General features: G+C 44.7%; 1 protein-coding gene and 1 long non-coding RNA gene across 3 annotated transcripts; one reads left to right on the top strand and one right to left on the bottom strand.

Moving 5' to 3' along the window:
* Window positions 1–33,527: 33,527 nt before the first annotated feature.
* Window positions 33,528–229,413, bottom strand: LOC142814265 (cell adhesion molecule 3-like). 2 transcript variants are annotated; one of them, XM_075892742.1, is made up of 13 exons: window positions 229,277–229,413; window positions 152,080–152,166; window positions 85,286–85,369; window positions 71,104–71,228; window positions 62,609–62,882; window positions 57,424–57,759; window positions 54,460–54,729; window positions 49,042–49,317; window positions 44,916–45,094; window positions 38,927–39,104; window positions 37,527–37,625; window positions 34,526–34,614; window positions 33,528–33,751 (listed from the first exon to the last, which is right to left on the bottom strand). In XM_075892742.1, the coding sequence occupies exons 3-11, from the start codon at window positions 85,290–85,292 to the stop codon at window positions 37,540–37,542; spliced, it is 1,731 nt and encodes a 576-aa protein (XP_075748857.1). In that variant the 5' UTR covers window positions 85,293–85,369; window positions 152,080–152,166; window positions 229,277–229,413; the 3' UTR covers window positions 33,528–33,751; window positions 34,526–34,614; window positions 37,527–37,539. The 2 variants fall into 2 exon arrangements, with proteins under 2 accessions (XP_075748857.1, XP_075748858.1); XM_075892743.1 differs by lacking the exon at window positions 85,286–85,369.
* Window positions 93,531–96,636, top strand: LOC142813906 (uncharacterized). The gene is made up of 3 exons (XR_012894728.1): window positions 93,531–94,508; window positions 94,564–94,677; window positions 94,972–96,636. It is a non-coding gene; the product is annotated as an uncharacterized LOC142813906 (long non-coding RNA).
* Window positions 229,414–288,358: the final 58,945 nt, after the last annotated feature.

A 288,358-nucleotide genomic window follows, 5' to 3' on the forward strand; every position in this document is an offset into this window, starting at 1 on the left:
ACCCAACCTAACCTAACCTAACCCAACACAACCTAACCTAACCTAACCCAACCCAACCCAACCTAACCTAACCCAACCCAACCCAACCTAACCTAACCCAACCCAACCCAACCCAACCTAACCTAACCTAACCGAACCCAACCTAACCTAACCTAACCTAACCTAACCCAACCCAACCCAACCTAACCTAACCTAACCTAACCCAACTCAACCTAACCTAACCTAACCTAACCTAACCCAACCCAACCCAACCTAACCTAACCCAACCCAACCCAACCCAATCTAACCTAACCCTACCCAACCCAACCTAACCTAACCTAACCTAACCCAACCTAACCTAACCTAACCCAACCCAACCTAACCTAACCTAACCTAACCTATCCTAACCTAACCTAACCTAACCTATCCTAACCTAACCTAACCTAACCTAACCTATCCTAACCTAACCTAACCTAACGTAACGAAATTTACAGAGCCCTCCACTACAGCGTCTCTCCTTAATCATCTGGTGGTTTTGGGACGTTAAACCCCACATATCATTCAATCCTTAGGGTGTGGATCGTTCCCTTTGCCTCTGTATTATGTACGTAGCCACGCCTAGTTTGCGAATTGCTTAGTAGATGGCGTTTTGAGTACATACCCTTGGAAATAACATCACTAGATGACGTTAGTGGTTTAGTGGAATAGTGCTAGTTTTAGGGTTATACAGACAGACATACAGACATACACACGGATGGATGAACGGACGGATAGACGGAAGGGTGGACAGACGCTTCACGCCCTTCATCATCATTCACTCTGTGGATATGCTTCAATTTGGGCTTGAAGCAGGTTCAGGCACTGGGGAGGCTCTGCGGTAGAAAGCTTGAGTGCCACGCAGAATGCACAAGTTCAATACCAACACAAACCGTGACGTTACTTTTATGTTCATTTGGATTTCGCGCTCACTGAAAGCGCCACCAACGTCGGTATAGTATTTTCTGAGGTAGGGGTTCCTAAAAGCTACCATGTTAAAATTTCCAATGCAAATTTTTCGCAATTCCTGGGTCGGTATAAACTCTGAATTACCTTTGGCATATGCCCACATTCTGTTGGTTTACAGTGCTCGGGCATGTGTCGCACGTGATGGATGGATAGATAGATAGATAGATAGATAGATAGATAGATAGATAGATAGATAGATAGATAGATAGATAGATAGATAGATAGATAGATAGATAGAATTGGTGAAAGCCTCTATAGTACCGAAAGAAATATTTCGCATTTAATCTTTCAGGAACAGTTTGAGTGATTTGTTTGTACATTGTATGTGAATATTTGTAACGGGATACCAATACAACGCTGAAATAAATATAAACGCTCTCTGTCTTTAAGTTGAAACCGTTCTGCTTGTTCGGAGAGCTGAAAAACAAAACAACAATCTGCGCAGAATTTTCTCCAGTAATCGTCAATTGCAATTCATTGTACTATCTATCAACAGACGGCATTCAGAATGCTTTCTTCCCATTATTTATCTTGTAGCGCGCACTTCCCCAAACCTTAGTAAGTGGGAAAAGCATACTGAATAATCTTTTATCGACCAGAACAGTATTGTTTACCAAGATGGGTGTTTGTGCTCGCTTAGTGGCCATACAATGTACCCACAAAAAAAGCTCATAGTCTTTAGTGAACTGTCCTTGATCATTACCAAGCCTTTCAAGTTTTTTTTATTCGTGGTTACGCTTGTGTGAAAAAAAATAGTCTCAGAACACTGCACAGTTTTTAATTGCACGCCAGAACGAAACAGGAAATGCTTACAAATTGGTGATGGTAAGTGGGCTATAATGCAGGGTGCTTTTCGGGATATCTGTCTTGCTTAAAGGAAGAAGCCATTAAGCCTTCTTCGTGACCTGTGTACCGACAGCTCGAGATAAGGAACGGGGCATTATATGTCCACCAAATTTGCGTAACAACGACGCTCAAGCATGCTTCCGTATCCTTGCCCAACTAAATTTTTTTCCGTTCAAAATACCGAAAGATACAAGACAGGTCCGTAACTTCAGGAACATTGCTCGGTTTATCTTGCACCGCCAGCTCAACTTCGCCCCCTCCCCCCCCCCCGTCCTTCCTTCCCTTCTTGTTCTCTGCTTCAATTTGGTGGACAACACTTCTTCATAATTTATGGTGGGCTAAAACCCAATGTATAGCTATCACTTAAAAGTATAATAAGTAAAAATATTCAATGTCAATGTGTAATCTAATGTACGATCAGTTCAATCACACGAAGTTTGGTTACCTTTATTGCTTACAAAGTGCTAAAGGTGTATCTGGAAAACTTGGTAAACGAAGAATAATGATCCACTCTTACATTGTTTTGCAGATAATGCTTGGCATAACTTTTTGTGATATGTTTTCTGTTGAACTGTCTCAATTTACCATATTTCCCCATAGCGCTTTTTGTTTGATGCCGTCGCAGGTTCGCTTAGATGTCCATGTCTTTATTCTGCCTAATAAGGACATGGAAGCACCGATAGTAATGTAAATATGCCGTTTTTTATGTGCGTAGCTGTATTTTCTGATGTAGGAAGGTATGAAAGGATTTACCCAGGGAAAATCCTTGGATATGGGCAGCCAGGGTGGACCTAATAGACCTGTGAAAGCCCGGCGTATAATGTGGAAATGATGCCCAGAGTGGGGCGGGCGATTCATTTTAGCTGAAAGGGACTTGCAGACGCCAGCTGAAAAAAAAGCAACAAGAGCAAAGCTACGGCTTAGTGAAGGTAGTCCTTTCGAGGGCCTGCAAATAGACTCCCACAAAACATAGTAATCGCGGAAGAATAGGAGCTTGCCTGAATAACATGCGCCTCTGGTCGGGCTTGCGTGGGAAATGGAAAATAGTCCACTGTCAGATACTTGGCTCATAAGCGAGGGGGTACTACGCCGTCATCACCGTCATTTAATCAGCCTCTGCTGGCCCAATAATGGTTTTCACGTGCACAAGTGTACGTTCAGCATCATGTCAATTTGTTTGAACGTGATTGACTTGCTTCAATAAGTCGACTACACTGCAAACGTGGCAAAAAGAAAGCAGTAATCAAGCATATAGTCAAACCCTCGTGATCAAGCTGTGGCTGATGTTACTAGTTTGCGCGTTATGTGACTTAAGACATTCAGCTGGATATAGTTTGATACCTTGAAACGTACTCGGTGCTATACAGTGATGTTATTTTGAAAGACTTTGTTGACTTGAATGTGGGTGCATGGGCAAACGATTAAACAAATGAAGAGCTCTGCCTACATGTTCTCGGCTAATAAATAGTGCAACAAATAATAGAAATAATAAGATTGGGCACTAAGTAAGAAAGCACAAGAATATGAGAAGGCTTATTGCCACCATGTTTCGTCCTAAAAAGGACACGCACTTTTCTGCGGTCTAGTGAGATATTCACATCGCTATAGATTCGCTAGTCTTACGGTGCTTAGCCCGAGCTATGGCTCAAAAGACTATAGCGAATACCAAATCCAGAGAAATTAATAGTTATGGCATTCTAAAAAACATGCCGCCTCGCGACGTTGAGTTATCTGAAAGTGCTTTTCTGAGCCTCTTGCAACTAAAGCATAAGTGTAGAGAATGTGTTTCTTGAATGAAAAAAGTGATTAGCATGCAAATACGGACACAAGAGGGAAGCCAGTGCGGCATGAACACCGACTCCCACCTTGTTAGACAGCCTTTGTGTAACTCGACGTACGTGTTGTATTGACTTCTCTCTTCTGTTCACGTTTTCCCACATTCCGTCTTATATCATCAAAAATCGGGAGATCCTTAATCTTCGCGTTTAGGAGTTGAACGCAATAGCCATATTCTGTTCCTAGAGCGCACTTTGAACACTTAGTGTATGAAATCTTGTCTAGCTTGCTATGCACCCACTACGTGGCTTCAAGGGTGAAATAGTATGTGTTTCTTTCGTACTGGGTGACTGGCTTTAAACTATGCAGTCAATATGATAATCCCATGTTCTGACATCCGGTGGTAATGTACGGTTGTACCACACATTTTTATGGCAGTACTTTATGGTGTATTGTTAAGCGTGTACACAGGACGCACGCGTTCGCAAACGAAGAGTTACGTTCACTGCATTTTCAAGCAGAGGTAGGTATTATCACTGTATACTCACAAGCAGAGGGGTGGCTGTGACCGTAAAGAAATAAAAGATACGGGGCTGTGTGCTAGAATGTCCGACGACCACGCAAGCGACCTAGGTTAGACTTCTACTCACACCCGAGATTTTTTTATTATTTTTTATTTGCGTTTCTTTTTCAATTTTTTAGGTCACGCAAAAACGACACCGACGCCGCAATTCCTGAGATACGAGTTCTTTTAACGATATCGCGTTAATATTGAACACCTATAAGCTACCTCAGCTTTCCGTCTTTATAAGTGTTGCCTTCAACCGCATTGTGCAAGCATCTTATCTAAAGGACATGGTTTTTTCCTTTCGTGTAAAGAAAGTTTTTATCATGGGCAATGATTTCTCACTCCCGTCGAGATTATGTGCAGGCTTATGCTTTATGAAATGTACACACGAGTTCATGCTCTGCAGTGGCTATTTCGAGAGCCGCGCCCAAAAACGGCTGCAACAGGAAGCAGCTAGGTTCGCTCTTGACGTTATCCATCAGAGGCCAGCTTCTAGAGATGCGAGGGAACCTTATCGATTGTACCTGGTTATTCGGCCCGTCAAGAGACTATGCCATAATCAGGCGTGATTTTCCTTGCTTCCGCTAGGGCATGCTCAAATAGGCAGCTGCTGCAGATCACATAACAGATGCTTTCGGGTTCCCTCTCATAAAGAACCACCTACAAAGTACAATCACCGAAACTATAGCTGATGCGAATGCGAGGAAGCGTCGGATCAATGTGCTACAAGAATCGGCACTGGCCACAGCATTTTTAAGGAAAGGTCACGACTGCAGAGTAATCCCGTTTGCCGCGTGTAATTCCTGAGTAACGAATCACTAGTCAACGGTAAGATTGGTCGCCAGGGCTTCCTTGTGTGCGTCAAAAGAAAACAGAAAATGAAAGGTGTCAGCGGTGAAGCGGCAGACACAGCAAGCAAACTTTCTTCTCGTCTGGCGCTTTGTATCGCACCCGTGTCACGTAAAAAATAGCTCTGACCAGCACTTTTCGCTTAGGAGCTGTGAGAATCATCGGGAGAGACTGTACCTCCTAGAAGCGAGAGCGTGAAGCAACGAAACAAGAAAACTGCTAGACAAATAATAAGTCATAGGAGGGAGAAAAGGCATGACGAAGGGGAGAAATAGAGTGGAGAAGATAACAGGGTGAAGCTGAAAAAAAAAGTACAGGGCGCGGCGTACCCTTTTTATATTGGGTGACGTGTTTTGGTGTAGCACTTCCAGGTCGTTCCTTACTACACTTTAGAACCAATGAGCAAAAAGGAAAGAGGAAATACCAATGCGACAGGGACAGCAATCAGCGGGGACCCAGGCTGTTAGCTTGTACCTCACGTTCACCGTGGCGATCATCCGGAGAAAAGATCGCGCCGCTTCTCATCTCCTGTCCCCTATGTGTGTATCTTTATTATATTTATGGTTACAATTTTATTGCACCTGGTACATCCGAACTTGATTCAGCCCGTGGTTCTCCTTTTACAGTTATTTTTTCTCGTGGAAGGAGAGAAACAAAGGGGCGATACAAAAATACTGGCAACGAGGAAATCGCATTTTCTTGGAAGAAAATGAAAACACTGACATGGGCCGGAAACTCTCGTAGAATCAATTTATTACGTTCTCAAAATTTCATTGTGGCTTTCCTGTTCAATAAAGAAAAAAAACTACTGTTAACGTTTATTTTATATTTTTAAACCATTTAGGAAGACGCGCTTGGCTTATTATAGAGACAAACAAGAATGATTCAGTCCAATACAGAAAAGAAAAGGACTGAAGCACGTTAAAGCCTTTTTGATATCTACACTCTGGACATGTGTACTCATGTTGTGCACGTGGGAAGGATAATTGCGGCGTATGCAACGCGCGTGTGTATTCGTATTTCAGACGTGCCTGATGCGACCATTGATTTACTGCACCTCTTTCGTCGGTACTTCCTGTAACGTGGTACGGTGACTACGTCATCGCAGTTCATTTGTTTCCACAATTCTCTCGGAGACCTTACTCAGTTGGGCCTTTAGAGAAAGTGAGGTGGAAGCCTTCAGAAATCGGTTATGTCATGCTCACAGCAGCTAAGATGGTGGAGCTAGAAACCGAAACTGAGACCACAGGAGTGTATTGAGCAAGTCAGTTGTATCAGACACAGGGTTGGCGTCGGTGGCAACTTTGCCCCAAATTGGCTTGCTGTTGACATCGTTTGGAGACAGAAATATCCTGTGGGCCCCATGGCTATTTTATGCCTACTTTTAAATTCATCGGGTAGCTATTTCTCTAACTTATCAATGGCACAATACATTGCTTTAAACCTTTTCTGTCGCTTTCAGGTGCCGTCCACCAAATAGGATGGTGCGCATCTTGGCACCGCCTGGCGTTCCTGTAAATACGGAGTGGCGAAGTTGCGTGCGTGTTTACAAATGCGTGGTCATTACACTGCTCTAGTTGCCCGCCATATATGCTGATGCGAGGCGTAAGTTTGAATTCAAGAGTAAATTTGGTGCTTAGCACGTGTTCTCGTGTAAACTTGGGAAAAACAATGACCCGCTATAAATTGGAGCTTGCCTGCTGACATTCTGCCACATTTATTTATATGAGGTTGAACTTGTTTTACGTGAAGTCCAGTAATCAAACTGGGTGCACCGCTTCAAGGAAAGTTGGGTGATTCAACGTTTATGGTTCCTGCTGACTTGCCGGCTGGAATACTATAACTTCGCGTCTGGCAAACACCATTATCTTTTGTACATAAACTATATGAATGCGCAATGAACTTATCATAATTTCTTACATTATTTTGTAGCCTATATGTGGCCTGGATTCTATGGTGTTGCTTATTCAAAATGCCATTATTTAGGAATCGATACTGTTTACTCTGTTCATAATACCACTTCTGTTCTATTTGGCTACATATATGGCGATAGTATTAAATGGCATGGCTAATTTCCCTACTTTTGGCTTGAGGTTTGGTGATCCTTGAAGTCCACTTAATTTTAAGTTAACCACAATGCTGATCAAACAGCAGTAGCACAATCAGCAATACCTGTAACTTTACAAAAGAAGGTTTCTCTGCAGTGCGTGTTCGATCTGCAAAGCATGTCAAGCTTCCCTGTCATCTATGCATTCATTGTGATTCTTGATTCATTTCACATGCCACGATAAATCTGGGCGACAAGGCTGCCCGCTGCTGTAAAATTTCGCTCCCCTACTTTCCCCCACCTGACGGATAACCACGAGCAAGCCTGACGGGGCAGACACGTATGGTGCCGTCTTGGTATGGAACACACGCGGCCTCCAATTGACTGCATAATGGCTGCATGCCAGTGAAGAATGCCTTAGAAAAGGCAGCGTATACAGGTGACACTGTGTGTTTAGAAGTGTTAAACAATCTAGAGCACTCTGCGTTCTTCTACAGGAAAGCCGTAATCTGTCCCATAATGAAAACAAAACAAACAACGTAAGAAGAACCCGTGTCAGTGTTCTTGAGTTCAAAATAAATTGGACGATTTACAGCACTATAGGTACTCTTCACACTATGGCAAGGCGGTTTTGCTTCCCAGTTTGTTTAGAAGAAATTTTCGATGCCCCGCCGCGGTGGTCTAGTGGCTAAGGTACTCGGCTGCTGACGCGCAGGTTGCGGGATCGAATCCCAGCTGCGGTGGCTGCACTTCCGATGGAGGCGGAAATGTAGGCTCGTTTGCTCAGGTTTGGGTGCACGTTAAAGAACCCCAGATGGTCTAAATTTCCGAAGCCCTCCACTAAGGCGTCTCTCATAATCATAGGTGGTTTGGGGACATTAAACCCCACATATTAAACCATCAATCCAAAATTTTCGACGATTTAAAGTACAATGTACTCTACTATGAGAGAGCCTTGAGCTGCATTGGTACGAAAACTATTATTGGAAGTCTAATTCATTCGTGTGTTTAGAAAAAGTGTTCAATAATTTCGTGTACTTCCTACTCAACTATGGGATAGCACAGAGCCGTCCCAGTAACTACAAGGACCTCAAACGCTTCTTGTCATCGTGTGATTAGAAAACATTGCTAACAATTTAGAATACTTCGTACTTTACTATGGGAGAGCATAAAGCCGTCCCGTTGGCCTCACACTTCATGAGGCCGTGTCGACAAAAGTTACGCCGTGAACGAGTCCACGGATAAAACCAACTAACGGCTTCACCGAAGTGAGTAACCAAAGCGAGTACGTCAAGACATGCCCAAAACTTATATTGCGATATGTGTTTAGAATAAATTATAGACCAACTCTCCGAAGGAAACCCTGATGGATGGAAAGCAGCAGAAATGCCCACGGCGTTGACCTAGTTGAAACGGGTGTCGGCACGGGTGCTGGAAGAAAGGTTTGAAGCGAAGCTTGGTGTAGCATTTACTATATTGAACGTTTGTTTGAAACGCAAAGACACGGGAGGCGGGTTGGTTTTTGTGTAAAATTTGTCGCAGGTAAATGAGCCACAAGAGTGTTTTCAGTCGACGTGTGGTCGAGCGTGTTGGGTGGTGGAGAAATTGAAGCGAGAGAGAAGTGTATTGCAAGCGGGTGGAGGAGCCGGCAGCTGCAGGCGCTGCGGCGAGCATGCTGAGAAACAGGAAGAGAGCGACCTCAGCGAGCAGCTACGAACGAAGCGTGTGAGGGGAGTGTGACGTCAACGCGCAGCTGTGGTTTGACCTACTTGGCACCGCTCACCACTGCAGCGAGGGGGACACGTTGCGGTGCGTTCGTACTAACGCACGTGCGCACGACGTTACACACGTCAGTGAAAGAGCTGCTTCGCATCTAAAGTGTACGACGATTTAGAGTATGATGTACTCTACTATGGGAGAGCAATAAGCTGACACAATGTACACGATTGATGATCTAAATAAGTATTTTTCAGGACATGTTTAAAGAAAGTGGTTCACGATATAGAGTACTTGGTACTCTACTGTGGCAGAGCATAAATCAGTCCCCTGTCGACAAAAACGCCAAAGTCCTGGCCTCGCAGTAGGGAACCAGCACAGCCAGTAAAGACATGAGTGGGAGCAGAGAAAACTCAATATGTTTAGAACACAAATTTAGTGTACTGTGTACTCGACTATGGGAGAGAGGAAAGCTCTCCCAATTAACAAAGATGACGAACAGGAGTAAGGTAATTCGAAAAAGTGTCTAACCAGTTTTCGAACATGTCTGTTTAAAAAAGTTAACAATTCAGAGTACTTGGTACTTTACTATGGGAGAGTGAAAAGCCGTTCCAAGGGCCCCACGTTTCATGAGGCCGTATCGAAAAAAAAAACACCGCATATCCACGGAGAGAATGATGATGAGTGGGGCGAAGCATCCGTCAGTCCATCATGCTTCCGTCCATCCGTTCGTTCTTGCTTCTGTCCATGCGTTCGTTTTGTGCGTCCGTTCATGCATCCATCCATGCGTTCATCCACCTGTGCGTGCGTCAGTTCATACGTCCGTCCGTGCGTCTGTCCCTGCGTCCGTTTCTGCGTTCTTTCTTGCATCTGTCCATACGTCTTTTCGTCTGCTTGTATGTTTGTCCATCCGTCCGTCCATCCATCTGATGAACACTTTAAGTACCACCATCTCGCAATTTTTCATTATATATTCATTATATAGATATACCGCCATCTAGCGGACATTCCAAGGACTAAACGAGACATGGCTACCTATTACTACGACTACTGCTACTACATACATCGCTACACACATCCCGGACCAACGACCCACGGCTTAAGAAGCTTCGCCCCTAAAATTACGCCGTGAACGAGCTCACGGACAGGACCAACGATTAACCACATCCAGAAACGCTGGTACTGTGTGTTTAGAAAAAGTGTTCAACAATTTTGAGTACTTCGTACTCAACTGTAGGAAACCAGTAAGCCGTCACAATAAAGTGGTAGGTCTACCTTGCCATAGGGAACAATCACAGTCCATATGACCAAAAATGGCGCATTTGTGTGTTTAGAAAAAGTGTTTAGCAATTAAGAGTACTTGGTACTCTACCATGGGAGATCATAGAGCCGTCTCGTGGGCCTCATCATGATTAGTGTTACCTACGGGAGAGTTTATACCTACCAATGGAGCCGTATGTAAAGACGCACTTAGCTTTCGGCGTCTTCACAAGCTTCTATGCTCGTCCTGGATCTATGCAGAGTTGGGCTGTCTATACAATAATCTCTGCTTGTACCTTCCGAAACCTGATATACCGCCAAAAAAAGAAATAAATCTACTTTTTCTTATTTAAGCAAAGGACTACAAGTTCTATGATATAAGCAAACGACTACAAGACAAGGGATATCCTTGGAAAGGTGCCGTTTAAATGTGTGCTACGGATTTCCGACTAAGCGATGACCAGGATCTACCAAAAAAAAAGCGCTGATATCCATATGACTGAACGAATGAAAGAATGATTGAATGAATGAAAAATCACCGGAGAATCTTTTTTGACAGTTAAATAAGTGATCCGTAAGTCCATATTTCTATTGTTTGCTGTGACCTTCCCCAGAACGTTGGTTTCGGACGGCATTGGCATGGAGTCCTTCATCCTCATTGCAATGTTCGCCAGCGTCTGGAATGACCCCATAGAAGGTGCATCGAGATATCACTGAAACGTGACTTTCAAAGTGTCCAAGTAAATTTTGGCAACGTGTTAATTTTCATTGAGTGTACGGTCCTCGAAGTCGACTTGTCTTTCTTTCTTTCTTGTTGATTGATTGATTTGTAGGGTTTAACGTCCCAAAACCACCATTTGATTATGAGAGACGCCGTAGTGGAGAGCTCCGGAAATTTTGACAGGGGGTTCTTTAACGTGCACCCAAATCTGAGTACACGGGCCTACAACATTTCCGCCTCCATTGGAAATGCAGCCGCCACAGCCGGGAATCAAACCTGCGACCTGCGGGTAAGCAGCCGAGTACCTTAGCCACTAGACCACCGCGGCGGGGCTTGCGTATATCTTGTCAGTGAAGCTATTGTCGCCATTGTATTGCTCAGCACAGTCCCTATTGGAGCCCATGGCTTCCTGTAAAACAAAAACACTAAAGCCTATCATTTATATGAGGATTCGTGTTCCTCGGGCCAAACGTTGCTGCAAGCCTAAAATTCTGAATAAACGGCCCAGTTAGCAGCAGGCCTGCGAAGTTAGCTGTGGTCTTATATATGGCAGTGTGCTTGTCGTTGATAACGCTAGGTTGCGGAACCAGGTCTAAACTTGCTTACATTTTTTACCGTTTTTCTTGCGACATCGGAATACTATGTGGTTCAGCCTTTCTGCCCTATTTCGAAAAGTGCTTTGAATTCTGCACTTTCTGAATCTGCTGGAGCTACAGTGAGAATAGTAAATGTTCACAGACACAACTTTAGGTACCTTCGGTGCTTATGAAGGCGTATGCGCATCGGTTCCTATTTCATTATTTGTTGTTTTTCTGCACTAGATTGCAAAACGTGTTTTAGTCTGCACTGCTAAGAACGCACTTCAAGCCCAGTTTTAGGACAAAAGGAGTTCGTTGACACCGGTGGTCTGTAACAAAAATTGATCCCAGGCGCGCTATTAAGAGAGACAAAGCTTTCTATCTTTTTTTTGTGTGTGTGAGTGAGCTCGGGTTGCTGAAAGGGAAAGATTCCAAAGAAGCTAGAAACTAGAACGTCTCAAGAGCAAACTTCACAAAGACTGCCTATTTTAGAGAGGCCTGACCTCAGCGACAGTTCAAATTTGTCTGCTAAAGTTACACCACACTTCGTACAATTTCCCAAGCTGGGCTACATGATAAATAGGTAAAAACTCACGAGGTTTCTCATGCATTCGCCTAAGATGACTGTAAGGTTGTAGCCATTACCTTTTTTTCCATTGTCAGTCGATATATTCATCGTGCCGCGCCACCCTACGAAAGCACCTACAATATTGCACCTATAAAATGTTGTTTTTCACAGCCTCCGAAATCAGAGGTACTTCACCTGTTTTCACATTGCTTCACAATCGGAGCATCTTTGACCACGGTGTCATGCGACGACGTTTTCACGTGACGGGACGTCACAAACATTTGTGATCTGGGACGTCACCATGACGTCATAAGATGATGTAAGCACGTGTTAGGTTTTCGAATTCCTCGTCCCCGAGGCCACTTGGCTGTACGTTTTTTCACTACTCGTCATTCCTCCATTTTGTAACCTCCGACATGTTGGTTGCCACGAACGAACTAGCGAAATTGTTCGCACGGGACGCCCTGGCTCGAAACAATGTCGCCTGATTGCATAGGGCGGATGACGTCAAACTCAGTGGAGGTCAGCAAGAAAGTGAGGAAACTGCTTCATGTCACAAAATAAGATTGAATGCCGCATTGCAGTCACGCTTTTCATTGCTAAATGAAGAACAGCGATAATGCTTCGTCGCATAAGGCTTAGAAAGCCGCGCTTGATAACGCGGCGGAACAGACATGAACGGCATTGACGTACTGCTCAGCGCTTTCTAGGAATTCGACGGTCAGCGGAGGAAAGCGGGGCGTTAGCCACGTTCATTTTCGGGATTCCAGGACTAGCGAGAGCGTGCCGCTTTATCAGATACTGAAAAAAAGAAGAAGCCCACGAACATTCCAGAGCCACATATGTGCAGTCTTCACCTTCGCAGCGAGCCGTGCACATACAGTCTCTTAAAACCTAGCTGTTGTGCGGTGTCGCTTTTGGCGTGGTGCATTGCATGTTTAGTGTGTTAAGCTCATAGCATTGTCTACGCACAGAACAATTTGAAACGGTGCTGAGCTCTTATTTAGGACAGCTCTTCTCGTGTGATCATGCCTGCATGCTGTTCAACTCGAAGACGGCTGGGAAACAGGTGAAAAGATTCGACTTCCAGTTCCACGTTCTTCGAGGACGCCGCAAAGGGTAAGCACTGAAGCCATACTTTGCAAAGAAAAGTGATAGATGCATATTTTCCCCAAGAATTACCGGCCCGAAATGAGAGACAGGACGTCCGCTGTTTGCCACGCAAAGCGTGCACGGCAACCAGGCGCACTTTCGTAAAAGCGAACGCATCGCAGTTGAGACGGGAACGAAGCGAGAACGAAAAGCCCATTCCGTTTCTTGTGACATTCTAATAATAGTAATGATATTAATCATTGTTGTTCGTGTTTTACGTCTCGAAGCCACATCACGATCACGAGAGACCAAGTGGATGGCTCCGACAATTGCAACCACATGGCGGTTCTTTGAAGTGAGCCTAAATCCAAGTATGTGGGCCTCTCTCATTTCACGTAGTACATACACGAAAATGCGGCTCCCTCGAATGGTATTCGGTGTTGTTAGAGTAGGGTGATGTTGAGTTGAAAAATTAGGGCAAAACAAAACACTTTGACTTTGCTGGCCTCCTTATAGCTAATGCGAAAAGTACCTTTCTTTTTTTCTCTTTTCCAGTAATAAATGATGGTGCTTGTCTACTTTTGCATGTATAAAAGCTGATTACTGCCCGCAACGTTCGCGCGGGAAGAACTACGCGCCTAGTGTCAGTGTTTGAGTGATCCGCCGAAAAAAGGATGAAATTCTGCTCTACCATATACTTGAATTCGGGCATGAAGCTACTCTGGTGTCACTACAAGGAGCTAAGTATCTATTCTCTTACTTTGCACTTATAGCTACTTACCACCAAAAGTTTAATTCATTTGGTGCACGGAGCTAAAGAATCTTTTTCAATTCTGGCATGTGGGAGGTGCAAAACGCTTAAAAAAGACATCGAAATGCCCTAGAGTGTCTTATTAAAGGGAACCATGTACTGGTACTAACGATATATTTTTATATTTTGTTTAGGAGGGTTAAGAAGCACAATAAAATATATATAGCTGCATGGGTGGAAAACAACATGAAAAAGCACCGACTGCTGTTGAGGACAGGACTCGCTCCATTCGCGCTACATCGAGGCTGTTTCGCGTTCCCAAAGATTCACTCAGGAGGCACATAAAAAAATTGAATCTCCAACTCAAGCCGTTCACAAACACGTTCTAAAATCAAGTTTTAATAAGATATTTTAGTTGCGAAGGCTTTGAAATAACAAGCGTTAAAAATAAGGAAAAGATCGATTCTGAAAGCCTGGCTGACGAAGTTGAAAAGCACGAAATGCCCGTGCAGTTCTGTATCAAAACGGCAAAAAGAGGCAGAGAAGATTCGTGAGAACTTCCGGTGATTCTTTCATTTGGTGCAATTGCATTTGGTTTTAGTCAAATGCGATTGCGCTGTTTTTAGTGCTGTTACAATTTTTATGACAGATTAAACGAATAGAATGCTAAACGTAATTTAACACAGCTGTTTTAGGCATAGACCTGTTTTTGTGTGTTTATTATGTCGTTCTTTTCAAAGTTTTTTTGAAATACTACAAGTTTAAATTATTACCTGTCGTACCTAATGAATTCTACTCGTTCCTCTAAAAAGAGAATTAGTTTAACGAGAAACACGCCGTCCGATTGATGGCCTTATCCCCCGGGTGGGTTGCGCCAAGCTGTTGAGGAACCAACCAAGCAACCAACCAACAAACCAACCAAACAAAAAACCAACCAACCAACCAACCAAACAAAAAACCAACCAACCAACCAACCGACCGACCGACCGACCGACCGACCGACCGACCGACCGACCGACCGACCGACCGACCGACCGACCGACCGACCGACCGACCGACCGACCGACCGACCGACCGACCGACCGACCGACCGACCGACCGACCCCGGCGCCGTGGTCTAGTGGCTAAGGCACTCGGCTGCTGACCCGCAGGCAGCGGGATCAAACCCTGGCTGCGAAAGCTGCATTTTCGATGGAGGCGAAAATGGTGCAGGCCCAGTTGCTCAGATTTGGGTGCACGTTAAAGAACCCCAGGTGGTCGAAATCTCTGGAGCCCTCCACTACGGCGTCTCTCATAGTCATATCGTGGATTCGGTACGGTAATCCCCACATACCAACTCACCAACCAACCGACCGACCGACCGACCAACCAACCAACGTATCCAGATTTTCATTGTTATGTAATGCGATAAAGTGCAGGAGTACAACTAAAGACATTAGCACAACGAAAGATTGACGGTCTTTGATTTGCAAGGAGTTTTGAAGCGAAAAAGCACCGGTGTCTGTTTGAATTCAATGCGTGGAGTTCAAGAACTGGGCTTATGAAGGCTGCGTGTGGCCCACGGAATGAACTTCAAGTGATTCTACTGCAATAACTGAATGAATGAACTTTATAAAAAGTCCAGCAGCTTCCTTCGGGCGAGGCGGGGGGAGGAGGGGATTAACTGTACTATCCCTTCCCACCTTCCATCGATAATTATGGCGGTGCCTCAGGTTAAACTGAAGAGATGATATTTTTCACACTCTGTTTCACTTTGCTACGCATGTCAGGGAAAAATCAGACACTTGGTGCATGCTTTATTTTTTTATAATAAACTTTCCAATTGAGGAAACATGGTTAAATTTATTTAGCACATACTTTGTGCCCATAGGAAAGTTTCTGTGGTGTTTTTTAATGGTAACGAGTATAGTAAACAACCATACAAAATATATTCACTATTATCAAACCTTTGTCACATTTTTCCTCACCCTACCCCACGTATACGTGTTGTAATTCGTTAAAAAACATGGTTCTGGAATGATCGCCGTGTTATTACTTTTAACATTCTGCTTGAAAGTTGCCGGACGGAGACAAAAGAAAAAAAATATTTCGCGTAAAAATTGAAGTTTATTAGGGCATCAAAAGCGCCTAATGGTCAGTAGACAATTAGAGTGCTCCATAAATTGCGCTGCAAGTGAACCTGAGAGCCAGAAATTGAGAAATTGGGAGAGATGCTTTTGTTAATAGGGATGTTGTGATGAAATATTCTGAAAGTGTATCGTCGCGCATTTGATGGCATAACTGTGCCGATTGATTTTTCTGTTTTCATACATTTAATTGATTTGTGCTTGCTTTTTGCATTTATTAACAGTGCATATAATGGCTAGTTTCCCTTTATTGTTCTCCTTTTATAACGTTATGAAAGAAGCATTGCTTATTTTTGCTTTCATTTACATTCATTTCGTATATTTCTTGCAAATAGGACATCTAAAAGCAACGTTCATTTTCACTAGAACCCGTTTATGTCGGACACAAAGCTGTTGAAGGGATGGAGATCGAAATTGCAAATATACAAAGTCTACAACATTGCCAAATTTTTTGCGTGCTATTAGAAGTGGACGAGCTGTTCAATTGATGTACTTGTAGCGCCAAGTAATCGAAGACTCGAGAAAGCACTTTGTTTTCTTGAATCTTCATTTTCTTTGCGTTTCAAGCTCACTTACAGATCCTCAAAACGCGCCCAACTTCCACAAAGACTAAGCGAACAGCTCAATTTTCGTTTATTGCTACGTCAAACCGAAAAAAATAGAGGGCGCGCAGAAAATATCATATTACGAAGGACCCTCGGTCATGTGCCTTCTCAGATTTACATGCACATTCAAATACCATGGCCATTCATATATTTTTGTCCCCCAAAGAAACTCTAAAAAATGCTTCTCGTTACGCTACTATAACGTCTACGTACTTTAAACCATGAGATATACTCGAACAAATGTTACTCAGTAGTCACCTATGAAGGTTATAAAACCCTCTACCCCCATTACCTCTTTATTATTCTTTTTATGTAGCTCCATTTACAACTTGGTTATGGCAAACGAACGCGCATAAAGCACTTTCCGCATTGCGAGTCGTTCTCCTTTCGCATCTGCTGCCACTATGGCTCCTAGGTGCGCCGTAAAAATTAGCGAGAAATTATACGTTGTCTTTTATGAGCCCCGCAGGAGATTGAAAGCGCAGACAGGGAGAGAGCATGAAGGGAGTTGCGTAACTCCACGCTATGCGCACCGCCATAAGCCAATTGAAAAAAATCAACTTAGGCTAATGATCCGAATTAGCGATGCCATTATCCCAGACGCTGAGCGGGCTATGTTCTCTAGTATAAGGTACCAATCGCCACAGCAGGACTCATTTTTAGCCCCGATGAGAGATTTTTATGGCCAATTGAATTTAACGACAGAAGGTATAGTGGAAACGTCACTCGATTTTTTGTCCGTTGATCGTCTGTACGGGATGACGATACTATACGTTCGAAAGATGGTTTTTTTTTCTTTCATAATTTTTCATTCGAAGCGACCTTGCGTGGTAGGTTCCTCAGTTTATTGGAGATGAACGCACTTCATCATTAGATGCCAGACTTCTTTCGTAAAGAAGCTCATTTTACGCGGCATCTGTAGGGCATCTTATCGGATTCTCTGTAGTGTCTCATTTGTGGCCACATCATACGTTGTTTTACGCGTTCAAAAGGACTATATACTGAGGGGCGTACGGTTTCTCAGTTCTCGATGAATTCTTGATAAATTATAAATGCTTGTCGAATAGCATGGCTGCTGACTGAAACAATTACCTTTTCTTTTTCCCGCAGCTTGGTGCATTGCGCATGTGCGAGACGAGAGTGTGAAGTAGAAGACTACGTGAGTGTACGGTACTCACAGATCAAAACAGGATAACTTTGTGCTAAGTAACGCACACAATATCGCGCCCATTATTTTCAGCTCGGGTCATATCGGTGCAACTCATTTTGCTTTCCAATTCGAAAACTACTCTTTCTTTCTCAACCCCCTTGCTTACGCGAGACCACTTGCAGCTCATTGAACATGGCATTATCACAATTTTCTAACACCATTTAAGAAGACCAGAAGTAACATTTTCACATTTTCGTTCTTTCTGCCCACTCTAACCGACTCGAATAACCTGCAGTTATCAACACTAATAAGCGCAAATTTCATTGAACGTTTATCGACTTAGGTTACGTTATCGCCACTGTAATATCGACTTAGTCTGCAACGAAGAGGCTGACCGCCTGGCTCGAGACATGACAGGCCGAGCTTCGGAGCACTCGGCCACAACGAACACCCCCACACCCGGCACGCCTCATAAAATTCTAGCATTTCAAATGTACGGATGACGAACCAAGGCTTCGTCCCACAGCAAGCTCAATGAGGGCCAGGCGACGGACTGGCTCCGACTGCAGTGCTGATTAGCACATTCACTTGCAAAGACTACGTAAGATGTACCTGGACAGACACAAAAACGAGTGCCCTTGGTGCGAAGACAGATAACACTTCAACACATCACACACACATGCTAGAAGCAGCCAGCAGGCGCTGTTTTGCCGCTAGTTAAAGACCCAATTGCAAATGGGTCGTGGGAGGTGCCACTTTCCAACGTGGACTTGGGAAGCCAGTTGGGAAACTTCCACCAGGCCGGTGAGGTACTGAAGCAAGTGGGGCATTGTGATAAGGCTCCATTCATATGAACCTATACCATCTGTTCGTTTCAATAAAGTTGTTTTTGTAATAAAACAAATATGCGTGTTTTTAATACAACGCGCACACACAAACATTATTCTTCTCACAACACGTGCGAAAAACAGTTGCAACAGGATTATAAACGAAAATAACGCTACGCACATCTTGAAGTATTCTCATTCATGAAGCATTTCTTGAAATAAATCATATCAATCATGGACGATTCGTCAGTACTGTATGCTGATTACGAATATTTGCTGTTGTATTCACATTCGTCTTCGCAACACTGCGTGCCTTCACACTGTACTGCAGTGAATTTTTTTTCTACAGTACGTGCTTTGTAGCACAGGTTCACCATACCGTGCCGTTCATTAAGCCATAAACATCGTAAGATCAAAAAGATATATTATAAAGAAAGATAGCAGTTCATGAAAGCATTTATCAAACGATCATATGAAGGCAAGTAGCCAGCCTCGCAATGTTTGATAAAGTGCGCGACGAAGTAAACCCAAGCTACAACTGTACGTCCGCACTTGATCTTGACTTCCGAGGTGACAGCGTCTGTGATGAACGATCGACATGCACACGGGATGCCATAGCGCGGTGCCAGGGGGCAGTTCGGGCTCTGCAAAAGGACCCGGATCGAGAACGCTATCGGCCGTCACCGTTTCTGTCATCTGTCATCGAGGACGTCGAAATTTTTCTCGTCGGTGTGCGAAAACTGTGACAGAACACCGTTCGCGCCTTTGATCTCGACATTTTCGGATAGCCGTTGAACAAATCGAGTCTTTGAGACGTTTCTTTCTTACGCTCAGTGAACTGTAAGTGTTCGAAATACTGCGTTAGAGTGACTGCGTTCTACGAATTTCCAGTACCCTAGTTTGATCACTGCCCTGTGTGCTGCTGTGCATGAAAAGATGCCAGAACGCCCACTTTAAAAGTATTGAGTGTATGTACGGACATGAGCAAGAGTGAGCAAACCACGGGATTGAGTTGCAGAATGCATCGACATGCCATCTAACTACGAGACGCCTGCTGCAGTGCGCATGCACTGCAGCAGGTGTCTTATTTTCAGGTCGCCTCTTATGTCGCTTTGGTTAACAGTGTTACAGCGCTCGTAGCCAAAACAACAACTGGGTGTCGCTGTTTTTTGCCTCATCGAATTGATTGATATGTGGAGTTTAACGTCCCAAAACCATCGTATGATTATGAGAGACGCCGTAGTGGAGGGTTCCGAAAACTTCGACCACCTGGGGTTCTTTAACGTGCACCCAAATGTGCGCACACGGGCCTACAGCATTTTCGGCTGCATCAAAAATGCAGCCGCCGCAGCCGGGATTCGATCCCGTGACTTGCGGGTTAGCAGCCGAGTACCGTAGCCACTAGACCACCACGGTGTGACTTGCTCCATCGAATATGCGCATTTTTTTACGTAACGGCTGCGAAGGGCCTGGTTCAAGCGCCAGGCTCGCGTCGTTTTTTGCACCGGTTAATTACCCTGACTAAGCATTGCGAGCATCGTGTAAACTAATGAAGCCAATTGTACAAATTGTTTTATCAGCCCAGCTTGCTTATGTCGCATTAAACCAAGTTAAATTTGATTAACTTATTTAAGCAAAGATAAGCGTAGCCGAAACTAATCAAACTGAGTTTAGCGGGGCATGACCTAATCAAGTCAGACATAAGTAGGTTTAATTAGGCTGATTTGACTCATGTCTAGTCCATCTCGCTGTATTCATGTTCAGCCAAGTTAGGCTTAAGTCAGCTCAGATGATTCGAGGTAAGCATAGCCAAATCTAATTAGGCATATCTGACTATAGTATTCGTTCAGCCGAGCATAATTAGCCTATATAAGGCAAATCCAATAGGGACAAATAAATCCAAGTCGCGTTCTCTATGAACCAAGAAAAGCAAAGCCCATGAACAGACTGATTACTCGTGACTGCTTCAATACTAAATAATCTCATTTAGGTCTCGTCTCATAGGTGTTAATTGAGACGCGTCTCTTTATTAGGCTTAACTAGGTACAATTTTGATAATTACACAACATCAAGTACCTCAGGTGGTCTTGCTAAGGGGCCACACATATTAGTGAGTCATAATTAGTCTTAGCGCTAGTTGCATATAATTTAGCTTTACGGGACTCGACCCAGTCACCAGCAATTGATAACTTCCTGAGCTGTGATTTTCGAAGCTCACAGGCAATTCCACTGCAATAAGTTTAGTTCTTTGAATTTAGTTATGTTAATTCTTAAGCAGACCTGTGATTAGTTAGCCATAGCATAGAACAATCATGCTAAATTAGATTGTTGTACACTTACCTCATCCCCACCCAATCAGCGTAGTTATACATAACTGACGCAGGTGTATCACGTGAAACTCTAGTATCGGTGGCGTGTCGGGTTGGGTCTCAGGCTAAATAATCAGGCATAGTTAGGATTATACTCAAATAGTAATAATTAGGCATAAAAGAGCTTAATTATTATTGAGTTATAAAAAGTGATTAGTCATCAGTATGAGCTTGGCTTCTCTTGGCTTGTAGGAAATTCAATTTGGATTAATCGGTAACAATTAGGCTTGCATTATTTAGGCTAGTTATGATCTGCAAAATATAAGGAACATCATGATAAATTATGTCTAATTAGATTAGTTTATACTTACCTCGACTCATCAAAGCTTAATTTTGATTAACATGAAAACAGCAAACTGCACAAGGCCCAATTAGAATCAACTTAATGTAACCTACGTATGCTTTGCTTTATTAGGTGATACCACGGTCAACTATGTTTGATTAGTTTCGGCTACACTTACTTTGGGTAAACTAGGCTCATCTAAGTTTAACCTCTCTTAACTCGACAAATGTCAGCTGGGCTGAGAAAACTTAATTTTGCATGCTTGGCTTCATTGGGTTACACAATGCTAACTATGCTTATTTGGAATAATTAGCGAGTGTAAGAAACGACAGCCTGAGTGCCCGATTTATCAACGCCCCATTCATCGAGGCACTAGCCTGATCTTTTGCGATGATCGACAGAAGGTTCTTTGCCATCACTACGTACGCATTATGGGACCTGCACAATACAACGCTTCCTGCTTATGTCAAATGGAATATCGGCTAGCTGCTTTCCCCTCATTCACTTCGGAGTAGCTTAGCGATCATATAAGGTAAGGACCATATAATGACCTCTAAGATGAAGGTTCGACTCTTGACAATGGCAGCCGCATATAAAGGCGCTGCCTAATGCAAAAAGGGAGCTGTACTGAGAAATATGTGCCCTTTCTGTGGACCTACAGCGCGCCTTATTACATGTCGTTGTTTCTCGACGTACACCCCCGAAACCAGGGATAACAAAAAAAAAAAACAAGGTCCGCTATTCTACACAGCTGTCTTCACGGGCCTCAACGCTACATTATCATATTTCAATACATCGCTCACATAATCTCTAACGTGTGCGTTTTGTGCATTACGTGTACTTCAGACGCAATCGAATATACGAATAGCATACTCGATAAACAACAACAACAAAAAAAAAACAGGTCGATTAATCGAACGCACACAAAGCTCATTTGCGTCTGGGGTCATTTTTTCTTAAATTTCTAGACAAATGTATTTGTTTTTTACTTACCTGCTATTTTCGCGTTAAATGTCATGTGCACGAACACGCAAACGATCATTTCCCTCCCTCACGCGTCGTACTATATGATGTTTGTATAAGCCATAAGATTCACTAGATTGCCTGCAAAACTCGGGTCCCTAATCACAGACCACTCTGCCTACTACATGAGTAAAGGCTAATCAAGAAGTAAGTTCCGAGCTAATGGTGAACGCTTTTGATAGCCCCAGTTCGATGCTCAAATCTCTGTTGGGCCTTTTTATTTTGAGGCATCATTATTACAATGCGTGGCAGGTGCACGCAGCTCACTTAACGTGTTCCAGTTTTTTTTTGCATGCTGATTTTCTTTTGATTACCGTCCCAGGTAGATGAACTAACGTTGTTAAATCTTCAAGGGCGAAGAAATTATACTCTCCATGGAAGGTCATGTTCGTGTATCCGCACGTATGCAATACCGCGAGTTATCTATGGTTGTGCCTAGCATCATACTGCGCATTTAATAAGTTCATTGGTAAATAATGAGGGAAGAGATTAGTTTTCTTTAGCATCAGCAGCACAAGTATTCGACCAAGCTATACTTTAACGAAACGTCCTTTTGCGTCTATAGTGGTGACAAGATGTATGATGACAAAACTTATTGTTCAATACGTCGCGGTAGTGTCCTAGCCCGAAGCGGGCCGCTTCCACGCTAGGACTGAAAGAGCCTTTCAGTCGCTTCGCGGGCCCGTTGGACTGCCTATAATTGTCGCTCTTATGTAGAACTGCGTAGAGCTGCGTCCAACCGTTCTTCAGTATTTTTTTTTTGTTCTTGTCGCTGCGTAACGCGAAGCACCTCCAGAGCGTATGAGCGAGAGCTATGGCGTCGTGGCACTTATCGCATGTTAAAGGAAGACAGAACGCCAAATAAATCGTGTTAATGTGTTAATCAACTGCGGATGACAAGATATCGTCGTTATTTTTTACTCATCTCAGTAACCATGAACTTTTGCCGACAGAAAGATAATTTTCTTCACGTCATTATTCATTTTCTAATTCATTATTTGCAATGCACTGTGAATAAACGTGGTAAATCTGCCTAATTTACTGGAAAGCTCTGCAGACTCCATAAAATAAACAATAGTAACTTTGTCTTTCTAATTCCACGTCATAATTATGTTATAAACTACTAAGTTCATGCAGCCATGCGCATCGTTATATTGTCGTGTTCCCTTCTATGGTGTTATGTAAAATTGTGCGCTAACTATTTTTGAATGAGTAGTTATTTTGCATTCCATTAGGCTTGCTAGTAATTCCATCGCAAAGACGGCTCGTGTAGACATATTCAGCACGTTCAAGGGAAACGAGTCTGCCTTTCGCAAGCAGGCTGTATATGATTGTGGCCCAATCGGAAGGAGCTGAGAAAAACAAGTCGCATTCACAAACGTCCTCACCACGACTGACGGCATCGAACATGTTATTAGATGCGAAGCTTGTAATGGTCGAGCTCTATCTGGTGTGTGGCATGACCAACCTTACGGCGCATGCGCGTACTGTTTCCCACCCTCTCTTCTAAATTCTTCCCCTCTCTGACCTCGCAAAGCCGACGCAGGCCGCGTCTCCTAGCCAACGCTCACTCCCCTCTCTCTCTTCTTGGCATCCCTTACCGTGGTGTTTACCCACCCATTGCACATGCGTGCCCCTCACCCTCTTCTGATACGCTCCACTTTCTCTCGCCTCGCAACACCGACGAAGGCAGCGTCTGCTAGCGAGTTTCTTGATTGAAAAAACCGACTGCTCGCACTGCGCAATCGTTTACTGGCCACCCCGTATATATAGGCACTGGATGTTGACCTCTAAGCTATAGCGGCTGTGGAAGATTTTTCCTGTCCGTTGTTCAACAATAAAAATTTGCAGCGTGTGCGTTGACTAAAAGCGGACTGCAGGTTTCTGTGTCTAATCAGACTTTTCCGCCTCTCATATCCCATGGCAGCGATTGGCACGTTCCAGTAAGAAAATGCGTTCCATCACAGAGTGCTTTGCGCCTCCCCAGGTTTCTCTCCTGCGCAACACCGTGATCAGCGTCAGCGTCAACGTCGCTACCAGTGTTAGTGTTAGCGCATGCTGCATCAAATCTACACATGGTTCCCTTTAGCGGGAGATTGCGTAATTTTTTTATTTGATATTCTTCTGTAAGTATTACGGCGTGAAGGCCTTACAACAATGAAAAAGAAAGGCATGGCACTTGACTTATGACCTCATAAGGTTTGTTACCAAGGCCATTTGAAGAGACAACACATAACAACAAAGTTTTCTTGCACGTTCCGTAAATACAGGCATGTTATCGACGAGATGTTTGGCTGATGAACGCAACACAGATGACCAAGCCAGACTTCGTGTTTTGCAGACACTGGAATAAAAATAAAATGAACGCACACAGCACTTTAGACTGTTAATGTTCCGAAATAATAAAATTATCCGCAGGCCTTACTACAAGGAAGTCACAATGTAAACGTAAACATAGATTCAGTTTTCTTTTGTATATTAACCATGGCATAGTTGCCTCTAGTAGAAAAGCAGTGCTAGGCAAACATATGATCCCTCAGCGGCATACTAAAGAAAAAAAAAAGGCTTAGCTTGGTGTTGCAGCAATGTCCTTTGTTGGTCCGGCCATAAAGGAAACGTCCTCACTGGAGCCAGCACTGAGCTGTGGTGGCAGAGAGTCCACATACGGCTCCTAACCCAGGCATAAGGGAAATGCTGGAGCGGGTCTGAGTTATTTCTCCATTGCTAAACTTGAAGAGTGCCATTGCTAGCTGCTGTTATATACTTGACTCACTGCTTTCTTTTCTCTTGACGACACTGCCTTGCTTCTACCTGTATCGATGTTGCTTTTCGTTTGCTCCTTGAATCTCCGGCGACTATCCTATCTCGGAGCCTAAATGTCGGAAAAGGACACTTTATTGAATCACAACGAACAGAGCGTTGAGCGAATTTGTAAAGTATGCAGCACTCCGAGGTTGAGTGCTGTCAGAGCAGAGGGCGTGGATGAAATTTCACTATAATCAACTCTGTGTCGTAGGACGTGTGCACCCTTTCTCTGCGAAAAAGATGTTGCTCGGACAAGTCGGTGAGGCATTCTCGAAGACAGCGCAATAGCAGCACGAAATAAGAAAGGAAAAGACGTGTTCACACATGTTTTTGTGATTTTTAATATTTGTGTTTTTTAGAATAAGCACACTTCAGGTTTTCTCTGGGGTTGCTTGGATACTTTTTTTTTCACAATAATAGAGCTCAGTCCACGTAAGCCTTGAAAAAGTAGTAGTTCAGGTAACTGTATATGCTGTGCGCTTGTGATCATCAGTTAATGGAAAAGGCGTGTCATAACACCATAGCTTCATGCGTCTGCCATGTACGAAACTGAAAAGCCCTGCCGCAGTTCTCAAGGAACGTTGGCCTATATGCATTCATGAAAAACTTCAATACGAACAATTATAGGCTTAACTAAAGCTTGTTTTGAAGCAAGAGCAGCGAATGCATTGCTTGCGAATGCAGTTCTTCACAATAGGTGGATGAATGGATGGATGAATATGGCTGTACTCTTAAGATCGGGCGGTGGCTAGCGCCACCAAGCCGTATTACTTGATGAACCAGAAACTAGATTTATATTTTTTCCTTTAAATAGTGAGGTTGAAGATTCGTACTTTGAAGTGAAGAGTTTATATTTCACTCGTGCCTTGACTTTAGCTACCAATCAGATAAGCTCCTTCTAGTTAATTCTACCCGCTTAAAGTCTATTTTCTCCTCACTGTCCCTAAATTCAAGTGCTTTGAAAAACTCTGTGCCATCAACCTGAACTACAGGGTGAAGCCCTTCACAGAACATTATCAAGTGTTCGGCAGTTTCTTCTTCCTCTCCACACGCACTGCATACCGTGTCTACCCCTTCGTATTTGGCCCGATATGTCTTTGTTCGCAATACTCCCGTCCTGGCCTCAAAGAGTCTCCTGTAAAATTGGCGCCTCTGTCGGGGTCCACATGTACTCGTTCGGTCACCAGAGCACGACGCTGTGTACATAGTACAATCGTGTATATCACAAAACATGCTCTATTGTCAAACGTCCGTCTAGTTTTTGAAAGCATGGGTGTACTTCATTACCCATTGTTGGTCGGAAGCGCAATAAACGAATAAACAGAGAACAGAACACGACACTATCAGTGAACGAATGCAGTTGCGCATTCAAAATTATAGAGAGGGTGCATAAATCAGCATTTTATTGAGCTATATATAGATGTCGAGTCCCCTAGGTACCTTCTTACAGGATCTGTTATATTTTGCGTTTTTGTTTATAAAATTGCGTAGGCGTAATAAGAATTAAGCGGTATTTCATGGAGTTGTTCGTATTATTACCTGCAATGACTATTAAATCAAAGCTTTGTTCACGAACCATTGACTTCCCGGCCACGCAGTGGAGTACTCTAAAAAATAGAAAAACAGAAACAATTACGCATCTATTGAAAATATCTAACTTAAGTTTTCCAGAAATCAGCAGTTGAATGCTCTAACCGGTAGTCTGCAATCAGTTCCAGAGCACCAGCGCACTTTTTGTCTCAGTAAGCGAGTCTTAAACTTCAACGATGACTGAACGGCGCAGCCAGGATTGTAATCCCAAGCACGTCCTTTTTTGTAGTTCTTCATTTTGCTTGACTGGCCCATGAACACTTCGTGTACATTCATTTTCATGTAGTGCGCTGTATCAACATAACTTTTTAACAGTCCTTCAGTTATGCATATATAGAGCGGTGAAAAGGTTAAAGGTTAGCACTGAAGGATAAAGGTTAAGCACTGAAGTAATGCAAAAAGTGGTAAACTGAATTAGCTTAATGGCGCGCTATTTAGCTCGTGCTTACGTTGGTAATAGTTAGTAAGAACTTAGCAAATTGAATGAGTTGTAAGATGCTTACGACGACCAACAGAACAGAACACAGTGCGAGAAAAGGAAAATATGACACCTGCGCTGGCGTAGCAGAAAGTAGTGATTATTAATCACGACTTGTATGTACTCACGCAATCTTTGTTTAAGCAATGTATTTGTTAGCGCTGTCTTGCACCGGTGAGAAAGAAAAGGATCAAATTTATTGCTGACGTCATTAGGGCTATGTCAAGCTCTTGGGTTGAAAAACGGCAGACAAGCTTTTGGGATGCCTATTTCGAGCGTAAAGAATTCAGCGTACAGTACAGTCGCGACGGAAAAACATTAACTCAAGTTAGTGATGGCTGGAGAAGCGGAAGTGAGATGAGTTACGCTGTTGTTTCCATGTCGGCCGATAGCGAAAGTGGCAAGCAGAAACCATCTTATGAAGCAGGGGTTGGCTGGTAGAAAGCCCTCCAACGATCGGTGTTTTCTGACAACTCTGGTAAAGACGGGGTTGCTCGCAAGTTGAACGCAAGAAAATAAAACAATAAAAATGTGAATCATGTACGTAACCATGTCTGCCGATGCGGAATGCACAAACATTTATTCGAGATGCGGGCTTTCGAATGGGTTATAAGAGCAAGATGGGCCGTCATTGCCGGCCATTCTTGGTTTGGGAAACGGAATTCGTTTCCCACTCTCGCTATCTGCGTGTTCTGAATAAAAGCGCCACGTGCCGCACTTTTACTGCTCCAGCCACCAGCCACCAGCCACCAATTCCTCGAGATAACCTCATCAGTTCGCCAGTGGCAGCTAAGTGGGACGTTGCTCCTGGAGCAAGTGTACTACGAGTAAGTCTTAGGCCAATTGAACACTAGCTTAAGACGCTGTAAACACGATTGCGTGCAATATTTTGCTCAAGGTTGCCACCTATAATCCAGTGGGCGCTGTGAAACAGCTTTCTACCACTAAATGATCGTGCAATAAGGTACCGTAATGAGGTGCGGTACGTGATTCGGCTTCTTTAAGAAGTGCATCGCAGTGCACGAATTAGTTGAGAGTCAGAGCTGAGCTTTGGAAAGCCTTTCCTGTGTTTCTGAGGCATTTCCCTACGAAACACATTATGCGTTAAATAAAAGCGATAAATTATGAGCGCTTAAAAGTTGGAACTAGCGGAAGGCGCCATTAAGCGTCCGCATAGAGCACTGCAGCTCTGTGGCGTACTTAGCTGTAAAGCCGAAATCAACGTTTTTGTTTTTTTCTCTTTGCGAATCAAGTTTTATACCCTAATTTCCTGCCTTACAAAAAATGGGCATTAAGCTCGCTTTTTCAAGATCCAAATTGTGTAAAGCCTGCAAAGTTTCATTTCATATTTTTTTTCTACTAGCTTGACGGAGTGTGCCTGACTTCTTGTTCTCGAAGCAGTCATCGTTGTCTGAAATCGGTCTTTCGAAGAATTTTTTTTCATCCGAAATGACTTGGAAAGACTTCCGCCGTATTTGCACGAGCAAGCAAAATCGTGAACACTTGACGCAGCGAAATATTGAATGGCTGCCAGCTCTGATAAAAGAAAAATATCTTTGGGATCTTTATTTTCCTTTACTCTGCAAGCGTTAAAAGTCCATGTTATTTTGCTTCCTTCAGTTTCTTTCACAAAATAACTTGAATTCCGTGGTGACATGGAGTCATCGTTAAGACGTTCATTCACCTTTCATTTTAGTCTGATTAAGTCATTGCAGAAGAAGTGATTACTCCTTAAGCAAAAGGAAACAACCGAAATTGAGCAATTAAAATGAATGAAGTCTTAAAAACAAAGTTACACTGACAAGCCTTAAAGTAGAAGACGTGCTCACCATTCTTTAGACGGGAAAAAAACTGCGGGTTTTCAGTGGGTAGGCAAGCTACTGAAGCGCGACTGTCTCTTTTGTTTTTTTTGTCTGCCTATAAAAAAACACATTTTCTAGCACCCTTGGATTATTTGATAAGCTATTTTTCCTCCTGTGCATATATTTTTCGCGTAGGTGAGAGGAGTCTTACCTTATAAGGCATCGCTTTCCCTTGCAACGTGACGGCGAAAATTTTTTGCCTACACGTCAGTCTTGCAGGCATTTTAATTTCTTTTTTTTGTTTCTCTCAGCAGGTGTTGCGGAACAGACTTTCCGCAACACCTGCTTATATAAACAGACATTTCATTTAGGCTTGCTCTTTACTCATTCAGGAGAAATAAACGTGTCGGCTGAGTGATACGTAAGCGGTTGTGGAAAACACAAGCTGTCAAGCATTTTCTATAACTTTTCTCTATTCCAGACCACCTACACAGTGCCAATAGTAATTCAGTTAGAAGAATGTCATTTGAAACCATTCTACAGATTTGCCAATAACTTTTACCAGTGTTAACACGAAAAGCCAAGTATTGCGATAAGTCCGAGTACGTTGCAGAAGCAGCCACTGAGACATTGTCGTCACTTTTCAAAGACCTGTGCCTTCGGGACGCTTTCGGTGGAGCGACGTCCTTCTCTAGATGCACCGCAGTTAACGTTAGCAGCTTTGGCTTTAAATAGTTACAAGTCGTATTAAGGCTGAGTTTAGGATATTTGATTACCCGCATAAATTAACCGGCGTAGGTGGCGTCAAGACTAGTGATGTAGAAAATCATCACGTCTCCGTGTGACGGCACCATGACGTCCAAGATCGCCAAAATTTGTCGCATCGTCATGACGTCTTCATGACGTCATGCGACGTCATCACATAACATGGTAGCTTGGTCAAATGGAGGCTGATTATGGAGGCCGTGCGAAACCACGTCAACTGCGGGAAGTTTTCGAAGGGAGGTGGGCGAGGATTAAGACATCGAGTGAAAATCAAACGAAAATGGGTTTCGCCTTCCAGTCATATTAGGTGCATACAGGAGAGATCCTACGAGTTTTTGTTAAAATGAGACTTTACCACACAAGCTGCAAACTTTGTGATAACCACGTATTGCCACCATTATGGGGCAGTGGTTATGGGGCACGGCTACTGACCCGAAAGACGCGCGTTCGATTCTATGCGACGGTCGCGTTGCGATAGAAGCGAATTGATAGATGCCCGTATAGATTTGTCATGCCATCATACGCATAATTTTATTCGTATAAACAGCCTATTAGCGTTCGTTTGCATAACTTACAAAAGTTGAGGATGCGTACTTTAATGTATCAATGCACGGCCCGCCGCAGTGATCTATCTATCAGCTAAGCTACTTCGTTGCTGACCCGCACATCGTGGGATCTAATTCCTGCTTCGGCCGGTGCATTTTTAATGGAGGTGAAAATGCTGTAGGCCCGTATACTCAGATTTGGGCGCACGGTAAAAAAACCGAGGTGGTCGAAATTTCCGAAGCCCTTCACTACGGCGTCTCTCATAATCATATGGTGGTTTTGGCACTTTAAACACCGCATATCAATCACTGTATCAATGCGCAGGAGAACGGGTTGGGAAGGCAGAACTTACGTGGACAGCCGTGTACGTGTACGTGAGAACGAACCACGCGTATTGGTGCATAAGGTCCGATGACACACTTTTCTCGTGTCATTATTGGCGCGGAAGAACAAGGATCAAACAGAAAATGACTGCCCCTTCTGATTACTACTCTGTAAGGCATCCTCTTGTTGCCTGGACTCCCGCTCGAAAGAAAGCGGGATATCCATTGCCGGACCTACTTTCCCGTCACTGGGCCCTGGTCCGCACACTAAAGAGACCCTTTTTTTTACGTTTCCTTTTATATGCGTCGAAGACATTACACGGCCGTCTCCATTTCGGTATCCCGTTCGCACGCTTCACCAACGAAGCTCGAAAAAGCGGGGTAGTAGGCGGCTGCACTTAACTCTTCGCGGCATAACAGCCGAGCACTGCGCAAAGAAAGCTTGTCGGAAGGAGTTCGGTCGTCTAGACGGCGTACTCTCTGCTACGCTGCGCTCGTCTGTGGCAATGTTTTCCGTGTGCGCCTGACCTACAAGGACACGCTTTGTCTGACTCGACTGATTGCTTCGCTTCGTTCTTTTCACCTCGCCAGCCTTTGATGTCTAGCGACGCGCAAAATTGAAGAGGATGGTGGTTGTGTTCTCATTTCTTTCTGCCCTTATCGAACACACGATATTTTCCGGGAAGAAACCTTGTAACGACCACCACGTACATTTGACCCTTTGTGACGACTTCGCATAAGCTTCGAGAGATGCTGTGTTTCAAATAAGAATTATTGGTTTCCGGGGCCCTTAGGGCTGGACAAAAAATGCAGAGCAACAGCATAGGCTATGCTCCCGGAGATGTGACATCTTTGGAAACTGAACCAATGTGGTCACCGACCTATAAAAGAAATAGGTAGTAGTTAATCTAAGTAGTGTACAGTATAGTGTTTCTTTAATGAGATATACATTCTGATATTCTTTTGGATCCTGTTAAACATAATTTAATCAACTATTTCACGAACCTCGCTTGCTCAATCAACGCAGTGTAAGAAGAGTCTAGCAGGATTATTTTTATTTAAACTGGTGTAGTGATAAGTTATTACACTCGTGCTTCTGCTCCTACTTGTGCACACCACTGATGAGCTTGTAAAAATAATGGGGAATATAGAAACACACTTCGGCGTTCAGATGATATCAATGAGCATTAGCATTTCCGATGGAGGCGGAAATGTTCTAGGCCCGTGTACTCAGATTTGGGTGCACGTTAAAGAACCCCAGGTGGTCAAAATTTCCGGAGCCCTCCACTACGGCGTCTCTCATAATCAAATGGTGGTTTTGGGACGTTAAACCCCACAAATCAATCAATGCGCATTAGCAGGCAAATAAATGCAAATCGATGCCAATTGCAATTCCTCAAGCTTATCTTCCCGTTCCCTTTGTTTCCGTGTCAATTTCATGGTTTCTGATTGAGTAGCTCTTCGATGTACATGTTTTGGAATAGGACAGGTAAAATGAATGACTGTAGAGCACAGCGATATTTCATAGCCAGACATACAAGATGATGAGCGGCTAAAAAAAGAACCTTGCCCTCTCGACACTACCATATATCTCGATACAGATACCACATTTATACGCCACGAGGAAACTTAACACGATGCTGAAGCACGCACCTTTGTTACGCAACTGCATGAAACGGAGACAGCGTTTCGGCAACGAGGATGTTTTTTTTTTACACCGAGCACACTGTGAATATACGTTTTCAGTGACTACATTAAAAAGCAAGGCTGGCGTAAGTCAGTGCTTGTGCAAGTCTCCATTTCACATTCATTCTTATTTGTGGGGTTGCGTTTCTGTTATATTGGGGCTACCTTCGAGAAAGAGTTGTATTCGGGGACAGAGACCGGAGTCTGGAGGGTTCAGGGCACCTGCCGTTTTATTGTTAAGCTGCGTTCTCTTGTGTACAGGACCTTGACTGGCAATCCGCGCATACCTCGTCTGTTCCATGCCAAAGTGAAACACGTGAATGTGTTTTTTTTTTGTCTGCAAAGAATATTGTTGCGTATGGAACAAGTGTCTCATAATCCAAGGTGGTCTGAATACAACAAAATCTCCTGGAACCTAAAGAGAAAGATGTACATTTTTGATGTCTGTGTAAACGAAGGTGTAAGGTGCCCCCCCCCCCCTTTATTACCCCCACTTATTTCGCCTAGCGATCAGCGACAAGCATCTTTTTCCGATATTTCCCAAGTTGTCATGGTCTGGCACAACAACTGCTTGTTCTGTCGTAGGCATGCGATTGTAACCTGAAAGCAGCATTAAAATGTCTGGCCATGTGACCAAGCTGAATAACAAACGTTTCGACTGTTTGTGCTTCGAAAAACGTTTCGAAATTTTTATGTCAGTGTCTCTCCGAGTGGAAAACCAATAGATCAGAGGGCGAGTTGTGGAAATAATACAACGTATCCTGATAAGCTGTACCTGTTCTGCTTCAGGACTTTCAGCTCAGTAGTTTAACTTTAGAGGACTTATTTCACCTCTTACTGAATCATATATTTGGGAAATTTTTGACCATAAGGAGTATTTTACGTTTCTTTATTATGAAATAGCGAGATACTTGCACGAAAAAAGCGCACAATATTTCTCAGCTATTAAATAGGTCGATCATATTGGACAAAAACCTACAATTAAGTATCAAGCTACCTTCTCACTGTAATACCAGAACGTTAAGACTTTTCTACGTATAAGTAGTGTGTGCATTCTGGTGCGTTGTGTTTACCACAGTACATTACAGTGGACGTTACTAGAGTTGTAGTCGTCATATATAATAGCTCAAAACAGACAAATTGCACTACCAATATTTTTCATGCCTTCTTGTGTACTATGCACCGAATACAACATGGAAGCAGCAACCACAAAACCGGGTTCATTTGCGAACACGGAAAAAGCGTTTGCCCTGCAGTGGGAATAGTCAGGATCATAGTGATGAATGATAATGATTTACACATTGTGCAGCCCTGTCTCCACTTGCAAACACAGATCTTCTCAAGTTTATGTTCTACAGCAAGTAAAGTAAACACAAGGTTGACACATGGGTGGTAACCTTCGCAAAATACCAAAGATTTATTTTTTTTCTATTTATATGATGTTGGACGAAACCACTGCCGCTTCTTTGGTAGCGTTCATGCGTTGTCAGCCCTGTTCATTCAGCTCAGGCCGCGAACGCTGGAAAATCTTCGGGACCGGAGTGATGCCTTGGTTCATTCCTGCTGATAGTAATCGGTCAATATTTCCGCTCTTGAAATTTGAAAAATGAAAACAGGCTGTAGAAAAAAAACAAAGAAAAAGAGAGGAAATCAGTCCTTCACATGACTTGCACACTATCGAGTTATTAGCTAATTCTTGCCGGTTCTTAATGAATACTTCACAATTGTCAGCACAGTTTGGAACGCGGTGTCTATTAAGTAGCAGTATACGTTTAAGAATAAATGACCAGGACGGCGCTTCTTGGCAAGTGATCATTACGACAAGCAACGTTAATATTCTTGAAAGTAAGTTTCTCCCGTACCAGTTATTTCATGTATGGGGTGTTCATTAGAAAAGTTCACATTGTGACCTAACATGAAGCTGTATAATGAATTTAATGAACTCCACGAAGGATTCCACAGAAAGCTGGACGAAATTGTATCTTGTGCTCATTCCCATTCGTTGTTGAATAGAAAATAGTTGTAAATACCTACAGCGTTCGATGTATATTCAAAGTAGTTCCTTAATAACACACAGAAAAACTCCGAGAAGATAAGAGCGACTGGGCATCAACACCTTAAAGGAATTCAAGAAATGAACCCGATTCATGCATACTTGCAGACAATGCACGGCGGCTTTCAGATTAATAGCACTCTTTTGACATCTCCTAATTTCTCTCGAACACGTCGTTTGAGACTTCTGGTAGAAACAATGTAAATCTGTAAGCTTAACTGGATATCTTCCTCAGGCTATTCAGCTTTCAAAACGATGAATCCTGTCACAGCTCACAAACTTCGCAAAATTTTACCTTTCGACACACATATAATATTTTATACGAAGGATTTGCTTACCTTTACAATACAATTTTATCAGCCTCCGTTTTCCAAGTGGTCCCCTTTTAAGGTGGCTCAACTTGTTCTTGTTTTAGAGTTGCTATGACCTTAAAACAAACATAAAAAGAAAACGTGATCATACACGAAGAATACTTATAGACAAAAACAACGACAAAAATTACGAAATAATCAGCAACCGCTATTGCTAAAGCTTCACACACAGCCAAGGATAATTTAACCAAATTTGAAATTTGGCGACATGGTGCATATATATGAAATTTCGACCACAGAAAACATGAAATTCACAATCACAGGAGAGAGACAACCAAACAGGGCCCATCCTGTTTCCTGGTCTTGTAAATGTGTCCCAGATCATAACGGACAAAACTTCAAAGCGCAGGTTGTTGGTAGATATAGGATGTACGTCCACATTTACCCCTAACCTGCGCAAATCAGAAAGAAACTAACATACAACATGACGATCCCAGACCTCAACACAGTGAATACAGCGTACATGGGACCAATTAAAACCACCTACGCGAAGTTTTCACTACACACAAACTTTCGGGCCATCGGGTGACTTGGTAATCCGGGGCTGATTTTCCAGCAACAGGGCCCTAGTATGCGTTCTATTCAAATGTCAGCCACCCATGAACAATGAGGGGGAGAGATGCGGAGTCACCCCCGACTGGCACGTTTGGGCGACAGACCACCCAGACCTAAAATTTCATTGGGAGGGATGATACACCTTAACATCCAAATACCCGCGAGTACCAATGGTAACACCGAATCGATGATAAATTAGTCAAAAGAAAATAGAAAAAAAACAATAAATCATTTTTTCTTTCTTTTTAAAACAATTCTAAAACCGCCCTGCCGCGGTGGTCTACTGGCTAAGGTACTCGGCTGCTGACCCGCAGGTCGCGGGTCCGAATCCCGGCTGCGGTGGCTGCATTTCCGATGGAGGCGGAAATGTTGTAGGCCCATGTGCTCAGATTTGGGTGCGCGTTAAAGAACCCCAAGTGGTCGAAATTTCCGGAGCTCTCCACTACAGCGTCTCTCATAATCATATGGTGGTTTTGAGACGTTAAACCCCACATATCAATCAAATCAACAATTCTAAAACCTCTGTATGGCTCTCCACAGTATCCGACTACTCGTTAATTATCTACTCAGAGAAAAAGAAAAGGGGGGCGGGGAAAAAAGGGGGAAGGAAACCCTTATCACTGTAACAGTTCAAGAAAATAACAATAACCCACTCACTTGAGTGGGTCTCAAAAAGTCAATGCCGGCCATGTTCCAATACTGTTCCGAACAATACCTTCAAATACCTTACCATGGAGGCACACCCAAAATAAAAACGTAGGTAAAAATGTACAGAACCTCAGAAACATAATACAGTGTTCTCGGAAATATGAAGAACATGAAACTTGAAAGTTTCCTCCTGAGGAGGAGCGGGCGGAAAGAAGGAGCGACCCGAGGGAGATGACACATGCTATACAAGAGCATAGTTGCATCATTTCTTGGGGTCCACCACGATCCCTGTTAGAGCAAAGATTATCAAACAAGAAAATATGGAAAAAATATGATAGCAATTATAAAATAAAAAAAGGGAAAACAAACAGATAACATCACCATAGGGAATAAGTACGAAAAAGTATAGCTCAATGCCTTAAACGGAGACAGCCTGCGATGAACAGAATAACGTAAATAAATGGCATGCTAATACCCAATTCATTATGCATCCAGGCTTCCAAATGTTCTAATTAGCTGGAAACACGCACAATATAAGAAAGGCTTTAAATAAACCAACCGAGAAATCATGGGGCAACATAATAGGTGTTTCAGAACAGTGTTTAACATGCCAAAAATAGCGTTCTCTCGAGCAGGAGGAGGAATTTAGAGTAAAGGTTAACTGTGGAACAAGAGACAAGGATGAACAAATGAAGAGCCAAGCACAAGACCCAATAAACTCAAGAAGAAGTTTCTTAGTCAAGACAGAGGTTACTCGAACGAACTTAATTGTATAACCACATATTTTGTTAAAAATAAATCCCGCTGGTCTGCTCATCTGGTTCTCCTGTCTGGAGGGCGCTGGTAGTATTTCACACTTTATTTTCATAATATCCCACGCCTCCCCGATTCATTTATCCCCTCTTAATCCCTTAATTTTCAAACCAACTATTTGGTGCAAGCCCTGTTCATTTTATTTTAAATGATTTACGCCTGTTATACTTCGGTGGGGCAGGCTGGGGTCTTTATGTTTTTCTTGAAGCCCCAACGTAATTTCTGTTCTTGTGAGTGTGCTTTTTGTCGCTGAAAATTTCCTTTAGCTCAGAGAATCAAAGCAAACGAAAATGCTTTTTAAACTGTAGATGCACGTTTAACAGTACTTAACTGCTGATCCGTTGGTCCCGGGAATCCCGAAAGCGGCGGGTGCATTTCAACAGTGGCGAAATTATAGAGGCTCGTGGGCTTAGATTTAGATGCACATTAGGAAACAACAGGTAAAAGATATTTCTGGAGTCCTCCAGATTACCTCTAATATTCACATTGTGGTATCGGAACGCAAAACTACTACAGATATTAGTATTTAACTGCCCTTTTAAACTCTGCGTTTTGTATTTCCTCCATCTTTAAACTCGGCAGACAGGCCTCTTAGTACAGGGATACTGATTGCGCAGGACCAGCCACGGTGGTGTAATGACTAAGGCACTCGGCTGCTGACCCGCAGGTCGCGGTATTGAATCTAGACCACAGCTGCCACATTTTCGATAGAGGTGAAAATACTTGAAGCTCGTTTGCCTAGATTTGGGTGCACGTAAAAGCACCCCGGGTGGTCGAAATTTCTTGAGTCCTCCACCACGGCGTCCCTCACAATCATTAGGTGGTTTTGAGACGTTAAACACAGACAATTATTATTATTACTATTCATTGTGCAGGAAAGCTTCTTGTCGCGTGCAAGGCTTCTGCAGCTAGATTAGGATTTCTGTAACCAGCATGCAATAAGAGAACTTGCCTTAATGTGCGTGTCAGCTTCCGCCACTTCTCAGTATGTCAGAAAGGACTAGAGATAAGCTCATGCATGTTGGTAGTAGCCAGCGAAGTCCTCGCCTTTCTGAAATGACAGAGTGAAGACACACGCTTATGATGTTACAAAAATGAGGAGCGATGTTGAAATTCATTGTCGCGTTCACCTTTTAACTAAGAAATTCGGGCTTCTCGTTTTTAAGCGCTCGCATGACTTTGAAAAAGTGCGAAATTTAGAGAAAGCTCTCGGCTTGGATTCGTAACCTTATCTGCGAATATTTATACCATTATTGATCAAATATTTTAGAAATACAAAATTTCAGTGGCAGTAGTGCCCGTTGTGCTAAATAAATTAGCCCATTGATGTCTTGTGGTTTATTACACTAATTAATGCATGCTAATTCCTTGCTGAACATCTCAAACATTGTGTGGATTACAAAAAACGCAAGAATGGAACATGTAACCACACCTGAGCTATAGTAATTTACAACACTAGCTTGAAAACTTAAGCAAAAAAGGAGAAAAATAAACATAAAAAATTACAATAAAAAGTAAATATGAGATTATAAAAATCAAACAAGGAAAAAAGAAATGCAAATATGCAAGTAAACGCAGAAACGATCAAACGAAGCACCGAAACAGTGAATGAACAACTTTATTTATCACTTTTTAAAGGGAAGGGGGCAATAGAAAAGAGTGTGGCGGGGATCAACTACTTGAAGTAGTCCCCCCTCTACCCTCTCAGCGCACTCAAGGATGGCCTCCTGAATGTCGGGCCTTGAGCTGCGCAAGGCAGCCAAATATGTTTAAAAAAATTGAAAAATAAAGTATCACACAAGCAGGAACAACCATAATGCTGACTCACTATAGCGCAGCTTGCGTGTGAGTTCGTGCATTTTTTTCTTCGCTTTTTTGACAGCACGCGTATTCGTTATCTTTATATATAGTTAAACGCATTTCTTTGTACATACTGAAACTTTAGCGAACACACACGAGGACACAGACGAAATGGACACAAAAGCAGTGCAGACTAACAAATCACTTTTGTTCAATCAGAAAACAGAATATATACTCTCTTCAGCACCTCATGATCACTGTGCATGAGCAAAAGTTACATCGTACATTCTTTCGAATAAAACAATACGTCCTCTAACAGATTCAGTGTAATATCACAAGTTATTCAGCAATGCAATATCTTTTTCATTCAGCGATACTGAAGGATGTCTAACGCACATGTCTAGGTCTAGAGACATAACACGTTTCTACAATGTCTCTTGCTGTCTGATTAGGGCATGCAAATCGGTATGCAGCAAAACCAACTAGCCCGTCTTTCCGTATTACTGAATTTCTTTGACAGCGATAGCTTACCGAACGTAACGCACTACTTACCTGCAAAGGAGCTCGCCTCTGTAAATGACAAGCTCGTTTGATGTGTTACGTTGAGGAGTATGGAGGCATCATCGATGCCCTTCGGGTTTCTCGCAACAAAAAGTATCTCTCCGCCATCGTCGGGGTGAACTGACCTAATCTCGAGAGACGTGGTTCTACAAAACGGTGTGTCGGCACTCTGAAAAATGAGGGTATAAAACAAGAATTTTAAATAAGCATACACATTTACTTAAACCTGCACTCAGTACTTCACATGAAATATTTGTGAATTACTAAATGTGTATACACTTCAATTGCTTCACGAACTTCTATTCTACTTCTCGCGGCACCGCCGAGGTGGCCTAGTGGCTAAGACACTAGGCCGCTGACCCACAGTTCTCGGGATGGAATTCCGGCTGCGACAGCTGCATTTTTGATGGAGGCGACAATGCAGTAGGCCCGTGTGCTCAGATTTTGGCGCATGGTAAAGAACCCCAGGAGGTAAAAGTTGCCGGAGCCCTCCACTGCGACATCTCTCATAATCATATGGTGGTTCTGGAACGTTAAACCCCACATATATATCGATTGTTTCTCGCTGTATATATCTGTATATGATAAAGCACCATTTTAACGCAATAGCGTTAGAGAGCTCGTGTCGCAGAAATTCCGCCGTTGGAGTCAGCCCCGTTTGGTCCTGAGCGAAAAATCGTGTGTGAGCGAAAAAGCTCGTTACAGAGATTGCCACGGCAGGCCACTACTGTCCACGCGTGCGCGTGCGATCACACTGAAAAAGCCGCGCATTCGAAAAGGAAGAGAAAGAAGTGCTCAAGGTCACGAGGCGGCGGGTGATAGTTTCGTTGCCCCTGCCATCCCTCTCTGCTTAGCTTCTAGCGCTTTCGTCGGGACCAGAGAAGAGAGAATGCAATTGCAGCATGTGACAAACCTTTGTCACTCCACTCGCACTGGACGGATTCTTGAAATTTTTGTGGCGTTGAATTCGTGAGGCAATAAGCTATTCTAGTGAATTCATTCCATGGTTACTTAAAAACGTGTTTCAGGGCCCCGTTAATTCATTTTGTTCGACAGGTATCACGACGAGAACGAGCTCATTCGGCGATTGGTAGGCGCATTTGGGAGGCCTCAAACTACGTCGACAAAGGCCGGGATAGTGCAACCATCGCCGCTAAAAACACACAGGAACTTTCAAACAACTCCAAAAATGGACTACTGCGTCCATCTAGCGGAAAACATATCATGCCTTTCCAGAGGCGTTGACCAAGCAAACAACAAACGCTAGATAATGTGCTGCCATCTGTGAGGCATTGTCAGACTCTTTATAGCCTCTGAGATGGCAAGCGAGCCGCGTGTATCTTGGAGGCCATGCGACTCTTGCTTTAGATCAAAAACCTGTATGTACCATTCGCACGCGCGCGCTTGTACAATCTACTGTGTGCGCGCGTGTGTGCGCATGTGTGTGTGTATGTAACAAAATATATTAATAAGTATGCACTAAGCGGATAAAGGGCGCACTAGGGACCGAATTTTGCTATCGCGTTCAACTCTTAAAGGCGAAGCTGAAGGGTCTTTCATTTTTTTTCTTTTATAATGGTTTTATTGTGGTAATGTTTTGTGTAGTTTTACTGCTAAAATCGTGGATGTAACTTACGCTATCAATGCCTTTTTTTTTGGTGTATTATTGCAATTTTTATGTAAACAACTTTTGAGCACTCCATTTGTATTGTTTGTTGTTCAACAGTGTTTTATTAGAAATGATGTGTCTATGACGCTTTTAGTGCTATTTTATATGTTTGTTTATATAACAACATTTTTGGCTACTTTTGCGTTTGAAAATGTTTCTCAGCTTTAACTTGTTTGCCATGTAGTTGGTCTCCTGGGCCCCATTCAAGCTTTTTGATAACAGCTTTTAGCCCAGAGGGCCATCCAAAATGTAATAATTTGTAAATTCTAGAAAACAAAGAGAATGAATGAATTAATTAATTGATTAATGAAGGTTACAATGTGCTTGCAATTGCGAAAAAAAAACAAAGATGGAGGTGACCGTAAAGTGTGACTTATGTGTTTGCTAGTGGAAATCGCACGTCACGTCGGCGTTCATGCGGCTTGGTCTGTAAGAGCTTTACTGGTGTGTTCGTTGCGTTAGTAATTTTTTTATGTATCTTGCAGACAGTGTGCATCTCAGGGGTCACGTAGAGGGAAGCCCGTGGTTCAGGTCTGCTTAACCAGGTTGCACAATGATTCCTGCTTCGTGCAATCTTTCATTGACCTTACTCGATTAATGTTGATTTTCTGTGCGGACAGTTAAATTGTCCTTATTCGAAGTAAATATACACTCCTACATCGTTTGCTTATAGTAGAATAGACTGCTGCGCGAGTTGGCGTTTTATTATCAGTGAAATAGTGCGAGAAAAACGTGGAGCAAAAATATTAACAGCACTTACGTAGGATAACAGCTGAGATTTTTATTGAAAACATGAAGAATATAAAGGGCAGAAAAATCCCGTGGGCATTTTTAACACCAGAAAAATATACATGTGCAATATTTGCGCATCACTGTAACCAATATCGGCTTATTGTAAGGCTTAGGAGAGCTCGGTGACACATTTATACACCTCCGGTTTTGCGAATATAGTGAGCATGAACAGGTCAACAGGCTTTGTGCAGCGCAAGAACTTAAATAATCATTATGCATTCGATATCACTCTTGAAGCAGAACCACCGATTTATATTTTTATGAGGCTGTGTCTGGCTATTCGGAGATCCAGAAGTAAGTGCTGGACCGAGAGTGCTTTGTAGTAAAAGGAGTGTAGTTTTGTGCTTGTGCCATTAAAAAAGGGAAATTCTCTATCTTAAAAGAAGAGCAAGGAAACGAGAGGCAGGGATGTTAAGCATTCTAGGAGGTCTGCAATGAAAATCCAGAAAATCGCTAATGAAGAAGTAAAATCACTGTGGAACTCTGAGTGCTTACGGCACACGCGACTGCATGGTTGGACACGTCTCGTCGACTTCGGCCTCCGTCCGGACTCTCTCGTCTTGAGACAACGGCGCTTTGCCGACTGTGGCCGGGTGTCGCTTTCGCCAAAGCTTTCGGCTTCCGAATCGGCATGGAAGACAGTGTTGCTTGCGGCCATTGCGGCAGCGATAGAACGATAGAGCACGTTTTCTGTCACGGCCTTTGTTATAGCGTGCAAAGACGGCAGCTAGCTGCTGCGTTAGCTGACCTTGACAACAGACCTGTCTCAGAACAATCAGTGCTTGAAAGGCGACAAGATCTGTCTTCGCACAGAAAACCAGGGAAGGCCTTATTGAACTTTTTGCGTGGTAGTGGCTTATTGTATAAGCTATAGCACCCAAGATCACTTTTTTTTTCTTTTTTATTTCGCGTGTCCATATCGCTTTTCGCTTTCTTCCACATCTTTATTCTCCATTCTCTCTTCCCTTAGTGCAGAGTATAGCAAACCGGATGCTCCTGTTTCTGGTTAACCTCACTGCCTTTCCCTCATTTTATTCTCTTTCTCTATCTCTAGGAGGCCTGCTATGCTACTATACAGAGGGGAAATGAGAATTATTGCAGTAGTTGTAAGGATGTACTGTCTTACGAATGGTACGCTAGTTTTTCAATAACTTTTGATAATTGTTGGCTAAAGTCAAGATAAAAACTACTTGAAATTTAGAAACACTTTTTTATCACAAGCCCGTTTCAACGAGACGATTTTTTTTCACATCTGCTCCGGCTAGTGGCATTTCGTTGTGCTTGCCCACAACACCCAGCAATAATCGTCCGCCTCAAGATCATTAAATTTCTGCTTGACATGACGCGTGCATCACGCCCCTTTTTTCCTAAGCTTTAAGCTTTTTGGGAGTTTGAAGCCAGGCGTTTTTGTTGTTGGCTGGCTAGGACATAAGAATGCGCGTTTAAGATTTAAGTGCTCTACGTGTCACCCCAGAACAAATAAGACAGCTTTAGAGCAAAAACTTTTCGTAATTTTGGCGCATTTTTCTAGCGTTATGCATGTGCGTACTCTAGAATTTAGTGTCTTATTAGGAGTAGGAAGTGAGCTTGAGGGGAGAAAAATACGCTGTTTCTGTAGGTCCTATAGCTGAAAATACGGCTCCATGGGGACAGCAACTATGTCTTCGCAAATAACTCTGCAAATCAGATAATCAACCTTTGTCAGAGAAAATCATTTTGCAATATCGACAGGATGCAACGACACAGAAGACGGCCCTGCTAGCACTACAGCGCTTTTGGTGATTGACCGGCCTTTTTAAAGGGTTGTAGCCAGAACGTCCTTTCTGTTTGCGTTTTTTGTTTTTTCCAAAGTGCACACGCGTTTTTTTTCTCTCTCTACACCGTCTTTCTTGCCCCCTATTTCGCCACCCCCAGCGCTCGGCAGCAAACCGGATGTCAATGTTAATCTCCCAGCTTTCCTTTATTCTCTCTCCGCTGGAATCGAGGAGTTAACCACTCGTTATTCTTGCTGTCCCAAACGCTGTGCGGTATATATTTGATATTAGGGTGCCAGTGATGCCAACTTTCACGACGTACCACCCACGGTTTGTAGCCGGCATAGCACTGGAGCGCTTCAAAGAAAACCGACAAATACGACATTTAGAACAATCTTACTTCGCATAGTGTTCAGGATTCGATATTTAAAAAAATAAAAAATTGGCAGCAAATCCACGGAGTGAATGATGGAGAGTGGGGCGAAGCATTGGTCCGTCCATTTGTTCTTGCTTCCGTCCGTCCATGCGTCCGTCAGTGTGACCGTCCATGCGTCCATCAGCCCTTCCGTGCGTGCGTCTGTTCGTGCGTCCGTCCCTGCGTTCGTCCATGCAGCCGCCCCTGCGTCCGTTCATGCGTCCATCCATGCATCTGTCTGTGTGTCCGTTCGTCCATCTATTCAACACTCCAAGTACCACCATCTCGCATCTTTTGATCATATATTCCCCATATAGAACCACCGCCATCCAGCGGACATTCCAAGGACTGAACGAGAGGTGGCACACGCACACTTTCTTACGGCTTGCGCTTCTGGTCTACTTCCCACCTTTAACCACCTCGAGTTCATGGTATATACTTGTTCACTGTATTCATGACACTGCGGCACATCGCTCGCTAAACCTTTCTAAAACGAAGGAGGTTACGCCCAGCGAGTATGAAGTAGCAACCTTTTCTTGTCAAATAGTGCTCAATGTACATGCCAATGGCTGCTAATGGGGATTGCAGCGTGTGCGTTAACTTAAAGCCGAATGCTCCTGTCTCTCATTCCCCTTTAGCAGCCATTAGCATGTACATTGAGCACTATCTTTTATTGTTCAACAACGCACAGAAGAAATCTCTCACGTGCACCACCTCCTTATTGCAGCACCCGTTCTCCTTTACTGACGTGACGTGAAAACAGCTTTACTGACGTGAAGCATGGAGTGGTGAGAAGCATCGGTGCTTCGCATAGGGACCCGTCAATAAGAATGAGAGTAGAGCGTCCTCTCATTGCAACACGCAATGTCTAGTGCCCGTTGCAGAAACAGAGCTTTTCCTGAATGAATGTACCGGCCTAATTGCCACGTGCTTCACCGTGACGGCGATGACGGGAGACACTTGTGACGGGCTAAGAGGACAGTAAATGCCGATCCCCGCCGCGGTGGTCTAGTGGCTAAGGTACTCGGCTGCTGACCAGCAGATCGCGGTATCGAATCCCAGCTGCAGCGGCTACTTTTCTGATGTAGGCGGGAATGTAGGCTCGAGTGCTCAGATTTCGGTGCATGTTAAAGAACCCCAGGTGGTCGAAATTTCTAGAGCCCTCCACTAAGGCGTATTTCATAATCATATGATGGTTTTGGGACGTTAAAGTCAACATATCAATCAATCAATCAGTAGATGCCCATGGCCAAAGCGCATGAGGTGTTCTGCACCAAAAAGTCCACACATTGGCATTCGTGCTCGCATGTTGCGCAAGTTCTGCCTCTGCCGTCTCACTGAAGTACTCACACTGTAGTTCCTGGCGATGTAATTGGCGTGCGACGCGTCTCCGGGGCTCAGAAGTACGCGCCTCACGATCCAGTAAGCTCGTGTCGGTGGAGGGTTGGCACAGACTAGCACCGTGATTCTAACAGGCTTGCCCACAATCGCCATCAGGGTTTTATTCACCGCTTGGACGTCGGGTCGACCTGTACATAAAAAGATGGCACGTATTTGAGCAGATACGAATAATTACTAATACAGCTAAACATGCCGACATTAATCAAAATAGATTCTAGCGATCGCCGCTGTTTTGGCTTCGCTTGTGTGTGAGACGCAAGCACGCGATGCTCACAGTGATGACATATTGCCTTCAATAGGCACAAAATGTTTCCGTCAGTTTCATTAATAAAAATCAGCTGCTACAACAGTTAACTTGTTTCAGTACATTTCACCCCGAACACGTTGTAGCCTCCTCAATGACTATCATTGAAGAAAGCACGTATATTGCGAAAGTGAAAGAACATTGACACTTCAAGGTGTGATAAGCGCCGGTCGTATCATTCATTTGACCTTCATTAGCTCGGAAAACAGGATTATTTGGATGTGCTCTCTGGCCCTGGCCAACATCGGCATTGTGCAAATACATTAAACACTCGTTGATTCAGTCACTTTTCGCCGCAGCTTGGTTAGTACTCACGATCCTCAGAGCGCGCCGAAGGTGAAGAACTGCATTGTGAGACACGAAAACAAAACCGATGTTCGCGCACAACCCAATCAAACTGATTGTTGTCTGCATCGCTATCTTCATTAGTTAGGGACTATGCTTTTGTTCACATGCGGATCCAGGACACAGCAGCTTCAACATAACTCGATGCATCGTGCGCTCAATTCGCTAAATTCAGTGCTGCCGGTTACTGAAGATACTAAACTCAAACCAGGCGGCAGCTGTTGAGAGTCTTTTAGTTGTACATGAATAAGAGATCTTCCTCGTAGAGCAATCATACAGCTGTGGTTGCTATGCTGACACAAAACTCGTTTGCTAGATGGTGATGCATGAACTACCATTTGGCAGTCATTTTACCTGCGTAAGGAATACCATCACGTGTGCGTGCTGGTGATGGGGGTGTTACTAATAAGAAAGGGGTCCAGAGCATCCTTCGCGCTTATTAAACACGGGACTTTGACGCAGTGTTCGCATCGAGGAGGAAACCGCAGGTTGAGGAAAGTTGCAGCTTTTACATTGATCTTATGCAAAATACTGCAATTGAGCTTATGCAAATATCTTACGTATTCATCAAGAAAACTTAAGTATATTGATGTAAAAAGAATCTGTTTTACAGCGAAAGCTGTTATAAGATCACAGCTCGGGTGACGCGCAGTTGTCCACCGCCGCCGCCGCCGGGGTCTATATCTACATTGCACAAAATTAGAAAAAAAAACCTAGCACCAATGACACAGTGGGGCTCAAACCTGGGTCCACTGAGCCACGCTGGTGCTTGAAACTTATTGGCAAACTTGCCTTAAGCAGGCTTGACATGAGAGAAGCAATCGCGGTATTATTTATTTATTTATTTATTTACTTATTTACAGAATAATGACAACCCTCCTTGAGGGTTATTACAGAAGTGGAGAATACAAACATTGTACAAGCAAGGTAATACAACAGCGAATTATCCAAAGCATTAAACGCGCACAAGTGTCGCGATCATAAGGTTTGCCAATTTACACGACATACAAACATATACAGGGCGATCCACATAACTTAAGCAGGAGTATAAAAATATGCCGGAACACGTAATTACGACGGGGCCAAATCCATGTTGCTCATCGTTGCCTGGAGTTGGTCAGACTATTTTTTGTGGTCTCAAATAATGTTTAATGAGATCTGTTTATTTAACTAACTCTTGAAGGAACGAAGATGGATACAAATTTCGATGAGAAAGTTGTATATCGGTTTGCAAAACGTTCCAATAGATAGTTTTGAACTTTATATCTGTTAAGTATTAGTCGTTTTTTTTGTGAAATACAAATGCCCGCTAAATAAAAAAAATATCACGTGAAAAACCCGCTCGTGTGTCAGTGCGCACGATGATTCTAGTGCTCCCCGACGTTTCGCGCATGAACGACATGCTTTTCTTGCACCGGTTCATGACCGCAATAAGCAGTCACAGCAAGTATCGTTTTTGTGGCCGATAGCAAAACGTGTTCATCGTGAAACCACCACCATCGTTGCGGCCCTGCCCAGACAGCACAATGGGTCAAATGCTATGGTCGTTTGTACTTGTAACGTTAGGGAGCACTAGAATCATTGTGAGCAGTGGAGCACGGGTGGGTTTGTCAAGTGATATTTTTTTTATTTCGTGGGCATGTGTAATTAGCAGAAAAAACACTAATACCTTGCAGACAAAAAGTTCAAAACTGTCTCATCGAACGTTTTGCAAACCGATGTACAACTTTTCAATGGAAATTTTATCTATCTTTGCTCATTGAAAAGTTACTTAATTACACATACCTAATAAACAATATTTCAGGACACAAACAATAATCTGACTATATCCAGGCAATAGTGAGCAAAATGCAATTGGTTGCGTCGTAATCGCGTGTGCAGGCATATTTTTAAACTCTGGCTAAAGCTATCTGAGACAACCTGTATATAACAATACACGGCCTACAAACCAACAGACTCAAGAAATAAAACGGAGTGTAAAAGCTTTCACCCGTACATTCTAGTAGATTTAGGCAGAGCTTGGGGACAAGAACACGAGATTCTCAATCTAGGAATTTTCGGAGTGTTGGTTGTGCTACAGTGTCTGAATCCAGCGCATTTCATTCTCTTATTACGCGAAAAAAAAAAAGAAAAACGGAAAGTGTTACTACAAACGTATTCTTTGTGCATTGGGGAGTGTTTTTGATGACCTTTAAAGCATTTTAAAACAGCGAACTAACAACCAGTCGTTGCACAATGCGACTAGCGTAACGAGTGGGCCATCCAATGCTCCAACTTATTACAAAAACTTGTTCTTGTTCAGCTAGAAACCTTGGCGTATACCCACTTCAGGCATAATTCCTCATCGTCGTCAGTCGCTGCATGAACAATTGGCACCAAATTCCTCGCAAACACTTCTCAGAAGAATGACGAGAAATAGCATAGCGAATGCTGGCCTACTACCCTAAAGTTTTTATTATTATTACCATAGTGGGCATTAAGCAAGGGGGATTGCAGCAGTTACCCATTGAGTGTTTAGAAAAGGTTCTGAAAGGCTGCTCTTCCAGCTTTCGCTGTGATTATGCTGCGCCTTCCGTGCAGGCCTGGTGTTTTTATTGGTTTCTTGATGCTTTGGGTAATCAGGTATAAATGGTTAGTTTGGACATTTTTCCCGGTTCCTTTAAATCCAAGTTTAGCGTTTACCTTAGTGATTAAGGTATTAAAGGGTCAAAAATGTTGCCCGTCATTTTAGAGCCGTGCACATGCAACGCAACATATTTCAAGAACGTTTCAGTAGTTAAGCAGAGATGCATCACGCATGGCTCTTTTACATTATGTGCATATTAGACTCATATTATGAAAAAAACTTGCTTTCCGCCGAAACGTATAACTTTAGGACACAGAATATTTTCGGTTGGGAAAGCGTTGACCCGCGCCTTGATTGCCGAACCAAGAGGACATTTTTTTTTTTTTAAATTGCCAAAATTTCTTAGGAATCCTCGTTCGGTGACCTTTGCGACCTAGCAGTACCCTGAAGTTGACGACGATACTCTTCTCATGAATGATTCACCAGATTGTGAGCTTCGTCAAAAGGTATATTTGCCGAAGTCTTACATTAATGACACACTTTGAAAGTTACACGGTCTTTTATGAATGAGTTCGCATAAAACAATTTAAAAGCCATTTTATTATTACTTCGTCTTGATTAGAGGATGAGAGGGAGGATGCATTGCTTCCGTGATTCGGGGAAGTAGAACCTTTCGGCCCCACTTTTGGCAGTGCCTCCAAGATAGGCCCACACTTGACCGAACGACGATGCTATGAGGTCAACAACTGGCGAATTAGGAATAACTCGTGTTCAAACGGGATCCAATGGCAGTTTTTTGTTCTTGCGTTTTTTTTTTGGGGGGGGGGGGCATCTAAGAAACGTGAATTTAGTAAACGAACCTGATATCGTGAGCAGGATGTTCCTGGTGCGCGCTCGTTCCTCCTTCCATCCGAGGTGGTTTGTTGCCGTGCACTGGTAGCTTCCAGCATCCGAGTACAGCACTGGGTCCAGTAGAAGGGAGCTTTCGGAGGTCATGCTTTCTAGCCGACCCGAGCGCACCCGCGTCCAGCAGTAAGATGGTGGCGGCTTGCCGTCAGCCTTGCAGTCCAGCTGCACGGGCTCACCGAAATCTGCTGACACTTGCGACGGTGGCTGCTCGACTATTTCTGGACCGTCTGCGTTAAACGTTTCCGAGTCCACGTTAAGATGACAAGCGCACGATTGTTGCACGGCTGCTTACCACACTTTCTATACCCATTGGTGTAGAGAATACACAGAGGTACTGTGAAGAGTGATCGTGAGCTACAGTTATCTAGAAGTACATGAAAAATTTTAATAGAGGCTAATTCAAAACAGCCCTAGAATCGTTTGCCCTTCCTTCCCACAACTATCCCTATGTGCGAAAGCTGGCATCATGCTCGCCTCGTTGGTGCAAAGTGGTAATGTTGCATAGCTGCCAACCCGAAGACAGTGTATTCTATCCCAAGCGCGACGGTTGCCTTTCCATATAGGCGAAATTCTGGGGAGCCGCATAAAGTGCGAAGTCAGTCCACCTTAAAAGAACACCGTGCGGTCGAAACTTCTGGAGAATTTCAAAATGGCGACCCTCACAATATCGCAGTCTTGCCAAGCAAAACCCCACAAATGTGGTTCTATTGAAACGCGACAGCATATGTGTTGTGAATGTGTATCAATGACGGTAAGTTGTTACCGTGAGCACACACATTAATCTCTAGGTTACCACACTGTGCCAACATATAGCCAAATAGATAATAATAGGAAAAGCAAGGAAAGGCAGGGAGGTTAACCAGGTTCACATATGGTCAGCAACCTTGCACTGAGGCAGAATTCTAAGGGATTGATTGATTGATTGATATGTGGGGTTTTGTGTCCCCAAAACCACCATATGATTATTAAAGACGCCGTAGTGGAGGGCTCCGAAAATTTCGACCACCTGGTGTTCTTTAACGTGCACCCAAATCTGAGCACACGAGCCTACAGCATTCCCGCCTCCATCGGAAATGCCACAGCCGCAGCCGGGATTTGATCCCTTGACCTGCGGGTCAGCAGCTGAGTACCTTAGCCACTAGACCACCGCAGCGAGAATGCTAAAGGAGGCGATAAGAGAGACAGAGCATTATCCAAGGTGTAAACAACGCATTGCCTGTGTAGCTGCAGGCTCCTGTGTAAGTGGCACCGAAGTGCTTGATGTCACAATAATAATAATAATAATAATAATAATAATAATAATAATAATAATAATAATAATAATAATAATAATAATAATAATAATAATAATAATAATTTATACCACTGAGCACATAACTCAATCATTTTCAGAAGCATAGAAGTGCGCATAGTTGGTACTTGTCAAGTGCTTAAACTGACGCGAAACTAACAAGACACACACAAAGACAGCGACAACACGAGTGCATTTTCTTTGTCATGCTGATGCCAGGAAGGTGCATGACAGTCAACGCTTTTTCTGTGCATTTCATCGATGCTTAATTTTTAATACATTATTTCGCCCTTTCCTTGTTTCTTGTTGGACAGCAGCCGGCAAACGAGTTAAAATGAGGAAGTTATAAGAAGAAAAGGGAAAAGAACACAACTTGAAAAGGGCGTTACATGCGCTGTCATTGTCGAGCATTCCAAGCGACAGGGCAACATCTGCCCCACGTCCGACAAAAGACACGCCACCCTGTCGACGCCGACAAAAAATGCAGTTAAGAGCGGAAGCGACGCCCCTTTATACGGCCATCTTTCTCGAATTGTTAAGATGGGCTATATAAGCACGAAGAAGTGAAGGAGTGACGGCAAGTGGCGTTTCGTTACTTCATACGAAGAATAAACTGTTAGTTCCTCGACGGCCATTTCTTGAGGCAAATGAACGCCGTAATAACGTCTTTGCTTAGCGAGCTATATATAGCCGGACAAAGAGAAGAATGAACTAGTGCGACAGTGGTGGACTGGATTATTAAAAGTTAGTCTCAGCTTCCCCACTTGTTTCGTTTTCTCTCAAAACTTTGTCAATCAAGGAAAGAGAAGCACGGCAAGATATGCTGACATGATCCTGAACTCTTTTGTTTTTCGACGGCTGCTCGTTTTTCCCCCTTCATTTTCTTGATTATCTGACAGGAATGAAGGAAGTCTCTCTGGGCTGAGTAGCATATATTGTTCGTGTCTACCGATGACACCCTCAGTGGAGTGAATGGGCCGGACTCCGCGAAAAAGAAGAAGCTGCCTGAAAAACGCGCTTCACTGGAGGGGAAAGACAAAAAAACAAGCATCAAAAATTTAAAAAACAATTCAGAAACGTGAATGATGTTCCCATTTCTCAAGAGAGCAGGAATTTTTCTGCATCACACAGCCGGTATCTAGCGCGTTTTTTTTAAAACATTTTATGTATTATCCTTCGTGAAAGAGGGTGGCCGGCCTTTATGATGACGATGTTGAGTACAAGGGAGACAACAGTGAATGATTATCTTCTGTATATTACATTAGGTACTTGATATAGTCGTTAACAATATTAGCCCGACCAACCACCGTTCTGCTCCGCAGTATTAAGCCCATAGATTCAGTCATGAGTGGGAAAGCCGAAAACTGCCTGTTGACACTCTTCTGTGTATCTGCTCAAGACTCCTGTGCACTTGTGTAAAAGAACAACAGTTTTAGGCATATCTTCGTTATTTGTTCCCCGAACTGTACTCAGACAGATCTTGCTGAGGGACTGGCACGCGCAGCCTCCCTCACGCAGACAAGAAGATTGGGAGTCCAGATGTGTCCGCGTACTCACACTGGTACTGGAAACTGAGCTCGCTTAAATGATGTTACAGTAAGGTTATTACGGGTGGTACCCGGCGAAGATTTCGGACTGAAGAGTACGTGCATGGACGAAAAATGTAAGGACAGAAAAGAGCACCGTCATGCCTTCGTTTGCTTCGCCATGCCCTTCTTATTGCGTCCTACAGTATCGCTCCAGTTAGTAGTAATGAGTCCTTGTGAAAGTGTTGCAAAATTAGCATGTTGGTACACGTGCGTCAACCTTCCATCAGTTATCGTAAGTGATATGTGGCATTGTCACCTTGCTGACACTTGTCAAATCAGTCAGTGTAGACAGGTTTGTTTCAGGTCGGTATTCGCTTAAAGGGCCATTCAACAGGCTCCGACTTTTTTTTTACACCGCACAAACAAGCCCATCTTTCATACGCCTGACCAACCACGCACATTGACGTCAAATTGGTGATTGGTGACGTTGACTTCATTTTTGTTTGCTAAGACCTGGTTTAGACCAATCGACGAGCTGTGTGCTGCGTCACGTTGCCGATCATCGAGTTGACGCCAGTGCGTGTGGAAGGAGATCGGTCCGGCGTATGAAAGATGCGCGAGCTTGTTTGGGGGGTGTAAAAAAATGCAGATCCCACGTACAGTGGGAATGGATGATATGCGAAGCACGAATGGGAATTGTTGATAGTCACTTTAAAATCAGCACTACGTTACAAAGGTGTAGGTAAATGATGCCATACATGACTTCCGTGTCATGATTACCATGTTTGATATGTCGTTTACCTTCATCATCTATTCACGTCACGTGATACGAAAGTTTGTAAGTGTGGAGCTAGCAAAACGGCCGCAAGCTTGCTGTGAGCGCGTTATGTTGTCGTGTTCTTGCATGACACGCCTATCAGGATTATCATGTTTGCGCCAGTCATATATTTCGTCATTCATCCTCGTCATGTAACATCAAATTTCGTGTATATGGAGCTAGCAAAATGGTTGTGAGCACATCATGAAGGGCCCAATATGCTCCAGTGTGGCGTGGACGCGCACGCACGCTGGGCCCAATGACGCTACGTTAGCAAAACGCGAGCACTCTATACTCTGACGCCAGGCACAACCAGCGTCCATCGGCGTGGCCCAACGGCAACCGGCGCGAAATGTGACATGCTGCATTTCGAGCCGATGCGTTACCCAGACAACACTGCGTCTTCCTCTTTTCGTGACGGAGGGATGCTGAACGCGCTGAAACGCGCAAAAGCAACGCAGCGCGGCGCACGACTGCGAGTACATGAAAGGACCGGCGCATGACCTAGCAACGCCGGCGAGACGCGACGAAATGAACGCCGGACAGCATGCGTACCGCGTCACGTCGAAATGTATTGGCGCCTTGACTATGGCAAGTAGTCATGTTCTCACATGACACGCATCTCATGATTATCATGTTTGCACTATTCACATACCTTCGCATGTGAATAGTGCAGCCGTGAGCGCATCTTAGAGGGGAGTGCAGTCATGTTGTTGCATGACACGCATGTCGTGATTATCATGTCAGAATGTGTCATTTATCTATATTGTCCGTTCCTTTCGCGTAATACCGAGTTTAATACATGTAAAGCTAGCGAAACGGCCGCGAGCACATCATAAGCGTAGCATGTAGTGATGTTGTTACATGACACGCATCTCATGTTTATCATGTTTGCACTAGTATCATACCTTCATCATCCATTCACGTCACGTAATACCAAATTCGGTATAGGTGAAGCTAGCGAAACAGCCGCCAGCACACCATGAATTTAGCATGTAGTCAGGTTGTTACATGACGCGCATCCCATGATTATCATGTTTGCACCAGTCACATACCTTCGCCATTCATTCAGCTACTGTAATGTCAAATTTGGTATATGTGACGCTAGCGAAACAGCCGCGAGCGCATCATGAGCGTGGCATGTAGTCATGTTGTTACATGACACAATTTTCATGATTTTCTTGTTATGGTCTGCCACTTGTGTTCGCCACGCAATCATGCGTATCATACCAGTTTTGCAACATGCCATGTGAACGGAACCACCGCAAGAGGTGCAGCTCCATGAAATGTAAATCATGACATTCATGACATACATGTCATGATTTTCATGTTATGACTAGTCAAATATGTTGCTCATGCAGTCATGTTATGCCATACCAAGTTTAGTATCGGTAACATGATCGAAACGGCCAGGAGAACTAAAAGTCGTAGGCGGCTAGATAGATAGATAGATAGATAGATAGATAGGTAGATAGATAGATAGATAGATAGATAGTTAGATAGATAGATAGATAGATAGATAGATAGATAGATAGATAGATAGATAGATAGATAGATAGATAGATAGATAGATAGATAGATAGATAGATAGATAGATAGATAGATAGATAGATACGCTTAAAGTCGCCGACGTTCGCTAAGAAAAGCTTCGCATTTAATAGTTGAAGCCTGTTGGGTGGCCCTTTAAGGAACGCCAATATGTACAAAATGTCTCAGATGACCGCGTACTCACATCTAACGTTGAGGTAGTATCCGAATGAGGCGAACGTCCCTAGGTGATGGATGGCGGCGCAGTGGTACCAACCGGCATGTTGGCGCTCGATGGCCGAGAAATTGAGGTATCCGTCGGGACTCTGTGGCACTGGTGGGGGCCCGTCGTCCTTCAGCCATCGTGGCGCACACGGTGGATTGGCATCCACGGCGCAATGCAGAGACACTGGCATCTTCTCCAGGATCGGGAAACCGAAGCCCGGCTCCCGGGAAATTGAGAAGGACGGCACGTCTTCGAATAGGGAATACAGAAGCACTACTCAATGAGCTGTTCGGAGCTGCTGTTTACAGTAGGCAAATCTACTATGATTCCTTGCTAAAGTTAGCACACTACGGAGTCTCTACTCGCCTGGTCCTGATAGTCAATATAATTCCTTTGTTTTCTCCTGCCAATGTGTCCGAAGGAATTCACGTTTGGTAATCTCATTGGGGTCAGTGTGTCTTTTTCAGTATACACGCGTGTGCATAATGATCAAGTTTTCTTGGTCCATTTGCTTCGCAGTATCATTCGAAAAAGCTACTACAAGCTGACCACAAAGAGAGTAATATATCATTAGTATTTTCAAAAATAAAACTGGCAATCCTGTAAGCTTCTGCCTGCACAGGAAGCACGTACTCATTTGGCGATTAGAATTTGCCCCAAGAAGCTGGAGGCCGTAAATCGTGCGTGTATTTTCGGAGCCTCACGCTTGATCCCCCCCAGGGAGCCATGCTATCCCCGATACTATTTAATATCGGCCTGAGAAAGCTCGCATGTGAGCTGGAAAATATAAAAGGTCTAGGAGCAGCTCTTTACGCAGACGATGTCACCTTATGGACAAAGGGTGGCTCTTATGCGGACAAAGAAAACGCCCTCCAGGAGGCAGTAGATAGAATACAAGCTTTCGTGACAGCTGCAGGAATGCAATGCTCGCCGGAAAAAACTGAAATGGTTAGAATTAGGGCAAGATACGCAAAGAAAAATGACTTAATACCGGTAGCAGTACTGCTGGATGGGAGACAAATCAGGGAGGCAGATGTAATACGCGTGCTTGGCATGTGGATACAAGGAAATTCGGGAACGTCACACACACTACAAAGGCTACGGGAAACCACGGCGAATGTGGCCCGGATGATCAGGCGGATAGCAAATAGCGAAATGGGACTAGAGGAGAAAGAAACCATTGCACTCGTTCATGCATTTGTGATCAGCCGAGTTACGTACGCGCTACCATACCAGACAATGACAAACCAGGAGACAAAGCAAATAAACACAATAATAAGGAAAGCATTCAAAGCAGCATTGGGGATTCCGGAAAATGCCAAAACCGAGAGGGTAGAGAAATTGGGCATATACAATACCTTTGAGGAGTATGCGAATGCGGTGCTTTTATCTCAAAAGGAAAGGCTCAATTCAAGCTATCATGGGAGAAGAATTTTGGAAAAGATGGGATATACATTGCGACCGTTATATTGTGACGAGGAAACAGTGCTAATAGATGCGGAAAAACGCACACATTTAACTGTAGCGCCTATTCCCAGAAATATGCATCCGACGTATCACGCAGGAAAGAGGAAAGCGAGCAGACTCCTTACGCAAAGCATTTCAGAATAGCTCAGAAGCCGTCTTTACAGACGTAAGTAAAGCGAGCAGAGGGTCACATGTAGTGGCAATTGTAGCACAAAATCACACCACAATGGCGTCGGTTAAAACTTGTTTCACACGAGTGGCAGAGGCGGCAGCAATAGCCATAGCCATATCCAACGCAGAAATAAGGGGAGAATCAGTGGTTGTGCTCTCCGATTCACAGGCGGCATGCCGAATGTTTCTCCTAGGAACGCTACCTAAAATAGCGTATAAATTTTTAAATAAACCCATAACAGGAGACCATCACATTATATAGTGTCCTGCTCACGAAGGTTTGGAGGGGAACGTCGTGGCAGACCGTATAACTCGAGGCATCACCAACCGAGCGGCGGCAGGCCACGACGTTGAACCTATTTCCAATTCGCGTGACATCCTCCTCCAACAAAGGAAGCAACGAAAGGAATATGGGCTTCCACATAACGACTTGGATAGCCAGCAAAGCAGGAATTGGAGACGCATACAAACCAATAGCTTTCCCAATTTGTACCATCTAAGTAGAATATATCCCGCAAGATATAAAGACACCTGTCCGTGGTGTTCACAAGTACCAACACTCAGCCACATAACATGGGAGTGCACCCAGAGGCCCACACACATCGACAGCCCACACATCACGAAGCAACCACACATGTTTCACAGGCAGTGGGAGGCATGGCTTGCGGACGAGGACAAGCAGAGCCAAATAGCTTTGCTTGACCAGGTCCAACGAGCCGCTCGTGCCAGCGGAGCCCTGGACTGAGGGCCCGACCAAACTGCCTGCATTTCAATTTTTTTTTCTCTCTGAATAAAGTTTCTTCCTCCTCCTCACGCTTGATCTATGCACGCATTAACGCTGTGGCTACTCAAGATCCAGAATTAGTTCACACTTTATTTTGTAATGTTTTATTGCTTGCATGTAAATTAACGAACGCGAAACATAGTTCTACCTTATAGGTTCTCCTCTTCAACGAAGCTTTAGTGTAAGGATCAGTTTGGCTAGTGGGCAGCACATGCTCTCGGTGGCATTACATCAATTTCGTATAATTCAGAGTGGAATTGGTTATAAAATCTTCTTGTATAGTTTTGCTAGACATTAAAAATGAACGCGGTATCATCGGTTGATCAAGTGAGGCCGAATGTAAGGCCAGGGTGATAAAAATGTATGTTGAGAGGCAAACTGGTTGCCTGTGCTTTGACACCTCACGAAAAGGAATGAAATAAACTGCGTATTCCTTGAGGTAACTTTAACAAACAGCTGTTTACAAAATTCACGAAGCAGCTACCAGCATGGATGAAAGAAAACAATTGATGGGTACTCACATAGAACATCTAGAGAGGCGGCCACAGCCGTAGAGGTTGGCCATGACACGTGGTACACGTGGCAGGAAAGCTGGACTCCGTGCAGGTGTCGCGACGCGTTCAGGCTGAGCACACTGCGCGTCGTGTACGAGTCCTCCTGCGGAGAGAACTCCACGAACAACTGGCTGGCGCCGGTCATGTTGGTTTCTCCCAGCATCCAGTGCATGTTTCGAACGGCTGGCACGGCACGGCGCGCCACGCAACCCACTTCCACCTCCTCGCGCTCTTGGACGGTGACGCGGGAGCCATCTTGCAACCGCTCACCACTCACCGTCAGAAAAGGCTCTTCAGGAGCACCTGCGTAGCATGATTAAGTTTTTCAACGATATTGTGACGGGCACATTGCGCTCATGTGTCCGTGTCAATTATTGCTACCAGTCCGCCACGGCCGATGAGTGGTTACCGTGCTCGTATGCTGATCCGAAGGTCAAGATTTCCATCCCGGCAGGCGCGGTCGCATTTTAGAGGAGGTCAAATGGTGGAAACCCGTGTATAGTGATGTCAGTGCACATAAAGAACACAGATGGTAGAAATTTCCGGAGCCCCCCGTTTTGACACTATTTGCCACTCGGCACTTTTGGGAAAACTAAAGTGTTTTGGTATCATTGATGATGCTTATAACTTATTTTACAGTTATTTTACATCACGAAAGCAAAAGGTACTAATTGACGGTTATCTATCCGAACCAACGACTGTTACGTGTGGTGTCGGAAGGATCCATATTGGGTCCCATTTTATTTGCCTTGTATGTCAATGATTTCCCGCAGGTACTACAGTCGTCTAAAACATTATTGTATGCTGATTATACTGCAATTTTATTCACAGGTAGTCGACTGAAACCTTACAACATGTTTTGTCCAATTAGCTACTCCTTATTTCAGTGCGGTTTCACGAGAACCAATTGCTACCAATTACAGATAAAACAAAATATAATATTTTTCGGTCAAGATGGAAAAGTCTCGATTACGCCTCAATTGACGCATCACTAAAACATTCAATCGATTGATTGTGTTCCGACTATTGAATTTCTAGATATTATACTTGACAATAAGCTTGACTGAAAAGAGCAAATCAACACTGTTCGCAAAAGGTTGTCTTTCAGTTGCTACACTCTGATACGAGCACGTCAAAACTTTGACTTCAGTTTGATGCGGACATTATATTTCAGCATATTTCATTGCCACCTCAGCTATTGTTGTGAATCGTGGGGCCTAACGTATACGTCATACCTTACCCCCTAATCCAATTACAAAAACGAGCTGTGGGTCTGATTGTTCCCGTTGCGTTATCCTTCGAATACTCTTTTCAGAGACTGCGTATACTGCCATTTACAGACGTACGCAGCTACAAGATTTCCTTTTTAGTAAATAAAATAACACGCCTCTTCTCCGCACCATTTTGACGTTTCCGTCACTAAATACGCGACACGCAAGCATTGATAATCTTAACCTTCCTTTATGTTCAAATGTATATGCTGACAAACTGATACAATTTTCTGGTGCTAAGGTTTGAAACAATTTGCCTCTGGAAATAAAATGCCATAGAAGTTTTGGCATCTCCTGTAAATGATACTTCGTTCCTAACCAGACATTTTCTTAAGATTTTAGGCAATCTTATAATTGTTCTCGTGTGTGTTGGCTGTATTTGGTGACCATTGTTTTTTTTTCTATTTTGTATATCACTAGATCGCTCAAGTATGATGCTTTCACAATTATTTTTTCTAAAAGACTGCTACTATACTATTTTTTGTTAAAATCTTTTTGTATTGGACCCTTCACTAGCCGCTTAGGCTATGGGTCCAAGTATTTCTGTACGCATTTTTTATATTAAATTGCAATAAAATTCCCCCTTTTGATTTGGTTTGATCCTCATAGTCATATTGTGGTTTTGGGACGTGAGACCTCAGACATTAATATTATTATTATTATTATTAATATTATTATTATTATTATTATTATTATTATTATTATTATTATTATTATTATTATTATTATTATTATTTATATCAGTGGTAACTATACTAGCTTAAAACCAAGAAAAACCCAATGAACTACGGCACACCTGTTTACCTTTGTAAGGCAGTCGTGCTAGCTGGTTTTCACTCGAACTGAAAGCTTTTTTTGGCAAAGTAAATTAGCGTACGTATCAACAGTTAAATATTCGTTGTTACTACGTAAAACATTACATTTGACTGAATAGCTATGCCAGTATCCTTGGTGAAATTTACTGAAATGCTCAAGCTCCCGACCTAGCACCAGCCCCACCGACGTTTCTGTTTACAAAGTCAACAATCTGAAACACACTAGCAGTAGTTCAGACACAATAAACATTCACCGACATAGATAGCACACTCCAGGGTACATATTACTCTAAATTGTTCTAGATTTCTACTTGAAACTGGAGCAGCTCATTGAGCCCCATTGTAGAGAAAACCGCTCACTAAATGGTCGAACATTGTTCTAAACACTAGTATACGTGCATTTGTGAGATCTGCAAAATGTGAACGAACTCGTTCAGCTTAATGTATCTTTACTTTGTGTGATTTCGAATAAATAGACGTAAATGAGTGTTTGAGTCATCATCTGAGAAATCGATAGCCAAAATTTACTTGTTTTCATTGTTTTATTTGTTTATGTATAATTTACTTGTAATATAAAACTTGCCTTGGTACAAAATCTGGCTAAATTCAGTGCACTCCAGATTGCACAGGAGTTTAGAGCTCTCCTACAACATTTTTTTTTGCATAGCCTTTCAAGAAGTACAAAATGTATGACACTTAGTCATAACACTTGTTGCCTCAACCATATGTTGTAAGAAAAAATAGCGCCAAACATACTTTTGCAGTCATCGTATTCACCTTCGCTGCAGTGCTAGCGGCAGAGCAGTTGTGGCCTTGACTTTGTGAAACAACCGTCGTAGCTAATATGAGAAAACATCGGTGAAATGTGAGGCTCGATTTTGTTTTTCAAGTTAGTGCCATGCATGTCCAAGGACTCTCTTCGGAACGAAATGTCTTTGTTAGTAAGCGAATGGGGCTTCTTTGATTTTTTTTAGGTTTCTTCCAAGCTGGAAGAGCAAACAACTCTCGGTTCCCCTTCTTTTTTTTTTTATGAATCGAACAAGCACTTCTTTCGCAGATCGATGTCTCTGAACAAGAGTTGGGCGAGGCAAGAAAAACAGAAAAAAAACAGAAATAAGATGGAATGGAGCTGTCAGCAAACCGGGAATTTGAGCCACTCAGCGAATTAGCGCCATTCAATTACGAACTGGGTAAACACACTCTTGCCTTTCTCACTTTCAGCTATGCTATATATACTTTTCATTATCTCTATCCAATTAAGCGGATTTTCCACCTCTTGTGCTCTGGTCAACATTCTCAGAAATGACGTAAAAGCCTTCTCATACCCTAAAGTGTCTAAATTGGTGCAGGAGCAGGAATAGTAAACAGAATTCGAAGCACAAAGAAGTACTGATGACATAGCGATGTCATGAAGGAAGCCAAAACATTCACTTTCACATCGAGTAAGCGTACCTCTAGAAACTTTCTCCTCCCTTTCTACAACTATCGGCTGAGCAATAGCCGATGCCGTTTTCTTGCGTAGTTACTTGTGCGAGTCCTTTTTCTTCCTTCGTGCTCTACACAGGTTTGTTTATGAACAATAAAGTGCGTGTTTGCGAACGAGGACATCTACACGCACACCTATTTTTTAAAACAAAAATGCTGAAACTTGAGTAACTTGGTAATGCTTTAAATGGGATATGGAAGCCTTTATGCAGTTTTGAAATGAACGCTGGCGGACTAAATCCTTGGATTTGTATATCCTGGTTGAAGAGCGGGAGCATTACTACGCCATGATTCCCGAAATCATTCATCGCGTCGCAATGACCTTGAGCCGGCGGGGCGCAAGTCAGGTAGGCGTTACGCCACGCCACGTGGTACTCTGCGAGAAAACGTTGCAGCAGCGCTCACTCTAAATGTCACCGCTATGGCACCAAGTAACCAGGCGAATGCTTAAAAAAGCACTTCGTGCATAAATTTCGCAAAACTAAAGCAAGCATCAATTTCGCTCGTGATATCTAGGTTATAAGAACTTGAACCTCAATCCATTCATATGCACCCTCTCCCGGCCCCAAAATGAAAACATGAATTTTATCTCGCAGTCATGTTGACCCTTATTTACGATAAATCACTGTTCGTGCTATGCCTACTACCACTGCATACCTTAAGGAAAAAAAATGGTAAACTTTTTTACTCACGTCTAGCAAACTAGTTAAAAGCATTCTACTTTTACTGCTTTCATAGATACGTTTGCCACTTTGATGCTTGAGCGAAATATCTATGTGAATTTACAAACATAAAAACTAAGTCAACAAAAATAATTTACGTAATCTTTTAAATGTCTGCCTCGAACTCTAATAAATGACGCCAGTACACGTCACCATGGTTGCTCGTTTTTATAAACTCGATGGCAGCGCGTGAAACAATGCTCACATGTTTTCAGAAGTTCTCTTAAGGTTGTAGTATGACAAGGCTTCCACGACGAGGAAATATAATTTAATGCACACAGTCCACAAAAAATTGTTCATGATTGTTTTCCATGATACACCATTATGACAGAATGTATCTCCCAGCAAAATGGCGCATATCGTAGAGGACTTGGTGAAAAGAAGGTGGGTGTTTTTTTTTTCTCCGAAATGAACGCAGAGTGACACTGGCTTGACCGACCCCCACCTCTCCGACCTATGCGGCTAAACGTAAGAATTTAAGCCCCTACAAACCTGTGCGTTTGTGCATGTCTAGATGACTACACTGGAGGGATATCAAAAGGGAACAACAGTTCAGTGCAGCAGCTGTGCCCTGTAGGCGTGTTCTCAGGGCCAGAGATAACTATTTTCTCGTGTGTCTGCTGATGTAGTTAAACTTTTTTTCCCGTCATGCATGGTTCACAGTGATCAAGTAGACACAGAGGCACTCTCACTTGCTCAGAGGGCCCCCAATGCTTATCATGCCTCTAGCGTGCCAACTTCAATATCCGCCGTTATGATGGAAGATAATTCATCATTACAATGGCTTCTGTAGATGGATGATGGAAAAATTCTCATGCGAGAACGAACACGTCCTCCGTACAGTTAGGTAATCCCTTACCCGTCACGACGAGCTTCAGCACTTTGGTCACTCTCCTGACGGAGTCGTCGTCGGCAAATTCTCGGCACTCCCACAAGCCGTCGTCGGCTCGCGTCACCTGCGTGATGGTGAGCGCCGCAGTGCCGTCGCGAGAGATGTTCCACTGGCGACGGCTGCCTGCGGACCCGGAGCCCAGGTCGAGAACCACGGGGTGTCCATTGCGCATCCACTGCACGCTGCCTCCGGGAGTCTCCAGGAAGCACGGGATGCTGAGGCTTTCGCCGGGGTTCACTACCTATGGTAGCCGCGAGGTTTAGAAAGAAAGTTTTTGTTATGAGTAAAGGTGTTTCAGTATCTACAAGTGAACATAGCTTTGTACTTCACTTGCATATGTTGTGAATGTTACAAGTAAGAGTGAGATTATTATTATTATTATTATTATTATTATTATTATTATTATTATTATTATTATTATATCTTTGCTTATATCTTCGCTAACATCTACCACACACCGGGGGACTTGAATGAGGGTAATAAATAAGGAAGATTAAAAAAAGAAAAAGCAGTTGAGGCGTACGTGGGCATACATTATAACAAAGTCTATGATTAGGACACATATTTAACCTTACGGATCACAGAAAGAGTTGGCGAGTCACGTATGGAACTTCATGAGCGGACGCTGGAACGTCAGAGTTGTTTAAAGTGGTGTAGCAAATAAGTAGTTCACGACAATGTTTTTTTGTTTTTTTTACAGCCGCACTATATTTTAATTGCTGTTAGAGTGATCGTTTGATATAATGATGTGTTCGTGCATAGTACTTAAAATATAATGTTATCGCATATTTCGATATGTAAGGATACCTATGAATATAAATTCGATGAGGTAAGGAGGTGGGAAAGTAAGATAAGGCTGTAATGGGGTTAGAAGTCGTATGCACTTCACATGCAGCAAATTTGACAATGTTTTAACGCATAAAAGATTGTTTGCAGCAGTGTATACGCTGTTGAAATCTTGTCTCTCCACGGCGTATCTCGAGCACGTGTTTCGAGGATCGTTTCGGTAAGTGCTCGCCCTTAAAGTTTTAGAATATCTGTCCCGTCATGGCCAAGTTCCAACCGGTTTACCACCTAAACTTTCCTATGTTCCAAGCAGCCCGCGTATCCCTTCTTCTTTTTTTTTTAGATACTCGTAGACGCAGTCCGAGGTGTGTTTTCCTGGGTAGTGTTGGAATCAAGGAAAAGAGCAATTGCGCCGTTTTTGCCTCGTCTTTTCTTTCGAATACATTTTGTTTGGTTGTGTACGTGCTTCTTCTGCACATAGAGCTGAAGTTATCACCTACTATGCAGGTATTCTTCTTGAAGTGCTGTGTGAGGCAGCATCGCACAAACATGCCGGTATTTTCTGACAGCACACTGCGCGTGACGAGTGGCGTATCTTGTATCATGGCGCGTACCACCATAGCTAAAACACCGTGCCATACGCGCGAGATATATCAGTGTTCTGTTGAAGAAACCAGAAACGATGGGGCAAAATATGATGTCAGATATATGCGAGACAAGAATAGAGCAGAGTGAATTACGGAACAAACCAGGGTTAAGGATCATCATCATCATCATCATCATCATCATCAGCCTGACTACGTCCACTGCAGGACAAATGCTTCTCTTATGTTCCGCCAGTTAACCCGGTTGTCGCACAGGTCCCATTAATTAGGGAGGCGATCGCCGGGCTAATTCCAAGGGCCGAAGTATCGGCCCCCCGAACCGCACCACGAAAGCGTGGACAATTTAGAAGTGGTCCTTTTTGGCGCGCCAGCGGACGCCGGCTGTGGCCCAAAGAACAAGTCAGAGACGAGAGTTGATAAACAAAGAAAATTATATTCTCAATAATGGCAGATCGAAAACAATACACAAGTATGCACACTCCACAATAGTTGAGTACAATATGTCACCAATCAAACCACGTACTACACAGTACAATCAGCCACACTCGAAACAACGGACACAGACAACAATAAACACTACAATGCAGTCGCATGCATTGAACAACCAAGACACTTAAAGACTAAAGAGATAGAGAACCTATTCAGTCCAAAGTTCTTGGAACAAAAGTCTGGATGATACTCTTCCGAGAATCACTCACTCAAAGTCCAGCGTTGTTGTCGTTCCGCTGCCCCTGAAGTTTCTCTTCCAGGAAACTTCGCCGAAGTTTCTCTTCCAGGAAACCTCGCGTCTCCAATTGGCCACTCTCCAAGCTTCAAACTTCTTCACCGGAAACACGTCGGCTTCACACACGCAGTTGTTGCCACGCGTCTTCGCTCAATAGCGGTAAACACACACTCTTGCCTGTAGCTCGAGTCGTCACCCCTCAGGCGGAAATCATCTTCTTCTCCTGCTTTGTCTCTAAGAACAAAACTTTCGCCGACTACACGGCGGAATCCCTACGCGCTCTGGCGCTAACTTCCGTCTTCTCCTGATCTCTCATCTCCGCTGCTCGGCTAAATACTTTCCGCGCGACATTCCAGAAAATTCTCATCATCTCGTCGGCGCGATGCGCAGCGGAGGCTGGGGGAAGGCGCGAGACTACGAGGGCCGTTCCCTACAGATGCCTCAACCCGGCATAGCACGCCCCTTTCCATCTAGAAATTTTGAGTGCTTGCTCGGCCGCCGATGTGGGGTGAGGAGGTTCGTCGGCGAAGCCAAGCTTCCGAGGGGAGAAGCGCGCGCCCGGGGTGGGGGGGGGGAGTCTTTCGATGTTTGTTTCTTTTTTTTATCGTCGACCTCGCAGCGTCACTCAGGCGGTTCAGCGCGAGAATTTGGCGGCGCGCCCTTGTTGAGCGCTCGTTCTGTGACACTGCCCCCCCCCCCACTTTAAGAATATTATCTCATAATCAAAACCACACAAATGAGCGCTAACAGTCCCCATACACTCTGAAAGACTGTAACACAAACCATCGCTCATGACACTTCACATTCACAACAGATCACTCAGGACAATTGTACATTGTAATTCAATCTCACAAGACATAGAGTATAGCCACAGGTACATGAATACAATGCTCCATCACAAATTCCAAACAATACAAATATACAAAGCCCTCATTACCACAATTCTACAATAATATACATCATGTCACAGCACAAACACTTCCACACTTGTGACACAGGATAACAAGAACATTAACACAACATATAGCACTCAGCCCTGCCAAACACATTCCGATTTGACCTCAGCACCTATCCTGTGCATTTTCAGCGGCGCTTGCGCCCTTTCTTGCGGTGCTCTCTCAATCTCTTCTTATTGTTTTTGCTCGTTTTGTTCCGGCGAGCCCCTTCCAACGACGGTATCTGAGGCAGCGTCTCAGCCATTGTTGTCACTTCCGACACTGCTAACGGGTCATGACGCTCAACCGATCCTGCCCGGTTATTCACCCGCTTGTTCACGTCCCGACATGTGGCCTGGCTGGCCGACTCCGTCACCTTTACACTGTCGCTCGGTTGAGGTCGTGCCGACGTAAGTCCAGCTGCTTGGCCCGTGAACTCATTCAACATGATCATCTTCTCATTCACTGTCTCTCGCGCCGCGGCTTCACCTTGGGCTCTAGTGAGATCCGTCACGGGCGGCTCCTCCACTGTACCTCGCGGTCGCTGGGTTGGCGAGGGCTCTATCTTAGGGTCTTCGCCCAAACATTCCGGATCATTCGGTCCTCGCGCCCCGTCGATGTTTGCGATGACAAGGTCGTACAGGGGGGTCGTCATGCATAAAGCAGTAACCTTTCCGCTGAAGTACGGGGTTTCAACCTCAATTTATGCTTCGGGAAGCATCCGAACCGTACGGTCAATTAGGCAAACCGGTTTCATTTTGCCTGTCAACTCACTTTCCTGTACCAGATTTCTCCGCACGATAACAGTGGAGCTGCCGGTATCTCTTAACACCGTAATCTTTTTGTCTGCAACTTTTACAGGCAGCGTTGGCATTCCCTTCGAAACACCGGTTGGCTGTTTTGCCATTACCACACCCACAATAGGAATTTTCTCCCCGCTTTTCAACTCTACGAATTCATCAGTGACGGCCTCATCATCGGATTTCAGTGCTGCTAGCACACAGGACACCTGGTAAGTTTGACTCGCTCCGTTTCGACATGCGTCTGCTTTGTGCCCAGTCTGACCACACTTGAAACATTTTACAACCGTAGGGCTCGTAAAGATCGTTCGACAGTTTTTCGCGCGATGACCCAGTCGGTTACACAGAAAACATCGCGGAATGATCTCTGGTGCACGCTTCTTTTCTTCGGGAGTCAATTTCTTCGACTCCTCGGGACAATCCTTCTTGACCTTGGCCAAATTAGTGCCACCTTGCGCTTCCAAGAATTGATCAGCCAATTCAAGCATGTCTTCAAGTGATTCAGCCTTCCTCTCTTTCAAGTACAGCGACAGGCTTGGGTGGCAACTAGTAAGAAATTGTTCTTTAATTAGGAGCTCTCAAAGCTCATCTTACTCCTGCTCTGTCCCTGAAAGTTCAATCCATCTGTCGAAATAATGGCAAAGTCGAGCGGCATACTGCGTAGCCGTCTCACCATCAGCTGGCTTTCCTGTCCGAAATCTGTCCCGGAATCCTTCCACAGTAAATCTAAATCGCTTCAGCAAAGCAGCTTTCACCTTTGCATAGTTGGCTGCATCGGTCGGCGTCAGCCTACCGTACACACTGAGCGCTTCACCACTCAAGCAAGTACTCAAAGCAGTTGCCCATTGATGTTCCGGCCAATTCTGGCTCCTTGCAATCGTCTCAAATCTGTGAAGGTACGCGTCAAGGTCGTCCTTCCTTTCATCAAACGCGACGAGCAGCTTGCTTGGGTTCAAGCGGAAGCCATGATCTTCCCGTTCGCTGCTTTCAACTCTAGCTTGGACCGGAGTCTCACTTCGCTGTTGCAAATGGAGCCGCTCGAGTTCCATCTTGTGCTGCCGCTGCCGTTCCCTTTCAGCCATCTCCGCTTCTCTTTCTTCTTTCAGCTGTCGCTCCCTCGCTTCTCTTTCTTCTCTCGCCCTTTCGGCTGCCAACTTTTCTCTCTCCAGCTCCAACTTCAATTGCTGCTCTCTTTCTTCCTTCAGCTGTCGCTCTTTTGCCTCTCTTTCTTCTTTTAGCTGTCGCTCCTTTGCTTCTATTTCTTCTTTCTCTCTCGCCGCTGCCAATCTCTCTCTCTCCAACTCAGCTTCTTTTTCCGCTTTGGCTCTTTCTACAGCCAACCTTTCTCGTTCCAACTCAGCTGCTTTTTCTTCTTTGGCTCTCTCAGCTGCCAACCTCTCTCGTTCCAACTCAGCTGCTTTTTCTTCCTTGGCTCTCTCAGCTGCTAACCTCTCTCTCTCCACCGCCTCTTTCTCCTTCTGGCTTACCCACTTCCGTAGTTCAGCGCCAGAAAGACCCATCTTCTCACCAAGAGCTACTAACTTTTCGAGATCCATGGTGTCTCGCAAATAAAGTTTTGCTGCGTGCCAAAAAGTGTCTGCCTAAATCAGTCTATCGGAACACTCCCCTGCACTCGTTAACGAGAACACTGAGAAACACACAAAATCGTTCCGATAGCCCTATCAACAACTCGAGGCTCTTTCTCACTACTTTGGACACACTGTGCACCAAAAAGTCCTGTCGCGGACGCCAGATTAATTGTCGCACAGGTCCCGTTAATTAGGGAGGCGATCGCCGGGCTAATTCCAAGGGCCGAAGTATCGGCCCCCCGAACCGCACCACGAAAGCGTGGACAATTTAGAAGTGGTCCTTTTTGGCGCGCCAGCGGACGCCGGCTGTGACCCAAAGAACAAGTCAGAACCGAGAGTTGATAAACAAAGAAAATTATATTTTCAACAATGGCAGATCGAAAACAATACACAAGTATCCACACTCCATAATAGTTGAGTACAATATGTCACCAATCAAACCACGTACTACACAGTACAATCAGCCACACTCGAAACAACGGACACAGACAACAATAAACACTACAATGCAGTCACATGCATTGAACAACCAAGACACTTAAAGACTAAAGAGATAGAGAACCTATTCAGTCCAAAGTTCTTGGAACAAAAGTCTGGATGATACTCTTCCGAGAATCACTCACTCAAAGTCCAGCGTTGTTGTCGTTCCGCTGCCCCTGAAGTTTCTCTTCCAGGAAACTTCGCCGAAGTTTCTCTTCCAGGAAACCTCGCGTCTCCAATTGGCCACTCTCCAAGCTTCAAACTTCTTCGCCGGAAACACGTCGGCTTCACACACGCAGTTGTTGCCACGCGTCTTCGCTCAATAGCGGTAAACACACACTCTTGCCCGTAGCTCGAGTCGTCACCCTTCAGGTGGAAATCATCTTCTTCTCCTGCTTTGTCTCTACGGACAAAATCTTCGCCGACTACACGGCGGAATCCCTACGCACTCTGGCGCTAACTTCCGTCTTCTCCTGATCTCTCATCTCCGCTGCTCGGCTAAATACCTTCCGCGCGACATTCCAGAAAGTTCTCATCATCTCGTCGGCGCGATGCGCAGCGGAGGCTGGGGGAAGGCGCGAGACTGTACGAGACCGTCCACGACAGATGACTCAACCCGGCATAACACGCCCCTTTCCATCTAGAAATTTCGAGTGCTTGCTCCGCCGCCGATGTGGGGTGAGGAGTTTCGTCGGCGAAGCCAAGCTTCCGAGGGGAGAAGCGCGCGCCCGGGGAGGGGGGGAGTCTTTAGATGTTTGTTTATTTATTTTTATCGTCGACCTCGCGGCGTCACTCCGGTGGTTCGTCGCGAGATCTTGGCGGCGCGCCCTTGTTGAGCACTCGTTCTGTGACACCGGTCCTGTGCTTGCTGCTGCCAATTTATACCCGCAAACTTCTTAATCTCATCTGTCCACTTAACCTTCTGTCTCCCCCTAACCCGCTTCCCTTCTCTGAGAATCCAGTCAGTTACCCTTAATGACCAGCGGTTATATTGTCTACGCGCTACATGCCCTGCCCATGTCCATTTCTTCTTCTTGATTTCAGCTATGATATCCTTAACCCCCGTTTGTTCCCTAATCCACACTGCTCTCTTCTTGTCTGTTAAGGTTACACCTACCATTTTTCTTTCCATTGCTCGCTGCGTCGTCCTCAATTTAAGCTGAACCCTCTCTGAACAAAAGGGGGGTTAAGGATATCATAGTTGAAACCAACAAGAGGAAATGGACATGGACTGGGCGTGTAGCAAGTGGACAGGATAGCCGCTGGTCATTAACGGTAACTGACTGAATTCCTAGAAAAGGCAAGCAGGTTAAGGGGAGACAAAAGGTTAGGTGGGCAGATGAGTTTGCGGGTATAAATTGGCAGCAGCAAGCAAAGGACCGAGTTGACTGGCGGAACATGGGAGAGGTTATTTTCCTGCAGTAGACGTAGTCAGGCCGATGATGATGATGATGATAACGTGGTGGTTGTGCTGCGGGGCTTTACATGAAAGCCGGTGACGAAAGATGAAATTCGCACGGTGATTGCCGTTAGCTAACTCTGACGCTGCTGTCCAGTACAAAGGCGAATACGTGCGCTGCATGGGTTTGGGGTAAAATGAAAGTGAAGTGTCCTGGTTATTACGCTTCTTACTAGGTGTATTGTTGTCCACAGATGTTGCACCATATGCATCACAACCAGTCCAACATTCAATGAAGCTTAATGGCTGAGCCATGATTGAGTGCATAACATTACAGTGGTATTGGCCGCCATTGTGGTCTGGCGAGTATGGTACTGGACTGCTGACCCGGATGTCACGGGGCGAAATTTCAGCCGTGTTGGCCGCATTTCTATGCAGGAGAAAGGCTTGAATCACATTTACATATTCTTAAGTGCGTTAAAGAACACACATGTGGTTTAAATCCTTGGAGCCCTCTACAATACAGCGTCCCTCATCATCACATACAGATTTTGAACGTAAAACCTCAATAATATTATTAGATCATCATTATTATTAAATAGTATTATTTAGTCTCATAAAAGCAATAAACCACAGTTATCAAGCAGCCGTTGCGACTAACAGAAAAGAAGTAGAGTCACCGTTCTGAGCAAAAATACAAGCAAGAACAGGGCTCGGTCGAAGCTAAAATGTGCAGACACTCTCGAGTGTGAATACTCTCAAGGATATATCTCAAGAAGCATATGCGCTGCAAATGTTTCGAACGATAAAACACGGCCATTCCGACAGAGGGCTGCCAACGCATTACTGCGGTTCTGGCGGACTATATACACGCGCGTGCTCTTCTAGCTCCTTCAAGTGAGCAGTGTTATCCTTGCTACTGAACAGCAGCCGTTGTGTGCATAGGTTGTGCTTTCACTATGTTTTTTTTATTGTTCCAGTCTCAAAAATGACGCTATCTCGCAGGGTAGGGCAGTGGAAATGATTTTTATTCTGTTTAACCACTCTGAATTTTCTACAACTTAGTATAGCTCACTCTCACCCCCAATTTTTTGCGGATCACAGATTCCTCACATCATAATTTCTTCTTTTTCTTTTGACTTACCTTCTCCGGTGGCTCGACGTTATTTGCAGTCACACCTCCTGAGCCAGGCGCAGCTGTTACCGACACCGAGAGAATGGTACAGATCACAGCGGTCAGCAGGGCTTCTGTAGTTCCTTGTGCTGATGCTGAAACCAAGGGCGAGAAACAAACAAAAACCGCTGGTGTTGATGATGGAAGAAATCAAGATGAAAACCAAATTGAATTTTCTTTAGTGTTCAAATCAATCAATATATCAACCAATCAATAAATTAATTAATCGATCAATTTTTGTTCTCGCCTTAAACAATAAGGTGTCCAAGCGGAAACTAGAAGACCAGAAGGAAAAAAATAGATTTACGACGCTTGACTATGCTCTGGCCACCCGTAGAACGGTGCTTCACAATTTTAGCCAGTACATAAACGAACCAAAACGTTCCAGCCAGGTGTTAAAGAGGTGTGTGTCCTAAACTAACACACATGGTGTTTTTTAGTATAGCACGAAACAGAGTAATTGCGCAAAAGTGCGTGGTATGCTTGCGTGAATAAATTTTACGCGAAGACCCATGCATTCAAAATGACATGGAAGTACGATCAGACTCTCCATCATTCACCCCGTGGATATGCTGCCATTTTTTTTCGTAAGCACTCAGAGAAAATTGCCAATTATCCGTGTTTGCGGAAACAAACTGAAGAGCTTTCTTCATGATAAACTAAGGTAAATTATGTACACTTGCTTTGTCAAGCCCCTGTAAGTACCGCAGGTGCGCTCAGATGCGAACTCGATATGATCATAATCCTAACGTCAACACTCAACTGCAGCACCACTATTTTGTGGATAGTTAAAGGAGGGTTCCTCAGAAGTGTCTAACACATATAACACGACTATACGCAGAAACACAAAGAATACACAGAAATGCAAAGTCGGTGCCTCTGCTACCACGGTTCTAATTGCGAAGCGCGCAGGACAAAAAAAAAAAAAGACTGAATGCCTCCGTGCCGTAATCACCACACTGTAGTGGAATAATACGAAGCGCCCACTGTTGCTGAAGATTACCCGTGTTCGCATCGCGGAAAGTGCTGCCCCGAGAAACGCTGCATAAGCTAATGGCATAATGAGTTCTGGGGCTTATGTTGAGGCAAAACAACGCGCACAACTATACAGTAGCCAAAACAAGCGTAAGTACACCACATTACCGTGGTTAGCACGCCGAAATTAGGATTTGGGTTTTCTCCCTGCGATCTCTAACCGGGGCAAAACACCGTTTCTGCTTGTTTAGAGCAGCTCAGAGATTTCATTTTTATTTTGTTGGTACGATGTGTATTCTTTCGGTGGCTTTTACTGCAGAGCCTCGCATTCCAGCCTGAATCGGGGTCGAAAGGATGAGAAGCCAACGATATTTACTTGGTGTCTGTTGGCACCAAACGTTCCAGGATTGCCATCCATGCTCAGTTTTGTTTCAGTGAAAGTGCCTGTCTTTTTTTCTTCTTTTAGATTGTGGTAATGTGCTCAGATTCTTCACGGTATGGGCCTCATTGTTACAGCGAAAAGCGAAATCGCCTGTGTAGAAACCTCATGTTGGACTTTGTCTAGTTCTATTGATTGTACTCGCATACGAAGGAATCTATGTTGGCTTTCATGTCACGTTTCATTAAGTGATGAGGGAGGGAGTTGGTGAGTGAGAGATAAACAAAACAACGTATTTTATCATACATATTTTTAATACGATGGAAGTAACGTAATATGCTCCTGTTGTCGCAAAAATTGAGCGGAATCGACTCTCACTTTGTGCTAACTACAATTACCTTTGAAAAGCAAATTTGACGTTTACTGCGAAACGCTAACATCAACCGTTCATCCTGGTTAGCTGGTGTACACGCACTCCCAAGTCCTCTGGAAATGTCGGCAGAAAGTTGTTGTGAGTAATGCTAGTGGCTCGTAAACTGAATTTCAACGCAATTGCTGAGCCTTCACCATGGCTAAGGTGTGGAAAAGGTGAGAAAAACCGTATTTTAGGAAAATGTATATTCTGTTCCTTGCGATCTTATCGTGCCAATTCGATATATGAACATAAATTCGAGGTTAAAATGGCTTTTATAGTGTTTTATAGTGCTTATAAGCGCCTCTTTTAGGCGTTTTTAATTTATTTGGCATAAGGCCCTATAATTGCCTACTTTTAAAATTGGTGCCATTATGAACACTACTTAACCCCACATATTGCTGTCGGGTAGCTTGAGACCATTGTTCAAGTTATCGGGCAAAAGTGACCTTTCAGAAGCCTCATGGGGTTGAACCTAGCTCTTGTTGAATAAACTTCTAGAAAGCAACAGCTGGTAGCAATGACAGGTGGTTTAACAATAAAATCCTCCGATGTTTTTCCCCACTCATCATGATTCACAGCGAGAATATGCTGTGAATTTTTTTTTGCTATTTTGTCGTAGACACACGTAGCGCGTCTTTCTTCGGATTTTCCGAGGTTTGTAAAAATTGATTGTGCTTATACTTACGATTTCCGGACCCAGAACTGTATTCTGCCTGCCTTTTTTTTTTGGCGCCTAAAACATGAATATTAGTGCCTGAAAATCCGGCATCGAGTGATATCTTCGCTTAGGATCTTAATATAGCGGGCGGGTAAAAAGGTTCCTGCTTAGGAAGCCTTCATGTGCGCGGACAGATAAAGACTCCTCCCTACCCCCTACCCCCCCCCCCCTTCTAAATGTTCAGAATTGTTTTTTTTGGGGGGGGGGGGCGTGGTCATGGGTGATACAAAACTACAAGTTGCCAAAGTCAGCCGCTCTACCCTCGCGAACCCCTTACGTAAAAAAAAAACAATTGGCAGAATATCCACGGAGTGAATGATGGAGAGTGGGGTGAAGCATTCGTCCGTCCATTCGTTCTTGCTTCTGTCCGTCCATGCGTCCGTCTGTATGACCGTTCATGCGTCCATCCGCTCGTCCGTGCGTGCGTCTGTTCATGCGTCCGCCCCTGCGTTCGTCCATGCATCCGCCCCTGTGTCGGTTCATGCGTCCATCCATGCATCTGTCTGTGTGTCCGTTCGTCCATCTATTCAACACTTCAAGTACCACTATCTCGCATCTTTTCATCATATATTCCCCATATAGAAGCATCTCCATCCAGCGGACATTCCAAGGACTAAACGAGAGGTGGCACACGCACACCTTCTGACGGCTTGCGCTTCGGGTCTACATCCCACCTTCAACCACCCCGAGTTCATGGTATATACTAGTTCACTGTATTCATGGCACTGCGGCTCAACGCTCGCTAAACCTTTTTAAAACTAAGGCGGTTACACCCAGCGAGTATAACGTAGCAACCATTTCTTGTCAGATAGTGCTCAATGTGCATGTCAATGGCTACTAATGGGGATTGCAGCGTGCCCGTGAACTAAAAGCCGAATGCTCCGGTCTCTCATTCCCCATTAACAGTCCTTGGCATGTACATTGAGCACAATTTTTATTGTTCAACAACGCACAGAAAAATCTCTCACCGGCACCTCCTTGGAGGTCAAAATGTTATACTTGTTACACACTACAACAGTTACGAGGGACGAACGGGTGCTGCTATAAGGAGCTTCGCCCCTAAAATTCTCGTGTACGGCATTGCCTTCACAACACTTATTAGGCGCGTTTACGAAAGTTACTGTGGCGTCTGGAGAGACTTGGGGCTGCACACAAGGCTGCTTTATTAAGGAACCCCAGGTGGTGAAAATTTCCGGAGCCATCCACTACGGCGTTTCTCATAATCATATGGTGGTGTTTGGACGTTAAAGCACACATGTTATTATAATAATAGGCTGCTAAACATTGTAAGCTTCAGTAGTTAATGGTCGACTTGCTGATCGACGTCGCAGATGATAAATTGTGTTTGACTGAATCAGAAGGAAAGCAGAATAATCTCATGGATTCATAAGTGTGGGAAAAAGTTATTTAAACTTGTGTCAATAAGAGTTTTATGCGCTTCAATGTAAACACAGTGGTTTAAAACAACAGTTCTTCCAAACAACTGAAGTGAAGCTCTTTTAATTATCCCCTCAACACATCTCTATTTAAAGCAACTACTTGCAACTTATTAATAAAACTTTAAAAAATGGACAGAATGCCAGTGACGCTCCTAGCTCGGTACACAATTCAGCGGAGTCAGGCACTCACAACGAACTATTTTGATCGCAGAAGAAATGCGAGGCCAAATCTGGCAAGGCTAGGCACACGTGTCCTACCAGAAGCCCTTTTTGCGCCCGATAGATGTGGACTTTCCGAAGGGGACAGCCGAGGCTTGGGGCACACAACAGATGACACACAGTATCTGAGACGACTGTCCAGCTATTTCTCTCTGCGCCTCTTGACAGGTGCGCTAGATTGAGTATGGTACCAGGTGTCAATTAGGCGATTCTCCGTCTCGCAAGCGACAGAGAGGACAGGAGGAGACGCTGAGCTTTGTTGTCTCTTTACAAGGCGCAACTTGTCTTTTGCCACTCCCCCGTTGTGTCGCAACGTCGCTATATTGCGATGAAACGAGAGTGGCACGAGACAGCAGAAACTTGTCACTCGAGGCACTTTCACACAGTGAGGGACAGCGCTTTGGGAATGTACTGCTGCTATACGAGCGGCTGTGGTATACTGCTGCTTTTGCTGCTCAGACCATTTCGCACTGGACACTCCCTCCTGTGAAAGCATTATCTATCATGAACGCGCGCGCGCAAGAGAGAGAACGAGAGCTTGCTGTCGCGCTGTTGCCTTTTATTTTCATAATAAAGGCAATATTTTGCAGCACCGAACCCACGAACTGCAAGATTTAAAAATTATAACGTAACGACCCTTGTGCTTAGGGTTTCTGCTACAAAAGTCATTGTCTTAGTTCTCAAGGTCAGGTGCTGCAATAAAAATTCAAGAGACTGCTAGTGAAAACAAAATTACTGTGGAACACACGAAGTTTGCAACGCATGCCATATACGGTACAGTACGGACCTGTCTCATCGACTTCGGCCTCCTTCTGGATTTTATCGACTCGAGACAACAGAACTTTGCTGACTCTGGCTTGGCGTCGCTTTCAACGAGTATTTTGCTGCCCGAATAGGCATGGAAGACACTGCTGATTACAGCCAATGCGGCAGCGATGAAACGATCAACCACGCTATTTATCGCTGCCCTCGTTACAGCGCGCGCCTACTGCCGCTATAGCTGCTGTGTTAGCCAACCTTGACGACAGAACCTTGTCAGAACAGTTAATGCTCAAATGCTGATACGAACTGTCTTCGAGTAAAAAATCAACCAAGTCCTTACTGAATTTTTTGCGTCGCAGTGGACTTTTGAATGGGCCATAGTGGTACCAACGGTAGTACTTCCACTCTACCTTTTCTTTATGTTTATATGCTTTTCTTTCGCGCTTGTACTTTTCTCTCCACTTTTCTTCCCATCTCTGTTCGTTTCCTTCTTCCCTTATTTTAGGCTAGCGAACTGGGTGCTACAAATCTGGTTGCGCTTCAGTTTTTCTATCATTTTATTATTGAACTTTCGTACACCTAGTGGAAGAAACATCTGTTGTTCCGCGATTGCACGAGAACACAGGTGTGCTACGAAAAAATTGATTGCTGATCTACGAAGTGAATGCTGATGGTATATTGAAGCTCCTTGGGTTATTAATAAATGTTTTTAAAATGCTTACGAAAAGATTACGACGGTGCCAGGTGGCCGTCGGGGCGCACCGATGGACGCTGGTCGCACCTTGCATCGAAATCTACAGCCCTCGGCAAGAATGGAGATGCACGCATCGAGTTTTATTCTGACGGACCCCGTCTCAATGGGCACATGCGTTCACCGAACACACTTTGGCATTTACAAACTCACAAATTAACGGACGGACGGATGGACAAATGTACGAACACACGCACAGAAGGATGCACGGATGGACGGATAGATGGACAGAGTATGGGTGAGCAGATCGTCACCCCCGAAAAGTGTTTTCAGGCCTGCGTCCAGCAATCTGACGTCAGTTCCGCCCGGCCGACTCTCGGGGAAGCCGCAGCGGCAGCGAGCGCAGCGCGGGCAGCGGGGGTGACGGTTCGGCGGCGTGGTGTTGACGGTGTTTCACGTTTGTTGCTTTCTGTTGTTGTTTTGCGGCAATTTCGTTTCCGTGCGTGAGGCTGGAGTGATGCGACAATGCCGAATAAGTGTTGTGTACCCGGATGCACCGGCAACTACAAAACAGGAAAGAAGATACAAGTGTTTTCCTTCCCTAAAGACGCCGACGCTCTCAAACAATGGCTACACGCCATTCCTAGGAAGGACTTCGTGCTGACTTCGTGCACTAAGGTAAGAATTTGAGATGCTCCTCTTCTTAGCTTGTCGTTGCTTGTTCGGGTAGAAATCACCTATGATGGGAAATACTTGAGCGTGTGGCCGCCGGGCCTCGCGAAGCGCTGACGCCAGCAGTTGATGAGAATCGCCCAGAAAGGCACGTTCACAGCAAGGATGGTCAGCGGCGCTTTGTTCACTAACAGTGCCGTGGTGTCGTTCATTCTTGCAAGCCCTCGGTGGAAGCGCTTCGTGGAGTGCGGTGACATCACGCTCCCGTGTTTCCTTTCATGTTGCTTGTACCGCTTAGCGCAGCGCTTTTATTTATATGTTTGCGAAACGTAGGTAGACTTTGTTTTAGCTACACGGACTGTAAACACGGTCATGCAAACGGGAGCGCATTTTTTTATTTTGAGAAGTGGCGTCTCAGACGTTCTTGAAACATTTGTGCAGGTGTGCGCGGATCATTTCGACGCTTCATGCATCGAGAAGATGACATCGTACACGGATCCAAGGTTGAGAGTTATTGAAGTTGCACTCCCAGTATCACGGTTGCGTCCTGGATCTGTCCCAACGGTATTTCCCGGCTGTCCGTCCTACCTATCAGTACGAGACCAGAGCACGAAAGAAACCCCTGACGCCAAGAGGAGCCAACAAGAAGCCTCCCAACTCGCCCGTGCTGTGGGAGAGTCGCTGGCGTCATATGAAGCGGAGCAAGAACGAGACCGGTTTTCGTCCCTTGAAGAACTAAGGGCTCGCCTGCAAGGGTGTCAGTGTCTCCGAAGTGGACTGTGATTCATAAAGAAAAGTGCTACGTGTTTTTGAATATTATCGACTATCGTGAACCTTCTTTGAATGTGTCATTGACCGTGTTTGCAAACCTTGAAGTCTTTGCCTGCTATCAAGGTTCACCCATCAAGAACCTTGGTAGCGCTGTTGTACCAGACTCAGTTCGAAAAGTAAGTTTCTTGTTGGAAATTTTGAACAACCTGTCAATGCTGTCTGAGGAGCGCTGCACTTATCGCCACCTGGCTCAAGCAATACATTCTCTTCTGGACAAATTGGAAGCCAGCATTGATGAAGGCAAGAAAGAGACGGTGAACTTTATGAAGGAGCAGCTACTACTCCTTTCTGCAGAGCGCATTCAGTATAGCGCACAGGTGATGGTCTTTGCATGCATCTTGCGTACAATATCACCACATGCCTACAAGTTCTTGAGAAGCACAGGTACACTAACTTTGCCCCACCCAAGCACTATTAGAAATGTGTGCTCGTCTATTCAAATGTGCCCACAAGTTGATTCTTCTGACGACACTTTCCTTCAGTATGTGTCTCAGACATTCAAACATCTGCAGCCACATGAACACACTGTGACGCTGATTCTTGACGAAATTCATATCAAACCTTGTTTAGATTACAAAGGTGGGAACATATGTGGTGCAGCAGTTAACTCCAACGAAGCGGCCACATCGATGCACGTGTTTATGATACAAAGTTTGCTGAGCGCATTCAAGGAGGTGGCGCACATTCTTCCGGTAAAAAGCTTACAGGGTGAAGATCTTCATTGCATGCTGAAGAAGGTGATCTTGGGCTTAGAAGAAATTGGATACAAAGTCATAGCCGTTGTCTGTGACAATAGCTCGCTAAACAGGAAGGCAATGAAGATGTTTCTGCCAGAACCAAAGCTAAGCCCTGTTTACCCGCATCCGGCAGACCCAGATCAGCCGTTATTTTACGTGGTGGATGCTGTACAACTATTTAAATGCGTAAGAAATAACTGGCTTAACCAGAAAAATGCTGGAACTTGCTTTTTCTACCCACGCTTCGAGCATCGAACAATGAAGTTCATCCCGAATGCAAGGTGACTGCTTCATTTAAGCATTTGAGAGATTTGCATAAAGAGGAGTCACCCCTGCTTCTCAAGTCTGGGTATGGCTTGACGTCAAAAGCTCTAAATCCAAGCAGCTTTGAACGACAGGACGTCAAACTCGTACTTCAGGTTTTTAATCCACACGTAGCCAAAGCCCTGGCTGCTCGCAAGGGTCATACTGATTTTCAACATGCTACAGCAACCGCCGAGTTCATCAAAATAATTCTTCGTTGGTGGAGCATTGTCAATGTAAAGACACCTAGTAAGGGCTTCCATCACCGTAATGTTTACGAAGAGCCCATGTCAAACCACACAGATGACCCAAAGGCAAGCTTTCTAAGCGCTTTTATCACATGGCTCGATGTGTGGGAATTTTATAGGCACGACGCCGGAGTACTTACCCAGGAGACATTGAGTGCCTTGAGGCTCTCTGCTCAATTCCTTTTGGCATTGGTGAAGTACTGCGTGAGTGAGCTTCACTTTAGGTACATTCTGCAAGGGAAAGTCCAGACGGATCCCCTCGAGAGTCGCTTTGGACAGTACAGGCATATGGCTGGTGGGCAGTATCACATATCTGTTCGCCAGCTTTGCGAAACCGAGGGAAGGATTCGCCTTCAAAATGCCCTTCCAAGGATGAGCAACGTTGATCTCAGAAGCATCGAAGAGACGGACAGTGTCAGGGATGCGGGCACTTCTTTTAGTGTTCATGTTAGCGATGCTGACCTTGATGAGCTCAGAGCACAAATGCCGGTGATTGGTTATGTTGGTGGGTATTGTGCACACGCTGCAATGAAAGTTCTCAAGTGTGAAAGCTGCCAGAGGCAGTTGGTCGTTACCGGAAATACGGCCGAAACCGGAGAGGACACCCATTCTTTAATCGCACAACTGGATTGAGGTGGCCTCAAATATCCTTCTGCTCTTGTAATCGCAGTAGTTATGCACACGGAGGTTGTAGTTAGAAAGCTCATGACGGAAAGTGCTTCTACCCAGTTTCTCCATGGGCCGAAGTAAAAAAAAAAATGTCGTTCGGCAATTTACACTGGACTCTCTGCCAATACTTGAGGACATAGATACGTGTGAAAACGGGCACACCTACGAGCTCCTGATCACATTGGTTGCAAACTGTGCAGCAAATATAATGCTCAACAACTTGTGCAAGCAAAGGAACTATCTTTTACGCATTGAAAAAGATCAGAAGGCGAAAAATAGAAAGGCCCGAATTTTTCTTGGAAAGTAATTTTCCAAGCGTCGCGTCTTTCTCTTCACATTTATTCTTGTGAAACTGCACTGAGTGTATTTGATTGCATAGTCATGACTTGATTTCCATGGTATACTTCTGCCTTATGTAAAATGAGTCTTGTTTCCAGTTTTGTATCTCTTTAAAAGTTGTTAGCTTTTAAAAGTGCTGTACTCTTTTTTCTTTTTTTTTAAACTCGAACTGCCTCGGTGCCTACTGTAGCAGTTGTACAGTCCGTTTTGGTACCTGAGCTGTGTACACTTTCCTTGTGCACTCTATGTACAGACAGGTTGTGCGCTGTGATTTGTTTTTTCTTAGATTTTTGTTTGATTTTTTTCCCTAGGACATGCACCTACCTGTGGCAGTACAATTACTTTTCTTTCTGTCATTTATCATGCTGTGGACCACAATTTAGTCACCAGTGTTCTTATGTATTGTATTTTTTGGCAAGTATTTGAACCTGATGCCTTGTGTTGCTACTGCTACTATGATAAACAAATGGTATGTTTTCCTCTAACTTACAATTTAAATGAAAGTGTGCTTTTTCTGTTCCAAAGCTTGGGATGTTTTCGCTGTTACAATCTGTTTTGTTTTCTGAGTTTTATGTACAAGATATTGTGTTTTGTACTTTTGGCATATTTTCAGCATTAAGGGCGACATCTTGTGTTGCCTGTCGTCTGCCCGGACCGAGAACAATGCGCACTGTGATATTTGTACAGACGGCGTCTGGCTGTGATAAATAAATATGCATTATTCCATTCACGATATTCTTTATTTCTTGATACCTTCATAAGTTCCCCCGCCGCGGTGGCTCAGTGGCTAAGGCGTTGCGCTGCTGAGCACTAGGGCGCGGTTTCGATACTCGGCTGCGGCGGCCGCATTTCTGATGGAGGCGAAAAGCAAAAACGCCCGTGTGTACGAGATTTCGGCACACAATAAAGATTCCCAGGTAGTCAAAGTTAATTCTGAGCCCTCCCCTACGGCGCGCTTCATCGCCTGCGTTGCGTCGGCGCGTTAAACCATACAATCAATCGATACCTTGATAAATCGTGCCGACATGGTGTCAAGGAACCTCGCCTGAGTCAGTAGGCGTGAAGGGCGCGCGCGGCAAGCGCCCGCGGCTGGCGCAGCCACCCAGCGAAGGGCGGCCGGCGCGATGTGACGTCGTCGACGTCACGTCACGTCACGCGCAGGCCTGAAAAGCTTCCGGGGGTGACGAGCAGATGCGCGGACGGTGAGGTGGGCGGACAGAGTACGGTCTAATTAAAAACCGTATGCACCCTAATATAGCTCTATTACTATAGTATTACACAGCTGTATTTCGGTCCGACGGGAAGCTACGACGACGACGGCGACAACGGATGTCGTGCGAGCCTGAAAAGCTTTGAACGCCCCCCCCCCCCCCCCTAAAAAAAAAGTTGGCAGCATATCCACGGAGTGAATGATGGAGAGTGGGGCGAAGCATTCATCCGTCCATTTGTTCTTGCTTCCGTCCATCCATGCGTCCGTCTGTGTGACCGTCCATGCGTCCATCCGCCCGTCCGTGCCTGTGTCTGTTCGTGCGTCCGTCCCTGCGTTCGTCCATGCATCCGCCCCTGCAACCGTTCATGCGTCCATCCATGCATCTGTCTGCGTGTCCGTTCATCCATCTATTCAACACTCCAAGTACCACCATCTCACATCATTTCATCATATATTCCCCATATAGAAGCCCCGCCAGCTAGCGGACATTCCAAGGACTAAACGAAAATTGCACACGCACACTTTCTTACGGCTTTTGCTTCGGGTCTACTTCCCACCTTTAACCACCTCGAATTCAAGGTATATACTAGTTCATCGTATTCATGGCACTGCGGCCAACGCTCGCTAATGCTTTCTAAAACCAAGGAGATAAGAAGTCATCGAGAAACACAGCCTGGCAGCCTTCGTGGCTTAGCCTCCCTTACCCCTCACCCCTTCGACTAATAAAGTTGTTACTCACTCACTCACGCCCAGCGAGCATAACGTAGCAACCCTTTCTTGTCAGATAGTGCTCAATGTACATGCCAACGGCTGCTAATGATGATCGCAGCGTGCGCGTTAGCTAAAAGCCGAATGCTCTTGTCTCTCAATCCCCATTAGCAGTCATTGGTAAGTACATTGAGCACTATTTTTTATTGTTCAACAACGCACTGAAGAAATCTCTCACCAGTACCACCTTGCAGTTCAAAATGTTATACCTGTTACATACTAAAACAGCTATGAGGGATGAATGGGTGCGGTTATAAAGAGCTTCGCCCCTAAAACGAAACCTAATTATTGAGAAGTGCATCTAGAGGCTTACTCTGGGCTTCCATCCCTAGAGCAGACTAGGTGGAAACACGAACGCTTTCATGATGGGCGAGGGGAAATGTGTACGGAAAATGTCTGTTGAGTACTTCGTACTCATCTATGGGAGAGCAGTAAGCCGTCCCGTGCAGACTACTAAGTGCTCTCATTTCCCAGACAATGGTGGCTTCGAAAAAGCAGTGAAAGATTCAGAGTACTTTGTACACTCCACTACGGAAGAAGCAGCAATAGTTCTGTTTTGACACATGTACACTATAACAAAACTACAAGCGAACAAACCTACGGAGTACCACTAAAGAAACATCGTTGCTTTCACAGGGTACATCCATTTTCACTACGGAATGTTTCGACATGTCTACATCCAAAGAAGAAATACTACGGGAAGAATGAACAAATACCAACATATACACAGGCGCTTTAAGAGTATTTACAGTTATTGGTTCAAGAAACGCCGCGAGGCCACTTGGGGATATTACACCGAATTTAATAAAGGCCACCGCATCAGGACCATCCAACGCTGCTTATTAAGATGTATCTTTTTTATATCGAATGTTTTGGTAGAATAATGAATTCTCATGAGTTACGAGACCCGTCAGAACCTCCTAAAGTGTGCACGATGTTCGTAAATAGTGAACTGAAGCAAAAATTAGTCTGCGTGAAACGATGAATCCACTAACAAACTACACCTATAAAAACCCGTGTTAAACAAATAGAAATCTTGGACACACCAGGAACGTGTTAAGAAAGTGCTGCTACGCCATCTGCGAATAAGAAGCACACACGTCACGCGCAGTCTCATTCTAACAAAGCAAGATAAGCCGAAATGTGAAGCGCTAGGAGACGAGTTAACTGTAAACGAAGCCTTTTTTTTTTTTGCGCCAAATCCGAACGCTAACAAAACTTTTTTTATTTTATTCTACGATGAACACTTTCTTGTTTTGCCAGTACCAGTTGTAGGTAAATGTGTGCTTGTAGGTAAATCTTGGGCTTTTCGCTTTTCAACGGAAGCAGAATTTCTATCAAAATTTTAAACCCACCACGCACATAACTAAAAGTCTGTTTACCTCATCCACTTTCGCACGTTTGAGAAAATGTACAAGGTTTTTATTTTTGTCACTTGGGACCATCGGAACTCTTGCTCAGACAAGAGCTAGCTGAGGAGACCTACATTTTAACACTGTTTATAGCTTGCCTGTGACGCATGATTATTTTAGTTGTCTACATGAAATTAAACCCAACGAAGAAGGAAACAAACAAGCAGGTATGCAAGTAAACAAACAAACAAACAAACAAAAGCAGTAAAAGTACACACGCAAGTTATGTGGCTGTCATAGCATGTATGAAAAGGAGGAGGTAATACATTACGCTGGAATAAACTGCGTAATGAAAAAGAAATAAAAGTAGGGGGGACTAGACGTGACAATTGCCTAACGCAACAGAATACATGATTATAGATGGGTGAACTAGATGGCATTCTGTTTGCTTTTGAAGAAACAAAGGTTGATGATTATTTATATGTGGGGTTTAACGTGCCAAAACCACCATATGTATATGGGAAACGCCGTAGTGGAGGGCGCTGGAAATTTCGACCACCCGGGGTTCTTTAACGTGCACGCCATTCTGAGCACACGGGCCTACACCATTTCCGCCTCCACCGGAAATGCAGCCGCCGCAGCCGGGGTCCGAACCCGCGACCTGCGTGTCTGCAGCCGAGTACCTTAGCCACTAGACCACCGTGGCGGGGCGAAGAAAGAAAGGTCATACACATGCTGGGAATTTTTACGAACAATGCTGTATAGTGAATTTTATTCAGAAGTGTTTACTTTACTACTGAGGCAGTGGATTTACATCGTAACTAGTTCTTTATACAGAACTATTACACTCACGATTTAACATTGGAGCATATGAGAAAAAAAAAGAGAAGTTCGCTATTGTGCATTGCGATTTTTACGTATTCAATTGTATAATATTTTATAAAGCTAACAAACATCTTGAATAATAAGTTGTGGTATAATAAAAAAAAGTAGACATCTCGGTAAATGAGGGGCACCGTAACATTAACACTGCAGAAAAGGAAACGTGCATTGCACTCAGAATTCACTGTGATGATGAGAGTATATTACTAAACAAATTTTAACTTGTGAACGACACTGCCAATCAGCTGCCTGATTACGCGCACAGTCAAAGTAAGCAAAATAAAAACTTGCGCCGCTTTCAGCATTTATATTGCAAAAAACATTTATACATTAACATTCATAACTAACAAATATATAATTGCACTGTAACTTAATACTCACGTTATTTCATATAATGAAAATGATGGGCAAATTACACACAGGTTTTGCGTGTGGTTTGCTGTTATCAAGCTGTGAATTATTTGGAATTTTTTAATTGAAAACACATAACTCTTACTTTCGGAATGACGTAATATCAAACAAACATACTGTATTCGAACTCACTTGACATGTCCTCCAAGTAAAATTTGTTGGTTTTCACGTTATTAATGCCGACGTAGCAACACAGCAGGTGACTTCACACATTTCCTGATAAAAAAGAAAATGACAAGCGCACAATAGACTATTATATTTCTTTTTATTAGACAAAGAGGTACAGACTAATATGATCACTTGTTCTACTAGGTTTCCAGCAGGTTTAACAAACCTATACAGAACAGCTCTTGTCCTATTGCTGCTCAACTTTGACTCATTTCGACGCGTACGCTCATTAGACTTCCACGTATAACTTAACAAGCCCGTTAGCCAGTTCTATTTGGTATTCTTTACACCCAATGTTACAAACTCGTAAAAGCAATTTACGCTAAGGCAACAAAAACAACAAGGTAATGCTGATGCTGGGCATACTGAAAGTAAAGACTGGCTGTATAGTGAAGAACCACGTCATATTCACCACTGAGAAGTGTTAACGCATACCAGTCCGAGTCACATTAGGCTTATAGGGGTATGTTACTTAAGTGAAGCTGTTTGCCAACTTGCGTGCTTTGTTTCTTTTGTGGGCAGGTCCACTGATGACTTACCAAATGATCTTCCTCGAAAAAAAAAATTCTGCAACTTCACGTTTTGTCACGTTAAACATCTCAATGTCAGCGGCAATGGCTTCACCAGGAGCACGGGTTGACCCACCTCCAATTTCGAGATCATTAAATATTTGCATGTGTCATATATGCGCACACACACACACACACACACACACATATATATATATATATATATATATATATATATATATATATATATATATATATATATATATATATATAGACGTACGCATGGATACACATAAATGAAAACTGAGCCTCTCTTCATTATGTACATATATATTCTGGCTACGCCACTGTTTCACGGCGCCTGCCATGACGAGGCTTAGCAAGAGCACAATGCACAACTAGTAATATGTTTGCCTTTTCTGTACTACCTGTACACTATAGAATAAGCAAATATGATCTGATTGTTCTCATGGGTGGACGCTTTTTTTTTTTTACTTTCGATTGACGATGCCCGAAGCGAACACCGATGCGGTAGCTTCCTGCTGATTCGAGCTTTCCTCGCGTGATGCCTGTCACAACAGAATCTCTCTTGCGAGCAAAGGTCAAAGGGAAGTGCAGAGAGTTCTAAACCCGAGTTATGGCTCGATGCCCGCAGCGTTAGGGAGACGCAAACATCTTGCTACTATGCCTGAACAGGAAGGCTCCCAATACAGTCATTCAATGCCACAAGAGTCAATTTACCCGCACAACAAGGTACTGCGTTTCCTTTGTCGTCTCGTTTCTCTTGAGACTTGACTCCCAAGCGGGGCCCAACATAGGGGAATAAAGGCACACACAACGTTCCTGAAACAGCATAGCGAAGTCGAGACGGGCAAAGAACGAAACGTCAGCGTCAGCCGTTGCACGAAAATAGACGACACGACAGCGGACTTTCGCACAACTACACATGTGGCAAACCCAGCACATAAAATAATTACAATGGCATTATAAAATATCAAGGCACAAGTAAGGTACTCGAGCACTGGCAACAGTTTACAGGGGTCGTTGCACCGCCCAGAGTCTACCTCTTCTTTGTCGCTCTAGGCCGTGTTATTGCAATTTGTAGTTTGCATGTTTTACCGAGATTCCGCTAGAACGTTATCAAGCAAAGAAACTGTGAAACTGGAGAACTTCGACTATTCAGGTGCAGTTAACGGAGGACTGCGCTTCCTGTGAGAGAGAAGATATGTCATATCCAGAGTACGTATAGTTCGAGGGATGCAAATGTTGCCCGTAAGTTGAGCCTTCGCCATCTCAAACGTATCAATGTTCCGCCATGCAAACAGCACCTGTTATCCTCGTTGAAGTTTAGGTTTCTCTCGTATGTTCCTAGTACACTCTGCGTTCGACATATTTGGCAATTACGGCGTTCGATTTCGATTTACGTGTCTGCTTTGATGTTGGATTGTTCAGTTTCGGCACATTTTCGCCGACATCACACTCGTAAAAGGCGCGGCTGCTTCCTAATAATTTGAATGACTTGTTGCAGTTGGTTGCCACGTTTGCGTTGAACAATATGAAAGACAAAACGATACAAAACGTATGTATACTTTTTCCAAAAGAGAAGGTTATTTGGGTAAAATAAGAATGTTCCGCTATAGTATATATTCGTCTGCTTAATATTTAAAAGGGTGATAGTAAAGAAGGAGAAAAAAAGTACTGTGAGAACGGTTGCATTACCATATGTACACAATAATAAAAAAGTAAAACGCTGGCCTCGTAATAGGGTGATTATCGGACTGAGTATCGTCAGATAATGTAAATATAAAAAATTATAAACGAAGAATGAAGCACTTGTGTACGCAACACACACTTTCTTGATCTCTCAACAAGCTCTGATGCTAAAGCACAAGTCTCAAGTTTTCCGTATGCAGACAAGCAAATGAATCACGTAGCAGTGCCAAAAAAGAAAGCAAGGCGGCCAGTGCGTTGACTACAGGTACGCGTATTTCTATTTACATGTACACTTCGACAACATCATGCGGGCGCGTATCATCACGTTGATTGGGTGCGTGATGAACACTCGTGTAGGCTGTGCGTGCATGAGGTGGTCGTGCTTGCGTGCATCTGTGCATCCCCGTTCGCATGAGGAACAGGTCATTCCCGCGATACCGAAGCTCGCCGAGGAAATAATACTTCAGCATTCGTCATCGCTCAATCGAAAACCTCGGAAGATACGCAACGAGGACGCACTAACGAGCTCGTGATTACTTTCCGATGCTATATCCATCCATCTATTCACAAGCGTGCCCGGGGAAACTACTTTAGTTCTCCCTTATCTCTGTTGTTTTTCTACGCACATCGAATGTTTTTTTCCGATGATTCCATCGTAAAGAGAAATGTTTGGGGCATTGCTTTCCTAGTTTCAGGATTTCTCCAGCAAATCATAGAACTTATTGTTGATGAAGAGTAGCACTGATTCCGCCTGAACTTCAACCTCAACTAGGGACAATCACTGAACAGCGTCCAAAAATAATCCGGTTTAACGAACGGTCTGCAGAGCCTGCTATAGCAATCGACACTACATAAGCTTATTCACTCAGTGCCAGGTGGAACGAATAAGAAAACGTGGATACTTTTCGTATTACGCGACGTGGCCAGGTAAGCTATGTCAGCACGTCTGTTGCGACCAACTGAAAGCAAGTCGTCATTTTCCAGTACAGTAGTGCTCCTGCGAGGCAATGCAGTGACCGTCATTATTAATTTTGAACCTCTTTGGTAGAATGTTGCTAATACACGACACCTTAGGCCACAGAATCCTTTCATTTTCAAAGCTCTTAGGCGCCCGTTCATTACCGAGGTTTGCGGAGACATTACCCAGCACCACACAAAAACGTTTCGGCGATGGACTCTGGGACGTTACGCCGACTCTAAACTAACATATACATAAACATCCGCAGATTGCATACACACTACCCCGCAGCATACACAGTCCATGGTGTGGAAACATACCGACGCTCTACCACATGACGTGGGATTGTACGGCACAATACGAAAAACAGGAGGGGGACAACTGCAGAGAGATGTGGGAGGCAATGCTGTCCAGCCCCGTCCTTGAGAACCAGCGGAGGCTAGTCATGAGGGCTGAAATGATGGCGAGAGACAGCGGTGCATTGGAATAGGAGCCCCACTACGCGACGTTGCCTTGTTTTAGCGGCAACGCAGTCTTTAACGCAAATAAAGTTTTGTTCTTCATGCGTCGAGCGCAGCTGTTGTCCTCGTAGCTGGCACAACGAACGAGGAAGAAAAAAATTGGCAGCATATCCACGGAGTGAATGATAAAGAGTGGAGCGAAGCATTCGTCCGTCCATTCGTTCTTGCTTCCGTCCGTCCATGCGTCCGTCTGTGTGACCGTCCATGCATCCATCCACCCGCCCGTGCGTGTGTCTGTTCGTGCGCCCGTCCCTGCGTTCGTCGATGCATCCGCCCCTGCGTCCGTCCATGCGTCCATACATGCACCTGTCTGTGTGTCCGTTCGTCCATCTATTCAACACTCCAAGTACCACCATCTTGCATCTTTTCATCATATATTCCCCATATAGAAGCACCACCATTCAGCGGACATTCCAAGGACTAAACGAGAGGTGGCACACGCACACTTTCTTACGGCTTGCGCTTCGGGTCTACTTCCCACCTTTAACCACCTCGAGTTCATGGTATATACTAGTTCACTGTATTCATGGCACTGCGGCCCAACGCTCGCTGATCCTTTCTAAAACCAAGGAGGTTACGCCCAGCGAGTATAACGAAGCAACCGTTTCCTATCAGATAGTGCTCAATGTACATGCCAATGGCTGCTAATGGGAAATGAGAGACAGGAGAATTCGGCTTCTACTTTCTTACGGCTCGCGTTTCGTATCTACTTCCCACCTTTGACCACCTCGAGTTCATTCATGGTATATCCTAGTTCACTGTATTCATGGCACTGCGGCCCAACGCTCGCTAATCCTTTCTAAAACCAAGGAGGTTACGCCCAGCGAGTATAACGAAGCAACCGTTTCCTATCAGATAGTGCTCAATGTACATGCCAATGGCTGCTAATGGGAAATGAGAGACAGGAGAATTCGGCTTCTACTTTCTTACGGCTCGCGTTTCGTATCTACTTTCCACCTTTGACCACCTCGAGTTCATTCATGGTATATCCTAGTTCATTGTATTCATGGCACTGCGGCTCAACGCTCGCTAAACCTTTCTAAAACTAAGGAGGTTACATCCAGCGAGTATAACGTAGCAAACTTTTCTTGTAAGATTGTGCTCAATGTACATGCCAACGGCTGCTTATGGGGATCCCAGCGTGCGCGTTAACTAAAAGCCGAATGCTCCTGTCTCTCATTCCACATTAGCAGCCATAGGCATGTACATTGAGCACTATTTTTTATTGTTCAACACGTACAGAAGAACGCAGGAACGGACGCAGGGACGGACGCACGAACAGACGCACGCGCGGACGGGTGGACGGACGCATGAACGGTCACACAGACGGACGCATGGACGGACGGACGGAAGCAAGAACGAACGGACGGACGAATGCTTCGCCCTACTCTCCATCATTCACTCCGTGGATATACTGCTAATTGTTTTACGTCTTTTCAGATTTTACGGTTTGAAAACGTATATCTTTCTGTGATTTGAGACAACCTGAAACGCTACAATGTGAGGGTTTGCGCTAGTTGGTATACTGTATACTCAATAATACTGAGCGCAAAATCTGTCAGGTGAAAAAAGCACCAGTTTAGTATTGTTGAGCTAAAAATTCCCAAGCATTTCCCCGAGGGTGAACATGGTTAAGTGCGAATGCACGGGGTGATGCTATGAGGGGTATTTATTAATTCGCACTATTATATTTATTAATCACACTATGGTGCCTTTATGGTGTAATGGTTCCTGGGAATCGCAATTTGATCACACGGGGGAGTTTACGTTAACTCACTGGCGAATGCCAACGGATTTTAACTTTACTCCCACTCATAGCATCACCCCGTGCATTCGCACTTAACCATGTTCACCCTCGGGGAAATGCTTGGGAGTTTTATTACTGATGATGATGATTAAAGTGTAATTAATGAATTTAAGTGTTGTTTGTCATGAAGCATTTGTACACAGATACATTATATACGAAGTATTATTTATTTACACTTCACGACGCGTCCGGACGAGCAAAGTGCAGGGCTCGCACCTTCTCCCGCGCGGCACGTTCACTGGCTGGAACGGCTTCGGGAACATCCACTCGCCGTTGACGATTGCGAGCGGCGTCTTGACGCCGGCCTTCATCGCCCTTCTCCGCCTGACGCGTTGTCGTTCCGCTACTTGGGCCGCGTTGGCGGCTCGGTGCTGACGCCTCATCTCGGCCTCGCGAGCGCGCAGTTCACCATCCGCTGCAGGCTTCGCCCGCTTGTCCTCGGCCTCGCGAGCGCGAAGTTCGGCATCCTCTGCACGCTTCGCCCGCTTGTCCTCGGCCTCGCGAGCGCGCAGTTCGGCATCCGCTGCACGCTTCGCCCGCTTGCACTCGACCTCGCGAGCACGCAGTTCGGCATCCGCTGCACGCTTCGCCCGCTTACGTTCGGTCTCACGAGCCCTTCGCAGCGCCGCCTTGTCTTCCAACGTCGGCGAAACCACCGCGGTACCGTCACCTCCAACGACGGGTGCAGTGCTGGCATTCGGTTGTACTGCTTTCGTTGTTGACGGTAGCGTTGCCTCCGGGACATCCATCGCACGACCCGCTCTCGACGGGAGACTGAGAGAGAAGGCGGGCGCGCGAGAGAGAGGGGTGCGCGCGCAGCTGCAGCGAGCGAGGAGAGCGGAGAAGCCAGCGAAGGGGGAGGGGGTATAAGGCGCGTTACCATAGAGAAAGGAAAATACAAGAGAGGACACTCAGCGAAACCTGGCCTCAGGAAGTGCGTCACGACTACGTAACGAACTAGTGCTCTCACCAAACGTCAGAGGACGCAAGCGCAAAAAAAAAACAGTTATAATCACTGCAACAGAATTGTTTTCACAAAATAACAATTATACGCCCAAATTTGGTATGTTCTTTATACATAGAAACAATTTATTCAACACACCTTACGCGATTATTTTTCTTCAGCCGTACTGTCATAAACACCATCCACCCAGCGACAAGCCCATGCATGACTGACAGCGAGAAGCTTTTGTCGCTTTCGTCCCGTGCTTTCGTCAATGTCGGCTGCGTCGGCGTATTCGTGCGTGAGATAACAGGTGAGGCACGTTTTCAAGCGAAGCTTGTTGAATGACATGTTGTTGGGCTTGTTGGGTCATTTTTTCAGAAAACGGTTACACCTGCGCGAATAAGACACCATGCAACAAACATAGAAAGATGCACACACACACGTTGCGCTTCGTGTGTGCGAGTTTGTTTCTTACGTGGCGTCACATTCACGCAGTTGTAACCTTTTTCTGAAGCTTGTAAGAACGGGGAGGTTCGCTAAAAAAGTTTGTGGCTCTATGCGGCGGCTAGACGGGAACATTGTGCAACGTATGCAGTATAGCAAAAACGGCACGGCGTCAAGCCGAGACGACGCGTGCTGCGTCTGCCACGGACGCGAGCGTCTGTGCGCTGAGCATAGCCGGGCAGCTGCCCCGCCGCGGTGGTCTAGTGGCTAAGGTACTCGGCTGCTAACCCGCAGGTCGCGGGTTCAAATCCCGGCTGCGGCGGCTGCATTTCCGATGGTGGCGGAAATGTTGTAGGCCCGTGTGCTCAGATTTGGGTGCACGTTAAAGAACCCCAGGTGGTCAAAATTTCCGGAGCCCTCCACTACGGCGTCTCTCATAATCATATGGTGGTTTTGGGACGTTAAACCCCACATATCAATCAATCAATTAGCCGGGCAGCTAGGCCATATGCTCGGTGGCTCGGTGCAAAATATTGAGAAGCATTCGCTGGGTCTCGCATGCTTCACGACGCGTTTCCCGAAGGCTCGGAACACGAATAATTCTTGGTGTGCCGGAGGCAAATCTGGAATAGCCAAGTGGCCATCATCTTCGTTTCTTCGCTAGCCTTGTGCCACTAGTGCAAGCTGCTCACAAATTTTTTTGACGTTTCCAATATAATTTTACCGCACAAATTTCAACTACGATTTTTCTTCCCAATGTACTACTGATACTGCGTACGTACGAAGGTGTTCTAAAGTTCCCAGGCCGCGATACCATTGCATTACAAGAAATAGCGGCCTGGAAACTTCTGAAGATCTTTGTATGTGGTCTTGACGTATATCTTTGTAAGTCAGAGTTTTATGGGTCAGAGATGTATCACTGGTTTTGTATTGTGCATCGGTTAGCTAATCATTCAAAGGGGTTTGTTGGTACACTTATGACGTGCACATTACTTTTTCGTAATTTGACAGCGAAGTATCCACTTACTAACATTTTCAGACCGCGCTGATGCCATGCCGTCCGGCGGTCCCAGCTACGGCAGCTACTGCTGTGTATCGTGGTGCTTCAACAATGGCAGAATCCACAAGAAGCCTGGGACGAGTTTCTTCCGCATACCGCGGGACGGCAGGTGTATTAAATCTTTTGTATGGTTCGCATGTCTGTAGGCTTACTGTTCGTACTTGCTCAGTGAGGGTAACAATAAAAATCACTATTCAAGCACTTCCCCTTTCAGCTGATAGTTCATTGCCAATGCTGGATGAAAGCGTGGATGCAGTATGCTGGACGCGATGATCTCCTGAGTAAGCTGGCCAGCTTATTGTACGCAACGTACAGGGTTTGTAGCGACCATTTTACTGCTCAAAGTTTCATGGACCCTGGGCACACAAGGCTTATAAGAATGGCTGTTCCCAGTGTGCAACCAGCTGCACCATGTAAGTGATTGACTGAAACTGAAATATGTGCAATAGCAGCCACTTGTATTGAATCAGTGGCGACAGTTAACCGCGAAGATCTTTGTAGCCGATGGAGAAACCTTACTATAGAAGTAACACTTTGAAAGTCTTAAATTTTGTGAATTGTGGGCTATTACCTTCCTAACAGCAGCTTTACATTTCTGTCGTTTTTTGATGCTCTTGACCTGCGCAACTTGTTTTGAAAGACTTTAAAGGGCTATTTCACGTTATCTTCAAGCCTGAGTGCACATGTACATATACCTTTCATCGGTGAAAGCTGGCACTGTTGATAATTCCAAAAATCACAAATTACTTGTTTTCTAGTTGGTACCTTCTCTTTTCTTCCACCTTTGACCAATTTATGCGTTTGAAAGAGCTGCTTAAGTTTCCCCATGCTACAAGCTTTGTTACTTGTACCAACTGCACATATATGCAGGTTCTCTGAGCGTCGCTTCAAGTAATGACTGTGACATGGCTGCAGAAGCTGCACTGCAAGGTGCGGATGAGCTTCAGTTTGTGTTATTGTAAGCCTCTTACTGACACATTGTCGTAATTTCATTTCTTCAGGATCTGCGGTAGAGGCTTCAAAAAGCGGCTCCCACACATTGAGGTGCCCCGATGAGCAGGGTGCGCTCAGTGTCGCGATTTCTTTTTTTTTTCCCAAATTGACTGTTGACCAAACCTCTGCAGGTGGCAGCTTCCTTGTAGCTGGTGAAATAATTTTTGCTGACTTCGTCTTGCCGGAGAGAACCTTAACCAGTCGTTCAGCTGTCACAAAAGGAACTTGTGTGACCGGTAAGTTGTATGTTCACTTCAACACCAGAGTGGATTGATATAGAGACTTCCGCAGGCCGCTCGCAAGATTGTTCTGACAGCACTGTCCGAGGCACTGAACAAGCTTCACAAGACCCTCCAGAAGACGTCTCCGCCAACAGCTCCACGCCTGTGTGCCCTAGAGAAAATGGTGACTATGCTTTTATTGCAGCTGTTTTTAATGTGCTATTTTATGTTTAGGACATTATGAGGAAACCATCCTCAAAAGGACACTACGTGTTCACTTACAAAATGTAAGGGTGGGCTCTCAGTCATTTTCATTTTTTCGTGCATTGTCAGCATTGTGAATGGTTTGTTTTTAGGTAGTGGAATCGAAAACTTTGCACCACACAAAGTTGTGCACCTTGAGTCTGAAAGAGCGAGGAAAGTCCTCGTATGGGATTAGTTGTTCTTCGCTTTTACATCCATTTTTTGTTTATTGCAGTGCGTTCCTGTGTGCCAGCGACAATGTATCCATCAATGAAGTACAAGCAAGCCATTAAACATCTGCAAGCCAAAGTAGCAGCACAGCGGACCCACCAGTATTTCACAATGCTCAAAGCATACCACGTCCCCAGCAAATTTTTTGGAAATCTCACTGTGCCATCAGAAGCAGCTTTCGCATACGTACAACAACTTGAATCTCACTTTCTTACCATGATTGACGCCACTGCACATCACCTGAAAGTGTGCGATGTTATGTATTACCATCTGTCAAGTGTTGGCGATTTTCATTTCTGCTCTGCTGGGTGTCGCGCGAAGTTTCTGAAAATGTTTGGCCGGGTTCGTTTATGTTGGCATGTGCGTTTTGTGAACCGCAACTTAGATAGGGTTAGGTTCCAGTCTTCAATCTCAGGCATACAGCTTGACAAGTTCAAAGGTTAGCAATTAGCGGCGGGTATTCGAGTTGAGCCGAATCCTGCAATAGCTTTGTTATGTTATTACTTCGTTACAACAGACTTCATTATGGTCTTATATGCTTGTATTCAGTTCAACTGGACTAACCACTCCTTCGTTGCATACATTGTTTTGGTTACCCGCTATGAGGAGTAGGGACACTGTGTATTCGCTCGAAGTGATTTGCATAACCTTAAAAAAGAATGCTGGGTATCCTGTCTGTATTTTTGTAGCAAATGCGGGCGAACTGTACACTTTACTGTGGGTCGCTTGGTCACTGTGTATGCTTTATCTCGCCAGCTCAAGTAATATATTGATAACAAAACCGCTTGTTGAAATGTCTTCGAGCGGGTAAGGAACACAGTATGAAGTGGGCACGGTTCACGTTATCACGCTTTGCGTATTTTAGCTTCTCATCAACCTTTTCATCTTGCCCATCAAAATTTTCAAAAGAATACCCAAACTTGTAGCGTTTGATGGGGCTGCGGATGCTGCCATTTTATTTTTATATAGCTTGTGAGTGATAACGTACGATGTAGAGCCTTTGTGAAAAATAATGAGCCAAAGTGGTTTCCCTCTGCCATTGATTAGCCTGGTAATACCGCTCTCGTAGCACCAATTAAGGTCCACAATTCTGGATAAGTGATGACTACAATCTATTTTAGCTCGCAAGCGTCACAGCAACACCCAGATGCAAATCACTTGGGATCCTAAGTTTTTGATGAATGCGATGCATAAGAAGAGCCACAAGACCGGCCAGTGTTGTAGCATAAAGTTTGTCTTTCACGTAGTGAGCAAGCTGCAAAGCCCTACCTTTCTGAGGACAAGCAGGCATCAAGTCTGCTTTTTTTAATTTTGGGCTAGCTGTTCTTAAGCACAGCCAGCACACTGTACCTTTGCCTTTCTACTATATTGTGTCGTGTGGTTTCTGTGCGCTCTTTTTTTCTATGCATTATTTCGATTAGCCCCAGGCGTGATTCGCGACTTCATTGCTGTGTATATGTCACTTCTTCCTTCTTCATCAGCATTGTGCGCTGTGTTTTTGCCATAGATCCTTACTTACCCACTGGCCCGGTGTGTCATACTTCACCAGCTTCTCGGCTTCTGCCAACTCTAGCGATGTGTGCGTTGCCTGTGTTCTCTCTGTATTTGTTACAATATTTGTTACAATTTATTTGTAAGGCGAGATACATTTGTTGTCTACCTCGGTCATATTGTGCTTTTTATATTCTCAGATTCTACCTTGACTTTGAATAAAACATTGCGGATACTCTGTCTCTTTGACTGATATATACATTGATCACTTGTTCAAATAAAAAACACAAGCGCGATGAATTCAACCGTAGTGATATATCATTACCTGCATCTCTTTTTATTATAACTTAATCGAAATAAAAATTACGTCACGACCAATTCGCACGAACTACTGAACAAAACAAAACAGGGAATTGCTAAATCAAAACGACCTACAGAAACTATCCAATTGGGCGATGAAAAGTGGTCTAAAATCATGAACTTTCGTCATAGCCAAACGTCGGTTACGCAAAGTAATTCAAAATTTGCGCCAGTGAAACCGGAACAGGAAGCGCACGCCACTTGCTCTCACCAACCACGAGGTGTGCTAGGGTCGATTGAGCCGCTGGGGTCTACGGGAGTGTCCACTCTTAACCTTTTTTTTTAATTTCTCTATGGCGTTACTGACACCGATATCAGCGTCGCGTCCGTGGCTTATTCGGTAGAGCGTCGCGCTGCGGCCCGCCAAGTCCTCTTTCTTTTAAAGATAGAGAGAAGACTGCGGACGCCGCCGACGGCGGTGGATGGTTTGGGGTCACTTATAAAGTGTATTCACACTTAAAAGAGAGTTCCTCGATTGTTGATGCAATGAAACTGGTACTGGTTGTTTGTCACCACTAACATTTATTTCCTGGCTCACCGGAGTACTTTGACCACGAGATGGCCGACGCAAGACATCTGACTACGGAGAGGGACCGAGAGAGAGGATGAGCAATACGGAAGTTGCTATCGCTGCAAAGACGGGGCGGTGCTAGCTTAGCAGGGTGAGAGGAGTGCGACAAGCAGCAATTTAATAGGCACAAAGGCCAGCGACCAGGGCAGATGCGCGCAACGTTTGTGGAGCCGACGGGCGACAGCTGCGGGTCACGCTGGTTGAGTCTCGTGCTGTGCATAATACATTACCGGGGACACTAACGAACCCGCTGGAGCAGGGGCAGGCTTATAGGAAATTATGCAGGCGATGGCTGTAATATGCTCGAAGATTTGCAGCAGCGTTGGTATGTGTGTATGTGACGCTCTCCCGATGGCACGCCACGGACGCGGCTGCCAACGTGGAGTTGCTGTGGCGCGGAGGGCGAGTGCCGGTGAACCCTTTGCCGTGTCACTAAGCAGAGCGCGCATTAACAAATTGGCTCGAAGAGAGTGCATTTCGCGTTCCCCCTCCCCTGTCCTCGCCCTTGCCTGATTGTCAGTGCCACTTCCAAGAGGGCTATGTGTTTTGGGAAGTTCACGTCCCCATAGTGTAGTGTAGTGCCGGGGTTAGCAAGGTTGGGCACGCTGTGTGGGGATTCTCAAAGCACAGTCATTTCTCCCGGGAATAAAGCACGGTGCCGAAATCAAGTTCACTGCCTATTAAATTCACATTAGAGCGTAAAGACACCTCAGATGGGTGACGGTTTTTTTACTTTTTTTGCGTTATAGGCACACCAGCCTTTTTGTTCAGGATTATGTGTGAAGAAGGCAGGGCGTAGCGAGTCAAATTAGTTAAAAGCTATGGAGTGAGCGTTACTAAAGTGGTTTGAAGTTTACTCATAATATAAAACATACATCATTGATTTATCAAATGGTTGAATGGGAAGGGGTGATGAAAAGGCAACTGAACAGAACTCACACCCTAGTCTTGGCCACAATAATGCACAACACTCAGTAAATACGCGTACATACATGTCGGACATACATATGCAAAAGATGAATGCATAAATACAATACGCTGTGAAAATGCAGTAATTTCGTCAGTTTGAAGCATAAATACACAAATTCAGTACAGTGGAAATACAATAGGTTCAGTTATACAGCAACAAAATAAAAAGAGCGCGAAGAAGTAATATTTGAACACTCGTAGAAACACTGTACAGACAAAAAAACATTCAAAATTAAAAACCGCTCTTATGAACATGATTGAAACAAGCGAAAATTTGCGAATAAGTGAGCTTGACTGTGTGTGGCTTGAAAGAATTGAGACATGTGTATTACGGTAAAGTACACGAGATACGCAAATTTTATACTCAAAATAGAAAGAAAAAAGTTAGACGCACCAAGCTTGAAGCGGCAGTAGATGATCATGTATCTTTATTTTTAAGATTGCTGATGATTGACTTGCGTTGAATATGCCAATGGTCATGCTGTTTCAATTTAAAAACAAAGCAATTGGATGTGCTAGCTTTTGTCTTATCTATACCAGATTGGTTTGAGCCTCAATTGAAACTTTCTGAATATTTCTGGAAGTATAGGAAGAAAAATAAAATATGCTCACCTGAGCATGCGCTGTTATATATATATACTATATCTATACGCAACGCATTCCTTTACTGTATGCAAGAATAGCTTTCTGCATTTGATTTACGAAAACGACTTTTCTCCTATGTTTTGGTGACTTCATTATTATTCTATAAGCAACAAGAAAAAGAGAGAGAAACGAGAAAAAAGGAAGGCAGGGAGGTTAACCAGATGCTAGTATCCGGTATGCTACCCTACACTGGGGTTGGGGAATAGGGGGTTGAAAGAGAAAGAAAACAGGTACAAATAAGGGTGGTTATTCCGCTATATGAGATGAATCGCGCATAGCTTTAGCATGAGCGCGAGTGATTTTTCTCATAAAGCATAAACTGAATATACTTTTCAACATCAAAGTGATATAGAATCACTTCAATGCAAACTTATACCTAACAGAACAATAAACGCGCTAGCTTGAAAACGAACAAAGCAAGTATATTTGTTGGATTATAAAATGAGTGTTCATTGGCGGCAAAATGTTTCCAGCGATGACAAACCATTCCCAAAGCACACCTAGAATTTATTTGGCCAGAATGAAATTAAGTACTGTCGTTCTAAAAAATCACATTTATTCCACTATATATTGTTCTTCTTGAAAGAAGTTTAAATAGAATAAATATAACTTTGGTGGAGGAGTGTAAAGGTAGTTCTCATTGAAGGAAGGAAGGAAGAGGGGAAGGCAAAAAGTTTAACCAGACCAGCGTCCGGTTTGCTAATATACACTGCCGAAAGGAGAAAGAGAGATAAAAAAAATACAGATAGTAAGAAGGGTGCATAAAAACAACAACACTGAAATGCAAAAAAGCAAAGGTGTGCACCTAATCTTTCGGCTTATATTATTTTGTCATATACTTATTTCGATATTAAAAATGGATAAAAAACTTCCCCACCAAACCAAGCACGACGTTGTTTAGATGAACATTAATACCAGTCTCACGTAACCCGATGCACACACGCACGCTTCACGCTTCTTTCATACACGCACACCCACACGTCGTATATATATATATATATATACATATATACATACATATATATATATATATATATATATATATATATATATATATATATATATATATATATATATATATATATATATATATATTTATATATATATATATATATATATATATATATATTGCCACGCTCCATTTCCCAAGTTTTTGTTATCATCCCAAAACACCACACGATTCTCAGCGCAAACCGCGCCTGCAGTTTTCCAGAAGGTTCCGCACTGTAGTAGATCATTTCGATAAGATCACGCCCACTGTGCGAACGGTACAGATTGTTCTGGAACCTACGCCACCGCCAGCGATAACGCTAGAACATTCGACGGCAGGAGTATAAATGCCGACGCGCTTCGCCGCTTGTCAGTTGTTGATCGAAGGCCGACGCTCCGTTCGCCGCTATCAGTCCGAGACTGCTATCTGTGCAAAACTGCTGCTGTAATTAGACTTTCCGTTTACCGGGCACAGGTTCGCCCAAATAAACAGTTAAATCCCAACACGAAGTCTCCTGTCTTCGGCCACACCACGACCCCGTGACATCTGGTGGAGATGCTGCTTCGTCCATTGTTAGGTTTGGCCTGGGGATTCATCTCTCAATCCCTTCGGCGCCCAGTCTTACCGACGCTGTCAAGTATTTGAGTGATTATTCCAGACCAGGCGGCGGGCAGAGGCGAGTTCACGTCCTTCAAAAGCGGACCTTTTGTCGTCGCTTCAAGCAGAAGCGGTGACTAATGGACTCGGCGACTCATCGGGCGACGGCAAAGCTGTCGTGGCCGGCGCCGGAGCTGACAGAGGAGCGGTGCTCCCTTTTGGTCCCCAATCACCAAGCCGACCGGCCGACTGCCTATGCTCGTCAGGCACTGTACGTGCTAGCCGGAGGACCAAGACGTCGTGTCGCCAAGACGCCATTAGCCGTTCGAGAGAGTCCAACAAAGACGGCGTCTTTCTGAAAGAGACCGCGACGGACAGCGCACGCAGATCGCCCCGCTAATTGGGCGAGCTGTGCAGTGGGCCTTTTGAAGTATGCGGCCAGGATCGTGGGAACGCTCGTCTAACGGCACACCCACGACGAGGACCAGCCCTGCTGGCGCCACCACCGTGCAGTGTTCACGGGGACCTTGTATGCTCGCCTCCCTCACCTGTGTGTGCGTGATTGGTGTTCGACTCTGAGAGGAGGAGCCCGACAGGGCATAAAACGACGCGGAGAGTGCTGGACATTGCGCTCTCTGAACCTGGCTCTGAACTATGTAGTGTTCAACCACCACGCTCGTGGTTTGTTAAACCACTATCCCCTTCTTTTCTGTAAATAAGTGTAAATAATGTCATAAACCTCTGTTATGTTTCTCGTATCCTCTTGTCGGCGTTCAGTTCCTCCATCCGGATGCCACGACCGGCAACATCTTCCTTCCCATCTCTTACACCATGTACCGGACGCCCCCGTCAAGCCGTGAACCCAGCCCACGTCGCGGAGAAGACACCGACGCCAACCAGGAGCAGCGAACAAGCCGCCGACAGCAAGGGCTACCACCGGAGTACGGGCTTCTACAAGACAAGGCGCGGAAGACCAAGGCCATGACCGCGATTTCAGCGACAATGACAACCGCAGCGTCCCAGCCCACGATGGTCATGCACCAACCCAGGGAACCACCAATTTTCCATGGGTCATCGTTCGAAGACCCAGAGTCCTGGCTAGAAACATACGACCGTGTGGCCACCCTCAACCATTGGGACCATGACGAAAAGCTGCGTGGTGTGTTCTTCTATTTGGAAGACAACGCAAGGACCTGGCTCGAAAATCGGGAGTCCACGCTCCGAACGTGGGATGTTTTCTGCGGCGCATTCCTGCAAACGTTCGCGAGCGTCGCTCGCAAAGAGAGGGCCGCTGCTTTATTAGAGACCCGGGTTCAGCTACAAAATGAAAATGTCGCCATTTTCACAGAAGAAATGACCCGACTATTCCGTCACGCTAACCCAGACATGCCTGAGGAGAAAAAAGTTCGTTTCCTCATGCGAGGGGTCAAACAGGAGCTCTTCGCGGGACAGATGAGAAACCCACCGAAAACCGTCCAAGAATTTGTAGCCGAAGCGACCACTATCGAAAAGATCCTGGACATGCGCACCAGACAATATAATCGTCGCCTGACTGCAGACTGCGCTGCTGCTCAAGCCAGTAACTCCTGGGGCACGTTATCAGCAAGTCTGGAGTTCGTCCCGATCCACGGAAAACAGCCGCCATCGCCGACTTCCCGCCGCCCACTGACAAGAAAGCCGTGCGCCGATTTCTGGGCCTGTGCGCCTATTATAGGCGGTTCGTGAAAAACTTCGCCCGCATCGCCGATCCTCTCTCTAACCTTACCAAGGCCGCCATGGAGTTCAACTGGGAAACATCACAGTAACACGCTTTCCAGGAGCTTAAACATCGCCTCCAGACGCCTCCGTTACTTGCCCATTTCGACGAATTCGCCGAGACAGAAATACATACTGACGCAAGCAGCGTAGGTCTTGGCGCCGTTCTTGTAGAGAGGGCTGACGGACGTGAAAGGGTTATTAGTTACGCCAGCCGATCGCTATCCAAAGCAGAAGCAAACTATTCCACAACAGAAAAGGAGTGCCTCGCCATCATCTGGGCTACGTCGAAATTTCGCCCCTACCTCTACGGCAGGCCCTTCAAAGTTGTGAGCGACCACCACGCCTTGTGTTGGCTAGCCACCTTGAAGGACCCTTCAGGTCGCCTCGCACAATGGAGCCTGAGACTTCAGGAATATGACATTACTGTCATTTACAACTCCGGCAAAAAAAAAACACTACGACGCCGACTGTCTCTCTCGTGCGCCTGTCGACCAACCGCTACCCGACGACCCGGATGACGACTACTTCTTAGGAACGATAACTACCGACGACTTCGCTGAACGACAGAGGGCCGACCCGGAACTTAAGGCCCTAATAGAATACCTCGAAGGCAGGACCACCGAAGTCCCGAAGTTATTCAAGCGCGCACTTGCGTCGTTCCTTCAACGAAACGGTCTTCTACAAAAGAAAAACTTTTCACCGCTTCGAGCTAAGTACCTCCTTGTGGTGCATTCAGCTCTGCGACCAGAACTCCTGCAAGCCCTGCACGACGATCCGACGGCAGGGCACCTCGGTGTTTCTCGCACGCTCGCGAGGATACAAGAAAGGTACTACTGGCCACGTCTTACCACCGACGTCACTCGTTATGTGAGGACATGCCGGGACTGTCAGCGACGCAAGACACCGCCGACAAGGCCAGCGGGACTTCTGCAGCCAATTGATCCACTTTGACGACCTTTCCAGCAGATTGGTATGGACCTACTGGGGCCGTTCCCGACGTCGGCTTTCGGAAACAAGTGGATCGTGGTAGCTACCGACTACCTCACCCGCTACGCCGAGACAAAAGCCCTGCCAAAAGGCAGTGCATCCGAGGTAGCTGAGTTCTTCATCGAAAATATCGTCCTACGTCACGGCGCCCCGGAAGTACTTATCACCGACAGAGGAACGGCATTCACTGCCGACTTAACTCAAACGATCTTGGCATACAGCCAAACAAACCACCGCCGGACGGCAGCGTACCACCCAAAGACCAACGGCCTCACCGAGCGGCTTAACAAGACGATCGCCGACATGCTGTCAATGTACGTCGATGTCGAACACAAGATGTAGGACGCCATTCTTCCGTATGTGACCTTCGCATACAACACGGCGGTGCAGGAGACGACGCAGATATCTCCATACAAATTGGTCTACGGAAGGAGCCTGGCAACGACGCTCGATGCCATGTTACCCAACGTCACCGACGAAGAAAACCTCGATGTGAGCGAGTACCTTCAACGCGCCGAAGAAGCCCGACAACTTGCACGTCTCCGTATCAAGAATCAACAGACGACCGACAGCCACCGTTACAACCTTCGACGACGCTTCGTGGAATACCAGCCCGGTGAACGTGTTTGGGTGTGGACGCCGATACGCCGACGTGGACTAAGTGAAAAGCTTCTGCGACTGTACTTCGGACCGTACAGGGTGGTTCGACGTCTCGGCCCACTTGATTACGAGGTTGTCCCCGACGGCATCACGAACTCTCAACGACGCCGATCGCGACCTGAAGTCGTCCATGTCACGCGCCTCAAGCCGTTTCATGCGCGTTAACAAACCGAAACACTGTTTTTTTTTGTATTATTGTATCGTAATTTATTCATTGTACTTTTTTGCATTATTATTGTACCTTCATCTTTAGTTAAAGCATCGGGACGATGCCTTTTTTCAGAGGGGGGCAATGCCACGTTCCATTTCCCAAGTTTTTGTTATCGTCCCAAAACACCACACGATTCTCAGCGCAAACCGCGCCTGCAGTTTTCCAGAAGGTTCCAGACTGTAGTAGATCATTTCGATAAGATCACGCCCACTGTGCGAACGGTACAGATTGTTCTGGAACCTACGCCACCGCCAGCGATAACGCTAGAACATTCGACGGCAAGAGTATAAATGCCGACGCGCTTCGCCGCTTGTCAGTTGTTGATCGAAGGCCGACGCTCCGTTCGCCGCTATCAGTCCGAGACTGCTATCTGTGCGAGACTGCTGCTGTAATTAGACTTTCCGTTTACCGGGCACAGGTTCGCCCAAATAAACAGTTAAATCCCAACACGAAGTCTCCGGTGTTCGGCCACGTCATGACCTCGTGACAATATATATATATATATATATATATATATATATATATATATATATATATATATATATATATATATATATATATATATATATTGAACTACGACCCTACGACCTTCCTTTTTGTTAAGTTGGGGTGGTTAGAGTAGTTTGCTTCACTGCAAATGACAGCGCTTCATAGAACGATAGTACAAATATTACGCTCGTAAATTACTGAAACTTTATTTCCCTGCGCAGATACATACTTTTTTCCATTTCATATACAGTCAAAAATAAGCCCGCAATACACACCGGGCAGATGGAAGTTAACTACCACCACATAATTTTACATAGCCTGCATACATCTTTGAAACCTGCAAGCATGCTTAGTTCGAGCTGTTTAGTGAAATGAACTAGAATATTCAACCGGCATTCCATTGCACGCTCGTAAATAAGCGACCGATCTATGCTTGGAAAAAGAAAATTTATGTGCACTTCTGGCTCTGATAATGGGTGTTCCATTATGGATTTTTTTTTGCCTCACTTTCACGGGCCCCACTCCAAAACATGGTGTGAACGCGGCTGCAACTGAGTGTTCCTTCTCTATGGTAAAACCCTCGCCCATCATAGCGGAGCGCGATCATCAGTGGCTGCGTGAGTTTTACGAGTTTCCTTAGCAGGTGAGGCTTAACGACGGCGAGGTGGTAACTAATATAGGTGCCGCGTGGTGTTTAGAGGAGGGTGCCGCCTCGCTTTTCTTCTTTCTTCAATCTTATTTCGGCACATTGCCGCTATCGCTCCCCTCTACTATGCCCAAACTTCGGGCTAAGCAGGTTGAGCCCGGGCTACGCAGACCTGTAGAAGAGGCACAGCTGGACTTAATTCTCCGAGACAGTGTTACGCGGGGCAGGGCACTAGCGATGGTTAAGCCCACGCTAGATCGTGAGGCCAGCATCTCGAGCCTTAGCGCGTGTGGAGACAATGATCACAAAATAAGGAAAGGAACCTGGAGATGAACAGAAAATAAAGAAGGGCGGCAGGGTAGTTTTTTGGCGCCCTCAGGGGCCTTTTCTCTGAACCAGAAAGACAAGACCCTGGAGGGGCTTATAAACAAACACGTTTCCAGCGCACCCACGCAGCGATATATTTCGCAACAGCTCGGATGAGAGAGGGGAGCGAGAGTGGGTGTGCGTAAAAGAAGAGGTCTGGCAGTAAATTACTCTGCTTACCAGCACGGAACTGGCAATTAACCGCCGCGGCCTTCCAACCCCCGCGTCTACCTTCCGTGGAGGGGGATGAGAAGGGGAGAGGGGGAGTCTCCCGCCATCGATTGCTCGCGCTTGACTTGCGGCCGAGGAGGGAGGAAGAATGAAGAGGAAGCGGCGGCATCGGACATCGTCGCGACAGTCCCCGCTGGACGCGCGAAGGTGAGGAAGAAGGCGAAACGCGAGCAGCTAGCGCGCGAAAACGCGAACACCGTGGAGCGCGCCAGCCGAGTGACGGCTGGGTGAGAACACGGAGCTGGAGCCTGTTAAAGGTTCTCTCCATCCTCCACCTTTTCTCGTCCGGGCCTGCCTTACTTTATTGGGTTGCGCGCTCCTGTTAGCATTTCCCGGGACATTATATTCCGCCTGGCTGCACAGGTGGCTAGCATCATCGTCTTGCTATCATTTCTTTCCTTCGTTCCATCTCACCATAACTGAGTTTAGTCTAGGCGAAGCAGTTTGCCAAGCTCCGTACATGCATACTCCACGGCTTTGATTTATCCCATTCTTTATCTGTTGAGCGAACGTTGGTTTAACCCTACAAAAGGAAAATTAGGTTCTAGTTGGAAATGAACCTGACTCAACGATGGTAATAATCTATCTTGTTCTCCCGATTGTTGTCTTCGTCATTGGCGTTTTATTTATACTTATTTTTTTGTACTTTGACAAGTAAGTGAGCTCAATTTTCCGAGAAATCTCCGTGCAATGTACGAAATACCACATACAGTGACCGTGATTTGAAGAAGAGTGTACTGGACGCAAGTTTTTCAGTGTGTTTGGCAAGACTAAAAGTAGCTTGGAATGAATCTGATAACCTAATTTTCTTCCAGTTCGGTGATGTTTTATTGGATTTGAGATTACCTGCAAGCTATATCTTTCTGCGAAGGCAGCAGAAAAGTTTGTGCATCGGAAAGGCACCGTTATTTGAGTCACTTACATGAGTACTATTGCAATAGTAATAACGCGATAAGTTAAAAAGTTAATCTCGCAGAAATTCCGGTGTCAGCGTCGGCGTTGGCGTCGTTGGTTGTGAGAGAAAATCATCATCACATGAGTGAGAACTATGCAAATAAAATAAACTATAAAAGAAACGCCCTGGGTCACAGTGGGCGTCGACCCAGGTCGTGTGGCTCTGAGTGGGGACCAAATCCGGGTCGTTTGCATCGCAACCGGATGTTCTACCGCACAGCCACGCCACTGCTTGTGAATACAGTGAAAATAACTTCGTCTGCTTGGAAATGCAGTTAAATTAACCATCATGCTTTACAAAACACGCGTCCTGTATACATGCTTCACGATACACCATGAAATATGGCAGTAATGATGCGTGGTACAAGCAAACATTGCGAGTGGGCGTCAGAACATGCGACTATTATAATGACTTCACGGATTTATACTGGTCACCCACTACAGAACGCACACACGTTACTGCGCCTGTTTCCTGAAGGCCACGTAGTGGGTGGGGGGGGGGGAGTGATTATAAATGAAAGAAAAGTCAGCCCCGTAATTGTCTGTCAGGGGGAGCACACCTCAACAGTATAGCTCATGAGGGATAGGAGTAGAGAAGGGAATAAAAGGATAGGAATAAAAGGTAGAGAAATGGAGAGAGAGAGAGGAATGAGAGAGCGAGGCGCAGGGACAGGGAGCGACAGAAGTAAGGAGAAGAAAGGAAAGATGGACACGGTTGCAGGAGTCTGAAGACGGGGCACCACTGGCGAGTGCTCTTGTCGGCAACAGGAGATGGCGTAGGGCTAATCCAGTCGGCCAGAGCTACGCTGTCGTCGGAGATCGCTAGGGCACAACCGGTCGGTACGAAGTCGAGCGAGCGAGCCAGAGTGGGTGCATAGGAAGTTCGATAAGCTTTCATGCACTAAGTGTTTGAAGTACGCACTAACAATAAGACATCGCTATCGCATTCAACTTTTAAAGGCGAAGCTTTAGGGTCACATAGTTTTTTAAACAAAAGTATAGGCACTGCAATTTACTGACACAACTTGGTGATTTAGCGCCGCCTTTATACTAATCCACTAAAACAACACACATCACGTTCATAGCACACTGGCAAACAGATTTCTTTATATAGTTCCTATAGGTTAGCAAACTAAGCTCTCGCCATTGACACCGTGTTCAGAATCTAGCGCAAGAAACACATGTTAGTGGTGAGATACATTTATGTGGCAGTTATGTTGATCCCTTTTTCTCAGCTTATTGGAATGTCACGTCCACGTGCAACTTCATACTTATATCACACGAATAACAAATGGTTGATGCCAAACGCAATAATGTTCAGTCACCGAGGCTTAAAATGTCAGAAATGAAGGCCCACACTTCAGTCTTTCTGCGCGTAGCATGCGACGTAGTCAGCAGGAGACAAGGATTCTGTCGTAATACATAAACGCTAACATTGAATTTCATTCTGTACTGCACTGCTAACATGATGCTCAATTTACGATACCTTTTAATAAAATGTGTGCATATTAAAATTGTGGGGAGCATTGCAGAGGTCTCACTTTAATATTTGATCGCACGGAACTTCACTTCGCGCTCGATCGCTGTACTTGTATTGCCGTTAGTACGCTGATTCTTCGTATGCCTTTTTCGGCGCAGTGTGCTGCCCTATACTGTGTCCACCACGTGAAAGCAGCACGTGACTTGTGCAATCAACAGTCATTGTTGATACTTCGGCAATGTTCTTTAGAGAGCCATTGAAGTTTGATCATGATACAGGTATAAATGTAAATTGAAAAGAATTAAACAAAGAAGTGGGTTTTTTCTACAGGCGGTGTGTAACGTGGAGAAGCACTCTTTAGGTCATCCTTAAGTGGGCATTTGGGCGCCTGCATCGGCATCAAGTTCACAGTACATAAAAGAACTTTGCTTTTACATTGAAGTATTTAAGATTTCTTTGTGTCTATTACTTTGTAGTGATTGATGCCTGAAAAACAGATCATATTACGAGCTCAATAAAAAAACTCCTTAACAAAATATTGTAATGAGCTGAATTCAGCTTAAGCAGTGCCAATTTTGTTGCATTTTTGTTTGTTTTGTCCGGCCTAATGACAATGACCTGAGACTGATAACCTCAAAAAATTGGCAGATCCCACGTACAGTGAGAATGGATCATATGCGAAGCACGAATGAGGAAGGTTTATATGACACTTCAATATCAGCACGGGGAAGACGAAGAAGTGTGTTTTGAATAGGAGCTACTTCTGCTAACTCCGGCGTATTTCAGTTGTAATTTAAGTCTGTTGATCAGTTTTCGCTGCTCCCTTGGAGCGGATGGAGGTAGACCACCCCGGGCGCCTGCCGGCACCAGCGGCGTCAGCGGCGGCCGCCTCCAGGAAGCGGATGGGACAAGCGAGTGACAGCAACAGTGAAGATGCTTACTATCTCAGCAGTGAGGACCTTTCAGATGACGGTTTCCAACCCGTGCTGAGCCGCAAAGCGAAGAGGAGGAACATGAGGACATCCTCATCCTCAACTATTCAAACTGTAAGTGAAGCGCCAAAATCGAACACTTATACCATCCTGTTTCTGCCTGCACTTCCTACCGTCAGCATGAAACGCCTTAACAGACAGTCTGTGTCGAGGTCTCTGGAAACGCTCGTGTCAAATGAGATCACGGACATAAGAGTCAACGCCAGAAAGAATATACTGGCTGTGGACGTTTTGCACGCAAGTGCGTTGGGCGTTCTGCGCAGTGTAACTGACTTGGACGGCAACCAGGTGCACTCTCATGTTCCCTTGGGATGTGATGTAGTAACCGGCGTGATCTACGACATAGATGTGGCTATTTCCAATAATGACTTACAATTTCTTGTCAAGTCAACAACTGATAAGCCTATTGTTGATGTCACCCGGCTAGGCAAGTCTCGCTGTGTGAAGATTGCGTTTAAGAGCACATCACTCCCCTCCCATGTGAAGGTGGGGTACTTCAGACATGCTGTGCGGCCTTTCATTCCGAAGCCTCTCAAGTGCCGTAAATGCATGAAACTTGGACATGTGAGCAGCGTCTGTGAGAATTCGGTGGTATGCCACCGCTGCGCCGAGCCCCATGCAGCGGATAAGTGCGTCGCAACTGTCAAGAAATGCTCTAATTGCAATGGATCCCATGAAGCCACATCGAAGGACTGCCCGTGGATTCAGAAGGAAATTGCCATTTTGAAGGAGATGGTGCGCGATCACTCATCTCATCGAGAAGCCGCAGCTAAAGTCAGAAGGCGTCGTTCACGTCGACGTCGGTCTTCAAGGACGCCCGCTACCTCCTCGACACGTTTGCCAGATCCCTCATCAGTACCACCTACTTTGCCTCCCAGACCACATGCCGTGGGAAAGGCTGTAAAGGACAAAGCCAGTCAGCATACCCTAACTGCGACAGAGTGGCCTGCACTTCAAAGGAAAGCAGCATCAAGCAAACCGAAGGAGTTTCATGACGGCCAGTCCACGATCCCGGCTCGAGATTTTTCCAACCAAGACAGGCAAGTGACTGCAATCGTGCAATTATTAATTGCCACGATTCGCACTCTACTGAGCAGCATACAATCTCCGTCTGCTAAGAGTGCACTGCAAATACTGGATGCACTGAATCCAGTTCTTGCTAACTTCGTATAAGCACAATGGCTCAAAAAAATCTCATCTTTCGCACTGAAGTTAAAAGTGCGTCGATTTTTCAGTGGAATGCCAGAGGCATGAAGACCCGTATCTCGGACTTTCGCCAATTTGTCCGGGCCAATCAATTCCCTATACTTGTCATATGTAAACCAAACGTATCAACGCCTTATAGATCGTCCGGTTATGAAGCTTTTTGTTCAGCCGCTTGCGAAGAACGAAGCAAAGTAATTGTTTACATTCGCACAGACTTGACTTATATTTCGCATCCAATAAGTTCAAATGACGACAATCAGTACGTGTGTCTTCGTGTAAAGAAGAATGCAGTTTCGTTCACGCTTATTGGTGGATATATATCTTCGTCATTGCGATTTGACTGCGACAGATTAAAAGACACCCTAATGAGGACCGATGGGCCTTGGATCATCACCCGTGACTTCAACGCCCATCAAATGCTTTGGGGGAGCACTACGATGAATGCCAGAAACCGGAACATTGTTACATTCGCTTCCGATTACGACCTTTCCATTATGAACGATGGTACCCCCACGTATCTGCGGGGTCTCACGTATGGCAGTTGCCTTGACCTGACATTGGTGTCACGGTGCTTCTCACACAAAGTTAAATGGTTTTGCGATATTGAGACTCATGGGATTGATCACATACCCACCTACGTGACGATCGATGGTATCATAAAAAATGTCTCTTCCGGTGTTGTGATTGGCACTGACTGGTCGATGTTTACATCGCGTGTTGAGGACGCTTGCCAAGAAAGCCTCGCCTGCAGCCTGGAAAATACCATAGCGGAAGCTATGCGAGCGTCCAAATGTAAATTACCATTTTCGTCTAAAGTAACGCAGTTTGACATCGAACTGGAAAGATTACGAGCTATACGAAGGCGTGCTGAACGACGATACAGACGCACAAGATCAATTTACGATCTGAGGAAAGCAAGGCAGCTCCAGAAAAAGATTCAACGACGCATTTACAAGCTGGAGAGCGAACGCTGGAAAGCGTTCTGCGAATCTCTGGACCCTCATAAAGCGCTGTCATATATCTGGAGAACAGTTCGTGGTCTTCGCTCGTCTTCACAACAACGGCACCCTTTTAAAGCTTTGGCACTCCATAAGGGAAAAACAGAACTCGAGGTGGCTGAAGAATTTTGCACGAGAGTTGCCGGGAATATTGTGAACGAGAGCATCGACGCCGTGATCGTTCCTGAGACGCGAATACCAGAAATGGACATTCCGTTCACCATGCAAGAACTGGAAGGTGCGTTAGTCGCTTCTAAGCGCATGTCATCGCCAGGTCCTGATGGTATTACTTATAGTGCGTTGGGACACCTTGGACAAAAAGCCAGAAAAGAACGTTTAACATGCTTCAACAACTCCTGGCTCAGCGGCAGTGTTCCCCGAGAATGGAAAATAAGTCGATTAATACTACTTTTGAAATCGGGAAAATCACCATTGGACTTGACAGCATATCGCCCTATTGCCCTCGCAAGCTGCCTCGGAAAAGTGATGGAAAGAATGGTTCTATTTCGTCTCGAGTGGTACTTGGAACGATACACCAAATATCCTTCTTGCATGGCAGGCTTTCGTCGGGGCCGCTCCTCCATCGACTGTGTGCTTGACTTATCGACATTTGTTCAACAATAAAAAAAAAAAGCCGCAAGCGCATATCAGTGGCACTCTTTCTTGACGTGAAGGGTGCATATGATAATGTAGCTCACGATGCCATTCTCACTTCTCTCGCAGCAATGGGCATTGGTGGACGAATGTTTCATCGGATAAAAGATTATATAACCGGCAGGTGTTTCTTTGTGCAAACATATGAGGGTACAACTGCTGAACATTACACCTCTTGCGGAGTACCTCAGAGAGGTGTTTTAAGCCCCACATTGTTCAATGTTACCCTCATTGGTCTGGTGAAGGTTCTGCCAAAGTCGGTGTGCCTATCCATATACGCCGATGATATTTGCCTCTGGAGTGCTGCAGTTACTCGCCCTCAGGTGCGTGCACGAATACAGCGGGCAGCAACCCTCACAACAGCCTACCTTCAGGAACAAGGCCTAACTATATCAACTGTGAAGTGCGCGTTGATGGCGTTTACACGCAAACCAATGACGCCATACCCTGTTTACATCAATGGGCAGAGTGTCAAATATGCACGGACGCATCGTTTCCTGGGCATAATAATCGACAGAAGTCTGTCGTGGAGCCCACATTGTGCGTACTTGAAGAAGAGACTGCTATCTATTGTGCATATAATGAAATTCATGTGCGGTAAAGCATGGGGAACTTCTGTGGCCTCCATGCTACAGCTGTACAGGGCCCTATTTCTGGGTCTATTGCGCTACAGCTTGCCGGTACTGACTAACACTTGCAAATCCAATACTCATTCATTGGAGAGTTTGCAGGGTCAGGCACTGCGTATCTGCCTAGGACTGCCCCGATGCGCTTCTACTTATGCCACAATCATGCTTGCCAAAGACCATCCGGTCAGGACATATAGAGTTGTGGATTGCCTCAGAGCGCACATTCGACATGCTAGCCGTGTCCCCGACCGACCACCACTTGGCCGTTCTACCCTCCAGAAGACCACGTGCTACGTTTTCAGACGTCATAGCCAAGCACCTAAACAGCATTCCATCAGTATATAAGCCAGCTGAGAGAATGGCATGTCCTTTTTGGTGCCTCGACCAGCCGCAAGTACGTCTAGAAATTCCAGGTATCAAAAAGAAAAGCAATCACTCCAGAGTAGCATTGAAGCAAGCAACACTGCAAATATTACATGAGTTGTACTTAGACCGAACGCAGATATACACTGATGGGTCCGTCTCGTCCAGCAGCTCATCAGGTGCCGCTGTAATTCCGGTTGCAGCAATGACAATCAAGTTTAAGGTGTCGCATATGACTACATCTACGGCATCAGAGCTTGCTGCTATAAGGGCTGCTTTACATTATCTCGTTCTAGAACGTCAAGGAAAATGGGTCATATTCTGTGATTCGAAGGCAGCGCTTCAGAGTTTGCAGTCTGCCATTCGTAGGAGGAGTCATGACCAATTGGTACAAGAAATAAGACATTGCCATCATGAAGCTCTAGCACGAGGGCATGATATTATATATCAATGGCTGCCTGGACATGTCGGTATTACCGGAAATCAATTAGTCGATGATGCAGCCCGCTCAGCCCATGGAGGAACCCGTGTAGCCCCGATTCGCGTATCAAGGAATGATGCAGCAAGACAACTTCACCTGCTGGCTCGAGATATCACACGCACGTTCTGGTCGTCTACCAGCTTCCAAATGTGTCAATTTTATGAACTGGATCCTTCGCTCAAGCTAAAGCTATTATCACAACTTTCCCGCTCCGATGCGACACTGTTATGCCGCCTTTGGTTGGGTGTTGCATTTACAAAGGTGTACTCCTTTCGCATTGGTATGGCAGACACTCCTACATGCGACTACTGCGGAGCTGAAGAGACTATCGAACACGTCCTGTGCAGCTGCGCTTGCTACGACACACAGCGATGCCAGCTCCGGATGGTTTTGAATCAACTTGACCCCGGACCATTTTGTGTGCAGAAAATACTAGGACCTTGGGCATCTGCCTCAGTTGCGCAGAAAGCAACTAAAGCACCGCTAATTTACCTAATGCCAACAAACCTGAGCGACCACCTGTAGACTGTGTGTGCTCCCCGAGTGTGCTCGTGATTGTGTGTACCTTCTCATCTCTCTACAACCTCTTTTCTCCCCTTTATCCCTTCCCCAGTGCAAGGTAGCAAACCGGATGTGCGTCTGGTTAACCTCCCTGCTTTTCCTTGCATCTTTATCTCTCTCTCTCTCTCAATATCAGCACAACGTTACGAGGTGGAGGTGAATGATGCCGTACATGACTTCCGTGTCACGATTGTCATGTTTTGATGTGTCGTTTATCTTTCGACATCTATTCACGTCACGTGATACCAAACTTAGTTTATGTGGGGCTAGCAAAACGGCCACGAGCGCATCATGAAGGGCCCAATATACTCCAATGTAGCGTTGAAGCGTGCGCGCGCTGGACAGAGTGTCGCTACGTTGGCAAAACGCGAGCACTCTATAGTCTGACGCCAGGTGCGACCAGCGTTCGTCGGCGCGGCCCGACAGCAACCGGTGCGAAATGCGTCATGATGCGTTTCGCACCGATGCGTTACCCAGACAACAATGCGTCTCCTTTTCATGATGGAGGGTCACCGGACGCGCTGAAACGCACATGCGTCAAAGCAACGCAGCGCGGCGCGCGCCTGCGAGTATATGGCAGGACCGGCACCTAGCATGGCAACGCCGGTGTTACAAGACGAAATGAACACCGGCGGGCACGCGCACCGCGTCACGTTGAAATGTATTGGCGCCTTGACTGTGGTATGTAGTCATATTTTCACATGACACGCATTTCATAACTATCATGTTTGCACCAGTCACATACCTTCGTCATCCATTGGCATCACGTAATACCAAATTTAGCATGTGTGAAGCTAGCGATACGGCCGCGAGCGCATCGCAAGTGTGGCATGTAGTCATGTTGTGACATGACTTGCATGTCGTGATTATCAAGTTTGAATGCGTCATGTAGCTATGTCGTCCGTTCACGTCACGTAATACCGAGTTCAGTACATGTGAAGCTAGCGAAACGGTCGCGAGCGCATCATGAGCATAACATGTAGTCTTCTTGTAACATGACGCGAATTTCATGACTATCATGTTTGCACTATTCACATACCTTCGTCATCTATTCGTGCACCGCAATACCAAATTTGGTATATGTGGTGCCAGCGAAACGGCCGCGAATGCATCATGAGCGTGGCATGTAGTTATGTTGTTACATGACGCACATGTCATGATTTTCATGTTAAGGTCTGTCACTTGTGTTCACCATGCATCATGTCAAACTATACGAGTTTTGCAACATGCCAAGTGAACGAAACCACCGCAAGAGCTGCAGGACCATGAAATGTAAATCAGGTCATTCATGACATACATGTCCCGATTTTCATGTTATGACTAGTCAAATATGTTCTTCATACAGTCATGGTATGCCATACCAAGTTCGGTATCGATACGATTATGGAAACGGCCAGGAGAGCTAAAAGTCGTAGGCGGCTATATATATATATATATATATATATATATATATATATATATATATATTGTAATGATGACAAAGCGGCGATCGTGCTCGGCGCATACCTGAAGAGAAGGAGGATGAGGAAGAGGAGGCAGATAAAGAACAGCCGGCCTGCAGCAAAGGCGTTGTCTCTTTGTCTTATTTCTCCTCGTTACAATGGCGCAGTCGCGAACTACTGACCCCGATATCCCTGCGTCCACTACACTTCGAAGTGGACGAGTGCTCTCGAACTCCCCACCGATCACGGACGGCGTCCAAGCCTCCACGGCGGCACCGCATCATGACTGCAGCGAGGCCATTTCTCGAGGCTTCTCTCTGTTCGCCCAAGAGCTCAAGACATCCGGGTTTGGCTGCGCCTCTTTTGGATCGTTCAACGAGAACGAAATTCCATATTTTCATGGATTCAAGGATGACCCTACCAACTGGGTAAGCGTGATAAACTCGGTTGCCCTTAAATACTCGTGGAGCGACACGATTAAGAAGTCGGTCGCTGAAGGACGTTTGCGAGGATCTGCCCAAGCGTGGCATCGTTTCCAAGGCAGTACATACGCTACATGGCAAACATGGAGCGCGGCCCTGATATCCGCGTTTGCGCCGCTTCCGAGCGCTTACGACGACCGTTTCATGACCATGCGGTCACGCCGGCAAGGTGCAACCGAGGACGTCGCGACTTACATCTACGACAAGCTGGACCTTTTACAAGCTTGCGATATACAGTGGACCTCCTCCGCAGCCAGGCAGTACATCATCGACGGGATCCATGACTCGACGCACGCAGCCGTCTTGTCCGCCTACAACCACCCAGTCCACATCTCCACTTTCGTACGCCAGGCAATGGAGTTGCAGGACACGTCTCATCGCCGGGCGGCTGCAGTTGGCCCAAAGGAGTCAGCTTCACCGAGACGCGGATGCTATACGTGTGGCCGCATCGGGCATGGGTATAAAAGCTGCCCACAAAGCCAACCTCAAGCGATGCAATATCAATCACGCCCACTTCCAACCCTCAAGGTCCGCGTCGACGGCATCGGAGAACTGACAGCTCTCGTTGATACCGGAGCTCAACGTACGGCGTTGCTTCGCCGCCACGCCTCCGAACCTCTCCAGCCTTGGACTGAGCCACCACTGCGGGGTCTCGGTGGCGACGTACTACCGGTCGGTGCCCTAAACCTGCAACTCAACACCGAGGCCGGCAGCAAGTTTTTGTCCTCGGTGCCCGTCTTCGACGACCTGCCCACAGACATGGTTTTAGGGGCCGACTACCTGCTCTCCGGGGAAGTGCGCCTCACGGTGGAAGGAAGTACCGTCAACCTCCATCCTGTGGCTCCAAGTGTGCCTCCGGCGCAATCCCAAGGTGAGCTGACGACGCCACTTACACTTCCCGCAATACTCGAGAGGCACGCATCGCTCTTCGCTGATACTACTACTCAGCTTCCCGGAACTAGCGTGCTAGTGCACCATATTACTACCGACAATCATCCGCCGGTGTCCATACCGTTACGTAGATATGCCGAACGAGAGCGGATATTAATTGACCAGCAGGTGCAAGAAATGCTTGCCGCAAGCATAATCAGGCCATCTTCTAGCCCGTGGGCAGCACCTGTTGTCCTAGTCCGTAAAAAGGACGGCAATCTCCGATTCTGTGTTGACTACCGAGAGCTGAACAAGCACACCATACCAGACTCGTACCCGCTGCCACGCATTGACGACGCTATTGACGCCGTACGAAAAGCGAGGTTCTTTTCGTCGCTAGATTTAAAAGCAGGGTATTGGCAGATCAACGTGGCTGAAGAAGATAAGTTTAAGACGGCCTTCCGAACACCATCTGGCTTGTACGAGTTTAATCGGATGCCGTTCGGTCTGCGAACTGCTCCAAGCACCTTTCAGCGTGCCATGAACACAGTGTTAGGCACACTGATAGACCGTGCCTGCGTCGTGTACCTCGATGACGTTCTAGTCATCGGGGAAACAGAAAAACAACATCTACAAAATCTCGACACGGTTCTGCAGAGGCTACACAACACCGGCTTTCGACTTAACCGCGAGAAGTGCCAGTTTGGGTTGACGACAATATCTTATCTTGGTTATCAGATATCTCATAATGGCGTACGACCCTTGCCTGAACGCATAGACGCCGTTGCCAAATACCCTGCACCAACATCTATAAAACAGCTCCAGGTATTCCTAGGAATGGCGTCATACTTGCGCAAGTTTGTACCGAGCTTTGCGTCAACTGCTGCTCCACTCACGGACTTACTGAAGAAAAACGCCCAATTTCAGTGGGGTCCTTTGCAGGATAACGCCTTCCAAACCCTCAAACACCAGCTTACACATAGCCCGGTGCTCTGCCACTTTAATGAAGATTGGATGACAGAAGTCCATACTGATGCGAGTCAGATTGGCCTGGGGGCGGTTTTACTTCAACGTGACTCGAGTGGGCGTGGGCACGTCATCTGCTACGCCAGTCGTAAACTATCGGACGCAGAACGGCATTATCATTCGAATGAACTGGAGTGTTTGGCTGTAGTATGGAGTGTGGATGAAAAGTTCCGCCACTACTTGTTTGGCCGACACTTCACGGTAGTAACAGACAACTCCGCGATTGCGTGGATGTTCCAGAAGCAGCACCTCAAGCACAAGTTTGCCCGATGGATTGTTCGGCTCCAAGACTATACGTACGACATCCGTCACCGTGCTGGAGCACAAAATCAGCTTGCGGACGCTTTATCGCGAAATCCGATCGAGGAATTCTCCACACGAAATCGAGAAACCTGGATCCTGTTTTCGCAACAGGACGTGACCAAGGCTCAGCAAGCCGATGGAAGACTCGCATCCGTTATAGACTCCATTGGCGATGCGGGACGCAATGCCAAGTTTGTCTTACGTAATGGAACGCTGTATCGGCGTCACTGGGCCGATAAAAGCACCGAGTGTCATCTCCTGGTCATTCCTGACACCTTAAGATCGAGCGTACTACGCGCCATCCATGACACTCCCGAGGGAGGCCATGTTGGCTACAGAGCCACCTTACGCAAGGCACAAGAACGTTTTTGGTGGCCGAAAATGGATAAAAGCGTGCGTTCATACGTTGCCAGTTGCGAGATTTGTCAGCAACACAAACGACGTCCTGGAGCTCGACATGGACTTCTTACGCCGATCAAGCCTCCAGAGACAATTTTCCACACGTTAGGCATAGATCACATCGGGCCTCTTCCAATGACGACAGCGGGCAATCGTTACATTATACTCGCTGTGGACTACTTGTCCAAGTTCGTAGAGGTCGCGGCCGTGCCTTCGCTTGCTGCTAGCCATGTCATCCGATTCCTGAAAGATCGCTTCGAATGGCGACACGGTCTTCCTAACAAGTTGATCTCAGACCGGTCGACCACCTTTCGCAGTCGCGAGCTCCGCACTTACCTACAACAAGCTGGAGTGGACCATCACTTCGCGTCGGCATACCATCCACAGGCGAACGGACTGACCGAAAGGTCGAACCAGACTATCCAGGCTAGACTCGCACCGTACTGTAAGAATCACAAACGAGGTGAGGCCGACTGGGATGATCATCTCCAAGCAGCTGCGTACGCAGTGAACACGGCGGCACACAGCTCCACAGGAATTTGCCCCTACGAGATTGTCTATGGTCAGCTCCCGCAACTGAATGCTACGTTCGGTTTGGACACTCCCGTTAAAGTAGGGCGTTCCGCTGCACGCCAGACACTTTGTCGCGATATCCGTGTGGAGGCGCGTAGGAGGATTGTGCATGCTCAACAGGCACAAAAGCGATACTACGACCGACGCCACCGTCCCGCGCCGAAATACAGAGTAGGTGATGAGGTGTGGCTACAGCGAGGTGCGCCATCGTCTTCAAACAAACTGCACCCAAAGTACGACGGCCCTTACATTATTTCTGAGCGCTTGGGAGATAACACTTGGCGAGTACGATCCACAGCTTCTGATACGCGCAGAGACAAGAGAAAACGGAATAACTTTACGGTGCATGTGTCGCGGATGAAGAACTGCATACGGCGGCAAACGTGACATTGGTTTGTGTTTTTCTTACAGGAGTAGACCAGCTGCAGCGTGGCCGAGTGTAATGATGACAAAGCGGCGATCGTGCTCGGCGCATACCTGAAGAGAAGGAGGATGAGGAAGAGGAGGCAGATAAAGAACAGCCGGCCTGCAGCAAAGGCGTTGTCTCTTTGTCTTATTTCTCCTCGTTACAATATATATATATATATATATATAGATAGATAGATAGATAGATAGATAGATAGATAGATAGATAGATAGATAGATAGATAGATAGATAGATTGGTGCGCTCAAAGTCGCCGAAGTTCGCTAAGAAATGCTTCACATTTAAAATTGTGTACATATATAACATGGTCATTACAGCTTACAACGAAAGGCAATGCTATGTCATCGGGGCATGAGTTGTCTACTGGCGGCTTGAACAAGGCTAAACGAAACTGCTGACCTAAATGGCGAGGACATTAGTGTACTGCATTTATAGAAGTGTTCGAGAATAATGGTGCGTGCATCATGAGAAAACACTGAAATAGAGGGAATGATGCTTGGCCGCACGACGCCTAGATCACTGAAATGAGTGACTTTTGTATATTCACAGGACGACCTGACAGCCACATAATGCTCTGAGGTTATGAACGCTATTGTGTGTATTGGGGAAGTACTGCTGCTTGACAACACAGATGTGCCAAGTATTTAGTCCTCTTTGCCATAGACACAATGTGTAAAATTATGCATAAACACACTTCAGGAACAACCGATCCACAAATCGGCTGCTCAATATCCATGCTGTTATACTGAAGGTGGCGTTAAGACGATGACAAAAATACTTATAACCTAAAGTAAAACACCAAAGTAGGTACGCTGAGAAACAAGACTGTGCTCTGTCAGCAAATGAGCCTCAACAGCCTCCGTTGTCTTTGCATCCTTCGCACTCTACTCGCGTCGCCGATTTTCAGACGGCACGCTCTCGCATGGTGTACTAAAGCGTACTCAAACATAGATGCAAGAAAGCTGCCAGAGGCTGGGAAAAGAATAAAAAGAAAATGCATAGGAACGGTCCTCGTCCTAATGCGGGCATGTGTGTGTGTGTGTGAGCAGTTGGGGGTGGCGGATCTCGAGGAGTTGAAAGGAGAGAAGTAGAGGGGTGATGCAGGAAGAGTACACGTGGGGGAGAGATGCAGAGAGGCAACAGTTAAGTTGGGATTCCAACCAGAGACGTGCCAATAGAAATTGTGCCAAGAATAAATGTGACCAAAGCGAGCGCGGACAAAGCGGGTGACAGCATGACGCAGTACTTCGGCTGAGACGCCGTAAAGCAAACACACCGGTTGAAGCAAAGGCAGGAAGCAGCGGCAGCAAAGTCCCTTACGGTATGAAAGAAGGAGAAGGGCTCACTCTTCCAGCCCGTTTGGCAACGCGAAGCAGGGACAGTAGAAACAACGGCACGTGAGTGGGCTGAGCTCTTATTTTTTGCTGTTTTTCGATGGCAGAGGTGAAGGAAGAGGACGCCTGAAAGAGAGAGAGAGAGCTAGCTGTGCTGCCCTTCCAAATTTGTCTCCTCCCCGGGTCGTGGCCTCGCCGTGCACACCAGAGTTCCTGCCACGCACGCATCCATCTATTCGTCTAGCCGAGCGAGTATTCGGGCTCAGCCGAGCGTCAGCGTGCTGTCGAGATAGGGCCTTATCTTCACGGGATCTTGACCGAGAGATGTCTCCCGTGGTGGTGGTGGTCGGCACCGCGCTACAGTGCCAGAAGCTGCGTTCCTCTTCGCTGTTCTCTTTCCTCTCCGCCTCTTCAAATAGCTAGAGAAGAGTGCGGCACGCATTCCGAGCGTAACACCAGCGCCGTGTCGGGACATCCGATCCACGGAAGAAACAAGGCCGAAGGCATGTCGCTCGCAGAGATATTTCATATACTTGAAGTTACTCGGGTCTTTTTGCTATCGCACATACTTTGTTGCCCTGCTCCTAGCGTCCCTTTTGTTTTTATTTCCGTTTGCGAAACGGTTTGCACCGTTTTACAGCATAAATGTATACCCCCCCCCCCTTCCTCTTGCAGGACCCGCTCACGCATTGCGGCTGGCTCCGTCTCTTGTAACGGTGCCATCAGCGCTTCTCTTGTTCATGATGTCTGCCTTACACTGAACGTTGGCAGTTTCCCGTGGCATTATTCACGAGGTGGGGCAAAGCGGATGCACGAGCGGAGGCACAGAAGCACGGAAGGCCTGATGCACGAACGCACGCACGGACAGACACACGGGCGGATGGACGCATGGACGCGCACATGGACGGACGCACAGGTGGACGGGTGGTAGACGGACCCACAGACGGACGCACGGACGGACGTTTCGCCCAACTCAGCATCATTCCTTCCATGGATATGCTGTGACACCGTTTTTACTGACATGCAATGCATTGCCACTGGCTACTACGACTACGACGACTACGATTGATATGATATGTGGCGTTTAACGTCCTAAAACCACCATATGATTGTGAGAGACGACGTAGTGGAGGGCTCCAAAAATTTCGACTCCCTTTGGTACTACGGGGGTGTACGACTCACGCAGCAAGCCCCCCAACACCCCCGACGACACGCGAGCCAAGAAAGCCGAGCGCAAGTGTCTTCAATGCCCCCGCCACTCTGCTTCGCCATTAGGAGAATCAGGGCTGGCTATACTACGATGAACGCGGGACTAACCCATATCCTAAAGAGCTTCGCCCCCAAAAACACGAACGCGAATTCAGGCTATCCCAATCACCCTTACCCGAACTTGCGAAGAGGAGCTCACTTTCACATCTTTGCATCCTGGTAGTAATAAATCCCGCGCACACACACAGCCCAATCAGAATAAAAACTTTTGGATCAACTTCGCAGTAATATGAAAGCAACCTTAGGAAAATTACAATGTGTTAACAACTTTGAAGCACACTACACAGGAATGTTCGCACACGATGGTTGTTATACGATTGCCCAGGTAACGAATGCTGTGTTTGAAATAAGACACCTGTATCCAATGTTCCGGTCAAACATAGCATATTTATTTTTTGTGCAACGTAAAGTTTCTTTAGCTTGTTGCCACAGTTCATGCCTCTTGTATATTTTGTATTACTGCATAGTTTTAAGGAAGGAATGTGCCCTTTTGCCTTCCCCTTCTTCATTCTCGACACTGAGATATGGGGCAAGAACGAAAGAAATGGCAGCATGATTGCAGAAAAAGAACCTTCAAGATGGTCCTACTAGACCGGCGCGTACGTGACGACACACACAATTTGCGCAAGCACCCGCCTAATTTAACACGCACGTGGACGCAGCGGGTCAAGCGCAATTTCACCAGAATCACATTGCGAAATAACACTTGATCAGCTTCATCTCTGCACGGGTCTCCTTGCGAAATGCCCCTAGTTTCATGTAAGAGTTAAGAAGTACGTAGCACAGTGGTATCTCAATAGTTCGTTTTATCGCGCAGAACACCCGTTCTCTCTCATTGCAAAACCAGGAGGTAATAATGATTAAAATGAATCAATCGTTTGGATGGTCTTTTTTGTTTCTGCGTACCCCCTTACGGAAACGCCATACATGGCCCATATATAAGTTATATCTGGCCATATATAAGCATATATGGCAGCATATGTGGCCATATATAGGCATATATGGCAGCATATGTGGCCACATATAAGCATATATGGATGTATATCTGGCGGAGTCGGTTCATGTATGGGGTTATATACGGCCATATATGACGCGGTTGGCCCATATAAGGAGTCAAATCTGGCCAAATAAGGCACGGCCACACCATATATAACATATCAAGTGGATCCTTATATGTGGAAGTGCTCTCTTATTTGGGATGAACCACGTATATATTTAGCACCGTGATCACACTTTTATGCGAATTGTAATATATAACAATTTGTACACAAAGCTGACCTGCTTGTTTTTCATAACAATAGGAGTATTAAATATATATGTTGTTTCTGCCATGCAAAAAAACCGAAATTTCAGGTCAGCTTTGTGTACGTGATATTTGCAACTCAGTTGAATGCATATATGCATGCATTCGTGTAATTTAACTCGTACATTTTTCATGGCATTTAGGTTTGAAACAATAAGTTGCAATTAATACGACGTAAATAATGTATACAAGAGCAGACATGTTTTACGAGGAAGGAATCGTGTCAAGTCACAAAACGTATTGAAGCTTCCGAACCTCGCTATTATTATAGAGCAATCCTATATAGTATTATGTAAAGACAAAATGCATGCAACTTATATTGTTCACATTAATGCATTGTTTAAAGTGGCAGCAAGAAAGAGTAATTTCAATGCACTTTTAGCTTCCACATCGGTGGACAAAATTTCTGATTATTTGAAAGTTTTGATGGCTATATGCTTCCTTCATATAACAAGATTTCTATTAATCCTGTTGAACCCTCATCTGCGATTGCTTTCAGCAGCCATTTACTATAATTGCATGCGCAGTGCAATGTTTAGGGAGTGTTTTCAAAAACAAAAAGAACTTACGTGAATGCAACTTGCAGGCACTATTATGAGAACATTCAAGATGGAAGTTGTACTAATTTATTGCAAAAATACATCTTGCGTTCCCTTTGGCTACGTATAATGTTCCTGGCTGTGCACATAGTAAATTTATCGAAAATTTTATGATTGCACAAGTGAACAAATAATTTAGTGTAATGTTTGCAAGCGTCAAATAAATCTCACGTCATAGACATGTACGTTAGGAAAGGTGCAACTGACTCACACGTGATACATATTTAATGGACCATGTAATGAAATGCTGAAGCTTTATAGCAACATTTAACGTAGGCTGCCGAATTCACAAAACTTCTATTTTGTGTCGGTGTGTCATTACTTAGTCGAGGTCACTAAAGCGCACGTGCCATCATCAGGATTAGCCTAAACATTGCCTTGTGAATACAATTAGTATGACACATTTTTTGCGGGCTGGCGTGATACCTAAGCCAAACTCTACATTATGTAAACAGCCCCTTGTTGTGCAGGCGCGTAACGATTCAAACTGCTTGCGAACATATCCTTTCAACACCAACACGGTAGTGCACTTACTTATAAGATATGTATGCCGGTACATACCCACCAAACTGCGCAAGTGCACACTCACGTATAGAGATTCATGGGCACCCGGACACTGGCATTTCATTCAATGTGGCTAGATATTTTCGGCCATGTCAGAATGATATGAGTGTATTATTATTATTATTATTATTATTATTATTATTATTATTATTATTATTATTATTATTATTGTTGTTGTTGTTGTTGTTGTTGTTGTTGTTGTTGCTGTATTTCGCAAAACGCCCAACAGCAAATCCATATGCTGTCATACTGCGTCGTTATGTAAGTTTTTTGAGATCAGTTATCTTGGTGTTCTTTTTGATAGCATGCTGAATTTTTTCTACTTGCATTAAATGTGCTGCCATGCGAGGCCTTCATTCTCTTCCTGTTGGCTCAACATCTCGCGAGAATCCGGTTCTTTTACAGCCTTCTACAAATTGTACACCGCGATATGTCGTGGTCAACTTGAGTACATATGCATATTTGATTTGGAATGGCCTTGCTTAATCCAGCAGTAGCGCCACTGAGTGAGTCCAGAAAAATTTCATAAGTATTTACCCTCATCATTTCACTAGAATCCTTTCAACACTGCTAGAATATTATATTTGCCATCAGTTAACGGCCGGCAAAATCGCGCTGAGCTGTTATTTCTTTACAAGCTAGTTCAGGGTGAGATATTCTGCCCTTCTCGGTTGTAATAATTTTGAAACTCCGCGTAAGTTATCGAGAGAGAATCGACCGTTGCATGTACCTGCCAGCTTCTTTCAACACTCTATCCTTTACAGAATACCGAGTCTATCTAACGTCAACTTTCTCAATTCGTTATGTTTTTCATAGTCTACAGTCATTTTTTTTGTCAGTGAGGGCTGCCCTGTCCTAACGTAGCTTTGCACATGAACATATTCTTCCCTTTTCCGTCTTTCAGGAAGTTTTCGCCACGGTTATGTATATTCTACATTATTTTTCAGTCCCATTCCATGAATATCTACTCTTTTATTTGTTGTTTCCATTGTGCGTTGATTTCTTTTCGACTGCTCGTTTTTGCTCTTTTTTGCATTTCTGTGGACAGTCTGTAAGGTATTGTTTGTTTTTGTTTTCTTTTCGCGCGCGCCAGCATGAAAGACCCTATGGTTGTTCTTGGGTAGGTTAAAAAATGATTGATTGATTATTGGTTGATTGAATATTATTATTATCATTTTAAATGCTTGCGAAATAAGATGAAAATTCCGCTGAAACGCGTCTTCGTAGCCGGCGTACACGAAGCAGCGATTTCAGCTCCACGGAATGCCTGTCTCAAAGGTCTTGCACGTGCAGCTTTCTGGGCCCGCGGAAGGAAGTTGAAGTCCATTGTTCGAAAAAACTCGCCTGACTGCATTGGTTGCAAGGGGTGCGCACAGTAAAAAAATACAAAAAAGGGCGCCCGTCGGATGAGTGGACACTTCGGAGAAAGTTGTTCGAAGAAGCGTGGCGCGTAGGCACCATGTAGCCCTGCCGTACGTGGTATACAACAGTCTGTCGACAGTCGACACAGCAGGAAAGAGAGTGCCGCGGCCCATTTCAAGTAACGACGAAGAAAATAGTTTGCACAAACATTCAGTCGTATGGTAATAACATTGCGTCAATAATAGTTAAAAAATGAAACGTCGTTCACGAATAAGCTCAGGAAAATTTAGTTCTAGGGAAAAGTGCGTAAATCATTGATCTCAAGGAGTAATGTAGTATCCATTGCAATATTCATTGTCAAGCCTGCGTGCACTGTATCCGTCCGCGTCATTGTTGTTTTTTTTTGCTCGCCGGAGTCATGGGTGCCATGCTGATCGAGTTTGTTAATTTTCATTCCTTTTGCTCTTATTTCGTGTTCAACTACTGCTCCAATTTACACAAGATAATCGCGCAGCTCTCAGGAATCTACTTCGCTGTACGCGGCGAAATTGTGGACGGACGTGGAAGTGTTTTTGTGTGCGTGTGCGTCTGTACGCTGCTGGATTGGCGATCGTCAACTTTTCGTGCGAGAAGGAAATGGATACCCACGCTTGCGGGCCAGCGTTGCTTCAAAACTTCTTCCTAAAGCAGTACGAATGCACGTGGTGGCTTTAAGGTGTGAATAGGTTATCAGGATTAACAGGCTCCTTGAAAGACAAGTCTCAGTTAAATGTTAAGGTAAGTTCATCATTTTCATTACCTTCGCACGTTGTTCATAAATATTATGATAACTCGAAAACATACCACATTGCATGCTTGCTGAGTAAATAACTTTATGCTAATCGTGGTTACGTCATTAGGCTGTTTTGTTTAAGCGATACGACAACACTTTCTTTTTTTTCACTTGATCCAGACAGTGCTCTATTTAATCAAAAAATCTACGCCAGGAAAATGTTGGTTTTGTGCCATTGTACTTTTTATAAATATATTGATGTAAATATACTTGTGTCTTATTTTTCTCATTTTAACGCTTGAGGAAAAACCAAGGATAAATGACAACTTGCGCAATTACAAATAAAAAAAGAGTTGCATATCTCAAACTCCAAGGGTGTCATGAGATTTATGAGCCCACGTTTGAATTTGTCTTGCGTTTGAATTTATCTTTCTTCGTCTACGTTCTACTTGTTTTTATATTTACGTGTGTTTTGATAAGGACACGCAGTTAAAATTTTGTTGCTAGTTTCATTCTTCAAAGCAGGGTGCTATGTCACGGATCCCAATGGAAAAACTTAAGAATAGCCCGTAATTTAGTTTCCGCCATCTACAACCAGGGTGACATAAGTGTAAATTTGACTGCAATGCGTATATCACAGGCGACATTATCGTTACTGATGTCGCAAAATCGCGTGGTTACCTTGAGTAACTGCGCATACCCGCATACATAGTTACACAAAATAATGTGATGTCACGTTTTAATCCGCGAGCACTGTAGATAGTTTTACGCAAGCCGACAAATAAACTGGTATGATGCATTAGGGCTTGCAATGTGTGAAAAAACTGGGGGACCGTTAAGCTCCGTTTTTCACAGTTGAACGTCATAGCAGTATCGATCATGTTTCTTGTGCGTAATTCAATCACTTAGTGTGTACTCTTTATTGCATGATGCTACTTGAACAAATTTAATTGTGGAATAGTACTGTGTAATTGAAAAGGTTGAAAGTGTCTCAATGAAGGTTTCGCACATGGCTGCATTTTGTGTAAAAAAGGGGTAACATAGTTTAAAGAACAAGAAATATTATGTAATTACTGAGTTGCGCCAAAAAATTGAAATACAAAAGGAGGACACCTAGACGCAGCACCCACTGACAACTGAAACATTGTTGGAGAAAACAGACATACGTATATATGCGGTTACGAGAACACGTGCGGTGAAAGAAAAGGATTAGATGAGCAGACAGATTGTATAAATGATGCGCTTCCAGGAAAGCTACCTCAGTAGCAAGCAACATAAGTGAGAGTTACGTGACACATGAATCCCCAGCTTTGTTTATGAAATACGCCTCTTCGATTTCCCGCGCTATACCGTGCCACTGAATTTAGCTTTAACTACCGTATTCCAAACAAGGGCGCGCAGCCACACTCTCTACAATATGATGATTGGTTAAAGAATGGTTGTTAATTCCTTTAAAGAAGCTTTGTGATCTACAATTATATAAATAAATTCTAAATAATACTTCCCACACGACAGCGCAGTGCCATCCACCACACGATGTCCACACTGTGAAAGAAAATGATCAGATGTCTGCTCATCTAATCATTTTTTTCCACCTCACGTGTTGTCGTAACCGCATACATATGTCTGTTTTCATCAATAAAGTTTCAGTTGTTAGTGTGCGCTGTGTCCAGGTGTCTTCCTTTCGCACTTCAAATTTTTTCGCGCAACTAAGTTAAGATGAAGTACCAACTCGCCCAGCAGAACGTGCTTCTCAATATAATGTGTGTAAAATGTTTTAGAACTTTATGCACCCACTACGCAGTCGTGAGGAAATACGTGCAGTAACCAGTGTGCCTTTTGTAATGGTTGGCTGTCTTTAGACCGCGAAGTCACGTTGGTAATAACGTGTTGTGATGCTTGATGACAATGCACGCTTGTATCATGCAATATAGCTGCGATATTAAAGGTGTTGTGAAACCTGTATGCAGGATACATGTATTTGTTAAGCATGACAGTTATTTTCCTTGCATTTACAACAAGAGGAAGTTATTCATGCTTTATTTCCAAGCAGATGCATAGCTGTGTTGTAGAGCACTTGCATGCCATGCAAATTGCCTGCATGATTTCGATCATCACTCAAACCCGAAAATTTATAATATTTGTTTTATTTGCATTCTCTCAATTTTCGATCATTGACAAGACGATTTTTCATGGAGAGCCACCGATGCCTACACCGGAATTTCTGCAGAATGAGCTCTTTACAACTGTTACGTTAATGATGCATTATTGGCAAAATGGAAAGCGGATTACGTTTACAAAGTACATTTTTAGTGTCCCGTTGGCAAGAAATATTGTTAAATGCCTCCGTTCCCACGCGCACAGAGACCTATAGACACCAATTTTAGCAGTCGTTCTATAGGTCATTAGTCACAATACTTGTACATAACAAGCTTGCATACCAATCACTTTCGACCGAACTTCTTAAAAGTTGATTATCAACTCATTTAAGTTATTCAATGCACACGCAGTTCATACGGTCAATAGCAAGTCATATTTCGTTTTGACTGACTATGGACGCTCCATTGACACACGAGAAAAGTTTTAAACATAACACACTCTGAAAGATATTTTTACAAAACTCAAATTGGGTTCTTTTATGCTATTTATTTTTGTCAAGTCGGAATCGATAAAGCGGAATATTTACTTCCACCGTACTATGTCTCAGACCGTGTTGACCATAGGTTCAAGATAAGAATAATCGCATGCAAGACTGACGTGTTTCAAAATGATTTGTTACCAAAAAAAAAATTACAAGATTGAACCAGCTGCCTTCTAGCATTGCCTCTACACTCCCAAATATTTGTTTTATTTCATGTTAGAATTGTTCCGATTTATATGTTAGAACATGTTCCGATTTATATATGAATTTCTCTTGCAGATTGTGATTCAGGTGACTTTGATTATTTGTTTGGCTGACTATGTATTTTTTGTATTCTACTTTTCGTAAATGCTCCCCCAATGTAATGCCAATTGGTGCTGTGGGTAATGAAATAAATAGACAAATAAAAAGTGTCGATAAGTAAGCAATATATTTAAGCACAAAGAATGTATCTCTTCAGGAAAAGTGGACTAACAGTGACATGTGCGCACCACAAACTTTAAATATGATGCCAAGTTACATTTTAGCAAATTGCTGTTGAGAATAACTTGAGATATATTGAGGATAACTTAATTGAACAAGAATGTTCTGGGGTATGTACTGCCTTTGTTTTGGAGATGATAGTGACTGCATGCAGACCTTTCAACAAACACGTATAATTCTATCTGAAGAATGATTTGAGCAGCTATATTTTTTGCCGGTGACACAGGCTGAACTAATATAGATGAATCATTTGAATGGCTTTATATAAAGGTATCCATATAAGGCCATATATGAAAGCATCCATATAAGACCTTATATGGATGCCTCTATATATAGCCATATATGGCCATATACAGCAGCACCCATATATGGGGATATAAGGCCCATATATGGCTATATCAGGACTTGAACATATCAGTTTATATACGGCCCATATATGGGGATTCCGTATATGGGCCAGATATGCCCAATTCCTGATGTAGCCATATATGGGGATTTTTATATAAGTCCATATATAGGATTTTTGTAAGGGCCGTCACGAAGTAATTTTAGTTATACAGATATATGAAGATAAGTGACTGTGGTCAGCATTTGAATTATACTGATGCTCACAAAAATCACCCGACCAACATTCATCAGAGCACTGACAGAAGAGGAAAATGTGCCACTAAATTGCTTCATTCGAATTATTTGCGATTGAAATTTTACTCTGAAAAGGCAAAATGAGCACCAAGATTGTTCAAAAAGCATCCCAACAAGCTTCAGTAGTCCGTGGAATTGCAGATATTTTGCTAATGGGCAGAAATATAAGTGTGCATGTAGCTTCAAACAACACCGGTTTTAGAAATGGCCAACATGCATCGTTGTAACTTTTTTGTGTGCATAGGCTTGCTTCTATATCCCCGAGCCTGCCTGTTAGAGATAGTCAGCGTCCATTCATTTCCCCCCAAATCAACGTGCGCCCATGAAGACGGCTACTTCGCAATACTTTGGTCAACGTTCCTCCTGTCTCCTTTTCGCGATCGCTATTTCATGGTATTTTGAGAGAACGCATTCCGGAGAATGAGAGAGATTTAGAGGCATCACTTGGCTCGTTTTCTCAGCAGCGGCTATCCTCGAAAACTTTGAATATGTGGTTGTCTTTGTTTCGTTGCTGAATGGCTGAGATGCACCAAACACTCACATACATCAAGGCTCGCGCTGTCTGTCTTCGCTATTTCCTTTCTTTCTTCTACACAGAGTTCTTCCAGGTTGAGCTATCTGCTTAGAAAGACAATCTTTTCGAAGCGTTCCTTTCTCGCGCAGCGGAGAAAGCGTGTGATTTCCTTGCGCCAGACACAAGCGAAATCAGGGCGCACGCGCGATATACGCCGAGAGGAAATAGGGAAAACGCTTCACGTCCACTAGCCCACTTTTCTCGCCTCCTCTCCGCTCATCCCTCCAGTCGTTCCTTTTCTTGGCGATTCTTTACAATAATTCAAGAGGCAGCTGGCTAACTCGGCGCGAAAAGAAGCGCTATATACGGGTGCACCTGCCTGGAGACGGTGGTCTTCACGAGAAATTTTCTCTGCACTTTTGTACTTCCGGCTTGCAGCGCTTACGTATAGAAGCAGCAACCTTCTCGATTTTCCTAAATTGTTGTTTTATGAGCTGTCATTTCTATTTGTTGTGTGTTGGGTGTTGCAGTGTTTTCGTATCTTTACATGTTTGAAGATCTCCGGTGCACGCTTTCCTCGAAAACAAAAATTGCAGAAGGTTTATGGGTGTTTGAAGCCTTGATCAACTCTTTGTTAAGAATGCCGGGCCGCATATTCTGCCCCCCCCCCTATATCTTGACTACAACCAAACTATCCGACCGACTAGACCTTCAAATGCTCGTTTGTTTCGGAAGAATCCTGGTCGCCTTTTTACCAATCATATGGCACTGGTCATAGAGTTTTTGCTAGAACCCTAAAAAGCAGCATAGAAAGGCAAGGCTCCCCTAGAAGTGGACAGGTATAAGGTAAGAAGCGATAAAACAAAAATACAACCAACGAACGTGTACAAACTGCTACAGTCTGAAACAGAAGCAGTGGAAAGTGACACAAAGTGAAAACTCAGTCACCTCGAGAATGTGTTGGAAAGAAAGAAAGAAAGATAGAAGGAAAGAAAGAAAGAAAGAAAGGAAAGGAAAAAAGAAAGTGGAATAATCTCGAGGTTCTTCATTCTCGTTTGGAAGAAAAAAAAAAGACAACACGTAAAATTGTGCATGCTTCGTAATCTAAGTGCAGAAAATGAGCCTTGTTTCCTCCGTCTGCCTCGAGACAACAAGAATCTTTTATTCAAAGCACACGCTGTCCGATGATTGTTCGTGATTGTTCATGAATGTAAAGACTTGAGTTGGAAATATATGTAAAAATGCATTGGTTTAAAGCTGGAAAAGAAGAGCAAAGCAGAATTTTTTTCTTTTGCAATAACGCATCTGCGTAAAAACACCAATCCACCTAAAGAAAAAAATACAAATGTACTGAACAAGAAACACGTACTCTAAACCTACTCGTTCGGACATGATAGATTCAATGTACCGCACAATTCGTCCACATTTAAAGTATTTCTGCAGTATTCAACATTACTATTTATCGTGCGACTCTGGGAAATGTGCGTTTTTAAAAAAATATTTATAAGAAGTGAAATAAAAAGAAAGAAAGCATATTTTACAATCACAATACAACAGAACGCAGCTGAACAGAGAAAAAATTGGCAGCATATAAACGGGGTGAATGATGGAGATTGGGGCGAAGCATCCGTACGTCCATGTGTTGTTGCTTCCATCCGTCTATGCTTGCGTCTGTGTGACCGCCCGTGCGTCCATCCGCCCGTCCGTGCGTGCGTCTGTTCGTGCGTTCGTCTCTGCGTTCGTCCATGCATCCACCCCTGCGTCCGTCCATGCGTCCATTCGTCCATGCAGCCATCCATGCGTCCATCCATGCATCTGTCTGTGTGTCCGTACGTCCATCTAGTCAACAGTCCAAGTACCACCATCTCGCATCTTTTCATCATATATTCCGCTTACAGAAGCACCGCCATCCAGCGCACATTCCAAGGACCAAACGAGAGATGGCACACGCACACTTTCTTATGGCTTGCGCTTCGTGTCTACTTCCCACCTTGAACCACCTCGAGTTCATGGCATATACTAGTTCACTGTATTCATGGCAATGCGGCCCAACGCTCTCTAAACCTTTCTAAAACTAAGGAGGTTACGCCCTGTGAGTGTAACCTAGCAACCCTTTCTTGTCAGATAGTGCTCAATGTACATGCCAATGATTGCTGAGGGGGAATGAGAGACAGGAGAATTCAGCTTTTAGTAAACGCGCATGCTGCGATTTTTCTATTGTTCAACAACACACAGGAGAAATCTCCCACCGGCACCACCCTGCAGGACAAAGCGTAAGACTGGTTACACACTACAACTACGACGAGGGACGAACGAATGCCGCTTTAAGGAGCTTGGCCCCTAAAGAAAGAACTGCCCCAGTTTCAGTACTCTCATTTATTAGCACAAATATATTTTCATGAAAAATGTAGTTACCGGTACGATCAAATTTTCTGACGAACCGGTTGTTTTGTTCTACCATTTTATTGGTTCACTTCCCACAAATGGGCGTTTGGTTACTGCGCATATAAGTGCATGTACGTTACCCAGACAATTATGCTGTTACGGTTCTGAAACTCATCTTAATAAAAAAAATTGGAATGTCATGTACTTGGGCAAAGAACCACAGTTTTCGACATTTCAACAATATCCATCATGACCTCTCTTTACACCGTTACTGCATGATTCTGCTTTCTTGTTATCATTCCAAAGGTCAATTTACCTATTACAAAAAATAGGTTACATTCCATATCACAAAAAGATCGCAGTAGTTCGTAATGGAGAAATCACGTAGGTGGACGTGATTCCCGTCAAATGCGATCTTTGTGTAACCAATGAATAACTGCGATGTGCTGTTCAACCGAATATTATTATACATGAACTTCGGAGTAGCATTCAGTGCAAGATGAAAAAAGCACGGAAGCATAAAATATAAAATAGCAGTGCTTTGAGCGCGTCACTGTTGTAAGGTACCCCGTGGAAGAATGGTTGTGAGAAATACGATATGCGGCGTGGCAGGATATAAAACATTACGGGTCGCTTTTTTGCCCAATATGTACAAGAGAAAAAAGGGAAATTGAATTTTGCCCCCACACACGCGGTGAGACAGATATAGTTTCACGCTGTAGATGTAATTTCAATGCTTCATGCTCAAATAGATATAATTCCAGTGTTTCATGCTCAAGCTAGCGATGAAAACCAGGACGGTTAATCACAAGATGCGTAAGTACAGTCTCCTCAGGTGCTGTAGACCGGCCACAAGATTGACTTAAGCCTAGAGTCTGAGCAAGTTGATCTGGCCCATGGCTCAACTGTGTGAAATATTTTGTGATTCTCGCAGTTATGAAGTCTTCACAAATTATAAAAGGTTTTTTTCACACATGCGACCAGAAATGGTTGCATGACTGTAGGCTAGACGCACAGTGACTGGTTGGAAATTGTCGCAAATGACCGCTTTGGTCCAAAACGACAGCTTTGGCTTCAGCTTTGGTTTTGGAAGCCAAGTGACAACTTGAAATGACTTTCCCGTCGCGCAACTGCAGCCGCAAACTTTTGAACTATCAGATGCGCAGAAACATGACGTCGGCTGATGTTACATTGCAGGGCAACCGCTACGCAAGCCGACGAGAATTCTTTGTGGCGATGGCTATGGGCCTCACGCACATGTCAGCATCGGTCTTACAAAGTCGCCTTTTGATCCGCAGCAGGAAATGGTCGCACGACTGGTGCTAGTCACAGGCGTGAATAAACCTTGCGTTCAGGGACGTAAATGTCATCACGGCTCGTCACCATACGGTTGGAACTGCTTGTTCCAACCGAAACAGACGCATGCGGTATTACTGTATACATTTTGAGGCAGCCGCATCCCCTGCAATATATTTCTTGCCGTCTATCCTAAAGCGCTGAGTGCAGATAAGCTGAACGGCAGGGAAGTTTTCTCCAAGAGAACAGCGCCACCCACAAAACACCATATCGGACAGCAGCATGTGTTCCGGCGAGGTGGGTGTACTACCCGCACGCGGTTGTGAGTAACCGTCGGCGAGAACTAAAGAGGCCCCGCCGGGTCGTAACATCTGGGCTCGTTCGACGCCGTAATCTCACCGGCGCGCCGTTTGAAAGCGGTATCACCGATAGAGCGCCCGCTCTAAATCACGGACTTCGCCACGCGATGACACTTTTACGAGACCAGCCAGCGGCCTCCGAGCCACACGGTGCTGGCGACTTGGCATCGAACAGTCGAGCTCCGCGGTGCCGCCCGTTGTAAAGCACTGACCTCCCATGCTGGCGCCCCGCTGTTCTTCCCGTCGTCCATCTGCCTCGACTAATCCTGTGCTTCGCTAGAAGAAAAGAAGCGTCGCGAGACAATAAAGGCTGCAAAAGTGAGGTTTGCGCTGAGTGTGTAGAGAAACGACGTATATGTCACAAGGGCGGCTGGCATTTCTGGATATCGCTGGTCGAACTACAAACTTTCCTTCCTCTTCTTTTTTGCTACGGCTTCTTGACGTCCGAGATAAAAAAAAAAACCCTCATAAAATCGGAAGCGGGGCACTGATGTACAAGCCCCTTCGCTGTCCCTGGTGAGATGCGGTTTGGGCGTGAAATATAAGCTGGTATACACTTGAGGGAAAGACGGCGCTCGGAGCGACGCTATTGGCGCAGCTCTGCGGTTCGTCGCATCGAGGAGAGCGTTATGAGGCTCCAATTTAAGCCCTGACATATGTGGGCGATAGATTGTGAGCTCTCTCTCTCCCTTTTTCTCTCTTCTCCCGCGGGCAATGCCTTTAAGTATGAGAGTGATATTTACGGGCGCTGCGCAGTATGCGGGCCTCTGCCGTCCCGAAATACTGCGCACGCGCCATCGGACGCGCCGACGCACGTCCTTCTTGTCCTCATTTTTGCACGTTTTAATATTTACCCCCCTGCTTCTACATTTGCTAACTTGCTCTGAGTATTATATGGTTGGTATTGATTCTCACATTACAGCGCATCAACGAACACGGCTTTAGTCTCTTGGTCGGTGGAAGTCATACACTTGTGGACGTCTGATGCCGTCTGATACCTCACTGAATACGAAAATTGATTGGCATAAAAATTGACACGAGTGATGAAAGATATCAACACGTAATGACGTTGCATATGCCATCATGACGCCACAAGCCGCATAAATGTGTAATATCACATAGCGAAACTTGCCATCCCATCAAATCGTCGCTGTGTTAAAGATGGGCCGATCATGGAGGCAATGCAATAAAAAGGTGAGGTGCAGAACGCTCGCGATGCCTCCGATCTTTGGGTGAATGCAAAGTGATGGTATGTTATGAAAGTCTTCAAAATAAAAACAATCGAGGAGTAGTGGTGTAGGGGTGGATTGAAAAAGTTAGGTGGAACAATACTGTCGCGAGAGCAAGGTTTCCAGCTCCAGTATCTTCTCAGGAAATTTGTGCAAAACCAACTCCTCTGCTTCTTTTTTAAGTCTTTCTTTGTACTCTTCTACCTTTGGGTTTGTTTCTCTGGCCATTACAGAGCTTCCGCTTTTGACTTTAATGGAATGTGGGATAAATCGTGTTTTCCAGCCTGGGACAGGCGCCTACACGCTACATTTACGGCTTAAAAACGGAGCAGTCAAGGTCGCCCCCGTTCGGGATTAGAAGGGGAAAGCTTACTAGGAAAAGCATCTAGCAGGAGGCAGGTCCGGCGCCACCGTCTGAGTCTAAGCCATTGTTAACAGGCACGCGTGTCATTGAGAATGACATGGGGACGCGACCACTTAGCCTGACCGAGACATCGTGGCGGCAGGTAAACGACCATATTCTCTCGCGCTGTTGTTAGGATGTCGGGGCGCCTCGCTGTCGCATGTACACCTGGTAAGCAATGGTGTACCCATCCTTCTTAAGGACGCTTCTAGAAAGCAACAGTTAATGAAAGAACTTACGGGGCCCGAGCGTGGGAACGGCCGCCGACGGTAGTCGGCCGAAGGAGGCAGCACGAGTAATGTTGGACAGCACGGCCTGGTATGGGAGAGAGTGTCCCGTGCGGAGTACCTATCCCTTTGCGTGTTTCATTTTGGTAAAAAGGTTTTTACAAATGTAGTGCCTTTTATGAAAGTGTTTCTGTGATTGGTTGAGATGCTGCGAGTCCGAACATGTGATTGGTTTTTGTGAAGACTCTTTGTACGACCAAGGGTTAAAAAGAGGATGTTTGAAACTTGAAAAGTGAGCGGATTCGGGGTAAACAGCGGATCTCACCACGGGAGACCAGGCCATGCAGGCCGAGGGGTATGTCGCCCTTTTCTCTGTTTTTTTCTTTGTGACCCAGTGCATTTTGTTACTTGAAGTTGTGTTAGCTAAATAAACCCCCAATGAGTGCTCCCCGAAATCATCGTGTTGACGTCTCATCGATTGCCTCCGCGGAGTTTCACCCACACTTATTCGTCTCCCTGGTCGTCCGATGCACCTAACTTGAACAACCCCGACGTTTCGCTACAATACATCGACTTAGTTGGTTTTTGCCTTCTATAGACTTCATGATCAAGTGAATAATGGACCCTCTGGCTTTTCCCCTAATATGTTTGCCCTGGTCTTGAGCCGTGTCACTTCATATTTTGTTATTGGTCTGATGCAGAAAGCTATACCGTTCGTTTTATAACCCGACCAACTTCACACCCCCGAATTCGAATTTGTTGATGAGTGAGATAGATAGAAGGGGGGAGGAAAGGCAGGGAGTTTAACCAAGCCTTGGCTACCTTGGCTACACTACACTTGAAGTGGGGAAGAGGGGAAATAATAGAAAGAGAAAAGAAGAGTAAAAAGAGAATGATAAATAGTCAAGACTACACATGATGGTTTCACGCTAGTCCGTGAGAAGCATGCAGTGGGAATACGGAATATATCTGTTTGGAAACTATCCAACAGTAACAAGCAACAAGGGCGCTTCAGCCTGTCCATTATGTCCAACAGAAAAAAACAATAAACAGAAAGTCATTCAGAGTAATATGGCTGGCGCAAGTGATGGTTCGAAGTATACAAACTTTTTTTAACGCTCATGGCATATCTTTCGAGGAAGCTTACTTATTATGATGATAGAGCCCATTTTGTACGGCAAGTCTCCGAAAAAAAATGGTTCGCAAAGAATTCTTAAATGAATATAAGCAAACTCATGTTGACACTAGCACCTCTGTATTGTTCTTTTTAGTGCAAGGCAACAGGATTTTTTCTACCCTTTTTAGTTAGGTTATGCCACCTCCCATCAGTGCTGTGAAACCAAGTTACATGCAAATTAGATCGCCGATGTATGGTGGAGCATAAAAATTTAAGGACGCTGAGAACGTCACAAAAAATAAAACGCCAACAACATCCATATAAGGTTGGCACATCTATGAAAAGAAAAGAGGCGAGGTGCCACGATCGAAAAGTTTTTGCCGAATATTTGCTTCCACTCCCGCCCCGCGTAACTCGGCTGTTCCTTTTGCCACGTGTCGGCAAACAAACTTTCCCCCGCCCCACGAGCACATCCTCCTGGGAAATTGCCTTTACGACCTTGCTTTCAACAGAATTGATGCGAAGAGAAGAAATGAGCGGAGGCAAAAAAAAAATACGGGGAAAAATAATAAAGACACCGAAACGAACGAAAGGTCTAAGTTGACTGCGGCAGAATCGAGAGCGAATGCACATTCACCGCACTGGCGCCAAGACGGTCTCCCCTTTCCCGTTAAGAGTCTTCTGAAGGCGATGAAAGCGAAAAATACCGCGAGGTTCTTCAGTGCCTCGCGTGTATACAGAGTCCATTCAAGGAGCCTAGGCGTACTAAGCAGATCGAGAAAGAGAGAGAGAAGGGGATAGGGGATCTTCTTTTGAGTCCCACGAGGCACTAATGAACTGCGTCTCCAGAACAGCGAGGAAACAAGTCCCTAAGACGACCGGATTTAGATGGGCTTTTAAAAAGCGTGTGCCCACACGTCTTTAGCAGATCTTTTTTTTTTTCTTGAGATTCGAGTAATGCCGGGAAAGCTTGCTTCCTGCGCACTTTTACACACTTCTTCAGCATTTCTGTTTGCTCAGTGCTTTATGGAGCCGAAGAAACGGTGGTCCCTATATTTCTGGGCTTGGGAATATAAGACGCAGAATCTACTTTCGGGCTCTCCGTATATACTTCACGAATGACCACAATTATAAATATAGGTAAGTGTTGACGTCATGCGATAGAGCAGGAGTGTCCGAATGGTCGACAGAGAATGTACGCACATTTATATCTGATTGATATGTGGGGTTTAACGTCCCAAAACCACCATATGATTATGAGAGACGCCGTAGTGGAGGGCTCCGGAAATTTCGACCAACTCGGATTCTTTAACGTGCACCCAAATCTGAGCACACGGGACTACAACATTTCCACCTCCATCGGAAATGCAGCCGCCGCAGCCGGGATTCGATCCCGCGACCTGCGGGTCAGCAGCCGAGTACCTTAGCCACTAACACCACAGTGGGGCAGTACGCACATTTATACGCGACTCAACTGTGCAAATACTGTTCAGTTGCTGAGGCCAGTAGACAGATGGCAATATAAAGATTTCATAATAAACAGATCTAAGAATACGTTGTTTTTGGCTATTTTATAATGAAGTTCAATAATGTAGAGACCACAGATCCTGTCACTATAAAGATGATCACAAATATAGTGAAAAGAGTCGAATAATAAAAATACTAATATAAATAAGAAAACTACATATAAAGGTTGAAATGCATGAATATCCAAAACAGGACGAATCAGTAACATGACCAGAAATCAGGATTCTCAAGTGCATGGCCCACGAACCTCTCGCTAGTAGCCTGGCCCACTTATCACTGTCTTCATCTCCCGTTTCAAGTGTGTAGCGCTTTAGCGGGCCGCACTGTCATATGCTGTAATGTACTACGATCATCGTACGCTTCCGTAGCCATCTGTAGCATACTGAGCTCACGTTCACGCCAATAAGAAGTGTGTTTTTTTTGTTCTTCGAGCGACTCGATGAAAATGAGTTCGCTAGCCATACTCTTACCTGTATCGAACGCTTTGCACTCAAAGGAAAACAGGGTATTCGGGGAGTAGTTCTGCTACACAACAATAATCGTCGTCTGACTTGCTCGGGTTACCTTTCTTGAAATTCCAGCGCTCGCCACTTTTCTGTCAAGAATGCTATGCCAAATTGACAACGCGCACCGCTCGGGACCCCAAACAACCTGAACCGTGGTTTTAATGCTAGGAAAGTATTGAAGTACATGACGATTTTTGTTGTGTGGCACAAACACTCCACAAATACTCGATATTTCTTAGAGTACTATCAGTGTAATTACACCACATAGAGTGTAAATATGGGCGACAATCTTTCTAAAGTGCTCCGCCCTTTAGAAAGTTCGCATTCATTTCTGTTGAGATGGCGCTGCCGTCAGCGAACGCCTAGAGATATCAGCAAACTCCAACACGGCAGTGCCTTTTCCACTACTGGGCGATTAGTTGGGCATACTTCTCGGAATATCACCATCTACATACGAATAAACTTTGTCAGCGTACTACTACAGACAACGTGGACTGCAGACAACATGGACTAGCGTCTCTCATAATCATATCGTGGTTTTGGGACGTTAAACCCCACAAATCAATCAATCAATCAACATGGTCTAGGCTGAGAATACCCTCAAATCTCTTTTCCGTGCCAACTACGTTGCCTCTAGCCTTGTGCTCGTATCAAAAGAAAAGCGCACGCGCATGTATAACGAGTGCGGTTATCGTGTAACCGCGGCGCGGTCGTTGCTAGGTTTGCATTTCTTTTCACGCCCGCGGTGATGTCAGTCACCGCCTATGGGATCCATACCTGCGAAGGCACACCAGATCAATATCGTGTTCGACTGCAGCGTGCGCCGGACACGCCACCATCACGCACATGGGTGCCAGCGTCGCGAGGGGTCGTCGGATAACGCCGCACAAGGGTGCGCACGACGATCGAAGAGTGACGCTCGCCGCTTCGTCGCGTGCGATGAAGAGAGTGAGCTTCGTGAACGGGTTGGGGCTTGAACTCCGGGATTCGCATATCTCTCCGGCCCGCAGGCCCCGTATCGACCCGCAGCTTATAGCTCTCCTCTCTGTGTCTTCCGCGCTGGTACGGAAAGCACGCGCTCGCGGCTGTCCACAGGTAACGATACGCCCGGCCGCGCACCTGAGTGCCCCCCTTTTCCCGGCATATTTGACGCCCCTAAAAGCTGTCGCTGCGAACATACAAGTTAGTTGCTCTGAGCTTGATGTTGCTATAGGGTCCGGTAACTTTTTAGAGGTATATATAAGGTAAAGTTCAATATTTTTCTTTTCTTTTAGAAGAGGAAAAAAAATGAAGGCATATCCACGAAGTGAGAGTAGAGTGGGCAAAGTAGTGGGATCGTGCGATGTTACATCGACCACTCCGGCATGTAAATGAGTGGCAAAGCTATATACAGTCATAAAAAAAAATGTCTATTGGCGATGGCGATGAATGGTATCTTTTGTTGAGTTGTGCATCGAATCTAGCCTGAAGGTAGCAAAGACGAGGTCTGTGCACGTTCTCCTGGTGGTTTTTGGGTTGTTTCCAGTCATAATAAATGCATCGCAAAACATATCGAGACGTCATATACTGCGCAAACCAGTCGTTGTCCGTGATCATCATTGTCATCATCTTCGTCGTCATCAGTGTCATCGTCATGGCGTATAGTGGTTACGCTGCATGTGCTGTGCCGTGATGGCAGAAAGAGAATGTGTGGTCTGCAATGGGCTTGTTTTTATAGTCGTCAGCGTCATCGTCATCGTCAGAGTCGGCTTTGGCGCTAACGCGAACGCTAACGTCGACGCTATCGCCAATGCCAACGAACAAGCCTCGACCTTGAGGAGCTTCGCCCCTAAAAAAAAAAAAGACTGGCCCACTTAGGATGGCACGGATTCGGGATCACTAAAGACTACTATAGGGACGTGTTCCGGTACCACTATATTGGGCTGTTGACCTCGACACTTGGTATTTTGAACAACTGAACGAACAGTGGACTGACACATGTGGAAACATCCGCGTTGGCGCATTCGACGTTCCCTGGCGTGAAGAATTCCAGTTGCATGATGAAAAAAATGGGAACACATTCGTTTACAGTCTAAGGTGGTTCCTTCGATATGTCTTACATAGAATTTTCTATAAGGGACCGCAAGGAAAGCAGACACAATAAATGTGTAGTACCGATCACTTCTTAGTAAAACAGACATGCAAACATAAACTCATGCAGACACCTTTATATGCATTCCCAGCCCCTTATTTCATACGTTGTTTTTCAGTACACTTAGAAAAATAAAGAAAATGGCCAGACACAGTGCATACAATATGTACCGTAATATATATACGGCATGAACTGTCCAGATATCGCAACGGGTCGATAAGTCTGCATGAAAGCATGGGCCGCCTCGAAGGCAGGTATTGACTGGAAGCGTTACACTTTTCATGCACACCAAGAAGTCACAGTAGATGGAAACCCGAATAAACAGGAAGGGGTCAGTGTGTTTGGATTGAGCGCATGTTTTTCTTTGAGCGCTGGAACGAAAATCCATGCCCAGAATGGTACACAAAAGCACACCCGATAGAATGGTGGGTTCAGATCAAAAGTCTCTCAAAGAGCTGTTCCTCTTTCGAATAAAAATGGGCTTGAAAGACTCCATAGGTGTGGGGTGGTCCATAGATAGAAGCAACACTATTCAAGGATTCCGTATGCAAGTTTCGGTAGCGGAAGGGAGCATTAAGGCAATAGTCAAAAACGCGATTCGGGTTTCTTATTCATACATGGTTCGAAAAGCATCGGAACAGGAACAGCACCACGTTGTATGTGTTTGAACAAACTTGCTTGTTCTTCTTTTTTTGTATGGCCGTCCATCAGGCCAACCCAGTTTTCTGCAGCCCTTATCGACGAACCGCTAGTCCACATCATGCAAGCAAATACTGCATAGTAGCTAGAAAAAAGTAAATCAAAATCCTACGCTAATAATTTCTGCGGGGATGCGATTTCAGGTGGAGAAATGAGATTAAATTTAGTGACTCCGAACTTATGGTAAGCCTCCTGGCTGATCGTTACATTGACGGCCATTTTGCAGTTAGTACGCTCGTGGCCGTGTTCTCTTTCCTCTCGTGTGGCTCGGCAAGTTAGTCGGGCGTGTTATATCAATAAGGAAGAAGTTGATTAAATTAAATGACTGATTGCAGAAAACTCAGGGCTGCTTTCAGACAAAAGAAGCAGCCGATGCAGGACGATGTCACTTTTCTTATAAAAACGGTATTTATTCTCCAGCGAGGAGAAATTCTCATCAGCAGTTTGCTTCGATGACAGCTGTCTTCCATACGTATAAAATTGAAACAAAATTGACAGCTAGACGTTAACAAGGATGTCAAAGTGAATCTCGAGCCCGATGTGACGTGATTTGGAGCGCCATTTTTATGCTGCGTGGTCCCATCGCACACATGTCCGTGTCAGAGAAGAAGGCAGTGAAAAAATATGTACAGAGAACAGAGCCTTAATTCTGTGGGAAGTGTGATACGAGATCTCAGCGTGCACTCGGGAATACTTTCGAATAGGAACAAAAACTGGCACGGTTTTAAGCAGGAAAGGGACGAGGGATAAAAGGAAGGAATGAGAAGGCCTTCTGTGCAGCATGCGTGTCAAGTTGGTACGAAAAAGAAACGGATAAAAAGAGACAAAAATTCAGGAACCCCTTTTCAGAATGTGACATTCATCCAAGCATGAACAATCTTTGCCCCCTGCTTGTCTACGGACGTAGAGAGCCCGGTTGAAGGACGAGTGGCGAGGCTTAAAAACCTCTCGAAAGCGACGCGCACGCCTCATGACGGGAAGAAATTGGGGGAAGGGGGGAACGGCCAGGAGCGAACTATAGAGCGGTGGGAAATGAAGGGGGACGCGACTCTTCAAGCATCCTCCCTCCTCAACAAAACCATCTGCCCCAGCAGCGAGAAAGGCTCGGTAGTGAAGGGAGGCGGGGTTGAAATCGCTCAGCTTGCTGGGTGCCCCCGAAAGGGCATTCTTCACTTCCGGCGCAAGAGGTTCCTTCCTATTTCACGAATGCGCAGCTCCACTCACCGGGCTGCGCTCGTTGGCTCCTGCGAAGCGCCGGCAGAGGCCATAGCAGCTGAACGAATCTGCGTCGACGTCGATAAGGGCAGGGCTGATGTTTGACACAGCCTGGCGTGCCATGTTGTTACGAAGGGACGCCTTAGAAGGTCAGTCTTACCATTTATTAGCAGCTATGCAAATATAGCACATGCGAGTAGCCCTACATAAACCTATTTTGCCGACTAATCACCGCACTATGCTGCTAAAGCTTTCTGCCCTCTTCTCAGGAAAAAAAAAGTTTTCATGTCTGAAAAGACCGAACATATTATGACTTTTTTACTTATATGGCCCCACGAAGCTTTAATAAAACAGCACTGTCCAATCTGTCATTGAACTCTCGGGCGGTAGCCACTCACAGCGACCAGAAGAGTTCGTGTGATGTCTGTAAATTCACAGATGCCATTGATTGCCTAAAAAGGCATGCTTTGCCTCTCTGTTAAATACTTTTCCATACGATGATACTGATTGTTAAGACTGTTTAATGTTAGGCAGAGCAGCGAATTGGGGGATTGTAACATTGCAAACTCCAAATACAGTGTCAAAGGTCCCCACCTACCTGCTGGCTATTATATAGAAGGAACTGCGGCATCGTTATCATCGCCAATGCAAATAACATGTTGTATATGGAAGCTGGCCTACCTTCTCTACTGAATAGGTTTAAAATTCTTACTGTGCAAGCACTCCTAAAGATATACAGTTCACACCAAAGACTCTCATTTTACGTTTTCATTCGAGAACCGGCTTTATTTTTCGAAACACATTGGTCGCGACTGCACACCTCGCAAATATTATTTGCACAAGCGCTACTACAGCAACTGAATGTAATAAATGAACGTATTGGTCCAATACACAACATATAGTCAATGCTTAGCATGCAATTTCATGATATATTTCCTCATAAAACGAAACAATCGGCACATAGCTACTTAAATGACCAGTTAGCAGATTATCTAGTTCACCTAGAGATAAACAATATCAATGCGCCTGATGCATCTGTGTCAAAAGAAAAGGCTGGGGTTGGCATCTTCTCTCCTTCTTTGGACTGGTCCTTTTCGATTCAACTCCCAGATTATACCCCTGTATTCATTGCAGAATTATTGGCTATTGTTCTTGCCCTACGCAAATTGCCCTCAAGCGAGTCATTAGCAGTTATCATTACAGATTCGTTATCAGTATGTAATGCACTTTCTGCAGCAGCAAATGCAGAGCTGATGAATACGTTTCGGCATTTAGTAGCGAAAAACGTAAAAAAGCTGCATTTGCTATGGGTACCGGGCCACCGCGGTTTATATTTGAACGAAATGGCAGACTCTTTGGCAGCAGCATCCCTGAGTGGGCCCACCATCCCAGTTTTGCCAGATACGGCTTACGTGACAGCGCTAAGGTTCCGAAATGCTTGTCTGCAATGGGGAATAGGTAATTTGAATAAATTTAAAGATTTTGAGCATTTGAGGTATAGCTGGAATAAACAGTGGTGTGTATCTTGCCATTTAGAGGTCACTTATACCAGATTGCGCTGTGAAGTTCCACAACTAAATTATTACCTTAACAAAGCTCAACTCAAGGCGTCACCGCTGTGCATTTTTTGCAACGAAATTGAAACAATTGAACATATTTTTTTATTCTGTCATCGTAACTCTTATAAGAGAAAAAGATTTTTAGTAGTACATTGTAAAAGCAAGGAATACAAGTAAATCTACCAGTACTTTTATCACTTGGCGGCAATTCATTTGGTTACTGCCATAGAAATATATGCCCCACTTTGTTTGATTACATCAACGCAACTAAAAGATTACCGTGCTAGTGAACGCTAGCCTTTTCAGATCTTTAGTTTATAATTGGTAGCAATGTCTGTCAACAACAAGAGATGGTTTGACGGCTTGCTCAGCAAACATTTTTTTATTTGTAGTATTATCTCTAATTTAATTTCTCAGATTGGCTTTACTTCATTTCAGTTTCATTTAGGTATCCTACAACCCGGTTCTTGGCCCATCTCCCTCTGTGGGTGAGCGCCATCTATCTGAGGTCATCAGCCTCAGCATCATCAGGTTTACCGAAAGGATCGTGATTAAAAAGGCTATATGCACCTAACCTTTAGATTTCCGTCTTAAATGACATCTGTACAATCAACGCATATGACTGCTTTGATTCCTATGTTGACTGTATAAGGTGAATAACACAGTGACGAGCTCCATATGCGTAAATATAAAGCGTTGACGAGGAAACATTGCCGCGAGTTGCTGAGAAAACGTAAATGTGACGGCCCTCTGCACCGCAACCACTGCATGTTAAACTCATGTAATACGGTTGTGTCATCGTTACTAAGTAATTTACACTCGCAGATATAGAATGAACTAAAATAAGCGAGAGGTTGTTTCAAACGAAGACCTATATATTGGGTGGGCCCTCTGAGCTAGCCCGAAAGATTTGGAAAGGTTTCTTAATACTGTGCCGCTCACAAACACTACTGTTGGAAATGATGTGACGAATTTAGGTTTACAACACCAAGGAGAACTTAGACAATGAGCGAAGGAATGACTTAAGAAATGTTGACAAATGGGTAGTAATATAAACCGTTGCACCAGAAACAAAATGACCCTTTGCGTTGGGTATTAAATACAGTCTTGTAGCCATCCTTCTCCCCATCATTTTGCTTAATGGTTTCTATAGTACCCGAGACTACGAAGTTTTTCGCTTAACGCGCGAATTGGCCAAATCATTCATATCTTAGTCATACGGAGAGAAAATCCTCCGCTTTGTGGATGGGTGCTATTCCTATTTATATATTCTTAGCCTCATGGTTCCCGTAGAAGCATTGCAAGTCGGCGGACACAACGCCGATGGCAGTGTAATGTCCAATGCAAAACAGGGCAGACGGTGAAGACGTCGGCAGTGCCTCCGACGTGTCGTTAAGTTGATGGCCCTGGTGCTGGAGAAGCGACGCGCCCATTCCGAAAATGAGGCCACTGCTGTCTTACACGGGCGCCGCGTAATCCTGCTTTACATAACAAGAGAAAGTGAGGGCAATTTGTCCGAGATGATAGCTTCGCGATGACCATGAAGGAGAGCTAGCGCAGAAAACAACGTAAACGCTATCTTTTTAAAAATTGTTTGTTAACTGCGAATTATTTAAAGTATTATTTTGTATGTTTCGTGAACGTGCTCATTATATATGAAAGGCGAAAGAAAATACTACCGAAAATAAAGTAAAATACTAAAATAATCAAGCGCTTCTCCTCGCTTTTCTCTACTTGTTTAAACCACATCAACTGGTAATGGACATCTTACTATCTTGAAAGCTTATAAAAAAAGCAACTACGGCGCACTAAATACAACTTGCGATTTCGCCAATTTACATTGCGCGGGGCCCGTGTAGTGTCTAAGTTGAAATGTGAGTCAGCACAAAGGAAATCTATAGATATGCTACAAATATAACGTGAAACTGTCACTGTGCTCTACGTGTTGATTCTGCCACGCCTATGATAATAGGACACGTTATAATTGCTGTATAGTATGCTTCAAAGCTTCCAATTAGCTATACAAGATAGAGAAACTGAGGTAACTTTGGCCACTGTAGACTACCACGTTTTAACGATGAAATACCCCAACTCTCATCACGGTGTGAACTTGCATAATGAAGTATTTACTATGCTAGTGTTCTACTAAATAGGTTTTTTTATTATATTTCCTTAATAAGCCTAATGTCTTTTTCGTTACAGTAACTGGAATCAACCTCACTAAGACCACAACTAAAAAAAATGCTAAGTCCCCCCCCCCCCCCCCCCCCCATCTCTTTACTGAAGCGTATAGGATTTAGTAAAATATTTGGTTGCGCATCAAATTAGTGACTATTCCAGCTACTATAGAAAGCAACTCGCTTGCGAACCGCTAAAAGTTGCACATTTCGCACAGCCTCTGCAGCTCTTCTTTCGAGGCCGCGGCTACGTCTCGACCTAAAAACTACGTCATTAACTTTTGTTGTGATATGGAAACGCACGAAAACAAAAGTTGTGCTTTATCATGCGTTTATCAATGCGAAACGGGTGGGAAACCGTCAACTAATGGTATTATCGCACACAACGTATATGTAAAATGCTGCTGTTGGATCTTCCGCACCTGAAAGCTATGGTAATGAGCTATGAGCTCTAAAGGGCTCACCAAAATAACAAAAAAATGACAGCACCAGCAACGATAAGCCTATGGCAAAAGAAAACGCGGTCTCATGCAGCCAACCAGGTTTGCGAGCTGAAATTGGGATTCGTTTCGTCAAATGGCTGACCGGCAGAACCGTTTCCGCCCATTAGAAGCGACCCGGAAGGAATGTTTGTGCACCCAGGTACAACAAGCCAATTTCTTTCTTTCTTTTTTTTGTATTTATTTGCCGCACGCGTATCACGGACCGGAATTTCGGGACTTCAATTAGGGCCCGAAACCCCGAGGCCACGCAGAACTGACCTGCGTATGCGACCAGAAAACCTCCGCGCTCCTAGTCATCGCCGCGGTCTGCGTATAGCTCGTTCATGCGATTATAATTTTGCACTTGCTGTGCGTTCAAACAACGACGTACATAGCATGCATATTGGCTTGCACATGTTTGCGGTGATGTATGTGCCCTGAAGTATCGCCCGTTTTGTTTGTCTTTCGTTCTTGCACATGCACGCGTGTATGGTTGCTTGTGCTTGCATGCTCGTGTGTTTGTGTCAATACCGAAACCTCACCGCGTTCACTACTTGACGTACCCTGTACTTTATTATACATACTTTTTGCCATATAAAGCTCACTTTTTCGTATTCGAAGCTGAAGTGTTCGACTTCTTTAAGGTAACCTGTAAATTGCGTTAGTGCAGACCAAAAAAATTGTGCAGATATTTTCTTGTCAATACACAAAAGCTTAACACAAATACCTTGGCGGAAATTAAATGCCATACATGATAGAATAAGTAAACAGCGAATAAGAAATAAGCTTGAGAAAAAAATCCCAACATTAATGTCACACTCAACTGTTTTTCACATTAAAACGGCAACGCTGTCAGAACGCTGGTATAATGGAGGTTACCCGAAGCGGTAAGTGCAGGAGAAGTCCCCCAAAAAGGCAAAACTACGGTGATGTTCAGAGGAATGCCATAATGCTGCCTATATAGATTCTCAAGCTTGCATGCGTCTCATACGTTAGGAAACGGAGGGCCCATTCTGCCCATGTGAACTGACGCACATGCTTTCGCAATACTCCGCAAAAAAACAAAAGATCGCCGGATAATGGTTACGCTCCGTCCATAATTCGATGGTTGGAATATACTGTTCCAACTTGATACACGAATATCCAAAAATAATAGATAAACGCGTTGCTACTCCTGCAATTTTCGACACCATATTCACCGAGATCTTCAGCCAGAATAACGTGGAGTGTTCTTTTGAAGATTTGTTCTGCTTGCATACTGAGCCACAAAGACAAATGTCTAAGTCAGAGCATGTGAGGGATCCCATACATTTAATGGTGAAAAAAGGTGGTGCATTAAAATGTATTTAAACAAATCCCTTGTCATGCATAAAAACAATCACAAAAACGAGTATTCATCTAAAGGAGAACTCGGTTCATAGAGAAGCTAGTATGCATGTGGCCGACGGGTAAGTTTTCAAAAACAAAAACAAATCAAGCTCTATGCATAGAGAAGACGCAACAGAACAGCCCAGCACGTGAACAAAACGAAACACAATTTTAGCCATCAATTAAAAAAAAAGCATCCGCACCTTGAAATAGTATCTTTAGAAGATTGATAACGTTTTGCCAGTTGTATCAGCAATAAAAGCAGTCTCACCAGCACACAGAAGCGGGTCGAAAACGTTTTTCTGACAACATGATAGAAGATATCTTTCGACATTAAATTCGATCAGTTAAGTACAATTTTTATATGCCAATCGAGTCTTCAGTTGTGCGTAAATATTTGGTCATGTGCTGTTGTGTACCTTGAAAAATCATTGTGAACACTGCGGTTTATACATCTCTTCATAGGTTCCCAAATAAAGGCCTTTGAACCAACCAGACATCGTAAACAGCGCCATGTTGAAGGGAAAAAAAAAAAAGAAAACCCTAGTGAGGCTGAACTGCACTTGCATTCGACCCGTTTTCGCGTGTTAACCGGCGGGTCGAACCGTTCTCAACAATACCTCAAAGGGGGCAGCAACCCAATTGAGCATCAAGTGCGTGACATATCCGCTTTCTCGACTCCTCTGCATGCACGGGCTCTCACATTTCTCTGTTACACGCTGAAGACCGGTGCCCTTCCTACCCCTTAAGCGCGCCGTTCGTCACGCTAATTGCAGTCCCACTACTTCACGGGCGAGTTTCGCGACAGCGTGCGGTGAATTTAAATTGCGCGTGTATCTTTCGACCGGGCCCTGCATGGGTGACTCCCGGAAAACGGCGCATAAGTGAACACAAGTCGTCGGCTCGAGCCGTCGACGAACATTTCAATGATGCGAGACCGCCTGAGTGGCTCTCCGCCTCTGTTGCTATACGCCATCTCTATTTGGAATGTAGCTTATACGCTCCTCCTCGTAAGTGTGCTTGGAGGCACGCACCCCCCGCTGCTGCCGCGCTTACTTTCAATGAAGGAACTAGGCTTCCCCCTCTTGAGATGGAGTGCACCCGTCGACGTGGAAGCTGACTAGCGCTGGAATTAGCACGTCAGTGTGCTGAACGGGTTACGTATAGTGCGCAGATGCGAGCTTCACCGCAGGACCATCTTGGGGCCGCACTCTTCAACCGGCCACGACTGTCAGACAAGCACTTGAAAGTAAACGCTCATTAAGAGGACTCGAGAGTTCGGGATCACGTTCCGCAATTGAAATAGTCCTAATAAGGAAACAAACGTTCGAACAAAGAAACAAAAAAGGAAGCAAACAAACACATAAGTAGTAGGAACAACAAGTATTGCACACTTTTAGGAGGACATTGCAGATTCTGTTCATCCGTACACCCGTATAACAATAAGAACACCTATAGCGTTTCCGAGATATAATGAGAGTGACCCGTTTAACTTTTATACCTTAATGAATATTACTCGAAATGACACACACACACACACACACACACACACACACACACACACATACACACACACATATATATATATATATATATATATATATATATATATATATATATATATATAAACAAAACAAAGCTAAAGCAAAAATGACGCTGAAAGTGCATGAGAAAAAACTATTTGAAGTATGTTAATTTTATGGCACCTGAAATGCGCCCAACAATATTTCTTGAACTTCTTTTGAGGGGACACATTGCCGCCAGCCATGCATGTTGCTATTTGACGATGAGCATTTTTTAATTAACGGGAAACATATAGGACAGGGTAGAATGAAAAAAAAAAGGGCGGGGATGTCAACCCGGCAAGCGATTTATTTATTGCCCTACCTAAACGAAAAAACTCAAGGAATGTAAAGAGAGGAGAAGGGGTGCGGCAGAAAATACTTGTGAAATTCCATAATCGATCACTTAGGTTAAATTCACGATAGGAGGAAGCACGTACAGATGGCAAACTTATGCATCATGAAAGAAAAAAAAACGACGATAGGAGTTGAACAAACTCAAGCCGATTTGTCGTAAAACTCAGTGCCTTCGCAACTTCTTTTGTGATAACAAAGGGTTATGTCATTCATGACTTACGTTTCATGTCCTTGAGGTCAGGCTCCTTTATGTACTTCAAGTGATCACCGCTGAAGCATCAGCGAGATTGCAGCCTTTAGACATGTCCTACAAAAAAAAAACACGACAAAGCAGATTTAGAACAAGAGTAAACATAAACATGTGTTGAAACAACACAAAAAAGGTGTAAGCTTTCCTGTGGTTTTTGTGTGTTCGTTCGTGCTTGCGCGCGTGCGTTTGTGTGCACGCACGTACGCACGTCGTTAAAACACAAAAAAGCTTTCTTTTAATGCTCAATGCGTGGCATATTCTATATATACGAGTATGTACTGATTGAACACCCGTTTTGAGTTTCCAGTCATTTTAATATATTAAGCGCGTGAACGTTAAATCGGTTTGCCTTCGAGCTAATGAAAGTCGTGGAACTGAGCAGAGGACAGAAAGAGCGGCGAAATCGACCATGGAGAAGCAGCCGATTAACACCTCCACGCATTCTATGAATAACGGGAAAGCGACAGCTTGAAAGACGCGAGAAAACAGCGAGAAAGAAGTTGGAATTATTTAAAAGTTTCATACGCGACCTCACAAGGGCGAATTCAGTTTAATACACATCTGAACCATAACCACGTACACAATATACGTTACCCGCTCGAGGTTCCCAGAAAAACGGTCATGATGCATAGATACGCTTCCACTCGATCGAACGCATCACATTGGAGTTGTACGAAGGCACTTCGCGCATAGACAGTCCCATAATTCACGGACATCCACGAGATAACGAGTATTAGCATGCGGACAAAGGCGGTGGGAGCCTATTGTCTTTCTCGGGCTAAGCAGACAGAACCAGTGCCATGGCGGAATACGGAGAGCTGCCGTCGGACCTTCTTTTGTTCACTTTAAGTTAATTTTTGAATCTCTCTTTCAGTACTGAGACAAGTCTTCACTTCATAGAATGTGTAAAAGTGACCTCTAAAAGCAAGCAACTGTGAAGACACCATTTTTCACATTTGTGTTAGCCCATCAGGCGGCCGTCTCTGAAGCTGTTGGAATTAGAGCTTATTATCAACAACATCCTGAACAGAAATAAAACAAAAACGTCTTTTGTTATCGTATTTGCCCACCAGACAGTTACGTACCTAATGAAATAGGTTTAAGAAAAACAGAAATTCAGCTGCGCAAGAGCAACCCAGTTTTATCTTTTCTTTGTGTAAGCACAAAACTCGTGTGCTAAGTAAAAGGGCATTAATAGTTCGTTCATCCGCTTAGTGCTCGTACCCTATTTCGCAGTCTGTTCTCCGTTGATAACGATGAAGAACAGAGCTCAGCCAAGCGGGTAAATTCCTTTTTTGTTTCCCCTACTTTTCGAACTACATCTTATCTGGCAACAGTGTTGAGCACGATGGTCGGCTTCATATTATACGTAATTTGTAGACGTACGAAACAAAACGAGGAGAATGGGCACAGGGGAAAAAAAGTAAAAGGGGCCACACGATTGTAGACGGCATCGGATTGAGCAAGTTCTACAGCTTTTTCTCTTTTTTTTTTGTGGCTGTACTGTGCATGTACTCTTTGAGCTAAATAACGCAACGCCTTCCGCTTTTCCTAATACCAACCGTTCCGAAATGCGCTGATGCGGTACAATATGATAATGATAATAAAAGGGAAACTTCGTTGCCACAGTTAGCCGCATTAATTAAAAGAATGGGTTCTTTGGGGCTCCGTAATTGGAGGCGAAATTTCGCCCTTTGTTTCATGTCCCACGAACTGAAGGGAAAAGAAAAACCGTCCGGCTATTCTGCGCGTTCACGCAGAACAGTACGCTTAGCTCACACGGGTTGTTTCATATTACGTTCAGCAAGGTAAAGCTAATGAACGAAAATTGTGCGGTCAGTTTGCCTGTTCTTTCAGACACTGCAATGTATATATAGCCCGGTATACGATAGGAAAAAAAAAATGAGAAACCAAGGCACGAACATCACGCCACCCACATTGTTCTCTTTCACCCGGTGCGGCTTTCTGGCAAGTCTACGAGCGGCTACGAACTAATTAGCTTCACGCGACCTAGTTCAAGCCAACAGTATGTGTGCCCGGTAATTAAAGCTTAGGGTTTTAAAAACACTTTTCTTTATTCGTTCAGCAACGTTTGAAGATTGTTGAGTCATATTTCGTTAAAACGGGGATTCACCAGCAGTGTACAAAGGCAGATTAGCGGTAGAGAAAACTGAGAAGTTTCTGTAACGATTATCATCCGGGGGATTTGGTTATCACACACCCAGTAATCTTCATTGTTTAGTGCAAAACCGTGCGCAATAAAGTCAGCTGTTTTTCTTTTTTTAATTTGTCAAAGAGCATCATATAGTGCTCCTCTCGTAATAAAAAAATGGGAGGGGGGGGGCAAAAGAGGAGCTGTAGGCGGTCTCGCAGGGTTAATTATAATAACACACTATGTGAAGCTGCTAATGCAGGGCATCGTGTTACAAACACTGGCCGTGTACTTCTAGAGAAGATAGAAAAAGCTCAATGCATCATACACGTATAGAATAGAGCGTCATATACTTCACCTATCTGTTAAATTTCCAGTGCTGCAGCTTCGGCTGCATTCCGTAATCCACATCTACAAACATGTCCGCTGATGCTGTATTTGTACCACAAAATATCAGGGTGTTTAATAACTGGTGACTTCATTGTCATCATGATCATCATATTCAGCCTGACTACGCCCACTGCAGGGCAGTGTATTATTGATTGAAGTAGAACAAATCAACTTTTGTCAGCGAAAGAGAAGTAGTGCACGAGCGTAGCTTCAAGAATTGCAGCTGTCGCACCACAAAACACTCAGATGTCAGCAGGGGTTTTTATACGAAGTCTCAAGAATCCCCATTGCGTTCGAGCTTATTTCACCACACCCCACTTTAACGTCTCCCCCCACCCCCCTTCTCTTTGAGGCTACAGGAGTAACACTGTCGTTAGGGGTAAATCGCGTGTCAGAAGCGCCACGCTGTGCCTGAGGGCTTTAAACCGGAGTCTGGGTAACGATAGCACCCCATGTGGTGCAACGGTGCCACGTGGAGGGAGGGCGGGGACATGGGGCGCGTATTTACGAGTACATGCATACACGTGATCCTGCCTTCACCTACCCTCCCGCACCACACACCTACGGCGCTCGCTCGCTGACGAGCAGTTTGCTTGGGCTCGGCTGCTGCATACCCTGAGGGGACCTTGTCAAACTGTTTCTCTTCTTTGCTTCCGCCTGTTTCCTAAGCCTTGCTTGTTCACGTTGGCGAGTCTGATCTCCAAAAATAAGAGCAACGTCCCCCAGTGGAGTGTCAAGTGAATCTTAATGACTCTGGAAGAAGACAGGGGCTCTTTAGACACCGGAAGCCTGAGTTCTTTTCGGCTTGACGACAAGACGAATGGTCGTAGCTGATGAGTATGTAGCGAGACAAGTAGCTAAAAGCTGGTTTGTAGCACATAGTTGTAGGAAGATTTTTTTTTTCACGTGGAGGGAGGGCATCTGTTTGGAATGGTTATTTTTCGCTCTGTATGCCATTTCGAAACGAAATTTCGGGTGGTGGGGGTGGGGTGGGGGGGTGGATGAGGAAACGGGCCTAATGTGCCACTCCCTGACTACGCCACTATGGGAGCAATACGAATAGTTGGCGGAGTGGATGTGTGGTTCTGCTCTAAAATTTTGCCTGGTTCTAAGTTATAAGAGTGCAGGTGCATTATCACAAAAAATATGCGAATACGAAATGAAACGTGACATTATCAGGACTGCAGCACGATAGCAAGCTCCAGAGTTAAACATGAAACTGACATCCTTTTCCTGTCTTCCTTCTTCTTCATTGCCGACTTCGCTGTATACTTCGTCGTCGACATAAATCTTTTCCTCAAAAGAGTTGGAAGCGCGTCTTGGAAAACAAAACTCGAAGTTGTTCTATTCCATCCCGTTCAGAAGCGTATAAATTTTCCCTGCATATCAGCTAATACGTAAAAAGAAAGCAAGAACAATGGCTATACCGAAACAAATTTCCACATTTTTTTCTGATAAGAGACATTAAATCCCACGCATTGCATCACTGAAGCCGTAAAACGTTCATGCAGTCATACTTCTCGAATTTACGACACAGACATATGTATTGCACAATATCATTGAAACTTATAGGACGTCGTCGAGAGCTGCGCCGGTGACTTAATATAAGTGGCTGACAGAGCTCTGCAGAAAGCAAGAGGATGATAGAAAACGAGGGGCCTGCTAGGAATCAACCAAAAATCGCACCCTGCACGAAAATGATGCCGCCCATCAACGTGAAACGCGGGAAGCTCTATGCACGCGGCATGCGTTCCCGTGCGTTCAAGGACCGGAAATTCATGGCAATCGTTCCCCTACAGTATATGGACGCCCCTCCCGAGATACACTGAGAGTAATGCGCACAGTTTAGGCGCGCCGAACCTCTGCTGGGCTGGTTTGTCTCTATTATCAATGCGGCTAGACGTCATGCTGAGGTTTTTCGCATCTGTATCCATCAGTAGTCGATTTATCTTTATGGCATCGTAAATGAACCCGCTACACCATCCTGCTTCCGTCCATATCTTGTGGCAAGTTATGCTTTCTGTCTGGCTCTTGGTAAGTTGCGGGGGATGCCACCGTTTACGTAAAGGCTTCCGAATTAAAGCAGAAAGATATATATTTATTCCATTTCGACCATGCGTATAAAGTGGGCGGCGGTACAGGTCGCGTTAGTGAAACTGAGAGACTGAATTTAATTAAATCAATCCGGCCCTACTAAGAAACGTTTCCTCATCACGTCGCCTTTGCGTTGCTTCCTGACAAGAGAAATTCGTTCATTTTCTGCGATTATAGGACAACCTTAAGAGACTGAAATTCCAGTCACATATTTGTCGGATGCCGTGCTGTAAACAAACCATACATTATTGAAGTATCTCGCCTTCGTCCTTGTCATTGGTTGATTTTATTTCTTTCTGTTGTTTATTCCTATTTAATTCAACTCAGGGCGTAGCACATAGGTCTCTACATTAACGTTTAAAAAGCAGTATTTGAAGCCTTAATCACTTTGCCCTTCTTCTTTGTTCCACTGAATTCACGTGGTAAGCCAAAGAAAGAAAGAAAAAAAAAGAATGAAAGAAAGAAAGAGGAAAAATAAGCCTGTAGTACATGTGCACAGGCGGCGTTCACCAGCGTAACAAATCGATGCATCGCAAGAAAAGTTTGTGTAGAATCTAAATTTGTGGGACACGTAGAGAACTCAAATGCATTGTTTAAATCGCATTCATCTTAAGAAGAGTGACTGCAAAATCGAAGCCGTCCGAGTGACAGACCACGCGACCACGCTAACGAGTGTGCAATTACTTTCCTATACGCTGACGGCGTAGTGCTTCCTCGGCATGAGTATTTTCATAGAATCGAAATGGCAGGATAGCACGCACGTGATCAAAACCACCATGCTCTACTGGCCGGAGGTATTTTCTCCGACCTCAAGTGCTCTTCGTAATATTTAATTCAGTGTTAAGAGTTTTAAAAACCAACATGCCCCCAAATAACGAATATTTTTTTTATAGCAGGCCTGTTTTGCTTTTCGTTATACCGTAACGTGTTTGCAAAAAGCATCATCATTTTATTGACCTCTACTTTTATAGCGATTCAAGCGCCATAACTCAGTCCGGCACCTTTTCCTCGTTTTCATCTGCTCCTTCGCTTCGTGAACTTTTGCACCCGGTGGGCCTTTTCCTACTAAGCCAACTTGTCCGGCATGGGACACGGTAATTCGCATGGGCGAAAGAACTAGTACAGAGTGAAAAAAAAGGGAGTGAAAAAAAATTGAGAGAGATATAACTGCAGAGATAAAGCGATAGATACAGACACAGAAAGAGAGAGAAGTACATAGGGCGAGACAGAAAAAGAAAGAAATAGTTGGAAACAATGAAAGAAAGAAAGAACTAGAGGGAAAGAGATAAAGACAGAAGAAAGTGCAAAATAAGAGAGAAGGAGTACGTAATGAGAAGAATATACCAGAGAGAAAAAGAGAAAGAAAGAATTAGAAAGGAATAGAGACGAGAAAGACGTACAAAAACTTGGGGAATTAAAAAGAAAAAAAGTAGCAATAGACCAAAAAGAAAGAAAAAATAAGGACAGCAAAGAATGGCCGCCCAGCTTCATGGTTTTCTCAAGGTTAGAGCCAATTGCGCGAAACTGCCTGCCCTAAAGAAATATTCATTAATGTTCAGTACATTGGTCGAAGATTTTATTGTACATTGACGCGAATCAACAACAAACTTCGTATTCACAGTGTGAGTGATTTTAAATGAAAAGAAGAGAAAAGTGATCCCCGTAACTCTCTTAGGGGAAGACACCTCAACAGTAGCTCGCGAGAGATATATATTATAAAAGAATTGTTTTATGCCTCACCTTTCAACATAGTTTTGCACGTGTTATAAGTGCAAAATATTTCGCAAGCGTTGAAACGTCGTAGCACATGTTTGACACAATACTGCGAGGTGCGGTCCCTGAATACTGTCGGCAATATCAAAATTCCCTGTATTTACAAGTGCCTCGCACGCTTCCACTTCAGTACTACGAATAGGAACTGTCGTGACCCACGATGACCCCCTGCGTGCGAAAACGTCATCTGCAGTGACAGACAGGCGGCCGTAATGTACCCGCATGTCTCCACGCTCGCGTGCCCTTGTCCACTAGCGTTCTGCACGTTTTGAAGCGGACATCGCTCGTTGAGATCGAGTAGCGTTGTGGAGAAGGTTTCAACAAGAGGGAGGTCTCATAGGAGATGTACCGAGTAGAAGTGGCATAGGGGGGCACTGCGAACAACTGTGAAAGGAACTTAAAGCGCAATTTAATGGGTCACCGAGAACTGCATCCTATAGCTTTGCGTGTGCACCAGCGGCGATGACGATGAAACAGCTGCCAACGCCACTGATCACGCGGGCACCGCGGATGGGTTCCGAGTCCGGAGTGCTGCATAATGTATCGCAGGCTGCACTCACGAGCCACTTCGGCCCGCGTGGAAAATTATGCAGGTGATGGCTCCAGTACTCTCAAAGATATCTGCCGCGTATATTGGTGCTGATGTGTCGGTGGCACTTTCGTGCCACTTGTACGCGCCTAGCACGCACTGGTGCATACCTATCACTCACCGGAAAGCGAAGTCAACGACAGTGCTCTGCCTTGTCGCTGAGTTGAACGCAATATAATATTATCGAGGTATCTTCATTTTCTAGGTGGTTATCTTTCTTACTCAGTTTTATGAAATTTTATTGACTGATTTGCGGGGTTTAACGTCCCAAAACCACCATGTTATTAGGAGAGACGCCGTAGTGGAGGACTCCTGAAATTTCGACCACTTGCGGTTCTTTAACGTGCGCCCAAATCTGACCACCCGGGCCTACAGCATTTTAGCCTCCATCGAAAATGCAGCCGCCGCAGCCGGGATTTGATCCCGCGACCTGTGGGTATCGTTTTTAAGAGAAATCTGCGCAAAAACTTCATTAGGTATGGTCTCAGAGCCCAGTGTAAGGGTAGCGGCAGGGTGGTGGAGGTGGTGGTGGTTATAGCAAAAAAACTAAAAAAGAAAATGGGGCGACATTCTCAGCTGCCATGCGGGAGCACGACTCACCACTGCATGGAACGGAGTTGGGATTAGAAGTAATGGGAAAAAAAAGAGAAACAAACACGTAGCGTGTGGCTTGATACTCAAGAGCTATGTCCACCATTGTCAGAGAAAACGCGCCAGATTGAAAGATTGCTGGTATTCAAGAGAAGTTTGAATGACTTGTATCAACTGCTTGCTTGCTTTATTCAAAAACTTCGAGGACGCCCGAGCAGCGCCTTCAAGAGTCGAACGCGATAACGTAATTGGGCACCGGGGCTCATAGTCTTCTCAACGGCTAACCTGGTGTCGGTGCATGCCTCAACCGTGCCGTAAACGAACGACTCTGCGCGTAACATTGGCCGTTTCCAACTATAATATAATGCCAACTGGAAGTACAATTGCTCAATGCCCACTACGCCATAATTATTCCTTTTGTGAATCAGCGAAGGAACCACTACAAGCTCTTTGACGCTATCGTGTTAATACGTCCACCTTGGCTAACTTTACAGGGAAGTTCTTGAGCGTGTTTGCGAAGCTATAAAAGACAATCTAGTTGAGTTTCAAGAAAGCAAACATAGCTGTCAGGCTAGGCAATAACAGACATTTCATACCCGAGGAGTAGAGGGCCATCCTTGACACCGTAAAGGTACCGAATTGATTTCGTGGCATCACTTATCTGCAGTTTCTAAGTCAATACCCTGTTATCAAGTACGAATTTTCTTCTTTCGTATGCAGAGCATCACTTGCAACGGTGCTGCTCAAGGCGAGAACTTGGTTTGCTTAGGACTGCGTAGCACGCACTCAATCCTTTATTGAGCATGACAAGGCTGTATTGTGGCATCTTTACTTTGTACTGATATGAAGTAAAAAAAAAAAACAAATGTTTAAAAATGATGTGGTGAGTGCGGTTGTCAAGTATCTTGTTCTACTGTCCAATAAGTGTCGTGAATTTAAAGTGCGACTATTGTTAGCCGTTCATTCCAAGTATGCAAACGGGTGAATGTTTTATGCGGATTTATCAGGTAGTAACATCAGTGAATTCAATGAGCGAGAATGTAAGCAGTGTTAGCATCAGCGAGTGCATGCACGTACAATTAAATATGCATTTTTGACATTTTTCACTTAGGCGTCGAAAAAAGTTAATACTAGAAATAAATCAACAAGGCACTTCAGATAGGTTCATATTTGAAGAAAATAGTGCACCCAAGAAACGGAGACATAAAATAGGGGGGGGGGGGGGGGCATGAACCGCACTGCTCTGTATGTGTTACTCTCTTCGTTTTTGAGTGCACCATTTTTTCTTCGAATATGAAGTCACACCAATTCGCCCAACTTGACATTTTGTTACTTCATATAGACGAAGGTGAGAACCAGACGCTGGCTTTCCATCTATCTGAAAAACGCATAATGGATATCAAAGAAATCGATTCAGAAGACAGGTTTATTTTACACCTAGACAAAGCAAGTATATACTTCGTAAAACATCAAGGTTAAGCTAAAGAGCCCTATTATTCATGTTGTCGCCTCTGTTTGTACACTTGCAATATGCCATGCAATTTTCTTGCTCAGAAAAACATATTTTAATATCGTGCTGCCCACTTCCTCTGTGTGCTTCTTCTTGTCGAAATTAATATTGTGTGCTCACTTCCTATCGCTATCCCAAATTTTCACCTTAACAAGGGAAAGTAAGCATATGTGCTCTGATTGAGCAGCCGACACTCATGGCGTAAAGCAGCACCCAAAGAACGTACGCTAAGAAATCTCTTCGCTGTAGCCTTTGCATAATTGTGCTGCTCCAACTACCGCATAAGCCTCTCTACGATACGCTTCCTTACACTCTAGTCTCTGCGTCCCACATGGTTCTTCTTCGTTCTTTCTTGTTTTTTTTTCTCCAGATGTTACTCCCACTGAAGTAAAACAGACCGGCCAGCCGGCGCGTCCACCTTAACACATACGTCAGGCCGGTCTGTCGCGCCCCATACACCACGCCTCGGCTCTTTGGGACCAATTTCGCTTATCCTCGTTCGATGTTCCGCCAGCCGTCGCAGCCTTCTCTCCGAGTGTACTCTGGTAGTCCGCTTTTTATTGGGATTTCCCGCCACGGCTCGCAGTATTACACAGACGCAGAGCGAACCAATCATCTGTTCTTAATAGAAAGGCGGGCAGCCGAATTGTGCACCAGCACTCGTAAGGGAAAGCAGAAGACAAAGTTCATTTTGTTGCTCTTTCTTTCTTTCTTTCTCTCTTTCTTTCTTTCTTTCTTTCTTTTTCTTTCTTTCTTTCTTTCTAGCTCATTTGGAGATTCTAATTGAGAAAGTCATGAGTCTTAATTTGTTTCTTCTTTATATGGCTCAGAGGTGAAGGGTGTAGAAAAGAAATGCTCCGCTTGGAGCGCTCGCTTGGTTATGTGAAAGCGAATGACGTTATTTGTTCGGTTGGTAACGAAAGAAACACCAACCTGCGGGGGCAGCCGGTGCCTGCAATAAGTCAAGACTCGCCGCAGTGCGTGAGGTGCGTCTATCGTATCAACACTCATTCCGTCATTCGGCTAGTTGCCTTGTGCGGTGCCTGAGTGAAAAAGAGGAAGAGTGAAAGAAAAAGAGGCGAATAAACCTCGAAGTTGTCGTCATTCGGATACCGGAAAAGAGTTATTGGATTGTTCGAGTGTTGCTCTCTCTTTTCCTCATGTCTGCCATTCTGCTGTTGGAAATTCGGGTGTAGCTTAGCCAGATTTTCAACACTGTTCATTTTGTTTTGTTCATTGCATCGCACATTTCATTTTACGATATTTTATGTCTTGATGTAAGGTGACGCACTGTTTTAAGAAACATGTCATTGCTTATCCGATCTTAAGTAAGTGCGCAATATAGTCCGTATATTTACTACCTTAAATTCACAGCCGAAATCATTACTGTCGGCGTAATTGACTCCGTACGAATGGACAAAGTTAATTACCGCGTATTAGACAATGTACCGCGTACTACACTTAGATCATGTATCACCAAATGGCCCAATCGTCCACTTTTAAAAACCTGATCATCAACAGTAGTACGCGCCAAACTGAAAAACACTAAACTCACTCGGTGATTTGCAATTATGAATTGTAGTCATTCCTCGAATGTCAAAAAGGCAATTTTTACAGCAAAAGCTGTTATGAAATTACAACTCAGGTCTCGCGCAGCACCGCAGTTGTCCGCCGCCGCCGCCGGTGTCTGTAACCACATCGTGCGAAATTATAAAAAAATAGTACCAATGAAACAGTGGGGCTCAAACACGGGGCCACAGGGTGCCAGCCCAGTATTCTACCACTGAGCCACGCCGGTGCTTAGGACTTGTTGGCAAACTTCCTTAGGCAGGCTTGATGTCGGGAAAGGAATCGTGTTAATACGACTTCTAAAGCGTATAAAAACAGCCGATCAACAAGCAGTCGTCACTCAATCCGTACAGCGTATAACGAGTGGGTAGTCCGATGCTCGAACCAATTACAAAAGCTTGTTTTCGTTCAGCTATTAACTGTGGCGCATACTCACTTCAGGCATAACTTCTCATCGTCGTCAGCCACGCACTGCATGAGTAGTGTAGAACCTTGGCCAGTGGCACGAACAATTGGCACAGAATTCCTAGCAAGTGTTAAGCGGATACCACGCTCCTCAGAAAAATGACAAAAAATAACACAGCGAATGCCGGCCTACTACCCTAAAATATTTATTATTAGTGCTGTAGTGGGCATCAAGCAAGTGTGCTTGCAGCACTTACTCTACGAGTGTTTAGAAAAGACTCTGAAAGTAAGCTCTTCTAGCTTTCGCTGTGACTATGCTGCACCTTTCGCACAGGCCTGGCGCTTTTTGTTTCCTTTTCGGCACTAGAAATGGCGACGAAATTCACATCCGCGGAAGACTGCGCTCATTCGCCGAGCAAGCCCATCAGCAACAGAGGCCACCGCAAAGAAAACTTGGAGAGATGCTCTCGACGAGTAGATTTTTTATCATTGACTGCACGCACAGAGCGTGCGATAATGAGTTTGATGATCAATGGTGAAGTCGGCGTTAGAAAAAAATTAAAAAAAGACACGCGAAACGCACTCGCAAGCAGACATTAAGTTTTACGCAAGTAGGAAGCGCGCACGCGACCTCATTTCGTTTAGCGCATGCGCACAGAATCCACAAGAAGTCTTACAAAAATGCTGCCGTGGGAAAATACGCAAATGAAGGCGAAGTTTGGCGTCCGGACCATCTGTGCATCAGCATCGCAAATACAGCGCGCATGAACCTGCTCTCTGCTTTCATATCGAAATGCACTCCGTTGCCCTCTTCCTCCGCGTGGGGGTGTCTCGTCGTTCTGAGCCGCATACTAATGCGCATATGCCACAGAAAAAAAAAAAATCAAGTGAAGGCGACCTCTTGTAACAAGAATTGAAGATAAAGAAAATATAGCAGGGGGGAGAGCGTAAGCAAAGATAGAACCGACAACGAACGGTGTAGCGCGTGTGACTAATATACAACTAATTACTTTCTCAATCAGCCGCCTGTAGACGCAGTGAGCAATGCCTAATGCCGTAAGTGTAACGACCGTAAGGTCATAGAGAAACAATTTTCGTTTAGTAATTTAGACACACGTCCAAAATTGATGAGTTCGCCGTGATGCTTGCCGTAACTTAAAGCTCACTCGGTATGCCCGCTTTAATTTCAGGTTACGTTCTGGGGTCGTCAGGAAAGCGTGTATCGGAATCCACGTGTGGCTCATGCAGGGTTTCTTTTAAAGGATTGTGTATTGTTTTAATGAATTTATTATTATTATTATTATTATTATTATTATTATTATTATTATTATTATTATTATTACATGCAGCTATCAAAACAAAGGCGTATGTCCCAATTTTACAAAAGACAAGAGAAAAGACGGAGGGAATACGTTCGTGAGATTACAGGACTCGCACTAAATGAAACTCTCTGAAAATCACGCACCTATAGAATAACCAGAGATCGTCGGCGACTCGATGATACCCAAAAGCAAAAACAACGGTGTCCTAAAGCCCTGGTTGCCTATAACCATTGTGAAATTACGAGCGACATCCACGTGATGGCTATAGTTTACATAGTGCCTGTACCTACCATACAGCCGCCGCCGGCGAGGAAGGGTGGAGCTCTTCAAAGCCCCTCACAGCGATGGCTAAGAAAACACGGCTTCGGTGTCGTATATAGAAACACAGGGGGAAAGAGTAGAGGCTCTTGTGTGGCCCATTCCTTCTCTGCGACCACCGAGGCGAGCCCTGAGTGTGCGGTCGGGCTCTTCTGCGAAGGGCCTGGGTGGGCAGGTTGGTGCAGAAGAGGTGGGAGAGAGAGGTAGGAGAGAGTGGAGAAGTGAATCGAACGCTAATGGTCTTATTATCCGGGGGCCTCCCGATTGGCGCCACTCACGTGGGGTCCGGGCCCTCTCGCTCAGCCCGCGGTTCACCTACACACACTGCACCACGCTAAGGAGAGGGGAGCGCCGCGGAGATGGACAACAAAGTGGGCAGAACGTTTATGCTGGGCGCTCCACTCGCGACGTGTTAACGAGAACGACCCACAGCCGCGCCGCACTCTCGCCGCTCTAAATGACCGGAAAAAAACGGACGCACTTACCACGTGCCGCTGGGCTACGAGGTCCTGCTAAAACAACGGCCTGGCACTCCGCCCTCGAGGCTCATATAAAACCGGCCAGCTCGTAACACACTGGGAGCACTGGGAGAAATTTCCAGCGGCTTGGTTGGAGTGTCGACCCCGATAACACGTCCCGGAAGACAAGAACAAGAAATTGGATAAAGAAAATCGATAGCTTGGCTGAAAATTCTTGCTTAGAAAAGAACATAAATGATTGCGGAAACTGGAACAGTCTAGCACGCTTGAAACGTGCTACGAAGCACTATGGCGTAGCCGGCCGTTAGCGACAAACACCGCGCAGATAATTCAAGCTGCGCTCGCGGTAATGGGCCGGCCCCGCTGGACTCGATATACCGCTGCGCGGTGCGATTACGACGTGAGGCCTAAACAACGTTGCCAGCTCTCCCTGAGCGAATGCTCCCATGTCGTTCCCCGAGCGACATCTCCTATACAAAGAAAGCGAGTACTCACGTAACGGGCTCCTGACGATACCGTGTTAATTATAATCTCCTCGTTTTGTTATAGCTAGCTCGTTGAGCGTGGCTGAAGTGAAGCTGTTAGGCGAGTCGTGATCGGAGCGTCGATGGCGGGAAACATTTAAGCCCTTAACAGGCCCGTTAAGCTTGACCCTTACCCGTGTTACTTTGATTATTTGTGCTATAGAAACTTTTTTTTCTTTCTGAGTAGAACCTACACTCCAGTCATCTTGGTGCTGGCCAGATGGAGCTCAGAGCTTCCGACTTGGGTTACGTTTGTCTTGTTCTTTATTCGGATGGCACTGCTGCACTCCCCTATGTGCGAACGCATCTTATTAGAACACCTCTTCTGTTCCTGTTTGTTATTTCTTTCTACTTCTCTTTTCTACAATGACAACCTCGATTTTCCAATGCTTTGTAGTCGAAGAGACTATTGGGCTATCTGGTATTTTATTTTAAGAAAGTGAAGTCAGCGCAAATTGAGACGCACTTGTCTTTGGCGGCTATGCCTTTGTGTGCGCTTTCGTTTGCTCCCATTTTACTTTGTGAAAACCCACTGCCGTAAAGCGAACTGGGAATACACATCTTCTTAACCTCCCAATCTCCAATTTTCGCCCAATTCAGGTTCTCTTCAATACTTTTCATTAGGACTATAGAAAGCGACAACTTCTTGGATATTTCAAAAAAGACATTTGAAACATACATTTGAAACAACATTTGAAAAGTAACAATGTTTTCCAAACTCCCAATTATTTTTGTACAAACCTTACTTGCAGAGTCCCTGCCACACGGGCTTTTTTTTTATCTCTAGTAAAGTGTTTTGCACGGCCTCTGGTCGCGTTACCCGAAATGATATCTTACTAACTCTCGTCGCTTCATGTACCGGCATCATGCAGAGTTTTTGGGCATGATAGCTGCCAAGTCAGTGTAGTATTATCACCGATAGACGTACACATCGATATGCCTTTAGCCAGGTGGAAGACCATCAGATATCTGTACCACTTACTAAACAACAGAAATAAGTGTCAAGGAAGCTTTGTATGCTTGTGCATGTCATTTCTCAACATCTGAGCACTACGCCTGTCTAAAATGAGTGAAATTTATATGTAAGCAAGCCTCATCAAGTTTCATCTGTTGAACTTCACACCACTGATCTCCGCTGAGACTGCCCCTTCAACCTGACTTTTTGTGTAGTTTTAATTAAGAGCCACATTTACTAACCACTATCGACACTGCAGTCTAACCATGACTATTGTGGGGATGAAGAAATGTTTCGCCATCTTCTGCGCCAGCACGCGGGCTTCACTGTAAAGGAGAAATTTCCTTTCAACGCACTCAACTACTCGGACCCCCGGCCGTAAGAGACTCCCATGTATACCAGAGCCGTGCAAGCCCGACTGAGCTTTTTGCCATCGCCGGTCTGAACGATATTATTTGATACAACCTTCCAGCTTTTCTAAAACATTGATTTTTATGAAGGTAGTTTTGGGCGCAGAAAAATACAAAATCCGCTTAAAAAACTACACAAGGCAAGCACTCTTTCTGTTTTTTTTTTGTGTTTGAGCACCCAAGCTTAAGTTGGTCTAAACTTTCATTTTTCCTCGTGGCCATCGTAGCCGCACGTGTCTCGTCACCTCATTACCGGGTAGCAAACCGGACCCTCACATCTGAATAACCTCCCAGCCTCGTTTCTTTTCCTGCCCCGCCGCGGTGGTCTAGTGGCTAAGGTATTCGGCTGCTGACCCGCAGGTCGAGTGATCGAATCCCGGCAGCGGAGGAGTAAATAAACACTTCAAACGCAAGAATACTGCAGTTTGCGGAATAGCTCTAAAATAGCCAAGCAGCAAGAAAAATAGCTGTAATCCTGAGCCGACAGTTCCGCTCATAGCCTTTTTTTAAGTCTCCTTTCAAACATGGTTAAGCTCGTCCCGATAGCTAGCTTTATTACTTTTAAATTTAATTTACCAGACGTGACATTTCTGCCATTTTTCTTTAAGTGCATGGGCTCATTGTTCTTTCATGCTGCACAGCTATTTTCATCCCTACTTTCTCCCCACCGCTTGCGTCGTAATAAGCTAGCACTCACCATTTACGAGTAAAGAAATGTGCAACAATGCGGACGCCTTTCAATGTAGGGCACTTCTCGTAAGTGTGTTTTTTTACCTTTTTTTTGACGCTGGCAGTCTGTACTATCGCTTGCATTAACGAGTATCACTGAGCAATTATAAGGAAAGTGGGTGTTTTTTGTTATTTTATCTTGTTTTGAGAATGTTGGCAGGGCCAGTATATTTATTAGAAAAAAAGCGCCGATGCTTTCGGAACAATTTATGCACCCATAAAGTCTCGTTAAGTGTACAGCCGATAAGAAGCATGCGAAATAAGGCAGGTAGTTTATTGGTCATTAAGAGGAGGGCTGTACATACATGATCATCCGTCTTTACATCTTCAATACTGGATAAGAATGCGCCCAGCAAGAACATAATCAATAGCAAACCTAATTGAGAATAAGAAATACATTTACTCATCTGGGCCCGAAGCTCTCAGTTTAGTATGCTGGAAATGCGTCTTTATTGCATCTGCATATAAGCCCCTAACGAGATTGTTGAGATGTACCAGTATTGGCGATTCGTTAAAAAGAGCGGCGTATTCAACTTCGTGGTAGTTTACTGCAGCTTAATGCGTGTTCTAGACAAACGTGCGAATTCACAACGTAAGCGTAATGAACTCGAGCACGGTACTGCCCATAACAGCGGAATATGCACAACAATGAAAGCGCTTGGCCATGAATCTTAATGAATTTTAATGACCTTCCCCACGGGCTCAGGTTCATTTCTTCTTCTTGATGGAAACTATAATTCCTTAAGCCCTGTTTGTTCCCGTTGTAAGTAGTCATAGTGATGTTCTAAACACGAATAATATATTAGACTTTTAAGCCACATCAATTCCTAACTTCTAACTCCACCCAACCGTTGTGGTCCAGCGGCTAAAGTACTCAGCTGCTGACACACATGTCACGGGATCGAATTCCGGCTGCGGCAGCTGCATTTCCAATGGAGGCGAAAATGCTGTAGGACCTTGTGTTCAGATCTGGGTGCATGCTAAAGAACACCAGGTGGTCGAAATTTCTGGAACTCTCCACTACGGCGTCTCTCCTAATCATATGGTGGTTTTGGGACAATAAACCTTACATATGAATCAATTATTAACTTCCATTTCTCCTCTCCCGTCCATTCCGTAAATGCCACCTACGACATCCTTCGTATTATGTTGTAGTATGCATTTCATATTTTCGTCGTTTTTAACTCATTTCTTTCGACCCCTCTTTTCTCAAGATACTGTCCATAAAAACACAGCTTTTCGATCTGCCTCGAGTAAATAAACACACGCAGACAATTGCCTGAATTCAACAGACGTGTGACAAAGGTGTAACTCGCTGAAGTTAACGTGGCCAGATGCAATTGAAGTTTTCATATTTGACGGCTAGCAATACACACTATGCAGAGCACGTTCCACGTGATGCAGAAGATTCTATTACTCACGATAAATTAGATATTCATCGCAGAGTCGCGACACCCAATAAATCCTACGCGACAAAGATCATGTACGCCTCGCACAAAACAAAGTAGAAAAAAGGAAATTCTATACTTGGCTGATATTACGTATTTCTTATGTAGCCCGCATAAAAAAAAAGGTTAAAATGAGTGTGGGAGAACACCGAGGCACAATAGCGTACAGACATAAGTAATAGTGAAGCAAGGCTTATCTCGAGTTCGCCAGCTCCCCTGCCGAACTGCACGAACGGGGATAAACCATCACGCTTCCATTACACCGAAGCCTTATGACCCACCCTATGAAGCGAACTTGGTAAGCAAGGACGGTGTAGCACCCGGGCAGCAAGCCGGGAAAGATAAAATCTTGTATATTGGATAGAAGAGTGGGTCTTGGAGATCTAGCGCAATGAAATGCGTTAACAAAGAGGAAATATTGTGTACCAATAGATGACACGAAGTAGTTTGATTAGAAGGTTAAGTTATTATAACCATACACAATTTGCTTTCCGCTGAAGCTCCAGCGGCTCTTGAAAGCCGAGGAAGTAACATTGCATGTACTCTCCTGAATGTATTACATAAATGTTTGAGAGATAGTGCAAATGCTCGCTTATCTTATTCCTGACATTTATTTTGCTGAAGCGAAACACGTGCGGATGAGCAAATGGAGGGGACACCGTGCGATGTCGGGTAGCTTTTTCGCTTACACGTTGTCCGCGCTTGCAGCCGTGATATGGGGATCGTTATCGCATGGCTCGGGGTTAGGAAAGTCGTGTTCTGTGGGCGGTGCGCGAACAAATCTATCACAGAAGCGTTCCCATACTGCGTATCTTTTTTCTTTCTTTTCTTTCCCCCCTTCGTTGTTATATTAGCATAGGTATCACTCTACAGAACTGTACGTGGCTTGTATAGTGTGAGAATAGATAGCGAAGAGTTATTACAGTGATCTTGTATAGCGTCCGTTTGGGTGGGTGTAACCAGATGTCATAGGGCGCACTTACACGTATTTGTATCATGCCTTCAAGTGTTGCTTTTCGCCCCTTCAGCAATCCCTGCAAATAAAAAGAAACAAAAAAAAACGCAGTGGTTGGGGAGTTAAATTTAGAACGCACATATTCAGCAGGTATGTACGCATAGAGCGATTACAGTGCAAATGATACTCACATTATATATATGAGTGAACATTTCCACAGTGAAGATTGTGCAAATCTCACCTACTCATGCACATTTATTTGCTTTTCATATATGTTTCTTGTGCACATGTGCGCTGGATTCATATATGTATTAGCATTATTTTTTTGTGTTTTATGTTTTAAGACCACCAGTGGAGGGTTCCGAAAATTTCTTCTATTTGGAGTTATTCAGCATGCGCCCGAGTCGAAGCACACGAGCCCCAGTCATATAGCCTGCATCGAAATGTGAGCGCCGCAACCTGGTTTCAATTCCGCTAACCTTGAGTCGGCAGTCGAGCCCCATAACAACTAGACCATCGCGGGGGGTGTATTCGTTCGTCCATTGAGTAATAAGCTGCCCAAGTGCCTCTTCTCTAATAACGCGATGCAAACGTTAGAATTATTAAGTGTTGAGACGTTTATTGGCGGACGGTGGTCGACGATGCTTGACAGTGACAGTCAATGCGGGTACCGACTCTCTGCACGAGCTGCTCTTCTTCTTGCTAAAAAGGGCAACCCACTGGAAGGCGCTGGAGAGGACGACCCACTGTTCGAAGGCTTCACCACAACTACCCCGGGTACGAAGAGGGAGCCGCCTGGCGACCTTGCAGCTGGTTACTATGAGCGGGTCGTGGTAGGCTTTGAGGCGCTCCACGTTGACAATGTCGCGCCCTCGACGGCGCATGTCCGAAGATGGTTCGATGGGTTCGATCAAGTAATTTACAGGGGAAGTGCGTTCGACGACACGGTAGGGGCCTTCGTATTTGGGCAATAGTTTTGAAGATAGGCCAGTTGAAGTGGTAGGGATCGAGAGCCAGACGAGCGCTCCAGGGAGGAACATGGGCGCAGTGGTGCTGGTGTCAGCGCGAATGCCTTTTTGCCGCTCTTGATCATGCGCTGTAAAGGTCCTTGCGAGCTCTCGACACTCTTCAGCAAGCTTGGCTGTAGCAGAAATAGGCGCCCACTCTGACGGATCTGGCTTGTACGGAAGTATAGTGTCGATGGTGTGCGACGGGTGCCTTCCATATAATAAAAAGAAATGTGAAAAGCCAGTAGTGCTCTGAGGGGCGGTGTTATATGCGTAGGTGACGAAGGGTAGAATGGAATCCCAATTTGTGTGATCGGCGGCGACGTACTTGGAGAGCATGTCGCCGAGCGTACGGTTGAAGCGTTCAGTAAGGCCATTCGTCTGCGGGTGGTAAGCAGCAGTTTTGCGGTGAACAACGTTGCACTCTTTGAGAATGGCTTCGACGACTTCAGAGAGGAAGACGCGGCCTCGATCACTGAGCAGTTCCTGAGGTGGACCGTGTCGCAGCATGAATCGTTGGAGCAGGAAGGAGGCCACATCGCTTGCTGTAGCCGCGGGGAGAGCGGCAGTTTCGGCGTATCGCGTGAGGTGGTCCACAGCAACAATGGCCCAGCGGTTACCGGCCGACGTTAGTGGAAGTGGCCCATACAAATCAATGCCAACGCGCCCAAATGGCCTGGCAGGGCAAGGTAGAGGTTGCAGACCTACCGGCGACAGGTGCGTTGAAGTTTTGCGGCACTGACATTCTATGCAGGAGCGAACGAATTTCTGCACATAGCGGTACATGCCGCGCCAAAAGTACCGTTGGCGAATGCGCTGGTAAGTCTTCGATACGCCGGAGTGCGCACATTGCGGATCAGTATGAAAGAATTCGCATATGTCAGAGCGCAGACTGCGGGGTATGACTAGTATAGCCACTGGCGGCCGTCACCGCTGTAATTGCGTCGGTGGAGAAGGTCGTCGCGAACGGCGAAATGGTGGGCTTGACGACGCAACGCGCGAGTGGATGGAGTGGATGGATCAGTCAGCAAGTCTATCAGTGAGGCAATCCATTGATCCTTGCGCTGTTCAGTAGCAACGGCATGAATGCTAATGGAAGAAACGGCAAGGTGAGACGCTGAGTCGTGGGCATTGTCGTCAGGCAAGGGAGAGCGCGACAGGGCGTCGGCATGTTGCCTTCCGTTGCGGTATAGCACGCGGATGTCGTAGTCTTGCAGGCGAAGTGCCCACCGGGCGAGACGGCCTGAGGGATCTTTCAATGAGGACAACCAGCATAGTGCGTGATGGTCGGTGACTACATCAAATGGGCGACCATATAAATAAGGTCGGAACTTGGTAAGGGCCCACACAATTGCCAGACATTCTTTCTCAGTGACGGCGTAATTAGTCTCGGCTTTTGTAAGCGTACGGCTTGCATACGCCACGACATATTCCGGGAACCCTGGTTTGCGCTGCGCAAGGACAGCACCGAGACCGACACCACTGACGTCCGTGTGTACCTCTGTAGGGGCAGTAGGGTCGTAGTGGCGGAGTATGGGAGGCGACGTCAGTAAACGACGAAGCGTTGTGAATGCGTCGTCACACTGTGATGACCACGAATGGAGAGGCCCGTTACTACCGAGGAGTTTTGTCAGCGGCGATGCGATAGACGCGAAGTTTCGGATGAAGCGCCGAAAGTAGGAACACAGTCCTAAGAAACTGCGCAGTTCCTTGATGGATGTCGGCTTGGGGAACTCGGTCACGGCCCGAAGCTTGGCTGGATCGGGGAGAATTCCGTCCTTGGACACGACGTAGCCGAGTATTGTCAACTGCCGAGCTGCAAATCGGCACTTCTTCAGGTTCAGTTGCAGACTGGCGTCACTCAGACGCGTTAAAACATGCCGCAGGCGTTGAAGATGCGTTGAGAAGTCCGGAGCGAAAACGACGACGTCATCGAGGTAGCACAGGCACGTGTGCGATTTCAGGTCACGCAGGACGGTATCCATCATGCGCTCAAAGGTGGCAGGCGCATTGCACAGCCCAAACGGCATGACGTTGAATTCGTACAAGCCGTCGGGAGTGACGAAAGCGGTCTTCGGTCGAGCGTCTTCATCTAGAGATGAAAAAAATTCGGCTCCTTGCAGGCTGTCAATCGCGTCATCCACACGCGGTAGTGGGTACACGTCCTTACGAGTGATCTTGTTGAGACGTCGGTAGTCCACACAGAACCGCACAGAACCGTCCTTCTTCGCGACGAGAACGACAGGAGATGCCCAGAGGCTGTTAGAGGGTCGAATAACATCGCGGCGTAGCATGTCGTCCACTTGCTCGTTGATTACACGGCGTTCTGTGGGAGATACGCGATATGGACGTTGCCGTAGTGGTGGTTGTGCGCCTGTGTCAATGCGATGCGTAACAGTCGATGTGCGGCCGAGAGAAGGTTGAGAGACATCGAAAGAAGAGCGGAATTTTTCCAACAGGGCCAGAAGCTGGGAGCGCTGGACCGGCGTAAGGTTGTCGGAAATGGAAGGACCAAATACATCAGCGGATGATGAAACAGATGTAGAAACAGCACTAAGCGTATTGGAACTTCGGCAGTGCGTGTCATCAGGTTGATCCATGACTTGTGCGTCTTCGATGGGTTCCACGATGCCAAGACATTCCCCTCGCACCAACGTAACACTGTACGGGGATGAGTTCAGAACAAAAATAGTGGTGCTGCCGCGAGTTACTTGCACGGTCGCGAAAGGAACCAGCAAACCTTTTCTGGTGAAAACACGATGAAATGGTGAGAGGAGTGCAGCGGTGTCTGAAAGACTGGCACAGTACACCGACACCGCCGCGGACGAGTTTGCAGGCACTTGCGTGTCGTCCGTGACGAGTAATTTGCTTGCAGTAGATGGACTGCCGGCCGGCGTCAAAGAAGAGAATGGTGTTAGCTCTATTTCTGCTGGTGCGCAATGAATGACGGCGTCGTGGCGGGAGAGAAAATCCCATCCTAGGATGACGTCGTGAGAGCATGAAGGAATTATGATGAATTCAACGGCATACATCACGTCCTGAATCATGAGGCGGGCTGTACACATCGCTGTAGGGTGAATGCTTTGGGCGCTGGCTGTACGGAGGGAGAGCCCGGAAAGTGGCGTGGTCACTTTGCGCAGTATTCGGCTAAGCTTTGCGTCCATCACGGATACGGCGGCTCCAGTATCTACAAGGGCAGATGCACGAACACCATCCACAAGCACGTCTATCACGTTCGAAGGTCTTTCCTGAGGGCTTCCGCAGTTCGACAGCGTCGCAGCCCCTGCCTCGTGGACTGCGACGACTAGTTTTCCTGGTCACCCTCTAGTGGACGTGGCCGCATCGGCGACAGTGAGCGACGTCGCGGAGAATGTGAGCGGCGGGTAGATGGAGCGGGGCGGGACGACGGTGACGTAGGTGGCGGTTGGTCATAGAAGCGGCTCGATTGGCTGGGAAAATTGGAGGCGACTTGCGGTCGCTGCACACGATTGCAGTAGCGTGCTACGTGCCCGACGCAACCACAAGCAAAGCAGATGGGGCGATTGTCCGCAGTGCGCCATCGGTTCGTGGGTCCCATCCATGTCGAAGAACGCGATGGGCGAGCCGGCTGCTGATATAACTGCATAGTGGGCGGCACACGGGGCACGTGGATGACGTCGGTATATGTAGGCGGCACAGTTTCTCCGAAGGCCTGGGGTCTGGCGATGGTTTCGGTGTAACCAAGAGGGCCAGTCACAGGAATCGGTGGGGGTGGCCTGGCGACAACTTGGGCGTAACTGAGTGGTGTAGATACTGGAGGCGGCTGGTGATATTCTGGAACGACCTCCGCGATTTCCTGCTGAATGGCTCGGCGGAGGGGAGGCAGAAGTGTGCTTGACGACTGTTCAGCACGGTGCGGGGAAGCAAAGGCCAGTAAAGAGACCTGGCGGGCAACTTCTTCACGCACGAATGTCTTGATTTCAGCAAGCAGGGCGGTGTGGTCCGGAAGTGTTGACAAGGCCGAGAGATCAGCGTCACGTGAGGGTGGTCGACGGGTCATCGAGCGCTGCCGTCGCAGCTCCTCGTAACTTTGGCAAAGTGTAATGATCTCTGCTACAGTGCGAGGGTTCTTGGCCAGGAGCATGGTGAAGGCATCGTCGGCGATGCCTTTTAGAACATGGGTAATTCTGTCGGCCTCAGACATGCTCGCGTCCACTTTTTTGCACAAGTCAAGGATGTCCTCTATGTAGCTTGTGAAGGACTCACCGGTCTGCTGTGCTCGTTCACGTAACCGCTGTTCGGCTTGGAGCTTACGAACGGCAGGACGGCCGAACACGTCGACGACGGCGGTTTTAAAAGCGGACCAAGTGGGGAAATCGGATGCGTGGTTGTTGTACCACATGCCGGCCACACCCGCGAGGTAGAAAACCAGGTTGCCGAGTTTACCTGCCTCGTCCCAATGATTGGGGACGCTGACGCGTTCGTATATAGCAAGCCAGTCCTCGACGTCGGTGCCATCCGCGCCGGTGAAGACAGGAGGGTCCCGGATGCGGGGAACACCGGAACATGGCGTCGGCGCAGGAGGAAGCGTTTGCTGTGCGGCGTCTTGGTGCATGGTAGAAGGCACGGTGCGGGATCGTAGCTCCAGGGGCATCAAATGCTAACCGAAGGTGTTAGAAGGGCACAGCACTCTCCACCAAATTGTTGAGACGTTTATTGGCGGACGGTGGTCGACGATGCTTGACAGTGACAGTCAATGCGGGTACCGACTCTCTGCACGAGCTGCTCTTCTTCTTGCTAAAAAGGGCAACCCACTGGAAGGCGCTGGAGAGGACGACCCACTGTTCGAAGGCTTCACCACATAAGCAGCAAAAAAAAAAATACTCAACCCCAAGGTTGACCAAAAATATGCCTCATTTAAAGGCCCGTATTGGTCAATTAGATTTGCGACCGGTACATGAAACGTAGGTAGCCATATTTAGCCTACAGCATTTGTCATACGTGACAAATACATACTGCAGCAATTTCCAATGAGCGGTGGACAAAAGTATTGCGAAAATAATTTCTTGACCTGAAGGATGTTCTTCTTTACGTGACTGATGAAAAAAGAAGTGAGATATATGTTATAACATCATGAACAAAAATATAGACAATAATATCTCGGGTGAGCAACGCGCTTTCTTTTCTAAGTTTCTACGTTTCGTATGAAATCGACGTACAATATAGACCCATTAGCAACGAGCGTAAACAGCGAAATAGCGCGTCATGCGAAGCAGGAATTGGAAAAGGCACTCGCTAAATGCTACGCTGTTGAATTCCGAAGTCGTTTTAGGTTGTGAAGCCAAATTAGAATTTAGCTGTAGACTACATTTCAGTCTACTACTATGTACAAACGAAACACTATTCAAGTGAAGCAGCGCTATAGACCAGGACAAAAAAGGTCCACGCACAACCACATGCAGCGCTATGTGTGGTTGCATGTACGCCTTTCCTGTCCTGTATTATCTTTTGGGCTGGTTTTCTTACGATAGGTTCAACTAACTAGCCGAAAAGTCCAATAATCCGGCGTCCGAGCAGGCGTAATGCAACGAGCCCATTTGAAGCCCAGCACTTCCTACCATCACAACTTTCCCGCTCCGATGCGACACTGTTATGCCGCTTTCGGTTGGGTGTTGCATTCACAAAGGCGTACTCCTTTCGCATTGGTATGGCAGACACTCCTACATGTGACTACTGAGGAGATGAAGAGACCATCGAACACGTCCTGTGCAGCTGCGCTTGCTACGACACACAGTGATGCCAGCTACGGATGGTTTTGAATCGACTTGACCCCGGACCATTTTGTGTGCAGAAGATACTAGGACCTTGGGAATCTGCCTCAGTTGCGCAGAAAGCAACTAAAGCACTGCTACTTTACCTTAAGTCAACAAACCTGAGCGACCGCCTGTAAACTGTGTGTGCTCCCCGAGTGTGCTCGTGATTGTGTGTACCTTCTCATCTTTCTGCAACCTCTTTTCTCCCCTTTATCCCCTCCCCAGTGCAGGGTAGCAAACCGGATGTGCGTCTGGTTAACCTCCCTGCCTTTCCTTGCATCTTATCTCTCTCTCTCTCTCTCTTCCTCAGACATATACTGGATATTGACGGAGTTCGTTGGTTTGTGTTGTGTTGAAACATTATGGTTGGTTGTGCTTTCCCGACGTGACCAGGCCCACCGAGCTCTCCTTACATTTATCAACCGAACGGACTTGTCCACCCTTTATACACGTTTTTTATTATTTTTATTTATTTGTTAACTCATTCTCGACGAAGTATTCGTCAATATTTTTTTCCTTCCTCATCTTCTTTCCTCTTTCTCCCTTCTAACTTTTGTTCCCTCTGTGTCTTCCCTCCTCTCTAAAGAGTGAGCAGGCGTTGTGCCCCTCCAGGTGGCAGTTGCCAGCTTGCTCTCTCACAATTTCCTCTCTGTCCTATCTGAGTATGCAAATCAAAGAATCATCAGGATAATTCAGAAAAAAAAGCAAAAAAATAAAGGGTTCCTAATTTAGGAGCTGTCTTTCTAGTCACAGTCACAGCTCGTAATAACTTTGCCTTTGTAGATAGGCTTTTCTATTCTTCACAAATGAATTTCTTTTCTTCTTAAAAGGGTCTGATACTAACGGGAGACGCAATGCTTTTGATGCGGAAGAGATGAGCCGATTTTATCGGTGAGAGCTCTGGGAGAGTATAAAGCATTGAAGCAAGGCAGGCCTCTTTTAGAAGCTAGACCTACTTGAAAGCTAGAAACCTATCTTAGCTATAGCGGATTTTGTAAGAAAACACATGAGGTGTATATGCTTTAAAAGAACGGATGCATTAGATATACTTAAGCTTACTCCCGAAATACCAACCCGAAAAACCGAAGGAGATTATGTCATAGTAAGAGTGTCCCAGGTGGTGCTTTTTTCGGTTCCGTCATGACCTGACAAGCTCGTTCAGTCCGATTTTTCTGGGTGTTTAACTTTCGTCCACCGTCTCAGTTGATTTAAAACCAAGCCGGAAGGCTTGTGCGTGGCTCATTTTCATTTCCGTAAATGCATTGCAAAAGCAGTGAGCCTTTTCTCGGAGAGCTTATAGGGCATCTGCCGAAGCAAATATTGAAATAAAGGAAAAGCAAAGCCTCGCTCTGAGGCTTATGTTCAGCTTGAAGAAAAATAACAAAAAAGCTAGGTTGTTATAGGTGGAAAGTAGACCTGTTGCCCGCTACTCATAGGCCCGTTTAGTGAGTACGATGTTGGTCTGTGAGATTTCTGTGTATATCGAGATCGGTTAGTGACAACGTTTTGAGAAACTCCGCTAATATTGAGCTTACACAAGCTCATGAGAGGAACGTGAAGTTTGTGACACAGAGGTGACAAAATTTCTAACGAACGTGCTTGAAATATTCTTATTGCGAGGTGTGAACGTGCTGTATCGATGGAGGTTGAAATCATCCATTGCAAGTAATAAAAAACATACGAGAAACGAGGCGAAGCAAAGAGCTTAAAGCCATAAAAGGAGACAAAATGAAGATAGTTTGACGAGAAAGATTTAAACTATAACGCAGGAATTCTTTGCAATCGCAGCCGATGAGAAGCAAGAGAAAACGTTCTTTTTTATAGAAAGCACTTTTCATTTGCGGCGGTCGGTAATCGCTCAAGCTGATGGTCACGTGCGCCATACAACCGTTACAGTAATAACGTGCACAGCTGTGAAGGAGGATATCGCTGAACACATTATCGAATGGAATGACGGACTTCCCACAATATTAGACTTACAGTCTCACACTTCCTGACGCGAAGAAACGGCTTACATGAAAACGACTTCATGGGACGCCTCGACGAAAGAGCAGTAAAAAATAAACGTTTTCATTAGAGGCAAAAAATAACAAAGAAAATAGAACAGCAACGTCCTTTTTTATAGTATATAGAATGCCTCACGTATAACTTTCTCCCTTTTTTTATTTCGTATTTTCACTTGAGACGCTGCACATGATATGTTTGAACAAGCTACGCATGGAACAGCTAGGGCGGCAACTTTATTTTTTTTTGTCTTCTTTTGGAGACTCTTTTTGTGGTGCTTTGTGTCGAATATCGTTCTGCAGGAAGGTCTAAAACTATAATGCATCAATTATTAAGATATATACTGTGCAATTATATATTCCATCGCTTTTATGATGAGGCCAAACAAGGGATTGGATTGAACAAGCCCAGACAAGACTTTGTTCGCACTACATGGTGGTTTCATTTTACCAATGCAAACAGTTTCTTTTAGCACTTCATAAAAGCAGCCTACATGAAGCAGAAATTATATGTAAAACCACACAGTTTTCTAGCAGCGTTGTACAATTCAAAACATTATTTAGAACAGTGAAACAACTTCCAAGGAAGGTTTAGTTAAACAAAAACTTGATATTATATATATATATATATATATATATATATATATATATATATATATATATATATATATATATATATATATATATATTATATATATATTATATATATATAATATTATATATTATATATATATATATATATATATATATATATATATATATATATATATATATATATATATATATATATATATATATATAAGAGGTTATAGGGTTCAGTTCAGTTCAGTTCAGTTCAGTTTTATTTCCTTAAAGGCCCCCATTCAGGGGGTGTTACATAAGGGGTGGGATTACAATTCAAAACAGCGGAGATTCAATTAACATTGCAAACAAACAGTTAAAATTGAATTAACATGGCAGATGATCGGTGAGGCGTTCCAGGAAGGTAGATGATGAGGCAATTGTGACAATGTCGTAGGGCAGGCCGTTCCAGTCTGAAGCTGCTCTGAGGAAAAACGAAGCAGCAAACGTAGTGGTGCGTGATGGCGGGCGGGCAACTTGAAGTGAATGACTGGTGCGGTGGGAAATGCGTGAGGCGGCTGTTATATAAGGAGCTTGATTGAGTGAAGAATAAAAAAACTTATGATAAAGAGTTAGGCTAGCAATGCGGCGACGATAAGAAAGGAGTGATAGGCCAGATTCATGTTTCAATGGTGAAATGCTGATGTCATATGAATATGAGGAATGGATGAAACGGGTGGCCCGATTTTGAACACCTTCCAAGGCAGTGATTAGGTATGCTTGATGGGGGCTCCAGATGGCAGATGCGTATTCTAATTTTGGTCTTATAAGCGATTTATACGCGAGTAATCTAACATGTGGTGGGGAAAGGCGAAGGTGGCGTTTAAGAAAACCCAGTGTTTTGTTCGATGCTGAAATGATGTTTGTAATATGGGCGCGCCATGATAAATTAGAACAAAGGGTGACTCCTAGATATTTATACGATTCTACTAATTCGATACATGATTTAGAAATAGAATACTGAAAGCGAGAGGGATTGTGACGACGAGAGAAGGACAAGAGTTTGCATTTAGTGGGGTTGAGAGTCATTAGCCAAATATTACACCAGTTTATTATATTGTTAAGGTTGCTCTGAAGGATGTGATGGTCATGATAATTAGTAATAGTATGATAGATTACGCAATCGTCAGCGAACATGCGAATGTTACAGGAAACATGCAATGGTAAGTCATTAATATATATTAGGAATAGGAGAGGACCGAGAACAGACCCTTGTGGGACGCCTGAGGTGACTGGGAGTGGTTTAGACACGTGGCCGTTAAGATAGACAGATTGCGAGCGGTTAGTTAGAAACTCCTCAAGCCACCTGAAGATGTTAGGATGCAAGTTTAGTTTTGAAAGTTTCAGTAACAGACGCTGGTGAGGAACCTTGTCGAAAGCTTTTGCAAAATCAAGGAATATTGAGTCGGTTTGGATATTACAGTCGAGATTAGTCTGTAGGTCATGAACGAATTGTGCTAATTGGGTTTCGCAAGAAAGGCCCTTTCGAAATCCGTGCTGTGAAGGATGAAAAAATTCGTTGGAGTCCAAAAAATTGAAGATTTGTGAGTAGATGACGTGTTCCATGATCTTACAAGGCACGCTGGTTAATGAAATGGGGCGGTAGTTCAAGGGTGAGTTTCTGTTACCTGATTTGTAGACTGGAACGACCTTGCCCGTTTTCCAATCATCCGGCATGATTCCTGAGGTGAGTGACTGTGAGAAGATAAGACATAAGTATGCTGCGCAAGTCGATTTCACATTCTTGAGGAGTTTCGAGTTGATGGAATCCATACCAGCTGATGAAGAAAGTTTTAATTTGTGGATTATAGATGAAATGCCTTCTTCGAAGAAGGTGACAGCAGGCATGAAAGTTTCTACGCTAAATGATGGCGACTGTGAGGGCATGTCAAGTTCAGTAGTGAAGACAGATGCAAATGCTTCGTTGAATATTTCTGCGCAATCATGGTCAGTCACTGTCTCGTGTGAATCATTCGTTAGTTTAATATCGGAAGGATGTGTGGGGTTTAGAACTTGCCAGAATTGCTTGGGGTTCCTGATTAAGAGATTAGGTAAGTCTATATGGTAAAACGAGTATTTGGCTTTACGAACAGATAGCAAATATGATTTTTCAGCTTCGATGTATTTTTGCCATGCAGTAGGCTTGCCGTTGCGTTTGGCGGTACGAAAAAGTCGTTTCTTTTTGTTTTCAAGTTTTTTAAATGCCGAGAAAACCATGGTTTATTGCGGTTAGTTTGAAAAGTAATCTTCGGGATAAACATATCAGAGAGGTGATTTACTTTGTCCTTAAAGATCAACCAGTTGTCATGAACTGAGCGCGTGTGAAATGTAGATTCATACTGATTAAAAGAGTTACTGAGATCTTCAGATATTGCACTATAGTTACCCTTATCATAAAGAACAATTGTTTTATTAGTCGTCTGTTTTTTGGTCGAGGTAAATGAAAATAAAGCATGTATGACCTTGTGGTCGCTGATCTCAGGAAGGTAAGTAATAGATAATAGGTTCTCGGGGCTATTGGTTAATATCAGGTCGAGAATATTTGCTGATCCTTGTGTGACACGGGTTGGTTGGGCGACTAATTGTGTAAGGTTAAAGTTGAGACATACATCGAGGAAGTTTTTCGCCTCTGCGTGACATGATAATGTAGAAGTAACTATGTTTTGCCAGTCAATATTAGGGTAGTTAAAATCACCGAACAGAAGAATGCGAGCCTTTGGGTAAGCGGAAGTAAGTTTTTGAATGGAATTGTTCAGATGACATGGAAAATTTGGATCCGTTTGCGGGGGCCTGTAGCAGACGCCAAGTAGGACAGTTACGGTGTTAGTACGACAAATTAGCCACAGGGATTCGGTATCGGAATCGACGTTAACAACGGAGCAAGATATGCCCCGGCGAACTGCGATAAGTACTCCGCCCCCCCCGTGAGCCATTTCGGTCATTTCGGTACACGTGGAAGTCCTGTAAGTCAGTTAATATTTCCGCATCCGTTATATAGCTGGTAAGCCACGTTTCTGTTAATACGAGTATGTTGCTTTTTGATGACGAGATAATGTTGGATATGAGTTCACGTTTTGGAAGAAGGCTACGTATGTTAGTGAATATTACGGAAAACGAGAGAACATGACATGGGGAAGCCGTTTGGCGTTTTATTGCTCTTTGTTGGCGGGGTAACCGCTATGCAATTTCCTTAACCATGTGTGATGATGCGTCAAATATATAGCGCTTCGACCCGGCGTGCAGTGTTTTGAACCGCAAGGAGAACTTGTCCGAACGTGCTTTTGCAAATGCAAGTAATTGCTTGCGCGCATATTGAACGGGGCGGGAAAAGTCCTCCCCGATGCTGTAGTTAGTGTTCTTCAGTTTCCTGCCGTTTGATAAAAGTGCATCTCTGGTTTTGTATGATAAAAATTTCACAATTATGGGACGATTTCTGTTTAGTGAATGAATACCGAGACGATGTGCGCGTTCTATGTCGTTAGGCTGCACTGTTAGTCCAAGGTTATTGTTGCAGATATCGATTATCATTTTTTCAGATTCAGCCCACGTTTCATTCCTAGTGGGGTCAGGGATGCCGTAGAATAGAAGGTTATTCCGGCGCGACCTGTTTTCAGCGTCATCCAGGGAAGTTTCTAGCTCTTGAATTTTTTAGTCATGTTGATTACGTTAGCCTGTGTTTTTTCGATATCATTTCTGAGGGGAAGAAGAGTTTGGTAATGTGTTTCGAGATCGCCCATTCGTTTGTTTAAGTCTGTTATTCTTTTATCCGTTGTGCTTAGTTGAGATTTCAAACTCTGAACTTCGGCAATCAGCTGGGCCTGGCCGGCACTTAGCTTTTGTAGCTCAGTAAGAATAGCAGCGTTTCCGTTAGGGCCAGGATTAGTTTCGACGTCACCCGATAAGATCAGCAACGAGTGAATCATATGAGCACACTCAACAGCAATAGCAATACAGCAGTGGGGGCTCGGGAACTGCACCAGGAAGTAATTACTCGACTTTTTAGCGAAGAGGACATACGATTTACTAACCTGCATTGCAAAGGTAAGTGGATTAGATGGCTGCATTGTGGTGCAGTCACCGAGCCCACGAAGTGGCGTCAGCGGGTGATGTTCCTTTATACTTGATGATGCTGTGGTTGATGACGATGCGGCCTTCCATAGCACGGTGATTTCCGGTGATAGTAGTTCCTCCGACGGAATATCCGGTGGGGACGAGCAGTTGATGCGTAGTAGGCGGCAGGAGCCTGGCTCGCTTACGGAGCCCGGCAGCACCAACATAGATGACGCCCCCGAGGATAGGCCTATCATGTTCGACAGCTGCAGGCTGGCAAACACAAGTATGGTCGTCTGCATTGCAAAGGTAAGTGGATTAGATGGCTGCATTGTGGTGCAGTCACCGAGCCCACCCCTGTTATAATATTAACACCCCTGTTAATAATATTAACACCCCGTTAAACCCCTGTTATAATATTAACAGGGGTTTAACGTCTCATATTCACGATATGATTATGAAAGACGCTGGAGTGAAGGAGTCCGGAAATATCGACCTCATGGGGTTGATTAACATGCACCTTAATCTGAACGCACGGGCCTCAAACATTTTTGCCGCTATCGAAAATGCAGTCGCCGTAGCCGGGATTCAATCCCGCGACCTTCGGTTTCGCAGTCGAGTGTCATTAGCTCTCGACCATCACGGAGGGGTGGTTCCACAAGGTTAGGCTGAAGAACTATCTCTTTTCGTTGTTTCGGTTAGATTCTCACCAAACATTTTGTGGAACTCTATTTCAGATATGACAGAGTGGAAAAATCGTCATAAGAATGAGGTTGTTATAAGGATAACCGTACCGCATTATAAAACGTTTCTCATAGGCTTGGAAATGGCGTATTGAACTGTAAGATGTGTCAGAAAAGTCAAAATTTGAAAATTATGCTGCCGTATTTACGCCGCAGTCAAGGCAGCTTCCAATTTTTTCTGGTATTTCGTCGAGTAAAAATCAACAATAATTGTTTCCGAGGACACGTATGGTACAGTTACAAAACGAAAAAAAAGAGGCAGTTTCGCACAAAGGTTGTCAAGTCTGACGGCAGTGTGGAGCTGGACTTGCAGCCTTTTTGTGTCTTTCTGGATTTCTCTTTGTTTTCTACCGCCTATTTTGTTCTTGTTTTCATTTGTACATTTTTGCATTTTTATAGTGTTTTTATTTGTAGTTATTTGTATTTATTTCTTCCTCCCTCTTCAACCCATTATTTTCCTGGCCTACACTATTTTTTCCCTTTCTTGCTCCCTCTATATTTCTCTCTTGCTTCCTTATTTCCTTTGCATTTAGGACACAAAGGGCCCTTAAAGTGTTCATTATCAGACCCTCGAAGGACAAAATGTAGAAAACGTCTCTTTGGCGCGGACGCACGCTCAATATGCTGCAGAACTGTGCCATTCGTGCTTTTCCCTTAGTTACGCCAACCTACGACAGCGTACGACCATGACAGCTCATGGAAGCCCCACTTCTTAAAGTGATCCGCACATGAAAAAAAAAAAACTGTATAGCATTTGTAAGATGTACAGTGGCATTACGCATGTGGGGAGCGCCAATGACTGAATTAACAAGTGTTTAACAATAGTGTACACACTTAAGGACTGTGCAATTGTTTAACCAACAATGGCCGACCACAAATCTTTGTCAATATAAAGTCAAACAATACTTCACTCTGTCTCTATATACAGCGCACTAATACACAGGGCCTCAAAGAAGCCAACAATTCCGGCTACTTGGTGCCCGGCTTTGGATCCCTTGCAGGATATCCTCCATCATGAAGAGAGCCTGTCATAAAAAGCGCGAGCTAAGAAGGAAAGGGTAGCTGAAGCATTTGTCGCTAAGGGGACCAATTTGCCACTGTGGCGACAAGGAGCGTCGTGTATCAACTGGCGTGTTTCTTTCGGGGTAAAGGCCTCTCTGAGTGGCGCAGTGCAACCAACGAAAGATGATCTACGAGCTTGTGACTCTTTTTCATGAAAATCATTTGAGCTAAACGCGCACACTCGGTATTTAATCTTGCCAGCTTATGTTGATGGTAATCCACGCAATCTTCGGAGAATTCAGCAGTAGTGGCTTATGACAGATGTGCAGGTATAACATCCCAAAAGCACGGTATCCTAATGAGGGACACCGTAGAGGGCGGCGGAAACTTGGAGCTCCTGATTTCTTTATTGTGCACCTAAATCTAAGTGCACGAGTTACAAGCATTTTCGCCTCTATAGAAATAGCGGCCGCCACAGACGAGATTTCAGAATATTCCGTTACCATTGGTAAACTGCTGAGCAACATAATCACTATACCACTGTAACGGGTAACAGTAGGAACTCTGTAAATTTTAAACCATTAACTATGGGACGTGCCAACCACTTCAGCACTCTTTTGGGAGATGCACTACTTCAGAGATCACACATTTCAGTTATTAAAATTTTCATTATATTCGTGCTAGCCTGCTAATGGAGGTGGTTCAGCATCTATTTAGATTATTCTTTGAGTGTATCCTCTAAATATGCTTCTTTAGTTCGCAAATATTTGTACGCGTAGTAATCCTTGAGCACAATAATTTTCGTCAGCAGTTGTTTTTTTTACTTATAAACACACACACACTCACACACACACACACACACACACACACACACATGCATACATGATGTAAGTGTTTGCATAATCATGCATATAAACTACATCATACATGCGTTGACGTACGCGTGGTGGACGAATGAATTTACATGCAAGATTACACATGCTAGGTATTTACGTACACGCAAGTAAATACATTCATGCACGCATATCTGTCCTTGTATACAGCATATGCTGTCGGCCGAAGTCATTTTTCAGTTTGCGAGATGACTTCTAGTATTACTACACGTATATAGTGAAGAAAGTGTTCAAACCTAAGAATTGTAAAGAAAATACGTAAATGTGTAGTTTTTGTACATCGCAATATTAAGTATACACACATAGCGCAAGAACATCTAATGCTTGTTTGAATAATAAAAGTTTTCTGTTCTTGACGTCACGTTTGAAAAAAGGAACTGAGCTCAATTAGTCTTTCGAGCAAACGACATCAGAAATGTGAGCTACTTAAGTCATTTTCTTTCAGGACGCATTTGGTCCTCGTTTAGCTTTGTTATCACATATAGATTTTCCGCGGCACCACTTTCCAGATTGCGCGTATTCAAGTGATGATTTCCTCCATGGAAACGCTCACTTTGTCCTATCCCGTCTCCTCAATGCTTTCACGTGGCACTAAATGTACGTGTCATATATACCTGCGTGTAAACAAAAATGACAAGAATGAAAGAAAGGCTTCTTAGAGCCCCGGATGTTAGAGAGTGGTGGCTAAGCCTAGCCGGTCATTTACGCTCGGGAAAGCACTGCCCTCTAATAGGAAGCAAGAGTGACCCGGCACTTTCATACTTTTTTTTTCAGGCGTACGTGGCTTGTGAAACGAAATGGACGCAATGGTAGCAGAGTCAATTTTGTATGATCATTTCTTGAAATATATTTTTTTCCGGCCTAAGTGTCTAGGCTAACACAAGTGCAAGTACTGCTTTCTTTATTTCTAACAGTTTTGTAGTTTTCTAGAGACCGCCCCCTGCCGGAACATTAGCGCGAATGAAGCGAAATTTAATTTTTATTTAGTTCGCAATGTAGCCACTGCCAGTGCATTGTGGGCCCCGTTTGAAGAGGCCTCTCTGACGCCATCGCAAGGCACCCGCGTTTTTCGCCGCACTGAACGTTTTCGCGCCCAACACCGACAGAGGTCGCTTTTTTTTTTCAAGAGGGACGGTGCAGCGGTGAAGGGCAAACAAGAGTTCGCGCTTCGAGAGCGAGCAAACTAGAGTGCGGGGAGAGCACATAAGCAAGCGCCACGTTATTCCGTGATTCAATCCACCTGTGTTATTTTTTCCTGTCTCTTTTTCCCTCTTGAAGCAGGTGTGTTCGCGCAAACACCCCATGTCCTGGTAGAGAATTTGCACTGAGGCTACAAGCCTGTCTGTATCACGGAAAGTACATTGGGATAAACATTAGGAAGTACTAACACTCAGCACAGTGCAGCGCATTATTCGGGGCGATGACTTAAAAGCAAACTTTTGCACGCATACTTGAAAGTAACAACCACTCTTGCTTTCTTTTTGATTTGATTGATTTATGGGGTTTAACGTCCCAAAAGCACCATATGATTATGAGAGACACCGTAGTGGAGGGCTACGGAAGTTTTGACCACCTGGGGTTCTTTAACGTGCACCCAAATCTGAGCAGACGGGCCTACAACATTTCCGCCTTCATCGGAAAAGCAGCCGCCGCAGCCGGGATAGGTTTCTTTTTCGAATAAATATTGTCGGTAGTGAAATAAAAAAATGTGCTCTAATTTCGGTTTACAGTATGATCATTACAGTGGATGTTATTTCAACGTGGTTTCTTTAAGTAGCGTTCGCGACACTCCTGTGTGCTAGAGTAGGACACGATTTATTGAGGCAGCCAAAAAAAAAAAAAACACTAGGCCACGCGCAGCACAGCCATAGCGAAAGCTGGATGAGCGGTCTTTCAGAGCTTTTTTTGGAGAGTCTTTGGGTAAATGTTAAAAGAACACTTGCACGGTACCCATTATGCCATAAATCATAATAAGTTTTACGTAGTGGGAAGCACTCACCAAGCCATATTTCGTCATTCTTTGAAAAAAACGTGGTGAGCCCTGCACATGTGCAATGAATTTTGTGCAATCTTTTGAAGGTGCGGCTGACAACAAGGAAGAATTATGACTCACGCTTTTGTAATGAGTTGGAGCATTCGATGACGAACTCGGTACGCAATTGGCATTGTCTGACGCCCGATTGTTTCTTGGCGGTTCTAAACGTTTTATTACTCATATTAACCCGATCCATATCTTGACATGAGGCCTGCCTAGGGCCAGGTTGCAACAGATTGTACTGGCGTCGCTCAGTGTGATGGCTCAGTGCCAGCCGTATGGAAGAACACTGGGCTGGCACGCAGGGGGCCCGGGGTTGAATCCCATTGGAATCACCTCGTTTTCTTTATTTTCTTAGTTTTTTTCATTTTGAGCGGCAGTGATATTACAGACACCGGGGGCGGTGGTTGCAGACAACAACGTCGCACACGATCCTTGTTGCGATGTCATAACAGCTTTCGCTGTAATTATAGGTGTCCCAGCATGTGCCAGAAGCGTACGGCTCCATTTTAACTGGACAACGAAAGTTTGATAAAACCTTCGGCAGTAATTTCTTAATTACGAGAGTATGATTAAATATTCACCTTTTCGCTAAGCGTTTCCCGTCACAGCTCTATTCTTGACAAAATAGAAAGAAAACGATAGAGAAGAAGAGGTTGTGCACAATGGTTAATAATCACTCCTGTCTTTATTCTGAAATACAGGCTGGTAGTAGCTAAGTTAGCAAATAAAAATTTTATTTTCTTGTGTAACCTCTCCCAGCCTGTACTTTAGATTTTAATGCAGGAGTAAGTATTTTCTATGCACAGTTAAATAAAATTAGCTGACAGAAGAACACTTAAAATTGTCTTTGCAATACCTTTTCCAATCCCCCTACCAATTTTAATACAAATTTGAATCTGTTCAATCGACTCCTTGCAAAAACAACTTATTTACCCTGTCTATGCTCATAAATTTTGTTTTTGTAGTGTTCTAAAAATAATTTATATGAGCTCATGTATTACAGAAGGCGCTGTTAATTCACGACTGACGAATTAATGAAAAGAACCCACAAAAAGAATCGACGCCTGTGACTGGCCCCAGGATTCTTGGACAGCGGCAGCAATAAGACGTCTCGCTGCCATTTTGGTTCCTCTCCGGTGAGCGAAACAGCGCAAAGGCTGTACCACGTGTGAATCTCAGTCGTGACAAATGAATGTTGAAGCAGACGTGGCTGTCAGCGCCAGCGTAATTAATGACTTTGCAGCTCTGCGCCTTCTGACCATTTTCATAATAATTTTTTCTCTCTCTCCCCTCTCTCCACCGGGCATCTCAGTACTGTTTTTTCTCCGCAGAAAGACAGACGTTGGTAAGATTGATTCATTTGATTACAGTAAGTCGGACTTTACGAGAAAGTCAGTGGGGAAAGGAACTATAAGAAAAACGACGTTGCAACTAAAATAAATTAAGAAACTTTCTGTTTCACAACAATGATGTGCGAAGTTTATAAGGGCGAGAGCCTTAGATGCCTGACCAAATGATAAGTTGACCATCGGCGTGCAACGGCATCGGCGTCAACAGAAGTGATGCTAAAAATAACGTGATGACTGACGTCACGATACGACGTCATCATGACAGTTTGCCAAAGTCGCGCACATCACGTGACGCATTGACGAGCATTGTGGGGTCTCCATACCATCACACACCTTGTCGTCCCATAATGACACCATTGATGACATTGTCACCTGGTCGCGAGTGAGCCGAACTTAGAGGCAGAGCAAAACCAGGTGACGCTAAAAGATCTTGCCGTACCTCCGACAATGAAGGCAGCGCAAAACCATGTTAAGTGCACAAAGGTGTCGAAATGCCACGGGAGGTGGCTTTTGCCTTAGAGTCGTCTAAGGCGAACGAACAAATCACTTGTTTTTGGGGCAAAGTCTGAATATGGCCAAAGAGTGCATGCACCTGGTTTCTATTTGCCAAGCTTTACAGCATACTGCTAAGACTGATGGGGCTAGACAAAGACATAGTGATACACATTTACTTTGTATTGCAGTTAATCTGTATTGAATTGACACCTTACTTCTTTCTCTATAGAGTAAAGTAACAAGGTCTGTAGTCTTGACGTATAAGTCGCCGTGTTTCTAGTACCGAGCCAACATTAAGGACACGAAAGAAGCTGCATATATGTGTAGTGTGAGTATTACAATGAATTATTCACTGACAACTCATGGTAACGTTTTGTAGACGTGGCCTAAAATGGAACCAGTAACCTAAGGATCAGCAATAGAACATCACCACTGTCTACCATGGTGGCCTAGACACAAGCGCCATAATCACTGACCTACTTAGCAAACTGTCTTTTGGAGCATCTGGTTTCTGGGCATCATTATTAATAGGGACCTCTGTTGGCGTCCGCATGTGGCCTATATAAAGAAGCGCCTGACTGCCATTTCCTATTGTTCGAGTTCCTGGCAGGAATGACGTGGAGGATGTCAGTGGACGCAATGATGGAACTCTACAGAGCCCTGTTTCTCGGTTTCCTGAGATATAGCTTGCCAGTGCTGAGCAATACTTGCAAGACCAATGTTCGTGTTCTACAGGCAGTACTAGCCCAAGCACTGAGAGTGTGCCTTGGTCTGCCCAGATGTACGTTAGAAGAGGCAACAATTGTAATTGCTGGTGACTATCCAATGCAAACTCACATTGCTGTATAAATCCTGAGAACGCACGTCAAACACTTTGCGCGTGCTCCCTGTCATCACCTTGCACCATTGCCTTCAGAGAGGTGCCAAGCATCGTAGGCTAAAATGATTGTGAAGTACATCAAGGAACTTCCCTCGGGCTTCACTCTATCTAAACCTTCGATACCTCCTCCATCTAAACCATCGATACCTCCTTGGTGTCTTATTCGACCCACAGTGCATCTTCGTGTACCAGGGATCCGGAGGAAATCTTAGCTTTCATCGCCCGTGTTGAAGCAACTGTCTCTTATTCTTTAGCACAAGAAATGTCCCGACAGTGTACATATATATACTGATGGCGTCATGAACTACCAGTGTTCGTCAGCGGCAGCAGTTGTCCCAGCAAGAGGTGTTACCATCAGCTTTAGAACTGACCACTCCACGGCGTCTACAACAGCGGAACTATATAGCTGCTTTGCGCACTGCACATTGTGTGGTCAATTGGGAACCACAGCAACAATGGTCAATTTTCAGCGACTCAAGGGCTGCCCTACAATCTGTGTTCTCAGCCCTGCGTCGTGGGCTGTATGAAGAGCTTGTTTTCGAAATTCGATGCATTCTCCACACTTAACACGAGAAAGGGCACCATGTGACGTTTTAGTGGCTGCCAAGTCACTGCGGCGTCATAGGGAATGAACATGCCGATACTGCCGTACGGGCAGCTCTTGAAGGTACACGAGAAGAAGCCATACCACTTTCGCGTACTGATGCTGCCAGTAATCTTCGACAGCTTGCGCGGGAAATCACACTTTCATTGTGGTACCGACCAAGCAACCAGACCACCCAGAGCAATCTTCAACACCAGCTGTCCTCTTTGACGGCTCTCCACATTCCCACTGAGCTCGACCGAAGAGAAGCCACCCTTCTTGATCGCTTATGGCTAGGGGTGGAATTTACAAAATCTAACTCATTTGTCATATGAATGGCCGACAACGCTCTCTGCGATACCTGTCATTGCGAAGAGACGCTACACCACATCCTGTGCGACTGTTCATTGCATGACATCCGGAGGCAGTCAATGGCGTCCATTTTCGCTCGCATTTACAACAGCCAAATGTCTGTGGACACTATTCTTTCAAGTGCCCGAGAGAAGACATTGCAACAGAAGGCGACAAAAGCACTGTTGAAATTCTAGCGCGACGCGGACTTGAACAAGCGGCTGTAACAGCAATGTTACACAGCACGAAAGACAAGACTGGACTGTGACTGAGTGTGCGCGCGTGTGCTGTTTAATGTGCTCTGTTTATCTCTCTTCCCTCTCTCATCTTTATATTTCATCTCTCCCATCGCCGTCCCTTGCACAGGGTAGCAAACTGGCTGCCTATAGGCTGGTTAACCTCCCTGCCGTTCTTCTCCTCTTTTCCTTTCTCTAGTTAATCAGCCAAGCGAATCAATATGTAATAAATAATGACACGATTATTGAACACCGATGTCCACTACGTAGGTCATAAAATAAAGCTGGTATACGTTGGTAATGTTAGCCAAGTGAAATCGCATTATTCCGGTACGGTACGACGCATGGCCTGATTCATAATGTAGAACCTGAACGGTAGTTTTTTTACGTGCATCGCTGCTCGTCAAACCAGAATGCGCCTCTTCTCAACTATGTGCACAATTAGATTTGTGATTGCTTTGTTTCCAGTTCCCGACTTGTGCAATCAGAGTTTCAGCCTTGCTTAGCGTTCCGCCGTGATTTCACTTTGTTCGCGACAACGAATGCTATGTAACTTACCGCGAAAGACGCAAGAAATAATAGCGCTGAGTAAACCGCTCCCCTAGATAATTATGCCGCCCGCAATAAGCAAGTTACTGCTAAACTTTCAAGCCGTATACTACCTTCACAGCATACGCCATCACCTTAGGAGCACACTTTTTCATGGTGTACCCATATCGCAATCACCCATCGTTTCTATCCGAGTATTCTGTCAACTCTATGGTGTCGATAGGGAGCCGTGCACAAATATTCGCCCTCCCATAACGGTTTCCTCGAAGCTAACCTCCCGTCGGGTGTACATCGGAACACTCTGGTACTGTGCCGTTAAGATTAGCGATAAATTATACATTCTGTCCTTTACGGGCCCCGTGTGGTCACGAGACGAAGCAAAGAGGGAGGATGAACGGCTGCGGCGTAGCGTAAGAGAAGCCGAAATCAATATATTGCGCCGAATCAGCGATGCTATCAACAGCAAAGGGGGGAGCTGGGCCATATTCGACACGCCGAGTCACCAACGGCTAACGAGGGGTGCATTGTGAGCAGCGGCGAGAGATCTTTATCACATGTTGAAAATGACCGGGGACGGTGATTTATGCACTGCCAGATGCCTCCTCCTCCGCCATGCACAATAAAGGTCCGCTGCAGGGTTCGACCTAATCGTGAGGTGATGGTGGTGGGTGGGTCGGTTGATAGAGAAAGGGCGCGGCACACTGCATGTGGTCGTTTTCTTGTTAGGCATAGATAATGGCGTCAATATTCAATGCCTCCTTTGAAACACGAACAAAATCTATAAAAATTTACAGATGCATCAGCATGTCTAAACATTTTGAAGAATTAAAATAAAAAAACATTCCTTTATTTCACTCTGCAGAGTGTTGAGGCTTTCAAGTGATTAAAAGCGAATATTGTTAGCTATATAAATGTGTACTTCTTATCAATGATTTTATGAAAAAATGTTACAAAAGCCAGGAGATTTCATATGCAACGTTTTGATCACTGGCTTTACTCAAAAGAAAAATTTATTTTATGCTGGCAATGTATACTGCAAATTTCGCCACTTCGTGATTGCAAGGTTGCCCTTTTCACAATATATTCGTGTGCGTCTCATGTTCTTCCACCCTTTTAGGGGCGAAGCTCCCTATGGCGTGGCTTGGGCGTCTCTCGTATGTAACCACCAGTGGCACATACCCGAAATAGGTATAACACTTGACCTCCAAGGTGGTGCCAGTGAGAGATTTCTTCTGTGCGTTGTTTAACAATAAAAAGTAGTGCTCAATGTACATGCCAATGGCTGCTAATAGGAAATGAGAGACATGAGCATTCAGCTTTTAGTCAACGCGCACGCTGCGATCCCCATTAGCAGCCATTGGCATGTACATTGAGCACTATCGAACAAGAAAGGGATGCTACATTATACTCGCTGGGTGTGACCTCCTTAGCTTTAGAAAGGTTTAGCGAGGGTTGAGCCGCAGTGCCATGAATACAATGAACTTGTATATACCATGAATGAACTCAAGGTGGTTAAAAATGAGAAGTAGATACGAAGCGCAAGCCGTAAGAAAGTAAAAGCCGAATTCTCCTGTCTCTCATTTCTCATTAGTAGCCATTGGCATGTAAATTGAGCCCTATCTGACAGGGAAAGGTTGCTACGTTATACTCGCTGGGCGTAACCTCCTTGGTTTTCGAAAGGTTTAGCGAGCGTTTGGTCGCAGTGCCATGAATACAGTGAACTAGAATATACCATGAACTCGAGGTGGTTAAAGGTGGGAAGTGGACCCAAAGCGCAGGCCGTAAGAAAGTGTGCGTGTGCCACCTCTCGTTTAGTCCTTGGAATCTCCGCTGGATGGCGGTGCTTCTATATGGGGAATATATGATAAAAAGATGCGAGATGGTGGGACTTGGAGTGTTGAATAGATGAACGAACGGACACACAAACAGATGCATGGATGGACGCATGAACGGACGCAGGGGCGGATGCATGAAAGAACGCAGGGACGGGCGCACAAACAGACGCATGGACGGTCACACAGACGGACGCATGGACGGACAAATGCTTCGCCCCACTCTCCATCATTCACTCCGTGGATATGCTGCCATTTTTTAGTCATGAGGTATTCTTTCAGTCCGTCACAACACGAGAATTCACCTAAAGCGAGGTTTGTTTACAGGCTATTTCTGTAGAGTGAAGTCGCGCACAGGCGATGTGGAAATTTCTGTGTTCTGGGCGAAAAAGCCCTGAGGAAACCCATGTTTTCTGTCTCACCAGTATTTTAGTGCTATGCCATCCTGTAACATCACGTTTATTTTTTTGCTAATACCATTTGGGTACCGTACACTCTCTCCCTCCCACCCTTAAAAGAGAGGATATCGTAAGGCGCACTAATAATACAACGAGTAAATGGACAAAAGAATACGTTAAAAATCTTACATGAGTCATTCCCCTCACCTAATATACTTGTTGTGCAGGTGTACCGGCGCTAGTTGACTCAAGTTAATGAATACGGACGTAAATCATCTGCGGTGGCGCTTCCATGTTATCGAGCGCTCCGACAGGTCCAACCAATCCTCACAGTAAGTTTGCTTTAGGAGCCTTGCAGTAAAGAGAACACATCATTGCACGCAACAACGTTTTCAGGCAACTGTTGAGAGTACCCTCGTTTAGAAATAAACGGCAAAAGAAACGTATTATTTGCGCTGAAGAGGTCCGTTCACGCAGTAAAGATAAAATAGACACAACAGCCGAAAACAGAGTTCAGATAAGTGGAAAAAATCGTAGTCCTAGTCTGAGTACCTAACTTTAGCATTAAAACCATCCTCGGCGAACATGCTTCTCTACTTTCAACCTCAAATGTCGATGGTTTCGGATGGCCGGCTGCACGCAAGAAATGACATATGATCGTTTCGGGCTACCCGCAGTGACCCTTATCGAGGCCTTTAACGTGATCGGTGTTGGCTCATCCAGAGCTGGATCATGTTGTCACGCAACTTTTTTCCCCACTTCATGCTGTTCATGAAAGCTTTTCAATCGTAAAACCCATTGACCCGAAATATGCTGCTCCAAATTTTCCGCCTATGATGACAACGCATGGTGTTTGACTCAGTGGTGGTCTTATCCTGCCTCAACAAAAACGACAACTACGAAGACGACAATGATGGCAACATCAAAAAATACATTCAAGGGGTCCACGTGGTGAACCCACGATCCCCCAATTAATTGGACACATTGTAGAGGGTAACTTGCTGCGGCGGCTGTATTTCCGATGGAGGCGGGATTGTTGTAGGCCCTTGTGCTCAGATTTGGGTGCACGTTAAAGAACTCCAGGTGGCCGAAATTTCCGGAGCCCTCCACTAAGGCGTCTCTTCTAATCATATGGTGGTTTTGGGACATTAAACCCCACATATCAATCAATCAACTCACATCAGTGTAACTACAAAAACGTGTTCCTAAACGCACATTAGTACGATCCTCTTTGAATCTAAGCAGTTGAACTTTTGTTTTTTCATTTCACCTCCGATGAAAGTGACTACCAGCAACTTCAAAAAGTGAATGTTCTAACGACTAAACTACATCGCCAAATATATGGATAGCCGGCCTCTTGGTTCACGAAGAAAGGAGCGAGGTGTACAGACTTCTCATATGGGGTAACGAGCGCTATCCCAAGGGCCTCTCGAGACGATCGCGCAGCTGGAGCAGACAAGGCTCATAGGTAAGTGAAGCGGACAGCCAACAGAAGGGCTGACACGAAGCGACAGGGTAGCCCATTGCCCCGACCACCATTATGTAGTCGTGCGCGGCAGGTTTCTCGCAACAAGCACCGAAGGTATATGTAGACGTATATACATAGAAATTCCAAAATGTGCTCTCTGCCCAACCATGCGACAAGACAGAATGAAAAAAAAAAGGTAGTGCTTCGGCATGTAACTTTCAAGCCGAACAAATGAAATGCGATATCGTGAGTAGCCTGGTGTGAGGATAAGGACCAACCGAGAGACAAAAATTGGAGCGAATGACCCAACTCCCTTTTATCTTCTTTAGGCACGTCAGTCGAGTCTGGACGGCAGCCTTATCTCTTGGCAAATGGCCGAGTCCACTGAGCGAGCCCGAAAACCCCTCGCCCACTTTCATTAATCTTTTCGCCTGCGTGACTTTATTTCGGGCGAAACGAAAAAAAAACCAAAAATATACCACGAAATAGAAACAAACAAAAAAAGCAATGCCGCTTTTCTAGTTTTCCTTCTGTAGCCACTTTTCACGGCCCTCAGCGTTCTCCCTCAACCTTTCCTCGCTTCGCCGCCTTTTGTATCTCATCTTGGCGGTTGTTTCGTTTCACGCTCCTTTCTTTTAACTAATGCTTTTTCCTCATTTTGTCGGAGAAGGTTCACAGTAAGTGTACCGAACGATACTGACTGTGCAGTATCCTACACCTATCGTTCATTCCGAGGGCCTTCTTTTCGTGCTCCTTGTAGCTTCGGCATGCTTTCTTAATTCCCCTTCTTCCCTTTCTCTCTCTATCTCTCTGAGTCTGCTTTTCTTTTTGACGGCATTCCAAGCTACTGTTTCGACGGACGGCAGTAAAAGGAGGCGGCACAAGAAAACGGAACGACCATTTTGTTTCTCTTTTCTTTGACCCCCTCCAATCTTCACTTCTGTTGCTTTATTTTGCCCACCACGCGCGTTTGCGCAGAGCCGCATGTTTTATCAATGGGCAAGAGAACGCCCGCTGATGGCGATGTCCCGTGGCGCGCATTTGTTATGGCACGTACAAGGCCACGGCCGCGGCGGGCGTGACGGGGACTAACGAGCCACGTCTAAGGTTACACTCGAACGTGTCCCACCAAAGGCAGCCCCTGTTGCCTCGTGCGTGGTACGTGCATTGCTCGCGTGTTCGTGATGTTTGGAGCCGGCTTGCGCGAAGAAGCAAGAGGTGCAAACAGGCGAAGAGAAAACGTGGGTCTTTGTGAAAGAGAAAAAAAAAAGGAAGCGCTGAATCATCGCTTCACAGATGAGTACGATATGGTATCTACGGAATACGAAACCAGAGATTTCGGGGTAGCCGGGTGTTGGGTTAGCGGAACATCGCATGACTCAATAGCTGACGCGATAGAGATAGAACGTTATTCATTATGCATTTTTGTGGCACTCTCTTCTCGCTCTCTCCCGCAAAGTGTACGCTTGTAATGTCATCAGGTGAGCTATTATAAATCTTGCCTTACCATGACGTGCTAAGGTAAACCGCCAAACCATGAAATATTTCTTACTGCCAAATTGAGCAGTGCGAAGAGCCGTCGAACGCGCGATACAGGCGGTAAGAGCGAATGATGGAATTATACTATTGGCTGATTCTTGTGGATTTGAAATCCCTGATCAGTAAAATAAACCAAGCCCTATGGATTCAGGAACGTTTTCTTTCCCATGGAACTATGAAAAAAGTTTCGAGCATCATAACAAATTTTTCATGAGACGCAACGACGAAAACACCTTTTTGTCCATTCATGATTGATACATTTGTGCGGTTTAACGTCCCAAAACCACGATATGATTATGAGAGACGCCGTAGCGGAGGGCTCCGAAAATTTCGACCATACTGGGGTTCTTTAACGTGCACCCAAAATCTGAGCACACGGGCCTACAACATTGCCGCCTCCATCGGAAATGCAGCCACCGCAGCCGGAATTCGATCCCGTGACCTGCGGGTCAATAGTCGAGTACCTCAGCCACTAGAACACTGCGGAGGGGCTTTTTGTGCTTTGTCCATTAGATTGTTATGAACGTTCGCACAAGTGTCTTCCCTCACCATCACTGCTTTAAAGCGACGCCGAAAAAGGTAGCAATGATTACACATGCAACTGTCACGCTTTTACGTTTCATTCTAACAATATACACAATATGTTATATTGTTATATATAATAATATGTTATATAGTTCAAATGATCTTGAGTGACTTGTTGGACTTATTCTACTGGGTTCTCGCTTGCAATTCGGGATTGTGCCGCTTGCGCCGCAAACTGTGAACTTACTTCTGGACTGACCTAATAGCTACGAACTTATTTTGTAGGAACTCGCTAGTTCTTTTGGGTGACTTTATACTTGTTAAAATGTTTTTTTTTTGCAGATATAGGATCGAAAGAGTTGCCAAAGGGTAGACCAGACGCCAATGCTTCTGTGCCATTAATAAAAAAAGTAATGAACACTTTCCGAAGAAAAAGTAGACGCAATGTTTCGGCAGCGTGGCTCATATTCTTCGAGAACTCATGATTAGGTCTAATTTCTGGAGCTCATATAGGAGAGGACGCTGCTGCGTGGAATGTGTTTTTATAGAGTTATGCCAAATGCCCGTTCATTGTTTCTCGTTTATCGTGCAGTATGGCATGTTTTAAGACATTCTTGCTATCACAGAACACGAAACAAGATTACGTACGAAAGACAGGAGTTCACAACTGAATGTCGATTTGCCGAAAGTGTACGTTGTTGCTTGACTTATTCTTCATTCGCAACTATATACGAAGCCTGACCCCTCCCTTGGCGTGACACACCTGGGAACAAAAAGGCGATTTGTGGACGCGTGCGGTGGTGTTTTTCGTTCGACCTCTCTTTTGCTCGACAAAAAAGCAAGAAAATCTCGGATTACACGGGATTACACCAGTAGGTTATATCTACCAGTGTAAGCGTATCTTTTAGAATCTCGAACAATGAAGGACTAGAAGTGGAAGAGAACGAAGGAGAAGGTTAGACAGTGTAGCAACACGCAGGTACCATGAGGAGAAGAAGTAGGGGGGGGGGGGGTTGACAAAATGTCGATGGCACAAATGTAACCGGGCTTACGGTTGGCATACTTTCGCAGCACGACGGTGCATACTGCATCAACGAAGAGAAATAAATAACATGCAGAAAACCAAGAGGCAATTATTCTGCGCTGCGGCTGCCTCGTACGGCGGGTATAATGCAAAATGCGGCGCAGCCCCCCAAAGTCGATGCGTTCAATATAAGCCGCGCTCGCCTCTTGACAATAGCCTCGGCATTATTTGGCGGAGTACACGTCTGGGTTAGCGGGCGCCTCGCGACAGCAGGGCGGTATTACGAAGCGCGTCGCCCAAAGTGCGGCGGCGAGAGGCCCTTCTCGCTCTGCGGCAAGCTTCAATTTCATGCGCCTCTTATTAAAATGTTGTTGGTCTTTATTGCTTTCGAGCATTTACGGAGGCCTCTTAATTAAAGTTTTTCGCTGAGAAAAATAATAAGCGGCGGCATCGGGAAGCAGATGCCGAGCTTTGGAGGTTTTGTTGAGGATGGGAAGAACAAATATAGGCAGACTGTGTTTGAAGTGGACATTTTAGCTGACACGACGTTTTACTTATTTATTCTCTGACGATCTGTTTACCCTCCGCGTTCAACGTGTTAGACAGGGCGGAAGCGCAGGCCTACGCTAAAAGCAACGTGCTCAATATCTTTTAAAGCTATGGCAGACAATGGAGATGAATGTTTGTAGAATATATAAAAGAAAAGTACACAACCAAAAAAAAGCGATGAAGGAACCTGAAGGTGTGCTTCCTGGGAGGTCGTAGGGCATACTGCATTGTGTAGATTTTTCCGTGTTGCTTTTTGTTAACATCAGCCTGAGCTAAGCAGTTACCAAACGCCTCCGCATGCATTTTTTTCCGGACCATGTTTTAGGGAAGGACGTACGTTGCTTGTTGACGCAAGTTTCCCAGCGCCCAATATCCGGGGGCTGCTTGACCTTGATGGCGACATAGGGTTGCATGCATATGTATTCGTGTTTTGTCGTCGCTTGGCGGTGTTATAAAACAATTGCAGAAAAATCCAGCAGATTGGATAGGCTTTTGCGGAAGTGCGTAAGCAAATAACTCTCTATAGATTAAGCTTGTCTTTCTTCATTTGATTTAGCATGCTCTTGGCATGTGTTGTCGAATCACGAAAGGAAAAAAGGACTTGAGAGTGCTTTTTAGGCGCCTATTTTTCGTATGACATATTTATATTGTTTGCCAGCTATAACCTTTGGGCTCGCATGTAATCTGAGTTGCTCTTTTTATCTCGGCCCTACAGGAAAATTAAAACAAGTTCGTATTCAGTTTGAAAACAGGCCCTTTCAATGAAAGACAATTTCCAAATTATTTAGGGCATATTACGGGTGGAAATCATAACATGATCAATGTTAATAAAACAAATTTATATGTTGACCCTCTGAAACTTGCTGATCAAGTTTCTCGTTTGGAGACGCGACCGTATGCAGATTTTATTTCTTGCTGAGTGAGTCTGACGATGCACATACATTGACAAGAGATAAGCGAGTTTAATATCTACAGTCGTGCATATCTGTACAATGTTGAGCAAAAGTTACTAAGCAGTACCGTAACTCATCCAATAATATGTAAAGAAGAGCCTTTTTCTAAAACATAAATGATGAACTTCAGACGGACTTGAAACACATAGACTACAGACGAAATTCGCACTGGCTTCGGGACACTTTTCGCTTTTCGTTTCTACATAATAACATAACAGTGCAGTGCGCTCAACAGAGCGAAATAACATTACCTATAACTTAGTTTCTAAACTGCCGAATCGCCAAACGTAATATACATTGGTCGATGAGGTGTCAACATACTCAGGGTACATGTGACTGCTTTCGGTGTGAACTGTAATGTCACGTGACTCAAGTGTATATGTTGACGCATCTTTATTGTTGCTATTGTTGTTGCATGTTTGTGATAAGACTTGACTGAAATATACGAGCTAATCTGCGGTGCGACTTTATACAATGTTCTTTTCATATATTTGATTTCACATAGTGTAGTTTTTATCAATGGAAAAAAAAAGGAAGCCGGAGCTATATAATAAAGTAAACATCCGTTAAACTAAATAAAATAATAATGGAAAGTCAGGAGCTCTCTGCTTCTATAATTACAAAATAGCCATTTGTATATCCCTTATATTCACAATTCTTTTTGCAGTCTTATTGTATTTTTACTCATACGTCTAATGGTGGCACAGGCATTGCGAACTTCATGCCAGCGAAACCAATTACTTCTCCTACGCAAGAGAACACAAATCGGGAACCGAAGTTCTTTGAAGGCAAAAACGAAATTGAAAACCTACCGCGTTGCGCAAAAAAGAAAAAAAAAAGGCACGCGACGAAAGAATACACAGTGCATATTTCCGCACCCAGATAGATTGCTTAACACCAGGAGAGGGACCCCAGGGGTGCTGTCGAGCCACAAGAAAGTCTGCACTTCGTCAGTGCGAAAAACCTGGCGGCGAAGCCCATGTCGTCGGGAATGCTCGCGATCTAGCCGTTGTTTTTGAAAACACTTGGAAATAGGATAATGTCGCAAGTTGAAAGGAAAATAAAAATAGAAAAAGGCTGAGGAACTATTCCACAACATAGCAACTGTCACGCATACGCTCTTCTCCTCTCTTCCTCTTCTCTTCCTCTTTCAGTAAGGAGCAAGCTAAAGGGAGTTTACGTACAAAGACATGAAAATAAGGTATGTCCCTGTTCCAAACGGTGAAAAACAGTCTCCCTTAGTAGCGCAGGTAAGTCAGCGCGAAGCGCCATGTCCTATTCCTTTATATTCCATGTTTCAGTTTATTTATTCACGCTGTAGACTGCGTTCTACTTTTCTATCCTCCCAATTTTATATTTCTTTTGCATCCACTCAACTTCTTCGTTTCTTATTCGTTTCCCTGTTTTCCCTGTTTCCTTTTTTTTTGCTTGTGCTCTTTATACCGTGTTTTTTTTTTCTTGCGGGAGCTCCAACCACCACCACGACCTACGAAATGCATTCGTCGATTCGTTGTTCTCACTTCTAACTTTCTGAACACTTCCTTCTTCTCGTTTCACTTTCTCTCGTTCCCCTTTCTCTCCCTCCAGTATTCGCACGATGGTTCAAGGTAGAAGAGCCAGAACTACGGGCTTGGGGCCTCGCGTCCGACTTTCTGTTTACGCCGCATACGAGACCCAAAGGATTCCACGCTCTCTTTGCTCCTGTTTCTTCACGCCCCACCTCTATTTCGCCTGTCTTGAGTCCCGAACAACAACGAGTGCCACGCTGGTCAAGAGAAAGAAGGCTGTTACAATGCCGGCCCGAAAAGTTGCTTGTTTATATTTTTTTATTTACTGGTGAGCACTGTAGTGTACAGCACTCCCATCTGCTTCATTCGTGCCCTCCTGTGTACATGGAATTTTGCCAGCACCGCGCTCCACTTTGCCTGCGGGCGGAGGCATTCGACTGCTTTTCAATACAGGCATTACTGACAAGGAAGAATAATAGCAGAGATAGAAAACTACACGGGAAATACAGGACACGTTTACCAGGTCTCAGGCTTTCCCAGGCGCGAGGCTCTGTCAAGAGAAAACACGCATACCGTCCATCGTTTCTCAGTAAACGAGTTTCTCCACGAAGCAAACACAGCCGCGGCAGTGAGCGATCGAGAAACGTAAAAGCACACACTCTTAGAAAACTGTATACAATTGAATTTTTCAATCCGCGCGTCTATTGTGATTTTTTCTGCTTCTTTACTGCCATCCTTATCACGGTATCACTTAGAGACAGCAGTTTTAGCTTTGTTTCCCCGAAGAGAAATAACAAACCGACTGCCCGAGAAGCGAGGTTCGGGAAGACAGTGGCACTGATTTGATATTCGCTTGTCGTTAGCATTTCGCTGAGCAACTCCCACTACGCGGCTTCACGGTCGTACGTGCGTGCGTATAAACACGTAGGCCGTCCAATAAGAAAATCTAAGAAAGCGACCGAATGGAGTCGTCGGAGCGTAGCATACTTGGATAAACAGAAAGTACAAAAAAAGTAGGCAAGGTGGGGGATACGTAATCGAAGTCGATGAATACGCTTTCGCCTCAATAGAAGCCACGTCACTATGCCCACAGAATTGAAGGAACCCTACCGAAAACATAGCTTTATCAAGAAATAGCACAAGCGTATTTGCTGCTTCTGCTTGCCCGACCTTAAACACGATGAATGAAGCAGGTAGCAATGTAGTTTTCATCTGCTTACCTAGGCGATAAGAGAGTAGAAGAATGCCGACATAATCTTTGTGGTTACGCCAAGTCAGTGAGGTTATAAAAATGCCCCTTCTATCTTTTTGTTCAGCCCCAGTGTTTTGCGCAAGCGTGTCAGAAGATACAAGAAACTTCAGGAAACACCAGGATAATTTCGATGAGTTCTTCGGTTGACCGAGGTCATTCCTCAATATAAGCTCTGAATAGAACAACTGTGTAGTTGCGACAGAAATAAAAGTTGTATACTCAAGCAATTCGTAAAGAGCATAGCATAATGAACGTTTACGTTTGATCAACTTCACAGATACACTGAGGATAAATGCTAACAAGAAAATAAGAACTTAGATATTTGTTCAATATGACCATTTGGACGCGCGTTTTTCACGTATTTTACTAAGCGTTTATTCTGCCAAGTGGTGTAAAATACCTTGAGCCTGCCTTTTAAAAGCTACTATTTTATTTTTCCCACTGAACACATCTTAAATATGCGCCTACACTGCCGCATAGTGCTCGGGACAAACACACGTGTAATAAAGATACGCTAACTAATAGCAGACATTTCTTAATATTATAACCATACCTTTTATGAGTGCATATATCGGCCGTCTTCAGGTAGACCTTGCTTTAATGTAATATGGCCATGGTATGTTTTCGGGTATAACGTAGCAAATAGCAAGCCCAATACCGGGTTGATTGGCGGAACATGAGAGAGGCCTTCTCGCTGCAGTGGCCCCGCAGCTAGGCTGAGGATGATGTCAGTGTAAGGATTTAAACCTACTAAGTGGTGGTGGTTCGAGTATGGTAATAGTTCCACTTCACCTAACGTGATACGTTGACTTTTGTCATTAATTTCGTTGCGCGTAGATTTGCAAACAAAAATTTTATTGTTGCCCACCTCATTTCTGACAAAGAAGGGTACTAAAATCCGCTGCGCAAACTTCCAATCAGTTAACGCACCTGTGAACGACAACTTCTCACTTATGCCGCAAAGGTTCTTCTTCTAAATTGTACGTGGTGTCTAGTGAGATGCTTCAAATATAATAAAAAAATCCCCCAGATCCTACACAACCACTCTTTTGTAGATGTCATCCAAGGGTATAATGACGACGGCTGTTTGCTAACTCTCCAGGGTGCACTGGCTGGGGGCAGTAAAGCACTTCTGAAAAAAAAAAAAGAAAAGAGGGGAGCGCAATATGAGAGAACAGGTTTGTCGTTTTCCATTGTGTGCTGCGGCACCGTTTCGCAGCAGCATGGACGCTGCGGGCCCTCGACAAGTGCCATTTCTCAGATAAATTGATCGTCCACTGCGCAGCGGTCATATACCGGGGACGAGTGCGCAAGCGTTAACTGGTCACCGTAACGAGGACTGCACCCCGAGGAGCTGTAAATCGGCGCCCGCAAGATCAAGAACAGCGCTTGGTACTGCTTCTCCTGCCATTGAAGCTATTCGTTTTCTGCGCTAACAAATCCAGACTAAGTACAAGCCTTTTCTTTTTTCCTCTCTTTCCCCATCGTTTTTTTTTCTTTCTTGTTTTCTTTAGCGCTTTTTCGTGACTTGTGCCTCTAAATGATGCCGCCTTCGTTCGAAGCTTCTGACCGCTCGACGCAAGAAGCAGTCTTTTGCACGCCAATCGTCAACACGATAGCAAGAGAATAGACGCAGAAAGAGAGCAGCGGCTATGAAATGTGTATGACTGGTTATTAAAGGCACATGTAGTGGCGGCAAAAGGGACACTGTGCAAGGCATTGTAGCAGGGAAACGCCTTTAGGGCACTCTCCACTCGTTCAGTCGCCTCGAAACGTGCAATTGCTCTTGGCGCATGATCACACACCTGAGATGTAGGTATTGTTGAAGTTAACGCTATTTTTTTTATACTCAGCAAAGCTACCAGATGCTCGCGAGGGTAAAAGAAAGTACGCCCTAACAAAGCGTTATGGGAAAGTCATCCCAAGATGCATTTATCGTGCCTGCTTTCATCAGCAAGCTTCACCTCCATCATAATGTGACGCAAGTCCGTGTTTGTCGATACCATTTTAGGTGTTGTGATAATACACATTTGCAATATACTCATTTCCCTTCTCCCAACGGTGTAGTGGATGATAGAGCAACTACGCATTGTCACAGTATCAAAGAGTGTTTTGAAGATTGCCTCTTTTTTTAAGTTACTACACTATAATAATACCCACCAGCGCAAACCAGACATAAAACTTTAGAAAGTATCTATCAAATGAAAGTTTATTCAATAAACGGGGCAAATTTCAATTTAAAGGGAGGTGCTGACAAATCCTTATTACTGCAGACCCAGCTTCTCATCACTTTTGCTGCAGATACGTGTGGAATGGCAGGAACGTTTGAAATAAAAACGAAAAATAAGCGCGTAGCTAGCCAGAAATAGTCCTAACTCGTTCTGCGATCTTTCTTGTGCCCAGCATGCATATTAAAATTATTGGTCAGGCCTGATAAGGTTTTGTCAATGCCTCACTTCCATTCGAATATGCCACGGTTTCCAATACACTTTCACTTGATAGACAGCACCCGTGTCATATACTTTCCTGTGTTTCGTGTCCTGTTTGCGTAGGCCGCGGGCCAGGAGTATAATCCAGCTAGATCATTTCACTACAATACTAGCCATAAATATGACGCATCTGTCAATGACGTCACTTCACTGATTCGAACTAGAAGGCGCACAGGAGACGACGGACAGTAAAAAACAAAAACACCACCCAGCCAGCTATCAAATGTTTATCCAATGCACAAGATCATAATAACGCTTTTTCATGTGCTCAGTTTTGCGAGTATACCTACTTTATGTATTTTGAAGTAGCGTGTGGCTGCGTTAATACATGCATGTTGTTTCGTAGCAACGAACAATTGGTTTCAGGGAGGCTGCTGCAATATTTGCACATGCACTGCAATTAGAGCACGACATTTCTAGACTCTTCTTAAACACTGTGTGCATTCCTTCGCTTTCTCTTCAATATGTATGCTTGCTTCTAAATGAATATGCTTGTAATGCGAGATCGCGCATGTCACCATTTCGGCTAAACCTCGTGCACTAGTCCTATTTGAGAAATAATTCACGGATATATTCAATTCTTTCAGCTGCACCAAAGGTGAATATGCTGTTAGTATCATATCTTACATGAAAGAAACAAAAACAGAAATATGAGCATCTCGCACACAACATTTGAAACGTGCGGATACCTTAACAAACGTCTATACTGCGTAGAGCTTGTATACTGTGAACGTTGCCCGAATCTCTCTAATATATACGCGAAACATTTATAAATTTGCAACTGTGAGCTGTTTGCTTCAGAAGTAATTATCAGAGAGCTCTCTTATATATATGAATGGATGTATTCCTAACTGCAGTGCACACCAATGAAAATGAAAAGGAAGGAAAAACAGCACAAACGCTTGTCCTGTCTTTCCTTCTATTTCTTGTTGTTGGTGTGCGCTTTAAGCAGTGAAATTATGCAATTCAACCAACTAGCCCAAATACCGATTCTCTTGCAAAATTTCAGTGCACGTCATGCAGAGGTTCAGAAGAAATAACGGTGAAATACGAAACAGGAATAGACATAGCAAGACGACGCGTGTTTTACTCGAATAAGACAAAGACGGCACGTGGTGTGCAGTCACTCTCGTAGACGATTATGGTCAGGTAAACTCTGTACGCGTTTTCCATTGACGGTGTATCGCGTCGCCAGCGTGGCCCAAGCGAAAGCAATTACCAGCTCCCGTATTCACACAATCTGCATATAGCACCCGCTGTTTACAACCTCCGCAATGTAAAAGTTACGTTCGCCGATGCTCAGTAGTCAAGTTAGGAGATGAAAGTGAATTACAGCTCAGCACATATTGCCCCACACACCGAAGCTTCGTAATGCTTCTTTCGAAATTGTATAGGCACTGTCATGTTTCTGACTTCACTCTTTTGAAACATACAGAAACACAAGCTGTGAATTCTGACCATAGCTCAGGCCTTCTCACGTATTGCCAGTCTATCTCCCATGCCTGCAGTAACCACGATGGCACAAATGCTGCTGGCTCTGACGGAGACAAAGTGCGACTCGGGGACGTATTAAGTTAAAGCGAGCCTTACGGATTCAGGATGAGTTGGACGGTAATTGCGTTTTCATTACTGTATATATAGCCCTGCTGGTCCAAGTATTCGCTTATAGCTGTCTATTTCGGGTCTCTCTTCCGCGCACAGCTTAGCGTCGCTCCCGAAGCGAGAATATGCAGAACACTGAACGTACGTAAACCATGGGAAGAGACGGGTTTGTTGCAACGTCCTTGGTTAACCAGCTAAGCGCGTTTGACATTACGTGTGCCGTGTGCACTTCAGTCGACCACCTATAGAAGCTGACAAAGCATAATACAGTCCTCGCAGTCTTGCCCAGGACTTTTTCATTCATCTTCGTTTTTGCATATCCAGTGAATCCTGTTGTCATTTGTGCGTTGCAGTGTTCAGGAGACAAATGAAGGGGATCTTTTATTTCAATGAAGAGCGTTACTTTCAGGGCTTGTTGCTGAGCTAGCTGGTTCATACTCAAAGAAAAAAAAAACAGACATGCCTCAGGGAGCACGAGATGGAGGGGAAGAAAAGAGCCAACAGACATGGGCACCATGTGTCTGTTAAAGTCTTCACTTCATCCCCGTACTATTCGTGCCGTGTCTGCTTTTTTTTCTTTCGTCACATTAGCCTCCTTCCTTGATTAAAAAAAATGCTTGCATGCTTTCAGCTGCAACGTTCGTCTGTGTGTCTACGGCATGTGAAAGGTAGTTTTGTGAATACTGAAATACAGTATGGTTGTTACTTGTGGTTACGCACAATGGTAAGGAGAGGAGAGAGAAAGACACGGAGCATAATATAGTCCACTAATACTTTGGAAAATGGGTGTCGACGCAAGGCTAGTTGTGCCACAACTCTATGAAGGAGCATAGTTGAACCGTACTACATAGGCATGCGAGTTGAGTAAGGTGGTATATAAATGATAACTTCACGGGATCTTCTGTTTTAGGTATTCAGAGGATGTGCCAGACTGGATTGGGTGCATTGAGCGATTGTTACAAATGCCCAAGTATTGATTAATAGTCAGCCAAGAGCTGACAGTACCTCAATGAATTCTGTGGGTGTATTTTGTGACGCACTTGAATATGGACCAATATGTAAATATGTAAAATGTGAACAGTCATGATATGCAAGGCAATAAAGAGAAAAAAAGTGGTATATAAATGATATCGGCGGGACGCTTGTCGTAAAATAAATACGTTTTAGAAAGTTGTTTGCACCACATTGCGTAAACGCATGACAATAAATTTATGCCTCGAACTGCTACAAGGGCGTTACGGAATCGCACTACGGAATAGGTTAGAAAAAACAGAGTTGTAGCACAACCTAGACCTGTAGCTTACATTGCGTTCTATTGTGTAAGAGTCGGGCGTGCGAAACTTCAGGTCTGTTGAAAACGCGGTAAGTATTAAGTCTCACCAATCCTTTGCCGAAAAAATCGCATTCGCGTATTTCATGTCAGAGCAAAACAACAACAACAACAACAACAACAACAACAACAACAACAACAACAACAACAACAACAACAGCCGTCTTATTGTGTCCTTGCAATGTATGGATAACTAGAATTGCATAAATAATTATGATGGCACGCTACCGCATATTTTGACACTCGGCTTACACGCATTTCTATCACAATTCATGAGCTGTACGACTTAAAAAAAGTAATTGCTTTGTTCGCTAGCGTTTAATACGTTTAGTCATTCGTGTCTCCATGGGACGGGCAACCATGAGAACCCACCAATTATTAGATATGCACACCAGTCGGCAGACACTCCTGCCCCCACATAAGCTATTCGATGAATGAATTCCGAATTCAGCACCTATAACATTATACAGAGATTGCAGTGCTTGCTCAGTTGGGGCCACCACTTCTCGCTATACAGGGAGCGATGTTTGTGAATAGCGGGCGCCATGTTTTCTCCGCAAAGGGTTCTTTCTCTCTGAATTTTCGACCGAGTCCTGTCAGCGCGAGCAGCAGCGCGACACCACCACGTCATGCAGGCTCGACAGCATCAATGGCTTCATCAGGAGAGCGGTGATGAGGGTTTAGTCTCCCGTATCTTCCCTTCCTCCACCCAGTCGCGCTTTATCAGCTAGGCGTAGTCGATTCGCTTTTTTTTTGCTTGTTTCTCTTGACTCGCTGACTCACGCTTCACGGCTCACGTCTCGCGGGACTTATTACCACGAGAAACTATTACTCGCGGTCTAGCGAGCGCGGGACCCTTCACTCCGCTAAATCTGCCACCCTTCTCCCCGTCTCCCTTCTGCGTTTCGCTTCCTCAAAGCGGCACACCCGGCTTGACAGCAAGGCACGTTGCGCGAGAAACGGATGAGGGAAAGGCACGGACGGAGGAAGTGACCAGGATAGCAGGATGCAGGGGTACAATAAGCCTCACTGGTGGCCGCGAGCCGGGCATTGTCGGTGATTAAATGCAAAAGCGGTGGTCACTGCAGGCGTGGCTCAATCTCAGTCATCCGTCTCTACACTAGTGGCAAGAGAAAAGTGGGGATGGTATACTGGATAACGAACGCTGCTACGGGTTCGTTGCCTTGTTTGTTATTTTGTGGGTGCTTACGAGAACTCCTCACGAGCTGCTGTGAGAGCGCGTATGCATGTGCGTTGCGCGCGCAATGGTGCGCTTACTTGTGGTTTGTAGTGTAGTGTGACCGAAGACGCGTTCGTTCTGTCAATCAAGCATTCATTCTCATCGCAGCCTGTGCACGTTCACAATGTGGCACGAGGAAGGAAAGAAAAGTGGAAAACGTATGATTGGCTATTCCATACTGGGAGATCGTGAAACGGGAATAGAAAAAAAACAGAGAGAAGGCAAAGAAAAAATGAAACGAACAATGAATGCACTGACAGGTTGCTAGGTTGCACTATGCAAAAGTCAAAGGCGTTCCCACAATCTTGTGTCCAAGCCGAGTTTCACTGAGTACTCTGGATAGCGAAATTATTATGTGTCATAGCAGACTGAATTTGTTGGTGTTATTTCATAATTTTTTCTGAGCCATGTGTGCAAGTGTACGCTTAAGTGAGCCACCAAATCTGGTTTAGCTTTCCCGCATTTTTTTTTATGTGATACAATTTCAGTTTGAAATCAGCGCTCGTGGTATCCCCTCTTTTTTGTTTGTTCTTCTTTTCGACACTTTGAGGTTATTCCTTGTTGCTTTTTTATTGTTACATTGTCTTCTTTGTAGAGACATATACAGATGCAAAAAAAATAAGTTAGAATGAAAATTTGGCAGATCCCTCATTGGGAATCAACCTTACGCGAAGCATGAGAAGGAATGGTGATCGTGTTGCAATTTTTTTATTGAGCAACACCTTATGAAATGACGCTAAATAGATGTGCAAATGCTGCACGCAAAGTCATATGTTGAAGAGTTGCAATGGTAACACCAGAAGCAAATATGAAGTGCTGATTCTCGCGAAAATGCTGGTCTTGGACACTGCTACATAAATCAACATCGGCGCATGGCGCCTAACCGCAATTCATGTTAAGCCGACGTGACGGCTGTATCACAGGAGTACATATTTAATGTTTATAAAATTGGGTAGGCAGCACTGCAACCGCTATTGACGTTTCACGAATATTAGCGTCTATTTGAAAAGTAGTTCCGAGACCTGGCGTAGCTCTGTGGTAGAATGCTCTATTGTCACGCTGAATTCTTTGGTTCAATTCCAGATGGGGCCCTGACATTTATTCTTTGCATTTGTCGGGTAGACGTTACCGATGTCGGGTATTTCTTAACGCTTGCGCGTTAGAATTGCCCATGTGTGTTGTCGTCGTTTTGGAGTAGATACTAAGTGTCATCACCTGTGGCACATACTCGCATACCAGCGGCAGATACTCGTCCATGGGTATGTGCCGCAGTCTGGCGGGAAGTGTTTGACGACGTACGCGACGGGAGTGTGACATTATTCATGTCTTGACCAGCGCGTCATATTCGTCGAACCATCTTACCCTACCACGCTAATTTTTTGTCACGCCAAGGTAAGGGCGTGACCACGAGAACACTCAAAACGTAAGCGGCTAGATAGATAGATACGCTCAAAGTCGCTAAAGTATGTTAGGAATGCTTCACATTTAAATGATCTTTGAAATTAAGCAAATGCAGTGCACACAGCTGCAAGCTTCTCCTTCTTTAAGCATGTATTTGAAAAAAAATACGTTAAGGCAGCACTTATTGCAACATTTATAGAGCGAACAGGTGGATTAACACGTGCGATATGCTTAGCCAAATATTTGAAACATTTATGTTTGCGTAGAAAAATGTAGCCAGGGTGGCAATCACAGGAGCTGTATATAGAAAAACAAATAACTGCATGCGAAACTTTTGACATGTATATATGAATAACAAAGGTAGGGGCTTATGCCATGGTGTAAAGAAAAAAAATGGCTTGAGTAGCTTGAGAGTGAGTATTGAGACTAAAAAATATCACAGAATATGCGCGGAGTGAATGATGTTGAGTGGGACGAGGTGCCCGTCAGTTCGTCCGCACTTCCATCCATACATTCGTTCTTGCTTCCGTCCGTCCGTGCGTCCACCCGTGCGTCCGTCCATCCGTGTGTACATTCATTCATCCGTGCGTCCGTCAATGCGTTTGTCTGTGCGTCCGTCCATGCGTTCATCCGTGCGTCCGGCCATTCATCCATCCGTCCGTGCGTCCGGCTGTGCGTCCGTCGATCTGTACTTCTGCTTGTCTGTCTGTCTATTTGTGCATCCGTGTCCCCGTCCATTTATTGAACACTCCGAGTACCGCTATCTCGCATGTTTTTATCGCGATCGTTGTCGCGCGATCGTCTCTCTCCTTCCCCTGTGGCACATATCCATCTATCCCCTGTGGCACATACCCGCTCTCTCGGGCATGTGACTCCGGTGGTTACGCACAATGACAACGGGGTACGCACAAGTCACGCCATAAAGAGCTTCACACCAGAATCAATTTGGGAACAAGACCTGCTGCTAGAGCCTCATTATCCGCAATTCGAATGTTTTGTGCTTTTATGTGATTAGTCAATACCCGCATGCTATTGCCAAATCACGCAAGTTGATAAAATTGTGCATGAATTGATAAAAGATGCAGATGCTTTCCGAGAGCACATAATCATTCTTTTCTGGCCAGGTATAGTATAAAAGGCTCTTATGTTATATTATGACTTGACTTTAAAGTCAGCTGCTGGACATTTGTTTCTCTACTATAACTTAAAATAAAAAAAAACTTCAGCTGCTGAACATTTGTTTCGCTACAATTATCTCATTACGCTTTTTCAGAAAGCTTAGACCATACTTACCTTTTATTATAAAGCGAAGTGCATGAAATGTGTCCAAACTTTTGAAAAAAAAACGTATAATTCATTTGTCTTTAAAAACAATATCATTCGGTAACAAGAGCAGCAGCACATAAAGGACCAACGCAGTGCTTAAAATATGATACTTAGGCTGCGTTTCCATCACAGCTGTCAACCTAATCCCCTTTAAAAAAATGTGCGAGCCCTAAGGAACCCGCTACTTCAATGTTCTTCAAATGAAATCTTAATTAAGGCCAATGTGTTGTCTAATTTTGTATCTTCGGGAACTTTACACGACAGTGCTTAAGTAAATTGTCATCATCGTTAGAGTATGTTTAAGAAGGAAATGTTCTGTTGAGTGTTATTGACAATTGTGGTAATAAATTTTTTCTAAACAAATTCACTGAGCTTGCTTCGTTATTCAAGCTGCATAGCGAAGCGGCTTTCACATGGTTGCGTAATGTTCACTGTGAATCTCACTCAAGAACATGCTTCTCCTGGCGCTGCAGAAATATTCCGAAATGTATCTTAGATAAGGTCCACCTTAGTTCTCGTTTCGTCAGAAGTTGGGGGGAAAGTTCTGAAAACAGCCAACATTTGACGTATATTTTTTTCATGAAAACATTGAGTGAACACTGCAAAACAAAAGTGTTTTCACATAAAATACTAGACTTCATAGCTATCGAAAATGAAAATAGAGTGACACCATCGTCCTAGACGACTCGAAGACGAAAGACATTGTTTTCATCTTCCTTTTCTTCGCAGTAGATTAGCGTGATCCCCCCGAAAGGTCTCTGCACCTGTGAAGTTTTTTATTGTCTCAGTGACACGATGTGTTGCGAGCTTTCTGCAACTCGCGCAGTCCTGCATTGCCTCCGGTATCGATTCGCTTTTGACCCAGCGGCGATGGGACATGACGACTTCATAATAACGTTGCAAATTTCGCCGCATCGTGACGTGATGACGTTAGACGATGAGGCAAATACGCAATAATGATCATAAAGCGCAGCTCTTACACGCCCGTTCCCGCGCTGGACGACAACGCCAACGTCAGCGTAACCGATAGAGCGAACGAGGACGAAATAGAGCGAATTTAAAACTCAGCCAAGCCACTCGCGTCTGCTCTCGCTACTTGTGTCAGAGCAACACATGCTTCTCACTCAAGAGCATGAGAAAGTTGGTAGACCTGTGAGGCTTGGGAGAAGACATGCGTTGGTCGAACGGAAACTTATGTAAAACCTTCGAGAGAACACTTAGATTTCGCATCTAGTTTTTGGGGCATAAGTTCGCCCATAATTAATAGCTTTTAGAGCTCAGCCCATAGGCGTCCATTCCCGTGTTCAGCGGCGTCGTTGTCATTGGACGAAAAAATGAACACGTAAAGCAGTCGAAGATGATACACGCTAATAGAGAGGAGAGTGCGTGCATAAGGAAACGAAAATGGTGAGATCAAAGGTTCCCCTGCGACCACCCGCGGCGCCACAGTACAGCACATCAAATTGTGGTCGGTGATGACGTCACCTCTAAGGAATGTGAAGGGGGGGGGGTGTCCACCGATACCATATATGAAAATTAAGCGCCGCATGAATGGAGAGCTGTCGGTGTCTGCTGAGGGGGAACGCGCCAATGCGCTGCCGTCTGCAGTTTTCCGGATAGCGAGGCAGGACTTACTGAAAACGCTGAACAGCCACGCTCAAAATTCTCAATAACCAACATCGTAATTGTCCATTTTTTTCGCATCACTTCACGCTGACACCCTCAGTTATTCCGTAAGTTTGATGAGGCATCTAAGTATTTTGCCTAATATTTGATCGCGAACATCAATGACTCTCAAGTTATAGGTAGCATTGTGAAAATAACGAAACTATTTGTTAGAAGTTGTATACATACGTATTCTTTATAAACGATTACATTCAGTGCCAGTAGGTTTTATTTGTGACAAGTTGTGATCGACATATTTCATACAAGTTGCGCCTTCAGCCGGAGAACACCGCCACATAAAGAGAGAATAACGCGAATCATCACGACGCTAAACAATGCGACGTTGAGAAGGTCGTGAAAAATCGGCCAATATCGTGTGTGAGCTATGTCCTCCCGCTTTCGAGACTTTAATTTCCTTCGTTCTTTTGTGGCCCACACTCCTATTCTTTCAAGGACACTGCAAACATCTAAACTTCATACGCAACGTTCAAGCCGCAAGCCCCACCTATACTTTCCCCGACTAATTGAACATCGTTTATCACGGCCGCCCATGTCGCACGCTTCTTCCTTTTCCGTCTAACTAGCACCTTGTCGTTCTCCTGCGTGCCGGAGGGAAACGTCTAATTTGTTACGCTGTCATCTGAGCCTTCCCAGTAGAAACGGGAGGCTAAAAAAGCAAGTGCTCGGTTGATGCAATAAAAAAAAAAAAGAGCTTCATTTTCTCTACTCTGGGATGAAAACTTTCTTTGTCACATTTTAACGTCACACGGGATAAATTAACGAGCCGGGCAAGCGTTTAGTTACCTCCTCGCTTTGACTAACACCTAAAATTACAAACTATTCACTAAATAAAAGCCGTGCGCAAGCAAAATGCTAAACAAACAGGAGATCAAGATATATAGCGTACTAATTAGTTGAAGCCTGCGAATACAATAACCCTATAGTGTATTTGAATAGAGAAAAAATACAACATAAAGACTTGTGTTCTACGAAGACAAAATACAAGTAAGTTTACGCTTCACATGAAAGGGACTGATTGCAAATATATTCAAATGTTATGCATGTTTTATTATCTATGAGTGAATTCAACCAAACGTTCACGTGTGTGATCCACAGCACACTTCAAAGGAACTTTCGTTTACTTGTAGTCATTTGTGACATCAGCTTATAGTCTCAGCCTTGGTATCTCAAATTTAAATTCTGAAATCCTATAGTACCAGATGACATCGTTTTTACTGGTTCTGAGACGAACCGTTGATATTTGCGAAACTACTGTGACTGCATCGACTGTACATAGACAGATACTACATTGTCGTCAGCGCTTACGGCAATGCTTTATAATATTTATATATATGCTTACAAATAACAAAGCGGAACGAAAGGAGCTCACGAGAAAGTGGCAAGAATATCTAGTTCATTTCATTTTAATTCTATATAAAAATACGTTATCATATTTATTGTAGCATAATGCAAGTTGTTTTTTTTATAATTTTGTATACCCAAAGTGAACCCTCGCGTTACGATCGAGTAAATGCGGTATACTTGTTCTTCATAATTCTTTCGCATGTTTGCGTTACGTGTTTCAACTTTTTTCTTACACTAATCAGAGAGCAAAGCGTAACGAACGAATCAGCTAATCTCGTTGACCTCTTGCGCTTACATCAACGTTTTCCTTTCTATGAACGGTAAAGAAGAATGCTTTCATTCTGTGTCGTTCCATAGGTTTCATTAAACCAATTTGTCACGTCCTGGTTTAAGAGCTCGGACTCGTTATCATGTTAAACGGACAGCGCAGCTGTCACTGTTAATTTCTTCTCTACCTCCATTCTCGTGGAAAGACTGCTAAGTGTGCAGATTTGAATACTCATGCCCAGCCAGCCAGCCGCTATACGGTCCCAGTGGACACACGGAGGAAAATACTTAATCAGCTGCCGAGGAATAATTTAGGCCCACAACCAGAGCCCCTAACTTGGCCCTGCGGTGGAAGTCAGCCACATTTTTTGACACTAGCTCCCACACTTCAATTCAACACACAAAAAAAGTATTTAATGCGCTGGCCTCTGCTATACAGATACTCTGCAGTCTGCATAAAAGAAACGCCCATTGGAAAGCTCGTTTAAGAATTTAATATGTCTTCCGCAAGCACGGCGCTCTACGACTGGGCAGCGCTTATTAATTACGTGAGATCCTCGCGAGATATTTTGCCCGCTCCCTTTGACTTTAGTTATTGTTTTATTGTTTTTCAGTTCCGCGCTTTGGAGTCGAGCGTTCAATGCAACGAACCCAGCACCATCAAGAAAGACAGGAAAATTATGGCCAGACAAGGCACGCGGCTGCTTTTGACAGCTACCCAACGATAAACTGGATTGGTGCGTTCCTGAAAATTTGCATACCACACTTTTTTCCCCCAGTCTACCACACACTCATTCCTATGTTGTTGTTTTTTACCGAGTTAATTTATAGCAACAGCAATTTCTTTTTTTTTTCAGACATCCAAAACAACACGTTATTGAAGTGCCCGATAGAACGTTGCGTTAAGGTCTCAGAATGACGCGGAAGTTTTGACAAGGTGGACTGCACACGCTTCAAATGTCTCATTTACATAAAAGTAGCGTTGTCTCCATCAGACAGAAATAAACAGCATATAATTAAGGCTCGTAAGAAAAAGTATACGGTTACTGCTTTAATATACGCCAGGCCGTATATTGCCAAGTTTTAAAAAGAGCGTCTTTAGGGCTACGTGTGTTTTTCGCACGTGCCACACTTGTTGTGTCCATTACGATGATTACCGTAGTATTTATATTTGCTGCAGTACAACTATCTCAACCAAATACTATCTAGTAGCTGTTGTACCCACTATATAAAAAAGAGGAATTTGTCCTTTTTTGGTTAGTTTCGACTTCCTTCGTACGAGTATAAAAAGATAGACGTTAACTCCAATCGGATGCAATTGTATTCTCTTTGGGCAGTCGTTAGAGGTGTAACACTCCAAAAATAGAGTTATGGTAAATTGATGCACGTCAATTTTATATATCCCGAAAGTCGGGGCTTAACGTTAGCAGTAATAAGCAGTCCATTTTTCAAAAGTGTCTACCCCATATTAGGCTATACCTGCCTACATTTTAAATATCATTCTTTCACCTGCTCCTTTAAACCGCACTTAAAGTATGCTTAAATAACTCGGAAGCCTGTCAATCATGACAGCACGTAACTTCAAGTGATGCAGAGCGTCCGTCTTATGAGCAATCTTAATACAGTGGTCAGCTGAGATAGCGGGGTTAATTTTATTTGCGCAAAAGTGAGCAGAACGCTTTGTTAACTCAGCTTCATGCTTCATGACTGCGCTACTGTATAAAATTAAAGTGCCTGTGTCCCTTTGAATCAGAGTCAATCCTCTCGTATCAAACGCGAGGAACGACCATAGTGGCTTCGTACACTTCAGCCTTTACTATTTGACAATGTTTACATACATTGTTAGCGCTTCATATTCGCTTCTAAGTAAATTACATCATTAGAAGCAGGCTGTCGCCTAGTACTATCAGTGGCTTAGTGGAATCGATGCAATTGGAAGCATCGTGCCGCAGCTGTCCCAATATGGGATCATACTCGAAGCGCTCAATAGACAGGGTCAGTTCGATAAGCCAGGCAGGCATGCCGATCGGAGAGTGTGCTATAACACTAAATGTCCCTCAATATCCTTTAGTTACGCCTTCCCCCCTTCTTCCTCGATATAGCTTAGTGAACGGGCAAGCACCACTTAGAATACTCCGACCACACTTAAGGTGCATTTCCAGGATATTCAAGTCAAATGGAATGTGTATTCATTGAGGCACAGTCTGGTAAAGTAGAATGATATAGAAGAAACTATATGGCTCAACGTCGAAATGGGGCTCACGTGTTAATCTCAGGGTAAATTTGTAAGCACTTCCGGGATTCAACCCACCTCAAGCCGGAAAGGTGAAGGGTGCATTCATAATGCCCCCACCTTGAATATGATGGTGTATGCCGTATAGCGCTTCAGAATTGTTCAAATGTAGCGGTAACATGTTCAAAGAGAATTTTCTTAGCAGAATGTCTTTAAAATTACACCCTGCCTTTGAACGGCTTTCTCAAGATAGGCTACTGTCAGAAATGAACTTATTATCGAAGTAAACTATACCTTTAGTCTAATATTTGCCTTGTGTTGTAGGATAGCGAACACTAATGACGGTTGTACGACTGTTTGTACATTGCTATGCGGCTTCTGGCCTTATTTATTAGCACGTTTTGCTGCAAAAACCTGAAGGTTCATATTTATCTAGGGTAAGAATCCGTACTAGACATAAAAATTGGTATTAGATCATGCTACACAATTAAAAAGGGTAAAAAGAAAGGCCAGTGGACGCTGGCCGCTGCCAATAAATCGGGAAACACAGTTGGCCTATACCTGTTACACTAAAATAAGACACACTGTGTACGATATGGACAGCAGATGTTTCAGTACTTTGAAACGATACAAATTCCACAGTAATTGGCTTGTTTGAGATAACGGTATAGAGAAATACCAGTTGGCCTCAAAAGTGAGCCCTCGCTACACGAAGGGTCAAAATATGCTGTCATGTTCCAGCATATATAGTCAATATTTACTGCGTCAACAATGCCAAACTAGGTGACAAGAAAATGTTAAGTATGCATTTTTTGTAGCGTTCCAGTGGCACGTAAATCATATAATATAGAGTACGGCTTTTAGCAAGCACATCAATCAAGTGAGACAACGAAAAAAATTATGTGAAGTCTGCTCAAAACATCACCTGCGAGCGTTGTCTGTAGTTCCAAACTTCCATGGCAACAGTGTGCTTCGCCAGACGATAGAGAAAAAAACGGGGAATAAATACGGTCACCACAGCCGCGATCGACTCTGGGATTCGTCGAGTCCGAAATGGGCCCTGAATCACTTTTCTCTGTCATGCTTGCTATTTTGTTTTGCACACTGGCATACACCTGCTACCGGAAGAGCAGAGCCGTATCGCTGTGTCAAATGTCTGTGGGTCGATTGCGCCCAATTGAATTAACCAAAAAAGTGCAAACTTGCAAACATGAATAATAGATGCCTCTGGACATGATATATATTCCAAACTAAATGGCAGAAGTAAAAACGGACAGGAACACAAGGCGAAAAAAAGAGGTGAAAAGAGGGGCGGGGGGAGGAGAAGGAGCAAAGTAAAGGAAATGACGAGATGTTAACTATAGTTTCACGAGGTTTACGGCCTCACAAGAAGGGACAAGAGCAGGGATTTAACTTAGAAAGGAAGAAGAAATGAGAAGACTACTAAATTGGAAGATGTTAACAAAGGTATCTCTAAATACATGATTTCGTGCCCTGCAGAGCATACAGTATCACAAATTAACTATAGGGGACCGTGGCGCTGCGATCGTTGAGCGACCATAAGAATGACGGGTATACACAGATTTGCCTAGTCTTCGTACTTGTGAGTGGCGAATTCACTTGTGGCTTCGTTTATCGCCATGTTTTGGTTTTGGTTTGAACAAACGATCAAACCTTTTTCAACTTCGTCAACCTATTTAAAATAGCAAGCCTAATATTAAGGTGGTGAAGCGCAACTCCCGAACATTTGTTGATTTGTGTTTCGTGACAAAATAGCTTCAAGCCACGAGAACTCAAATGGAACCATAAATACGAAGAATATACAAATCCCTGTACTACCCACCCTTCCCATGCTCACGGAAGCACCGTGCATTGCGGCTCCCATAGACGCTAGCGTTAGAGTGCCCTCTAGTGTATATTTAGGAAGCTCTATGCGGCAGGAGAAGGGAAACAAAATTAGCGCAGCTTACGCTAAATCACGCAAAGTTGCGTCACAGCAGTGCTGGTCTGACTTGACTAGTCTTTTACTCTCTTTCCCAACTTTTTCCTACCTTTTGCTATACTGTTCTATCAATATACCCTTCTGCCGTTTGCAATATACTATCCTTTATATATTGGTATGCTTGCGCTATTGTTTACTTTGTCAGTGTCTTTTTATCTCTTTCTCTCAGTGTTGAGTTTTCCGGCTGTCTATCTTTTTCTGTGTTTTTCTTTTTGCTTTCTTGCCCTCATTTCTTTCTTTCTGTCATTTTTTCGTTTTCTGCAGTTGTTTCGCGACGAATGCAGCGCAACTTACGCGAAGAGAACAAGACACATTGAACAGTGACGGGCCCCTTGTCTTCGTCCATGTTGCAGTGCAGTTGTCGGAGTATGTGCCTACTCGTCCAACTCAAGGTAGTTGTTCTTCTTTTCATTAATTGTATATAAGGTAGTTGTTCTCTCACTTTCTACATTTTCACTCTCTCATTTCTTTCTATTTCTTTGTTTTTCTTTCTTTCTAGTTCTTTCTTTCTAGTTTTTTCTTTCTAGTTCTTTCTTGCTCCCTCTTTTTCTCTCTGTACTTGTTCTCTCCTTCTGAACATTTCCTCCTTTCCCTATTCCACACCCTCACAATTAAAAAGAAGGAAATGAATAAAAAGAGGGAGATGAATACTACGGATTAGCCAAAACAAACATCGCTCTTTACTGTACGGGCCGAAAAGAGGCATCCGTTGGTCACATGGACACAGCATATCGGTTCATACGTGCTTTGTTGTAGCCCTATCTCGAATAACCGAGATGTTAGCATGAACAAGCAACCTAATAATCGGCGAGCTCAAGTAAAATGCGTTTCATACAATTTGTCTGATAGATTGTTGTTGTCAACTTAGTAAAAGAGCTTATTACCAAATGCTTGACACTTTAAAAGTTCTGACGAGGGCCACAAGAACACGAGTTTGTTCACTGTTACAAAAGAGATGCATGAAAGCTCTAGTCAGTGATTACAGATTGACGAGCCGACATCAAAAGGCGGATAAACAGCAAACAGTGCCTTACAGTAACGAGTGCAAACCGGCATGATCTCCAGTGAAAATCTAAATGCGGAAGTGGTTTAAGCTGAGCGAAATCTGTAGGTCTGCGAGAAAGGAATAACGATGGGCTTAAAAAACGGCTTTACAAAAAGCGGCTTAACCGAGTGAACATATATAGGACGCAAGAGAACTCACCTTAATAATCCAGAACGGAAAGATTCCGTGAAACGCACACCCGTTTTTAAACCATTGGATCTGCAAAGCTTCTTATGATCGAGCTCAATCCGGCGTGCGACATGACCACTTTTACGGTGCATGCGTGCCCCTCTCCTCTCCTACGCTCGCTTTCCCCCTATTTATCCCCTAGTCGTCCCTCCCAGCAGCGTTAACACCTCTATTGCGCATGCACGTCCCCTCCCCTTCCTCTCCTACGCTGCCCCAACTCTCGCCTTGCAATGCCGACGGACGTCTGCTAGTCTACGCTCACGCCCCCCCCCCCCCCCTTCTTTCTCCTCCAGGCATCTCTCCTCCCGGCTTTTACACCCCCATTGCGCATTCACGTCCCCCTCTCTCTCCTCGCCTACGTGCCCCCTCCCCCTCTTTCGTCTCGCAACGACGACGCAGGCAGCATTCGCTAGCAAGACTCTTGATTGAAAAAAAAAAAATCGACTGCTCGCCCTGCACTGGCCAATCCGCATATATGTATAGGCACTGGATCTTGACCTCTGAGATAGTGCTGGTTGGAGATTTCTCCTGTGTGTTGTTGAATGAAATTCGCAGCGTGCGCTATAATGACTACGGTTCTCTGTGTCCAATTGGAGTAATCTCTCTCTCATCACCCATTAGCAGCGATTGACATGTTCTTGTAGGAAACATCAGTCGATCACTGTGTGCATTGGCGCCTCCCAAGGTTTCTCTCCTGCGCAACACCGTGATGAGAGCCAGCGTCAAGGCCACCGCCAGTGTAGGCGCTAAAGCTCGCTGCTACGCATCTACACATGGTTCCATCTAGCGGAGGATAGTGTAACTTCTTTAAGAACTATAATAACGTATCGGGTTCCACGAGGTGCCGAACAATTTTTTTCGATGCTTCACACGCAATGCTGACACTGTCATTTTGTTATAATAACAATCACAATTTGTGTGGTTATATGTGTCGAATCATGTTATGATTATGGGGCGCACTGCTGTGTAGGACCACGCAAATTTTGACCATCTGGTGTTGGTTAACCTGAACTAACGTCACACACAGTATGGGAAAGGTATATATAGACTGGTAGCGAAGGTTCCATAGAAGCCTATACGTTTAAAAATGGCGCCAGATCAGCTGCTCATGGGGCTTAGGTCCATCTCTGTGAGGAGGGAACACTTCCGGCTGAACAAAATAAAGCGGATATAACGCAAAGGCTCGTAAACAATGACGTCATTTTTTGTGCACTAGCGCAAAATTTGATCTCAAATTACTTTTTATGGGCCCTTGATCGCTAAGGACTCGCGCTATGGCGATCGCCACCGAGTCATTCTGAATACGAGCGCACTTCAAGTCAACACTAGCTAATCTAATCTAGATTCATGACTAAATAGTGATATTTTGGTGTACTACTGTACACTTTGCCTCGATTTTACAAGGAAACTTCTTGTTCGAACTTTTATTCGCCGTTCGTGGCAGCTTTCGCTGATGGATTAAGGCAACCAACAGCGTAGCAGCGCATACATGTGATATCTGCAGCGTGGCTTATTTGCTTCATACATACGCAGGTTCTTTAGCATGCACAATGCTTGTGATCTTCTGTTTTAACAGGAAGAAATCACGTCTAGGCACGCAAAAATAGTGACATTTTAGTTTTATTCATTTGTCAAAATAATTCAAATTTATTTTCGTTGCACAAGATTTTAATAAGAACAAAAAGTCTGGGGACACTCCCTGCGTTATGTTCTCTATTTTTGCAATATCCTAAATCACCGCAACTTATGCGAATGAAGACATGCGAATAGGACCGTGATAGATAATTTGGCAATCTTCTCACGTATAACGCGAATAGTGCGCACTGCACGCTCAAGAAAGAAACTGGACTGCCGGAATACTGATGGATGAAAGTCCAGCGAGAAGTTAATTTGGAACCATTATTCTTGTTTCTTATCTAGAAGACATGGGTCAACAGGCTTATGTTTGTTGCTACTGCATCCTTGCACAGCACATCGTTGCTGCAGCTACCGGCGAAAGCACTCGGCGTTAAACGTAATTCGCGTCGTGCCGCTGCCCGTCGAACACTGCCCTGAAGACGTTCACCATGAATAAAACGCACCTAACAACAGAGTACGCAAGCAAGCGCAACCCACTAAAACACGTGAGGGGGTGTGTCTTCGCAGACGAGTTTTACGAGTGGGCCTTTCCATGTAGTGCACCCATATAGAGAAACTTACTTACATAAAGATCGGACACTCCCGTAGGGCCCTGCGGCCCAGCTATACTGCGCTGCTTTTAGCGCCACGAGTGGTTGGCCAGACCCGGTAATGTCTTCAGCATAAATTGAGTAACAAAATGTTTTCTTTCCGGCGCTGGGATTCGAACCCGTACCCTCATGCTTGGAAGGCGAGTGTCTTTACCACTAGGCTACACGCCCATGCATCCACGAAGGGAATACACGTACAGTACATCTAAACTACATGATTGTGCCTCTGAGCAAAACAAATGCAGAAAGATTGATTGATTGATATGTGGGATTTAACGTCCCAAAACCACCATATGATTATGAGAGACGCCGTAGTGGAGTGCTTCGGAAATTTCTACCACCTGGGGGGGGCTCCGGCTGTAAATGAAACCCGTGCATATTTGTTCTTAACAACGTTGCTTTATGGAAGCTGAAGAACCATGGCTTGTGAGATTTCAAAGCAGGTTAGTTTTACGCGACGTGAACCACATCACAGTCCGCATGCCCGAATACAAGGTCGTGTAGAAGAACCTGCACAAGTGTTCTGAGGCGAAAACCTTAGATGCCTCATAAAGCGTGAACAGTGATCGTCGGCGGTGACGGCGCCCACACTAGTGATGCAAAAAGATCAAACTACGTCCCACCATGACGTCAGAGGTTGTCAAAGTTAGCGACGTCATCAGACGACATTGGCGCTTGGTCAGAAGTAGGCTGATATTGGGAAGCAGTGCATATCTGTAGTAAATGTAACGAGCTTCCAACACCTCGATACTGAATGCAGTACCAAACCATGTCACTTGCAGAAAACCTTCTCTAGGGATAGCGGCGATGCCAATGCATTGGACCAATAAAAAAAAGTTGCAATTCGCCTTCGATTCATCACAGACAATTGCACATAGGACCATGTCCCTTGTTTGTTACGACAACCTGCTCAGCGAGAATGTCGCGTTCGTGGCATGATTGTAACCGGAGCTCAGCTCACCGCAGATGTTCGAGGCGTCCATGCCAAGACTTGCGAAGCTGATGAGCGTTTTTGTCCGAGAACTGGTTCTTCGTCGACCCACAGGGTGTGCACCCAAGGCGAAATCACACACGCACACAGCGTTTCCCAGACGGACCTGTTTCGTATCGGAGATCGCATGGTACCACGCGAAGCCATAATTACGTTATCGACAGGCACGACGGGCAAACAAGACCACCGTTATTTCCGTACACGCACCATCTCCGGAACGTGCCGTTTATCGAGTCCCGCAAAAGTCTCGTTATGCCACGTGCTTCCGTTTTGCTTTCTAACGACCGCACCGAGGATCGATTGTCAGTCGGTGCTCGTTTTTAGGTACAAGAAGCCGCTCGCTGGACCCTTAATAAATTCAAGTCGTAGTCATTTACGTGAGTCTGTCATAGAGTGAAAAACAAACTTCGTGTCCGCGCGCGTTTTCCATCGCATCACAGTGCTCGCGTAATGAACTTGTTCTGAGTCGATTATTTCTGCCAATGCGAACATACTTTATACATTTAGTATTCTTTTGTGTCGAAAGCAAAATTTACAGCAAAACAAACCTAAACTTACACTGGTTTAAGCAGTCGCTTTTGGAGAAATTAAAATCGAGCGCCAGATTCTGAAGACCACTGTGTATTTGCAACGTGGCTTGAGCTTAGAGCTGCGGCACTTCCTTGTCTCATGGCAAAAAAAAAAAAAAAAACTCTGTGCGACACGGCACATGAAAGTGTTGGTGTTTTTAAGGACTACGCAAGAGAACGATGCATTAAAAACTTGTTTTTGCGCACATATGTGTGTGATTGGCTGATTGATATGTGGGGTTTAACGTCCCAAAGCCACCATATGATCATGAAAGACGTCGTAGTGCAGGGCTTCGGAAATTGTGACCACCTTGGTTCTTTAACGTGCACCCAAATCTGAGCACATGGGCTTACAGTATTTCCGCCTCCATCACACTTATGTGTGTGTGACTACGTATTATTCGTGAGTATATGTTGTCACTGTGTATGCCATAGTCATCACCCACCACCTCAAGTAGCACACCAAGTTATAAACCAGGAAATTGCTGAGGATATGATTAAAAATTACTCTCTATCAATCTAAAAACAAAGTGACGAGTTTTTAATGGCGGGGTACGCTCAGATGATCATTCTTCCACAGTCGCTGTGAGTTTTCCTCTAGGCAGTAACTATACAGCCGGTTCACGTGAAAATGGCCGTATAAAAGGGGTTCATTTTTTGTTCTAGACCAAAGTGTGACCCAAAGAAAGATTTTTTTTGTACCACAAAAGCTTGCAATACGATGCCGCATAAGAAAGCACGCATGAAATGGCTTTTCTCACTTCACTTCAGTAGGATTACCCGGCTTTTTTTGCGTTTACTTGTAATATAAGGGAAACCCTAAGCATGCATCATGCGAACTGCACTCGATAAGAATCGACACAATAAGAATATGAAAATGATTTGCATCTGGACTGCATTAAGAACACAATAAGGACACAATAAGATCATGGTTTTATGTGAGGTGCTCAAATGTACACTCTAAGGAGTGCCTATAGACTCATATGCATGGTTCAACATAGTTCATCTCGAAGTGTTCCGTCTATATGTTCTGCAGAGTGTACGTATTTCTACCTAACGCAATTTCTCGTTTAAACTATCCTAAGCGCTGGAAAGTACGTGTACAGCCAGAGAAGTTTCTTTTTTACTTCTTACCTCAGTATGAGTAGCAGACACCGTTATACGGCGACCGGAGCTCTTTCGTCAACCCTTAAAGACCGTAGACCAAAACTGTAGTCTAGATCGACAATGTGTGCAGCCACAACCGAAAATTGTAATCATTATGAAAAGTGTGGTGTCCTTGTTCGCGACTTTAGTTGTTCCCGAGAAATTACACACGTGACAATAATTTACAAAAATGCTTTAGTTTGTTTCATAAACCAACAAATCCACAGTACATTGAATACACGTATACTTTTGTTTAGTTTTAATCACTACAAAAAACAAGCAAAGAAATTTGGAGGACGTTTGAAGTTCGGCTATAGAGTCAATTGTGATAACTTGATCGGGCCCTGCTCATATCGCCTTCCCAAACTGCGGCTTGGCTACACTTCTCAGTGGATCCATGCCAGAAGGAATAGAAACGCCTGTATGCGTAATTTAGGCTGTTTAAAGTTATTCTACAATGCCTATAGCAAGGACATCTCTGAAGTGCCTACTACGCCATAATTATTCTGTTCAAGAGTACGCGTCGGTACAGTGCTACACTCATCTGCACGTCTGCACACTATACATGTAGATGTTCTTACAATGATGATTACATCACATGGACGCGTTTTAGTGAGTGGGCAGTTTTAAACAAAACACTCAATGGGCCATTCCCAATTTTTTACGTCTACTGCGACTTTACGCTCCTGTCACGCAATATTACAAATGTCCAGGAGATTTCTCTTGCTGCAAGACATTCATATCGGCTTCTTTTCTGAAGCAGCTTGAAGCACAAGCGTGGCTCGGTATAGTAGAGCAACTGCTTGCCACCCAGAAAGCTTGAGTTCGATTCGACCTCCAATCGAAAATTTTCATTTATGATTTTGCGTCTCTGAAGTTTTCGTTCACGTAAAACTGACTTTTATTTAACAACGAACGACGCCGACGCCAGAATTTCTCAGAAACGGGCTCAGCTCCTTGACGATAGCGCGTAAATAAGCTTTGTGTTTTATGCAGTGACACAATTCTGCCTAACACGCGGAGAAGAACCTAATCTGCAACACAGTCGCAGAGTACCATGTCTTACGTCAATCTCGTCATGTTGCGTTTTACTGAAACGTCTAGCAGCACCAGTATTCATTATTGCACATTGACGCCCACCGTAAGAACCATGTCACCTTGGCACCGCTGCTGGATGCTTGCGATATTGTTCATAAAAAATATAGAAGGCAAAGAAGTCAATGATATGAATAGACTACTCTATTCCCAATCAATTCCGCGTTCTTGAATGGTTGAACTTAGCTAAAGAAAAGCTGCTAAGACACTGGTACAAAAAAGAAAACAAAAGCGAAAAACTGAGGCTTGCGGTCATGAACCCCGCCAAGAAAACCATTATGCCTGCTTCGATGCATGCACGATTGATACTAATATAAGAAAGCTATTGCCAGTAAAGTACAAGTAAACTTTGCAACCTCTTAAGCACTTTCTCACAAAGTCGGAGGCGGGACAATTAGTGGCAGACACTCATGAAATATGACCCCTAATGACCAGGAAGTCGTCGATTTAATTTTTCATCGCGAACACAGGCGACAGGTTGCCGCTTTTTAAAGGAGCCTCAAGTATCTCAGTCAGAGCGATTATAACCACCTTTCAAATAAATTGAACAAAACGCATTTTAAGTAAACATGAAACGTCCAACTACTTCAGTAAAACATCGTCTCATTCATGGAAGTTGAACGCTCACACCACCGTTTACGTGCACGCAAGTGCTGGTGATGTGATAAATGAAAGAAGTGGACAAGAATATAGCATCCGAATCGTTTATTGTATATTCTTTCCGTGTATTCTTTCCCTTATGGCCAAAGCCATTCATGGAAAAATATGAAGACTGGCGTATATTGCAAGGTATTTTCTACTCACAATACTATAGATTAATCTGTGATGTATAGGAACGACGCAGATGACGATGGCGCAAGAATGACGTAAGTTACTTCTAAATTTGTGAGCAGCGTATCTTTCTGTTCTGTAAATATAATTTTCGAGAGGAGCGCCCTCCGCACAGAGCTTTTGTTGCTATATCAACGTTTCTCGAATATTTGAGAGTTACCACGCCATGCGAGAAACCGGCGACACTTAAAACGACGCATTAGCCACTTTGACAAGCATCATTCATTGATATCCGCATAAATCAACTTCTTTTCTTCCTTCAAGACCCGAAAGAAATGCCGAAAAGGTGCAAAAGCTTACCGCAAGCGATGAAAGGAACATCGACGTAAAACCACTTGTTTCTAGTCATCCGTAATATCTCGAGGCGAGAGCACAGAGAGGTAGGTCAGCGGGCGGATCGTAGAGGTTGGTCCGCAAGTCGGGTAAACTCAGCAGTAAATAGTCGCCACACTCGTCAGAAGAAAGCCAACCCAAGTGATTGAAGCCCGAGCCATGTTCAGCATGTGCATACGCTCACGTGAAGAAAGCTTGAACAGCGTGGCCGACCAAACGCTCGCTAAATCCCAGTTCAAACAGTTGGGGGTGCGCAATGTTCGGTGTGAGGAAGCGTTAAGTGCCGAGGGGTGCCAATCACGGGTGGTGTGTCACGATTTCTTTGCCTTTCAGATTTAAACGCTTTCACTCCTCCATGGCGAGCAAACAGCAGCATCAGCAGACAGCGTTGCTCGTCAACACGTCGGCTACAGCGACGCCGATGTGCTTCGGAGCGTGCGTCCGAGCCAGTCGGCACCGCGTGCGCCAATGGCACAGCGCGCGGCGGGAAACCCGGCTTCTGAGCCGCGCCGTGAAGCACTTCTCGCAGGCCCTCGCCGCCACCAGCGGCGCGCGTTGGCCGCTCCCGTCCCAGACCGCTCCCCTCCTGCTTCGGGGCCTCACTCGTTCTGATGCCCGGCGAAGTCTTCTCTTTTTTTGCTTATCGCATCTTCCTTTACTTCTGCTGTGCCGTTCTTCTCTTCCCAGGCATCTCTACCCCGACAACTCTACTCTCTCCTCCAGCTTTTCCTCCGCGTCGGGAATGCTTGCTTGCTTTCATCCTCGTTTTCCGGACTGTGACGTCATGTCCGCTACGCCTCTCTTCGCCATCTGCGCGGCCGCGCCCGGGTGTACTACGAAGGCGCACTTTCAGATTCCCCGCGGCGCGACAAGCGCCCGTCCGTCAGGAGTTCACGTGCACGTCCGCTGGCCTCTCTTGTTCACTTCCATCCACCCGAGTCGGCCGAACGAAAACCCTCCTAGCGTTCGGCAAGCCGAGCCCGTTGTGGAGCTGCGCGCCGGGTGGGCGGCTTCGGGCTTTGGTGTACACTGCGCTGCGTGTGACCGGCCTTTTGTAAGAAGCGATGCGCTTCGGCGTTTTGTTTTCCCACTGCGGAGGCTTCTTTAAGAGAGAGCACTGGGTGACGGGGAGTTGTGGGAGGAGCACGCGGGGAGAGTGCTGGCGGGGAGCCGTGGGGACCCGCTGGACGTGTAGGGCACTCGACTGGAGACTTCTGGTTTAGCGATTTACTGTATTTCAGAGCGGGGCCTGGTACTGGGCGCCTCTTTCGATAGAATGAAAGCACAAAATAGCCCCGTCCAGCCGGGTGCACCGTCCGCATATTCTGAAGGGTGCCGACGCTGCCATCCTCTTGAGCATCGCTCCAGAGAAATACCTGTATACTGGCCTTTTACAACAAAAAGGCACGCCGATACTAGAGTCTTTTAATGCTGCCAGCATGAAGGCCGCTCAGATGTTTTTTTTTTTCTTTTTTGTGTTGCCGCCATGCTCCAGCCTTTTTTTTTTCCGATTGTGATTCGAAACAGGGACCATACCGCATTGACTGCTTGTATCAAGATAACAGCCTTTTGACGCTTCACATGGCTATTGTCGGGCTACTTAATCATCCTTCAGAAAGCGGCAACCGGTACTGACGACAGGCATTTGCTTTCTTAATGTGACGTATATATGCTTGCACGACCTGCCTTTTAAACGGTGCTCTCCTTAAAGTGCAGAGAGAGAGAGAAAGAGAGAATAAATTGAAAGAAAGGCAGGGAGATTCCTGAAAGGGTGACTTCCTTGAAAAAAATTGTAATACAAAAATGAAAATATGCACAAATGCACAAATGTTGGAAGCAAAGAAGGAACTGAAGAAAAGGGAAAGGCATGGATGTTAACCTGTTTAGAATAACTAGTGTGCTACCCGACACTGACAATGGGACGGTGCAGTGTGAGAGTAAAATAGAATGAACGTCAATAAGAGAAAGAAGTAGGTGAATAATTGTGGGCGGGGCTCCGGTTCCAGGGCTGCGTGGGACACAGCAGCTGGCTGAGCGTGATGTTTCCCAGGGTGAGATCGGCAAGTCGTGCGAAATACGAGCACGTTTGTATTTGCCGCGTATCTCAAGAGTCGATCGAAACTGATCTTTCCGAACATATGTATGCTAGAGGTGTAATAGATAGATAGATAGATAGATAGATAGATAGATAGATAGATAGATAGATAGATAGATAGATAGATAGATAGATAGATAGATAGATAGATAGATAGATAGATAGATAGATAGATAGATAGATAGATAGATAGATAGATAGATAGATAGATAGATAGATAGATAGATAGATAGATAGATAGATAGATAGATAGACCGCACACAACGTCACTTTGCTTCAGTTATTCAGGATACGTGTCATCAACGTCATCACTATTTGTGTACAACAACTGTGCCAGCCTGGCGCAGGTTTTAGGAAACGACGCGGTCGTGGCAAGGTGGCGGTACTAACTTTATTTGACAAAAGGTCACCTGCCGAGCGCCTCAGGGTGGCTCCACGCGGATGCGCATTTACATCAACATCTTCGAAGAGTGCTAGTGAAACGAGTAAAGACCATTCAGCGCGAGCGTGTTGCCTGGAAAGCTATAGAACAATTATGCGTTCATAAATGAGTTACTACTTTTCGGATGTGGAAATAGAAGAAGAATGGCTTCGACAGCATAAGAGAGCTGCTAAATCTCATATGACAACTGCTGCAGCTGGGTGCACGTACCAATACTCGGCTGCTGACCCACAGGTCGCGGGGTCAAATCCCGGCTGCGGCGGCTGCATTTTCGATGGAGGTGGGAATGTTGTAGGCTGTATGCTCAGATTTGGGTGCACGTTAAAGAACCCCAGGTAGTCGAAACTTCCGGAGCCCTCTACCACGGCGTCTCTCATAATCATAAAGTGGTTTTAGGACGTTAAACCACACATATCTATCTATGGGTACATGTACCAACTACGTAGGACAGATGTAGTCAAGTGAAAAGCACCTACAAACTTTGACTTGAAAGCAAAAAGGCTGCATCACTTGCTTCCTCTTTTGTCCTGTGGTGACAGTGGTAGCAAAAAGAACCAAAGCAAAAATGCGGTGATATTTATAGTAAGTTCTAGGGTCACACGGATTACAAAAATTGTGCTTTCACATCATACGCATTACCAGACACAGCGTCGATTGAAACCTATTTTTCGCAGTCGAGCGCCACGTTAATTCACGTCGGCAGGACGTTTGTCGCATGCTAATACTAAGTAATGGCTCTTTCGCGTGCTTTGCAACAAAGAAAAGCAATGAAAAAAAAAAAACGCGACAACATCGAGTTAAACCTACTCGTGCACTTTTCGCGGGTGCTTTTGATGCCAGCGCGAAGCTTAAATAAACGCTTCAGGGGGTCCCTAAAAAGCGAGAGAGAAGTTGTTTTCTCTCTCGTGTTGCATAAGCAGAGAAAATGCAATATTCTCAAGATGTCCGGCGAGAGTTGCAGAACGAAGACTTCAAATCCAGTGGAAAGGTGGCGTTTCAAACGCAGAAAGAGACAGAAAGCGGAGCGGGTCAGCTTTTTATAGGGCGGCCAGCCTTATTTCTTAGAACAAGAAAACCAGTGGTACGTTTAGCGCGCTTGATTCGTCGGCGGAGCGCCGTAGAAACAGGCTCGAGTCGCTTTGCAAAAGCGCGCGGTTATTACACGGGCTGCAATAAAGCAGACTGCTTCGCTGTCGGAGGCGGTGGCGGCTTTTGGGCTGCGGCTGTTGAAACTGCCCACTACGGCCTGCATTTACCCAATTGCAACAAATCTAAGCCGCAAAGCGGGTCAGACTGTAAAGATGTTCGCATTGGCATGCTCCTGCCATTACGTCGCTCGGCGCTATTTTAACTGATGCAATTTACACGGCTATTCCTCGCTTATGTCTTGCCTTTTTGCCTTTTCTACTTCTCTCTCCTCTCTCAATCTGCGCGTGCTGTCGTAAGGGGGGATTCGAAAGCCCGAACCTGCCCCGTGGTGGAATCTTTACACGCAGAGAGATTGCGGCTATCGGAATTGCAAAGCGAACGTGCCCTGCTCGGTCCTCGACGTCACGTGGCGGAGGACACCGGGTGAAGAGGGCAATCGAATTCGGCTCGCCCCGAGCTGACTCCCTGGAAGAGCGGGACAGCCGGAGAGCTGTTGCATAAGCAAGCAGACTCATTAAAGATAGCCAGTGGAGCGAGAAGATACCGAGACCTGCCCCTTAGCACGAGAGGGGACCCGTGGAGCAACGGAAACTACGATCGCGGGTCCCGCTGCATATAGGAACGTGCAGACACAACGTGAAACTGCCGTCATCGAAAGTAGTGCCCGTAAACCCCATAGCTATTGCACCAGTGACGCAGTACCGAAGAATTGGCTAAACGAACGGCATTCCGCTCACAGAGTGCATTCGGGGATGCAAAAGTTCGCGGTTGGTGTTTCCGATAGGCCACTGCATATAAGACTGTGGGCTTTTCCTGCTTCACGTCCGTCTTTCTGCCCTGTATATAAAAAGGCGATAGCGAAAGTTCACTTGGTGGCACCGAAAACTCCCAGCCACCCTCTCTCTCGCTTGTCTCCCAAGCCGTTGCTGCTCTAAGACTAATAAGCCTGCGACACGGGGGCCTTGTTTGTGGGGTCACCCGCATGTCAGCCTTGTGTGGCTATGCGCTACTATAGCGAGAGTGGCGTGGTGCCTGTCGGGCAGAGCACCCGCTGAAGCGAAAGACTGGTGGAAGTAATTCTCTTGTTTGTTCGGCTGCTTGGGCAAAAGCGAGATAGGGCACGAAGATTCGCTGAGTAAATGCAACGATCTCCGGCTAAGCGTAAGGCACGAATACACGAAAGAAGACGGCCAGAAAATCAAGAGACACGGCCTATTTCGTGCCTTTCGCTGCTGTTAATCTTTAGGCTTTCGATAGACTAGGGTGTAAAGAAAATCGCGAAGACGCACTGCTCCCAATTTGCCGCGACATCAAGGAATGCCCTGAAGGCTTTAGACTTGTCTCTGATTGCTCGACCTCGTCCCTGGGTATCTCTTGTTTTTGTATGAAGTAAGGTTAGTTTCAATTTCTCTTCCGTTCACTGAGCGTGATGTTATAACGACCAAGAACATCGGTGAATCAATACCAGGAGTTAAATAACAAGTCTTTACTAGAAAAGAATACACATCAGCTACGTCGGTGTATAAAAACAAAAAAAATCTATATTTTTCATCGGAATTTTTTTTTGGAAGTTCACTTTTTACTTTTTATGAGCTGAAAGTTTAGTTAAAAATTCAAATAAATTTTTTTTGCAAAAAAAAAGTTGCGAAGATTAGCAGGCAAAAAGCTGCATAGAGCAACTTGAGAAGAACCTTGCCATCAGATAACAGCTTCAGAGTGGTCAAACAGAAGCACATGGAATACATAACGCGTGCATTTCTAGCTAAAAGAGGGAACAACAACTATCAGATGGAATAAACAAGGTTACCGTGGAAATGTCGCGTGTAGCTTTTTAGGCACAAAAAAAAAATTAAAAGATGCACTGTTACGCCGAGAAAACACTGAAGCAAGACGCGCAAATTAGCACCGAAACTTACAGCTGAATAAAGTTACCACTAAGCCAAACCTGGATAACTTATTTATAAGATCGAGATAAGCTATACTAGCAAAGTAAATAGATATGTCCAATAAAAGGAGCTGTACGACAACAAATCAAAGTTTGCACTAAAAATTTAATAAAGTTATTTTAGGGCATTTTTTCAGGCTGAAGGTGAAATGAAGACCACTTGAAGTTTCATAAATGGTCAGACGAATGGCTGAACAGATGCACAGACAGACGGAGGCTTCACTCCAAACAACGTTATTCACCCCATGAAAAAGCTGTGAATTTGTTTCTCTCTCTGGCCTTCATTCATTCTCTCGCCCAGAAGAGGTATTGCTTCCCATGTCGGACAACTCAGCACGCATGTTATGAGGTGAAGTAGATGATGAAGACCAAAAGAGCGCTTGCAAACATATAATGATGGAGTTTTATCAGCTCCGCACGTTACAGTGCAAAGCGGCTTCACGACTACGCTGTCAGATTTTGAGGATTCCTCTACAAGTGTCTCGAGGCCAGCTGTTTGCCTTCTAAAAGTAGTGTCACACTACGGTACATATCCGAAAGTGGCACCTCAACAGTTTTTAGAAGGCAATCGTACTTCTAGCCCTGCTCTGCAGAACCACTGCCATGATGCACTATTTATAGTTACACATGTTGGCTATTGGCTATAGGGCATGTCCGTCGTCAGCTGGCGAGAAAGAGTGAGACAAAGATGGAGAAAAATTGTTTTGAAAACATACGGAGGGTGTCAATGGATGTCTGTGTGGACCTGGCTAGCCTGGGCGCTCAGCCCCGGATAGCGTCCAGCGTCGAAAGCTTGCAGTGACGTCATGGACCATCTGCATCACCCGGAGTTGATGCTGGTGCTTGGTGCTCAAAATTGCCTTGTTCCAGACTTCTTCAGTAGCGAGCTCTGCCAATCTGTGGACTGAGCGCAGACAGAACATGTGTTCGAAATTGCTTTGCTCGTGGTCACAGAAAGGGTAGGTGGGGTTTGTTGGCAGAGTTGACCCCATGGCATGACTGCGGGTATGACTTAAGTGCGTTCCAAAATGTATGAGTCACATGAATTGGCCAAAGGGCACTACACCTGAGGGCGATAACATGCGAGTGGCAAACACCAGCGTATATACTACACAAATCGGACAAACAAAATAGCAGCCACTGGTGTGCAAAAATAAAAAAAAGAAAACACATGGGTGGCAAACACCAACATCAAATAAACAATTATCAATCAGCAGTAATCAAACACTAATTAGGTCAATTAATTAGCTACCGCATGCACAGCCCGGCTTCTGCGGCTAGAGAAAGAGTAGAAGATGAAGGAAAGACTGAAGGTTAACTAGAAGACTGTTGTTTGCTACCTTGTCCTTGGAAAGGACAAGCCAGACAAGACGAGGTATGTCGCGAAACGCACGATGCGGCAAGAGGACTCATGGTACTCAAATAAAAAAAAAACAAGAAATTACCACACCCTAATTTCAAAATGGAATTTCCGGACAGATATTACAGATTCAGTTGCATCGTGTGTGATCAGCTATGACAAGATTTTTTTAGTCAACTCTGTCGTATACTGAAATGCCTCACTTGTCGTTCACTTTGACAGAGTAAAATGTTACCTCAGGTTTTTTTTTTCAGGCCACGCCCGCGAAAGTTCGCAATGTTAAGCTACGCCAGCATTTCATCGATGTTCAAAGCCTACTATAGAGTTCATTGAGATTCGGTTTTCAGCGCTATGCAACTCAAGTTTCACAATTAATGTGTGTACTTTTCCGCCATTTAATACGCACATTAGGTCATATGAGAATGAGGATATGCTCTTTCTTCCCAGCATTTGGAAGATTTTTTAGAGAGGAGGGGTACGTGCAACAGTATACTCTCTTTACTTTTATACTTGCGAAAGTAAACTTACAAGATCTAATTCAGTCATCTGAGACTCGGGAAGGATGCCCTGCAGACATATCTCTTGAAAAATTATAGTCCATAAATAAAGGCTGCCGTGTGCCGAAGCAAGCGGCATCATATATAAATTCAGTCCTTGTGAAATCCCGATTGCAATACAACTTAGGTGATAAAAAATAGAAAACACAAAAACAAGCTTCATCCATCATATCAAGTCATTTTGGAAAGCCAATATTATTGAGTATGTTCCATGCATAGGTCATACGCTCTTCTTTATTTCTTAACTTTTGCATAGTGTCCCACAACGAAGCCTCGAATAGGAATATATATCTTTCCAAGACGCCATCAAATAATGGCCGGAACGCAAGCACTCAATTCTCCAAAGGCGTAGAGACCGAACTGTGGCCAAAGAAATGCGCCATTGATCGGCAATGCCTAGAGATGCTATCAATAAACGCACACGAATAATTTGGATAAACATCAAATGCATAGGGAGCGATGAGTGAGATGAGAAAAGTGGATACTTAAAAAATGTAACGAATCAGCACAAATGAGGCATGCGTTTAGAAAAAAAGTACCCTAATAAAGTGCAGCTGAGCTTCTCTTCAACCTTTTTTTTTTTGTGTGTATCACACTGTCGCCTACATACTCAACAGACGTACGGCCCCAAAATGGCATGTTTACAAAATATTGACATTTTCCGGAGGCCAAGAACTTAAATAAACCAAAAAAAATAATCACCGGCGTCTAGTACTTTTTGTTTTTGGTTCTGCACTTCATTAAACATCTTAAGAGTGGGTGAAGGATATGCATAAAGAACAGATAAGTTCGCAAGTTTACAAATGCTGAACACATGTCGAGCACTCGTAAAAAAAAGGGAACAAAAATAGAATGCCAGCATGGAATTGCTTAAAGCATATATATATTTTTGGCCACGTTCATGCAAAAATTTTCTCTGGTGTTGTTCAAGAAATGCCTGTTCAAGGAAAGTGCGTCGTTTAGGGTGTCCCTCTAGTAAATGCTTGCAAATAGGTGGTTGCTGCTCGGCAGACGGGTATTATGCATTCATTCGTAAGGAAGGCACAAGGTTGGTGCTATACAGAACAAAACAGAAAATAGTAATAACATAGCTACTATAAGCTGCTGGATACGTACGTAACGCTCATACTCGAACATATTTCAGAACACGTGTGGAAGGTACCTGACGTATGATGGTGGCTCAGAAGGAATCACGTAGTGTCTCTTCTGAGCTTCTGATTTCTAGGATAACAGCCATGCTCTTTGCTTCTCGGTTAAATGTCTAGCGAATGAAATTGGTGTGAGCATATATATTTTTTACTTCAAATATACTTCGACAACCCTCTCTAAAAATACATTTTATGAGTACAAGTAAAGGGATATTTCCCTGTTTTGTCGATGTCACTTTAATACTTCCTGTCTGGAAATTTTCGTGCTTTGACTTTAGTATTTTGATTGTTTATTCTAATGAATGAATGGAGAAACTTTGTTAAAAGTCTGGCAGTGTCCTTAGGGCAAGGCAGGGGAAGAGGGGCGGCAACCTTTCTCATCACGGTACTTCTCACGATTGAGATGGCCTATGCGTTTTATATCTTCTTGAGCTGTACCCGGCGGCAGCATTCGTAAGCTTTCACTCGCACGCAGAACGTACCACGCGCAGAGAATGGTCATTGATTTCAACCTTGTATAGAACATGGTGGTGACGGCGATGGCAAAGATGTGCCTCGTATGTTCAAATAAATTCTATCACAACAATAATATTAATCTGATACTGTGCTCTGTGATTCAAGCATTATGACTGGCACACGTAGCAGCTGGCACTGTTCGAGCCACCGTATGAGGCTGGGGCTACATAGTTCGTGCACTGTGATATCGAGCTAACAGCTGAGACTTTTGCGACATACTGCAATTGCGTTTATTCCGTCAGCCATTAACTGGGTGTCATTGAGTTTGGGCCCTCAGCAACATGGGGAAGTCTCCACGCATACGCATCATCGCATTTGAGCCGGTGCACACCATGTATATTTGACATCCACTCTAACTGTATCTCTACTATAGATGCTACCACAAATAAGTCGCTAGCTCAACTTCTCCGCACCGTCTCAAAACATTTCAACGGATTTGAAATCTTTCCAGCTGAACTGCAAATAAATGTGATGGTTCCCGAGTGCGAACGTGTACAGAGATATTACATTCTTGCATACTTTAACACACTTCACCGGATACATGTGCGCATTCGATAGTGGGACGAGAAAAAGCAATTAGCCCATTCAGCGCACTCGCTCAAAGTAAAAGAATTCAACATACGTTCATCTGAACCGATAAAAGAAAATCCCGCATGCTGCCCCAACGGCGCCCGTTCTATTTATTTATCTTTCCGCGAGCTTAGACGTTAAGCGCGCACAAAGTTTGACTGCTGCTGCTTATAGGAACTCAGATTTGTAACACATTAGGAAAAGAGATGGCTGTCGAAATCCAATTACTCAAGGCAGGGCCATTAGGAATGCTGCAAATTTGATTATCCCGGGAGAACTCTAAGCCCCGAACGCCAGAGTTCGTTCCTCGAGAAAGAAAGAAAATAAATCGGATACGTTTCCAAGTGTGGAAAGACATTTCGTAAGTGCGACGTACTTTTGACACTGCTAAGTGGCACGGGAACGTTGTGTAAAAGAAAAATTTGCATGCCTGCCGCTTGCGCCGTGTACGAATGCGGGAATTGAAATCCCTCTTGGCGCACCTCATTCTCCAGCTATACTCTTGTTGTTGCAGTGTCTAGACGCGATGGAACGCGCATTTTGTCTCATTTTTTTTTTGTGTGTAAACATGGTGGCCCATTTGAAAAATGGGTGTGCTATCTTGAATTAGGCACGTGCTGCCACTTAAAAGCCATCGATCCAGAAAGCAGACAAAATGCCTGAACAGTATATACCAGTAAGTACAGCACATGGGCGTGGCAACGCCACCTAGTAGTTACTTAAACAAGAATGCGTTTAACTTGGTGCCATATTGAACATCTGTATTCAGTTGATGCCTCGTAGGTGGCTGTTGCTGTTGTCATTTTTTTCTGGTTAAATAAATGTAGCAGAGAATATGTAGCAGCAAGATAGTATTACCGAACACACACACACACACCACACACACACACACACACAAAAACACACACGCACACACACACACACACACACACACACGCGCACACACACACACACACATATATATATATATATATATATATATATATATATATATATATATATATATATATATATATATATATATATATATATATATATATAGTATTGCTGAATAAGACAGTTTTGCTGCCCAATATGTATAACTATATATTGACCTTTTTTTTAACGGAGAGGAGGATTTTCTTCTTTCTGGGCTGTTGCGCGAGAGCACAAAAGCCGACGTCACAGCCTCGGCAGTGCATTTGGGGGGGGGGGGGGGGGTCACGCACACTAACAACAGCCTAGAGAGGACTATGGCGGCGCCCAGAGAGCCTTAAGTGAAAAGGTCAACAGTTCGTGTTTTTTTTTTTTTTTTTACGGCAACGTTCACTTCTACGTGTCCCATGTTTTATCAATCGATACATGCAAAGAAATCTTTCTATGCTTCTTTGGCTTATCTGTTAGCTTTCAGTAGTCTCCTCTAACAAAATCAGGGCGCTCTATTCTACCTCCTCCTGAAAGAATAAATTTTAGAAATAATAGGAGGGGTGCAACAACTGCCTATCATTTCATGCTCCCTTACAAAAAAAAAGTGCATAGTTAGCAGATAATTGAAATGTTGTCGAGATGACTCGGTGACACCCGACACCCCGGACGCCGGAACGGAAGCTCTTCACCATCATTCTTCAAAAAAAAAAAATGCCTGTCAAGGTTCGTTTGTCCAGTCGACATGCAATCAGTCATAAAGGCCAGCTATGTCACTGGAGTTAGCAGTCGGAAGCCAAGTTGGGTCCTGGCTGTTGGCTGACAGCAAATCAGTTGCTACACTAAGACTTTTACACAGTGATTGAGCCGGAAGACGATCCACCATAGCGAGATGAAGTGAATGCGTAAAATGATAAAATGTACACGTTAGTTGAATATAAACTGCGGCTGAAGATGACTCATGAAAATGGTTTCTCCCAGCGATTTGCCTTTCGCGCACAAGTGGGTGCGCTGTACGAACATCCTCTTCCACTGGGGAACTCTAGTCTCTAATATGCCACAAATTGCTTGCCTTATAAAGCCTTACAAACGTCATTAAAAAGTTTTCGGCACTTGACAGTGATTCAGTGACGCTAAAACACAAAGTGAGTCGTGGAAGCAAAATGAAAAAGACGCAGCCATGTTCGTGGGAACTTTTCTCTAGATTAACTTGAAGCAAGTGTGTCCAAGATGCGATAACTTGGTAGCCCGCGTGCTCTGAATATGAGACTACATACTCTTTGATGGAGATTTGTGAGCATGAAAGTTAGCGAGCAAACCTTGAACAATACCTTTGCCTCATAGGTTAACGCTTGAATTGAATGAATATTTGAACTTTGTGCAAGGTTGAAAATTGTGTTGCTTTCTATGCATACTTTATTTCACGGCAAACCTGCAATGACGAACTACAAAGTGATAGTTACCTCTGGCCACCTAAAGGATTCTGTAGCAGTATACCTGGTTAACAGGGGCAAATTTAACTGCAATCACGCCGCACCTACCAGCATTAACTTTATTATTTCTTCACGAACGTACACGTCATCTCAGTCATGAAATCTAAAGTGCCGACAAAGTTTTTACGAGAGACAGAACTTGACAAGAGACTCTAAATTGATCCAAAGTTTTGCTTCGCAACCCCCTTCCTTCTCATCATCAACAAGGCCTTTTTTTTTTCATTTTTTCACCCTCTCCCCTTTCTAACAATGACCAGCAGGTCGGAAAATGGATTCAGGCTGACCTCTAAGCTTTTCTGCCGCAGTTAACAATTTTTCAGTTATGAAGTATTTAAGCTCCTCTCGAACAAGTATTCAAGGAAAAAACTGTATTTGTTAAATACTAGGTTGCCATTTGCCAAAATTAGTCGGAAATATTTCGTATCTGCGTAAACACACAAATTACAAGAGGAGTAGGAATGTTTTTGACAGAGGCGTGTCCATAGCCTTTAAAGCTTATCCGTAGATAATTGGTCCGCTCACAGCCATCAGGCTAAAATATTGCCGTGTCTACACTATCAGCCGCGCCAACACCCATGTCTTGCGTTTAAAACGTTGCATCGTATCACCAAAATAATCTACTTACAAATGCGATAACCTTGATATCTTCATTCATTGACGCAGTTGCGAGTGCCCTGTATGCATAGCCACAAACTCCCAGGGTTCGTTCGTTATGCATTCATTTAGGACGAGTCGAAGGCTAAAGTCATCTTCTTTTTTACTCTCAGTCGACGTATTAATGCTGCCGTGCCACGCTTGGAAATCTCTCTGTCCTATAACGGGGTTTCACACGGCCTCTGACATTGCAGGCACCCCACCTGGTTTTTGCTGATCTGCGTGATCAGACAATTTTTGATCAAGCTATGTATGATACGATGTGATCACGTCATCCTGTGAAAATACGTCACGGGACCTGAATGTGACAGTATGGATAGATAACAAATGTGGTGATTTGTGGCATTATCATGACGTCATCTCACGATGATGACTTTTCGCAACACTCGTACCTGACGCCGGACGCTGATGGTCAAATGCCATGTTTGATGAGCCATCTGAGGCTTTCCTTAGAAATGCAACGTAAACTATACATACTGCATTATTACAAGGACGTCCCTGTAATGCGTATTCTTGGAACACACATTCCAGTGTTCTTAACTACGAAAGTATGGGAATTGTACGAGGGTCTCGTTTTCTGAACTATGCACAACTAATGAAATGGCAAACAGACATATACACAACTAATGAAATGGCAAACAGACAATTATGCCAAGATAATCAAAAGAGACTATATTTGTGGTTTCTTAACTGTATGCAGTCTAGTCGTTCTGTCTAGCAAAATATTATCATGAAAAAAAATCATCCTCTTCGTCTGTCGGATCCGAGTCAAGAACCTTGAAATTACGCCTCCGACGCAATCACGAAGTGTCATTTACTGATCGCATGTAATTAACAAATAACAGGCACACTTATCACTCTCTTCGACAACAGAACGTGGCGAGGAGAAGTAGATGTATAAATAAATATAACAGAACCCATAAAGAAAACACTCGCAATCGCATTGTAGAGTATATTCAATTCAAAATGAGCCGCGCCAATTCAACGAATGTGAGAAACTGATACAAACAATCAAGCAAAAGAAACAGAGATAACTATCGGAAAAAAATACCTAAACGTGGAATAAGCTGATAAACACAAAAAATAAATAAATGGGTTTAATTATAAAGAAACTAGGATGGAGTGAATGAAAAAAGATCTTTAGAAGAACGCTGCGCCACATGCTCTGGGAATGCGCCGATAACAATGGTCGAGAAACGGCCGCCGTTCGCGATGCGCCTATGGCGGCTGCCAATACCAGGCAACAGGAAGCCTCGAGCTCACTCGTTCCCGCCGCCGTCCCGTCTGCGGGAGCCGCGGGGGACCTTCTCCGTCGGCGACGCCGCCGCTGGGAGGCGGCGCTCAGAAGCTCGGAGCTCAACGACCAGCTCTGGGCTGTCCGGCAGGCCGAAGATGCCGCCCGAGTTCAGGGACTCAGCGCCGCCATCTGAGGCCACCAAGACCAAGCTGCCGGCCAAGTTCTAATAAAGTTTCCTCTCTCTCTCTAGAAGAACGTGTGCAGTGGCTTAAGGAGGTGTCAGTAAGTAATAAAATAAAGTAAAAGGGTAAATAAAACGGTAATCTAATCATAGATGAAAAGAAAATGACATGTGAAATTCAGATAGAGCTGCATACCACACCATCGGCTTGTTCAAACTCCTGTCTTCCTGCGGTTCTGGATAGTGCGCTCTCTGTAATGACTGAATCGTCTTAAAGGCCCCCACATCCCCGCCTTTCCTCTAGACCCCACGAATTCTCTGGAGCACTGCCTTCACCGACGTGGCTGATGGAATGCAACCACTGCTCCCCCACAGAGCCTGAATAACTTTATTGTTCCTTTGTTGATTTTTTTTACTTACTCTCGCGCCGGTGTCAGGGCTGAGGCGAAGGTACGCAAGACGAATTTGGAATAATGAGATAGGTCTTTCCTCGGAATTTGTCCTCCACATTCGTCATTTGAATTTTCTGTTCAGCATTAGTACAGGACAAGTGAAAATAGTAGTATTGGAAATAAGAAATCTCAGATGGAAATGTACAAGTATTCGGCCATTCGCCTTTCTTTTGTTGCGTTATTATGATCAACAGGCAAACCACGAGCTGTTGATTGTTTGTACTTCTTTACGTTTTTCGCACCAAATGTAATTTGGACAAGGAACTAAGTAACTTTTTTTTACCAGAGGACCAACTTCATTTTTAGTGATCTATGTTCAATCTCTCACTGTCGATGATTTTGATTAAAGAAGAGAATTTATATTAGGTCAGTCATACACAAACGACAAAGGCTCCTCAAATTTACAAAACGGAATCATACATAGTTAAACGGCTGCGTACTATGACCAACTGAACGGTCTCCGTGAATAAAGAATAACCTAGAAAATGGTCTACTGCATAAATAAAAAAAAGCTTACGTGGTACCCAAAAGCTTTCAACACGCAAAGTGGCGTTGCATTGCCTCTGGGACCTAGGAATTGGAAGACTTGATCGCCACACGTAATTCTGCAGCGTCTCCGGGATCAGCTTAACTTTACGCAGCGACATTGTCACGTGATGACGTCATGACGTGGCGTCAAATCATGTAACGTCCCAATGGTGTCATGAAGATGTCACGAATTTTGGCAATTTGGGACGTGACGTCATCTACTGACTACGACGTCGCAACATGATTTTTTGCATCACTCGTGTCAAAGTGCCTTTAGGGGCAAAGTTCTTGAGAGCTTAGCCTTGACGGCATTCCTCACGCCGGACAAACATGAAACGAAAACTAAACACATGGACAACAAAAAAATGAAAACATCTGCCTAAAACACCGAGGTTATGTGCACACCTAGCAAGTATACGACAACACAACACATGATCACATGCGCCGTCCATGAGCGCTTCTATCCGTGCGTACGTACGTCCATGTATGCTTCCTTCATTCTGTCCGTCCGTACATCTGTCTGTCCTTTATACAGGTCGGTGGCTTCAGTGTAGATATTATAGACCTTAGAACCTAGCATCGCCCACTTGTCATCATTCACTTTGTACTTTGTCGAGATGCGCGGATGTTCGTGTCCGATGAGTCATCGAAAGCTTTCTTTGACATTATAACCGGATGGCTCTTTCTCGGATACTGGTTTCAGGTCCCAGACTTCATAGAACTTTAATTGAAGCAAACTGCGCATTGGTTGTGCTTCCCTTTTGATATTACTAAGAAATGCTTGAGCACGTCATTATCATCATGGCTGGTCTTGTCGTCATCATTATTGACAAAACCTTTTTATCATAATTCTCTATCATGTCAGCTGCGTTGCGGCTCCTAACACCGTCCTGGGCACAAGTTTTCTGCCCCACCATATCCCATAATTCTGTGCTATCACCCACATAACTTACTACTCTGTCTTTAGGACGTTAAACCGCAGATGTTATTATTATTATTAATTTATTATTATTATTATTATTATTATTATTATTATTATTATTATTATTATTATTATTATTATTATTATTATTATTATTATTATTCCTTGTCGCTAATATCTCAGGTTCTCAACCAAAGTTCTTCGTTCTAATGTTTTTTTTGATGTCGCTTCGTATTATGTTAATGATGGTCAAACTCAATGACGTTTTGTGCTTAGTAATATAAACAAATGGCGATTTACTTCAGTATATGTTTCCACACCTGTCTCATTCAGTCTCTGCCTCACTGAAAGAACTTTCCTGATTATTGTCTCGCTATACCATTCTAAGACTTCCTTGAGAGCTTCAAAAATTCAATTACCTAGTTAAATTATCATTTAAAAGTTGACTCAAAAGATTTTTATAAAGTGATAATAAAACAGCCATTTATTTCATAGCCTTAATTTTAAACGTAGCATAGCTCCAAGCTTGTAAAAATAGCGCTTCATGAGAACAGCAACTAAAAGAAAGCAGTACTTTACATTCCAGCCTCCATGACTGCTAGTGGCTCTGATTAATGCTCCTCGTTTCACATACACTGAAATACCCACGGATTTTAACGGGAAAACGAACACCGTTGTAGCACAAGTGGCAGTGAGATGCACGCTTAATTCGGAGGTTGTAGATACGGTTCATACCAGTGCCAAGCTGTTTTGACCTCGACTTTCCTTTTAATTTAGTGCATATTTACTTCACTTTAACTAAAAGCTAAAGATTATCTAATCTGATGCTTGCCCTAGTGTGATTACTTGCTGTCTTCGTGTGAATTACCCCGTTCTATACTTCGTTGAGACAGTCAATGTATGTCAAAGTTGAAACACGTAATGTTAGGATACCTATGCGCGAGTTATATGTTTGAAACGAGCGCTTGTATGTAAACGAAAATGGTCAGCAAGTTCTGCGAACCTATCCACTATCATGTCATGGGGATTTGTTGGGACGGGCCCTGCTTCAGATTTTCTGTCAAGGTTTGTGTCAGATCAGAATAGAGGAAATAACAGTGGTGTATGCATCTCAGAGGGAAGAAGGTGGACGATGGCTCTTCTCTTCCCATGACAGCTCCGAAGTTGCAGGAAAAGAGCCGTCCGTTTTCTCAATGTGTTTAATAAATAGAAGCAGGTCAAAGCGAAGCTCTGGCACGGCCGATTTTTGGGAGGAGAAAAGTGTGACAGAATGACACCTCGTTATCTTTGGCTCAGCGACAAAATACTGACGAATTCTGTGATCTTACTTTTCTTTTGTTATCAACATTACCTACAATGTCTGTACATCGTTTTCATTGGCTTCAATGAGTGGATTGAAAAAAAAAAACAGGTATTATATCTGTTCTTGTTGGAGGCTATAAGGAGGATTGTTTGCGAATCGTCTAGACTTATAAGGTCGAGAAGACAGAAACATAATGTGTAGTGGCATCAAAAAACCTAAAGATAAAAAAAGCGCAAAGTTTCTCGTTCATAAGACACAGGGCTGACAACGCCAGTGCAACGGGAGCAAATTCATACCACTACAAATATATAGTGCACCACCACGACTAAATAGGGCACAGTGCCGTAGACACTGCGCTGTATCAACGCAGTACAGTGCTGTGAAGTGCCGTATGACGCAGCGGTCGTCAGCGGTGAAACATTATCAGCAATGACAGGAGCTCGATATAGGCGTGCGTTTCCCGCTTGTTTAAGCAGAAATCACTGTAGCTCGGACGTAGGAAACGCCGAGTCACATAAACGTCAGCATTATCTGGGTGAGACGCCGGTTGCCTTAGATACTCTCACACCGCAAATCAATCAAAGTGTGACGAATAAACGAGTACGCTTGACATATTTCCCAGCTCATCACTACTTTACGCGGCAAAGAAGTGTTGAACAAAAAAGAATAATGACCGCTGACCACAGCTCTAGACATGAGAGTTATGTCTGCAAGATATACACTGACACATATAGTGGGGCGTGCGTCAAAGCGAAACCCGAATGGACACAAACAGAGGCGTCTCCTCATCGTGACCTTCCAATCTCTTTTATTTATTTATTAGGCGCAACGCAGACGGGCACAGCGTTTGTACGACAGATGCATCCTCGGAGTGTCCTTATTAATAGCCCACCAGAATAGCGGTGACCTACTGAGCACAAAAGGAACGGCAAGCCGCTCCTCGGTAGCCCGGGCCACCTCGCACAATAGGACGCAACTACAGGGTCGTCGATAAATAACATTCTTCGGGTTCCCCGTCGGGTTTCGTCGAATAGAAGGCCCGCTCCGCCCTTATCTACACGGCGGCGGCATCCACACACATTGCCAACGTTTCCGTCGTAAGACTGTAGATATAGTTTGATATGAAATCAACACAAAAGTGGAAATGACTACGAAAAAGAGCGTAGTTCTGCTGAATATAGAAGACATATGCGACGCAGCCACTCTAAAAGAAATGACTACAGAGCAGTCAGCTTGTCGTAAACATCATCAATGAGACTCTTGACTGCAGTGAGATAGAAAACAGAAAGGGTGAAAGCATCTATTCATCTCCAAAGATTCCTTCCAAAAGAGATGCGGGAATAAATCAAAAGCCAATTGAAATTACCATTACACACTAGATTTTGTGTTTTTCTATGCATGAACTATGTTCCACCAGTGTAATGGGCTGCCTTTCATTTGTATATTTTGTAACTTTAAGGAAAACTTGAAATAGCAATGTATAGCTTTCGCGCATCTTCAAAAGAGGGCCGGAAACGCATAACATGTGACCCACAGAAATTGGTTTGGATATACTGGATCTACATGAAATAACGAAAGGAAACGTTTGTCTCAGGTAACTTCGCTCCACGCTTTTATGCGTGCCTCTCAGCACTCATACAATTTGACGATCAGCCACTCTCTATGCAGATGCTACGGGAACACCGTCCTCGCCGGCTCAAAAAGTAGTCAAAGCCGCCTTGTGCTTTTTGAGGACTGCAGGCCTATATATGTGAACACCTTTAACTTTTGTGTAGTGCCACCGCTGCCCATGCGTCAGCCCATTGACTGACAATGCTTTTTTTTATCTCTCTTTCTCTTTCCTCTCTCTCTCATCTTTGTGCCACCCTTCCCATTCTCCCAGCATAGGGTAGCAAACCGGGCATGTGCCTGGTTAACCTCCCTGCCTTCTCTCTCGTTCTTGTCCTCCTCCTCCCAGCACTTATGTGTGCGTGTTTGCATGAGCTGGAACTGCCACGATGATAGGTAATATTTATCTTCTAAAGAAACAGAACTTTATTTCTTCAAACAACCGCTGTAGCATGTTTATGTACAAGGGTAATGATTTGGTCATTTATTATTATATTAAGTGTGAATACACTTTATAAGCGACGCCAAACCATCCACCGCCGTCGGTGGCGTCCGCAGTCTTCTTCAAAAGAAAGAGGAGTCCGCAGTCTTCTTCAAAAGAAAGAGGACTTGGCGGGCCGCAGCGCGACGCTCTACCGAATAAGCCACGGACGCGACGCTGATATCGGTGTCGCTCCTCCGTTCTCCTCGCTCGCTGCAGCTGCGCGCACACCTCTCTCTCTCGCGCGCCCACCTTCTCTCTCAGTCTCCCGTCGAGAGCGGGTCGTGCGATGGATGTTCCGGAGGCAACGCTACCATCTGGATATAAGGCGCATTACTGACATCGATATATATATATATATATATAAATATATATATATATATATATAGAGAGAGAGAGAGAGAGAGAGAAGACTGCGGACGCCGCCGACGGCGGTGGATGGTTTGGGGTCGCTTATAAAGTGTATTCGTGTATTCACACTGTTATATATATATATATATATATATATATATATATATATATATATATATATATATATACTGGTTTTTGGTGACGCCTTCATTCTGTTCATTTTTACTAAGGTTCCAAATTTTAAGGATGCTTTTTGAAAACGAAGTTTCTGAGCAGCTTGCTAGACAAAGAAAAATATTGGGGTGGACCTCAATATCCACCGGCTGTCAGGCTGTCTTGTAGGACATGGAACGGCACGTCCGGAATGAACGTTCTTTTAATGGAACATAATTGAATGAAAAAGAACGAATGGCTTCGTGTTCTCGATCAAACTGCTCGTAAGGGGCCATGACGACGATCATGAACGACGTGTTCTGGGCTAGTCAAGACAAAGTTGCAACAGATTTGTCGCGGTAAGAACTTTCATTCTTGGGAAGCCATGGTAACTACACCACGTGAAAAAGCAACTGCCTATTTTCACCTTAAGTGAATTCAAAACAACACCACAGCCCAGAGAAAGAGATGGGTGAGTAACATTCATTGCATGAGACGTAACTCGCACCAGTGCATTCCGTAGTGTTCAGTTGACTTGGACCACTGGGCTCCATTGACGTGATCCGCGAAGGGAAAGGACCCACTGATATCCCGCGAAGGAAAGAAAAATTACTTGAATCCCTAAAACGAGATCGCACAAAGCGTAAATGGACGGGGTCTCCTTCCTGATTGGACAAGACGTATTTCCCGCCTTTGGTGGAGCAGTGTGGCGCGAACGCTACCAGAGAACATATAGACCCAAGTACAGAAGAAAATGAGGCGGCAGCGGGAGCCCCGCAAACGTCTTGTTTATCTCCCGCAATAACCGCCGGCAGCCAGACGCGCCTCGCCAAGAAAGCGGGCGGTGATGGCTTACTGCTAATGGCGACATTCAGTCGCGACAATGACAACATTCGTGCTCCCCGGTGCCCGGTGGCCGCGTTTCACCGAGTCGGGACGTAATCCCATGAAAACGATCTTTTCTAAGCCTCGCGATGTCCCCAAGCACGCTATCGCTTCTTGCCGCTGCAGGAGGGCGCCACTAGGGCACCAATGTTCGCGTGGAGTTTTTTCATGGTACGAAGATTGAGAGAAAAAAGAGAGAGAGGGAGTGAAGATCCTATCTCAATTTCCTACCCCATCGGGTCGTGAACTAAACACACTGTTTGTCTGTAGCGTACTTTTGTGGGAGCTAAGGTTTTCATTGGCGTGCTCTAGAAAGCGCAGAAGGCAACACGGTGATGCGATCTCGCTTGTGGCAGTTGCGGCGGTGTCGCGTCATTTGATGCGCGCCCGCAGATAGTGTGAGATTACTGCATGCCGGCAAAAAGAAACGGCAAGCACCCGCTTATGGTTTGCGCACTGCTGGTGGTGCTGATTTATGAGCGGTGAGGAAGTAAAGAGAGATGCAGGGTGTCTATTGGGCAAGGCAACATTGTCATGTCGCTATACAGTGCGGCGCATTGTTCTTCGCATCGTAATGGAAACCATGCTGAAAGAAGCTGCTCTCGCGTGGCGCCTTGGCATAACGCGTTTGGATGCCGACAGATTTGCTGTGATTCAATTTTCTCACCCCAACGCTTTTATTCTACCCATAAATCATTCGCTTACAGTCGCGATAATGGACCATTCGTTTATAGGTTAGGGTAGGCTAGCGCACAAACTGACTCGTGCTTCAGTGCCCCGTACATGTCTACTCTAATAAGAGAGTTTGATATTTCCCTCTCCCAGCCACGTTGCAAGGTTGACGGGCTTATACGAAACACGAGGCTGAGGTGAGCGAATTTGAACATGGCGGGTACACCGTGATACGTAGTTAGCAAAGCATCAGATACACAGAAAAACAGAGAGAGAACGTTAGTGCATGTAACTTGGTAGCTTTGTTGTCGCCTATTAGAAATGGGAAGTGTGTAGGAAACACTTTATTGTCTCACCAAACACATTTAAACTCACGATAGACCGTGTCCTCCCGGCTAAAGCATCTTGGTGCTGCATATTAGAACTACAAACTTGAGTAAAATACAGAAGCGACTGAATGTGCGAGAGTTTAAACGACAGCATGAATCAATATAGTCTGCAGAAAGGAAGCAGAACACGTGGGGAGTAGAATAGGAATAGAAGAGGAACATTTATATCTGAAAGGAGCACGCGAAAGTTTGTCGCGAGGGAGTACTTTAAGAGTCATAGTTGAAATTCCTGCGTTTCCTGGTCTGGGAACACAATTTTTATTCTTACAGGTTCCAAAAGTTTAAAATACGGCTTTCTTGTTCGTGAACCATTCAGCCGTGCTACACCAACACTTGCAGTCCATAGAGTCCATTAGCAGTTCAAAATCATCAATTTGCACTTACCAGTGCACCAGAGAGAAAGACAGCATGCACAAAGTCCAACTTGTGCTACCAAAACTAAGGGCTTACGATGGTAACTATAATAAGCATTCAGAAATACGACAGAACAAAGAAAGACGTTCAAAATTTCATACCTTTTCTTGCCTAGAACCAATGGGTTAACCAAGGGGTAGGGGGAGTTGTTGAAAAATTTTTGCTTCCCGAAAATTTTCACTTCTATATGTGTATATGTACCCGCACGCATACGAAAGCACGTACGATCACATGTAATGTATGGTTAAAATCTCCACCTTCTCCTGTTTCTAGCTACGTTATATTCGTGAGAGCCAGCTCTGTGTCATGTCACTGAAGTTTCTAAGAACGCTGAACACTGAATCTTTCCAGGTGCATTTGATTACGCTGCGAACAAGGCTTTCGAGGTGATCTAGCTGCCCATAGACTGCTGTCCTAAAGTTACACATTGCGGATGTGCATATGAGTCTATCTTGGTTGTTGACAAAACGACCAACACAGACAAGAAAACGAATATTTGCGAAAGACTCGAGCGCAGTGAACTACACACCGGCATGTGCGTTCGATAATTGTTTTTATTAAATACTGGGTATTGTACCTACACGGCCCTGAAGAAAGAGCTCCGCGTTCTGTTGATACACTTTCGTTGGTCAGGAACCGGAGGCATCGCAAGTCGTCATGGGTCAGTGTTTACACAAACACGGTCCTCCGCGAGCAAAACCAGTGTACGTCGGATTCGAACTTTCACGTTCATTCAACGCTCGGCCTACACCATCGAGGCAGGGCACATCAGGCGCAAAGGAGCATGGGCAGCCAGGATTCACCCGAGAAGGGTGAATACTTTCGGTCTTTTTGTTGCCAAGCCAAGTCCCGAACGAATCGATACGCCCAGTCCAATGACACCGTTCGGCGGCACGAGAACGGGCTGGGTCTCTGGAAAGGAAATGAGTATAGAAACCCGATTACTCGACCCGAGCTTCTTGTTGCTCGGTGGAAGCTAGGTTCGAGAGTGCGGGCCCACCATCGGCAGGCCTATTCATCCGTAAATGGAGCCCCAGCCGACGTCGCCAGTTTTCTCCCTTTCGGGTGGCCTTTTCATTCCCCCTCCGTGCTCTCGTCGCACATGCGGGAAGGCGAGACTCCGCTGCCCGGTTTCTGTCCACACGCTTCACCGGACGCCCGAAACGCGCCGGGCAGAAAAGAACGAGGCGCTCCTTGTCCCAGAGCTTCGTTCGGCTTATATACTGGCTGCTGCTGGCTCTACTTTAGGAACGTAGACGAAAAAAAAGAGAGTTCTATACCGAGCGAGAGTTTGTTCATCTCGGTCGGTGGGCTCTTCTGCCTCTCGCTACGCCGTCTTTCGCTGTGTCAGTGCGCGCGCGTATGTGTAGACATTGGCGTCCAAAGTATACGCCAGGGTCAATTCTACTGATTGCTTTTTGTGGCCCCACTCTTCACCTGTGTGCCCCGGAGAGTGACCACCGGCGCGAGAAACGCGAGGAATGCGGGTCATGGGATTAGTTATTGCTTTCGTCGGCCCTATACTTTTTGCCGTTCGGTACATGAGATAGCGGTCGTGTTCGAGCGAGCGAGTACGTGGTCCAGCTATAGCTTGGCTCCCGTTGCTGTTTACTCAGGGCTCCTTAAGCCAATATCGCGTTCCGTGCAGGTAAAATACTAAATAAGCAGCGAGTGAACGAGGTAGAGCAATACCCTGAGTACGCAAAAAAGAAGCAGCAAGAGCGGCCACTTAAAAGTATTGAGCTCGTGAAGGAGACAAAGTAACAGCTCCTGCTTCAGAGGTTCTCACTTTTAGAATCATTGATTACTTATAAGCAGGTGCCCCTTTTACTTTGAGAAGCAACTGTAGCAGCGTTTTGAACTTCATCGTATTTTAGAAATAGGCGCTGTTGTGTGCGCTTATATACACACATAGAATGGTAGTTGTACCCCTGACTGGTTCCGCTCTCAGGCCGAATGAAGCTTCGAGTTCTTCAAGCACCGGCACGTATCGTCCAAATAGCTGGATGCAGTATGCATGTAGTAATATTACGGTATATGGGAGTACAATAACTAAGAAAAAACAATTTCAAGTATGGTAAATGATTTCATTGAAATAGCTGTGTACTCGTCTTCAACGAGTACCGCAAAAATGAATAAATGTTCAATTACTTGTCATCTAAATAAAGCTATTCTTCGTTGTATTCCTTCAAGACCAGTAAAGTCGTATAAAATCTCTGGCATAAATTAGGTACACGATAAAAAAGCTCACTGATAACGTTGCAACAGGACGTTTCTATTCCGATATCCATGAAAGTTTTTTTTTAAATCGGACCTATATAGTTCGTGCAATATCCATTCCTTTCTTATCCACTACCATTTTTACTGACTTTCCTAAACATCGTTTCATTTGAAATAGTTATCTCTCCGTCACTTCCCCGCTTCTTCGTAGCAGCAAATCCCTCTCCGTGATTGCACCACACACCTTCTTGTACAGATGAAGCCTACAGGGCCGGAATATCTAAGACGGAGAAGGCTTAGGAAAGGCATTAACGCATCATGAAACCCTTTCATTTTTCATCCTGGCCATCCTTTTTTTTTAGCCTTGGGTAATTCTTCCTGTCCTTAGTCAAAGGAGGGGGAGACAGGGATCGCCATTCCCTGAAAGACACATTGAACGAAATGGAAAGACAGACTGGCGTTCAGTAGATATGCCGCTGGAAGCGAACGGGTTGAGGGAAGCAAGGGAGGGGGTAATGTGGAAATGATGCCAGAATGGAGAGCGCAATTCATTCTATAGCCGAAGAACCCTTCGTGATGAACAAGAGGATGGGACGAGAACGAAGTGGTGAGACGAATTGGGAGGCGGTAGGCGAGTGAGGCGCAATTCGGCAACTGCTCAGTGGAAACAGTTACGGACGATCAAAAGAAGAGTGCGATCAAAACTAGAAGAAGATAAGAAAAAAAGGGAAGCCTGTGAGACCTACCCTGGGGTCCGTAGGGAAGGGGCTTGAGGAGATTGCGGAAAGGGCGAGAGGCCAGGGCAGCACCACGAGCGAGAAGGAAGCGCGAACGACTCCGTTGGGGCGCATTTCGGGCGAATGATTTGTGCGCTGTTTCCTCCCCTAGTTGCAACCACAAAGAGCTGGCCGTAATGAGAGGCTCAAATACGGCCTTAGAAAAGAGGATCACCCTTGCAGGCGCTCAATAGAGCCAACGATGTCTATGGGGAGATGGGGGGGGGGGGGGGAGTCCCTTGGCTTTCGCAGTTTCTTTCGGGTGGTATACACGATGAGCAAAGAAAGAACCGTACACAAGTGTTGCAGTAGCGCTGAGAAGGAATAAATAGACCAGTTACTTCATCTCGACTACAGTGATGGGCGCATTCAGTAAACATGGCTTTGAATGAAAGCGCGATTGTAAGCACGATTATATGTTCAATGAGGAACATTTGGAGCAGCTGAATGATCGCTTGGGCACTTGCCAGCTTCTGATGAGGGAAAGTGGCTAAGAGACATTTGGGACACGGCCTTTACACCACAGGCTTGTTTATTTTTGTGTCTTTTCACAAACATTGGAGGCCTATAAAAATAAAAGAAATAAACGGTGCTATATATGCAACAAGGTCAAATGCAGTGAAGAAATGCTCCATTTGAAAGAACTTGTACTGACATTGTTACAGTTGAGACCTTGGATTGTATGTTGCCGTCATACTGTGAAAGATTGCTCATTTTTTATTTCGTAAACCTTATTCAAAAGGAACATTGAAGAGTATTCTGACATAATTCTTAACCTGAAAAAACAACGTCAGCTGAGATATGAAGGAAGTATGCGTTCTGAGAAAAGCGTGCGGGCCCGGGCTAACATGCTTTCACGCCGACACACACACACACACACACACACACACACACACACACACACACACACACACACACACACACACACACACACACACACACGTGCGCGCACGAACACTCATGCGCACGCACAAATACACCCACAGAGGGCCAAAGAATGCTTATTCGTCATTACCTGCCTTTGTAATAATGACCACTTTATATGTTGACACAACATGATTTAATGGAAACACTCCAGCGCCATTAGGCGTGCGTAACACTTAACTACTAAAAACAAACGATAAAAAGGACACCTTAGTTGTTCCTGTAAAGGGTGCATTGCCTTGGCAGTACAAAGCTTGCGGAGAAGCACCATAAAAATTTTCAAGCTAAGTTTTGTTACAGTTGTCTATAGTACAGTCAGAAGCTTTATATCAAATAAAAAAAACGAAAATAAAAGCATGAATAAATACGCACTATGTACCCACCTATATGCATACAATCAATCGCTGACGTATAAGGATGGTATTTGCGGACAGAATCAAACACATATTTACGGCCACTCGGGTGTTAGCATATTGCCTACACAATTACCTTTCCTGCATTCACCTACAAGATAACTCTGAGGTATATTTGTGACAATTAGGATATTATGATGAAAATCTTACTATTTATCAAACGTGGTTCTTTAGACTAGTATGCACCATAAATTATGAAGCGCGTCCCTGGTATCAGTTCTTGCGCAACCTTACTGTGTTTGTGGAGGCCTAATTATTTTATGTTGATCGATGTGCATAAGTTTCGCGAAAGAAAATGTCATCTAGATGAGCGCTCCATGGGTTACTTATCTAGACGACAAAATTTTGTGGTTTTCAAAAGCATACAACAAATTAACAAAAATTAAAACAGATGATTGATGTAAACTACAGCGCAGCAACAGTTCTAAACGCTTCCCCCTGGTTACACTCTAGCATGCTCACACATACGCACCGCTAGGCAATAATTCCGCGTCATGTATATTTTGTACTACGTACTTTGGACGCGCTATTTTGTTTTGCTATAAGCTAATTGTTCGCTCTTCCAGAAAGAGCTTGTGTACTAGCACACACGTAACTTCTTGTATACCACTATCTTGAACTTCAATTTATTCTATCTCGTGCAGTTTTAACACTTGATTTTTTTTTGAATCGCACGAACAAGTAGCTATCTAAGTTTTGCAGAGTTGAATTAACGTAGTCGTTAAATCTTCTGCGCATTCACACACATTGATTTCCAATGAAACCTTAAGTGCGTATCTCTACTTCAGTGCTTCTTTTCTCGAATAAGATAGTGGAAAGGTTAAGTAGATGGTTGCCCAGTCTCTTATACGGGGCCCGTTGAGAGGTGAAGCAGTACCTTCATAGATTGTGCCGTAGAATTTTAGCGGGACGGTTCCAAGCAGCGCACCGCAACGGTTGCTGGTGCTCTCCTAATCTGTATAGCTGCATTGTGATTAGCCGGTCTCGGAATCAGCTGACACGTGGAATTAAAGAAGCTGAAGCCACAGCAGATGTGGGAGGCTTGTGTATGAATACGCCATTGATTTCACTGACGGATAAAGAATTGTCGTATCTCGGAATGAGACCATGGGCAAAATGAGCTGTGTTTTTCCGCATGTCTATGATGGATGTGATGGACATGAAATAAACACTTGGGAGATTAACGCATACCTTTATTGATGTCTGTGTCGTCTTCTTTTTCTTTTCTTTTTTAATACGTGCCACGCTAATACAAGCTAAGCCCATGAATAACCCATTCGGCCGAGGTACAACACTTACGTAAGTGAGCAGTCACAATTAAAAACGTATTATTTCCTTCTTATGTTGTATTTGCGTAAGAAATTATCAACTTTTAAATAAATAAATAAATAAAAATTGGCAGATCTCATGTAGAAAGAGAACTGATGACATGCGAAGCACGAATGAGGAAGGTTAATATGTCACTCTAAAATCAGCACAACGTTACGAGGTGGAGGTAAATGATGCCGTACATAACTCACGTGTCATGATTATCATGTTTGGATGTGTCGTTTACCTTCGTCATCTATTCACGTCTTGTGATACCAAATTTATTATATGTAGAGCTAGTGAAACGACCACGAGCACGCTATGAGCGTGGTATGTTGTCATTCTCTTCAATTGCATGCTTCTGAGCATTATCGTGTTTGCACCAGTCATATACTTTCGTCATTCATTGAAGTCACGTAACACCAAATTTGGTATATGTGGAGTTAGCAAAACAGCCGAAAGCACGTCATGAAGGGCCCAATATAGTCCAGTGTAGCGCTGACGCGCGCGCGCGCTAGGCACAGGGATGCTATGTTAGCAAAACGCGAGCACTCTATAGCCTGACGCCAAGCACGACCGGTTCGACCAGCGTCCGTCGGCACGGCCCCACGGCAACCGGCGTGAAATGCGACATGCTGCATTTTGTGCTGATGCGTCACCCAGACAACACTACGTCTCCCTCGTTTCGTGACGGAGGGGCGCCGGATGCGCTGAAACGCGCATGCGTCAAAGCAACGCAGCGCGGTGCGCGCCAGTGAGTATGTGGAAAGACCGGCGCCTGGGGTGGACGCTGGCATGACACGACGAAATGAACGCCGATGAGCACGCGCACCACGTCACGTCGAAATGTATTGGCGCGTTGACTGTGGTATGTAGTCATATCCTCACATGACACGCATCTCATAATTATCATGTTTGCACCAGTCACATACCTTCGTCTTCCACTGACGTCACGTAATACAAATTTTGGCATATGTGAAGCTAGCGAAACGGCCGTGAAAGCATCATGAGCGTAGCATGTAATCATGTTGTTAAATGACACGCGTCTAGTGTCATCATGTTTGCACCAGTATCATACCTTCGTCATCCATTTTCGTCCCGTAATACTAAATCTGGTATAAATGAAGCTAGCAAAACGGCCGCCAGCGCATCATGAGCATGGCATGTAGTCATGTTACATGTCACGTATCTCATGATTATAACACTTACACCAGTAACATACCTTCGTCATACATTCACGTACCGTAATACCAAATTTGGAATATGTGACGCTAGCGAAACAGCAGCGAGTGCATCATGACCGTGGCATGTAGTCATGTTGTTACATGACAAGCATGTCATGATTATCGTATAAGGCTCGGTCTGTTGCGTTCGGCATGCAATCATGTCACACCATACGAGTTTCGCAGCATTCCATGTGAACGAAACGGCCGCTAGAACTGCAGGACCCTGAAATGTAAATCATCACATTCATGACATACATGTCAAGATTTGCATGTTATGACTAGTCAAATATGTTTTTCATACAGTCATGTTTTCCCATACCATGTTTGGTATCGATACCATTATCAAAACGGCCAGGACAGCCAAAAGTCATAGGCGGCTAGATAGATAGATAGATAGATAGATAGATAGATAGATAGATAGATAGATAGATAGATAGATAGATAGATAGATAGATAGATAGATAGATAGATAGATAGATAGATAGATAGATAGATAGATAGATAGATAGATAGATAGATAGATAGATACACTCAATACCGCCGAAGTTCACCTAGAAATGCTTCGCATTTAGTAAGCAGCCCTGAAAGGCACTGGTGATTTGGTGGTATATATAACAGTTGAACACATTTTTGTGCTCAGCAAAACACAAAAACAGAATTTTAGTCCTTCTACATTTTTTTAATTTCAAGTTTAGTAACAGTTTCAGTCTTCATAAATGGGTAGCCATTTTACTCGCATAAAGATTTCTAGATCATTGATTTATTTTTAATACAGATATCAATGGGCAAATCATCAATGTATTCAAAAATGTAGTTTTCTTATTTTTATATTTCCCAGAGGCTACATAAACAAATAAATAACGATAAGGCGAAATGACCTTCTAGCTTGATAAACTCAAACAATGCCTTTATAAACTTATGTATTCTGAAAACACGTTGATTTTTTCTCCCCCCCCCCCTCTTCAGCACAGTATAAAAACACTACGCGCAAAACGTCTACCCATATTTATTTCTAACAATAGGAAAAGGAATCGAAGCGCATGATATGTGTGCGAATGAGATTGCAGTCATCGCATCCGCATTGCAGGTTTCTGGCATTAAGGTCCGCCCGTGTCGTATTGCATTCGATTTTCGCCGTCATATCGTATGTCTCGGTAGGGCCATCTGATACACAGTGAATAATGCGCTGAGAAAATTGATGGCTTTGTGAAGATAGTATGTTTTTCTTTCTAAACTGAATCTCGCTGGCTAAGTCTAGGCAGACATTCAAGGAAGAATTGTGAGGTGCACACTATCTCGTAAACACGGGGCTCTAACAGTCCATCTCGTATCAAAAAAGGCAACTGATTTTCAGCATGCGTAAAGCCTCCTTCCTCCAGATATTTTCGGCGTCAATTATGTAAGCCCATTCGGGTAATCGTTGCTTTACTCTTCTTCTTTATCACGATTATTAGCCTTTCTGTCATACTTGATTATCGCCGCTTCTTTCTGAAAAAATTTGACCCTCTTGTTGTCACAAATGGTTCGAGAGCACGAATTAGAGTGCTGCATGCGTCATCACTAGCACTGCCTATAGCTATCAGTTAAATTCTGTGCGTTAGCTTCAAATCAGATCAATTAAATTCTTTTGCGCATGGCATATGTTTCACGGTACGTTATCATGCAGAATGTGAAGTAATGATTAACCACCCCTTCCTATTCTAGGCAATCTGGTTCGCAGAAAAGTCCACAATACCAACAAACTCGGTACACAGTAAGGGCTGTCTTTTGCTTCAACACTATTACGTTATGCTATGCCACTTACTATTACGCGTTATTGCCACTCGGATTTTGGTGCAGTGCCACGACCCTATTGTTACCATTAGTCTAAAACATTGAAGGATAGCGAATACCCACTAAACATTGTAGTCGCGCTTATCACAAGTGATTGCTCTTAATAGTCGCTTTTGAATCTTGTTTGAATTGGCTGAAACAGTAAGTGAATATTTTCTTGTAGAACCTCGCGAAAACTGCAAAAAGTTATTCGTAAACGCAAAATTAATCTTTAATGCACTTTGCAACCTCCGGTAAAAGTTTTGGGAAAAGAAAGCAGTGCTAAGTCCAGTAGACTTTATTTTTTGAAGTTAGGACGAAAGCGGTATGCCTCAGAACGAAAGTGATCACGTAATTTTCTTCCGCTTGCACTGCTAAGTCGACACTGAAAGTGGATTAAGCACAGAACTGGCGTCAAAAGGCAGGCGAAAAAAAAACATATCTTTCACAAGCGGGTATCAGATTTTGCGGTTATTATGTACATGAAATGACAGAGCGTGAAGCTTATATAAATATAATTAAAGTCAACCTAAATTTTCTTCAGTAATGGCACTACTTATCAATGATTCCGTAAAATCGTTGTCAAGAATATTGTACAAAGCTGCGATTGTCATCCCTGCCTGGACAGTGCTGAATTCGGTAACCACTATCGTGCCGTAGAGCCTAACAAGAGCAGATAATAGACGAAAAGATGAAACAAAGTGTCCGGAAGGTGGGTTCGAGAGGGAAGAGAGGAATTCCAGACGGCATTATGAGGTGAGTCTGGCCCGTAATTAATCAGCTTTCTTTCGAGGCTCCTGGCAGCGCCTATGGTGCCCACTGGGATTGCTTAGACATCGCTGCTTAGTCACACTAGCCCTAACGACGCCCCCTCCATCGCCTCCTTCCCATCCCAACCCAAACCCTCTTGTTCACTGTCGTCCGCTTGCCAAAGTGGCTATTACAGAGCACACCCCAGTAATTGCGAGCCCGTGCTTTCTGTTCGATCCGTCATTCCGCCGCCCCCTAAATTGCAAGCAAGGAACTCCTTCGTCTTTCCGATCCGCTTGTTTGATAGTTTTCTGGCACGGTGTTCGAACACATCGCATTCTGTGAGATTTCTTTGCGTGTCCTACATTTCATGAACCGAGAAGCTTGGTCATCTTGTGTAATAACGTGGCCCGAAAACCGCAAGCATAAGACTGAACGAGCAAGTTGTGCAGCAGAGCGAAGGTGTAATACCTTCCTTGCACATTTTTAAACACAGCATAATTCAGCTTGTATTGATTTTTTCATCTAGGTGTTTCTATTGCTGACTCGATCATTCTCTCTTTTACTCTCGTCTGCAGTCTTTAATGTTAATGGTCATCAGCTAAGCGATTCAGAATTCGTAGAAAATATTGAAGGCATGTTTTTTATATATTTGCCATGGAAAGATATTTTTGAGAAAGTGTATATAGCTTACTCTAGACCTATTTTCACTTACTCGAACGTGTCGCTGGGCTAGTTGGTTCAAGCTGAAGAAAGGTTAAAGCCACTGCTTAAGGCGAAGAAAGAAGCAGACAGGATAGAGCGTTATCACGTGTCCCCCTCTTTTTAAATGCGAATGAATTTTTTAGTCGGGCTATGTCAAGCATCCGGCGTTGCCCGCAGTGGTGTCCACGTGCCTGCCGGCAGGCGTTATCTCTCCGCTATCAGTCCCTCTCCCATAGCAACAGCTGTGCGCCATGTGTGGGCCCACCCGCTTATTCCAGGAGAATGTGGTGCGAGAGGGTAGGTGCAGTGCTTTGCCGCTCCTTCTCTCACCGTTCGCTTTCCTCCCTGCACCCCGCTCTCCCGTTCACTTGCCCCTCTCGACCATTCGCTGGCTGGGCGCCTTTCAAGAACATCTGGAAATGTGTGCTCGAGACGTCGCTTTGAAACGCTAACACCGAGCCGAGACAACGCCGACTAAATTTCAAGACCGAAAGGCTGCCGCAGTGACGTCAGAGGGTGGGGACGGAGTTACGCCGCGAACGCGGCGGAAAGCCCGTGTTTCGTTCACGTTTTAGGAGAACCAACGCTCCCGCTCTCGCAGCTGCTGCGGCTAGGTTGGGCCGAATAAAAGATGTGGAAAAAAAGTCTTACTGAGCATGCTCAGTTGGGCAACTGGGCCCCGACCTCTGACGTCACTGCGGCAGCCTTTCAGCCTTGAAATTTATTCAGCGTTGGCTGAGAACACTGGCACTCCACTCTCCCGCCCGCTCGCTCCTCACTCTCGACCGTTCACTGGCTGGGTGCCTCTGAAGATGATGGGTGACGTCGGTGAAGGCGAATGTCTGACGGCAACGGCATGCCCTCTCTCGGCGCCATAAATGCATTCGAATTTCTTCACAATGAGCATTCGGGGAGGTGGCGGCATTTTTCCCATCTACGTGGCTTGCATCAATAACCTATTGTTCCATGATTGTGGCCGTCAACAAACCAGGACGCAGTGAGTAAATATTTATGGGACAAACTTTTGCCCACTAAATATAATAATAACTCTTTGGGTTAACGTCCCGAATACATCATATGATTACACGAGATGTCCTAGAGGAGGGCTACAAAATTTATTACACTTGGGAAAAACGTGCCCCTAAAATCAAGTGCACGGGTCCGAAACATTTTCACACCAGCCGAAAATGTGTCCGCCGAGGTCGGATTTTCATCCCGCGACCATTGTGTTTAGTAAGAGAGAGATGAGACCCGCCGCGGTGGTGTAGTGGCTAAGACACTCGGCTGCTGATCCGCAGGTCGTCGGATCGAATTCCGGTCACTGGGGCTGCATTTTTCATGGAGGCTAAAATGCTCGAGGTGCGTGTGCTTAGATTTACATGCATGATAAAAAACACCAGGTGGTCAAATCTTTCGGAGCCTTCCACTACGGCGTCTCTCATACTCATATGGTAGTTTTGAGACGTTCAAACACCTCAAATAATAAAAGAAAAATAAAAGTACAAGCAACACTCGCTGTACATAATAACAGCCTCTATGTCGGGCATCGACTTATCAGCTCGTCTGTGAAATGCACCGACCTTTATACATGTCTTATCGAGCCTTGCAGCGTTATCGCTGGTGCTTACGTTAAATAGAGCGTACTCGGTTACGTCTGCCGTCCGTTCAACCTTAACAGAATAGTCTAAAACAATCACGACGTTTCTAAACACTGCTTAATAAGAGCACAGATAACACTTCTTGAGGTGAAATACGATCTCACTAAAATTAAGGATAAGCGTATATGAAATGCAATACAATATTTTTCAATGTATAGTGCTGATATTATGCTTCCTATATTGATGGACATGATGCGTCAAGCTTACTGGTCCCTATCCCTCCATATAATCCCTGCAGCCACGGTTCAACATTTGATCACAGTGCTTCTTTCTATCTAGAAAAAATAGAAGCAACTTCGTGTGGCATTTCAAGAATGCCTTCTCTATCCCTACGCGCACAGCAACGCACGACTGCCTCTTACGAACAGCGCATGCAAACAAGGGTCTCGGTTATTTCGCGCATCGTCCCGGCGTACCGCAGCATACACGCGCACTTTTGTTTTTGTTTGTTGCTCCGCAACAAACAAAAATTTTGTTGCTCCGCAAAACACGGTACTTTCCTTCGCTTTCAGTGCAAAGGCGCTCTGCGGCGCTACATCTCAGCGCCCAAACCAAATAACCTCCTATCTTTTTCTGCATATCACCCCACTTCCCGCGCACCAAGTCACTTCGCAAATACAAAAAAAGCCACTGCGTGGCTTCGACAAGCGAGTTTCCCCACAATCCACAAAGCCACCGACGAAGACGCCGACAACGCCGCGTTGCCAGGGCAGCGACGCGGCTTAAGTCTCCCTCCTACGGGGCGCGCTGGCAAGCAGCGTCGCCCGCCTAGCTCCGAAGCCATATATTAATGCGCAAGATAATCCCCGGGGGGTTATCCCGCTTCCCGCAGTCGCCTTTACCGTCACTGCTCTCCTATTCTAAACCTCTCTCCGCACCCCAATCTCCTATCGGGAATCGGGGATAGGGGGTGCGCTATTCTTGCACTCCGGTGGACGTGCTTAAACTTGTGCGACTGCTCTTCTGGTGGTCTCAGTTTCATAAAAAAAGCAGACAAAAATGGATAACCGCTCCCTGTGGAGCCAAGATTCTGAGTTTAAAAAGTGGTGAGGTTCAAGACAGGTTTCATAGGTAGAGTGTAAGTAGTTGAGGTTGTTGGTTGTTCACGGTGAATCGACGATATTTGACTTTACGCCACAGTAGGAAGATTAACTTGCAGAGAAGTAACGGCAATGCAAACAGAATAGCAAGCGTAAAACAATGGCGAAAGAAGCCGCATAGGATAAATTTATTCTGAATTTATGGTAGAAATGTTCGCATGCAAGTCGATGTTTATATGCACAAATTTCTTGGGATTTCATTGTACACCCGTTAGAATAAAAATAAGGGTTGATTTCTTCAATATGAGATAGAAACGCAGCTGTACAATAATCTGCCAAAGTACATGGGACTGTAGCGACTTGTATGCAGATTAAGTTCTGATCTCTGAATCGAGACTGCACTTGTTATATTCAATTAATCTTTACTAGAATTTTACGGATGTAAAACATGATGCCCGGAGGTAAGCACAAAGCAAGGTAGGTCAGGGACTGGTTGGTTCCATGTTAATTAAGGCATCGCATGGTCAATAAGGAGTGAGGGGGAGGTATAAAATTTATATGGACGCGTACATGTGTTCAAAGCATGCACGTAGACCTAAATACAGCCCTTGTAGGCTCACTGATCGGCACACTTCAGTTTATTTTGCTTCGTTCTAAATAGCCTCGTTTGCCATAAAACAAAGCTTTTCTTTGTTCTTCAGCCATTTTTGCCGTACTAGTTGGTTCTTTGCTCAATAATCTATAGATAATATAATAATATACCTAGAGAAAGCATGTCACTGTGCTGGTGCCTTGTTTCGATTTTGTTCTTTTCATTCTGTAACGCGCAATTCTTCGTTAGTATAACTTCTTTTTCGTATGGGTGTCAGCGTTTGTGACATGTCACTAAGAATAATAATGCAAATGGACTAACTCAACTGGATATTATCATTTACATAACATTTACGTAGGTGCACCTCCACCACCACGCTTGTTTCTTCCACAGTCGAGCATTGCGTGATAAGAGGCCAAATAGGAGGCAGATGAAGTTCTTAAAGGCGTAGGCTGTTTCTTAGCCAACAATAATCAGCGTACCAACAAGGTTGTCCTTGACTACCAATGCTCTGATGGATGCACTCAAGGGAGGCGCCTTCCATTTGCATCATGTCTTCCAGATGCCGGTAAATGCAAGACTAAACCTTAGGGCCAAGCAGAACATGAACTATCGCAATGATCAACCATTCATAGTGAAGCAATGTTATTGATTGGGTGCTCTCATATATGTCGCTTTCTTCGTGCCCGTAGACTGCAAAAATGTATGCACTATATAAATTCCACTGAACTTTTCTAGCATAAAAAAGGGTATCGTGAATGAATGATCAGGGTTCTGATGTCATTGCCGGTTGCTTCATGTATTCCAAAAGAAGCCTCCGGCTTTAACGTCGCAGCCAAGGGCTACTTGTATGGAGAGTTATATTCATGCAAGAGTAAGAAGAGCTCGGTTTATTTGGCGCGCACAGCGGGAAGCGTAGTGGTATGGATCGGCTCCTCTGAAGCATAGTTAATATGACCCTTGAAATTTCCTAACTGTACTAGAGGAGTCAACGCACGTTTGAGAAGTATTATGAGTAGCACTAGTCCTGTACACGAAGCGGTTCTCTGGGAGATATGCATTAGCCGCCAACTATCAAAAACAATCGTTTTCATTTTATATGCTTAAATGGCTACCGGTGTTTTTAACGAAATATATGTCTGTATGCCCACTGTTTGCGCGTATGGAAATAAAAAAACGGATTGTAAATTGCGCCAATGTTACATCAATATCCGGCATGGGCCACAACATTTTGTAACATTCGTAGGCTTGTGCTGGTTGCGTTGGTCGATGAGCTGTACCGCAGGAAGCAGGTAAAAAGTACCTTGCACAGCTGTAGCGTATAGCACTTGGATAAATTCCCCAAGTTTGCCCTGCAAAGAATTTCAATAATTTGCAAATAGCAATCAACTGTTTTTTACAATACATTATGTGATGTGATGTGATACAATATGTACAATATGTGATGGGTCAATGAGGCGTCTTCATCAGCTAAAATTAAAGAATAAATAAAGCTACATTTCATCACACAAGTTTCTATAGATGATAGAAACTTGTGTGATGAAATGTAGCGTTTACTTTGGCCATTGAATATTACGCTGTAGTGATTCGTAGACTTGCACGTAAATGCCATGATGGCGCATTTCTCCGAAGATTTCAAGCCTTGATTATGAAAGTGAACGTTAGTGTGAGTGACAGCTCTTTGAATTCTGGCTCGTGACTAGACGTGTTACGACGAATGCCCAAAGAGCGATATGACCCGCGTAGAGCTTGACGCATTGCCAATGCAGGTAGTAGAATTTTTAAAACGCTAGACGGAGTTCTCAGTTTTAATGTTTCAGATCATTTACTAATAAATATAAACAATGCTAAGTAGCTTCATTTCAAGCGATTTTTACTTGTTTTGCAGTCTTTGTGTCGGAAAACGCATGGCGCAAATATTTTGTTTAAATTTTTTGAAGTTGCAGAGCCATGCTATGGTTATTTTTAATGCTAGTTTCTAGCGAAAGTACTCATTACTTAACCGTTAAGAAGATAAATAATGTAAAAAAATATGAGAAGAAAGCTTTACAAGTTGTTTTGACACTTTACGTCAACCCCCATTATTTATTTGAAGTAACTTTTTATGCTATTGTTTCCGTCTTAGAACTCCAAAAAACGCAGCTGTTAAAACGCTGGCAGAGGGATGACAAAGACTCGTTTTGTTTGGAAATGGTTTCCTCCAGTTGAAGAACAAACATAGTAAAAAGACAACAAAATTAGGTCGTGAAGTAGGTCTTTTAAGTAGGAACAATATGAAGACAAAGTTGAACATAGAACAAAAATGGCTGAGCTCTAAATATACATAAAGCGAATCGCGAACAGCTGCCTGAACTATTGCACCATGTTGGAGATGAATGAGAAAAAAAACGGCGTGTGTCTTCCCATTTAGGCCTTTCAACGGTGCTGAATTTTCTTTCGCTCAAGTGTCCCAAATAGGGCGGCTTGCATCGGCAGCTTTGCAGAGAGAGTTGCGCTGCTTGCAGTGTCAACAGCCCACAAGTTCAGTTAAAACCGGCGTGAAAAGTACTTGCTCCTGCACGGTGCTAAAACGGCAGTTTTGTCTGGTTTTATCCCTGAAGATTCTCTTTGACGTAGTTTGCCTTTGGCGGGGCGCCGCAGGCACAAATAATAAACAAAAGAGAAATGAGAACGAACAATCAAGGTACTAAAAGGAAAAGATTGAGTGCAGACTACGGCGAATAAGCTTTTAGAAAAGAGCTTAGTTTTTTTTTCTACTTGTTCGCGACAAAAAACACTTGCTTCACGAATAAGCGGGCCAAAGGGCGTGAAAGGAATGCGTCTGAGCTCGCGAAAAGTGTGGAGGATCACAGACGCATGAGTTTCAAAAACTTGGCCCGATGTGAGTTGATGTTTGTGCTCAAGCAACAGCGATAAGGTCGTTGCTGCCTTCTGCGTGGACAGCCGGTCAGGCATAGTTACACTGTAGAAACTTCCCAGCACGTTTACTTGTCCATCTTGACTAAAAGTAAGAATAGCACTTTGTGTTAAAATGAACGATATTAAACAATGTAAGTTCAACAACAGCTCATTCAAATGCTTATGAGAAAAAGAGCAAAGAAAGGCCGAGAAATTTTAACCACGCAATAAAAAGAAGTGGTGTGGTAGTTCTGCTACCACAAAAACAAGAATGTGACAACGAGAAGGTAAGTCATGTATGTTAGATTACTGTATTAAGTATTATTGTGTTCGAAATCTAGAGCTCTAGCATCAAACAAAATTTCAGGCTGTACTGGCAAAGCAAAATAAAAACGACGCGTGTGATCTTGTTAGACAGAGCACGCTTGGAAGCTCTCAGCAACACCAGTGGTGCAGATCGGCATACGATGCAGTACGTTCTTCCAGTTATTTAATATATTAGTCTGTTTGTTAATATAATTAGCGTCTGGCAATGTCCTAGGTTCAATCGGTGGTTTATTTCTTATTTATTTTATTATTTATTTATCACATACTGCGGACCAAGTATGGTCCATGCAGGAGAGGGCAATACAGTTCGAAATTCTTGTACATACATACACTTCCGTTGCAGTATACATTCACTGCAGAACAAAATTCATGTACGGCGATTGAGTGGCTCCATAGCATATAACTTGTAGCGTTTTCGCACTGCAAGTGCCGCAACTCTTTCTGAAAAGCTGCCAGTGGAAGTTGCCTTGTTTGGGACAGTTAAGCGACAACAAATAAATCATCACTTAGAGGCCTAAATGAAAAGGCACATGCCGTTTTTTTTTCCTTCTCTATCTCTAGTTTGGTGAAATAGTTCGGGTGGCTGTGCGTAGTGTATAATCGCTGTTGAAGCCCGCGTAGTACCAAATAAACGTGCACTTTGGAATTTTCAAGTCACTGCTAATCTCATGGTTTACCTACTATATTGTAGTTCTGCCATATTTACACCATGCTTCTTCATTTAATGACCCTGTTTCGCCATTCTGATGTGGTTACGTAAGCGCGTATCTTTTTATGAAAAGGCATGTACGTACAAATTTTAATCTGCTTGTCACTACACATTACTGCACTGTGTGCGTAAGTGGGCGTGCGTGCGTGCATAAGAGCTCACAGTCAAAGACAAAATACCACGCCTATAATTAATTTCTTGAAAGGCGATGAAGGCGTGAAACACTTCTTCATGTAAGATACAGGTGCCTCTTGGTAATCATAGCGTACTAATAGAAAGCTGAAAAAAATAGTAAATTCTATAAAAAATACACTGACTGAAACACGTCACTTCATGACGGTTGCTTTAATCGTATACACTATGAACAATATCTTGCTGTATTCAATCGAGCATCAGTTATGCTATATGTTGCTCGTTGATTTCTCTTGCTGGTTGATGTTTCAATTTCACTTAGTCATGATCTTTCACGATGAATGTTTTATGTGTGTTTACAGTGATTGAGTGTGAAAAATAGAGTTGTGAATCTTTAATCAATCTTCCACTATTCGTGCTACTTTGTAGTTTCTAAGGTGAAAATGAATGAAAATTGCAAAAATACAATAAAACGTCAAATTAGACGTCAGCATAGACGGGACTAACAGTTGAGCTTTAACATCCCTACTATTTTGCTTCATTTTCTCAGACGAGAAAAAACGCAAGAAGAAAAGTTTTTTTCATATTACAAACTGGTAAAGTACGTACGCTATTTCGCTACTCCCTAAGAAATAATCATGAATGAATAACAATAATCACGCACATATAAATAACGTGTTGATTTTGACGGCGACATTTAGTAAATGAACTGCTCTACAGTAATTTAGGTAAAACTTTCGAAGCACTACCTTCGAACGTTCAACCGTAATTATCTCAACCGTGATGGACGTTCAACGGACAAGTTCCTCGTCGTTCGTGACTTGAAAGCATCGCACGTTCATTAGCCGTACCGAGGAAGGAAACTTCCACATAGAACTAAAAGAAAACAGCACTATCTCAAAAGGACTGCGCCTTATTGAATTTTGAGAAAAAAAAATCAGGGAGCCGCTTGAGTTCAATCCAAGCGTAAACTCTCAAGTAGCGAGATGGGACTCGCTGAGGAGACGCGAAAATGTAAAAAAAAAAAAGGAAAGGAAAACTACCAATCGAAGGAAAGACGGCTATGCTGTGTACTGACGCGACGGATGAGTTGTCGTGAATGTTTTATGGGCAGCCGTGAGCTACCTGCGTGTATTTCCGGCTGCTCCCCCTCCTTTCTCTTGAGCAACCGAATTTCAAACATGGCACACGTGTTTCGTTTGGAGAAGTAGTCGCATGTAAGTGAATAAATAAAAGCGGTCCTTGGACGCGACGTGGCCCCACTGATAAAGCTGCTGGCCATGTATTTTTTGGGCTTACTTATGCATAGTTATGGAGAAGAATATCAGAAGTTTGCAGATTTCTTATATGACCTATTATTATAAAAATATATGGAAAAATGAAAATATTGGCAAAAGAAAAATGTTTTCTGTATTAAATGCTTCTTATTAGACTTCTTATTAGTCAATGTACACAACGGAATTCGTATGCAAGAGAAGACTTGGCGAATTGAGGAGAGTGAAAACATGAATGGTTTTGTTCCTGGTGTCCGCTACATTCTACGTAATATTGCCGGGACGCATTTAACGTTTCGCGGAAGACGACTCGTACTTGCATGACACTCGTCTCCGACGTAATGTTCTTTGTCAAAGAAGACCGAGTATTTACCACCTATTCGACTTCAGCACAGGACACTAACTTGTGGCCTTCACAGCGGACTCAGCGAGGCAAACAATATGCACGCACTCAAATCTTTGGCCAGGTTTTTGGCCAGGTTTTTAGACGCAAGTTGACGGTCAAAACAAAGCTAATACACAAGACCATGTGAAGGATGTGAAGTTGCATACATGGAGTTAGATTTTTCTATTTTATTTCAAGTGACGGGTGACGCATTTATCTGTACTTTAATAATAATAATTGTAGAGATTTTAACGTCCCATAACCCCTATATTACTATGAAAAACACCGTTGTGGAGGGCTGTGGTAACTTCGACTAGGTGGGGTTCTGTAACGTGCAACCTGAATCTAAGTTCACGGGCCTCGAGAATTTTCGCCTCCATCGAAAATGAGCGTGGCTACCACGGCATCCGCAATTTGATTCAGCAGCCTGTCGTAACCGCCACTGGACGAGCGTGATCTCACAAATGGACCTTCGTTCTATGAAGTGAACCACTAGACATATCGTGTCAGCGTTGTTTCTCTTGTATGATAACTACCTCACTGAAGCTTCAATTTATGGCACAACTATGAACATTAACTCAGTTCATTACGTTATAATAACCGCGTAGAGACAGAAGCAAGCTGCACTAGTGCTTACTATAGGCCTTGCCAGCCCTATCGTGACTATGATGTTAATCTTCTCAGTCTGTACTCCCAGTCCTCGTGTTTGGCAAAACTGCAAGAACTTGTGAAGTCTTTACAGCCATGACGACAAGCCACTGTATTGGCAGAATAAAATAAAATAGTATCCTAATTCAGCCCACAAAAGCGAGATAGCGAGCGCCATCTTCAAAGCGTAGGACATGTGCGGAGGGATACTCCGTTTAATAGCACGGCCGCCTTGACCGCAGGCAGGCATTTCGCGATAACCGCTTGCGATTTTAAGAAGAGCAGAGAGGCGAGTGCGAAAAGTAGGACAAAGCCACATTTTTAGACAGCATTTATTGTCACATATATCGAAAACGGTACTCCCTTATAACGCGGACGTTCGCTGGGGCGGAACATTTATTGCCTCGCGAAGCCGTAAATTTGTCCCAGAGCGAGGAGAACCAAGATTAAACTAGGTCCCCGCTTTTCAAAAAGCGGTTAGCGACAGATATGAAGATGAATTCTTAGAGTGGTGAGGTGAAGAATGTGCGCTTTTGAGAACGAAGGTCCTCGTGCTCACTGTCGAGAACGGAGACAGAGGAAAGAATGTAAAAAGAGGCCACCATATGTGCTTTCACACAGCAGACCAGCAGGCTGCACAGCTCGCTGGATGCCGTTGGTTGACTGCCTAGAAGCCTGACGGCAACGTTGTATCATGGGACTTTTATGCGTCCTAGTTTCGCTGTCAAAACAACAGACAGATACTTTGCAAGTACTTTGAGGTCCAAGTGTTCTTTCTTCCTTTCTTTCTTTCTTTCTTTATTTCTTTCGTTCTTTCTTTCTTTCTTTCTTTCTTTCTTTTATTTCTTTCTTTCTATCGTTCTGTCTTTCTCTCTTTCTTTCTCTCTTTCTTTCTTTTTTTCTTTTTTTTTTGCGGTGTTCCATCCTGCCTGTTCCCACTCATATATGCGAGAAATACAATTACTTTTTCTAATTATTTGTCTCTTCAGCATCAGCACAGAAATGTCTCGCGACAGCATTTTTTTTCTCAAAATTTTTCTTAAGCGTGTACGAAATCTTGGCTATTTAGCCATTGAAATTGCTTTAGGAAAAACAAAGGTCGAGTTTGAAAAGTCGCTGCTCCACAACCCCGCTCTCACTGCTTCTAACACATGCAACATGCGTGTTCGCACTCCCAAGTGGGTCACCCTTATGAGTTCACTGATGACGTGTACATGCGGCAGAAGGCGCGCAGTATGGTTCAAGAAGTTTGCGTCATGGCTGAGCTTTACGTTCGTTGATGCTAACGCTAGCATTTTCGCTAAATGCTTGAAAACGTGTGAGCGATGGCCATCTCTATTCAAGGTTACGGAGTAGGATGGTCCACACACACAACCATAAACTTCAGTGACACTATCTTCCCCTTCTCGCGTTGTATCGTTTGCATATGCCCGCATAGGACAAAAGAAGTACGCAAGTTAGAAGTTCATAGGAACATGGAAGCTTGATGGGATGAGGTATCACTGAACAAGGAAAGACCACGGTATCGACATTTTGACAAGAGGACCCGTTGCAGCTTTGACGAAGTTGCTGCCTTGTCAAAGACATTTTCACTTCTGAGAGCGTTGGTTTCGGTGACATTTCCTATGCGAAGGAATACTCGAATACGCCAACGTGCGTGGGTGTTATCATGAGCTGTTGCGTCTCCTAAAAATACTACCTTGTGTGTGGAAGTGGATGATGTGAGGTCGCTATGTATAGCCAGCAATAGACTGAAATGGTGTATATCAAATATTCATGACAGTGCACCTGTACAGACAGTTCTGTACCGCCTTGTATTTATTCTTTCATTGCCATTTGTCCATAGCTAGTACCACGTGGTAAACTAATTAACCTTTCGAAAACCTGCATGTATTTCATTTTAACGCTTTTTTTTTTCCAGTTTCGTACGGCTACTCGAAGTCACATTGAATAAGCGCGAACGAGAAAATACAGGCATGCACTCAAGAGCGCATTTCCACCCTCGAATGCAGTCATAGATACATGAATTTCTAATAGCTGATGTACTTTAATATCGCTCTTCACTGTGAAAGGGCTAATGTCATGGGGGCGGGGGGGGGGGGCGAATGTATAAGGTGCTAAGGTTTTTTAAATGAGGGGCTCAACGCAAAGCCAGTACGGGTATGACGATCAGGACACTGGATGAAACCTTGTCCTCCACCATTAAATCTGTATGGTAAGCCTCAGTGCCATTAAATTTTGAAATGCCACGCATGCAACAACAACAAAAAAGATCAGTGGTACAGACTGGTTGCAGAAGACAAACTTTCCTCGTCTGCCGAATTTGTGAGGCCCCTCAAATATTGCAATGTTGGTTCATTGACATCTGAGAGAAATTGATGGCTGCCCTAGAGATATTAATGCTGAGGATTGAAGAAGATGGTTTGTGAACTGTTGCAACGCAACTAATAACAGAAAGAAAGAAAGCCGAGCTGCCCACAAAGAACGCAGCGCTGTTAGTTTTGGCCGGCTTGGCTGTCTCTTTCTTTTGTTACACTGTACGAAAAACCTAAGAATGTTCTTGCGAAAAATTTAAGCTACATTTGAGTAAAACGTTGAGTACAGTCAAGGATTGAGCAATCTAGGCCCATCAACAATTGACTAGAAAAGACAACACAAAGCGAAAATTCAAAGATTATTGCTAAGTAGTACATGTGGGCCATCCACATATACAGCTTTTCTCCGGCAGTAGCCATCATCCAAGACATTTCGGAAATGGACACAATCCTCATGATTACTCGGCATCGATATTTTAGCTTTTGAGGCATTATAGGGCAACAATCTATGAAAGCTGCCTGTCCTATGGGCTGAATGCTTCCTATAAAATATTACGGTCATTTCCTTTAGGCTCACTTTTCTTCTATACAGATTTTTTTTTATTGCAAACAGCCGAAATTGCAACCGCACTGCTCGCAGACGTCTCGGCGCCGATGTGTCTTGTATATTTTCAGTGTTCAGTCAAAGAGAGAGTTCAACTTCACCACATTCACTTGCTTACTGAATTTTGAGATTCAATATTTGAATGAGTGCTATCTACCACTTTTGCAGTCGCAGCAGTAAATTCTACTCGGCTATGCTGATTCAATCCTTAGCCTTACGAGCACCACGATTTATTGCGGAGAATGATAGAACTTTTTGTTCGCAGATACTAATGCGTAGCGTAATAAAGTAGGATATGGGGAGCTCAACTATCCATGTTCCACTTATTCGTGGCCTACGACAACTACTTCTGACCTGAATGCAAGAGGCAGGCCATTTTATTTATGGGCTCTATTTAAATAAGTACATCTGCAGTTTTACGTCCACACATATCGAGCGAGTTTCATCAGTACGTTATCACATCCGTTATTTCAATCACACAGCTGTGTTCTGCAGTCTCGTAATTTTTTTTATTCATTTGTGCATCTTTCAATTTTGAATTTCTATATTTAACAGTGCTACATGCTTGCATACAAACTTCATGTTTTGAATACATTTTGCGATCGTACAGTCAAAGTTTTAATAATCCCGTGCTTCCTTTCTGAGCACTTGACGTAATCATAAACATTGCAACCTACTCAGTGGTTTTGTTTTGTGCCTTGAAATTTGTAAAGTCTCTTAAAAAACTAACCTTGAAATAATGAATTTGTGCATCTAAACATTTTGATTTAATCAGCACAAATATTTATGCTCAGTATTTAGCTCATAACGTTCGCTAAGCTTCACATTACATTGAGCGCAGGCACAACGCTTCAAATAAGAGGCACAGCGAGACGGACGATGACACAGACATTAACTGGTGTTATCGTTCAGCATGTTTGTTTGTATAAGGGGTGATTGCTATGTTTCTAAGATTTCAGATTTATTTATTGAGTCAAAAAACCATTACTTTGGTGAGTCCAAAACAGGTAACAATAGAAAAGAGAGAGAGCATGCAACAAGATGTCCTGCAACATGCCACTCCTTGAGGATCTTTTAATAATGAAGAGGAGATCAAGGAATACACCGCTCGTGCAACTTGACGTCTTCTTATCGATATAAAGCAGTGGTACCACTGGTTCATCTGTACCTCTTTTTTTTCATTCCTACGCGGTGCTGCTATATGTATTCGGTAGAATGTTCAACCTGGCGAAGATAGGCGGTGTACTGTGTGGAACCACTATGACGCACATAACAAAAAGTCCGCATTTCCTGTACACCCACACAGGCGTGGCATATCCATATCCACTCATACTAACCTCCTTTTTTGTTGATGACCATACTTCTATCAGGTTGAAATGAAAGTGTCCTAAAGTACTCACTAAGCCGTGATGTTCTACAAAGCGGCTAAGAAACATCGTCGTTCGATATAGACCGCATCCATCGAGAGTAGGCTCAGAGCGCAAGCCTCTGGGAGCTCCTACCGAGTATGACATTGGCAAAGGCAATCTCATGACTTTCAAAGTATGGGTATACCAACAAAAGATTCTAGTTCGCATAAAACGAGAAATAAAGAAAGAAGGAAAGCAAGCAAGCAAGCAAGCAAGAAAGAAAGAAAGAAAGAAAGAAAGAAAGAAAGAAAGAAAGAAAGAAAGAAAGAAAGAAAGAAATAGAAAGAGAGAATGAAAGAAAGAAAGAAAAAAAGAAAGAAAGAAAGAAAGAAAGAACACTCAGATCACGAGAAAGAACTGACACCGTAAGGAAGAAAAGACGAAAATATTGTCGACAAAGAAGCTTCAAAGGTGTACATTGTATTCACGCTCTTCAGCCGCTCGCACCGGAGGTTCTCAGAAGACTAAACCACGCGTGCTGTCGAGAAAAGAGAGAGCGGCACAGAGGGTAGGCAGCAACAGACCGAATGTACCTTGTCATAAGAGGGGGTCTGAGCGTGCTGGTGGGGGCGGGGCACAAGCCGGGGGTCACGGATGTATATCGCTGCAGACACGCGATGCCTGGTCGGGCACACGCAAGAAGAAAGTACTCAAAAGGAGTACGAGTAAAGAGAGCGCGGACAACGCGGTTGACAGCATGACGCAGTGCTCTGGGGAGCCGTAAAGAAAACACACCCTCACTCGAGCAAAAGGAAAGGAGCAGCAACTAGCTTCGGTAGCTACGGCTGGAAGAAGATGAGAGGAAGAGGGCCCTCTTTCCAGACCGTTTGGCAGCTGGCAGACCTGAAGCGGCACAACACGGACAGTACGTGTGAATGCTCACCTCTTTGTTCGGATGAAGAGGAAGAGCAGGGTCTAGATTCAAGGTGAACTACGAAAAACTTCCAAATTTATCTCTTCGCCAGTAAGCCCTCGGTGACTGTCTTGCCGAGTGCACGAGAACAACCGTGTATTCCTCTAAGCTCCGTAGCAACCATTCGTGCTGAGACGAGCGTCAGCGTACTAGAGAGATAAGATCATATCTTCACGGGATCTTGACGTATACTTGTGTGCCTAGTGGTGTTGGCGGTTCGCACCAGAGACGCACACCAGAAGCTACTCACTTCTCAGTTTTCACTCTTGCTAGTGCAGAAGTTCTCTCAGAGCAGTAGGTGTCTCCACGTAGCAGCGAACGTATGCAGTGACAAAGCAGAAAAAGAAACCCACGTAAGAAATCGTAATAACCCTAACGCTACAAAACACACTGATGCCGCCATTAGTATTCCTTTGGCATTTATCGCTGCTCTTTTCAAACATTATTATGAGTACTTAAACTGCGCCGGGGACGAGACACCAGAGTCGAAGGCAGGGTTAACGCAGAACAACGACTTTAGTCTGGGTTCATGCTCTCTTATACTGTGGTGTCTCGTCCAGAGTACAGTTGAAGTCCTAAAAGCCTAACGAACTGGCCACCCAGCCCACACTCCTCGACTAACTAACGCAGCGACTATCTTTGACAGTGGCGTACGGTTCCTACGTATACAGAAGTCATGGATGAAACTTGGCTAGCTGAGACCTTCTCACTGGCGTGCAAAGACGAACAGGCCAAGTGAACCCCTGAAAAAATCTCGTCACTTAGCTTGATAGCTGCACAGAAACTCCCCTGCTATCTCAGCGATGCAACGAGATACGAAACATTTGAAAGCAGCAAGCACAGCCAACAATCGAACCATACTTTTTTGGAGCTGTTCTGCGAAATGGCGTTCGATCAGCACATTGCCTTCATTTCTTTAAGGTTTACGCAACGCGCCAGTCTTCGTAAAATAAATGAGAATTCTTGCACTGATGGAGTCAGTGGCATCCATATTGTTGATGGAGTACACGTGTTGCCATCATCACAGTGCTCGAATCTGAGCTTGATGGCGAAACAAAGAGATGACACTAGCAGACACAGCGAAAAAAAAAGAACTTTGTGCACGATTATACCGCGCATTTTCCTTTTGCTTCTATCGAAATGTTGAGTTCTTCCAACGAGTGCATTCTGGGAACTTGTAGCGAATGAACTCATATCGAACTGCTTTCCGTTTTTTCAGATATCGACTGAGATATCGAGTTGTTTCGTAACAATGAGAAACTGCGTCGCGAAGATTACAGTAATAGTGCTTCTCAAAGTTATATTGATGATGATGGTGCTGTGTTTCCTAATCTGACGAACGAAACGCATAACATGCACAGTGCGTGGGAATGAGCAGTCGCTTTTTTATACGTTAGGAAATATCATCAATTTATTTAGTAAACCAAGATTACCCTAGAACTTAGAAATACTTATTCATGAATCCCGGCCTCATGTATAGCATATGAGCCGTTGAAAGGGACAAATAATTAAACTATATTTAGTTGAAGTATACAGTTTAGGTGAGGCTAACGATAGTTTGCATTTTCGTTTTTACTGCATAGCAGTCCTGCGAGGTTATTACACACAGAAGATAGATTTTCACCTCCAATATCGTACGACTAAATTTTAATATATCACAATGATGCCTATTGAAAAACTTTACATCTTTTTCTTTTGACAGGTCTTCGCTCTACACTGTGATAAACGCATTGAATCATTGTGGTCCAAGGAATAGTGAAAACGTTGTTCACTAATGTTTGCTCCGAAATGCATACTTTATGATTTATACTTTTGATACATGACGGGATATATATTGTTGCAGGACAGCGTGCCGTTATTGCTACATGACTTTTACTTCTCTATGAAGGAGTTCGCGCTATCATATTCAAAGAAAAGCAAGTGGTAGGAAAGATAAGTGATATCGACAGAATCAAAACAAAACGCACACTGTTCGAGCTGTGTGAGACAATCTTTTTTCCAGACTTACCGTTTTGCGAATGAGGAGATACTGAAGTACAGCGAAAGCCCCGGGAAGAAGCTGTTATTAGCGGCCTCGTCAGTGAGCCTTGGCTTCTAATGCTTCGTGCATAAGCCTCTTTCTTTTAAATACAGAAAGGTGCTAATGAGCGGGTTCCCACTGACGGCATATGAAAAATCATCTTAAGACCGCCAGCATTAGATGGGCCTCGAGAAGCAGCCGACTCCTCTCTCCGAAAGAGTACCTTATGAAGCTTGAAAGATTAAGGCTTCCCGTTTTTATTCATCTATGCCTTTCGCGCGCGGGCGTTTTTTATCAACACTACTGAAGCATACCGTTCAACATCTACGTTGAGGTTATTTTTTCTAACTCTAAAAAAGTGTACTTTGGTGCACACTCCCAAAATTCATCATGTATTTCATTTCCCGAAACGAATGCTTGTTTCAATTTTTTTTCAATATTAGAAACGGAAGCTTTTTCTCTCTTTCTTTCTCTTCATATCAGTTCAGCGTAAAGTTACTTCGCGATGTCTTGGCTAAAATGAAAGGGCCAATCATTTTTGTGTGCTTCGTAATGCTTAGAACAGACAATTTCGGATTTATTAAAATGAAGGCACTGAATGCAAACAAAGACTGCGGCACGTGTTGTCTTTCCCTTTTTGGCGGGACATTTCTTCAACAGCACATCATGCATAGTAGCCTGAAAAAGAGCCCTTTGGCATTCCTTTGAGTTGTGAGATGACGCTGTGATGCCATGTCTCTGATGAACGACGTATCTACGAAACCAAGGCCGACTTCTTGTCCCTAAAAAGAGTTTTGAAAATGTGAAGCTTTGTTTATGATATTGTTATATGTGTTACTTGTGAAGAACTTGACAAAAGGTGTGTGTGTTCTATGCAATCAGCTTCTTTTCAAATATGCAACTATGCCCCACAATGTTGCCTTTAAATTTATGTGAGCTAGGTATTTTTACCAATGCTAACAGGCTATCTTTTTACATGTGTACCTATGGCATAGTTCAAAAAGTCAAGAAAGTGATACGTGTTTAATTTCAAACAGCCGGTTCATTGAAAAGGAGAGCACTGTGATGATATGAGAGGTCTGATAACGAAAAAGCATTGCTTTAATTATATACTAAGCCAAACATGTCTCTCAACAGCTTGACAAAAGTGAGCTGTGCCACTTTGAATATATTATGCGCATGGTATGTCGGCATGCTATGAGAAGAAAATTTTGAAGCTGCTTCCTTCGAACGGGCGTGGATCCTCTGAATTCACGCAAATTCGGATTTTGTACGTCTATACCCTACATTCACAGATACACGCGCCGATTGCCAGTATTTCTGTATATGAAATGCATTTGAATGACAGCATGAAAGCCCTTTCCTTCTCCTCTGCTTTCAGGCAGAACAGCAACAGAAACGACATAGTACACCACGTCCCCATTGTAACAGAAAATTCATATATACGAAACCTCTATAGCAAACAAAGTGGACGTGTTTGGATTGACCGCCTGTTTTCCTTTCAGCTCAGTACGGGAATCCGCATACATAAGGCACCCTATTCAAAACACCCCAGAAAGGCTGAGCCAGCTCAATACTTAAAAACAAAATGAGCTGTATTTTACCGTACGGTCCATAGACTCTTGAGAACATCTATGTAGGGTCTCAGAGTAGAAAAAAAAAGAAAAGCATAGCCAACACCAAGTTCTGACAGTAATGAAAGCGTATTCTTTATGCGCGAAATGCGTTCAATACGTGTTCCCTATTGCTCGTGTTTGGGCAAGCTAAAATAACAGCAAAAGTGAGAGTTGAATGCTTTTTTTAGTAATCATGCAGCGCATGTCAGAAGGACACGCAGCATGTGCGCTGGCTTTCCTTTTGAATAGCATAAGTACTCACCTGCTTGTAACGTATTTTTTGCGCAGAAGTACGTTTTGTTAAAGAAAATGAATTACGGGAAGTCAGTTTTTGTTTTCTTTAAGTACATATCACTTGTGTCGTGAGTCAAAAAGACAGCTTACGTTTCATCTAGTTCCTTCGTACGGTAATAAAATATTAGCACTGTCGATTCATGAGCAAGGGCATAACTTTACGGGAAGCGGTGAACTTATGACAAAATATTCTACCAAAACAGAAGCTCTTAAATAGACTCAATTCATAAAGGTACCACTGAAGCTTTGTGTCTTTAGAAAGCCACGCCTTTCGGAATTACAAGAGTGCCTACAGGCACGCGAATCGGTTTTTTTTGTACAGGTAATAACAGCGTTTGACGACAGGAATCATGTGTGAGGGTAGCTGTATAAGCGGTAAGGACGGACGTCCTAGACGAATAATCCTTCGCACAAATTTGGTGAAGTAGGGCTTCATGTAAACCAGGGAAATTCTGCAGTGGTGCCTTCACCAGCCGATTTTGTTACAACAGACGTGTTGTACGAGGTTAGCGGTTAAGTATCCGTTCTTGCTAACGAAAACATCAATGTCATCATAAGCGCGGGCACAGAGTTCTTCATTTAAGGAGGTGGGTACGACGTTCACCGTGACTCCCATAGTGTCTCCGCCCCCTGACCCCCCCCCCTTTTTTTTGGTCTAGATTGAAGTGCAAGATAAGCCGAGCTATATGGTATAGATGCATCGCGTAATAGGGCGAAAAACTCAGCGACGCAGTTTGTAGAGCCAGTATCGTCTGTCTAGCCCACGCCATTCTGTTTTTTCGGGGTATTCGACAATACAAGCTCGAAAGAATGCAAGGCTCAAGCTGTTACTCTCTGACTGCTCCAAACAAGAGCCCACCCGAGCCCTGCGGCACTGCACAAAATATACCCAGAATGGTTCTCAAGCCCGGATTGTCCATTGTGTGGCGCTTATGCGGACTTAGAGCATGTCCTGTGGGGCTGTGCCTTTGCCTGTCCCCGTTTCCAACAAGAGGAAATAAACAAGCTGATTGAGGCCCAGGGCCTCGACTGTCGAATCCTGGTGGTCCAGAGGATCTTTACAAGCTGAAGTGCAGCAAAGGTAACAATGGACTAAGGGAACAACGAGGACAAGCGCTTCAGCTAGTAAAAACATGGAACACCAACTAGCCCGCTCCCACACCTTGCGTCCTGAGGGCCCGCGTGAGGGTGGTGTTATGCCTGCGAGTCCGCAGCAAACGTCCAGCCTCGGAAAAAAAGAAACCTGTGTCAAAACCAGCACGCGAGCCCGCCTGACGCGATGAACAGCTCAACGGCGTCAAGACGCGACGGCGCCTTTCTGTCGCCCACGTGCAGTGAGTCATCTCAGCAAGTGAGCCGTCGAGTAAACAACCGCCGTATTCCTGTCGGGGGGGGGGGGTGGGTGACGCAATGCCTGGCGACGTCACTCGTCCTTGGGTGCAGCCACCTGCAGCGCAGCCTCTCCAGATTCGATGAGAAAGAATGACGCGGCCCAGCGGCGACCCCAATGGAGGATTTTAACCTCACGACCAGCGGCGCTCCTGGTTGGACATTTGGGTTGGACCCGGTGCATATAAAAGAAGCCCTGCGGCGCGTCGAGAGCAGACCCCTTTGACAGCAGACCCATTTGAGAGTAGAGCTATGTGTTAGAGAAAAGAGCTCGGCTCTTCGCGTCTCTGTCGGCCCCAGTGCCGAATTTGTAACGCCTCTGTATATATGCTGTACATAAACCTTCTTTAACCCACCGTCGTCTCGTCCGCTCGTATATCAGCTCTGCGCAGAAGCAGTCGGGAGCTGAGAAACCTACGCTACCAAACGGCTGGTGACCTTCCCGGTGGAATTCGAAGCAGTGGCGCCTTCGGGACCGTGTTGGCGTCGCCGTCTTTCGAAACAGTGGTTGCAGCGGTGAGATTTTGAGGCGCCCTTCGTAACGTCATCGGAGGTGCGCTTCGCAACAGTGGTTGGCAGCTGCGGGATCGGCCGGCGTCAGCGACATAGATGCGGTGAGTGCCTGATGTTTTCCCCTCAGTTCATCAGACTACTCTAGCTCAGGTTATAGTAGTTTAGAGAAGAGCTGTGTGAAGCATTAGCGTGAGCTTTGATCGTTTCAAGCCAAGTCGAAGCGCTTTGAAACCAAAGTTAATGCGGAGGGTGTAAACACGGGAGTGTTTAAAATTGCTTGCGCGTCTTGCTAGTAGGCTTATAGTGGGTACGGCAAGTAGATTCTTAACAGGGGCAAACAGCAAGAGGCTAGTGTGAACGATGAAGAACCTTAAAGTGAAAGAACTCATCGAAATTTGTGAGGAACTCGGCATTACTTTGGGCCGTGCGAAACGAAAGCAAGCGATCCTTGAGATCCTGAAGGATGAGGGAGTGTCGGCTGAGGAAGTCGATGAGGCCTGGGTGAATATCAAAGCACGCCGCGAAGAGGCTGAAAGGCGAAAAGTAGAAGCTCGCGAACGTGAAGAAGCTGAAACTCGAGAAGCTCGCGAACGTGAAGGAGCTGAAAGGCGAGAAGTTCGCGAACGTGAAGAAGCTGAAAGGCGAGAAGTTCGCGAACGTGAAGAAGCTGAAAGGCGAGAACGCCGTGAGGAGGCCGAGAGGCAGGAGCGCCTTGAGTTGAAACGAATAGAATTGGCAATCCTACAGTGTTCGCAGGCGCCTAGCGTAGCTTCTGCGATAGTTCAGATCAGTGGTCAGAGAATTCGCGACCAACTGCCACCGTTCATAGTAGGCGAGGACATGGCGAAGTATCTCGTCAAGTTTGAACACGTCTGTGAGCGAAATGCTTTAGAGCGGTCTCTTTGGGCGCAGAACCTGTTAGCTCTTCTTCCCAGCCAAGTGTCCGACGCGATAACTTGCTTGTCGAGGGAAGCGTTTGAGAGCTATGACTATGTTAAGGAAGTGCTCTTTAGACGTTATAAGTTGTCACCCGAAGCTTTCAGGCAAAGGTTCCGGTATGCTAAAAAGGGGAATGAGTCACATGTTGACTTCGCGTTTCGCCTTAAAGCCGATTTATTTGAATGGCTCAAGGGCCAAGGTGTTTATGACGACCGTGATAAAGCGGTGGAATGCGTTGCATTGGAACAATTCTACCGCTGCATCGAGGAGGATGTCAAACTTTGGCTGAAGGACAAACTTGGTGAAGTACAGCTAAACAAGGCAGATGAGTTAGCTGAGGAGTATTATACTCGCCGAAAGTTGCATAGCAGGGCAGTGCGCGTTGAAAAGGATGAAAGGAAAGAGGGCTTTTCGAAGAAACCTGATCAACGGAAACCCGCTCCTCACCGTAATTTCAAGAAGAACCCGTCTCTTACGAAGGACAGTGTAGGGGAAGGGAAAACAGAAGCGGAAAAATCGAGTGAGGTTCCCAAACAACGCACTGATACCACGCGGGCGTTTGAATCACGGAAGCCGCTAATCTGCTACAACTGCAAAAAGGAAGGGCACATAGCGATAAACTGTAAGCAAAAGTTTGCTTTTGCAACAATCCGAGAATCGGAAAAGAACATGCAATTGTTGGAGCCGTATATCCAAGAAATTAGTGTGAATGGGCAAACGTGTCGAGCACTTCGTGACTGAGCGGTAAACATGGATGTTGTCCATCCTTCATTGGTGTCTCCGGATGACTTTACAGGAGAATGCGCGTGGATCAGGCAAGTCGCCGAGGAGCAGAGTGCTTGCTTACCAATCGCCACGGTTGTCATTGAAGGCCCGTTCGGTAAGCTTCGCACCGAAGCGGCTGTGTCTGCCGCGCTTCCCGATCGTTTTCCTTATCTTTTCTCTAACAACTCCGAGCAGCTTCTCAAAGAGCAGGGTAAATCGTTCTTCCCGAACTTAGCGTACATGGCCCTCACGCGATCGCAAGCGCGGAAGCTTTCGCAGGAGCTTGATCAATGCCGTGAACTATCAAGTCACCTTGTCGGCTGGTCGACGGAACCTCAGAGAGGAAATTTTCTGTGTGAGTCATGTGAGCAGTCACTCTAGCGGCCCGTCGCCGAAGCGACCGGCGCGGTTTCCGTAGCAGGAAGAGACGACATGTCGCCATTGAATCAGAGCGAGAGGGCTGCAACGCTCTCGCCTGTAGCGGAAAGTTGGAGTGAGCTGTCGAGGGTTGATCGAGAAACGCTCATTCAAGAGCAGCGTGAGGACCTCTCGATTAAAGCGCAAGTGGAAAGCCACATGAAAGCTTTACAAGTGTTGCCGAAGGAGTGTAACGACAAATCGGCGAAAAAGCGCGCTTTTGAAGTAGGAAGTCAGGTAATGCTGCTGCAGCCGTACAAAAGGAACAAGCTTGAGGTTCATTGGGAAGGGCCTGCCAAAGTAATATCGAAGCTTTCCGATACGAATTATGAAGTGAAATTAGGAAGGCGGCCGAACAAAATTTATCACAGTCTCTTGAGGAAACCATACGTTCAACGTCAAGCAGTCGTAAATAATCTTTTAAATGCTTCAGAGGAAGAGGGAGCAGAAATTTTGAGTTCTAGTGAGGTAATCGAAAGGGAACCGGACGTAATCTTGGAGCAGTTTAACCTAGAGCCTAGGTTAAGTGAAGTCCAGAAGGAGGACCTGAAAAGGATTGTTTCCGAGTTTGGATACGTGTTTTCGGACCGTCCCAGAGACACGACGGTGATCGAACACGATATAGAGCTAACTTGTGAGGAGCCAATCTCTAGCAAACCGTATCGTTGTTCCCCTCTGCAACGTCGCAAGTATGAGCAGCTGTTCGTACCGCATAGGTATCGTCGCCTAAAAGTGGTTGGTTACTGAGATGGAGCATGATACTCCAACGGCACAACTTTGACGTTCGCTAAAGAAAAAAAGGAAAGCTAAACGCTAATGCAGGTGCATTGAGCAGTGCGTTCTAGCTAGTACCTTCGCAACCTTTCGGTTTCTCGCTGGCAATTCGGGGCAAGATTTTGACCTCATCACGACCTGAGCTGAGCGCTCTCATCCAGAGTGAGCTCAAGGCGCCAACTTTATGTTGTATTCTAATTCGTTACGTTGTTGTACGTGTAAAAAAATTGAGCTCTCATTTTAAGAGTCTTGTGTCCCAGATGTGCCTCTTGATGTAGAGAGAACGAAATTTCGATAGACACGTACCTAGGTATATGTTGTACTATACTTTGTCTGGTGTTCTGTCGGGTGACCGAGGGCACTTGCTTGTGTCGTGTGTTGTCTGTTGTCGATCCGTTCTTGACAAGTTGAAGAACCATCGACAAATGCTGAAACCAAGGATCGTCAGAGACGAGCGAAGCTGGCCGGCAAGTTGTGGTGACAAGCCAGTGGAGCTGAGATCCATCCTCAAGAATGGGATGTGTTCCCGGAACAGAGTCTGGAGCTGCATTCTCCCCATGGCCCTGGAGGCGAACCTGGAGGGACCTGGCGAACGAGCGCACCTGACATCCGAGCCCCGAGGAAGCAGCTCGTCTTTCCGGCGCATTGCCTGGCGGTGGGGGTGCTGTTATGCCTGCGAGTCCGCAGCAAACGTCCAGCATCGGGAAAAAAGAAATCTGTGTCAAGGCCAGCACGCAAGCCCGCCTGACGCGATGAACAGCTCAACGGCGTCAACACGCGACGGCGGCTTTCTGTCGCCCACGTGCAGTGAGTCACCTCAGCAAGCGAGCCGTCGAGTAAACAACCGGCGTCTTCCTGTCTGGGGGGTTGACGCAATGCCTGGCTACGTCACTCGTCCTTGGGTGCAGCCACCTGCAGCGCAGCCTCTCCAGATTCGATGAGAAAGAATGACGCGGCCTAGCGGCGACCCCATTGGAGGATTTTAACCTCACCACCAGCGGTGCTTCTGGTTGGACATTTAGGTTGGACTCGGTGCATATAAAAGAAGCCCTGCAGCACGTCGAGAGCAGACCCTTTTGACAGCAGACCCATTTGAGAGTAGAGCTATGTGTTGGAGAGAAGAGCTCGGCTCTTCGCGTCTCTGTCGGCCCCAGTGCCGAATTTGTAACGCCTCTGTATATATGCTGTACATAAACCTTCTTTAACTCACCGTCGTCTCGTCCGCTCGTCTATCAGCTCTGCGCAGAAGCAGTCGGGAGCTGAGAAACCTACGCTACCAAACGGCTGGTGACCTTCCCTGTGGAATTCGAAGCAGTGGCGCCTTCGGGACCGTGTTGGCGTCGCCGTCTTTCGAAACAGTAGTTGCAGCGGTGAGATTTCGAGGCGCCCTTCGTAACGTCGTCGGAGGTGCGCTTCGCAACAGTGGTCATGTTTAACCTGACCATCGCCGAGTGGGCCTAGCCCTGCAGGTGACGCTGAGTATATTGTGGACGTAATAGAGTCATTTCACTAACTTCTCAATAGACAGAAAAATAAAAATAGGGCAATTACACATTGCCCACAACGCGCTGCCTTTGTTCTTCGTCTTTCGGGCGTCGGGAATGGAAGTAAACCGCTATTTGAATGCGATATCAATACTACTTGATCACCTCATTAGGAAAGAAAAAGATTGCATGAACATAGTGCGGCGCGATAATAAATGACAACCCATGTCCGACTGTGTAAAATTGGGCCCTACTTGGCACCTCCCCTCCCCCTGATGTTTAAGAGGAGAAGGGGCCCACCTCTGCCTTGTTATTTCGTACGCATGCATGCGAGTGGGACCAATGAGTGAATGGAAAATTAGAGAACACGAGGTGTAGCTCAAGTGACACACCACATTCACAATTTTTTCATCTCTTCAAGCTTATACTCTTCCCTGAGCTCCTGCCTCCTTTCGGTTGACAATAGCGTGTACGTATTTATCCTGCATATGAAATGAAAATCAACGTATACTTAGTGAAAATCTTGTAGTGAACGCGCTTGTAGACTGTACAAAAAACGAGCGCTCTCTTTTTTCTTTTACAGTTCGGTGACAGGAGATTCTCAAAAAGCCCTATGAGCCGAGAAGAGAGTCGACAGAGAATAGAGCGACAGAAAAGCAAATTTAAAGACTATCGGAATTTTTGCGAGAATGTCAGTGGCAGTCATGAGGTCCGAAGAGCAAAAAGGGAGTTATGTGCTCACTTGCCGTCCCGGCTATTCGCTATTAAAGATGTGCGATAAAAATGACAAAGAAACAGTGCCGGGGTGTGTGAAAAAAGATATCGGCGTAGCAGGCCAGCTCAGCGCGTTTTTTAACAATAAAAAAAACACAAAAAACACGAGTGTTCACAGTCTTAAGCCGAGAGGGGCATAACAAAATTTATAGAAAATTCCGAACCACCTGGAACCGCGAAGAAACAAAAAAGCAATAAAATAATATAGACACAAAAGCCAGATCATATTTAGTTTTCTCCGAGGTTCATTCGTCGACGAAGCATGAAAGCAGTCATTCTCTAGAGCTCGCTGATCTGATGAGCCAGGAAAGAATATGACTGCAGTGTGTCGCTTAAAAAGGCTCGCAAAGGAAGCTCATGCCTCGTGGCAGTGATGCGTAGAGATGAGAGGAGGCGCCTGATAGAGGAGGGAACAAGTGAACTGAGACAATTACTTCAAAGTGTCTCTGCCCGTTCAGCAGCAGCATCTGATACGAGCATGGCGGCGAAGTCATGAATTTCTCAGTTGACTGGGTATTTTGAAAAAGGTTATAATGATAATATGTGCAGTTCAACGTTCCAAAGTCCTGAAAAAACTGTTTATGATTATTTCAGTACAAGACCGCATATCTTTTTACT

This window comes from Rhipicephalus microplus, chromosome 4 (assembly GCF_043290135.1).
Source record: "Rhipicephalus microplus isolate Deutch F79 chromosome 4, USDA_Rmic, whole genome shotgun sequence".
Lineage (NCBI taxonomy): Eukaryota > Metazoa > Arthropoda > Arachnida > Ixodida > Ixodidae > Rhipicephalus > Rhipicephalus microplus.

Coding starts and splice junctions, on each gene's coding strand:
- LOC142814265 (XM_075892743.1), bottom strand. Junction 57,760..62,608: donor GCTGAAGCTCGTCGTGACGG/GTAAGGGATTAC, acceptor CATGCTACGCAG/GTGCTCCTGAAGAGCCTTTT. Junction 39,105..44,915: donor ACATCGCCAGGAACTACAGT/GTGAGTACTTCA, acceptor CTCATTTTTCAG/AGTGCCGACACACCGTTTTG.